Source organism: Oncorhynchus clarkii, chromosome 13 (assembly GCF_045791955.1).
Source record: "Oncorhynchus clarkii lewisi isolate Uvic-CL-2024 chromosome 13, UVic_Ocla_1.0, whole genome shotgun sequence".
Taxonomy (NCBI): domain Eukaryota; kingdom Metazoa; phylum Chordata; class Actinopteri; order Salmoniformes; family Salmonidae; genus Oncorhynchus; species Oncorhynchus clarkii.
This window is the reverse complement of record NC_092159.1, coordinates 46933907-47218732: the sequence shown is the minus strand read 5'-3', so window position 1 is coordinate 47218732 and position 284826 is coordinate 46933907. Positions and strand designations below refer to the sequence as shown.

The window sequence follows — 284826 nt, the reverse complement described above, 5'->3', positions numbered from 1 at the left end:
GGCATGAGGTAATGCATGTTTCAGTCAGCTATTCTTTCAGGGTGGAGATCACAGAAATGTAGGTGTGGCAGAGGCAGTGGTGTAGAGGAGGGTATACGCAGGTATACCCATATATTTTTCAGTGGGCATTTACTCACTTTTTAATCCCCATTTATAAAAGTAGTGGAGTGGGTATATGCCTTATCAATTAATAGGGCTGATGGAACAGATCATAATGTTTAGCTTAAAATGTTGATGAACTATTATTTCTTCACATTTTAGGTGCAGCAATGTGCACATGGCAAAACGCAATTTGCAGGAAAACACTGTTCTAAAATGCACGCTGCTTCATGGACAGAGATGGAAATATCTGTTAGAAAGAGGGGAGATTAAAAGATGCATCAACTATCATTGGTTAATAATATGAGTAGGATAATGCCTTTGGCTGCTAGACAATGAGAGAAAGTTTAAAGAAAACCAATAGAACAGAAGAACGCATGTAAGTCTTTATATCATGCCCTGGCTATAGGCTACTTTGAAGCAAGGTAAGACATGCCTCATAATATGAAGTAAAACGTACAGATTTCAAACAATTAAGGAATAGGAAAAATATAGCAATGCTAATGATAGGCCTAACTGTACTCTGGTAGATGGAAAGACTTTCCCAAAAACCTCCTCTATTAAATGTTAACTAGCTACAAAGTAGCCCATGCCTACCTGTCATGCCTGCCTGTCTAGTGGCCCTTTCTTTTGCAAACTCATTCTAATGTACTACAGAAACACTGCTAATCAAACAATAGTGCTAGGTGCCTGCACACTTAAAGGGTAACTACTCTCAAAAATACACATTTCTTAGATTTTTCCCAGACCTCAAAAGTGGTCTCCTGATTTAAAGCATTGTTATGGACTTAGAACATGCATTTTTTTTCTTCATGTAAACAAAAAGTATGACTTTGAGAATGAAAACCTGAAAAATTGGGGGAAATCTAAAACTTGTGCATTTCTGACTCAGTTTATCTGTTTCAATAGTAGGCCTACTATTAGCCTGCTGCACAGTACAGCTTGGATTGGCCTGACTGTGAAAGACTAATATGGAATTGATATTTTAAGGTCACTGTTTCAAATATAATTTGGTGCTTTTCCTTCGCCAGGCAGGCCGTTTAGAAAAATGTTTTGAAAAATGCAAAATAGAGTATACCCACTTCTCCAGGGACCACTACACCACTGGGCAGAGGGGCAGAGGTGTGTCTACAGATACACTGTTTAGAGAGAAATAGTAATGCTGTCTTTTTGTAGGCACTAACTTCGCCATAGTTGGTTGTACAGCCTATGGAGAAATTGAATGGCGTTTTTGGATAAACCCTGAAAATAAGCTCTGTGGTAAACACAAGCTTAGAATATATTTGTTTTATGAGGCAATCTTCATGATCTAATATCACTTTTTGTGAATTTTTAAGCATTTATGTAATAATAAAAACATATAAAGCATATAAAGGATTCAGAATTCATAAAGGTCATGCTAACTGACTGATATTATCTCAGAACAAAACGTATAAAATCTCCTAAACCTGTGTTAACCTCAGACCTTATTTTCGGCGGTAATCCCAAAACCCCATTCTTTCCCCATATGAATGGCTGAAAGATTCCGGGTTTTAAGACAACAAGCTGGCGAGCTCTATTCTGACATTGAACTTATATATTTTTTAGAGGGTAGATCAGCTTTAATATTGCAGTTAGATTGTGGCTTCTATCTATCTTCTGTCCTGGTGTGATCCAAATGGGTAGATCATGATTTGCAATGAATAAACTTCCACCAGACCCCCTCTCACCCGCAGAGGGGAGGAGGAAACTGGTGGGGGGGTTTGACACCTCCACACCCTGTCGTAAATTAAAGTAGAAGAAGACTCTCTCCCTCCCTCTTCAAATACCCATAGGAATGTGTCTTTGTTTCACAGACAGTCTTCCCACCAAAACTCTAACACATTCGGAAGTGAATACTGGAACAATATTTCCAACATATGAATGTGGGGAATGGTTAGTGGGGAGCTATAGAAAAATAAAGCCATATTGGTTTTTATTTTGTGATGTCATTAAAAATGGTATGGATGAAATACTGTAACTTGGAAAGTATATCCCCTTTATCTGTCAAGTTGACATCCAATACGTTGTGCATATAATATGAAAAATTATGAAGGTATTTTTGCTAAGATATGAATGCGATTTTAATTAGATATAAGAGATAACTTGCAATCGTATATCCTTGCACAGTAAATAGCCATGCACCGAGTGAGGTCAGAGAGTGTGTCAGACTGATGTAATGTCCCCTTTTGCCAGAGTGCATAAAAGGATTGTGTAAAAAGCCATATTCTGTCAGTCCGCTAGGGACCTTTGTCTCATGTAGTAAGTGTGTATGTTTTTTCTGTGCTATTATTTAGTTAGCTAGTTTTTGGATAAACGTGTAAATAATTAAACCAATTTGTGTAGTAAGGAATAATTTTTGCAGATGCATGAAGTTACGATTGTTCAGAATGATGACTTGATAAGAGGTAATGATTAATAAGATGACTGTTTATTGCCCCAGTCTGAGGTCCTGAGCGCTCTGGAGTAGGTTTTCATCAGGGATCTCGCTGTACTTTGCTCTGTTTATCTTTCCCTCGATCCTGACAAGTCTCCCAGGATGCACCTGAGCTCAATTTTGAGTCTCATAGCAAAGGGTCTGAATACCTACAGTGGGGAGAACAAGTATTTGATACACAGCCGATTTTGTAGGTTTTCTCACCGTTCTTGTGATCATTTACAAAGCATGTAGAGGTCTGTAATTTGTATCATACACGTCAACTGTGAGAGACGGAATCCAGAAAATCACATTGTATGATTTTTAAGTAATTAATTTGCATTTTATTGCATGACATAAGTATTTGATCACCTACCAACCAGTAAGAATTCCGGCTCTCACAGACCTGTTAGTTTTTCTTTAAGAAGCTCTCCTGTTCTCCACTCATTACCTATATTAACTGCACCTGTTTGAACTCGTTACCCGTATAAAAGACACCTGTCCACAGCGGCGTAGTGTGAATTAACAAAAGCGCATTCGCGATAAAAGCACAATCGTTGCACGAATGTTTGCGAGCCAAATTAACTTGGGAAATTGTGTCACTTCTCTTGCGTTAATTGCACGCAGTGTCAGGGTATATGCAACAGTTTGGACAGCCTGGCTCGTTGCAAACTAATTTGCCAGAATTGTACATAATTATGACATAACATTGAAGGTTGTGCAATGTAACAGCAATATTTAGACTTAGGGTTGCCACCTGTTCGATAAAATATGGAACAGTTCCGTATTTCACTTAAAGAATAAACGTTTTGTTTTTGAAATGACAGTTTCCGGATTTGACCATATTAATGACCAAAGGCTCGTATTTCTGTGTTTATTATATTATAATTAAGTCTATGATTTGATATTTGATAGAGCAGTCTGACTGAGCGGTGGTAGGCAGCAGCAGGCTCGTAAGCATTCATTAAAACTTTACTGTGTTTGCCAGCAGCTGTTAGCAATGCTTGATTCACGCCGCTGTTTATGACTTCAAGCCTATCAACTCCTGAGATTAGGCTGGCAATACTAAAGTGCCTATTAGAACATCCAATAGTCAAAAGTATATGAAATACAAATGGTATAGAGAGAAATAGTCAACACGTTAAAATTCCTATAATAACTACAACCTGAAACTTCTTAACTGGGAATATTGAAGAACTGGGAATATTGAACCACCAGCTTTCATATGTTCTGAGCAAGGAACTTAAAACTTCTTAGGGCTAGGCGTCCCGTCAGCGGGACACCTGTCGAAAACTTTCGGAGAAATTGGAGGGTGCGCAATTCAAGTAAATAATCGTACAAATGATGGATATTAAACATTTAGGTACATACAAGTGTCTTATATAGGTTAAACGCTTAAATTATTGTTAATCTAACTGCATTGTACGATTTACAATAGGCTTTACAGCGAAAGCATGTCATGCGATTGTTTGGGAACGGCGCCCCAAATCAAAATATTTTTTAACCAGCACAGGCTTTGTAAAATCACAAATAGCAATTAAATATTAATTTACTTTTGAAAATCTTCCTCTGATTTGCAATCCCAAGGGTCCCAGCTACAACATGCATGGTCATTTTGTTAGATAAGATCCACCTTTATATCCCGTAAAGTCTGTTTAGTTGGCGCCATCGATTTGAGTAATCCACTCGCTCAACATGCAGAGAAAGGAATCCAAAAAGCTACCGCTAAACTTTGTTAAAACAAGTCAAAATCCTCAGGTACCCTAAAATGTAATTAAACTATAATATTTCATACGGAAAGAACTCCCTGTACCAAAACAAAAAACGTGTCCTCTGTTCAAGCCTGAAACCTTGAACAAAGACTGTTGACATCTAGTGGAAGCCATAGGAATTGCAATCTGGGAGCTGGAATTGCATAGGAACCATAGCTTTCCATTGAAAGAGCATGGGCTCTCCAACAAAAAAAATTCTGGTTGATTTTTCTTTGGATTTTCTCCTACCATATCAATTGTGTTATAGTCTCATACATTATTTTAACATTTCTACAAACTTCAAAATGTTTTTTTATCCAATGGTACTAATTATATGCATATCCTGGCTTCTGGGCCTGAGTAACAGGCAGTTTACTTTGGGCACGTCAGTCAGACAGGAAGTGGAGAAAAATAGACCTGTTAGCTATTTTACATGGCACATATTGCACTTTTACTTTCTTCTCCAACACTGTGTTTTTGCATTATTTAAACCAAATTGAGCATGTTTCATTATTTATTTGAGACTAGATAGATTTTATTTATGTATTATATTGAGTTAATATAAAAGTGTTCATTGTTCATTCAGTAGTGTTGTAATTGTCATTATTACAAATATATATATATACCAAAAAAAGCCGGTTTCGGCCTCAAATAATCGGTACCGGTGTTGAAAAATCATAATCATAATCATAACCTCTAATTTAAATGACTTTATTTCATTGATCCCTAATATTCTGAACCGAGTCTGTAGAGAAAACTCAAATTAAAGGTACACCCAATTTAAAGGGATGGCTTTAGATAAATGTACTGAAAACCCTATTGAATGAAAACTCCACAAGGAATTCTGTAAGCCACGCCTGTAAAGCCTGTTACACACCTGCATAAGGTAAGTCTGAATGCCAACTACTGAGAAGTGAGTAGGAAAGGTGTGTGTAAGAAAGGCATACATTTCCCTAAGAGCACAGCTCACATGGCAAGAGAACTATTTGAAATGTGCTCTCTCAATATCAACAAAACGTGTATGACACACTGGATTATGAATTTAAGAAAAATTTGGAATACAATTTTTTTTCTCCACAATATATCAACTTTTGTTAATCAGTTGTTCCCTACACCTTGGTTTTGTAAGTTAAGCTGGTATGATGTGATATGGAAATGATCAGAACCCGAGGCAGTTTAAAGTCCAAGTTAGACAGATACAATGACACATGCAATTGAATATCTCTTGGTTTGTATTATGATATAATAAAGAGAGAAGTAGTGAGAAAAGCTGTGTTTAATTTGCAATTCAAATAAATTCCAGTATGGTAATAAGCAGATATTAGAGGCAGATACAATATATATGTTAAGTCCACTTGTGCTTTATCCTGACGTTGCTCTCTAATCAGAAGCATACATTATCTGATTTGATCATCTGGAGCCTTCATTTACATAATTACAAATCAGGTATAAAATGTAGACTTTTACAAAAGTTGCATATAAAATATAGTCAACCCATGCCCTCCCAAGGAAAGCATCCTTCATTTAGGGTCATTTCCAAAACAAGTGCTCGTTTTGGTAAACAAAGTTAAATAAGATTGCAGAAACCAAATTGATGAGAACAAGCGAAAAAAATAAAGGCATAACATTTGAGCTAGTGTCATCAGACAATGTTGATGGTGTCGTGTCATCAGACAATGTTGATGGTGTCGTGTCATCAGACAATGTTGATGGTGTCGTGTCATCAGACAATGTTGATGGTGTCGTGTCATCAGACGATGTTGATGGTGTCGTGTCATCAGACAATGTTGATGGTGTCGTGTCATCAGACAATGTTGATGGTGTCGTGTCATCAGACAATGTTGATGGTGTCGTGTCATCAGACAATGTTGATGGTGTCGTGTCATCAACCAATTTGTCATGATAGTTGATGGTGTCGTGTCATCAACCAATTTGTCATGATAGTTGATGGTGTCGTGTCATCAACCAATTTGTCATGATGGTTGATGGTGTCGTGTCATCAACCAATTTGTCATGATGGTTGATGGTGTCGTGTCATCAACCAATTTGTCATGATGGTTGATGGTGTCGTGTCATCAACCAATTTGTCATGATAGTTGATGGTGTCGTGTCATCAACCAATTTGTCATGATAGTTGATGGTGTCGTGTCATCAACCAATTTGTCATGATAGTTGATGGTGTCGTGTCATCAACCAATTTGTCAAGATGGTTGATGGTGTAGTGTCATCAACCAATTTGTCATGATGGTTGATGGTGTAGGTGTCATCAACCAATTTGTCATGATGGTTGATGGTGTAGTGTCATCAACCAATTTGTCATGATGGTTGATGGTGTAGGTGTCATCAACCAATTTGTCATGATGGTTGATGGTGTCGTGTCATCAACCAATTTGTTATGATGGTTGATGGTGTCGTGTCATCAACCAATTTGTCAAGATGGTTGATGGTGTAGTGTCATCAACCAATTTGTGATGATGGTTGATGGTGTAGGTGTCATCAACCAATTTGTCAAGATGGTTGATGGTGTAGTGTCATCATATGGGGACACCATATGGGGCATCCCATATGGTCCAGTATATTGCATAGCTACTACTGTATGTCTGCTAACACAATCATACTGTATATGTCCTACACATTAACATTATAGTTTAGGAGAATAGTAAATTATTGTATAATTTCATTGGGTTTAAATTCTAGATAATTTCAGATACATGAAGTCAACTCAGTTGATGGCCAGTTGATGGCCTATGCTTCTCATGGGGCGATGGGCCTAAGTAATTAAGTAACTCAGAAATCTAATAGATAAATACATTTACTCTAATGGTGTTTTTCCCTTTACAGAAGCACTGTATGCCATTGTGTTGGTATTATCTGTATTACTACTACATATATTCATATACAGTTGATGTAAGCTCAAACACATGTAACATAAAACACACATCATAGGTTTCCATCCATGGTTGCTGGGAAATATGCACTGACTAGAACATACACAGAATGTGCATATATCTGAATTGGCATGTACCCTATGGCTGACAATTAAAATGCATTACAGCACTCTATAGGAAAAGTTACTCAATGATCTTCATTTAATGTAATAGATCGTCATGTACAGTGGGGCAGAAAAGTATTTAGTCAGCCACCAATTGTGCAAGTCCTCCCACTTAAAAAGATGAGAGAGGCCTGTAATTTTCATCATAGGTACACTTCAACTATGACAGACAAAGAAAAAAAGAAAAAAAAAAAGAGAAAAAAAATCCAGAAAATCACATTGTAGGATATTTTATGAATTTATTTGCAAATTATGGTGGAAAATAACTATTTGGTCACCTACAAACAAGCAATATTTCTGGCTCTCACAGACCTGTAACTTTTTCTTTAGGAGGCTCCTCTGTCCTCCACTCGTTACCTGTATTAATGGCACCTGTTTGAACTTGTTATCAGTATAAAAGACACCTGTCCACAACCTCAAACAGTCACACTCCAAACTCCACTATGGCCAAGACCAATGAGCTGTCAAAGGACACCAGAAACAAAATTGTAGACCTGCACCAGGCTGGGAAGACTGAATCTGCAACAGGTAAGCAGCTTGGTTTGAAGAAATCAACTGTGGGAGCAATTATTAGGAAATGGAAGACATACAAGACCACTGATAATCTCCCTCGATCTTGGGATCCACGCAAGATCTCACCCCGTGGGGTCAAAATGATCACAAGAACGTTGAGCAAAAATCCCAGAACCACACGGGGGGACCTAGTGAATGACCTGCAGAGAGCTGGGACCAAAGTAACAAAGCCTACCATCAGTAAAACACTACGCCGCCAGGGACTCAAATCCTGCAGTGCCAGACGTGTCCCCCTGCTTAAGCCAGTACATGTCCAGGCCCGTCTGAAGTTTGCTAGAAAGCATTTGGATGATCCAGAAGAGGATTGGGAGAATGTCATATGGTCAGATGAAACCAAAATATAACTTTTTGGTAAAAACTCAACTCGTCGTGTTTGGAGGACAAAGAATGCTGAGTTGCATCCAAAGAACACCATACCTACTGTGAAGCATGGGGGTGGAAACATCATGCTTTGGGGCTGTTTCGGGCCAAGTATCGTGAGATTTTGAGTGAAAACCTCCTTCCATCAGCAAGGGCATTGAAGATGAAACGTGGCTGGGTCTTTCAGCATGACAATGATCCCAAACACACCGCCCAGGCAACGAAGGAGTGGCTTCGTAAGAAGCATTTCAAGGTCCTGGAGTGGCCTAGCCAGTCTCCAGATCTCAACCCCATAGAAAATCTTTGGAGGGAGTTGAAAGTCTGTGTTGCCCAGCAACAGCCCAGCAACAGCCTCAAAACATCACTGCTCTAGAGGAGATCTGCATGGAGGAATGGGCCAAAATACCAGCAATAGTGTGTGAAAACCTTGTGAAGACTCACAGAAAACGTTTGACCTCTGTCATTGCCAACAAAGGGTATATAACAAAGTATTGAGATAAACTTTTGTTATTGACCAAATACTTATTTTCCACCATAATTTGCAAATAAATTCATTAAAAATCCTACAATGTGATTTTCTTTTTTTTTCTTTTTAAGTGGGAGAACTTGCACAATTGGTGGCTGACTAAATACTTTTTTGCCCCACTGTATATTGGAACCTTAGGCAAGAGATGTTTTGGGTTGAAAATGAATGAAAATCAAGACATCCCTGCCCCTCTGCAGAGTACATCAGACAGCAGCACCTTCACAGTTGGTATCTTTAAGGGAGTTTGCCATGGCAACAAGGGAGCAGGTTTAATCCCCCCTGGTGAGTTATTGTGAAACACAGGCAGTAACTTTCTCTGGAGCTCAGCAGTGGGGAGATACAGGGAGTGACATTAAAAGCCTTGAAATTGGCTGTCAGTCTGTCCCTGCTGCTCTAGAAGGGGCTGACCTAATCCACTGGTGTGAGGAGGTTCCACAACAGTTCACCATCACATAATAGCACCCATCTAAGTCCACACAAGTCAATGTACTCTTTCTGATGATTTTTTTCTCCATTTAGATTAAAATAGAAAGTCCAAGATATTGTCTGGTATTCTTGTATGCTCCACAATGCATCTTCAACTAGATTATCTAGACCTTTATCAGGGTCCTGATGAATGTTCTGATTGACACAAACTTTGGTTCAAGATCCATTAGATCTATTGTTGAGTATACAAGACCATCACTGTGCTGGAGTACATGGTGTGCCAACTACCCTCTTTTCAACCCAGTATTTCAATCATGTTAGTTACGAACATAAATCGGCATTTCATTCCTCTACCCTTACTTCTCCTCCAATCAAACACCGTCGTTACCGTACGGTAGTCAGTAACAGGTGTGTAACAACCAGGTTATTACAGTACTTATTTCTTTCAGTTGCCAGTTGCCACTGACAGAAGATTATACATGATGAATATTAGCAATAACATAAGTGTATGAGGTCCCAGCAAACAGTTTGCTGTGGAAGCACAGACAGACAATCATTTAATTGAATCCTTTCGTGCAGGATATTCCTCCACGGCTACATCAATAGAAAATCAAGGACAGCATACAACCAAGAAAGATGCTTGACATGTTTGTGGAATAAATATGATCAGAATGCAGCAGGGTTACCTCTCCATTGTACACAGTCTGCATAGATTCATGTACACACAAAGACAATACGTCAATAAACATCAGTGTTAACAGAGGGTTCATGGTGCCCTTCAGAAACAACAGCTCTGCTGGCTATACTACAGAGACCTGGTGACCGTCTGGATGTGATGTGTGTCAATCAATAGCGTGGTTCCAGTGTTCAACAAACAATCATTCTGAACTGTCACAGAGGCACTTACATTAAACAGAAGACTATGACAGACAGTTAACTGTTACGCACTGCATTACTGTTGGCAAAGCCTCCCCTAAGAACCTGTCTTATAGTAACACTGTGACTATTCCTCTGCTCTAGCAGTGGTGGCCAGACTGCTCAGCTCACCCTAACATGCTAACCCTGACAGTAGCATTGGCACAAACTCTAAATAAAGAGACACACACGCCAGATAACTCTACTGCTGTGGCAGCAGCCAATTAGCCTAGCGGTGCGGAGGGAGTCAGAAGCAGGACTCGGGGACGGGTCTCTGCTGCCTGCCCAGGGAGGTGGTGCTGTAGCGTGCCCGCTGCAGGGTGGCATAGCTGGGCTTGTCTGTGGCCAGGCTGCTGCGGGGGGCCGGGGGAGCTACCTGCCCGTTCCTCTGCAGAGAGGAACACCTGCGCAGGGTCAAGTCCAGTTTGCTCTGGATGTTACTGGAGCTGTGGGCACGCTTGATGTCAGCAGCAGAGCTGTGACTCCCTGCCCTCCCGTTGACAAGCTGCCCTTTGCTGTGACGGCAGTCACTTCTAGGAGCGCCGTTGGCCCTGTATTCCTCCAGCGCTACACCGTTCAGGGTCCCATTGGAGAGGGAGAGTTTAGACAAACTACCGTTTGCCACCTTGCTGGTTCGTCCATGGCCATTGGCCCGGACTTCCTCTCCCTTGCTAGGTGTCCTCTGAGTGTCTTTCTTCAGGAAGCCTGATTTGAAAAAGGACAAGAGGCTGTCGTGGCTCCTTACCTCCTGACCCCTCATCCCCTTCCTCTCCTCAGGCTGTAGACCAGCCTGCAGCACCCCTACCCTGGAGGTCATCCCTGCTTGGGCCTTGGGTCTCTTCAGTGTGGAGTCCCTACTTGGGGGGGCACTGTGGCTGATGTGGACCCCATCAGTAGAGCCTCTATGGGGGTGAGGGTCCAGGGTCCTGCCCTGGTCCTGCCTGAACCTCTTGGAGGACCTCCGGCCAAGTGAGCTGTCATCCCTGACTTTAGTGATAATACTGAGCCCCAGGCTGGAGCTCCTCTCTACGGCAGGCCTGCTCTGGCCCTCTGGTACTCTTGGGGAGTCGCAGGCCTCAGAGTTGGACCTGTCCATGCAGCTCAGGCTGCTCCCACTGGGGGAGCTGCCCAGGTCCCTGTGCCCGCCCTGGGGTGGGGTGGCCACTAGGGTGATGATGGGGTCCTTGGTGCACCGCGGCCTGCGCCCTGACTCCAGGTACTCCACCAGCTCCCCTCGTCTGGGGGCGGAGGGTTTGGGGCGGTCCTTGGAACCAAAGGACCAGCGCAGGGGCAGTACTTTGCTCAGGGTGTCCTTAGTGGGTGACCTCATGCTCACGCTCCTGCCCTGAGTGCCTCGGACAAATGGCTTATTCTCAAACCCATCTGGACCCAGAAGAAAAAACAAACACCGTTAGGATTCTTTCTCATATTCCTCCTCTTTTATAATGGTTCATTGATCGACTTATCTACATAATCATCTACTTTTTAATGATGTAATGAAATCCCTATACACAGAGATAATTCTCTTTGATTAACAACCAGAACTTCAGACCAATCAGACACAGCGAGCCATAGTGGTTTTATTTATTTAGAGACATACTGGGGAAATGGTGTCCCAATGGGCTACTCACCTGTCTCTGTTTTAAGAGGCTCGTCCTCGAACACAGGGAGCTCTGGGGATTCGGGGGTTGGTGTGGGGCCAGGAGGGCCAGAGGTGGACCCCCCAGAGAACAGGCTGCCCCTATTACTGTCCCGCGTCAGACGGATCAGCCAGTGGTCTGATGTGGAGGAGCTGGTGGAGCCTGTAGAAGTAGAAGTTATAGAGAGCTAAGTGCCATCTACTGGACTCTCAACACAGCTAATACATACAAACCTGTCTCTTTTTCCTAGAGAGGGACAGTAGGCGAAACATTTCGGAAGAGTTTGCGCATATATTATAACAACATTTTGTTAGTTGTTGTTAGTTTGGTATCCGAAGTCTATGCCCCTTTGTCGGTGATTGGTCAACAGTAGGGATTCTTCAATAAACTTTTCATTGTGAAATACTGCACCAAACATCTTAGTTATATGTAAAAAATGCACGACTAAGATCAAAAACATCTAAATGAATGACAGATTTCTTGAGTTATCTTAGATTAATTCGGACTATTTTGAGGAAGTGTATACTGGCTATGGCGTCTCAAGAGGGACAAACAGTACTATTGAAGCTTTTTTTCTCGTTTTTCAAGTGAAAGTCTTTTAAGGGAGTACACGTTCACTTTGCCTATCCGAGTTCTGCTAGGAGCAAACCAAACCTAGTATGCAGATGCCTTCACTGTACCTCCATCCTACGATGGACAAGGTCATTACACACTGCCAATCATATACTCTTTTGATTTCAACATTAATGCTTTAAATTCAAAAAATGTCTGGATACTGTCAGTGTAGTGCCATTCATTATTGGGCGACGAAAGCCATCATTTCACCAATAATGGATTTCAGAAGCCTTATTTCCATTACATGGACTTAGTAAAGGTCAGTATTCTTCCAGAACCAATTGGTATATATCATCTATTGAAATGACACAATAGAACTGCAGGACATATTGTAGACCGTGTTAATTAAAGGACTTCAACACGGCTCACCTCTGAGAGAGGAGCTGGCTGACCATGGAGGGATGGTGTTGCGTCTCTGGTAGAAGAGGATGTAGGCTCCCCGTGTGCACACCTCCCCCTCTGTGACTGGCTCTGCACTGCTGTCATCATACCCATACCACTGGGCGTCCAATGAGTTCCTGCAGAACGCTGCACAGAGACACAGACACCGGTACTTACATACAGACTGAAGAAACCACCACCATATCTTTATCTTTATCATCAAACACATTTTTGGACTGGATCTCACTTCAAGACACCTTGCTGATTAAGACCACTTTCAATGAGATTGATATTTCATAGAACATTTACAGGATGTGAACATGACAGCCAGACAGTCCCTCCATACAAACCTGTGTAATGTCCCCCGTGCATGCCTCCGTGGTGGTTACATACGGCATAGAGGTCATATAGGAAGTCTGGAGGGGCCACGTCGGGTGGGCAGGGCTGTTTCCAGGCCGGGTGCAGGGGGCCGGGGAGCAGAGGACCGTGGGGGGGCAGCCGGGTGCTCTGACTCCTCTTCACCACATGGGGCGCCATGTCTAGGCCGTCTAGGGGGAAGCGCACCAGCGTGGCCAGCTTGTTGCGGCGCTCGCCCACCTGCCGGAAGCGCTTGAGGTGGAGGATGAGGATGTCAGGCAGCGTCCACAGGCTCATTTTCACCATGCCCTGTTGCAGCTGCTTACAGTGGGGACATTTCCATGCATCGTCTGGAGCCAGCTGGCAGAAAGAGAGAGAGAGAGAGAGAGACAGGTGGAGAGACAGGGAAACAGAGAGAGGGCGAGAGAGAGAGAGAGAGAGAGAGAGAGGGCGAGAGAGAGAGAGAGAGAGAGAGAGAGAGAGAGGGAGAGAGAGACAGAGAAACAGGGAGAGAGAGAGAGAGAGAGAGGGAGAGAGAGACAGAGAAACAGAGAGAGAGAGAGACATTGAAACAGAGAGAGGGCAAGAGAGAGAGAGAGAGAGAGAGAGAGAGAGAGACAGGGAAACAGAGAGAGGGCAAGAGGGAGAGAGAAAGAGAGAGAGAAACAGGGAGAGAGAGAGAGAGAAACAGGGAGAGAGAGAAACAGAGAAAGAGAGAGACAGAGAAACAGAGAGAGGGCAAGAAAGACAAGAGTATTCATCCATGTAAAAAAAAATAAAAAAAATAAAAAAAATAAATCTTGTCCCTCAATCAACCCACTGAAATCATTTCATAACACTCTCTCAAGGTGCTACATTGGATTGTTTTACATTTTTGTATTGTAATTTCAGAAAATGTCCATAATGTATCTTCCGCTAATTGTGGAATGATAATATTTCACAGTATTACTTACCCACCAGTGTTGTGATTGGCTGTGTGCTTTTCCTATTGATTTATCCCGCCGGAGCGGCAGCTGTTCTGACTTTATGGCTGTGTTATTTAGTGAAAATCGCTCATTCCTGGTTGCAAAAATTCGACATTGTCCGCTCAATTTCAGTTTATGTGAGAAAGCAAGCACTGAATAGTGTAGGGAATCATTGTACCATCTAAATCGCTATGAAATATATTTTCAATAAGCAAAAATATTGTTTTTCCAGCAGTTTGAAGCTGGTGGACAATGTTTTAGACATGAAACGTGGTCTGATACAGGTCGCGGTGGTCTTCAGTGATAGCTCTGTGCATGAGACCGTGTCTGTTTCATCAGAACAGTATGTGAAGCCGAATTTTTCAGTCACTTTCACAACCTGTTGCTGGGGCGACCGCCTCCGGCACTCTAATCCCTCTGATTAGTGTGCATGAAGAAGAGTGGAGGAAGGAGATGGAGGCAGCTGTATCCAATAATCTTCATGTTCAGTTGAGGATACTAATCTGGTCACAAATGGAGCTAAAGAAAGCCTAGTCATTTGCCTCATGAATGGCAATGGGAAATGATTCACTCCTATCAGAAACAGACATAGGACTCAAACAATGTCCAGGAAGAAACTAAGAGAAGGCTCTTGAGGAGGACATGTTCTGGACATCTATCACACATGTCAACTTTATAAGCGTATTACATAAACCAAATTACAGGCTTTGAAATTCACGTACACCTCTATTACCTAACTAACATGGTCCAAGCACACCAAGACAGTCGTGAAGAGGGCACGACAAAACCTATTCCCCCTCAGGAAATTGAAAAGATTTGGCATGGGTTCTCAGATCCTCAAAAGGTTCTACAGCTGCACCATCGAGAGCATCCTGACGGGTTGCATCACTGCATGGTATATCAACTGCTCGGCCTCCGACCGCAAGGCACTACAGAGGGTAGTGCGTACGGCCCAGTACATCACCGGGGCCAAGCTTCCTGCCATCCAGGACCTCTATACCAGGCGGTGACAGAGGAAGGCATAAAAAGCCACCCTAGTCATAGACTGTTCTCTCTGCTACCGCAAAGCAAGCGGTACCGGAGCTCCAAGTCTAGGTCCAAGAGGCTTCTAAACACTTTTTAGCCCCAGGCCATAAGACTCCTGAACATCTAATCAAATGGCTACCCAGACTATTTGCATTGCCCCTCCCTCCTATGCTATCCTCTGTTATTATCTATGCATAGTCACTTCAATAACTCTACCTACATGTACATATTACCTCAACTAACCGGTGCCCCCTGCACATCGACTCTGTACCTGTCACGCCCTGATCTGTTTCACTGTCCTTGTGCTTGTCTCCACCCCCTCCAGGTGTTGCCCACCTTACACTTATCCTCTGGGTATTTATACCTGTGTTTTCTGTCTGTCTGTGCCAGTTGGTCTTGTTTGTCAAGCTTACCAGCGTTTGTTCCTGTCAGCTCCTGTCTTTTCCCAGCCTCTCTTTTTCTCGTCCTCCTGGTTTTTGACCCTTCCCTTCCCTGTCCTGACCCTGTACCCGCCCGCCTGACCACTCTGCCTGTCCCTGACCCTGAGCCTGCCTGCCGTCCAGTACCTTTGCTCCTACTCTGGATTATCGACCCCTGCCTGCCTTGACCTGTCATTTGCCTGCCCCTTCACACAGTCTGCACTTGGGTCTTACCTTGATACCTGATAGTACCGGTACCCCCTGTATATAGCCTTGCTATTGTTATTTTACTGCTGCTCTTTAATTATTTCTTACTATTATTTCTTACTTTTTAAAGGTATTTTTCTTAAAACTGCATGGTTGGTTAAGGGCTTGTAAGTAAGCATTTCACTCTAAGGTCTACCTGTTGTATTCGGCACATGTGACAAACAACATTTGATCTGATTTGGATATTCAGAACGTTCCCTGAAACAACCTCTTCATATAAAGAGGTGTGGATGGGGCAGAGCGATGGGGCATGACTGTAAACAATATATTGTGGTACAGTATAACTGGGAGCAGGAAGATCAATCAAGCATTCGAAGGGAAAGACGTATTCTGATTCATAAGTCGTTTAGACACTGATCTGGGTGTAGGTACAGTTAAGCGAGAGCATACAGTTCCCAGCAGAAACACAGTCCATTCACAGCTCTAATAGAATCCCAACACTCCACGGACGGGAAAATAAGAGCCCAATTGGAAAGATTAATTCCACCTCAGGTCATCTTGATTGATTCGACTGAAGGCAGATTTTGTTCTTGGCATCATGCCACAGCATTCACATCCTTTGATGTTACTGTTGACGTTGCATCTTATAATACTGGGGCGGTCTGTAAGAAGCATTATGGATTCCATAATGATGTCCTTAAAGGGATTGTTCACCCAAATAATAAATGTGCATCTTATTTTTAAGGTAGCATACGATTAATGAATTAGCAATTTGGATGAATTTCCCTTAAAGGACTGTTTCAAACTAGAGGCAGTCTCCCCTATAAACAAAAATACAGTGTATAATGAAAATCACAGGTAGGAAGGATTTCCTTGTTCCTCGTCAGTCATTCAGTCAGTGGGTTCGGTACATAAGGTTCTATGACACATGTCAAACTCATTCCACTGAGGGCCGAGTGTCTGCGGGTTTACGCTGCTCCCTTGGACTTGATTGATGAATTAAGGTCACTAATTAGTAAGGGACTCAACTCACCTGGTTGTCTAGGGCTTAATTGAAACAAAAAAACAAAAACCAGCTGACACAAGGCCCTCCGTGGAATGAGTTTGACACCCTTGTCTAAGACTATAGTGAGACAACAGATTGGACTCAGCAGTGGTTGTTGCCTGACCGTAGGAGGAGATAATGTACCTGTTCCTCTTTAGTGTAGAGCTGAAAGCACTCGTCCAGGGTACAATTGTGCTGCTGGACGTGCTGCTGATGCTGGCCTCTCACACTCTCAGCATCCTTCACCACCTCCTCCTGGATGTTCCCAAAAAGGCTGCAGGAGACCGACCACACACAGACAGACAGACAGACAGACAGACAGACAGACAGACAGTTGGGAACATGTACACAGAGAGAGAAAGAGGCTGCCAGGCATTAATAAAATAAGGCATGTGCAGCAGCATACATACTGTTTTATGATTACAGTTGGTCGACAATAATTCAGGGCTAGAAAGTTTTAGACTGTCACTGAGATTGACTGACCAGTCTTTGATTCTGTGTTCCCACTCGATGATGAGCTTCACATGGGGTGGTCCTCCTGAGCCACAGAGATTAAGAGCTCTGGGAACAAAAGGGTCAAAGGTCATCAGATTAGCAAGGTAAAACTTCAGCATAATCCCTTACTGTCCATCTATTATTCAGGTGGTATGTACATTTTGTTAAGGTGCTTTCCATTGAGTCTTACCCTCCTCACCAGTGGCCCACCAGTGTTTTATGTTAATGTAGGCCAGTGTTTCCCAAACTAGGGGTTGCAACCCCATGTGGGGTCTCAAGATTTGAAGATGGGGTCACAAGAGAAACTCTGGAGAAAAGATCCTGCTTGGTTCATAGAACTGGGGTTATGTCAGTAACCTCCGGTAGCCGCTAGATGTGGTTGTAATAAACAGACAGGTCTCTGTTTTCTTCCTACAAATGTGGCTCTATCCTTTGAACGGTTTAAGATATATAAAATATTATGACCCCTTCACATGTGTGTCACATGTGTGTCTGTTTCCCTCTACAATGCCCACAAGCCTTATTAGAACAGAGTGGACAAGATCAGGCACTAAATCAGGGAAAAGAACATCATCAATGATTGTTATTTTCTGTACAGAAGATCATAGAAAATGATTACTGTCAAAAGTATTATCAGATTGATTTGTAATAGATTGTCATAGCCCAATTAAATAAGTAAACATTGGCCGTTGATTTCATCACTTTTCTTTTTACATGGTGGGGTCACAAAATTTTTTAATATCAAAATAGGGTGGCGGGGCAAACCAGTTTGGGGACCTCTGATGTAAACTGCGCTGTTATTTTTCCATTAGGAGTGTGGCACTAAAGACTTATTTGCGAGCAGAATCATCAAGCTCTGCATCATTCAAGAATAATGTTGTTTTGCGAGAAGGTGTTAAAGTTCAGAATTAGCCATCATGTAAATGCCAGCTGAAAAGTACCCAGGGCTTTGCCATGGCTCCAAGTCAGAGCAGAGCCATGGCCTCGTGAGACATAGGTGCCAGCCCACATAGATGGAAACAGAAAAGTCTGAGCCTTCTGGCGTAAAACACCAAGGTAAATCCCCATTGGAAATGCGGCATCGAGACCTTTTCAGAGGGTCTTTGTGCAGCAGCATGTGTTTATAGACTCTGTACAGCCACTAGGTGTCAGCAGGACCTTACAATTAAACATCCACCACACTGGGATTCACAAAAAGGAGTAGATCATGGATTTGTAGATAATGCTTTCAGAAGTGCGTTTTCAGAGGCTGAATAAACAGAATATCCACAAACTATTCACACAACAACATATGTTTAAATGGTAAGAAAGAAATCGATGGTAAGAAAGTAGTTGAAGAAAAAAGGAATGCCCGCAACTCTGGTATGCTCCCATGGTGATTTAATCAGACGCACAATAAAGACAATGTTTTGATCCGAGTTGAATCTTAGTCCGGTCAAGAAAGTAGTTCAACATTAGCTTTTCATTCAGAGTCTGTGTTAACGTTACTGTAGGCCCCTTGAAACCCTGACAGCATTGGATATCATCATGTTGGGGTCCTTTCCCTTTCCTTTCCTAAAGCATGTTATGAATCAGATTGATTTAATGTAAAAGTCAAGTTTTATGTGCTTTACCAAACCCTAACAGCTAAAACAATGCATGAGGCTATTCTTGGTGTGATAGAGCCCCACCAGAAACCCAGCTCCACTAATTAGGTCAGTTATAAATAGGAAATAAATAGTAGGTGGGATTTTAAACAATTTGTGACAGATTAATTGGGGATTTTCCTTAATGCTAGTTATTCATGAGCAGTAGAAGAGGTGGAATGGGGACAATACAGAGAAACAATTTATTTTTCAGTCTCTACTACAATGGAGCGTGTTTTCTTGACTCAAAACGTCTGTGACAGTTGTGCTTTTATAATGGCCTCGAGAGATCCATCCAGTCTCAAAAGGACTCAATTATACAGTATTTGAATTCAGAAATATCTCTCAGAGCAGCTGGCAAGATTGCCTACAGTTTTCTTGGCAGAGAGTAGAATAGTAAGTTCACTATCACAATGTCTATGACTGTATAAATATTTTGCTCTGGGGATCCTTCAGGTAAACTACATTATATTCTGGGCTGAGAGTCAATCAAAGCCAGCTGAACTCTTCAAGCGAACACTTCAAACAGAATTTCATTACACAGTGATCTTCATGGCTACGGGGTGCCTCTCAGTATGAGCCCCGGAGATTTCAGATCTGTAGAGACAGTACATGTATCTCTCCACAGGCTATAGCTGCTTTCATTTACCACCATCACAGCTACTATTATGACTCTACACAGCCCTGCTCATGATGAAGGCTGGCTATGGACACCCACAAAATAGCAACAGGATAAATGCATCTATACTGGTCAAAGGAGCGAAGTGGGATAGCAGACAAACTATATGCTGGAAGAAGAATGTTCCTTCCTATCGCTTTATTTTCCAAAGTAAGGGAAAGCTATTGATTGAAATGCTAAATGTTTTTACTGATGGTGTTGTTGAAGGTTAAAAAAAAGAATCACATAAACCTTTTAGGGGCACCGGTGCAGCAATATTACTGAAATATCAATACATGAATGGGTCTTGTAGCACCATCATCAAATAGAAGTGTTCTGAATACTGTGCACACATGCACTTTAAAAGCACCACGCCCCCCAGCAACCATTCAAATGGACGAATGGACATTTCTAAGCAACTTGAGGAATTCTGCCTTAATAAAGCACCCTTTAAAATAGCAATTAGCTTCCACAGAATGTAAACCATTAGACACCCTCTCCTGAAAAGGAACATTACAAAATGGCTGCATATTTCACTGCTGTAAGAAAAGGGCATTACATAATCCACCACACAGTATGGACTGCCTCTCAGTAAAGAACTAGCCATACTAAATGTAGAGGGAAGAAACTGTGGTTTTGACACGTTACTCTTGAAATGCTTGGAAGACTTGCTTGAACACCTCTACTGCTTCACTTTAGCTTGATGAAGCGCCTGTTCGCGGCCTTACCTTCTCATCTCACTACCTTACTGTCTGACACGCAGACGCTTAGCTAGCTACAGTATGTGGCCTGCAGAGGCTGTCTGTCTCACCTGTTCACTGCTGGGTGGTAGAGCGGCCGTCCATCCTGGGGGGAGAGGTAGCTGTAGGACGCTGATCCTGCCACCACACGGATCTTAAACAGCACTCTGGCATTCTGCAAGACGACCACAGGTGAAAAATAATGATTATTGAATGAATCAATATTGGCATTGCCACTGGCGTTAGGAGCAGGGACTAGAGTAATGTACAACTATGAGTGTACAGTATAATCAGGGATCCCACTGGTCTTGGTGGACTTGTATATGGTGATGGATAGCACAGTTCTTTGAATCCTAATTTGATGAATGCAATACCCTCCAAAATCCTGTCTGCACAGGACAGATCAAGGTTTGTAGTCAGTAAAAATTGCCCTTTCATCTGATGTGGAGGTTGAATAATGATTTGTAAAGGCAACATCCCCCAGCAATAATATTCCTCGAATTGGCACTGTTTGTTGCTTCTTAACAGCTTCTACCCCCAAGCCATAAGACTCCTGAACAGCTAATCAAATGGCTACACAGACTACTTGCTTTGTCCCTCCACATTGAGGGACACATAGCGTCCACATTGACTCTGTACTGGTACCCGCTGTATATAGCGTCCACATTGACTCTGTACTGGTACCCGCTGTATATAGCCTCCACATTGACTCTGTACTGGTACCCCCTGTATATAGCCTCCACATTGACTCTGTACTGGTACCCGCTGTATATAGCCTCCACATTGACTCTGTACTGGTACCCCCTGTATATAGCCTCCACATTGACTCTGTACTGGTACCCCCTGTATATAGCCTCCACATTGACTCTGTACTGGTACCCCCTGTATATAGCCTCCCTACTGTTATTTTACTGCTGCTCTATTTTTCACTTATCAATTTTTTACTTAACACTTATTTTTCTTAAAACTGCATTGTTGGTTACGGTCTTGTAAATAAGCATTACAACAGTTGTATTCGGAACATGTGACAAATAACATTTGATTTGATTGGCTTGAGAAAACACAAAAAGAGATTACGAAAAAGTTGTATGGCTTAGACAGAAAAATAGAGAAAATAACCAACTGCTAATGGGTCCGTTTGAAATACTGCCACCAGAGAGAAGATGAGCAACCAAGCATTCAAATCAATACATTGGAGAGTTCATAGTTCCAAACCACATTTTTCCTGGCCAAAGCCTCTGAATCTTTTTGATAGGCTTGGGGCCCTGCACCAAACTTGGAGGATGCTAGAAAAAGGTGGGTCTTTCCAAATGAATCATCATTAAGATTTGTGTTAGTTTTCTCCTCATCTCTGCGAAATATACAGGAGAAACTGTTCTAGTTTGGAAGGTACTACCAGGAACACAATCAATAAAAAAAATATATTTTGCCTGGTTCCAAAGTTTCACAGGTTAATTTCGATGTGAAACACCCAATAATCCCAAAGATAATCACCCTCCTTATGCTTGTTTCGATTGCATTTGAAAAATCGAGAAAAAAATTGTTTTTTTACTCAGAGACCTGCTGGGATTGGATGTTCTGGAGTGCTTTGCAGAAAATGAAATTGATTTCCTCTCCTTCAAATGAATTCCTGTGAGTTGCTGGCCAGATTCCAGGATAAACAACAACACTGATTCTTGTGAAGAGGAGAGAACCAAAAATAGGTGGTGAAGGCATTATGTAAGTAGGAGAACACTGAACCGACTCGTCCTGAAAGGATTGAAACACTACAGTCCTGAAAATACTGTAAATATTGTAAAGATGTTCAAGGTATTTCCTATTTCTACGACGGCTGTTGCTGCGAGTGTGAAAATGTTGACTTTCCATGTCAGAAACAAACTAAAGTAAATTAATCAGTTAATAACATAATAGCATGGCTTTGAAATTCATTAGGGGTAAATCATATAAGATCGACAAAACCTTTCCATTATTATAGCAGGATAATAATGGGATGGTTGCTGTTTCTCCTGTCATCCTGATGGGGGCAGCTCCCATCTGTCCAAACAGCCCTCTCAGGGTTTAACACTTAAAAAGAAAAATTCCCTCCAAAACTATATTTTAGTATTATTTTCATTAGTCCATTGTCAATACAGTCCCAGAATCTTTTGCATGTCAGTAGTCAAGTTTTAAAGAAGCAAAGTGTCACTTGGCACATCACCATGATGATGTGGAACATGGTTATTCTGACTTTCAGGGGTGGTCAGAAGGGGTGGTCTGTCCCACATTTTCAGATATTGTACTATTGCTGGTGGTCTGAAGGGTTGTGTTCCCACCCATACAGGACATCTACTTGAAACGGTGCCTGAGGAAGTCCAGCAGCATCGTCAAGGATCCCACACACCCCAGACATGAGCTGTTCACTCCCTTACCGTCCGTCAGACGGTATCAAAGCATAAGATCTGACACCAAGAGGCTCAGAGAGGGTTTCTATTTTTTACCCCCCTTTTCTCCCCAATTTCGATCTTGTCTCATCGCTGCAACTCCCCAACGGGCTCGGGAGGCGAAGGTCGAGTAATGCGTCCTCCGAAACATGACCCGCCAAACCGTGCTTCTTAACACATGCCCACTTAAACGCACGCAAGCACGCACGCTCACACACACACACACACACACACACACACACACACACACACACACACACACACACACACACACACACACACACACACACACACCACACACTGCAATCAGACTCTCATTTACTATCGCTAATACTGCACAATTTCAACACTTCCCCCCTAATCCCCCCTTTCTCTCATACATGTTTAAATATTGGACAATAAATTGTGCTTTCCTGTATTATACTTATTCTAAAAATGGTATTCTATTTTCCTGAGCCAATTACTTTTTGTTCTTATTGTTATCTTTAATTATTTCTTATTGTTGTTGCATTGTCCAGAAGGAACCTGCAAGTAAGCATTTTGTTGTTACCATGTGTATCCTGTACATATGACTAATAAAACTTGAAACTTGAGGGAGCGGGAAAATGGATGTCCTTAAATGGATGTCCTTAAATGGATGTCCTCAAATGGATGTCCTTAAATGGATGTCCTTAAATGGATGTCCTCAAATGGATGTCCTCAAATGGATGTCCTCTAATGGATGTCCTTTAATGGATGTCCTCAAATGGATGTCCTTAAATGTGTGTCCTTAAATGTGTGTCCTTAAATGGATGTCCTTTAATGTGTGTCCTTAAATGGATGTCCTTTAATGGATGTCCTTAAATGGATGTCCTTTAATGGATGTCCTTTAATGGATGTCCTTTAATGTGTGTCCTTTAATGTGTGTCCTTTAATGTGTGTCCTTTAATGGATGTCCTCTAATGGATGTCCTTTAATGGTTGTCCTCTAATGGATGTCCTTTAATGGATGTCCTCTAATGGATGTCCTTTAATGGATGTCCTTTAATGGATGTCCTTTAATGGATGTCCTCAAATGGATGTCCTCAAATGGATGTCCTTTAATGGATGTCCTTTAATGGATGTCCTTTAATGGATGTCCTTTAATGGATGTCCTCTAATGGATGTCCTTTAATGGATGTCCTTTAATGGATGTCCTCAAATGGATGTCCTTTAATGGATGTCCTTTAATGGATGTCCTCAAATGGATGTCCTTTAATGGATGTCCTTTAATGGATGTCCTCAAATGGATGTCCTTTAATGGATGTCCTTTAATGAATGTCCTTTAATGGATGTCCTCAAATGGATGTCCTTTAATGGATGTCCTTTAATGGATGTCCTCAAATGGATGTCCTCAAATGGATGTCCTCTAATGGATGTCCTTTAATGGATGTCCTTTAATGGATGTCCTTAAATGGATGTCCTTTAATGTGTGTCCTTAAATGGATGTCCTTTAATGGATGTCCTTAAATGGATGTCCTTTAATGGATGTCCTTTAATGGATGTCCTTTAATGTGTGTCCTTTAATGTGTGTCCTTTAATGTGTGTCCTTTAATGGATGTCCTCTAATGGATGTCCTTTAATGGTTGTCCTCTAATGGATGTCCTTTAATGGATGTCCTCTAATGGATGTCCTTTAATGGATGTCCTTTAATGGATGTCCTTTAATGGATGTCCTCAAATGGATGTCCTCAAATGGATGTCCTTTAATGGATGTCCTTTAATGGATGTCCTTTAATGGATGTCCTTTAATGGATGTCCTCTAATGGATGTCCTTTAATGGATGTCCTTTAATGGATGTCCTCAAATGGATGTCCTTTAATGGATGTCCTTTAATGGATGTCCTCAAATGGATGTCCTTTAATGGATGTCCTTTAATGGATGTCCTCAAATGGATGTCCTTTAATGGATGTCCTTTAATGAATGTCCTTTAATGGATGTCCTCAAATGGATGTCCTTTAATGGATGTCCTTTAATGGATGTCCTCAAATGGATGTCCTCAAATGGATGTCCTCTAATGGATGTCCTTTAATGGATGTCCTTTAATGGATGTCCTTTAATGGATGTCCTTTAATGTGTGTCCTTAAATGTGTGTCCTTAAATGGATGTCCTTTAATGGATGTCCTCTAATGGATGTCCTTTAATGGATGTCCTCTAATGGATGTCCTTTAATGGATGTCCTTTAATGGATGTCCTCTAATGGATGTCCTCAAATGGATGTCCTCAAATGGATGTCCTTTAATGGATGTCCTTTAATGGATGTCCTCAAATGGATGTCCTTTAATGGATGTCCTTTAATGAATGTCCTTTAATGGATGTCCTTTAATGGATGTCCTTTAATGAATGTCCTTTAATGGATGTCATTAAATGGATGTCCTTTAATGGATGTCCTTAAATGGATGTCCTTAAATTGATGTCCTTTAATGGATGTCCTTAAATGGATGTCCTTAAATGGATGTCCTTAAATGGATGTATTTTAATGGATGTCCTTAAATGGATGTCCTTAAATGGATGTCCTTTAATGGATTGCCAAAAGGGGGAGCCACTACTCCTCTACTCTTCTTGATGCATTTGGATTGACATTATTTTATGAACAAAATTGAAACGCTGAAAAAATACTAATCTTTGCAAAGGAATACAGAATGACAATACTAATGAGGAATTATATGTCGAAAGCTGCTATGGGACTGTACATTAGGATGCCGTGTGGGCATACAGCTCAACACCGACCTGTCATGGGGTAACCTAGAATAAAGATACTAGATCTAAAATCTAGGACGTCGGGGGAATAACCAGACCTCATAAAGGAATCTGTGAGGCCTGCAGTTTGTCTAAATACCTTAGAGAGTCTTGAAGAGGGTTTTTCTATATTTGTGTTCAACCTGAGATAGCGAACACAGAACACATTAAGTGCTCTTATGACTGCTCCAGCTGAAATGCCAGAATGGTTTAAAATGAAGAAGAAGAAGAATGGATTTCCCACTGGGTCACACTGTCCTCTCTAAATGCATGTGTAAAGCAGCTACATTTTTGAGGTCCTAGTGTTTATTGCATTACCCTCTGGCAGCTTTCCATGCCGTCTCAGATGTTTTTATTGAACGCATTCACTTAGAATACCTCAACCTTCCCAAAGTCTTCAAAGTGAATTACCTGTCAAAAGCTTGAAACGAAAGATGACAAAAGTGGACCTGAAATTTGTTTTCCTCTCATCTAGTACTTAGCCACTTTGTTTAAGCCCTGTTTTCTGCTTAGCATGATAGACTTGTGTCTACATGCAAAGACCACCCATGCCACACACAGATACAGTATATACCCGTGTGTGTGTGTGTGTGCATCCCACCCACTGCGGGCTGCAGTCTAAGAATGTTTGAAAAGCACTGGTGTGTGTGTGAAGCAGAAAGAGGCTCAGCTCAGGTGTGTGTGTATGTGCGTGTGTGACAGGTGTGTGAGAAGGTATGAGTAAGTGAGAGGGAAAATGAAAAAATATGAAACAACGTTTGGTCTGGCTCTGAGTAATGTCACACCCTGTCAGAATGACTGCTGTGTAGATAGGAAGAAAAACACAGCTAAAACTCAACACCACGCAACACTACACCTCTGAGCTTCTACCTGTCTCAGCCAGAACGCTGCATGAGGCAAGAGGAGACCAAACAATACTGAATTAGACACAATAGTTGTTATAGTAGCACACGCACTCCAAGAGAAAATCATTGCTTTCAGTTTCTTTCAGTTTTAAATCTACCTGGGTTAATTACTGCTTGTGTTAAGAGAACATTATGATTTGGTAGATAGCAACACTATTTAAACGTGAGAATAATGTTCTAATGCTTTCCCATTACAATCTAAGCACTGACGGATTTCTGCTTAATCCCTCACGTATTACCATAACATCATCTGTCGGGTCATCTGTCTGTAACATGGTCTGTCTCTGTGTGACAAATATCCATTCTCCATTCCACATTCTCCATCTCCCGTATTGCATCTTCAATTAAATCTCATCAGTTCCCCATCCTCACAGAGTGTGTCACTGTGAGGACATCATGTAGTGTCATGAATTACAGCTGTGAGTCTGAGCCACAGCCTGCTCAAGGAGGGGTGCTGTTATTCTCTAATTATACACAGTCACCAGCACCATGTCATCTGAATGGTTAGCGTAGCATACGTAGCATGTCACCCTGTCTGCTCGAGTGAGCAGCTCCATGCTGACTGAGATGTCAGGCAACGGAGAGGCAACATCAGGATCCAATGAGGCAGACTGACTGGCTTACTGCCACTCTGCTGCTATTGGACTCCATTGCTGTGGTCTAAAATTAGATAAGGGTAGAAAATCCACTTTTGGAAGTAAGTGATTGCTGCCATAAACCACAGGTTGACTCGTATCTGTCCTTTCAAGCTCTAGAGAATTGGCAAACCATACATTTGGATGTCTCTCTCTTGGCTGAGGTAGGCTCCTTACACTGATTTTGTAAGCTAGACTTTAATTAAATAGCCAACTGGAGGTTTAAAAAAGGACAGGATAAATCCAATACAGAGAATTACTGAGAGTTTAACACTCTTTTATTCTTCCTTCATGGCATCTCTGTCTCTCCTTCTCCCTTCACGGAATGCTAACCTGTCATTTTTTCTCTCCCTAAAACATCAGGACCCTTTAGCAAACAGACAGACAGACATGTAGTCTGGTGGCCATGCAGCCGCCTGACAGTCAGACACTAACTGGATAGCTGTTTTTACGACATGATTAACATCATGCTATGCTGCGCTGAGCCGCAATCAGAGGTCACACAGCTGGGCACATTTAAGCAGACTGTTTTTTTTTGCATTTGTATCATTACATGTTTGTCCGATGTTCTGCGGTTGTCCCAACAAAGGTGGAGCCACTTGGTTTGGATCTTCCAGCAAGACAATAACCCCAAGCACACATCAACATCTACAAATAAATTAATTGGCCACAAAATCAATATTTTGTAATGGCCATCTCAGTCTCCAGACTTGAAACGCATTGAAAACCTGTGGTTTGAATTCAAGAGGGCAGTCCATAAGCACAGACAAAGGTTATTAAGGATCCAAATGGATTCTGTATGGAGGAATGGTCTAAGATCCCTCCTAATGTGTTCTCCAACTCATAGAAGGCTCAGTGCCAATAATTTAGACGCCCAACTTTTTGAGAAAAAACATATTACTTGTTCGACAAAATCATTTTTTTCTGAGCAATTGTATTAGTATAAAATAATATAATAAAAAATGTAGCATACAATATAGCTCAGTATTTGATTTATTTATTTTATACAGTAATTTTTGCTCATCTTTATCAAGGGGGTCAATGATTTCGAACCTGACTGTATATGCACATACCGTAAGGTAGTTTTGGTTAGGTGGTTTTTTATACTCAAGAGGTAGCCCATACTGTACTAGAAGACAAGGCATAGAGAGATATGACAGGCAGAAAACACACTAGCCCAGGGTTAAAGGTTAGCGTTGGAGAGTCACTGAGCCATTAGCTGTGTGTCAGCTATGGTCTTCCAGTGTTGTACCTGGGCCTGTGCTCCGTTGATCATCAGGTAGTAGAGCTTGCTGAGGATGCTCTGCTGCAGCTGGTCCCAGGAGATGGAGCGGTCCTCCCTCATCAGGAACGGAGGTCCAAACCTGAGGAGCAGATGGGAACACATGATGACCATTCAGTCAGAAGAGATAGGACCTTAGACAGTTATCAATGGGATACGTGAAGTGAACTGATCAAAAAATGTAATTTCATTGATGAGGATGTTTGTGGTCAACTAACATTTAATTGACCTAAATGACTGTTTATTCAATGTACAGTGAGTGAAAGAGTAGAGTACACATCCTGCATTCAATTCTCACACTGTCATATAGGCAGAACCACACTAGCCCTGCTTAGGTCGCTGGTTTCTTACTAGTCTTCAGGCCCCCTTCACCTATCGTCACGGATGACACTCAACCTATTTAATCACCATTATACCAGAGCTCTGCATCAGAGCTGAAGGATCACATGATGCCTTCATTAAACGGTACCTCAGATTAAGGCCATGTCTCTGTCATAAACTCCTCATCTCTAACTGGGAGAGGCTGAGGCTTACACACATCATTGAGAGATTCGTCACAGGATTAATCAAGTTGCATCTCAACGATCTATCAAATTAAGATTAAATATTTTCCTCAGTGTACGTCGATCTGGCAGGTAACACGACCCAGAGCTGAATATTTAGCAAATATTTCTCTGGCCTTCACTACAAAACTTTGCTTGATTAGGTCAACGTGAAAGTGCACGAACCCTATCAAAATGTATTTCTCATCTGAGTCTTAAAGTAAAATATTGATTCTGTTTTATTTCAATACTCATCATAGTTTCATGAAGGGTTGTCCCATGGAAACCATGTAGATACTCAAGGTACATTAAGTTATCGCTAACACTGTTCAACATTGTTACCATTAATGTCATTGTCCTCCATTCAACATACTGTACTTTCCACGGGTTGTTGTGTAATTGCAGACCCACATTCCATGGTCACTATGAGCAACAGCTGCAACAACCAGGACATAAAGAGATACAACAAAAAAAGCCTTTCATTTTCTGTGCTTTGAGGTGTTTGTTCCTTTATTTTCAGGACTTGGTATGCTGTTCAGATCATCGGCCCATAGTCTTGTCAAGCCCTCTCTCTATGGCAGGCCCTGGTACACAGTACTACCCCTCTCTCTTCACCTGAGAATGATGCAAGATTGGAAGTATGTCAAATTGGCTTACAGACGTGTCCATGTTCATCCCACAATGATCTCCACACAGTCTGTGGTGCCTCCGAGGCACCGTTTTAGCAGTAGCCTTGTAAAGTATTGAGCTACTACAACAGTCTTGTGAGTTGTCTCTGAAGCAATGGTGTGCTTTATTTGTCTTAGTGTACACAGAGAAGACAGCAAGAAACAAAGTGTCCACTCAGACTGATGGATTTAAGATGTGAGTGTTGATCGTCAGATGATCGCTCTGATAGTTTTGTGTGGGATCATCCATCTAAAACAAAGGCAGCTGTGAGGACTAGCGCATGGCCAAGCCTGCCAACGTCATAACCAAGGCAGTAGAATGGAGCGTAGCTGGGGTAGTGGTACGATAACAATCCAAAGACATACTACAGAAATACACAGAATTAGCTCCATTGAGACAGACCTTTTCAGAGGACAATTTCACAAATATTTTCTGAAGAAATGAATCGTCATGATAACTAACCCCTGATTAACTAAGAGTAGCACACACAGCTTTAAGAGGGTGCATGAATGATAAAGATTACACAGGTCAAAATTGAATAATTTGGGTTCATCTCAGGGCAAGAGCCTAAAAAAAAAAAAACAGCTAGCACATAACGTTCTGAGAACCATATGTTTCTTAGAGCTTGGTGAGAGCCAGGATGTTCTATGGTTATTTTGTATACAACCTTCCCACAACTTTCTGGGAACGGTACAGGATTTTTGCTTGGCTTTGGAACATTCTCAGCACATTTAAGGAACTTGACAAAACTTTATTTTCTTGGTATTTCATTACTTTAACAGAAAGTTTCCTAAAAGTTCAAACATGTTTACATTTCATTTCAATTCTGGTAATGTTCTACTGTAGGAACATTGCTCAACTGGTTTGACATTGGGAATATTCTCAAATAGTTCAGAGAACATAAACATTTTCTTTTTTAAGTACTTCAGCATAATGTTTCATCATGGTTCTATCTAAAGTCATGTTCTCTAATTGTTCCAAGAATGTTAAGAAACAACATTCTTCTGTGGGAATTTCTGTACATTAGCATAACGTTTCCTACAGGTTTCATCATGGTTCTATTTAAAGTCATATTCTCACATTTTTCAGAGGGAGGCTTACAAAAACTTTCCATAAAAACCACAGAAAACTAGTAACGTTTAGAGAACTTTCTACGAATGTTATTTAAAAACATATATATTCTGTCCTCAGCATAAAAAAAACACTATCCTCTATCTTGTTAAGTATGTTCAGGTGCGTTGGCCACACCGACTCATTGGCCTGTGCTTGTTTCAGATGAAATGGGGTATGTTTGAATAGACTAAAATTAATAGCTTGTATTTTGTATGCGTAAAAAAACATGGCATGTTAGCTCAATCCTGGTGGCGCAGTGGACTAATTCCATGAAAAGAGAAAAGAAGATTATATACTGAACAAAAAGCTTATTTCTCTCAAATTTTGTGAACACATTTGTTTACATCCCTGTTCGTGAACATTTCTCCTTTCCTAAAATAATCCATTGACCTGACAGGTGTGGCATATCATGAAGCTGATTAAACAACATGATCATTACACAGCAGTACCTTGTGCTGGGGACAATTAAAGGCCACTCTAAAATGCGCAATTGTGTCACACAACACAATGCCACAGATGTCTCAAGCTTTGAGGGAGTGTGCAATTGGCATGCTGACTGCAGGTATGTCCACCAGGGATTTTGCCAGAGAACTGAATGTTCATTTCTCTACCATAAGCCGCCTCCAACATCATTTTAGAGAATTTGACAATATGTCCAACCAGCTTCACAACCGCAAACCACATGTAACCACGCCAGGCCAGGACCTCCACATCCAGCTTCTTCACCTGTGGGATTGTCTGAGAACAGCCTCCCGGACAACTGATAAAACTGAGGAGTATTTCTGAAAGTTTGAAAGGAAGTTATTCAAAAACCTCAAAATAACATATAATTTCTGTTCTCAGAGCATTAATAAAATCTCCCAGGAAAACCTTCAAGGAACCAGAGTAAAACATTCTCAGAACCTCCATGCAACCTAAAAATAAACGTTCCCAGAACAGGCGAAATGTTCCCTTCTGTTCTCAAAACGTTGAAAAAACATTCCTTTTTACCAGTCAAAAAACATATGGCTTTGTTCCCAACCATTGTGAAACCAAAAACATAAGTTCACTAACCCACAACTTCCAAGGAACCACATTTTCTAGCTGCACAGTCTTTGGAATAAATTGCAAAAATAATGCAGAGCTCATATCTCTTAATAATAATTTCACGCTTATGGCAGAGTCATATTTATTTTAATCTGTCAGACCAAAACAAATGAGAAAGTTATTTGATCCAAAAAACATCTGACACTTGTGATAAGATCATCCAATGGAGACTATGAAATGTGTCAGAATTCCCACTGATCCACATCGCATCTCTCTCCTCAACAGGCAGTTTGTCTGCATGGAAATAAGACTCAGCATCAATATGGGTCACATTATGATTTGTTTGTCCTGTCCCACACTGTGCATAATGATGGGATCACTAGGAAAGAAACATCTAAGCAAATGCAAAATACATGAAATCAATATGGGTGAGGTGGCCTGCTACAAACAGGACTGGATTTCAGACGATAATGTCTAGCAATCTGGCTTTGGACGATCTCAGCGAGGAACTCACATCTAAAGCATGCCGTGTCCAGAGATGATATGGATTAGACAGCAAAACGGACAACACCATCGTGTTTGTGAAAGTCTCATGTTTTGTTCGGACGCTACAGACGATTTTGTGAGAAGACCGATTGTCGCTCTAGTGCTGTTACCTATCACTGCAGATGCGGAAGGGTGACACCGGCGGAGACGCATCCAATGCAAAATGACTGACATCTCTAGTTTAAACTAATGTTTTATTATAATAATTAGATTCATCAAGAAGGTCTTCAAAAATATATTCACTCACTTCGGAGTTGACGGTTAAACAAAGCAATGACACTGAAATGAACATTTCACACTGTGCTGGTTAGAGGAATGTACCTGCAAAACCTATTCCCTGTAGGACAATAAGAGAAAGACAAAGAGTGCAATCCACATGTCATTTTCTCTGCACATAAATATCTTCACCCGATGAGACAGAGACAGGTCCGAGCCCACTTGGGCACACACTGGTGTAATCAACATTGTTTAAAGGTAATTTTTCAATTGTTGATTGTGGCGTGGAATAAACCTGGAAATACATTGGATTTAAAAATAAAAAATAAAAAAGTAATCAAGTACTGTTTTCATCTCATTTCAACCAACATTGAAATTAGGGTAAGACTTCACCTTAAATACATTGACTTGACTTGACTAACAGGTGCTTACATCAATCTCATTTCAACATAATCATCAGAACTATGTATACGTTGAAATTGCGTTGAAACTTCTAGTTTTTTTCTTCCTATATTGAAATGATGTTGAATTTTAGATTTGATTGGACATACTTTATTTTATATTGTTTCAATATCAGTGCGATCAAGTTCAGCATCCAGATGCCTACCTCTGTGTACCCTGCTAAGCTTGGGAAACAAGCTGTGTTCGTTTCAGCTGAGCTATCATGTCAACACATTTAGACATTGATCAGCTTTCATACTCCTTTGTGTAGACTACCTAAATAACATAGAATAGTTTAAAGTAACTCCTCTAACTTCTCATACCCAAGCTGTATGTGAAAGTCAATTCAGAGTGAGTTTGGGTTTATGTCGGCTTCATTGACATCTGATTTGCCCAACAAAGGACACCATAATTTCAACGTGTAGCTAGGTATACTATCATTCATCCATGGTTGATTGGATTTTTGGAAGTTTAGAAGTAGTTACCATTAGCCCTGTAAATAGGATTCCAAATCCATGATAATAATAAAACACTTTTACCTTTGGATATTGTCTTGTATATGAAGGACGGTTGGTTGATTTAAAAAAAAAAAATGTTATTAAAATGTTGGATCTCCATCTCAACAAAAATGAGTTTACAGTGTTAACACTAATATGCGAGAATAATATTTTTTTGTCAGCGAATGTTTCATTTTGGCGTTATAATAAGGTTGGCAACAAATGGAAAATTGTTGTGGATATGTGTTGCAGCTCAAATCGACTACAAAATCCACATGCAATGCTTTCTTTATGGGCTGGCTGGCTGGATGGCTAGGTAGCTAGCTATCAAACAAGAAAACATAGCTACACACAATAATACCAATATCAGCATGTGCAGTAGCTAGTTAGCTGTAAAATCGCCTTAAAAAACGGCACTATCAATTTAGGAGTCTACAATCTCAGCATCTTCAACCTGTAGATCGATGTGCCCCACATAGTGGAGTCTGACATTCTCAACTGCAGATATACTTTTGAGGAGATGGGAAACGTTGCACATGCTATGTTATGGTACAGGCCGGTGTATTCTGGGCGATCTGGGACAAGGAACGCTCTCCTTTAAGGAGTGAATATCTTCACCCTTCACCTGTCAATTGGGCGCTAGCTCAAATTTTCAACACTAGCACTAATTTCGTCAACAAGAAGTACAACATTACACATATTTCCGAGATGTGAGATAATTAACTTGCTACCTGTAATATCGTATAGCTTTGGAATCGTGACATTACGTGCGTTAGATGAAAATAGGCACATTTCTCGACATATACACTGACTTTGAGAAGGGATTGCGTGACGATTAGTTTAGCAACCGTGTGACACAGCATGACAACGTCAACGCGAATGGTCGACAGTCTGCTGGGTGGGGCGTTATACGTTCCTTCATTCCTTTCTTTCATATCTCTGGAAACGGCACCTTGCAATGCACCCTGGATTACAACACAAGAGGCAGACAAATAGGGAAAATGGGCTAGACCCTCTGTTAAATAAAACATGTCTCGAGGTAGGAATATTGCAAAAATATAACCAATGGCTCATTTAAGAGAAGACATCCTCCCGTGTTATGACATCGGCCAGTATTGAAATCTAACATGTATGATAGACGTTTTCACCATCTAAAAGTCCTATTCCAGTGTAGTGAGAGTGACTTTACCACAGTGCTACGTCATACCGGACGGATTTCTGCCTGCTTGAACGCCAATAACTCAGATACACATGAAAACATGAAAGGACCATGGGAATTAATAGAACATCACTCAGGGTTGCACAAAAACAATATAACATTCAAAATGGGTGACCCTTTCCTGTTTTACACAAGTTTTTATGTTTACAACTCTGGTTGAAATGAGATGAAAACAGTACTGGTTGATTACTTTTTTCAAATCCAATGTATTTTCCAAGTTGAGTCCACATCACAATACGTTGACAAATTACGTTGAAACAACGTTGATTGGTTGTGAAGTTTGACATCTGACACCAGTGTGTGGTGCCCAGTGGGAGGGTTAATCAGCAATGTTGAAGCATGGGAGAATGCTGAGAGACACTAAGCCTTCTGGATGGGATTGGATTTCTCATGTCCGACTCTGTGAGGTCTCCTGAGCGATTATTGATCCCTCCACTGCTGTCGGGCTGGATGTCTGATGGATTACTCCATCGTGTCAGATGTCAAACTTCACAACCATTCAGTTGGAGACTCGCATCTCAATTAGATTGACAAGAAACTCTTAAGAGGCTGTGACTCATTGACTGTGGCTCATTCAACTGTCACATGAGATAGTAGAGGCCTTTCTATGCTGCATATGTGCTTCCCCATTGACATTACAGTCGTGAGATGTTTTCCTGCTGGCCCAAAGTCGAATGAAAAGCCTATATATAGAAATTACTCATGACCTTATGTTATAACTGTAACTTTCTCTTTCACTTCTGAGTGACAGTATGAAGAGGAGAACAACACCAACCGCCCCTTAGACCCCAGAGTGTGTTTGAAACAGTCACCTAACCTGACAGCCTGCTGGGCATTCCAGGCGGCGTTGCACACCAGCAACAGGATCTTCACTGGCACACCATGGTTCAGGAACTCTGTTGACAAAGTTCCGGATGGAGGTAACCTTTGACCTTCGGGCCCGGAGGAGTATGGTGAGGACGGCAGGCTGTGGTGGTACCCTGCAGGAGAGGAGGAAAGAGAGGGGGGGGAAGTGAAATATAAGACTTGGCGAGACATTCTATTTGGGGAGGAGTGAACCAGAAGGGAGAACAGATGGAGCGGGCGCTGCAGACTCTCCCAGCAGGATGGTCTTATCTGATGAAGCTTTTCACTCCTGGTGGGTGCCAGCACTTCTCACCAGCTAACGTCTCTTCCCTCACACTGTGGAGTGTGACTGAGCAAAAGCCTGATGAAATTACAGCACTCACAGACATTAGCAGATGCTGTGTTACCAACCTACTAACCTCATCCCCAGGCTATTGCGCACAGCGCATATAAGCCTGGGATATCAACCACTCAAAGTTGGCCTTAGTGGCAGTGACCATGGAATTATATGCGAGTGATTCTATGGCAAAGTATTTGTCATCATTTCATTTTAGCGAATCACATGTGCTTGTGGTGTGGTGTGCTTGTGGTGCTCTGTGCTTGTGATGTACTAGCGTAAGGGGGAGGGTTAGGGGGAAGGTGTTGTGGGAGATGATTGGTTGGTAGATTAGTTAGATTAAGCCAATGCCTATGTGCCAGGAGTTTCTCCCAGCTCTATGATTTGGCCAAGTTTGATGCGCTGGTCCACCAGACTCTACGCACATTTGTGCAGGAGTGTCTGGGAACGAGATGACCAACCTACAGACAATGCCAACCCATCAGGCGGCACTGGCTCCCCAAAACACTTGGTGATAAATCACATGGTAAATAGGACTGTAGACAGAAACGAGCAGCTATTGATTGGCCCAGCGACAGTTTTCTCCCAAAACCACAGCGTTGTATTAAACACCGCTGTTTACACCCATCCAGCTCACAATTAATCATCGCCAACGGTGAAGGTGAATGTCACGCTTGAAGGTCCCAAAGCCGACCAAATATCCCACCATTCAATCCAGCCACACCACAGGTCTAATACCAGGATATAGGAGAGTGAAGGAATGCATGGAAACAAAGACCTATTCAATATGAATCAGACCCTTCATGTAAACAGCTCTGATATGATATGATAGAGCCCTGACCCGAGAGTGAACATAATGAGGAAGAGTATTACTGCCCTTCATTTATTCATGTTCAACTAATGAAACAGCTGATCAAACTCTCTTCCATCATGCTCTGCAATTTACATAAGTTGTTGACCTCTGATCGCTGTGAGGATGATTTATGTAAAGAAGCCCTTCTTTAATGACTGTTGAAACCTTCAGAATTCAAATCAAATCAAATGTATTTATATAGCCCTTCTTACATCAGCTGATATCTCAAAGTGCTGTACAGAAACCCAGCCTAAAACCCCAAACAGCAAGCAATGCAAGCAAGCAAGCAATCCCTAGAAAGGCCAAAACCTAACAAGAAACCTAGAGAGGAACCAGGCTATGAGTGGCCAGTCCTCTTCTGGCTGTGCCGAATTCAGCAGTAAAATGCAGAGGTCACCTCATGGACTGTCCCCACGTGATTGATGCTAGGTGGGAGGAGGACTTTCATCAGTCATTAAATCAAAGTGTATTTCTTTATATTTGGAAATGTATTCAGAAATGTATTGTTTCAAGACATCTCCCCCAAGGTCTTTTTACTGGTCATTAAATTACAACCAGTTTCCTACCTTTAGGTTGATGTCAGCTTTTCAGAATGACGGATGGAGAGTGTCAAAATAGCCCACGGCAGATTCCTGTAGATACACAGAAACTTCAACTTGTACACACACGCACGCACACAAATGTAATTTAATATGCCTGTTGATTGTAGTCTCCTGTCATGAGTGATATGACTCTCTATAAGATCATGGAATAGTTGTGTATTCACTTTCCTGTAGTCTAGGGTTACGTCTGAGAAACATTTTAATTTTCAATTCCCTGACAGATGTGAAGGACAGGATGAGCCAGCCTGAACACTATGAAAGCCAGTAATTAAACACCTCTGCCCTCAAAGAGATCCACTTCAATGACTGGATTAGCATGGTCAGGTATTGACTGGTTCCGAGAAAGCCGTAAAGCCCTATAGCGAAGACGGACACCAAACTGACCACATACCGAGACTGAGACGTCAGTGATTACTAGGGCGGTGGCGGTCAATCACATTCAGCATCTCCTGGCTTCCACGCATAGCCTATAAGCCACTGATACAGACCTTTGGAACATCTATATTTTAAAAAGTCTATTAAATCCATAGCCTACACCACCACAATAAATCCATTATGTATTTTAGACAGGTCTAAAGAAGCAGGATATGAAGAAAATGTAGTCTATTTCAGAAGAACAGAATAGCATACCCTTTGTCCTTATGTTAGGTCCTGATCTGGCTAGGCCATATGGCTGTGGGCTACACTAGTTCATTTAGCAGACAAGATTCGCTTAGAATTTCGTGGCATTATTTCATTGTATGAATAAAATCGAAAATATATTTTCTCTAAAGGATTTCTGAGGGAGCGCGCACATCCGGCTATTCAGTGTTGAGCGGTTAACAAGGAAACAGGTCTTCCTAAATGCTTAATTTAGAGTTGTTTATGCAACTTTAGTTGTGATCAAAACATATAGAACAACGTTTGTATTTTTAATACAAGACTGCATGATGCCACTAATAATGATTTGAAAAAAGTCACATGAAAGGCATGAGCTCTGCTTTGTCATTTGCGCAGGCTGTGCACATTTAATCAAATCAAATGTTATTTGTCACATGCCCCGAATACAACAGGTGTAGACCTAACAGTGAAATGTTTACTTATGAGCCCTTAACCAACAATGCAGTTTTAAAAAATACAGATAAGAATAAGAAATAAAAGTAACAAGTAATTAAAGAACAGCAGTAAAATAACAATAGCGAGACTATATACCGGGGGTACCGGTACACAGTCAGTGGGGCAAAAAAGTATTTAGTCAGCCACCAATTGTGCAAGTTCTCCCACTTAAAAAGATGAGAGAGGCCTGTAATTTTCATCATAGGTACACTTCAACTATGACAGACAAAATGAGAAAAAAAATCCAGAAAATCACATTGTAGGATTTTTAATGAATTTATTTGCAAATTATGGTGCCATGCAGTGATGCAACCCGTCAGGATGCTCTCGATGATGCAGCTGTAGAACCTTTTGAGGATCTGAGGACCCATGACAAATCTTTTCAGTCTCCTGAGGGGGAATAGGTTTTGTCGTGCCCTCTTCACGACTGTCTTGGTGTGCTTGGACCATGTTAGTTTGTTGGTGATGTGGACACCAAGGAACTTGAAGCTCTCAACCTGCTCCACTGCAGCCCCGTCGATGAGAATGGGGGTGTGCTCGGTCCACTTTTTCCTGTAGTCCACAATCATCTCCTTTGTCTTGATCACGTTGCGGGAGAGGTTGTTGTCCTGGCACAACACGAGGGAACACGAGGGAGAGGTTGTTGTCCTGGCACAACACGAGGGAACATGAGGGAGAGGTTGTTGTCCTGGCACCACACGACCTCCTCCCTATAGTCTCTCCTTCACAATTTGACAAGTACTTGATAATGCCTCGGATTTCTTGCCGTCATCCCCTTTGTGTGGCCGTAATTCCCCTAAAACAAAATCCATGTCTTTTGAGGCCAGTGGCCGTTGTGCCCTTGGGGTGAATATAATAATTATAATTCCCTTCTCCCGGCTGCGTGCTCCGAAACACCTCTCACTCTCATGGCTCTCTCAGATAGCTCAACACTTATTAACCAATAACCGTCACGTGATCTATCACACCCTGATCTGTTTCACCTGTCTTTGTGATTGTCTCCACCCCCCTCCAGGTGTTGCCCCACCTCTGGTTTACTATGCATGCCTGCCTTGCCTGTCTATTAGCTGCCCCCGCTGGTAAATTAACATATTGTTTATTCGACGTGGTCTGCGTCTGGGTCTTACCTTCATACTTGATAGTGATCAGATCTTTTTCTCAAGCTACAAGTGAAGACAGACAAATCAGGGACGCCAATTCCGACTCGCACATTGAAGATATTAGAAGAACTGTCCATATTTACTTTTCGAGTAGGCCTAATGAACAGCAAAAGCACTAGCTTATGTCAATCTACTATCCTACTAATACAAAAGTTGACCAATTCTATTCTGTGCCAGAAATAAATATTCCAAACATAGTCTGGGACAATTGTGGGATGCGATAGATCCCAAATGAATACAACCACTAGCATCCAAAAACATTTTTTAAGCATTGAGGCTGACACAACCGATCAGAACGTTTAGCTTAAAATATTGATAAACATTTAGGCTATTTCTTCACATTATAAGAGCAGTAAAGCGCGCACGGCAGAAGGCTATACGCGCAAATGTTCCAAAATGCAATCAATTAGCGGGAAAAACACCATTCTCAAAAGTGTGATTGTGCATGTAATGCTTTTATTATAAAGGTGCATTTTTATGGTGAAAATGATCTTCCCCAAACTTGAAACTCACACACTGCGTACAGTATGTATGCCAGTTAGGCTCTACACCCCTTGTAAAGTACATTAATGTGCTTCATTTAAAAAAGTTAGTTGTGATACAAACTGTATCAAAAAATATAGGCCTATGGACTAAGCTACATGAGGTGCGAGACTATGACTTGAAGAAGTAAAAAAAAAAAAAAAAAAGGCACGAGCTGTTTCTTGTCTTGCTGCACATATTTCACAAGTGATAATATATCATTCACAAGTGATATGCTAATATAGTCACCCATCAGACTGTTCTTGATTTAATTTTGTCTTTACATATACTAAATAATATATGTGTGATATTTGTCTTGATTTAGAATGGACCATTATCATGCACCGGTCTCAAAACAGGGGCAGAGGGGAAAATGGACGTCATCTATGCACTTAAATAACGAATGGAGGGCCCTTTTCCCGTAGTTAATTTTCATGCCAGCCAGGTAGGATATACTCCTGTTGTAAAGAGAAGAAATGTGCTTATATTAGGAAAGTTGAGAAATAAATATAGTAGGCCTAGCCTATAGAAAGCTGATGGGAACCTCCTCTTTTTAATAGAGGCCATCACTCTGTTTTAGCACGCAATTGCATAGCCTCAAGATATGTTGGGCAACATGAGCTCATGGCCTCTCATGAAGTGTTTGATTAGATTTTTGATTACATTTGCATTGATGTCAGAGTGATTAGAGGGACAATATAGTGCCGAGTACCATGCAGCTTGTCACGCCTGCTCCACCTCCCTGGCGCCAGGCTACCCGTCTTTACACGCACCTGTCACCATCATTACACGCAGCAGAGCTCATTGGACTCACCTGGACTCTTTCACATGGTTGATTGCCCCTGTATATCTGTCTGTTCCTCGGTGGTGTTCCCTGTGTCCACATTAATTGTTGTTATGTGTTCCTGTCCAGACACTGTTCCTGTTCTGTTTCATGTCCGTCAGTTATTACACCTTCACTCCCTGTACCTGCTTCCTATCTCCTGCGTCGATCCTTTCACAGTTAGTAAGTTTGGTAGGCTACTAATAACCAGCAGCAGCATCAGAGCTTGGAGAAGCTTAATTACCCTGACTAAACGGTCATGTGTAATTTGAGTGCCGTCATGACTCGTGACCGCCGGTGTGGCGGTAATACAGTCACCATAACAGCCCTAGTGATGACTTCATGGTGTTTGTCTCCTCCACTGAGTGACCTAGTTAGCCAGGCTTCTGAATGTGTCCACACTGAGGAGCCTGAACTAATTATTGGGATTTTCAAACAAGCGTTCCACATCAGTTCCACCTAAACTGGAAGCCCTGGCTGTTTGTTAAACAGTAAATTGAAGCACATGCGTAAAATCCCACTGATGCCCTGACATTAATGTCCTCAATATGAGCCTGGTATGAACAACCAAGACACTGTCAACCAAATGCAACCTGAATAAGGGGAATACCTGATAGAGAAAGAACATGTTATCTGTGTGTATGATGCACTTCACTGAATGTGAAATAAGATACTTCTATGAGAATTGCCATGACAATGGAGCTTTGTGGGTACAGAATCAATGTTTACATAAACTGACATAGAAAGTGCTTACACCTCTCTTCCTATTTCACCATGCTATGAAAGGTCAGGCAGGAGGAAAAATACTCCCAGACACCATCATCTCTCATGAATATTTTGTGCCACACTGGGATATTCCATACATTGTAGATAGTTCATGTAAACCTTGTTGACAGCGACTCAATTACTCATTCTCCTCCCTGACAACCAAATGAAAATGCTGCCAGGCACAGACAAACGCACACTCCACCATTTTTCTACAGGCCGCTCATCAAGGTGTGAAGTGACATTACTGATAGGCTGTGTGTCAAACAGAGGTGGACAGCCCCTGCTTCACATTTGTATGATTTTGAACATGATTCTAGGACATTTAGTGATAGCCTTTAGTGACAGCCAGTCACTGATGTGCTTAAAGTGAGTCACCCTCTGAATTCACCGACTAATGTACATGGTGCCAAGGCTCTTGTTTTTTTTAGCCACACAGTAAGTGCTACAATTCATTTCAGTTGATGCCTCAGCTTGACAGCTTCTATTGGTACCTGAGACACTCCATTCAGACAGTCTAGGTATTCAGACATATCCAGTTTGTCAAAGCACAAGCCTGCAACTTTAGTGTTGAACATATCTGTCTAGGAGTTACTATACAATTCAGGTGAGCTCAGGTTTTCTGTAACAAGAGCAAAGCCGAACATGAACACTTTAGAAACTTTAACTTCCAGCTATAGAGGCATTATGGCAGTCCTCCTGACCCAGAAACTGTGGAGAAATTAGCTGCTGTCTGGTCAGTCTGTTCCTGAACAATGCTGTCAATTGCTTATTGAAAAGATTTCTTCCAAGCAGAGAGGCTGAACAGAGCTCTGTAGAATCCCACATGCTTTTCATACTGAGAGAAGTAGTGAGTAAAGTATGCTGTATGTAAACTAGGGAGTAGTACAGGAGTGGTAGAGTAGAGGAGTCTTTTAAATCAATGTAGACACTGTTCTGGGGAAGAACAGATACGACTCCATTCCCATTCATAGTTAATGTGCGTGAGGTGCATGATCCCTAAAGGCATATTGATTTCATGTACACAAAATGTACCTTCCATTAGCAGCAGTGACCATAAAAGTTTACGAGGAGTGACAACTCATCATGATTTAAAGAGGCACATTACACAACCCAATGAGGTATAAGCTGAGGTGAAGCCTCCTGCATCAGTACAGTACCACATTTCACGCCCGTCAGCTTTAGGCCAAATAGATAATGATTACAAAATGATTACTCAGTATTCATTGTGTAACAGTGTTTGAGTTCTGTTAACAAACTGGATGTGCATGAAATGAGAGGATGCTCTGTTCAGCAGGGAGGTGGTGAGAGAGGCCTCTCCATATCAACCCCACTACGTATACAGTCTGATAAAACATCCCAGGAGGATTCAGTGTCTGCCTGTGTGTGTGTGTGTGTGTGTGTGTGTGTGTGTGTGTGTGTGTGTGTGTGTGTGTGTGTGTGTGTGTGTGTGTGTGTGTGTGTGTGTGCAGACCAATCAAACTGAATAGTCTATTATGTGTGGTCTAACCAAAGATGATAAAGGAGAGACAGAGATGTCTCTAATAACTTTGCTCAGTGGTGATACAAAGAAATATCATTTTCAGGGACAAACCCAGCTCTGCCAAACCCAGGGTGAAAAATGTGGTAAAACTATCCACACAATCTGGCTTCTGGGAACAATGTATGTTTGCCCTTCACATCATCAGTACAATTACAGAGAAGAGATATTTCAAACATTGTCACGCCCTGGCCATAGAGAGGCTTTTATTCTCTATTTTCGTTAGGCCAGGGTGTGACTAGGGTGGGCATTCTATGTTCATTTTCTATGTTTTGTATTTCTTTGTTTGGCCGGGTGTGGTTCTCAATCAGAGGCAGCTGTCTATCGTTGTCTCTGATTGAGAACCATACTTAGGTAGCTTTTCCCACATGGGTTTTGTGGGTAGTTGACTTCTGTTTAGTGTTTTTCACCTTTCAGGACTGTTTTGGTTATTTCCCGTTGTTATTTTTGTATTTAGTGTTCAGTGTCAATAAATTAACATGAACATGTACCACGCTGCACCTTGGTCCTCACCTTCTTCCACCAACAGCTGTTACAAACATAAATCATTCGATGACAGCAAATCTTTGCGGAAAATGATGGTGATTTGAGTAGATCTGAGCATCTGAGTTTTATTGAAAATGTGTTTGTAAGCACACGTTCCCCAAGGACTTCTTATTCTACATTGAGTTCCTCCTGGAATCTATCAGACCCAAAGTACACAAACAAACTTTCATTATCTTGTTTAAAAAGAAACAATGCATTTCTCCTCAGTAGTTCATCCTGATGTTTGGAAGGCTTGTGCCAACAGTGCACAGTTCGGGTAAAAGCTGCAGTACAAAGAGCATGTAATTATCACCACCAGAGGAAGGACAGACTTTCACATAATACCCTGGTATTTCACAGAGGTTGTACATCCCATTCTGTTAATACAGTACCTCTGTATGCTCTTGACTGAGAAAGGCTTATTTCCCGATGGGACTGAAATGACCCCTGCTAGCTCATAGTGGAAAAGGGACCGATTCTATTGGATGATCTTGGTTGATAGTGATGATATTGATCTGAATGTCCCTGGAATATGTAGTTGTTGCTACGGTTACCTGAGAATTGTGAAGAGCCTCCTCTGATGTATAGAGGCGGGGCCTGGAAGGCATAGATGATGTCAGTCTCGGCTATGCACGTCAGATCCTCCTCATCAAAGAAGGAGCGCTGAAAGCCTGTGGTGTAGATCTCTGTCAGGATCACCTGAAAGACAGAGAGAGAGATAGCAAGAGTATCCATTTTATTTAATCAGAGACTTGGAAAATGGAGTGAGAATGAATCTGAGGATAGTGTGCATCATCAAGAAGAGTGAGACAAGATCACCTACCTGGTCTGGGGAGATCTTCCCCTCATCCGCCAACATCCTTCTCAGAAAGGCCAGCGAGCCAAAGAGAGGCACAGCCAGCCCGATGCGCAGGTATCTCTGGCCCTTCGTACTGAAGACCAGAGTTACACACAGAGGCCTGTCGAGTGAAGGGGAGAGAGAGAGAGAGAATAGCCTCTGCATTGAAATCGCTACCAATTTTATTACAGTCCATGACCATGAAGGGACATATAGTTTTCATGAATTAATCAATACATTTTAGCATTAATAATAGATCATTAGGACAGTTTATGTGTAAGAAATAATGGAATCTGTATTGTGGGTCGATGCATTTTTAAAGCTGAGCACTTGGCTCTTACCTCTCTGTCTCCTTTGCATGGAGAAGCAGTGCTGACATAGGCAGGGTAAAAGGGCATAATGGCTTGTACAAAAACACTACACTGAAGAGATATGTGCCCTGTGATTCACCTGTGAGAGTCTATGTGTGTCTATATGTGAGAACTGTAGTCAGGCGAGTAGACACACCACTCAGAAAGTCAGCCTCCTCCTCTGAGAAAGAGAGATATGGGAGCCAATGACAAAATGACATAGGCGGGAGGTCCTGAGTGTACAGCACCTCTATTCTACAGACAATACTCTTAATTTTTATTTAAATAGGCAAGTCAGTTAAGAACAAATTCTTATTTACAATGACAGACTAGGAACAGTGGGTTAAGAGATTTTTACCTTGTCAGCTCGGGGATTTGATCCAGCAACCTTTCGGTTACTGGCCCAACGCGCTAACCACTAGGCTACCTGCCACTCCTTATCTCCTTAGAGTCCATGCTTACATAAGTACAACTCATATTGAAGGTCTCTGAAAGCTCAGGCTCAATTTTTTATTTTAAATAAGTCATGTTTTTCTTTTGAAGCAAGAAAGAGACTTGTTTCCACTACCTTTTTGCCTGTAATCGACTATGGTGATACATTGTACATGTTTGCCCCTGTGGTGTCATTACATATGCTGAACAATGTGTCCCATGGGGTGTTGTTACAAACTCCAATGCTTTCACCAATCATTGTACCCTCTATACCAGAATGGGCTGGCCTTCATTAGCTCTTCAGAGACTAAGTCATTGATATGTTGTTATTTACAAGGCCATACTGAGACAGCTCCCATTTTACCTGTGTATCTACATTGTCCAGCAGACTAATGACAATTATCAATTAAAGTGAGTTTTGTGATGTCTTGTTGATGACCTGCTCTATAATCCACCATGGAGAAGACTTAACATGATAAAGATAGTGAGAGATGCCACTGCCAGCACACAGGCATTATCACACATGGGGACAGAGGACACACAGCAGTGGGGGATATACAGTATTATACAACGGGTGGGTCTAATCCTGAATGCTGATTGGTTAAAACCTCATTCTAGCAGGTGTCTATTCCACAAATTCCCACCGGCTAAATCAATGACGTTAAAATGCCTATTTACTCTGTTGCATCTGATTGAGCAATCCACTGTCTCATCAGCCCAGACAGGCAATTTATAAACTCCACTATGAAAAGCATCTAACATTTCGTTTTCAACAGCGGAGATTTGTATAAACCTTGCTGTCCGTCTGTCCGACATTTGCAATATTGTTTCAATATTTAAATTTGATCTACAGCTGTCCCATAGCAATGAACAGGCGTGATGAGACAGACAGGTAGGCAGCTTTTCTCAGCCAGTCTAACTCATGAATTAGCATAATTTCTATGGATATATATACAAATAACCATCAATAGAAAACAGGTCAAACTAAACGAAGAGCAGCTAGTTAAAAAAAAAATTCAGCTTGAAGTGATTGTGTTAGCTGTGTTGTTGGCTAGCTCTCAAACAACAGTGTCCTGACAAGAGAGCTATGCCAGGTGAAATCGTGCATCATTAGCTCATTGTTATGGACGTATCCAAATAAATGTCACTAGAAAACAGCTTAAATTGCAAATGCAGCTACTTTGTTGTTATTCTGGCTGCACTGTTGACGTGACTGCAAGTTAGTCATAGTTGGCTAGCTAGCAAGCAAGGAATAAGAACATTGCCAGCCAATATGGCAATGGAATATTTACAACGAACGAGTGGGTAGCGTCCATAGATAAAGAACAAAAAGACTGAACGACTGGGTTGCGTCTCTGGCAACTGAACCGATAGAACGTACGAGTAGTCGGCTTAGGTAGCATCCCTAGACTTGTGTGGGGAAGGATGGGGAAGGATGAAATAGTATGAATAAATTAATCAAAATAACGTTTTTAAATCATTATTTGAATATGTTGGTAACCCATTGTATAAAAGTGACAATGCCCTCGAAGCCGGTGTTTGGAGGATATGTTGACACGGTTTGCTGTTTGCTTCTTCTCGGGCCTAACAACACTCATGCCAATATATCCCCCAAACACCGGCTTCGAGGGCATTATCATTTAAGTAAGTAAAGGGTGTTGAGCTGTGAGATCCCCTGCTGTCTGGACTCAGGGTAACCTCTACACTGGCTGTCAAGGATTCTCAGCACACGCTATAGTGAGGGGTATGGGGAGATCTCCCCATATGATTTAGCCGGTGGCGCACCTGAGTCCATTCCTTTATCTGCCTTTGACTAGCCAGTAGGAACACCAAAACAGTGCCTCATATTATCACCGTTATTTTTGTGTCTCAAGACACAAACAGTGAAGGCAGTAGTTAATCAATGATGCTCTAAGCAGGCAAACGTTACTAATTCATACTAATTACCTTGTTTGGAACCATTCTGGGAGTGGCAAAACATCCCCACACACTCAACAGCTCAGAACTAGAAAGGCAGGCATAGGGATAATTAACAATCTATAAATGTTACATGATACACCCAATACCTATTATGGGAATTCAATTCCCAGTGACTAAATACTCAACTAAAGCCCTCAATTGAATGGTAATCTGAGTCAATGATTATACTAAACTACTGCAAATAGTGGCTACATCCCGAGAAGACCTTTCAGAGGTTTAGCTCCCCGTCTCTGAGTACAAAGCTGAATCAATCATGATAATGAATCGCAGACCTTTTCCTCAAGAGGACAGGAACATGATAAAACAAGATCTCTGATGGATCTTTACAGTAATAACATGCTGATCTGTAATGAGTGGCTCATTTAGTGAAGTTAATGTGTTTAAATGGAGACGCCTGCCATACCACTCAGTCCATTAGGGTACAACATCAATATGGGTCCATGTCGGGCTGACTCTGCCACATTGGTTAACACACTAGATCATAACTAACCACATACTGTATATATGACATGTGAGAACACATTTCAGTCCCATAAAGAAACGTATATGTGTGAGGTTGGGGTTGGTGTAAATGACTGTTGGTGTTGAAAGTCTACACTTTAGTTTGTGTTAGGGTTTATGGAGATATACAAAACTATGACACCTTTTTTCTTACATGGGCAACCATGTACAAAATCTTAAAAGGCAAACCATCTGTTTCTTCCTTTCATAACTGTCTACAGTATTCCATGTCATCAGCCAAAAGTAGAACGAATGAGGCGATTATGTAAAGTTTGCCTGGCAAGCTGTTTGTTAGAGCTAAATTTTTAAAAACAATTCTCCAATTAGCATAAAAGCTTGCTTAACGCCAGGCACCACAGGCTGAAATGACATTTTTGCATCTACAGTGCGTTCAGAAAGTATTCAGACCCCTTGACTTTTTCCACATTTTGTTACGTTACAGCCTTATTCTTAAATGTATTCAATAGTTTTCTTCTCATCAATCTAGAAATGTTACTTTCCTTAGTACTTTGTTGAAACACCTTTGGCAGCGATTACAGTCTTACAGTTCTTGGTTATGATGCTACAAGCTTGGCACACCTGTATTTTGGGAGTTTCTCCCATTCTTCTTTGCAGATCCTTTCAAGCTCTGTCAGGTTGGATGGGGAGCGTCGCTGCACAGCTATTTTCAGGTCTCTCCAGAGATATTCAATCAGGTTCAATTCAGGGCTCTGGCTGAGCCACTCAAGGACATTCAGAGACTTGTCCCGAAGCCACTCCTATGTTGTCTTGGCTGTGTGCTTTGGGTTGTTGCCCTGTTGAAAGGCCAAATTTGGCCCAATCAAGGATCTGTCTGTAATTTACGACGTTCATCTTTCCCTCTATCCTGACTAGGCTCCCAGTCCCTGCTGCTGAAAAACATCCCCACAGCATGATGCTTCCACCACCATGCTTCACTGTAGGGATGGTGCCAGGTTTCCTCCAGAGGTGACACTTGTCATTTAGGCCAAAGAGTTCAATCTTGGTTTCATCACACCAGATAATCTTTTTTCTCATGGTCAGAGTCCTTTAGTTTTGGCAAACTCCAAGTGGGCTGTCATGTGCCTTTTACTGTGGAGTGTCTTCTGTCTGACCACTCTACCATAAAGGCCTGATTGGTGGAGGGCTGCCGAGATGGTTGTTCTGCAGAAATATTTTGGTACCCTTCCCCAGATCTGAGCCTCAACACAATCCTGCCTCGGAGCTCTACGGACAATTCTTTCAACCTCATGGCTGGGTTTTTGCTCTCACATGCACTGTCAACTGTGGGACCTTATATAGACAGGTGTGTGCCTTTCCAAATCATGTCCAATCAATTGAATTTACCACAGGTGGACTCCAAGGGTGATCAATGGAAACAGGATGCACCTCAGCTCAATTTCGAGTCTCAAAGCAAAGGGTTTGAATACTTATGTACTTATTTATATTTTCTTTAGTTTATCATTCTACCGTCATCAACATTTTAATGCATTTTAACCACTTTAATCATTTTAAAGCTCACAACATTAAATTACACATCATTTAGAAGCCCATTTCATAGAGATTGTTACAAACTGGACTATATTTAGTAACTTACTTTGAAGAGATGATGACTGGGTCTAAATAGGCGTTTGGTAGTCTAAATTCAGTGTACAGTGCCTTGCGAAAGTATTCGGCCCCCTTGAACTTTGCGACCTTTTGCCACATTTCACGCTTCAAACATAAAGATATAAAAATGTATTTTTTTGTGAAGAATCAACAACAAGTGGGACACAATCATGAAGTGGAAAGACATTTATTGGATATTTCAAACTTTTTTAACAAATCAAAAACTGAAAAATTGGGCGTGCAAAATTATTCAGCCCCCTTAAGTTAATACTTTGTAGCGCCACCTTTTGCTGCGATTACAGCTGTAAGTCGCTTGGGGTATGTCTCTATCAGTTTTGCACATCGAGAAACTGACATTTTTTCCCATTCCTCCTTGCAAAACAGCTCGAGCTCAGTGAGGTTGGATGGAGAGCATTTGTGAACAGCAGTTTTCAGTTCTTTCCACAGATTCTCGATTGGATTCAGGTCTGGACTTTGACTTGGCCATTCTAACACCTGGATATGTTTATTTTTGAACCATTCCATTGTAGATTTTGCTTTATGTTTTGGATCATTGTCTTGTAGGAAGACAAATCTCCGTCCCAGTCTCAGGTCTTTTGCAGACTCCATCAGGTTTTCTTCCAGAATGGTCCTGTATTTGGCTCCATCCATCTTCCCATCAATTTTAACCATCTTCCCTGTCCCTGCTGAAGAAAAGCAGGCCCAAACCATGATGCTGCCACCACCATGTTTGACAGTGGGGATGGTGTGTTCATTGTGATGAGCTGTGTTGCTTTTACGCCAAACATAACGTTTTGCATTGTTGCCAAAAAGTTCAATTTTGGTTTCATCTGACCAGAGCACCTTCTTCCACATGTTTGGTGTGTCTCCCAGGTGGCTTGTGGCAAACTTTAAACAACACTTTTTATGGATATCTTTAAGAAATGGCTTTCTTCTTGCCACTCTTCCATAAAGGCCAGATTTGTGCAATATACGACTGATTGTTGTCCTATGGACAGAGTCTCCCACCTCAGCTGTAGATCTCTGCAGTTCATCCAGAGTGATCATGGGCCTCTTGGCTGCATCTCTGATCAGTCTTCTCCTTGTATGAGCTGAAAGTTTAGAGGGACGGCCAGGTCTTGGTAGATTTGCAGTGGTCTGATACTTCTTCCATTTCAATATTATCGCTTGCACAGTGCTCCTTGGGATGTTTAAAGCTTGGGAAATCTTTTTGTATCCAAATCCGGCTTTAAACTTCTTCACAACAGTATCTCGGACCTGCCTGGTGTGTTCCTTGTTCTTCATGATGCTCTCTGCGCTTTTAACGGACCTCTGAGACTATCACAGTGCAGGTGCATTTATACGGAGACTTGATTACACACAGGTGGATTTTATTTATCATCATTAGTAATTTAGGTCAACATTGGATCATTCAGAGATCCTCACTGAACTTCTGGAGAGTGTTTGCTGCACTGAAAGTAAAGGGGCTGAATAATTTTGCACGCCCAATTTTTCAGTTTTTGATTTGTTAAAAACGTTTGAAATATCCAATAAATGTCGTTCCACTTCATGATTGTGTCCCACTTGTTGTTGATTCTTCACAAAAAAATACAGTTTTATATCTTTATGTTTGAAGCCTGAAATGTGGCAAAAGGTCGCAAAGTTCAAGGGGGCCGAATACTTTCGCAAGGCACTGTACTTGTCTTTAACCACCATTTCCCGAAAGTCAGACTCTTCCCACACCCCACCCCAAAAAAATACTCAGCTTCAGAAGCATCTGCATTCACAAAATCTTTTGTGGTTATCCTTAGATATATTCTCCAGACTTGCTCAGAGGGAATTGTTGATATGTTGTCAAGTTTATATTCTAGATTTAAAAAAATATGTAACCACTCTCAAATTCATGTAGCAACTAAGGATTCTAGCTTTACATTGGATGCTCAGTATGAATGACGATGTACAGTATGAAATCAACGTTGAAGAGACCATCTGTGGTGTAGTATTGGATAGATGAGTGTGTGTTAGGCTTTTGAATTTGCTAGGCACACCCTGGGACCTCAATAGGAGGACACAGCTGCATGCACTTCTATGACTCCCCGGCCCAGGGATCTGAGATAGGTGTTAAACTCATCGCTTGACTCTAAATCATCTTTTCCAATTAGGACAACTCCTCCATCTGCACTGGAGAATAAAGGTGAGAACCATACTGTTTTGAATTAGGGTTGGTCAGGCGGTGTGTGAGAGGAAACATTATCTTCTGCTTTTAACAAAAAACAAAGTTGGCAAAAGTCTTTACAAAGAGCAAAATTAATGAGAGAGTGTAGGTGCTTGAAGAGTAAGGGCTTTGAGGGGACTAACTCCTTAAAAATGGATTTCCTGAACAGGCTAACAGAGGCCAAGCAGGGATGGAGTGATCTTTGTGACCTGGGCATGAATGTGACATTGTTCCTGGTTTCTGAGGTGGTGCTCCTCAGGGCTTTCCTCTGGGCTTCAAGTACACTCCATCTCAGCCAGGTCTATTGTTTCTCTGTGCTACTCCAGATCTTTATCCATTCCTCTAACATTATGAGCCTCTAGAGAACTGAAAAGGACGTTAAAAAGACACCAGTGCTTGAGTCTTGTCTACGGTGTATTTCTACGTCTGTACCTAAGGCAAGTCTTTCCGTCTACTATGGCTTTGACTCTAACTGATAGATGTCTCCCAATAGCTGCACATAGTACCGTGTGGTGTGATGTGTTGCATGGTTGTGTATTCAGTATGGTTGGTGCACTAACAGGGATATTACTCACCTGGTGTGGCGCAGAGGGATGGGAAGTGAAATGCAGAGGAAAGGGTCAAAGGTGTTGCTCTGTTTATGACAATGAGGGCAGGTCAGCGATGACCTGTGGAAAGAAAAACAAGATTGTGTGATGTTTGACGCCTGTTTTAGACACCTGAACATGCACTTCTGTGTCAGGCCAGCAGGAAAGTGCATCTTGCTATAGAAATGGGCACACTGTATGTACAGTACATCTTGATGTTGCTGTAGAGATTTTTTATGGGAAAGAAAAGTGATGTAAGGGGGGTAGGTAGTGGGAAAAAGCCTCACGGTGAGACTGGGCCTTTAAATGGGAACCAGCACGCAGCAATTCCCTAATGATCACCATCATGGGGAGAATAAAGAACAGTCCTGAGAGTTGGCTTGTTTCCTCCCTATATGAATGTTCAGGCCATAGGACTCAAAGGACAGGAAAAGAGAGCAAATCTTCCATTCTACCAATATTTCATTCCACACCTGGTTCACACACTGGCTCCAACAGACCCCTTTATGTTTAGGAGAGGAAGTTGCTTATTCTGGCAAATCACTAACTGTTTGAACAAAGAGTCGGAGGGTATTTCCATGGAAGTTCTCAGACTGCAGTGCTATTGAACTGGACTTGAATTGAACTTGACTTGAAGTACTTCTAAATCCTGTAATAGTTCTATGGCAAGAACTCCATGACTGGTTCTTCTAGTCAGGAAGCGAAAAGCATTTCACAAGGCTGCCTGAAACTATAAGAGCCTTTAGGACTGGAGGGGAATTGAGTTAATCAATGACTTTGCTGCATACAATCAAAACAAGTTGACAAAGCTATGGTTTCTTTGGAAATCTGAATTTCAAGCATAAATGTCCCTCTTCCTCTTTTACCCAGCAAGGCGATGTTTTAAGCCAGTATTTCCCTATTCCTTTGCTTTACTATTTTTCATTGGATCAGTGCACAGAGCTTTCACTTCTCAGGAACCTTTACAAGGGATAGCCTACCATGGGAATCATAGCCAGAGCATAGCTGTTTAAATGTGTTTCCCTTCTAGGAAGGCACCTGACAGACCCACAGGGGCGAGTGGGGGAGAGTGAATAAAGCCCTATTCAACTCAACCCAGCTGACACTGGCTCTGAGTGGAGCTCTCTCTTGGCAGAGTCTTATTCTCAACAGGAAACAGAGGAGCTGCCCATGTTCTTTGCATACAAATAACACTCCAGCAGCTCCAATAAAACATAGATGTACTGTGCATTGGTAAGGAACACTTAGGCCTAAAGGAAAAGGAGGTGATATTCCCGTGATGCCTAATGGATGAAGTGTGAGCAGCACTTGAGAGGGAATCCCTGTCTTTGAAGCAGTGATGCTGAAGGGTGAGCTTGAGTCAGCTTAAACACTAGCCCAGGGGTCGGCAACTAGAATCAGCCGCGGGCCGATTTTTGACGGAGTGGATGGTGGGGGACCGAAACATAATTATAATAATTTGTACACTGCAAATTGACCCCAAATAAGCCCCAAAATTGATTATATTTGAAAATAACAATAATGTCATACCTTATTTACATTGACACACATTGAGATACATTGAGATACACAAAACAACCATTTGCCCTCAGAACAACCTCAATTCGTAGGGGCATGGACTCTGCAAGGAGTTGAAAGCAGTCCACAGGGATGCTGACCCATGTTGACTCCAATGCTTCCTACAGTTGTGTCAAGTTGGATGGATGTCCTTTGGATGGTAGACAATTCTTGATACACACGGGAAACTGTTTAACGTTAAAAAAATCCACCCACGGGTTAGGGGAGGGTTCGGCCTGGAGAGCTTTACTTGGCTCATCGTGCTCTAGCGACTCCCTGTGGCGGGCCTGGGTGCCTGCAGACTGACTTCGGTCATCAGTTGAACGGTGTTTCCTCCGACACATTGATGCGGCTGGATTCCGGGTTAAGCGGGCAGGTGTTAAGAAGCGCGGTTTGGTGGGTCATGTTTCGGAGGACGCATGACTCGACCTTCGCCTGTGCCGAGCCTGTTGGGCTCGACAAGATCGTAATTAGAACGCAATTGGATATTTTTATTTTATTTTAAATGTAACCTTTATTTAACTAGGCAAGTCAGTTAAGAACACATTTTTATTTACAATGACAGCCTACTGGTGAACAGTGGGTTAACTGCCTTGTTCAGGGGCAGAACGACAGAGTTTTACCTCGACACCTCAGGGATTCAATCCAGCAACCTTTTGGTTACTGGCCCAACACTCTAACCACTAGGCTGGCTACCTGCCGCCCCTAAATTGCGAAATTGGGGTGAAAAAAGGGGGTAAATATTGCGAAATTGGGGAGAAAAAAGGGGGTATCTATATCTCTGAGAGAGATATACAATAGTTATTTAACCTGTCTCCTCCCCTTCATCTACACTGACTGAAGTGGATTTAACCAGTGACATCAATAAGGGATCATAGATTTTCACCTGGATTCACCTGGTCAGTCTATGTCATGGAAAGAGCATGTTTTGTGCACTTACTGTATGTCTCAGTTTTATTTGTTGGAATACTTGGGAACAGATTTCCTAAATGAAACAATTTTCCTGTTGATTTTAGTATTTTATTTACCAAAAACTAACCTCAAAAAACACTTGCGGGCTGGTTTTGGCCCACGGGCCGCCTGTTGCCAACCCCTGCACTAGCCTGGGTAAAACTCTAAAAGCCCTTTTTCCAAGTATATGGGACGTTCAGTGTCACCTTTCCTGAAAAATAAATGAAATACTTATATTTGTTATAACAGCTATTATTAGAACAATCTACTAAAGGAACCAGCAGGGTTCCCCCAATTTGGTCTGCAGGTGGTTTTATTTGGCCCCCAAAATGTTCAGATAAAAATAAATAAATAACAATATTATATAGTACCAGTCAGAAGTTTGGACACACCTACTCATTCGAGGGTTTTTCTTTATTTTTTTTTACTATTTTCTACATTGTAGAATAACGGTGAAGACATCAAAACTATGAAAAAGTGTTAAACAAATCAGCCACCCTTTACCTTGATGACAGCTTTGCACACACTTGGCATTCTCTCAACCATCTTCATGAGGTAGTCACCTGGAATGCATTTCAATTAACAGGTGTGCCTTGTTAAAAGTTAATTTGTGGAATTTCTTTCCTTCTTAATGTGTTTGAGCCAATTAGTTCTGTTGTGACAAGGTAGGGTTGGTTGGTATACAGAAGATAGCCCTATTTGGTAAAATACCAAGTCCATTTTATGTCAAGAACTGCTAAGCAAAGCAAAGAGAAACGACAGTCCATCATTACTTTAAGACATGAAGGTCAGTCAAAAACGATCCAGCGCTATGATGAAACTGGCTCTTATGAGGACCGCCACAGGAAAGGAAGATCCAGAGTTACCTCTGCTGCAGAGGATATGTTCATTAGAGTTACCAGCCTCAGATATTGCAGCCCAAATAAATGCTTCACAGAGTTCAAGTAACAGACACATCAACTGTTCAGATGAGACTGCGTGAATAAGGCCTTCACAGTCTAACTCCTGCAAAGAAACCACAACTAAAGGACACCAATAATAAGAAGAGACTTGCTGGTGGAAATCTGTCCGTTGGTCTGATGAGTCCAAATTTGACATTTTTGGTTCCAACCGCTGCGTCTTTGTGAGACGCAGAGTAGGTGAATGGATGATCTCTGCATGTGTGGTTCCCACCAAGTAAGCATGGAGGAGGAGGTGTGATTGTGTGGGGGCTCTGCTGGTGACACCTTCAGTGATTAATTTAGAATTCATGGCACACTTAACCAGCATAGCTACCACAGCATTCTGCAGCGATACACCATCCCATCTGGTTTGCGCTTAGTGGGACTATCATTTGTTTTTCAACAGGACATTGACCAAACACACCTCCAGGCTGTGTAAGGGCTATTTGACCAAGAAAGTGAGTGATGGAGTGCTACATCAGATGACCTGTCCTCCAAAATCACCCAACCTCAACCCAATTGAGATGGTTTGGGATGAGTTGGACCACAGAGCGAAGGAAAAGCAGCCAACAAGTACTCAGCATATGTGGGAACTCCTTCAAGACTGTTGGAAAAGCATTCAAGGTGAAGCTGGTTGAGAGAATGCCAAGAGTGTGCCAAGCTGCCATCAAGGCAAAGGGTGGCTACTTTGAAGAATCTCAAATATAAAGTCTATTTTGATTTGACACTTTTTTGGTTACTACATGATTCCATATGTGTTATTTCATAGTTTTGATGTCTTCACTATTATTCTAGGAAATAGTAAAAAATAAAGAAAACCCTTGAATGAGTAGGTGTGTCCAAACTTTTGACTGGTACTGTATTTTTTTAACATTCTCATTGTTGGACAGTAAAAGCACCAGGATATCAGCGTGATATCAGGATATCAAGTGATTTTAATTTTGAAAATCGGTTCCCAAGTATTCCCACGCATAACAGAGAGGCACGTGATCATATACAAATATAAGCAAGGTTTGAAATTATGATTTTGTAGTCAAATATATCTGTTTGGGCTTCTTGTAGTCAATTTGCAGTCTACATATTATTTGTAATTATGGTCCGGCCCCGATCATCCTCTCACGAAAAACATTGCCCCGCGGCTGAATCGAATTGATGATCCCTGGTCTAGAGATTGGCTGTTAATTCTTCTCAGTGAGCCTGCAGCCTCACCTGCTACTTGAAAATGTGTGCTTTTGTCACAACACTTCATCTCTGGGTTCAAAAGGTTGTGGCCCCTTTAGAGATTGTTGATATGTAAAGCATCATTCAGCAGGTGATCCTGAGCATCCAGACAAAACAAAGGAATTACCTTGAGTCACAGTAATAATCTTAAAAAGGCTCAAAGCCCTTTTTATTCAACTCTCCTGCAGAAATATAAATAAATTAAGTGGTGAGACAAAACAAAGGTCACCCAGTCAAAATGATTCAGACAAAGAGAGGCGAGAAGCTCTGAGAGAGAGTGGTGGGTTTTCGTGCCGCTGTAAAAAGGCTGGGCTTCCAGTGAAACTACTGTACACCACGTCCATAATCTGACATGCTCTGCTGCCTGCCGTTTGGCTTCACTCTAATGAGCATAGCTTGACAGATACCACAGAGATTTTCACTGCATATTACCCATGCTAGGCAGTGAGTCATGCTGTGGGATGAGAACAAAACTAGCTATATCAAAGCTTTACCTTCAAGAACTGGGCAATGCATGATTTGATCAGAGTCTACAGAGTTGTAGAGAAATAATAAGTTCAAAATCAATACTTCCAGAGTTAGAGTAGGCACTTCACTTTTGCGGAGACATCACAGTCAGACAGAGAGAATTGTAATAATGGTACTGTACAGTCAATTGAACGGCACCAACGTGATGAACGACAAATCAAATCCGCATCAAAAACTTAGGAGACAAAAAGCCTGTCAGTATATATGAAGCGTGTTTGTACACAGACTAAGTCTTGTCAAGTATAATGGGCCTGGTGATTGTATAGTGACAAACAGACCCATTACAGTGATAATACTCTGGCCTGTCAGTTGGCCTTGAGATTATATTACATACTGTAGTGTTACACCCAGGACTCAAATGCTGGAGGGCAATGAGAGAGGGACAGAGGAACAGTTAACAAATCAAAGATAGGGACTCCAAAGGCTGTTCCTAAAGCAAATAGCACAACAAACATCATGTCACTAATAGTATTATATTAGTTATTAGGATGACAAATATTGAATCATGTAAAATACATCTAGTATTTTAAAATTTAAAACACCACAGACAGGATGAGGATATTTATATTCGAAACAGGACACTTCTCTGACCACGGGGACTCTGAATCCCACGTTCACACATTATTCTAAAAATGCTTTGACAGTAGCTTTTCAGTCTTACACTTTCACACCCAGGCCTCAATCCTCATCTCAGATAATGATGCTGTTGCCTGAGTAAGTGATTTGGACTGGCCTAAGGGACAAAATCAGATGGTTATGGAAAGACAATGGCTATGGAATATTCCTTGAGAGAAATGTCTATATAGTCCAAAGCTCTTTTCCACTGAACTAAAGCCATGCTGTAGCTCTGAAATGCAAAATTATGCTGTTTTTGAAGTTATACTGCATGTTTTATGGTTTGCTAGTAATCAGTGATCATCAGTCAAGTGTTGGATTCCAGTCTGAATCCTCCTGGTTGAGTCTGGCACAGTGTTTGTGGGTGAGCTAGCTATGGCTGCCGAGCTAGCTATGGCTGCTTCCTGTCTAGACACGCCCATTTCCCGGGTGTCAAAGCAGAAACATTCATCAGTGGGTAGCAATTAAGGGATGCGCTCTGGCAGATGTATTAACGGCATAACACCAAGCTGCCGATTTTTCAAGGAATTAGCAGATGGAGGAAAACAAAAACAAGCAGGAAATTACAAAGCAAATGGAAACTTCCAGAGTGGCAAGTGTTCTAATTACTTCACGACAGAGTTAAAAGGTCCAAATATACATCTGTTCTATTGTGCAGTTGTTTGCATAATTCCTTGTCAATATAGTACGACATTAGTCAAGGTTACCCAGAGAAGAGTACAGCTAATGTAAAATTGGGGGCTTGACAGAGATTTACAGATACACTTGGCAGTTGGATGCAGAACTCTCATTGGCGCCTCTGTGAGAGGAGTGGACAGCCAAATCATGATGAAGGTACTGCAACAGCTCCACTACCTTCAGCAGCTCCAGTGATCTCCCGACCACAGCTGTGAGATGCATCTGTTTCATAGAAACACTTAGGAGGCTTTATCTCCAAGATTAAATGAACACTTGTGAAGCTTCAGAGGCTCTGGGTTCAAAGCTGCTGTTGCAGGCACTGAGGGGCTCTGAACACGGATTGAAAGGAATGTTATAAGGACTAAAACTGTGAAAACTCAATTAGGTTCATCAATCACAGCTTCAAAGGAAAGGTACTAGAGCAAAGATTGTATATGTTTATTCAATATGTAGGTAATCTATGCCTATTCGATTTGTACAGTTGTCGTTTTTCACTTGACCTCAAACAAGAACCAACCACCCCACTCATTTTACTCAGGACCATAAAAGCACTTGAAGGGGTCCCTAGTTACCTAGGAGACATAAAGGTTAGGTGGAGGGGCAGTCTTTCTTACTGCACTCTGTGCATGGGCCTTGTCAGTATTGATGCTCCAGCTAGGCTCAGTAATTACTGGAATGTCTGCAGTGATTTAATGAGGTTACACTTCCTGCTGCTAATACATATAGTACATATGTATATATATAATACATATAATACATATAATACACAACCTCTACACACTTAGAGTTATAATGACATCTCCATTACACATGGTGTATCTGATCATTACAATTTAATCCAATCAATGAGAACTGGATCGTTGAGTCATCGGTAATCGAATGTGATGTGGGAAAAAAGCCTCCATACCTAACTTTGCATTGGTTGTCCAATAATTGTAAAGAACTCATAGGAGAGGTGCAAAACCCAATAGACCAAATTACAGGCAGTGTGACCGATGGACTAACAGCTTATACCAAGACAAGCATGAAACTGATTTCCACACAAATGACCATAATTGCATTGAACTTTATAACACATGGTTCATAATTAAAGGACATTTATTAAAATAAGAATGGGCAACAAACTTTTCCCCAATATGTTTTTGTTAAGCCAATCAACAAAGTTTTTCTAAATCTCAATCAATCTCTCAACAACAGACTCCCTCGCAACCTCATCCAGGTGCACTGACAGGAATAAAACGGGTTATACAAAAACACAACTGGCTCCGAATGGAAATAAATAACAAAAGCTGTCACATTTTGACACTTTTTAATTATTTATTATTTTCTAGCATTATCATCTAAGGAGCAGGTTGAGCCATGACAAATATTTCACAATGAACAAAGGAAAGAAAAGTAACTCTTCTGTTTTACATTCAAGACACTGAATCGGAGGGAAATTGTTGACTGACACAAATATGAGAGACAATTCTCTGTATAGTAATTTGTTTATTTTTCACCTGTCCTTCAAGGTGCAAGGCAGCAGTTTTTACATTAGCACAAGTCCATGACTTTCCACATTAAGTGCCAGGGGTTCAGTCAACTGTATTCTACTCAGCTCAGCTCAGATGCCATCAATGCTTGCAGGACTAATGTGCAGATAGTAATAGGACAATTCTCTAGCATTGCATTGAGAATACAGTATGCTATGGGCAGACCTGGCAAACTGGAAACTCACTTGTATTGTGCCTGGAAGTGTTCCTGTACAAAGCTGTGGCGTGCCCCGGGCTGCTGCGAGTGGGGAGGCTCAGTGACCATCGCCTCCTCTGATATACCAGGGCCCTGGAATAGAGAGTGGATAAACAGAAACACATCATTGTAACATCTACAATCGTTAACAGTAAAAAAAACATCAGGTTCAACTAAATCCACTGCTATTCGGATGACACCCAGATTTACATCCAAACCCACCTCTCACCTCTTTCCCTCATCTCTGATCAACTGTCTCCAGGACATCAAAAACTGGATGACACCTAATCTACTCAAACTCAACAGCAATAAAACGGAGGTCATGCTGGTGGCTGTCAAAGTTCTCCTCAAGAAAGTGGGTGACCTCGCGATGTCCACTGATGGTTGCACCGTCTGCCCATTATCCGAGGTCTGAAATCTGGGTGTCATCCTGGACCACTCTCTCCTTCGAGCCCCACATCAAGTCCGCCACCTCCGTAACATTTATTTTTATTTAACCATCCCCAAAACAAGACTGTGCACCATCGTGGACCGGGCTTTCAGCGCTGCTGCCCCCCCAAACTCTGGAACTCTCTCCCAGCCACCCAAAACTCTGGGGGCATTGCTACTAGCTACTAGCGTTAGCACAATGACATGCTAGCTGTTCCCATAGATTTCAAGTCATCGAGCTAACAACTATCCATTTAAAAGTGCGTCTTGGCAGAAATATATACTTATTTTTTGCATCAGTGGAAACAATTTAGCAGCAGTGGCCAATTAATATAGGGGTTAACACTGGACTAAGGAGAGGAACAGATCAGCATAAAATAGATTAAATGAATATCTGTCTAGAACATTGTGAAATGTTGTTCAGCAGTCTTTTTTTTCTATTAAATGGGGATTTTCAAAGGCAGTGGAAAGTATTGACGTGAATGCAACCCGCTTGGGGTACTTCTCTCTTTATTCTTTAATGCACTCACCTAACTGGCCTTGGAAAAGATAAAAGAGAAGGAAAAAGTGATAAAACTAACAGACTGATCACTGAAACCATGTAAGGTTAAAAAAACAAGCTGATCTGGGACGGCACACAACGAGGGCATAGCCCAGCTATGTGATAATGAATGAAATGAATTGAAAACTGTCCCCGTCAGCGCTGATTTAACTGAACTAATCCACCTAGCCCTAGCTGCATCATCAACAACAATAGCAGCAACAACAGCAGCCATGGTCTTTGCTCCTCCTTCATCGTCACTTCTGACGATGTCTCTAGCACTTTCTAATGGTGGTTTGTGTCCAGTGTGACTCTGTGGAATAATAATTACTGCAGATACTGTAATGGCACATCATGGATGCAGTGTAGTCATTTGAAACCAATGTAATGTCAAATCTGAATCATTCTCTCACTATGGTATCAGGGTCATGGTTGCACCATTTCATAAAACCATGTTGTCTTGTGACAGGAGGGCCAGGAGGAGATGTGTGGTTATGATGGATATTTTGGTACAGCAATGGTAATAACGATACAAAGAGTACCATACCATGGCACTGAGACAGGATGGATGACTGAGAAAAAGAGAAGTAATACTGTATAGTGTCATTAGGGGCATTCATTAGGCTTAATTACCCCTCTCATTTCCGGGGATTAAAAAAACATGTTTTATTGTCATATACACCAGATAGGTACTGTGAAATGTGTTGTTTTGTGTTGTTTTACAGGGTCAGTCATAGTTGTACTGTCACCTGTGCTCCCTCTCCGGCCTCTAGGTCACCAGGCTGCTCGTTTAAGGCGCACACCTGTCACCAGTGTTATGCGCATTTGTGCATAATGACACTCACCTGGACTCCATCACCTCCTTGATTACCTGCCCTTTATATGTCACTCCCTTAGTTTTTTCACCCCAGTCTTCATTGTTTTTGTTTCATGTCGGTGAGCTGTTTGTGTTTCTTGTTTTGTTTATTTATTAAACTTATTCACTCCCTGAACTTGCTTCCCGACTCTCAACGTACATCGTTACAAGTACGGCGCACCTGGAGCAAATTAGGCCTAAGTGCCTTGCTCAAAGGCACATCAACAGATTTTTCACCTTGTCGGTTCAGGTATTCGAACCAGCAACCTTTCGGTTACTGGTTCAACACTCGAACGGCCATCCCTTCATGAATGTCTTTGACAGAAATCATGGTAAATCAATTTAACAGCAAATAACAAAACGATTTTGCTTGCTTGATTACCGATTATTACTGTAACTAAGCTCTCACAATCTCTCCTCGAAGATGTGTGAAACTTCAACATGCCTCTGCACTACAGTCAATATCAACTGCACAATATGTGCTCACTGACATCGTCGGTTATGAAAGTGACAAAGTAGAACATTTTCCTTATTGTCTATTTCCTGATTTATACAGTTACGGTTACAGTTACCGTCTGATTATGCATCAACGTATAGGTAAGAGGACACAGTTAAGCCTTTATTCCTACAAAACAAGCACATTGTTGAATAACAATGGTTATAAATAACAAAAAGGGAGCATTATGCGCCAAAGATACGAAAATATTCAAGTGCAAAGGGAATTTGAGCTACCATTTGCCTTCAGGCATTCAGGATTTAGTGACATGATAACAGTAACATGATGCACTTCAGATGCATAGTGGAGATATTTAATGGTACAAAATTGTACATTATGGAGTGAATATATGACTACAATACAGCCCGTGTGTGTGTGTGCGTGTGTGTGTGTGTGTGTGTGTGTGTGTGTGTTTGTGTGTGTGTGTGTGTGTGTGTGTTTGCGTGCATATGTGTAGCTCCAAAACTGAAACAGCTTTGACCTTGAAGGTGACAGTTGTAACAAAAAACATTTGATGCATCTGGATTCTTTTAAATTGAAAATAAACATTTATACTTTCAACATTCAGCACCTGAACAAAGCCACTGGATGTACACGTTGAACTATGATAACAAATCTCTGACACACCTTTTCTTATCAAGTGTGGTTGACTTGGAAAAGGCCAAGCTAAAACCACATTTCCGTGTTAGCACATTATTACTGAAATTACTAGAGCGCTGTACCTAGATGCCAGGCACTTGAAAATGCATTAAGTCATCATATCATTTTAGCCCTCATTTGACAGGCTAATGGAGGCTGTCAGAGCATTATTGCTCGCTAAGTCTCTGAGGTGTGTTAACTCTCTCTGTTGACTCTTTCTCCACCACACCACGTCTCCTGTCCTGATCCCATACTGACTAGCACTGTTCCCAGGCAGCCAGCTCAACCATGACCCCGTCTTACAAATGGAGCTGAAAGGAGGTTTTGAATTTCGGTTGTGGAAAAAAGTGTAGTGTAGTGCTCAGGAGGAGAGTTCCTTTAACTAACCAACGCCACTGAGTCTTTTCTTCCAAGTCCACTTCAGCTTAGCACAGTCCGGAATGTGACCGAAGCATGACCTTCCCTTCTTGCACGGGGCTTCAATAGGCACATACAATCACAAATGTTGCCTCTTCTCTCATTTCCCTCTCACTTTAGTGAGTTCCTCTATGGTTTTAGCTCTCTCCATCACACTATACCCCACTCAGTCACTCCCTCATCCTTCTCTCATAGCATTCTCTCTTTTCCCCTCCCTGTGTGGTATGGTCATGCTCTGCTGAGCCTCCTGTTATTGGTCAAGGGGTAACAGGTCTTTAGAGCAGGCATTGAGAGCAGAGCGAGAGAGGTTATGAGGTCTGCTCTCCTGAGGCCTATGCTCCTACAGAACATATAGCTAGCTGAATTCATGCCTTACTACCACTCTCTGGCCTCCTCAGCAGCAGAGTTGACTGGTGCTGGAGAGATAGTACATTCCAGAGTTATCTTTATGCAGAGATAACAACACAGCGTTCCGAGACCAATGAGCCCAGCCTAGACACGGTCTTATCACCTCACTAAATTCCCTGGTGAGCCTGGCCAAGTCATCAGACTGCGAGGCGGCAGCAGCATGTTAGCAGCAACCGCTAGTATGGCTGGGACGATACCAGTATCGCAATCTGTTTTCAATGGCAAAAATTTAAAACCTGCTGTATGTAAAATAATGTGTACTATAGTTTGGAAAGTAAATAAATGTGACTCTGGATGACAACATAATGTTTGTTTCCAACATTAGGGCTGTTTTCTTAAAGAAGTTAAATCCGCTTCGTGTTTTGTTTCCTTGTCACTAATGAATATCACGATACTAGTATCGTCCCGGCCCTGCTAAAGACGTGAGCACAGTGAGAAACTGAGACACACAGACATATGATTCAGTAAGGCAGAAGTCATCTAAACTGAACAGGCTAGATAATGATTCCCATTTAATTAACTAAAACTGCTACTGTGCTCAAAGTAATATTTGTATATTTTTTATTTATATACCGTTAAACTTCAATGAATAGCCCGGGTGTTTATTTGCTTGAATCACTGAACACAACCGGCGCGTATGAGAGACAGGTGTCTATTTCCTTAATGCACACAGCTTTTTCTCAATACAATTTTGAAAAGACTACAAAACTGTTTAATGTGAACTGTATGACCAGTATAAACATTATAATAACAACTCCATCGCAGATCAGACTTGCAAAGACTAGGCTGCCTTTGGCGCTTCAGCACCATTCTCTCACTCGTATCCCCGGTAGTTGAGCCAACCATGTCAAACCACACTGCCGTCTCATCCTGGGAAATTGTGTTGCTCTCCTCTATCTTCTTTTGCACAATCTTTACATTACTCACTGAAGTTCACTCATAAACAACTCATTTAGACCCAGCGTTTATTGGAAAAAGGCTGACGTGTGTGTGGATGCCAGGCTATTAAAAAGGGACAGGCGGCTATTTGAGTCTGTGTTTAATTTAAGTTTATGGAATGTGGAAAACTACAGTATGCACCTTGAGAGGTCTCATAGACTTGAATGTCCTGTCTAACATTGAGATGCTATCTTGGAAATCAGTTGTCAGAAAAAGGTCAAGCTCAAACCTGATAGAAATGCCAGTAAAATGGGTTAGGCAGAAAAAGGTGGAAAGTAGATATTTTGAGTCAACATGGAAAGCCTGATTTTAGGACAAAACGTATTCCTTCTGAAAATATAGTCATTTAGTGGTAATGCTGTGGTAGTGTAGCCTACAGTAATGTATCTGCTGGGACAAATTTCTGTAGCTCATTGTATGTTTAAACACACACACACACATGCCAGGACATTAACACAAACACTCAAAAAGGCAACAGACTGATGTCCAAGATGGGAACATAATGTACTCTAATGTGTGTCCTTGATAAACGCATTATCAAACGACTCCTCTTGTCATGGACACAAAGAGAAACAGCAAGTTGTCAAAAAGCCTGTGTTCATGTCTGCTGCTTATCTAGGCCATCAACTCTGTCACACAAAAAAAGTAGTATGTCTGTGAAGGATGGCGCTTTAGTGTTCTGCTATAAGTGAACTTGGAGATGAACACATTTTCAAAAAGGAGATTCAGATTAAATTAAAATGACTTTCCAACAGTTCTAAGATGAGGTGGCTGTGGTTGAGTGGTCTCACTGACAGAGCAGAGCCCTGTAATGGAGAGGAAAGGCCAACTGATGAGGGAACATTTCATTAGAAGCAGAGTGGACAAATAATGATTTATTACTAAACCTGTATAAATAGCTTCATCAGCAAAGGCTACGATTGCTTGCTTGCCGCAGGCAACTTAGTCATGTTTATTTGACTTTTCCCTGGTTTTCTTATTAACAGCAATACTGTGTAAACAAACTAACAGATGTTTCATTTGTTCAACTTACTGCTTGATAGGGGTGGCGAGAGGCATCACAACAACCTCAAGCACTTTAGCTTCTAAATTGAGTAAAATAAGCTGAATTTAATTTTGTCAGCAAATATTGCCATTAAAAGCAACTACCCACTGGGCACAGATGTCACAGGGATACGTTGTCAGATCACATGATCATTTGATTGGCTGATTACAATGTAATGTACAATGAAAGTTGTCCTTTCAAACAGTTCTAGTGAAAGTCCCTTTTTAAAAAAGTACTCTGCTATGTATATTTACAGTATAATACCACACTTTACAAAGTGAATGATTATTGTGAAGGGGCACATGACTGGGCACAGAGGACATTGACGAAGTCTGAAAAGAGAACATGGAGGAATTTCAGCCACTGTCAATTTAATGAACAAAACAGAACTCGTCATGTAGTAGTAATGTACGACCGCTAATACCCGAGATATGGTAAATTGTCAAATTGTCAATCTTGCTTAATCCAAAAGCCTCAATGCCAGGAGAGGCGTGTGCCGATACCCCGGGAGTAAGAAGAACATTAAAACTGATTGATTTCTAAAATTGATTAAAAATGATTTCTAGAATTTAGATAAATGACAAAGATACAATTGCGAGCAACTGAGTGGAAGGACTAGAGCCTAGTTGCTAGCGCAGCACTGTCAACGAGGGGGACAGAGTTAATCTATTGTTATTCCTGAGCTGACTGACCAGAGAAAAATACTGCAGCATTGTTATCAGCTAGCAACGGTGGCTCAAAGGGGTAATTTTCTGTAACCACCAGAGCATACTAGACAGTTTTGACAGCGATTTAAGTCCATGTCCAGACATTGGTAAGTGTAAAATTGAAGGATAAGATCGAGATAATAAGCACTACAGTGCAAACAAACTCCCTGCTCTTACGACACTCCACCACGCTTGAGGCCATTCACTTCACACAGTAAACACAATTCTCCAGTTGAGATGCCATTAAAAATGGATTTGGCACTGGTAGCACTGAGAACCACAGTGATTCACTTCTGAAAGATTTACCCAGAGTCAACTCTCCATAGAGTGTAATGACAAGACTAAGACTGATAACGGGACTTTATTTCATTGTGGTGCTGACTGAGAGCCTGAAATCACACACATTAACAGAATGGTCTGTCCTCTAGTGAGGTCTTAAATAATTAACCCAAATGTCACCCATAGTGATTCATACCAGTGTTCAGGAACCTGGGCACTTTCACTTCACCGCAGAGGAATTCCAGCAAATATTCTGCGCGGATCACCTGTCTCGTCCTGATGGGTTTTCAGGGATGGAGCGTAAAGGGGAACGAGGTTTCACAGTAATGGGCCTGCCGTGAATAATTGAAGCATCCATGAAAACTCAGAGATGGACATGTGCTTCTGGAAGGAGCAGAGCACTAGGGGAGAGTGATTGAGAACAGGGGCTGCAACAGCAGAGCTCTAACCTCTACAGTAGAGCTGAACACACAGACAGTGAAAGAGAGAGAGAGTGCACTACACAGCGCTGACATGCACAGCGTTAATGAATAATGGACGTCTCCCTCTGAGAAACCTCCTACCATGTCCCTCTCTAAAAATAGCCTCTTCTTTAGTCAAGGTGGACAGGTGTAGCAGCACTACTGTCAGAGCCCCAACTCATAGGGAATCACTCTTTGTGGGAGCATCGTTATGGACATGCTAAGTGGGAATGCTCTGCTGAACAGGGTGAGGCTGACCTCAGTATGTAGTAGGTGGTAGTGGCCTGCTAGATGATGTGTGTGTCTGGTCAGGTCTGGTTAGTGGGAATATGTTAGAAAGCAGACCTGTCCAGAGGCAGAATTCTGGCCTTAGTATCCTTCTGTGAGTTCACAAAGGGTATCAGCTACAATGACCCCTGGGATCTCAAGACTGGTTATACACTACATGACTAAAAGTATGTGGACACCTGCTCATCGAACATCTCATTCCAAAATCATGGACATTAATATGGAGTTGGTCCTTCCTTTGCTGCTATAACAGCCTCTACTCTTCTGGGAAGGTTTTCCACTAGATGTTGGAACATTGCTGGGGAGACTTGCTTCCATTCAGCCACAAGAGCTTTAGTGAGGTCGGGCACTGATGTTGGGCTATTAGGCCTGGCTCGCAGTCTGCATTCCAATTCACCCCAAAGGTGTTCGATGGAGTTGAGGTCAGGGCTCTGTGCAGGCCAGTCAAACTCTTCCATACCGATCTTGACAAACCATTTCTGTATGTACCTCGCTTTGTGCATGAGGGCATTGTCATGCTGAAACAGGAAAGGGCCTTCCCCAAACTGTTGCCACAAAGTTGGAAGCACTGAATCATCTAGAATGTCATTGTATGCTGTAGCGTTAAGATTTCCCTTCACAGTAACTAAGGCAACTTGCCCGAACCATGAAAAACAGCCCCAGACTACTATTCCTCCTCCACCAAACTTTACAGTTGGCACTATGCATTCAGGCAGGTAGTGTTCTCCTCGCATCCGCCAAACCCAGATTTGTCCGTCAGGACTGCCAGATGGTGAAGCGTGATTCATCACTCCAGGGAATGCGTTTCCAGTGTTCCAGAGTCCAATTGTGGCAAGCTTTACACCACTCCAGCCAATGCTTGACTTTGCGCATGGTGATCTTACATGCTGACTACACCTCTCGCATCGCTTGCGCGAGCGCTGCAAAATAAATTTAAACATACATGTTTTTCAATTATTGCACCCACAATGCTCGCGCGCGCCAACGAGCGTCTGCGTTGCCAGGGGCTAAAATATAAGTAAATTCTATTTGTGACGCTGATCGCGCTGCAAGTCCTGCCTCTCCCATCTCCTCATTGGTTTATAGAAGCAGATACCCACATACCATCTCCTCATTGGTTATACCCACGTGGGTGACTGAAAGACGAACGGAGTTCGGTGGTGGTAATACACGTTATGAAAGTTAGTTGCCAATCGCCATATAAATCCAAAGAAGAAAAGGCCTGGAAGTCGGAGAGATGACTAGAAACGATTTGGTTGACCATTTTATGTGTAGATTAATTGTGGGAGTAGAGGACCTTGTGCATTTCAGGGAAAATAACAACTATATCCCAGGACATATTAGATAGCAACAGCAAGATAGCTAAATTGCCTTAAATGTTTAATGCTTTTAGACCTGTCCCCAAATTAATATAATTGGTTCAGAGTTTGTTTTGAAATTTTAACCTGCGTGTCATGATCGCGTTTGGTGTGGGGGCAACAAAATCAATTTGCACACGATGGCATACCCGCGGGTTAGGCTTGTGTGCGGCTGCTTGGTCATGGAAATCCATTTCATTAAGCTCCCAACTAACAGTTTGTGTGCTGATGTTGCTTCCAGGGGGAGTTTGGAACTCGATAGACGATTTTACGCTCTTCAGCACTCGACGGTCCCGTTCTGTTAGCTTGTGTGGCCTACCACTTTGCGGCTGAGCCATTGTTGCTTCTAGACGCTTCCACTTTACAATAACAGGACTTACAGTTGACCGGGGCAACTCTATCAGGGCAGGACTTTTACGAACTGACTTGTTGGAAAGGTGGCATCCTATTAAGGTGCTGCGTTGTGGGTCACTGAGCTCTTCAGTAAGGCCATTCTACTGCCAATGTTTGTCAATGGAGATTGCTTGCATGGATATGTGCTCAATTGTATATACCTGTCAGCAACAAGTGTGTCTGCAATAGCCGAATCCACTAATTTGAAGGGGTGTCCACATACTTTTGTATATATAGTGTACCATGATTTCTGGTTTGTTTCTGACGACAGCTGCCCACATGAAGAAAATACTATAGTATACTATGGAACTACATTATAAACTGGGTGGTTCGAGCCCTGAATACTGATTGGCTGACAGCCGTGGTTTATCAGACCGTATACCACGGGTATGACAAAACATGTATTTTTACTGCTCTAATTACTTTGGTAAACAGTTTATAATAGCAATAAAGCACCTCGGGGGGTTGTGGTATATGGTCAATATACCACGGCTAAGGGCTGTATCCAGGCACTCCGCTTTGTGTCGTGCATAAAAACAGCCCTTAGCCGTGTTATATTGACCATATACCACACCCCCTCGGGCCTTATTGCTTAAGTATTCACTTCAGTGTTTTTGCTGACTTTACTGTATTCACTAAATCTGCAAAAACACTACAGTGAACACTGTAGTATACTGTAGTATTTACAGTTAACTATAATGTAAATACTGTAATAAAAGATAATATAGTAATTAATGTAGTGTTTTTGCAGATTGTAGTATACTGTAGTATGTACTATAGTGTTTTTGTTTTATTATCTTCGATACATAGAAGTGGAGGCTTTCTACTTGAGGAAACCTATTGGAGATATACTAAAAGAGAACATGTTCCATAACCTGTAGGTAGTAAGGACTAGGGTCTGAATAGAGTTCAGAGCTTCGGCTCCTTCTTATAACCTGTAAGGAACACAATATATGATATATACTTGCATGTCGGTTCCTCACATATGGGTGGCACAAATTGGGATATGGGGAGGGGAATGGGTAGGGTATATGCAAATTATATGCAAATTAAATACTGTAGTATTTACTATAGTTAAAAAAATGTACACCACAATCCAGATAGAATTATTACAGTACCCTGAAAGCACATGCTATTGACAGTTTAGTGAAATTGTTTGCCTTGAATCTTTTGATATGTCATTCTCAGAAGTGCGGATCCTGGGCCTCCCGAGTGGCGCAGCGGTCTAAGGCACTGCAACGCAGTGCTGAGGCACCACTACAGCCTCGGGTTTGATCCCAGGATATGTCACAGGCTGGGGTGGCGCACAATTGGACCAGCATCGTCCGGGTTAGGGGAGAGTTTGTCCGGACGGAATTTCCTTGTCTCATCGTGCTCTAGCAACTCCTTGTGGCAGGCCGTGCACCTACAAGCTGACTTCAGTCGTCAGTTGAACAGTGTTTCCTCTGACACATTGGTGCGGCTGGCTTCCGGTTTAAGCGAGCAGTGTGTCAAGAAGCAGTGTGTTCTGGCAGGGTCGTGTTTCGGGGGATGCATGGCTCTCGACATTCACCTCTCCCGAGACCGTAGGGGAGTTGCAGCGATGAGAGAAGATCGTAACTACCATTTAGATAACATGAAATTGGGGGGTAAAATATTTATTTAATAAAGAAGTGCGGAACCTGGCTACATACAACGTACTAAATCTATAATCTTCTATGTAGTCATACATTTAGCTTTTTTTGCAATTGTTATTGTTGTTCTTTTTTAAGTTGAACAAAAGTCTCAACTTATTATATTACTAAATGTACGCAATATCAATGGAAAAGTATGTCAACTCAATGTTCAGCAAAGGCTGACATATAATAATGTAAAATGGAGATCTCACATTCAAGCACTTCCATGAAGCTATAACCAAGGATGTAGACATCCTTGATATAAGTGAATCAGCATTAAGGGTCTATGGCTCTTCATACAGGCAGGCTGTTGGCACAAGCTCTAGCTGTATGCTCCAGACACACCATTAGTTTGTCCATTTCACTAAGCCAGTCAGATGGGTGTATGCTCCAGACACACCATTCGTTTGTCCGTTTCACTAGGCCAATCAGATGGGTGGGCTAGTAATTAAATCCCAAAGTCTGGAGGTCAGAAATTCACAGAAGGGGATTGAGAATGAGACAGTCTCATAACTGAGAAGAAAAGGCAGCAGAGGACTCTGTGAAAGGGAATTTTGTTATTTTACATAAGAAAGAAGGAAAGGATAAAATGATTAGCGGTTTGAGAGACAGAGGGACATAGTCCTGGAGGGGGTAATGATATAAGAGGAGAGGAGTGTAGAAGGAGTGTAGAAGCCCTCAATGCATGGACACTTCTCTGTATAGTTCTTCAGTTGGAGAATACAGCTAGTGACAGGAGGGTAGCTAAAGTGGTAGCGAGACCTCTGACAATGATTCTACAACAGTATATGAGATATCAGCAGAGTGGGTTCAGGCGCAGTGGTTTGAGGTGAATGACGATATAACACATGATTAGTTGTAATGCATCAACTCAACCGACCCTAGCCAACCAACCCCTTCCCAAAATCCTTGCTAGCATGCCAACTTTCCTCATTGGAGAGGGATTTCCAGACAGCTACCTGCAGGTCTGCACTGAGGTCCACTTCCTTTCCTTTTAGTGGAAATAATAGCCAGGCAGTAGCTAGAGGTCAACAGGGGATGATGATGTGACTAAGTCCGGGTCTCTCTGACCTCATGTCAGTCATACCTAGTGGGCTACTCTCTGAGAGCATTTGACAGATTTTCAACCATGGTAAAACCCACTGGTGGAGCACAATTATTGGCATCCTGTAAAATTCTCTCACATAGTGTATGAGGTCATCTCCACAATGCTACAGTCATTGGTAACCTACATTAGATATCATTCTATAGAGCAGACTCGCAGGACCTCCACAGTAAAAAGTATAATGACAGTAAAACATTACAGCCCAGTGGAGAGAATCATCCTCCACCAATGTTGAGTGGATCTGCCCTGCCGCTCCGCTGCCTGTTTTATATGGAAATACCATCAAGTCTGGAACAAAAAGAGGGAGGAAACACAGCACTTTTTGGAAGTGCCTTTGCGAGCCAAGAAAATACTTGGAGGTACTATTCAAGAAAAATGCTCATAACACATTTTTGGGTGGATGATTATGACTTTGTGAAATTAATCATTAGTGTCTCATAAGCCGATTGGTTTTTAGGAGGCATCAGCGGAGGCAGAGGAGGAAATGAATTCATATAAAGACAGGGAGGTGGGTCTCCTGAGCTGATGGGGTTTATTACTGTGCTGCTGACACACTGTGGTTACAGGCAGGAGACAACACCCACAGATGGGGATGTAATGACAGGAGCAAAAGTCAAGAAAGGCTAGTAACTATTTATATAGACCACCTCTGTGTAATAACTTTGGAATATACTTACAGAAACAGGTACAGTATGTCTATCAAGAATGTTTACAGCGAGTGTATAAGGTGTTATAAATGGTTTACAAAACATGTTACCCCATTCAAAAGAACTTATCAAAGACATCCAAATAAAGTGAAATGAAGTCAAACGGTCATGAAAATCTGCTGCCAACTAGCCTATATAATTATGAGCCCTTTTACAGGTAGACTTGGAGAAGGCATTCCACACAGAAGTGGTGGCTCAGCGACAGTGCAGTGCAGTATATAGAAATGTCCTTAACCGCTCCTTAAACCTTGAGTGATACATTGGAGTGTCTGAGGCAGCTTAATTGTGTCTGTGCCAGTGAAAGCAACCCCGGCAGACTGCAGATAAATTAAAAAAGGTCATTTTTCAAGAACAGTGCTCCTGGCAAAGGGAGGGACGCTCTCAAATTAAACCTCCACGAGAAGTCAACAATAATTCACACACACATGCGCACAATCTCACACACACAAATCTCACACACACACACACACACACACACACACACACACACACACACACACACACACACACACACACACACACACACACACACACACACACACACACACACACACACACACACACACACACACACTTTGTCTTGCTCTGTGGGGAAGCCGATACAGAACATGAGCCCAGTATGTATCGGCCAATCAACACTAATCTGGGTTAGAGGTCAAAGGAGTACACAAACACAGAGCGGTCACATTGGGACCCTTTCCTCCAAGCTGCTTTTCCAGCTGGGTGGCTCCGAGTCACAGGAAGCCATTCTGTTCTACAGAGCAGACAAAATCAAAGTTGGGGAGAGGAAACACTCACAGGCACAATAGGCCTGCACCCTGCCCTCTCTGACTGGAAAACAGCAACCACACATGGCAAGTTGTGATGGTCGGTGCTACTGTAAGTGATGTTGTTGTAGTCAGGTATTGGTGGTTGGCTTAGTTAGTGCACTCTCTGTAAATCACAGCAGATCTTTATGAAGAGACAGTGAAGAGACTCTTCTCTTCACTGTCTCTTCATAAAGATCTGCTGTGATTTTATCCTCTCTAGGAGGATGCCTTAAAAGGTTCTGAGGATAGTGTTTCTGACCTTGGTGACCTTGATACTGATCGTTGTGATGATTGTGCTCAGCATGGCTGAGGAACCATTGCAGGACATTAGTCATTTGACCCTGCATGGGAATGTCCTCTGTTGTTGAGTGTCTCTGGTAGCTCGCCTTCAGTGCTATCTCTTTTCCTGGCTTGCATCATGAGTACCACTGATCATAATCCTCTTTGACCCAAGATTTGACCCAAGATTGAACCCTGAACACTGTTCCTCTTCTCTCTACTCACACACCTCCCCTCTGCTTCTCCGTGGGCACAGATACAGTAGATTCCCAAGGCCCTCTGGTGAATATCCCATTCCCTAAAGTGAATGGCTCGGACCAGCACAGAGTGTTTGCTGTGACAGCACTAACTGCATTACATTCACAGTCCCTTATTCATGTTCCAACGCTGTAGGAGGGCTGAGGGTTCACTGAGAGCAAAAGTCCTTACTGTACCCAAACTGCTCCTTGTTCTGGATAAGTAAACACATTTGTAAATCACATACAAATAATTGAAATATCATCAAACATGGCAACAGTTGCTTGACTATACTGACTCTGCAACGTTGCTGAGGTTTGCTTATCTGTCAGTCTGTCACTACCCGTTAAGGCTTCCCCACCCACAGCCACACTGTTGTACAGAGCCCAACACAACCCTGTCTCACCTCTCCCTCGCTTCACTAGCAGTGCTCAACAAGCGTCTCTTTCTTCCACCGGCATACAAAGGGCCGCATTCATGATACAGAGAGAGAGAGCTTCACACCAGCACTGTTTCCTAAGTGATAAACGGTCAACAAACTGAATGCCAGTTCCATGGTGTGACCACAGTGCGTGTGTATTTGTGTGTGTGTGCCTGCGTATGTGTGTGTGTATTCTTTTTAAGGAACTCAGTCGAGCTTACAACTTACTCTTGATAATAGTAACAGTAGAATGCATAAGGTGCCATTTCTAAATTGTGTGTAGTACATAGTGCATCATCAGTTTTCCTCTTGTCATGTCAGTCATTGCAGACCTTAGAGAGCTATTTATAACTTGTCAGAAATGTCCAGATCAACCAGCCCATGTGAGCTAATGTTTTTTTTAGCTAGGTTGTTAGCCTGTTGATTTTGTTGTAATGTTTGAGTCACTCAGATATAACATGAACACACGTAAGACATGGCAAAACGTGTAGAAATACAGGAAATTAGCTTTTAAACTGCAAAATGGTCTTAAGAGGGGGGGTGAAAAGTTTGTGTCGTGGACAGTACTTGTGCCCATAGAGGGAAGGCGAGACATGTTCCCCAATGATGTAAGGGGGGCCAGAATGAACGTTTGGGAACCACTGACTTGAGCTTGGAAGCTCAGGGGTGGGGGAACTCCCACTGTTCATCTGGGTCTCCTGTGCTGCTTATGGTAACTGAACGCGTGCTGAAAAACAATTAATTCAGCCCCTGGGTTAGCAGAGCTCCCTCCCTGGGCTCAGTGGTGACATGAGAGGACTTAGAAACCAGTTGCCTCACTCCCTCCATCCTCCATGTGACCCGGGCTTACTCCACTGGCACGGCAATAGCTCCAGTAGGGTGGCAGAGCTTCAGCCTGCCACAGCACAACAACAAACACAACACAACAAACCCTTAAACTCCTCTGAACTCCCTCTTTCAAGCCCCTTCTACCAGACGTCAACAAGGGTTTGACTATTTGTGATGTGAGAAGGATAAACACAGTTAGATGTGATAGATGTCTGAGCAGTGCTAAAATAAGAAGACCTCTCTTCATGGAGCCAGTCACCTGAGAGAGCCATTAAAAGCCTTCTCCCCTGAGGAGAGCTCCTTTGTGGGTGGCTAGCTGATACTACTGTAAATTCTTAGAGGGCTCTAAAAAGACCAATAAAGGGAAGAGTGAGTATGGTAAGTAGCAGACTTTGAGCCAGGGGAGGAGGGAGGGGGGCACAGTGAGAATAGCAGGATAAATCCCGTTAGTAGGTAGTGTACTGTATGAGCCATGGGATTATTTCCTTGGCTACAGTCTATCAGGCCGCATGTTTCCATACTGATAAAAAAATGAAATCCATGACAACGCCGGTGCTCAGTCCATTCATAGGAGGCTGGGAGAGGGTCTGGCTAAACATAAGAGATGACTGTCATAAGAGATGTTCTGCTCTGGACAGAGACCACATAGTGCTAGTCTGTGTGTATGTGTGTTTTAAAAAAAATGAATTCACCTTTATTTAACCAGGTAGGCTAGTTGAGAACAAGTTCTCATTTACAACTGAGACCTGGCCAAGACAAAGCAAAGCAGTGCAACACAAACAACAACACAGAGTTACACATGGAATAAACAAGTGTACAGTCAATAACACAATAGAAAGAAAAGAAAGAAAGTCTATATACAGTGTGTGTGTGTGTGTGTGTGTGTGTGTGTGTGTGTGTGTGTGTGTGTGTGTGTGTGTGTGTACATGTCATTTATTGATATAGAGTTTATTCTGATAGACAATATTACAAGATTGTAGGAGGGCTTTTTCTACCTATAGAAAAGTTTTCAAGAAGAATACTTAATTCAGTCAGGAGAGAGGAGAGCCTCACTACAAGCACAACCCTGACACCTGCTGAACTCCCACTACATGTTAGTCGACAGTCGTATACCTTTGTTGGCATACCCCATATCATTAGAGAACATGTAGCATTAGCTTAGTACAAATTGAGATGCAGCTGCATGAGAGGTGATGTCTGTCCATCGATTAGTCAGTCATGTATTTCAGGCTAAATGACTCAGTTGACTGTCATTATTAATAGCTTTGGCATTAATCAGGACATGCTAATGTGATTTCCAGGGCAGGTTAATAATGACTTCCACAGATCTAATTGAGGTCAATATGAAGCATGATTCCTATTCCTGTCAGTATAAAGCCAACATAGAGACAACCTCTGGAAGGGGTTGTCTTTACCCAACAGCCAGAGCAGAATGCATACTGAAGCCATGACAAAACCCATGTATTTACAATGAAATATGTTATTATTCAAATGAAAACAAGACTACTGAATTAGTCGTTAATTTCTTCATTCTCTCTGGTAACGAAAACAAATATTTGAAATATGTCTCCAAATGCAACATATTATTTACTTGAAATCCAATACTTAATAAAATCTCTAGAATTAGTCAATAACAAAAAAAAACACTGCATTATCACAACTCTGTCACAGGTTTGTACAACTGTAAACCCTGGCCTATATTTTATTTGAGGTACTTTAACTTTTGAAAGTCAATTCGTGATTGTATTTTTTTTAACTTTTAATGTTATTTTGTGTTTCTTCAGAGAAAATATATGTGTAGTGATGTCCTATGTTTCAATTATTCTTGTATTGTAATTTGAAATTGAATAATAATAAAAAATATATACAGTGCCTTGCGAAAGTATTCGGCCCCCTTGAACTTTGCGACCTTTTGCCACATCTCAGGCTTCAAACATAAAGATATAAAGTTAAGAAATTTGTGAAGAATCAACAACAAGTGGGACACAATCATGAAGTGGAACGACATTTATTGGATATTTCAAACTTTTTTAACAAATCAAAAACAGAACAATTTTTCAGTTTTTAAATTGTTAAAAAAGTTTGAAATATCCAATAAATGTCGTTTCACAAAAAAATACAGTTTTATATCTTTATGTTTGAAGCCTGAAATGTGGCAAAAGGTCGCAAAGTTCAAGGGGGCCGAATACTTTCGCAAGACACTGTATACAGACGTGCTCAAATTTGTTGGTACCACTCCACAAAAAACGAAGAATGCACAGTTTTCTCTGAAATAACTTGAAACTGGCCAAAGTAATTGGCATCCACCACTGTTCATTCCATACTTAATAGAAATCAGACTTTGCTTTTTATTTTATATTCAACTTAATATTGTAAATAATAAAACATATGAAAATGTCATGGACAAAAATGATGGGACCGTAACCAAATATTTTGTTGCACAACCTTTAGAGGCAATCACTGCAATCAAACATTTTCTGTAGCTCTCAATGAGACTTCTGCACCTGTTAACAGGTAGTTTGGCCCACTCTTCCTGATCAAACTGCTCCAGCTGTCTCAGGTTTGATGGGGGCCTTCTCCAGACTGCATGTTTCAGCTCTTTCCATAGATGTTCGACAGGATTCAGATCAGGACTCATAGAAGGCCACTTCAGAATAGTCCAATGTTTTGTTCTTATCCATTCTTGGGTGCTTTTAGCTGTTTGCTTTGGGTCATTATCCTGTTGGAGGACCCATGACCTGCGACTGAGACAGAGCTTTCTGACACCGGGCAGTACGTTTCGCTCCAGAATGCTTTGATAGTCTTGAGATGTCATTGTGCCCTGCACAGATTCAAGGCACCCTGTGCCAGTCACTGCAAAGCAGCCCCAGAACATAACCGAGCCTCTTCCATGTTTCACTGTAGGTATGGTGTTCTTTTCTTTGAAAGCTTCATTTTTTCGTCTGTGAACAATAAGCTGATGTGACTTGCCAAAAAGCTCCAGTTTTGACTCATCTGTCCAAAAGACATTCTCCCAGAAGGATTGTGGCTTGTCAATATGCATTTTTAGCTAATTCCAGTCTGGATGTTTTATGTTTTTCTTTCAAAAGTGGAGTCCTCCTGGGTCTTCTTCCATGGAGCCCACTTTTGCTCAAAAAGTGATGGTGCGATCAGAAACTGATGTACCTTCACCTTGGAGTTCAGCTTGTATCTTTTTGGCAGTTATCCTTGGTTCCTTTTCTACCATTCACACTATCCTTATGTTCAATTTGGGGTCAATTTTCCTCTTGTGGCCACGACCAGGGAGGTTGGCTCCAGTTCAATGGACCTTAAACTTCTTAATAATATTTGTAACTGTTGTCACAGGAACATCAAGCTGCTTGGAGTTGGTCTTGTAGCATTTACCTTTACCATGCTTGTCTATAATTTTCTTCCTGATCTCCTCAGACAAATCTCTCCTTTGTTTTCTCTGGTCAATGTTCAGTGTGATGCACACAATGATACCAAACAGCACAGTGACTACTTTTCTCCATTTAAACAGGCTACTTTTCTCTACTTTAAATAGGCTGAATGACTGATTACAAGATTGGAGACGTGTGATACTAATTAAAGAAGCTAATTAGTTTGAAATATCACTCTAATCCAATTATTTATTATATTTTCTAAGGGGTACCAACAAATGTGTCCAGGCCATTTTAGAATATCTTTGTAGATTAAGCAATCATTCATCTCTTTTCACAGCTTCTTTGCTTTATTCTATGACATACCAAAGGCATGCAAGTGTACATGATAAAATAGCTTTTAATTTCAGCACTTTTCAGGAGGAATGAAGCATTATTTCAATGAGCTGTAAGGGTACCAACAAATCTGAGCACGTCTGTATATACACTACCATTCAAAAGTTTGGGGTCACTTAGAAATGTCCTTGCTTTTGAAAGAAAAACACATTTTTTTGTCCATTAAAATAACATCAAATTAATCAGAAATACAGTGTAGACATTGTTAATGTTGTAAATTACTATTGTAGCTGGAAACGGACGATTTTGTATGGAATATCTACATGGGCGTACAGAGGCCCATTATCAGCAACCATCACTCTTGTGTTCCAATGGCAGGTTGTGTTAGCTAATCCAAGTTTATAATTTTAAAAGGCTAATTGATCATTAGAAAACCCTTTTGCAATTTTGTTAGCAAAGCTGAAAACTGTTGTGCTAATTAAAGAAGCAATAAAACTGCGCTTTCGACTAGTTGAGTATCTGGAGCATCAGCATTTGTGGGTTTGATTACAGGCTCAAAATGGACAGAAACAAAGAACTTTCTTCCGAAACTCGTCAGGCTATTCTTGGTCTGAGAAATGAAGGCTAATCCATGCGAGAAATTGCCAAAAAACTGAAGATCTCATACGCTGTGTACTACTCCCTTCACATAACAGTTCCATCTGGCTTTAACCAGAATAGAAAGAGGAGTGGGAGGCCCAACTGAGCAAGAGGACAAGTACATTAGAGTGTCTAGTTTGAGAAACAGATGCCTCACAAGTCCTCAACTAGCAGCTTCATTAAATAGTACCCGCAAAACACCAGTCTCAATGTCAGCAGTGAAGAGGCGACTCCGGGATGCTGGCCTTCTAGGCAGAGTTGTAAAGAAAAAGCCATATCTCAGACTGGCCAATAAGAAGAAAAGATTAAGATGGGCAAAAGAGGGCCTCCTGGGTGGCGCAGTGGTCTAAGGCGCTGCATTGCTAGCTGTGCCATCAGAGATTCTGGGTCATATAGGGAGGAAGTCCTTCAGACAGAGAACACAATAACAAGTTCAAAGTTCAAATTGGTCTCCTTCACACAGAAAGGTGAACCATTGGAGGTGTGGTGTGGGAAGATAGCCTAACCAAATTGATATTACTAGTTTGTCTTGCCTAAACTAAAGTAAAAGTGTAAAATCAATAATGAAGTGGAGCGGCAAGCTGTCAAAAACAGCAGGTTTTTGTCCCTCACACCGTCAGACTCTTGGGTGTTAACAAAGTGTGGCAACTTTTTCCTTGACGTGTCCCAGACTTATAATGACAGGCCTTATCAGCAGTCCTCCAGTCCCAGCCTCCTCTGATGTCCTCTGTGGCCTCATACGGAGAGACAGAGACACAGTCCAGATCACCTCCTGTGCCCTCTGGCCCTGCACTGAAGGGCAACTCATCTCAGATTGGAGCTTTGTTCAAGTATTGGATAGACACTGCATAGTACTGTATATGGCCAGATAAACAAAGATGGGGGTGTCAACAGAAATATGGAGAGGGGGGGATAGATGGAGAGAAAGGGGAAAGTGCGTGTGAGGGGACCGAATGCTCATTGCTCAAAGCAAACAACCAAATTGAATGGCTCAATGAACTGGGGCCCATACCAACACTCACTGTCACACACACACAACTCACTGAGCATCACTTAGCCTACACACATGCATACACCCATAAACACAAGAACACACCCACACATATGCAAACACACTAACCTGCTAACCTGTTAGAAGATAGATGAAGTAAGAAAATCACACTTTGAGGAATCTTACATACAAGACTGCAAAGCTGAGTTCACACTACGCAACTGAATCTCAAAACCTCTGTCTTAGCCTACACACAGTCTAGTTTCTAGTCTTAACCATAGCCTTTGGTTCAGTAGGTCCCTACATGGTTAGTGTCAGTGAGATTCACTTCAACAGACCACAGCTTGAGACCACCTCTTACTTTGATCTATTAATTCAAGTATGCAGAGTTTCAAATTCAATTGATGCAACAAAGACCAAGCTGTGTTTTATCCAAAACAAGAGCCAGCAGGCCTAAGCAGTAGCCAAGCCAATGGCTTCATTCTGGCCAGTGTCATCATGTAGTAAGCTGTGCTGGTCTGGAACACAGCACCATTTACCCTCCCTCAAACCATGCATCTCACTTCTGTTACTTAACACGCAAAAAAGTGGAACAGATTGTTTTCCATGTGTTCGCATACCAATTTGATAAAGACATGTTGAATCCCAAATACAGTGATGTATTGTTCTGTGAAATTCCCCTCCACCAGAATAGCGATGATACAACAGAATAAATCAGTGGAGTAAGGTCTGTGGGAGAAGGGACACTGACATCATTTAGATATATTTGTGATGACTCACCAACTGTGAATTTAGCACTTGGTATGAATCATTCCATTGGTTATCACCCTGATAGCACTGCTAAAGAGGGGGTGTATTTCAAAAGCAGAAATATCTTTTTAATAATGCATGAAACTCTCTGCTAATGGGCACAGTGGAACCGATCAAAGGCCTATCCAGGGGGTGTCAGGCTCCACTGTGCCCACAGGCATACCTTCAGGAGGAGCCATGCACAGAGAAAGTATCAAACAGCAAATTACCCAGCTTTGATTCTACTCCTCAGGCTGCACAGAAGACATTATAGAACAAAGTTGCAGGTCTCCTGTGAATGCAGCAGTTTCACTTGTGGCATCAGCTAGACGGCTGCAGCACAGAGGGCATGTTCACAGACAGACAGAACTATGGAAACCCATCACAACAGCTCTAAGCTGTTCCTCCCCACAAACACAGGAAATACGTTTGTCAGAGAGGCAATTGTTTCCAAACAGGTGCATGAACAATTTCACCGAAGGGGGTAGGCAATACAAGGTATAGAGGGAGCTTTATCCCTCACACAGGGTTATCAGAATTATCTGTTGATTCATATGCCATTTAGAGCACAGGAGAGAAGGAAATATGTCACTTCTATGCAATGCTGCTCTTCCTCTCACATCGGTTCAGAATTTTTCTGAATCACAGAGTACATAAATTAAAGTCGATAAATGCTGTGTTAGCACATTTAGTATAGATCCAAGGGTAGATAAGTACATCAATAATTGAGAGCTGAATTTAAATTGTACAGACTTAGAGCTGCAAAGAACTTAAAGATGCTGTTGCAAATGCCTGGAGAAACTGACGTTCTGTTGTGAAACCAAGGTTCTGTAAGCATATGAAAAGATCATTTTCTGTATAGCAATAGATATTACAGACAGTAGTTCTTGCTCTTGTGAGTGAGGAGTGCAAGGCACTGTTGAGACTTGTAGCTCAAGCCTACACTTTGAGTTCAGTACAGTTCAATGTGACTGTGTGACAGTGGATGGAGAAGGCACTCTTACCTGCCCTGGGGCTTTGGTCTTGTTATTGTTGTTGCTGCAGGAGGACAAGTTGACATCCTCGTGAACTCGGTCCAGAAGCCAAAGCAGGAACTCCAGGGCGTCATGTTGTGAGTTTCCTCGGAATTGGGATCCATACTTGGATACTATACTCTAGAGAGGGAAAGGAGAGTCACATGGTCAATGAAGAAGTCCATGTAAAACTTTATTGTAAACATTGGTGAATTAGTGCGTCTTCAATGGACAGAGAAAACAGATTAGCTGACTGTTGTTTTAAAATCATTACATTGATGTAATTCAAGATGAATGTACTATAACCACACAGTGTGCTTTTGAAGTAAAGACTTGCCTAAATGCATGAATAACCTTTTGCTGTCCGGATAATCCGGACATTTTGCATAAGAGTGGAAAACTAAAACAGCAGTGGGATAATTCAGATCCAAATCTGACAGCTTGTTAGGATTTGAGATGTGACAGGAATACCCAAATTGCAGTACCAAAAGCTATTGGTTTGTTTACTGCCATTCCCGCTTACATAGAAACATGAAACACACAGTGTGATATTCACTGGCCAACTGAGGTGTGCAAGACCCTATATAATCAGTTTTATTTTTTGCCAAATTCCATTTGTTTTTTTCCCAAATTCCGTTTTCTCCGTTTGTTTTTTCCAGGTTTCTGTTTTTTCAGGTTTTTGCTCTCAAAATATATATTTTCAGATAGAAAACAACAACATTTTATGTTTTAGGTCCACACCAATGCTTAAACCACATCAGGAGACCCCTTTTGAGGTCTGGGAAAAATATATTACATTTACATTTTTGGGTGTAGATCCCCTTTTATTCATTGCACAGCAACACTGTTTGGTTAGTGGTGTTTCTGGAGGACACGGGATTGCAGAGTTTGTTAAACAAATCACCACTGGATTGATGCAGATAATCATGATATCATTCTGCCAGGTAGGTATAGGCTTTTGGGAAAGCCTTCCCATCTCCAGAAGATGGATCAGTATTAGCATCATTGCTAATGCCTACACAAAAAGTGGTAGACAAACGAGCACACGCAGACAGGGGCATTCACGTGTTGCCTCTTCAGAAAGTTTAAGGAAAATACGAATCACTGATGCATTTTGTTCATGTCTTAACACCATAGTGCCCTCAAAGCTCATCACTAAGCTAAGGATCCTGAGACTAAACACCTCCCTCTGCAACCAGATGCTGGACTTCCTGACGGGCCGCCCCCAGGTGGTAAAGGTAGGCAACAACACATCTGCCACGCTGATCTTCAACACCCCACGCCCCTCGAGGGTGCGTGCTTAGTCCCCTCCTATACTCCCTGTTCACCCACGACTGCTCATTCAAGCACGACTCCAACACCATCATTAAGTTTGCAGACGACACAACAATGGTAGGCCTGATCCCCGACAACGATGAGACAGCCTGTAGGAAGGTCAGACACCTGATAGTGTGGTGCCAAGACAACAACCTCTCCCTCAACGTGATCAAGACAAAGGAGATAATCGTGGACTACAAGAAAAGGAGGACCGAGCACTCCCCCATTCACATTGACAGGGCTGTAGTGGAGCAGGTCGAGAGCTTCAAGTTACTTGATGTCCACATTACCAACAAACCATCATGGTCCCAACACACCATGACAGTCGTGAAGAGGGCACGACAATGCCTAATCCCCTTCAGGAGACTGAAAATATTTGGCATGGGTCCTCAGATCCTCAAAAAGTTCTACAGCTGCACCATCGAGCGCATCCTGACTGGTTGCATCATCGCCCGGTATGGCAACTGCTCGGCATACGACCGCAAGGTGCTACATAGGGTAGTGCGTACGGCCCAGGACATCACTGGGGCTAAGCTTCCTGCCATCCAGGACCTCTATACCAGGGGGTGTCAGCGGAAGGCCCAAAATGTTTTAAAGACTCCAGCCACTCTAGTCATAGACTGTTCTCTCTGCTACCGCATGGCAATCGGTTCCGGAGCGCCAATTCTAGATCCAAAAGGCTCCATAACAGCTGCTATCCCAAAGCCATAAGACTACTGAACAGTTAATTGAATGGCTACCTGGACTACTTGAATTGACCCCCCTTTTTATTTTTTATTTACGCTGCTGCTATTTGTCATTTATTATTTATGGATAGTCATTTCACCATTACCTACATGTACATATTACCTCAATGACCTCGACTAACCTGTACCCCCACACATTGACACTGCACCGGTACCCCCTGTTTATAGCCTCGTCATTGTCATTTTATAGTGTTCCTTTTGTTATAACTTTAGTTTATTTAGTAAATATTTTTTTTACTTTCATTTTTCTAAAACTGCATTGTTGGTTAAGGGCTTGTAAGTAAGCATTTCACTGTAAGGTCAACACGTTGTATTCGGCGCAAGTGACAAATGCAATTTTATTTGATTCATGATAATCTTGTGCAAATTAATTAATTTTCTAACAAGTTCAATACATTTAGTTGAGTTCCTGTTAAGTTCAATAAATGTTTTAATATTATTGAATTCCATTTTAATGTCTGGATTCCGTGATTCTGTCCGCGTTCTCCGCATCGCAGATTTTATAGGACCCTAGGTGTGTCTGTTGGTCCACCTGGCTGCACACAGGATCCCTTCTTCAGGAAGCTCAGCTCTAGGCCTAATTCCTGTAGCACAGCCCCCACAGTGGACCCACAGCGGGTCAATCATTGCCTCGACCCCGATGTCCGTCTCCACAGAACGCAGAACAAAGGGATTCTTGAATTGCAAATTCTCCCTAATGCTCTTCACGCTTCCCTCGTCGCCCACTGTCTGAGACAAAGCTATTTCAGGTCCCGGGCAGAAAATCCTCAAATGCTGCTGAGCCCAATCAGAGCTGACCTTGGATGGCTCCCACTGAACCCCCTCATATTCAGTTATTCAGAAACATTTGTCTCAACACCACACACACAACTATAGTACTAGTATTACCCAAACTTAACTGACAGATATAAAGACCGTTCTTCTGACAATTAAGAAAGCAACATCAAATTAAATACGTCTGTAGATATCACTCTGCCACAAAAAAAGTAGGTTGAAGAATACTTAAGCCCACATGGAACACAATGTAAATTGAAATCTGTGGTTTAAGACTGAGTGGCACACGACTCAATTACTCTGGAATTAACCGGCTGAACCGCAGCTGGCAGCCTGAAGGAGCCTCAGCAGTAATGAGAGATTATGGAGAGAACAGCAGCCTGTGATCACTGCCTAATAATCCCTGGTATCTAACAGACATACTGTATGGCTCTATCATACAGTACAGTAGATATCGCTTTCATTGGTACAACCTGTATAATAACACACCGTGTGTGGGAGGTACTGCTTTCTCTACCTATCTTCAAAGTAGCTACTCAGCTGAACATTGTACAAAGTGAACACACATTAAAAAACAGAGAGCAAAGTGATTATTGGGATGTGTCAAAGCAAAAGTAGGAGTAGAAGAGAGTAGTCTCCGAATGCTGTCTGAAAGTGTGCCTCTTCCTACAATGTCTATTTTTAGTCAGAGACAAAGTCAGGATGAGAAGTATCACACTGTACAGGTCCACACACAATTACACAAAATGTGGACAACAAAATTAAAACATCACAATCACAGGTCCATCACTCAGACTGTGCAGACAAATCCATTGTCTAGTTGTCCCTGTGCCAGCAGCAAGTATGTCCCTTTTGTGTCAAGAAAGAACAGCATGACATAATGGCCTCTTGAAGACTGGCAGCACAGCACAGAAAATAGCCTTCATGTAATAGGTTTGCTCATTGTACAGCTTTAACCTACTGTAAATATCTTGCATGGAAGGCAAAGCACAATTGAGGTAGCAAGATGAAAGACCTATATTGATGTTGTACGACTTGTTTTGTTGTGTTCTACATAGCCTAAGTTAGTCTGATGGCAGTGTACAGACAATAAAGATTTTAACTCTTGACATACTTTAAATTAACTCTCCAAGGCAGTTTCCAGAAATAAGCTCTCTGTAGACACATAATGCTACAATTACAAGCTGCTGTTACAGAGGCAAATCTCCCATGGTAATTATAGTTATCTTCATCAGTGTCCATGAAATCAGGAATTGCGTCAGATAAATAATTGATACTGTAGATAAGGTATAGTTTTCTCTGTGGTGTCCACAATGGCCATTTTGACCTAATTACGTATAACTCTGGACTGTGTAATATGTGTGTATAATTAATGCTCTGGTTTATGAGGTATCTGACTAAAACTGACAATTAATACTTTATTTTATTTCACCTTTATTTAACCAGGTAGGCCAGTTGAGAACAAGTTCTCATTTGCAACTGCGACCTGGCCAAGATAAAGCAAAGCAGTTCGACACATACAACAACACAGAGTTACACATGGAATAAACAAACATACAATCAATAATACAGTAGAAAAATCTATATACAGCATCTGCAAATGAGGTAGGATAAGAGAGGTAAGGCAATACATAGGCCATGGTGGCAAAGTAATTACAATATAGCAATTAAACACTGGAATGGTAGGATGTGCAGAAGATGAATGTGCAAGTAGAGATACTGGGGTGCAAAGGAGCAAGATAAATAAATAAATACAGTGTAGGGATGAGGTAGATTGGATGGGCTATTTACAGATGAGCTATGTACAGGTGCAGTGATATGTGAGCTGCTTTGACAGCTGGTGCTATCGTTTAGGACCTTGAGTGTGGCTGAGGTGCACCCATGACCAGCTCTGAAACCAGATTGCATAGTGGAGAAGGTACGGTGAGATTCGAAATGGTCGGTAATCTGTTTGTTAACTTGGCTTTCCAAGACCTTAGAAAGGCAGGGTAGAATAGATATAGGTCTGTAGCAGTTTGGGTCTAGAGTGTCTCCCCCTTTGAAGAGGGGGATGACCGCTGCAGCTTTCCAATCTATGGGAATCTCAGACGATACGAAAGAAAGGTTGAACAAGCTAGTAATAGGGGTTGCAATAATTTCGGCAGATTAGAGCTCAGCCGATTAATCGGAATGGCCGATTAATTAGGGCCGATTTCAAGTTTTCTTAACAATCGGAAATCGGTATTTTTGGACACCTTTATTTAACTAGGCACGTCAGTAAAGCACACATTCTTATTTTCAATGACGGCCTAGGAACGGTGGGTTAACTACCTTGTTCAGGAGCAGAACAACAGATTTTTACCTTGTCAGCTCGGGGGATTCAATCTTGCAACCTTACAGTTAACTAGTCCAACGCTCTAACCACCTGCCTCTCACTGCACTCCGCGAGGAGCCTGCCTGTTACGCGAATGCAGTAGAAGCCAAGGTAAGTTGCTAGCTAGCGTTAAACTTTTCTTATAAAAAACAATCAATCAATCATAATCACTAGTTAACTACACATGGTTTATGATATTACTAGTTTATCTAGCGTGTCCTGCGTTGCATATAATCGATGCAACGCAGGGGGATGATTTAACAAAAGCGCATTTGCGAAAAAAGCACAATCATTGTACAACTGTACCTAACCATAAACACCAATGCCTTTCTTAAAATTAATACACAGAAGTATATATTTTTAAACCTGCATATTTAGTTAAAGGAAATCCAGGTTAGCAGGCAATATTAACCAGGTGAAATTGTGTCACTTCTCTTGCATTCATTGCACGCAGAGCCAGGATATATGCAACAGTTTGGGCAGCCTGGCTCATTTGCCAGAATTTTACACAATTATGACATAACATTGAAGGTTGTGCAATGTAACAGGAATGTTTAGACTAATGGATGCCACACCTTAGATAAAATACGTAACGGTTCCATATTTCACTGAAATAATAAACGTTTTGTTTGCGAAATGATAGATTCGACCATATTAATGACCAAAGGCTCATATTTCTGTGTGTTATTATATTATAACTAAGTCTATGACTTGATAGAGCAGTCTGAATGAGCGATGGTAGGAAGCAGCAGGCTCGTAAGCATTAATTCAAACAGCACTTTCGTGCATTTTGCCAGCAGCTCTTCGCAAGCACAGCGCTGTTTATCACTTCAAGCCTATCAGCCAAATGGCTGGTGTAACCGATGTGAAATGGCTAGCTAGTTAGCGGGGTGCGCGCTAGTAGCGTTTCAATCGTCACTCACTCTGAGACTTGGAGTGGCTGTTCCCCTCGCTCTGCATGGGTAACGCTGCTTCGAGGGTGGCTGTTGTCGATGTGTTCCTGGTTCGAGCCCAGGGGGAGCGAGGTGAGGGACGGAAGCTATACTGTTACACTGGTAATACTAAAGTGCCTATAAGAACATCCAATAGTCATAGGTATATAAAATACAAATGGTATAGAGAGAAATAGTCCTATAAATACTATATTAACTACAACCTAAAACCTCTTACCTTGAAATATTGAAGTCTCATGTTAAAAGGAAACACCAACTTTCATATGTTCTCATGTTCTGAGCAAGGAACTCAAAAGTTAGCTTTTTTACATGGCACATATTGCACTTTTACTTTCTTCTCCAATACTTTGTTTTTGCATTATTTAAACCAAATTGAACATGTTTCATTATTTATTTGAGGCTAAAATAGATTTTTATTTATGTATTATATTAAGTTAAAATACGTGTTCATTCAATATTGTTGTAATTGTCATTATTACAAATAAATAAATAAATAAATAAATAAATAAATAAATAAATAAATATCGGCCGATTAATCGGGATCAGCTTTTTTTGGTCCTCCAATAATCGGTATCGGCGTTGAAAAATCATAATCGGTCGACCTCTAGTCCATATTGTCTAGCCCGGCAGATTTGTAGGGGTACAGATTTTGCAGCTCTTTCAGAACATCAGCTAACTGGATTTGGGTGAAGGAGACGTGGGGGAGGTTTGAGCGAGTTGCAGCAGCTACATTAGATGACCTCTGAATGGTGGTATGCACTGCCTCTTTCTCTGTGGTGTCATCATCAAGCAAATTAGGCATGATAATGACTATAGTGGGTGCTGGTACTGTAAAACTGACACATACTGTATGTACGCCCAGGGGTTAAAACTTCTTGGTGACAGGGGGCAGTATTTTTACGTCCGGATGAAATGCATGCCCAAATTCAACTGCCTGCTACTCATCCTCAGAAGATATGATATGCATATTATTATTATTAGTAGATTTGGATAGACAACACTCTGAAGTTTCTAAAACTGTTTGAATCATGTCTGTGAGTATAACAGAACTTCTTTAGCAGGCGAAACCCCGAGGACAAACCATTCAGATTTTTTTTTAAAGTCACTCTCTATTCAATTAGTTTTCATTGGGAATTGCAGTTTCTGTCGCTTCTACCGGATGTCAACAGTCTTTAGAAATTGGTTGAGGTTTTTTCTTTGTGTAATGAAGAAGTACGGCCATCTTGAACGAGGGTCACTTGAAGTGTACTGTAAGATAGAGGCGCGTGACCAGAAAGCTAGCTACAGTTTGTTTTCCTCCTGTACTGAACACAGATCATCCCGTCTTTAATTTTATAAATTATTAAATACCTAAAGTTGTATTACAAAAGTAGTTTGAAATGTTTTGGCAAAGTTTACAGATAACTTTTGAGATATTTGGTAGTCACATTGCGCAAGTTGGAACCGGTGTTTTTCTGGATCAAACGCGCCAAATAAATGGACATTTTGGATATATATATATCTACGGAATTAATCGAACAAAAGGACCATTTGTGATGTTTATGGGACATATTGGAGTGCCAACAAAAGAAGCTTGTCAAAGGTAAGGCATGAATTATATCATTATTTCTGCGTTTTGTGTCACAGTGGGATGCTAGAGGTTAAATTGAGAGGTGGGGGGTGGGGGGGGGGTATGACTGTGAGAAGGTCAGTTCTGTCGACCTTTTAAAAGGACATTCTATTCCAAAATAAATGAAAATTATAAAATAGAATTTCCCACTCTGGAAATGAGCCCAATAACATATTATCAGGCAGGTGTGTTATTTAGCAATAAGCATTATCACCTGATGTAGCCCACCTGATGCTAACTCTTAGATCTAAACATTAGGCTATCTTGTTGCCAGTCAGCAATATATTGATGACTTGAATGCCCCCCCAAAAAAATTCCACTGGCACTCAGCGAACCAAGGATCATGTACTGTGAACTATTGCAGGTCTACCTGTTACACCTGACCCGTGTTACAATTAGCCCCGATCTTATGCATTCAACGCCATTAGCGAGCTCTGACAAGCATAAACCATTCCACTGCTAAAAAATTTGGTTCTAAAATAGTGCATTTTACACATTTTGGGGATTTGAGAAATAAGTGTAGTAACACTAGAACGCTCCGTGATCCTCTGCTATTTACAGTGGCCATCATAACTGCTTTCAAATGTGGCTTTTCCCGCGACTGTATTAAGAATGTTGTACAATGACTGGACATCCACATGTCTCTCCCCGTGCAGCACTAATTTGAGTGCTCTTCAAGAGGAATTTTACTTTCTCGCATAGAATGCGACAGGCTGAACAATTTAATAGGTAAACTATTCTACTATTGGGTTGTCTGATTTTGCAGTTGCCTACTCATGTTTTTGGTTGTGGAAAATGAAAATGTGGACAACACATTTTTCATTATAGAATTCAAAATTAGGGAGCGGTGTCATGCCCATAGGTGCACGTACCCCCACAGATTTGTCTTGTTTATATATATTATTATTTTAAAAATAAAACTACTAGCCACCTAGCAATTTTATGCCCAGATAGATTCCTAATCTCCCAACATCATAACTAGCTACCAAGAAGCCATTTCAGGCTATCAATCAAGTTAGAGTAGCTAGCTTGTCTAACTATATTAGCTGGCATGCCTTTAGAAAAGCAAGCAATTACTTACTATATGACCTGAATAAGACTCACATTACTTTCAATATTTTACCCACATTTTTGCAGAGATGCAGAAAAGCATATTTAGTTTCTTTAAAAAAATACTGTCAGGAGGATACAGACAGCTCAAGAGGTTTAGATGTTTAGATACGCAGAAAAATAAACAGTTTTGACATAGAATTAAGCTTAATTACTATAGTTCTAGATTGCAGCAAAATTCTGTTTCGGGTGTTTGAAAAATGCTACATTCTCCAACTTCAGGACTGGGACATATCCCAATATGGATCACCCCCAAGCCATCCTCATGTACTTTGTGCCCCCTCAGATTTTTGGGGTGAATGACGCCCCTGACCAAAGGTCCCGGGTCTCATTTGAATCATACCCAGCCCAATTAAACCCCTGTGTACGCCTGAAGATAAGATTTACAGAACAAGAACAAGTGTCATCTCCCTGTGACTTCACTGAGTCATTTCACTTCATATTTAAAGTCCTGAAACCCAAAGCTCTGCCAGATCAGATCATCATTAATGCCTAATCAGCCTAATCATTAAACGGAGACCCCAAATATTGACACATCCTTGGAAGCCAGAGTCACTCTCACAGTGATGAGTCATCACACAAACATGTCAAAACTCTAAACTGATTTATCCTTCAAACACGACCAGATAGTCCATCTGCTCCGTAGGGAGGGAGTGAGGACTGAATTCCAGCTCAAGAGGCCTTCATCCCTCCCTCCCTACCCTCCCTGACCCCTGTCCTAGGCCTCTCCCATGTTATTGAAACCTATATACTAGCTGTTGAGTAACTGTTTGAGTTTCTGTTTTCAAACCTTCTCTGGCCCCTCTATGCAAACAGTGAAATCCACCAGGAGGGATTCAGAGAATGCACTAGGACAAACAGATCAGATACTCTTTAAAACACACATCTGATTCTGATCCCAGAGCAGGTAGAATGAAGCCCTCAGATCAGAGGACAGTGACAGGTAGGACATGATGAACGGGAAGAATATACATATAAAGTCACGGACACAGTACTTAACCTTCGATACCACATTTCAGTAACCCTCCCCCGACAGCGTCAGTCCTGCAAGGTGCTACTGGAATGTGGCTCAGTGCCAGTCATCCTGCGGTAGCTACCTTTGTGTTTTATTTTTCTCCTGTCTGCGCCACCAACCTGCCTGAGAGGACACTGGGACAGATCACCATTTAATGTTAACTTTTTGCTTCTAATAAACCAATGACCTCTCTTCTGAATTCACTCAAAATACATTTTGCCTGCTTATAATGAGGCTTGAAAAGTAATTTCTTTCTGCCAAGCTGTCAGTCATTCTCACATTAGAGTTGACTTGGTGCATAAGAGTGAATATTAGCCTGTAACTGAACAGCACACGTGTGCAACCACCGAATTGCTTTTGCTAATACATTGTGTTACATCATAAAGTTTACTTACATTCACTTTCATTTTCTCCTCCAAAATTGTGTTTATTTTTTTAGGACCCAAACACTTATCCACCTTCTTTGCTATTCCTTGTCTTTGCTATTCACTCTATCTCCTCTTACTCTGTCAGAGGCATGTGGAGTGACTGATAATAATGTTTGAGAACTCTGCTCTGAGATAATTATGAAGTGGGCCATTTAAATTACGGGGTAAGGTTTTTGATTGTTTATAGATGGCTGGTTGTTTTGTCTGATGCTCCCATGGCCTAAGGGCTCAGACAGGGGCCTGACAGCTATCTGATTATCTTATGGTGCCTGCAGACAGCTGTGGAATTACATAGAAGACCGTTTTAGATGGCCAGACATGAACTCATGACCCTTCTGGTCACAGAGCCACAGCCAAGATGTACGCCTGTGTGTACTTAAACACAGGAAAGATCTCATCACATGCATTGAGTATTTATCATTACAGCTATCTTGAGATCTCAACTATCTTGACTACATGAAGCCAGCTCATATTTTTATCCTCTCAAAATCTGACAGGAGAGCCCCACAAGATAAGAAGGAGAGCCCCACAAGATAAGAAGGAAGTGGCTATAGATGGAGAGGAGTTGGCAGGGTATCCTTAGAAGAGTGAGATTGTGAGAAAGAGTTACTTTTTGGAGGAGAGGAACGGTCACACAGAACATTGGGTCAGACAGAGACCAAATAAACTAGTTAGGATTGATTCTCCTCTGAGACCTCTCTGGCAGGAGGTACAGCACTGACTGCACAATAAAGGTAATACAATCTCTGGATAGTAATTTAGTCTGGTATTGGGGTTGGGCACTCTCAATCTGCCCCTCATTGACCACCACCCAGACAAAACTTATCTAACTCTTCTACTTCCAGTACATTACACTGAGCTAGAGGCAAAGTGATTGAGCCCCTGGCTTTGCACAATGCAGGGTGAAGGTGTGCCTCTAGTTATGTTTACACCTCTTCTCCTCACAGATCAATTAGCATTTCCAAGAATAAATCCATTGTGAATGTATTGTCCTACCCCTTATCATCTTCTCTTTATCTGGCCTTGAACTATATAGGAGCTTAGCACTGCAGGCGCGGGAGTATGATAATTGTGTTTTCCTCCTCTTTGGCGTGGGCAGGGTGGGAAAGCCTGAGGGGAAACTGATACTGTCACCGCCTCCTGATCCACACTCAGATCCACACTCAGATCCTTTAATGGAGAGTGTTCCTCTCAATAAACAGTCGTCTCTATGGCAATGTTGCCTAACTAACATAATGAAGTGTGTCCTATTCAGAAACACTCCAATATTGTAAATGGTAGTGAGTCGGCCAGGTGCTATGCTCATCATCTCAGCGACTGGAATATTAAAACCCAGTGTTTGAAGCCGCCATACCTGGAAAACACTCAATATAACACACCATCTTTCAAAAGTCTGTTTAGAGTATAGTAAGTCCCTTGTTTATGTTCAAGGTTCTTCTGTGCTGTGAGTGTCTGATGGAACAAAGTGCTAGCTCAGCACTCCAGACAGACACCTGGTAATCCCATGCCCTCAGACTCCAGTGACACACAGTGCCAGCCAGCCACCTCATTAGTAAGTGGTAAACTAAAAGCCATCTGGGTAAACTCACATACTATAAAAGCACTGTAGAGATGAACTGGAGTTCAGCATAGCTATCAAAGCTCCATGATGCACTGACTTGTAAAGTAAAAAATAAACAGGTTACCTATAGGCTAATAAATCTTATGAACTCCAATGTCATGGATAGTGCCTCAGCATCATTTTTGGAATATCAAATCAAATGTTATTTGTCACATGTTTCGTAAACAACAGGTGTAGACCAACAGTGAAATGCTTATTGACCAATATGATAACATTTTCTGTAAATCCTCTCAATATTTTAGGCAAATGTCAAACAAATAGTTTTTTATCATGTTAGGAATGACAGCAGCATAGTTGTTTTATGTTGCGGTTTCAATCAAGGTGCAATCAAGGTATACAGGGGCAGGGGCAAATGGAAATACAGCAGTTATCTTCACCCCTGGATCTCTGGTACTATAATGGCTTGTCCTGAGTTTATTACATAGTAAGTATATTGTTAGTACACAGGTATAAGAGCAACTCAAATAGCCAACTATAGCCTACCTTGAATTCCACGGACAGTTGCGGGATGTATTCCAGAGTCCAGAGTGCCCTAACAAGTGATGCCAACTGCTCCGTGACTTCACCTCTGGCATGCTGCGTGTCTTCACTTTTAACAATCCCATTAATTCTCCTTCGACTCAAATCCAATTTGTACCATTCCAACCCGAGATACTCTGCGAGCAGGTCAGTGTTGCTCAAGCACTGGACCACGGCGTTCATGAAACAGGTGTTCCCGTGATTTTTCAAGCCTAGAACACCTGGAATGTTGCCACCATAGCACCATAAAACCCTTTCTTTCACCGAGCAACGGGAAGAAGCTATCGAATTATTTTTAACAGAATCCTCCCCGGCGACCTGGACATCCTCTTTGATATTTTCTGAGTTGGCACTGAGTGTGCAAGGTGTCCCGTCACGAAACCCTCCATCGTCATCCTCTGCGCCCTGAACTGCAACGTCTCCAAAGTGGGTAAAAGTGCCCAAAGTTTTGATAATTTTATTTACAAAACTCCCCACCGACTTCAATGATTTCTTTCGAAAAAGCCGTCCATGTTTCTGTTTGTTTTCCTTGCGCGTTGCTGCCTTTGACGTGGCTTCATCCTTCACTCTGCAGTGTTTATCCATATCTTTATAATACTTTGCCGATGTTGGAGAATTCTGGAATTAATTTCGAGGCCAGTGTGCCACTTTTCTGCAGAGATTTCCCATCCGGATACCGTGAGGAGGACAGAACACCAGCGCACAGAGGTGAAACCATGGCACATCAACACATATCAACTCCGTGCTAAACTCCGTGGTAAACGTCAAACATTTAAACACTTACTGAAACCCTTAATGCTTGTTGACCAAATTACACGAGCTCCATCGATGTTAAACATTACCCGCGCCTTTCCTTGCCTCCTACTTGCAGCCTTTACGGGCATGTACACACTCACTTACACATCGCTTCTAACTTCGCCTCGAAAGAGGCGTGTATTCATATGTGTGACTATTCCCTCCCACTTTGATTCTAGTCCCTGTGTCATCAGAGTAGTTTACGCTGGCATAGTAGGCCATATAAACGCTGACTCACAAGTTGATGTTTCCAGGTTTAACTTTGATTCTCATGAAAACAATCAACTTGATGTTTCCAGGTTTAACTTTTCTTCCCATGAAAACAATCAGTTTTTCATGGGTGAATGTTGAAACAGTCATGTTTTCTGTTTGGCAGGTTTTCTCTGTTAGTATTAAATACATGGATAAGTCATGGACAAGTTTTTGCATTTAGAACACACACATATTAGCCAATCATAAATGGATTAATGATGTGTAGACATTATAGGTTATTATGTAGGTTATGTAGGTTTCCCAATGTTTGGGAACCCCTGCTGTTTCAACCCACTGGCAAGAAGGGTAGTGGTGAGGTGCTCACCTGAAGAGAGCAGTAACCAACCATACACAACAAGATAGAAGGATATGATGGAAAATAAGCAGACATATTTCAGTTAGTTTCATCTCAAACATGAACTTTATGGAGTTTGTTGGTTGGGGGAAAAAACGGTCCACTATCTTGGCAAAATCTCTGTTAGGCCACCTTGTAAGCATAAGTGCATTCCTTTTACATTCACAACAATATCATTCAATACCTTGGGGAATGCCCTGGCAGAAATGGAGACTTTGTGAAATAATGTCTTGTTAATCTATACTCAGGCAATGAAATGGGATCACTAATCAGAGTAGGATTTTTAAAGGTCCAATGCAGCCGATTTTATCTCAATATCAAATCATTTCTGGGTAACATTAAGTACCTTACTGTGATTGTTTTCAATTCAAATGGTTTAAAAAAATAAATCTTCTTAGCAAAGAGCAATTTCTCAAGCAAGAATTTTGCTAGGACTGTCTGTGAGTGGTTTGAGTGGGGAGGGGAAAACTGAAATGTATCTGTTATTGACAGAGAGATTTGGAACTCTCTTTCTTATTGGTCTATTAAGTAATTTACTACATGGTGATGTCACCATGATAGGCCAAATCTCTACCCCACCAAAACAGGTAGAAATTTCAGGCAGTCTTTTCAAACAGTTCTTACACTAAAAGGGTATTATCATAATTTTCACAATTTTACAGTATTTTTCCAACCTCAGAATGTGGAAATATGTATCAATCACGTTTTTGACTCCACTGGACCTTTATAGAAGTGTTTCTTATTTTGGCTTATTAACCATAAATTGAAGATTTATTGAGTAATAAAAAATAACTTTGATATCCAGACCAACTATCCTCACCAGTGCTAGACTGAGAGGGAATCAGGGTGGGGAGAATTTTGTCCAGGGCAGGTGAGTGTACCTCCAAGGCAGTATGGCCATCTACACTGATGCTGATCACGTACTTGTTGTTGGAGCAGATCTTGATGCTGTTGATGCTGCCACTGTGCCCAGTACCGATGTCTGTCACCTCCCCCTCAGAGTACCCCCCACACATTCACCAGCTTGTCATCACCATTTGCCACCTACGTGGAGACACAAAGCAATACATTATTATGGGATATCAGTGTTTCATTTAGTCTGTTGTCAGTGCAGTACAATGGGTACAGTACAGACTGTCTCATCTTACAAAGGCTTGATGAATGATGTCTCTGAGAGACAATGAAATGTTGTGGCCTAAGATTAAATTGAACTGTATAAACCATACATATGCTGTTTCTTAATTTGAGCCAGTTTCTCACAGCAGGAAAATAATCCTGCAGCAACAGGAAATGTAAATTATTATGTGGATTATAATTAATGGATTTTTTTTGTTACAGTTTACAGTTTTACAGTTTTCATTAGGTCAAATCAAGTCTGAAACTTTAAAGTGGAAATTACAAACTTAACGCATCTGTATCTGTCACAAACTGGTCTCCATCGAGGGTGATGTGCATTCCATTAATGGATCCTGAGAGGGACCCTTCTAGTTCTCGTAAGGCAAACCCGTCATACACCTCCCAATAGCCAATCCATCTCAGAAAATATACAGTATGTTAAATATTACAGGCCTTGATGTGCAGTAAACGAGGATCGTAGAATAGTTGTGTGAAGAACTCTCATTAAACTGCAAAATGCATACAATCACAATGTATAAAATCCACCCAACAGTTTCCAAAAGCGCATGCTCATTATCTTTCAACCAGGATTATAATATACAGAGTCTTTCACAATGACCACTATTCATTATTCAAACTTTTTAATCAATGCAAGTCTGTGTCCAAATCGCTCCTCCTGTTTAAAAATGTTTATAAGCAGATGTATTGTGCATGCCAGCATTTATTGGCTGGTAAATCATTTTGGGAGATTTAGAACTAAAGCCTTGACTTTCTCCTAATGAGTCCTTCACAGTATGCAAATAGAAACTGCTATCGTGTATCGTGTAAATAGTAAAATGCAGTGGTTAAAACATGGTTGTGTGTGGGAATGAGCCATAATCATCTCTGATTGTCTGAATGTATAAATGTATAAAGTCCAGTACCCAGTTGCACAGGGCGGGGTCGAGACCCAGGGTCTCGAGCTTGATGACGAGTTTGGAGGGTACTATGGTGTTAAATGCTGAACTCAACTCCAGCCACTTTAATAATGGGAATTGATGGGAATTGATGTAAAATATATCACTAGCCACTTTAAACAATGCTACTTAATATAATGTTTACATACCCTACATTATTCATCTCATATGTATACGTATATACTGTACTCTATATCATCTACTGCATCTTTATGTAATACATGTATCACTAGCCACTTTAAACTCTGCCACTTTGTTTACATACCCTACATTACTCATCTCATATGTATATACTGTACTCGATACCATCTACTGCATCTTGCCTATGCCGCTCTGTATCATCACTCATTCATATATCTTTATGTACATATTCTTTATCCCTTTACACTTGTGTGTATAAGGTAGTAGTTTTGGAATTGTTAGTTAGATTACTCGTTAGTTATTACTGCATTGTTGGAACTAGAAGCACAAGCATTTCGCTACACTCGCATTAACATCTGCTAACCATGTGTATGTGACAAATACATTTGATTTGATTCTGATTTGATTTGATTTGGTGTTGGCAGCTGTCTTCTTCCAGCTTCGGCCTCCCATTGCAATTGTTATTTGAAGTTATTTTTAGACCACAAATAACACATTTCCCTTTTAAAACGCAGGTGCCTTTCTATTTTTCCCTTGTTGAAAAGTGAATTAACCTAAAAAGAAGGAGCTCAGGAAAAGTGTAGATTTTACATCCTATGTGATTGTGCTCACCACTTTTCATGAAAAAACATGTGCTCCAGTAGTGTAGAGTGTAGACATACCTAGTCTACTGATGTAAAGAAATGATGCTAGCAAAATGTATATTCTATTTATACACAAAACACTCTCCCTCAGTGAAAAATAAAGAAAAAAGTGTGTTTCTTTGAAAGTGCTGCAGTTTGATCCAGAGTCCTGAACCTAAAAAATCAGGTCCAAACTTCCATCATGAAGACATATGGATTGTACTCATGAAATACTCAATTATAATACTACGAAAACCAAGCCTCAAGAGAAATGATCTCTGTGGAATACCTCAAAATAACAATATTTTATGTGATGTCAGTGTGCTACTCAATGGATTGCTCTGGTACACCAGTGAAATATATATGTTTTAAGTTAAACAAGGAGAGATCATTTTCCAATGAGGTTTTCTCTGTGAAGAAGTAAACATCATCCTAGATGAAGTGGGTGACAGAGACCATCTGGTTGCCTGAGTCATAGCTATGCCGTCTGCTTTAGGAACAAGCAATCCCTTCGCAGAGAATACAATGCACTGTCATTGTCACTGCGTTACGCTACTATGACATCTGGCGCTAAAATATGACCAGTGGCAAGGAGATGGCGCTCACACACAACTCACTCACTGTGCGATCAATCATCCATTGTGTTTCAAAACTCATGGTAATAACTGTAAATAAATACTATGGTAGTCATTAACCCAATCAGAGTTGAATTGTCCCTCTACTTTAGTCTGTGGCACAAATGAGTCTGACCTCAGTAAATGCTCTTCTATATCCTACTGTTGTGGTGGGTGTACCTTTTCTTTCTGTGTCACTAGTGATGATCTGGTACTCCTCGGGGTGGTAGCAGACACTTCTAACCAGAGTATATCTGTTGTTTCTATTTGTTTCACTATTTCACTGTTTCACTGTTAGTATTTGATTATATTTGTTAAACTATTAGTCCTTTGTTCATATCAATAGCATTGTAACCAGATTCTGTTATGAACAAACACGAGCCAAGGCATGCAATGCTTGTGGTTTTTTGAAAACGTTGTTTATCTGGTAGGCCCTAACACAGTGCAGTGGTTTCATGCCCACTAATGACCTTCTACGGCATAAAGGTATCTATAATAAAATAATTTGGTGGGTGCTTATTGTCCTATTTCATGCATGTACAAGTGTGTATTAATATGCATGTGTGAGTTGGAAATTTGTATTTTTGCATATCCCAACCCTCCTTGAGACACCCTCGGAAAGTGGGGTCACGGCCAGGGTTTGCCATTATCAACGGTGACCCTATATGTACTTTGTAATGCTCATGGTTCTTTATCTCCATCATTGTTGTTTATCGTTATCTCCATGGTGCTTTATCTCCATCATTGTTGTTTATCTTTATCTCCATGGTGCTTTATCTCCATCATTGTTGTTTATCTTTATCTCCATGGTGCTTTATCTCCATCATTGTTGTTTATCTTTATCTCCATGGTGCTTTATCTCCATCATTGTTGTTTATCTTTATCTCTATGGTGCTTTATCTTCTTGATCTTTACCTGTCCCTCCCCTCCCGCTGGCAATCCTCTTGCAGCCTCTGGTGGTGGCAATGGCTGTCACTCACACCCATGCTGTGGGCGTTGTGCACAGTCATCATCAGCCTGCCAGTCTCAGGAGTGAAGATCTGTATCTTACCATCATTCCAGGCTGAAAGAAAACAACACAAAAAGTCAATGACTGGGAGAAATACAAACATGAATGTGTGACAGAAAGTGTTGTTTTTCTTTCATCCGAGTTAAAAATGGCACAACTGTTGTTGCCCAACTAAATCACCACCAGAGGAGTGAACAGAGGAATGTATTTGCATTTCCAGACAGCAGACGCGGCTGATAATAGAAAGCCCCTGAGTTTCTGCTGCTAAGAAATGGAATGGGAAATCCACCACTGATGATGCTCCTGCCGCCAATCATGAATTCCACAGCGTTGCAGCCAGGTCATGTTGGGCACAGTGATATGTAGCACTTCTTTAGAGGTTTCCGTATGCCACATCCAGATGTCATTCTCAGAACGAGGCAAAGAGCTCAGATGAGCCACTGTGAGATATACATCAAGATATATATGTTAATTTAAAACACTTATTATCAGTCCATAATGAATTGATCTAGCTATTGACCATGACTATGATAAATATCATGCTTAACAATATCTACTTTGGAGGACACAGGACATGACTTACAGTAAATGATAGTATAGCCCCCTCTACTGGTGTCATTTCAAAAGGCAAATGGGCTTCAAAATGAACAGCCAGTCAAGCAGAATCAGTTCCCTATTTGCATTCAGTAGGGGACTGAGCCTGCACACAAATGGAATGTGATGGCGTATATTATGTGACCTTTTAGCCTGTTGTGTCACTCACATTGTTCACGGCGCTGTTATGGCTGGTGGTGATCAGGTGATGAACTCCTCTTTGAAGTCAGTATAGTTGAAATGGTAGATCTGTGTCACTTCTGTACCCACAGAGAACTGGTGACCATCACCACGGGGCGCTATGGATGTCACACCTCCTGCTGAACCTTCCTGCCAAAGAGTAGAAACCAAAGAATACACATACAGGTAGTATTCATTGAGTAGTACAGTGGTGTATTAGATGCTTTTAGAAGATGCACACAGGATTACTGAAGTGAGAGAATAACTATAAAAGTGAATAAAGACCTCCATTCCAGACACTTGACTCACTTGATGTGTTTGAAGTTGGATGAGGCTCCTGAACAGAGGGAACGTGCCATCTCCTGAGCCGACAATATGTTGCCTGTCTTCATCACAGATTGTGTTCACCCCATGTAGACAACAAGGGGAAATGCATGCTGAGTTCTAAAGGTTTTTACTGCAGTCTATCTTACTAAGCCAGATATTAAACTCCTCCAACTGTGTTCCTTTTTTGAAGCCACCTTGCTGAACTTCTGTTTCACTGGGACACAGCCCATTAAGAAGCTTAGTCTTGAGATTGACACTCAGGATATCTCCACTGGTGCCACAGTAGAAATAGTATAGCTGATCCCAGACTTCCTCAGGGATCTGTACCATGAAGCAATGTCAAGTTATTCAGGCTGCAAACAGCAGGATGCTGAGGGAATAGCACTCTCGCAAATGTATCAGGGCTCTACAGACTACATTTTTCAACTTAGGTGCTCCTTGTATGAAAGGTCAGCGTAGAGCCCTGTGTATGTGTAAGTGCACTGTATGTTCTGATATTATAATTAGTATAGAACAAGAAGGCCCACACTCTGTTAAAGCTCCCTATTCACAGATTTATCTTAGCCGATTTATGACCTAACGAAGATCTGTTTGGGATCGAAACGTCAATAAATCTGTGAATTGGGAGCTTTAACAGTGTGCGGGCCTTCTTGTTCTATACTAGTATTCTTTATTAGCCCAGCACCTATGTTTTTAAGAATGTGGTATGACCACAAACTCTTCTGATATTGTAATTACCCAAATGCATTTCACAATTGTTTTCAGCTGCCCTGTCTGACATTCAGTGGACCTAATCTTGTGGGGAAGATTACATTTCCAAACGCAGAGAGTGTAGCTACAAGAGATGATCAATATCCTTATAGGCCTTTAGCTGTGACATTTCATTAGAAGGTGTGCCAAGCCAAAATTATACAAAAATAGCTATTTAAATATACATACTGTTCTGCCTATACAAAGATGTTGTCACTTGTGTTGGAGTATTGCAGAGTAAGGCAGTGACCACCACTGTGGACTGAGGCCGAGCTTACACAAATGGCTTCTCTGTTTTCTATTTTACGCCCCACTATCTGGAAATTACAGACACACACAGTTATTCAGTTAAAATGTATGAATACGACTATTTGTACATATTATATTATAACAGAGGATCTGAGTCAAATGTCAGTATTTCACAAAGTTTGACACACTATTGCTATGGCTAGTACCTGCCACCACCGTGACCCCCAAGGGTCACTAGGTACTTGATATTGGGGAGAGAAGGCCAATCCTTCAACCTTTGCTAACACCAAATTATATATTGAATCCACAAATGACATTAAAATGAAAACTGGTTACATATGAAGATGTAGAAACTGCTTATCCAATAGAAATATTTGATCACGTTATCGGGTCTAACCAATGATGTACAGTGCCTTGCGAAAGTATTCGGCCCCCTTGAACTTTGCGACCTCTTGCCACATTTCAGGCTTCAAACATAAAGATATAAAACTGTATTTTTTTGTGAAGAATCAACAACAAGTGGAACACAATCATGAAGTGGAACGACATTTATTGGATATTTTAAACTTTTTTAACAAATCAAAAACTGAAAAATTGGGCGTGCAAAATTATTCAGCCCCCTTAAGTTAATACTTTGTAGCGCCACCTTTTGCTGCGATTACAGCTGTAAGTCGCTTGGGGTATGTCTCTATCAGTTTTGCACATCGAGAGACTGAAATTTTTTCACATTCCTCCTTGCAAAACAGCTCGAGCTCAGTGAGGTTGGATGGAGAGCATTTGTGAACAGCAGTTTTCAGTTCTTTCCACAGATTCTCGATTGGATTCAGGTCTGGACTTTGACTTGGCCATTCTAACACCTGGATATGTTTATTTTTGAACCATTCCATTGTAGATTTTGCTTTATGTTTTGGATCATTGTCTTGTTGGAAGACAAATCTCCGTCCCAGTCTCAGGTCTTTTGCAGACTCCATCAGGTTTTCTTCCAGAATGGTCCTGTATTTGGCTCCATCCATCTTCCCATCAATTTTAACCATCTTCCCTGTCCCTGCTGAAGAAAAGCAGGCCCAAACCATGATGCTGCCACCACCATGTTTGACAGTGGGGATGGTGTGTTCATTGTGATGAGCTGTGTTGCTTTTACGCCAAACATAACGTTTTGCATTGTTGCCAAAAAGTTCAATTTTGGTTTCATCTGACCAGAGCACCTTCTTCCACATGTTTGGTGTGTCTCCCAGGTGGCTTGTGGCAAACTTTAAACGACACTTTTTATGGATATCTTTAAGAAATGGCTTTCTTCTTGCCACTCTTCCATAAAGGCCAGATTTGTGCAATATACAACTGATTGTTGTCCTATGGACAGAGTCTCCCACCTCAGCTGTAGATCTCTGCAGTTCATCCAGAGTGATCATGGGCCTCTTGGCTGCATCTCTGATCAGTCTTCTCCTTGTATGAGCTGAAGGTTTAGAGGGACGGCCAGGTCTTGGTAGATTTGCAGTGGTCTGATACTCCTTCCATTTCAATATTATCGCTTGCACAGTGCTCCTTGGAATGTTTAAAGCTTGGGAAATCTTTTTGTATCCAAATCCGTCTTTAAACTTCTTCACAACAGTATCTCGGACCTGCCTGGTGTGTTCCTTGTTCTTCATGATGCTCTCTGCGCTTTTGACGGACCTCTGAGGCTATCACAGTGCAGGTGCATTTATACGGAGACTTGATTACACACAGGTGGATTGTATTTATCATCATTAGTCATTTAGGTCAACATTGGATCATTCAGAGATCCTCACTGAACTTCTGGAGAGAGTTTGCCGCACTGAAAGTAAAGGGGCTGAATAATTTTGCACGCCCAATTTTTCAGTTTTTGATTTGTTAAAAAAGTTTGAAATATCCAATAAATGTCGTTCCACTTCATGACTGTGTCCCACTTGTTGTTGATTCTTCACAAAAAATACAGTTTTATATCTTTATGTTTGAAGCCTGAAATGTGGCAAAAGGTCGCAAAGTTCAAGGGGGCCGAATACTTTCGCAAGGCACTGTATATAAACTCTAGATGACTGATTTTGGAAGCTATAGAAATGCATTTTTTAATGATTACATTAGTTTTGACACATTTATTCTGTTACGGACACCTTAATGCATATTTTAAAATTATATTATGTTAGCTAAACATAAAACTACTAAATACAAATAAATATCACAACATTTTCCTTAAAGTACTTTTTTTGTACTAATGTTACTATCCCAACTACAACAAGAAAACACTTAAATACATGTAATTTTGTGCTTTAAACATTTCATTGAAATACTATATAATACCATTAATTTCTATGGTGGACTGCTCCTACTGGGTAGTGCCAATATGGCCAACCGGTGGCTTCAAAGCCTCTCAATGGGCAATACATAGGCATTAGCAATCCAGGGTTTATACACACATCATTGGGTCTAACGGTCATCTCGCGCCAAACTGCGCATGTGCATCCGTCAAATCAAAAGGCACTCCTTCGATATAAAGTTGTTTTTGACGAAAATGAAAACGTGTCAGTTTGTCACATTGGCGAGGTTGGAGTAATAACATGTTCACCTACACAAGACATTGTCTCGAATCTAGGTTGTGCCTTTACATTTCGAGAAAATTAACAATAAGGAAGAATATTTTACATCTCTCATTGACTGCTCAAACCACGGTCTGGTCTGCGGAGCCTGCTTCACAAGCGTTCCCGGAAGTCTTGGGGAAATTAATGTTTTGTAGGATCCACTAACTATGTGATATTATTCTGGATTTTTTTCTGATCGATTGATGAACACAGTAATCAGTTCAGAAGAGATGACTAAAGTCTAGCTAGCTAGCAAGGACGTACCAGTATAACCAATAACTGCATCAAGATCAATAAGTGAAACATTTTGTGTATATCCAACCTACTGGTAAACGTTTACGAAGCACTCTCACTTTTTTAGCTTCGACACCGACTGCCAAAAAAGCTTTTTTCACAGCCCTCCAGGTAGCAACGCTTGGCCCAGGAGCACCTCTGTGCATGCGCGGACAAAACATTTGACCCATATTTGACCCCGTTGAGGGAGAGATTACAACGTTTCAAACCTTTCAGTGGACTCAACTTTCTCTCATGATTTTGGCCAATAACTCATGCAGCAGCGTGAAATGTGTGATAAGTTTGACAGAAACTCTGAAAATAATAAATTGTATTTATATAGCGCTTTTCATTACGCTCCACCGTTCAGGAAAGCACACTCTCCTCCACTTCTCCTTTTATGGCTCCTCCAAGACCCAGAATTAAGCAGAATTAAGCATTATATAATAACTTATCCTTATGGCTGAGTTCATACCTATTCTTATATCATCAGTGGAATGCTCTTTTCTTTGTTGGAGTTTTGCATAATGTGTTGTGTCTCAGTGCCCCTTGACACCTCAATAAAAGTGGTCATGCAAGGGCAGCCACTGTGCGGTGTAGGGGTCTTTATTGGGGTCACATCTGGCTCTGTGTGGAAGACACCCATTTATGACCATGTGAGCTGGATCGCAGGCTTCTTTGCCATGATGACAAATGAGGGAAAACGGTAATTATCCTGTCATGGTCATGTATGACCTTTGGCACCTTAATGAAAGAGCGTATTTAGTGAAAAGCTTCAGTTGACCTCTAGAATCGCATCGTCGGGAGAAATGTGACTAACATCGAACATACAAGACTCACTCTTTCTTTAGAATGTCTCACACCAAAGATTAACTTCATCTGTCCAAGTATTTGGTATAGCCTAATACACACCTCTTTATGCAGACCTTTGCCAAACTGTGTTGATTTCTTTTTTTCCCCCATTACCTGCAGAGGGCAGTATTTTGAAGGATCTGATGGGTTCACTGAATTGTTTTTCATTCTGCAGATTTTGTGACCACAGTGTCAGCACAAATCCTGATGAATGAGCTCCCTGCTTGTTATGACTGACATGGGACTGTGGCCAAAGACAGACACCAGTGGAAGAAGATTGTTGCGGCATGTAGCCTAGTGGTTAGAGCATTGGGTCAGTAACTGAAAGGTTGCTAGATCGCATCCCTGAGCTGACAAGGTAAAACATCTGTTGTTCTGCCACTGACAAGGTAGTTAACCCACTGTTCCTAGGCTGTCATTGTAAATAAGAATTTGTTCTTAAGTGACTTGCCTAGTTAAATTTTAAAAAATGTCCCGCCCAGGACGAATAGGACTAGGTAAAGACACTGACACACCTTCTCACTGATTTTCAATTTCAATTGTCAATTTTAGTGCCCATTGTCTTATTTTGATAGTACTGGCTGTTGAAGAGAAAGCAATGTTGTGCCATGTCATTTTTTGTTGCAACAATGACAATTCAGCCCAGAAGATAAAACCTGAGGACAGTCAGAACACAGCAATTCCTGCAGATGGATGTGTAAAAAGACAGAAGAGGTGTAGGACAATAGGACACCATGTCGTCACTGAAATATCTAGATCAACAAAACATAGCCGGATCTTAAACTGATCCCCCTAGAATTGAAAGTGAACAGACAAATCCGTCATATAGAACCCTTCGAAACCTAAACCTAAAAACAGTGAAACCTAAAAATCCCAGTGTTGGGTCTCTGTGTGCAGTGGTGATGTTACAGTATTTACGCTCTAGTAATCTAAGCTTTCCCCCCCTCTGATATCGTTGTTCAAGAACTATTTGAGGAACAGCGTGTTCATTGAAGATTAGCCAGGAAAGAGAGGAGACAGGGCTCCACCCATTCTAAGACATTGTAGTTCCCCCTGCATGGGCAGCCCTGAGACCCTCTCCTGGCAGCACTCCAATGTGAACACAGGCCTTACATGCACCTGATTGGCTCAGGAGGTCTCGGCAGGTGGCTAATTGGATAAGCTTTTAATCTTCACACTATCTCTGCCCTGCTGGATCAGAGGCACAGGGAGGCAGAGATCAGTCCTTTGGTTTAATACTTAGTAAACATTTCAGGACTTAGTAAACATTATGGACAACAGAAACATGACTCACTAAAGATAACTAACAGGATGCATTCAGATGATAATGGTTTAATCTGATTTGGGGACTGTGGGGTATGTGACCATTTTGACCTCATGTTAGCATATTTTTTAATCATGTTTTCATTGGAATCAGACATAATTAAAATAAAATTAAGAGATTTAAACAAATCTGAAAGGCCAATGTAGACAAGTGTTGAAGTCTCTGTTATTCTACTTGGATTGCCTCAATTTACATAAAGTCCACATACTGTGAAATACAGTTGTTTTTACCAAACCACAAATAAACTCTTTCTCATCTGGCTTCAATGGCCCTGCACTGCCTGTAGACTGTCATTCCAGCAGCCTTCTCTGAGACAGCACAGAAGTGTTTATAAAGTATACCCACACAGGCCAATAGAGTAATTGATCGCTCCTCCACTCATCCGGGAGCGAGTGGTAATCTCCAGTTACTATAGCCATAAGTTGTACAGATGTTTCCATATGAATCTGGAGTCACACACAGCCTGTCACACATACTGTATCAAATACTTTTTTCCCTCACTGTAAATGTCTGTAGCACTGTGCAAAGAAAAATCAGTATCTCCGCTTTGTCAAAAAAGGTAGTTGTATAATTAAGAACAGTATCATGCAGGATTCACCCAGCCAGTATGACGAGATTGATGAGCTCATTGAAGCAAGATGGTTTTGGAAGATGGACATGATTCTCAGTTATGGTTAAGGGCGCTGTACTGCAGCGCCAGCTGTGCCACCAGAGACTCTGGGTTCGCGCCCAGGGCTCTGTCGTAACCGGCCGCGACCGGGAGGTCCGTGGGGCGACGCACAATTGGCCTAGCGTCGTCCGGGATAGGGAGGGTTTGGCCGGTAGGGATATCCTTGTCTCATTGCGCACCAGCGACTCCTGTGGCGGGCCGGGCGCAGTGCACGCTAACCAAGGTTGCCAGGTGCACAGTGTTTCCTCCGACACATTGGTGCGGCTGGCTTCCGGGTTGGATGCACGCTGTGTTAAGAAGCAAGGACGCATGACTTTCAACCTTCGTCTCTCCCGAGCCGTACGGGAGTTGTAGCGGTGAGACAAGATAGTAGCTACTAACAATTGGATACCAAGAAATTGGGGAGAAAAAGGGGTCAAATTTAAAAAATATATTTTTTAAAAGAAGCAGTCTGGAAGATCGTAGGTTCATACAGTTCACCCAACCACCATCGCTAGTACTTACCTGATGGACACTGCCAGTTGTCACCTGACTGGCTCAGCCAGTCCTTCAACAGTTCTCTCCTCTTACAACTGAAAGACGTCTTAAAGGGGGAGAACAGAGACCTGTGCCACCAAGCTGCCCAAGAAGTTGATGGCATCATCTCAGAGATCGTCATGAAACAGATACTACACCAGAAGCGCCAGAATAAAGTTCTGCGGTGCCAGCACGGCCAGCGTGACCAGCTCTTTGAAGCCAGACGTCAGAAGATGCTTGAGACGCAGCGCCAATCCACATCAGCTTCACCATTAGCCCTGGTCTCGGATCCGACCCCTGTTGTGGAGTCCCTCACAGTGGTGCTACAGCTTTCTCCAGGGCAAGATGAGCTACCAGAGCTCACCCTGGCAGAGCACCCTACTGCTGTGCTCCAGCCGACCCCAGCCCTACAGATCCAGCCTGTTTTGACAATGGAGCTCAAGTTAGTAGTAGGTTCTACTACACCGGCTCCTGCTTAGAGATTCAGCTCGCCACTCCCACAGATGTGCTTCAACCAGCTCCTGTCACAGAGTCTCAACTGGTTCCCACAGTTGTGTCATCGCCATCTCCATTGACCCCTGTTCTGGACCCAAGATTAATCCTTACCTACCTGCCTGTTTGCGAGCAGGAATACCTACAGCCTTCTCCAGTAACGGAGGAGATACCAGAGTTCACCCTGAGGGAGAACCCTACTCCTACTACAGCTGACACCTCTGGATGTCAGTTGGTCCATAATCTGGGAGCCCTGTCAAATCAAATCAAAGTGTATTTGTCACGTGCGCCAAATACAACAGTGAAATGCTTTCTTACAGGCTCTAGCCAATAGCGCAAAAAAGGTATTAGGTAAACAATAGGTAGGTAAAGAAATAAAACAACAGTAAAAAGACAGGCTATATACAGTAGCGAGGCTATAAAAGTAGCGAGGCTACATACAGACACCAGTTAGTCAGGCTGCTTGAGGTAGTATGTACATGTAGATATGGTTAAAGTGACAATGCATATATGATGAACAGAGAGTAGCAGTAGCGTAAAAGAGGAGTTGGCGGGTGGTGGGTGGCGGGCCAGAATGCAGATAGCCCGGTTAGCCAATGTGCGGGAGCCCTGGTTGGTCAGCCCAATTGAGGTAGTATGTACATGAATGTATAGTTAAAGTGACTATGCATATATGATATACAGAGAGTAGCAGCAGCGTAAAAAAGAGGGGTTGGGGGGGGCACACCATGCAAATAGTCCAGGCAGCCATTTGATTACCTGTTCAGGAGTCTTATAGCTTGGCGGTAAAAACTGTTGAGAAGCCTTTTTGTCCTAGACTTGGCACTCCGGTACCACTTGCCATGCGGTAGTATAGAGAACAGTCTATGACCGGGGTGCAAAAATCTCTGAAGCTGGAGACTCATATCTCCCTCACTAGCTTTAAGTACCAGCTGCCAGAGCAGCTCACAGATCACTGCACCTGTACATAGCCCATCTGTAAACAGCCCATCTATCTACCTACCTCATCCCCATACTGTGTTTATTTATTTATCGTGCTCCTTTGCACCCCAGTATCTCTACTTGCACATTCATCTTCTGCACATCTACCATTCCAGTGTTTAATTGCTATTTTGTAATTACTTCGCCACCATGGCCTATTTATTGCCTTAACTCCCTTATCTTACCTCATTTGCACTAACTGCATATAGACTTTTTGTTTTATTTTGTTCTACTGTATTATTGACTATGTTATGTTTATTCCATGTGTAACTCTGTGTTGTTGTATGTGTCGAATTGCTATGCTTTATCTTGGCCAGGTCGCAGTTGCAAATGAGAACTTGTTCTCAACTAGCCTACCTGGTTAAATAAAGGTGAAATAAAAAAATAAAAAAATAAAAATAAAAAATCTAGGTTTGTACCGTTAGACTTTCCATCAACCTTGAATAAAAACAATGCACAACACAGTAATTGAGTACATTGAGACATCAAGTGATTTGTGAGGATATGATCTGGCTCAGTTGGTAGAGCATGGTGCTTGCAATGCTAGGGTTTGATTCCCACGGGGACCAGTGCGAAAAAGTATCAAAATGTATGCACGCACTACTATAAGTTTCTCTTGATAAGAGCGACTAGAAAAAGGAATGAATAGAGCATTTAGTTTTTCACAAAGAAATAAGTTGCATTTGCAAAGTATTTCAAGAAACTGAAAAACATATATCAAGCATTTTTAAATTCCAACAAGTATTATCAGATGAACTGTTTGTACAGATAATTTTCAGACTCAAGTTACAAATGCTGGTAAACACTCCAATACATTTAGTTTACATTTGTTCACAAAAGTTTTGCACTGGACCTTTACTAGTGCTGTATTATCTGACGATATAGATGTCTTCAGTGCTGGCAACAACAAAAAAAAATAATGTAGCAGGTTAGGATAATTCGGTTACGGTTAGGAAAAGGGTTAGGGTTAACTAAAATGCAATTTCTACAAAAGCTTGTCTCCTTCTAGCCATGACTGCAAACATACCAAGATCTGATCATGGCTAGAAGAGATACAGCTTTTGGCAAGTTAACGTCAAAAGTCATTTAAAAATAATAATTTTAGCTAACCCCAACTCGTTTCCTAACCTTAAAGTAATTATCCTAACCTGCTGCGTAAATTCTCCTAAACCGCTACGAAAAGTTAAATCTGACGTTAATTTGACAAAAGTTGGGAGTCCATCTAGCCATGACCCCAATATCGGTTGAAGGACGAGCTTCGCGTAGGAGTGATCCGAAACTGACGTAAGACTATGATCGTGTTCGAGAGGATCAAAACCGCAATGTACCATTGCGATTGACTGACCTACAAATTGTAGTGAGTTCTTATGTACTGTATGATGCAAGGTGATTTGTAGATCCGGCAGTCACCTGCTGTCATTTTGATGCTCTCGAACACGGCCAATGATACTTCGCCATATTTGGTGGTTCGTGGAAAGGTCATGGCTAGAAGGGATATAGCGAAGACAGTATACTGTGGCTACAGCTTTTGTCAAATTAACGTCAAAAGTGCATATTAGCTAACCCTTAACTATATTCCTAACCTGCTATGTTAATTCTCATAACCTACGAAAAGTGAACTATGACAAAAGCTGTATCCATCTAGTCAAAACCGAGTGCACATTTCAACCGGATGCTTCAGATTTATACATCCGGTGAATCATCTGGCTACTTGTTCTATCTGTGGCCATGTTGCACCAACGGGTTTACGGTGAAGTTATCTCAAAAATATGGTTTATACGGTTTCAAACAACGCTGAGGTCGAGTTCGCAACAGGTTTGCGTCCGGCTTCTCCCCAGCCCTCGCTGTTTCTTCGACGAGCCGGTGCGCGTGAAGGTAGATGGACTTTCTCCCCACCAGAAAGTAGAGTTGTGGTCCAAACTCAAGGACGATAAAGGGGTCATCTTCAGAGCTTCCGCTCTGGTCGCTGCAGATGCTAGCGGACAGGTGGACCTGTTTCGCTCTCCTTCTCTGGGCGGCAGCTACACGGGAGTTGAATCCATGGGCTTGTTTTGGGCCATGGTGGCCGAGACTCCACACAGCAAACTGTTAAAAAAAAATGTTTTGGGTTCAATGATGGTTGACATTGAAGTGCTGCATGGGGACACGGGTGAGCTCTTGGCCACAGAGACCAACGAGAGGCGGTTCATGACGGAAGGGGTAAGGAGAATACCGTTGGGCATGAAAGAAGGGAGAATACGGGGAGTCCTCTTTCTACCACCCGGTTAGTAGGCAATTCAAAATGCCCTGAAGTGGGAAATTATATTTTTGTGTCTATGGGACCAGGATTAAGTTCTAAGGAAATAGAAATCCATAGATTTGTATGTACTGTATCCATGCCTGTTTAACGAAAGGGTCTATATTATGAAGTGTCTGAATATTTTGTTGTGGACTCTCCTAAGAAAAGCACAAATTACAGTTTAGAAGGCCTTTAAGGTTATGCCTTGATCACACGGACAGCGTCATTGCATTGTGCAAAATGGTACTGTGTGTTCAATATTCACCTTCTGTTACCATTTCTGTCAAGCCCTCTACACATTCAGTTTGATGCATACGTTCAATAAATCCAACGTATGCACCACCCAGAACGCACTGCAACTGCCTCTGCAACGCAATGCTGCAAGGCAAACTTCAGGTGTACCAAAATCCAATGACGTTGTCGGTATGATCAAGGCGTTAGATAACAAAGCCTACTTTGCAATGCATAGGTTTTATATATTTAGGCCAGAAAGCATCTCCGCCTGCAGTGAGTGACAAAACAGTACTACATTTCTGTTATTCTCTTTCTCCTATTCCTCTTTTATTCCCCAAACCTCACAGGGCAGGGTCCATTCCCCGGTGTACTGGATGTGTATACTCTGGGTGGAGGTATATCAGAGGTTCGGGCCAGTCTGCTGGCTAACAAAGGCTTTGTGGTTCTGGCTCTGGCCTACTATGGCTTCCAGGACCTGCCCAGAACCGTGCCCAAATACTTTGACCTGGAGTACTTTGAAGAGGCTATCACTTTCCTGAGGCAACAGCCACAGGTTAGTGGAGGAAGAAAATCAGTGCCCGTACTCATAAAACATCTGAGTATAGGAGTGCTGATCTAGGAACAGGTTCCTCATGTCCATATAATGTCCAGCACTCTTAACCCTGACACATTGTGAATATAGACCATTTGTTCTATGAGAAGAAAATGTCACCTTGAGGTTCCTCTCACTATGCTTCAATATTTTGTTAGCTGTGGTAAATGCTACTATCTAGTGGCTTCTGTTTGCTCTACACCAGGGGTTCTCCAACTTTTTGGGGGTGGGACCCCATTTGTGTTAGCAAATTCATCAGGGACCACCCAACAGAGGTGAGACCAAGTCCTAAGCAAGTCTTATCTCTCGAGTCAAGTCCCAAGTAATGATGGGGAAGTCTCAAGTAAAGTTCCAAATGTAATAGCTCAGGTCAAGTCACAAGTCCCTAATTTTGGGTTATGAGTCCTTAAGTCAATGGTTAAGTGTTTTATGCCAATTTCATTGAAATTGCAATACATCAGTGATTTTTGACCCACATGTTTGACAAACTGCACCCCCCCCCTCCCCTTTTTGGGGGACCGATGATGCAGAGGTGGCACCACAGGGTCCAGAGTGGTGGGGCAAATGGTTTCCCCTGGGGCTTTTCCTAATCTGGTAACCTAATCAAATCAAATTTTACGAGTCATATTCGCCGACTACAACAGGTGTAGACCTTACAGTGAAATGCTTACTTACTAGCCCCTGACCAACAATGCAGTTAAAAAAATATATAGATAAGAAGAGAGATGTAATTAAAGAGCAGAAGTAAAATAACACTAGAGAGACTATTTACAGGGGGTACCGATACAGAGTCAATGTGCGGGGGCACCGGTTAGTTGAGGTAGTATGTACATGTAGGTAGAGTTATTAAAGTTACTATGCATAGATGACAACAGAGTAGTAGTGGTGTAGGAGCGGTTGGGGGGGCACTGCAAATAGTCTGGGTAGCCATTTGACTAGATGTTCAGGAGTCTTATGGCTCGGGGGTAGAAGCTGTTTAGAAGCCTCTTGGACCTAGACTTGGCGCTCTGGTACCGCTTGCCGTGCCGTAGCAGAGAGAACAGTCTATGACTAGGGTGACTGGAGTCTTTTTCAATTTTTAGCGCCTTCCTCTGACACCGCCTGGTATAGAGGTCCTGGATGGCAGGAAGCTTGGCCCCGGTGATGTACTGGGCCGTACACACTACCCAATGTCGTGCCTTGCGGTCAGTGGCCGAGCAGTTGCCATACCAGGCAGTGATGAAACCAGTCCGGATGCTCTCGATGGTGCAGCTGTAGAACCTTTTGAGGATCTGAGGACCCATGCCAAATCCTTTAGGTTTTGTCGTGCCCTTTTCGCGACTGTCTTGGTGTGCTTGGACCATGTTATTTTGTTGGTGATGTGGATACCCAAGGAACTTGAAGCTCTCAAACTGTTCCACTGCAGCCCCGTCGATGGGAATGAGTGCGTGCTTGATCCTCTTTTTCCTGTAGTCCACAATCATCTCCTTTGTCTTGATCACATTGAAAGAGAGGTTGTTGTCCTGGCACCACACGGCCAGGTCTATGACCTCCTCGCTATAGGTTTTCTCGTCGTTGTCGGTGATCACAGTTGTGTCATCAGCAAATATAATGATGGTGTTGTAGTGCCTGGCCGTGCAGTCATGAGTGAACAGGGAGTACAGGAGGGGACTGAGCACCCACCCCTGAGAGGCCCCTGTGTTGAGGATCAGCGTGGCGGATGTGTTGTTACCTACACTTACCGCCTGGGGCTGCCCGTCAGGAAGTCCAGGATCCAAGGTTTCTGGGACAATGGTGTTGATGTGAGCTACGACCAGCCTTTCAAAGCACTTCATGGCTACAGATGTGAGTGCTATGGGTCGGTAGTCATTTAGGCAGATTACCTTAGTGTTCTTGGGCACAGGGACTATGGTGGTCTGCTTAAAACATGTTGGTATTACAGACTTGGACAGGGTGAGGTTGAAAATACCAGTGAAGACACTTGCCTGTTGGTCAGTGCATGCTCGCAGTACATGTCCTGGTAATCTGTCTGGCCCTGCGGCCTTGTGAATGTTGACCTGTTTAAAGGTCTTACTCACATCGGCTGCGGAGAGTGTGATCACACAGTCTACCGGAACAGCTGGTGTGCATGTTTCAGTGTTATTTGCCTCGGAGCGAGCATAGAAGTAGTTTAGCTCGTCTGGTAGGCTTGTGACACTGGGCAGCTCTCGGCAGTGCTTCCCTTTGTAATGGTTTGCAAGCCCTGCCACATCCGACGAGCGTCAGACCCGGTGTAGTATGATTCAAGCTTAGTCCTGTATTGACACTTTGCTTGTGATGGTTCGTCGGACGGCATAGCGGGATTTCTTATAAGCTTCCGGGTTAGAGTCCCGCTCCTTGAAAGTCTCAGCTCTAGCCTTTAGCTCAGTGTGGATGCTGCCTGTTATCCATGGCTTCTGGTCGGGGTATGTACGTACGGTCACTGTGGGGACGACATCATAGATGCACTTATTGATGATGCCAATGACTGATCTGGCGTACTCCTCAATGCCATCGGCGGAATCCTGGAACATATTCCAGTCTGTGCTAGCAAAACAGTCCTGTAGCTTAGCATCTGTGTCCTCTGACCACTTTTTTATTGGATCTAGTCACTGGTGCCTCCTGCTTTAATTTTTGCTTTTAAGCAGGAATCAGGAGGATATAATTATGGTCAGATTTGCCAAATGGAGGGCGAGGGAGAGCTTTGTATGCATTTCTGTGTGTGGAGTATAGGTGGTCCAGAGTTCTTTTCCCTCTGGTTGCACATACAACATGCTGATAGAAATTTGGTAAAAACAGATTTAAGTTTCCCTGCGTTAACGCCCCCGGCTACTAGGAGCGCCGCCTCTGGGTGAGCGTTTTCTTGTTTGCTTATGGCAGAATACAGCTCATTCAATGCTATGTTAGTGCCAGCCTCTGACTGACTGTGGTGGTATGTAAACAGCTACAAAGAATACAGATGAAATCTCTCTTCGGTAGGTAGTGTGGTCTACAGCTTATCATGAGATCCTCTACCTCAGGGGAGCAATAGTTTGAGACTTCCTTAGATATCGTGCACCAGCTGTTGATTACAAAAATACATAGACCGCCGCCCCTTGTCTTATCAGACGCTGCTGTTCTGTCCTGCCGGTACATCGTATGACCAGCCAGCTGTATGTTGATTTTGTCATCGTTCAGCCACGACTCCGTGAAGCATAAAATGTTAGTTTTTTATGTCCCGTTGGTAGTTTAATCTTCCGCATAACTTGTCGATTTTATTGTCCAACGATAGCACATTTTCTTGCAGAATGGAGGGAAGTGGGAGTTTATTCCATTGCCTACGAATTCTTAGTAGGCAGCCCGACCTTCGGCCCCTTTTTCTCCGCCGCCTCTTCACGCAGATCACAGGGATCGGGGCCAGTTCCAGAGGAAGCAGTATATCCTTTGCGTCGGACTCATCAGAGTCATGAAAGGAAAACAATTATTCTGCTTGTCCGTGGTGAGTAATCGCAGTCCGGATGTCTAGAAGTTATTTTTGGTCATAAGTGACTGTAGCATTATGTAAAAAAATGTTTTTAAAAACAAACAAACAAAAAAACACAATCGGCTGGGGGCACGTAAAACGTCTGTCTTCTTCTCCGGCACCATCTTGACCAGGTATAAATCGGCAACCTATTGGGCAGTGTTTTCCAAACTCTGTCCTCCGGACCCCAAAGGGTGCACAGCTGATTCAAAAGATCAAATCTTGATGATTACTTGAATCAGCTGTGTAGTGCTAGGGCCAAAACTAAAACGTCCACCACTTGGGGTCTCGAAGACTAAGTTTGAGGAACTCTGATGTATGGTCTGACAGTGATTTTTCTTTAGTAGTTGTAAAAAGGCATTTACAGTACATTCGCAAAGTATTCAGACCCCTTGACTTTCCCCACTTGTTATATTACAGCCTTATTCTGAAACAGATTTAAAAAATGAATCCTTCATTAATCTACACACAAAAAACATACCTTTACATACTGTTGAAGTTTACATACACCTTAGCCAAATACATTTAAACTCAAATACATTTTCACAATTCCTGACATTTAATCGTAGTAAAAATTCATTTTTTAGGTCAGTTAGGATCACCACTTTATTTTAAGAATGAAATGTCAGAATAATAGTGGAGAAAGGATTTATTTCAGCTTTTATTTCTTTAATCACATTCCCAGTGGGTCAGAAGTTTACATACACTCACTTAGTATTTGGTAGCATTGCCTTTAAATTGTTTAACTTGGGTCAAACGTTTCGGGTAGCCTTCCACAAGCTTCCCACAATAAGTTGGGTGAATTTTGGCCCATTCCTCCTAACAGAGCTTGTGTAACTGAGTCAGGTTTGTAGGCCTCCTTGCTCACACATGCTTTTTCAGTTCTGCCCACAAATGTTCTATAGGATTGAGGTCAGGGCTTTGTGATGGTCACTCCAATACCTTGACTTTGTTGTCCTTAACTTTGGAAGTATGCTTTGGGTCATTGTCCACTTGGAAGACCCATTTGCGACCAAGCTTTAACTTCCTGACTGATGTCTTGAGATGTTGCTTCAATATATCCACGCAATTTTTCAACCTCATGATGCCATCTATTTTGTGAAGTGCACCAGTCCCTCCTGCACCAAAGCACCCCCACATCATGATGCTGCCACCCCCATGCTTCACGGTTGGGATGATGTTCTTCGGTTTGCCTGCCTCCCCCTTTTTCCTCCAAACATAACGATGGTCATTATGGCCAAACAGTTCTATTTTTGTTTCATCAGGCCAGAGGACATTTCTCCAAAAGGTACGATCTTTGTCCCAATGTGCAGTTGCAAACTGTAGTCTGGCTTTTTTTTATGGCGGTTTTAGATCAGTGTCTTCTTCCTTTCTGAGCGACCTTTCTGGTTACTTCGATATAGGACTTGTTTTACTGTGGATATAGATACTTTTGTACCTGTTTCCTCCAGCATCTTCACAAGGTTCTTTGCTGCTGTTCTGGGATTGATTTACACCTTTCACACCAAGGTAAGTTCATCTCTAGGAGACAGAACGCGTCTCCTTCCTGAGCGGTATGAAGGCTGCATGGTCCCATGGTGTTTATACTTGCGTACTATTGTTTGTACAGATGAACGTGGTACCTTCAGGAGTTTGGAAATTACTCCCAGGGATGAGCCAGACTTGTGGTGTACAATTTACTTTCTGCAGTCTAGGCTGATTATTTTTTTCTTTTTTGATTTTCCCATGATGTCAAGCAAAGAGCCACATAGTTTGAAGGTAGGCCTTGAAATACATCCACAGGTACACCTCCACCTCTAGAATTTTCCAAGCTGTTTAAAGGCACAGTCAACTTAGTGTATGTAAACTTCTGACCCACTGGAATTGTGATACAGTGAATTATAAGTGAAATAATCTGTCTTAACAATTGTTGAAAAATTTACTGTCAAGCACTAAGTAGATTTCTCAACCGACTTGCCAAAACTATAGTTTGTTAACAAGTGGAGAAGGTGGAAAGTTTAAAGTTCCTCAGCGTACACATCACAGACAAACTGAAACGGTCCACCCACACAGACAGCGTGGTGAAGAAGGCGCAGCAGCACCTCTTCAACCTCAGGAGGCTGAAGAAATTCGGCTTGTCACCAAAACCACTCAAACTTTTACAGATGCACAATCAAGAGCATCCAGTTGGGCTGTATCACCGCCTGGTACGGCAACTGCTCCGTCCACAACCGTAAGGCTCTCCAGAGGGTAGGGAGGTCTGCACAATGCATCAACGGGGGAAAACTACCTGCCCTCCAGGACACCTACACCACCCGATGAGCCACTGCCTGTTCACCCCGCTATCATCCAGAAGGCGAGGTCAGTACAGGGGCATCAAAGCTGGAACTGAAAAACAGCTTCTGTCTCAATGGCATCAGACTGTTAAACAGCCATCACTAACATTGAGTGGCTACTGCCAACATACTGACTCATCTCTAGCCACTTTAAACAATGTTACTTTATATAATGTGTACATACCCTACATTACTCATCTCATATGTATATACTGTACTATATACCATCTACTGCATCTTGCCTATGCCGTTCGGCCATCGCACATCCATATATATATATATGTACATATTCTCATTAATTCCTTTACACTTGTGTGTATAAATAAGGTAGTTGTGAAATTGTTAGATATTACTGCATGATCGGAACTAGATGCACAAGCATTTCGATACACTCGCATCATCTGCTAACCATGTGTATGTGACCAATAAAATTTGATTTGACAAGAAATTTGTGAAGTGGATGAAACACTCAGTTTGGAGTCATTAAAACTCGTTTATGTAAACTTCCGACTTCACTGTAAGTATTCAGACCCTTTGCTATGATACTCGAAATTGAGTTCAGGTATATCCTCCTTCCATTGATCATCCTTGACGTTTCTACAACTTGATTGGATTCCACCTGTGGTAAATTCAATTGATTGGACATGATTTGGAAAGGTACACACCTATCTTTATTAGGTCCCACAGTTGACAGTGCATGTCAGAGCAAAAACCAAGCCATGAGGTCGAAAGTAATTGTCTGTAGAGCTCCGAGACAGGATTGTGTCAGGCATAGATCTGGGGAAGGATAACAAAAAATGTCTGCAGCATTGACGTTTCTCAAGAACACAGTGGCATCCATCATTCTTAATTGGAAGAAGTTTGGAAACACCAAGACTCTTCCTAGAGCTGGCGGCTTGCCAAACTGAGCAATCGGGGGAGAAGGGCCTTGGTTAGCTCCAGTGTTCCTTTATGGAGATGGGAGAACCTTCCAGAACGACAAGCATTTCCGCAGCACTCCACCGATCAGGTCTTTATGGTAGTAGCCAGACAAACCACTCCTCAGTAAAAGGCACCTGACAGCCTGCTTGGAGTTTGCCAAACGGCACCTAAAGACTCTGACCATGAGAAACAAGATGCTCTGGTTTGATGAAACCAAGATTGAACTCTTTGGCCTGAATGCCAAACGTCACATCTGGAGGAAACCTGACACCATCCCTACGGCGAAGCATGGTGGGGATATTTTTCGACGGCAGGGACTGGGAGACTAGTCAGGATTAAAGGAAAAATGAACGGAGCAGAGATCCTTGATGAAAACCTGCTCCAGAGCACTCCGAACCTCAGATTGGGGTGAAGGTTCACCTTCCAACAGGACAACGACCCCAAGCACACAGCCAAGACAACTCAGGACTGACTTCGGGACGAGTCTCAATGTCTTTGAGTGGCCCAGCCAGAGCCTGGACTTGAACCCAATCGAACATCTCTGGAGAGACCAGAACATTAGCTGTGCCGTGCCGCTCCCCATCCAACCTGACAGAACTTGAGAGGCTCTGCAGAGGAGAATGGGAGAAACTCACCAAATACCGGTTTTGGTCACTTTTGAATGCTGGTGGTGCTTTCACTCTAGTGGTAGCATGAGACGGAGTCTACAACCCACACAAGTGGCTCAGGTAGTGCAGCTCATCCAGGATGGGACATCAATGCGAGCTGTGGCAAGAACGTTTGCTGTGTCTGTCAGCGTAGTGTCCAGAGCATGGAGGCGCTACCAGGAGACAGGCCAGTACATCAGGAGATGTGGAGGAGGCCGTAGGAGGGCAACAACCCAGCAGCAGGACCGCTACCAGAGCCCTGCAAAATGACCTCCAGCAGGCCACAATGTGCATGTGTCTGCTCAAACGGTCAGAAACAGACTCCATGAGGGTGGTATGAGGGCCCGACGTCCACAGGTTGGGGTTGTGCTTACAGCCCAACACCGTGCAGGACGTTTGGCATTTGCCAGAGAACACCAAGATTGGCAAGCGCCACTGGCGCCCTGTGCTCTTCACAGATGAAGGCAGGTTCACACTGAGCACGTGACAGTCTGGAGACGCTGTGGAGAACGTTCTGCTGCCTGCAACATCCTCCAGCACGACCGGTTTGGCGGTGGGTCAGTCATGGTGTGGGGTGGCATTTCTTTGGGGGGCAACACAGCCCTCCATGTGCTCGCCAGAGGTAGCCTGACTGCCATTAGGTACCAAGATGAGATCCTCAGACCCCTTGTGAGACCATATGCTGGTGCGGTTGGCCCTGGGTTCCTCCTAATGAAAGACAATGCTAGACCTCGTGGCTGGAGTGTGTCAGCAGTTCCTGCAAGAGGAAGGGATTGATGCTATGGACTGGCCCGCCCTTTCCCCAGACCTGAATCCAATTGAGCACATCTGGGACATCCTGTCTCGCTCCATCCACCAACGCCACGTTGCACCACAGACTGTCCAGGAGTTGGCGCATGCTTTAGTCCAGGTCTGGGAGGAGATCCCTCAGGAGACCATCCGCCACCTCATCAGGAGCATGCCCAGGCGTTGTAGGGAGGTCATACAGGCACGTGGAGGCCACACACACTACTGAGCCTCATTTTGACTTGTTTTAAGGACATTACATCAAAGTTGGATCAGCCTGTAGTGTGGTTTTCCACTTTAATTTTGAGTGTGACTCCAAATTCAGACCTCCATGGGTTGATAAATTTGATTTCCATTGATACTTTTTGTGTGATTTTTGTTGTCAGCACATTCAACTATTAAAGAAAAAAGTATTTAATAAGAATATTTTATTCATTCAGATCTAGGATGTTATTTTAGTGTTCCCTTTATTTTTTTGAGCAGTGTACTTTTAAAGTCACAGTAACTGAGCTTCTCAGTCCTTATACATAGAAATTCCCCCGAGGAGAATCCCGGACCCTACGGGTACTGGAGTTGGTCAAACTTGCAGTTTAATACTTTTATTCAAAATACAATTGTCACATTTTATTGGCCACATACACATATTTAGCAGATGTTATTGCGGGTGTAGCGAAATGCTTGTGTTCCTAGCTCCAACAGTGCAGGAGTATCTAATTCACAAATCTAAAAGTAAAAGAATGGAAAATATAAATATTGGGATGAGCAATATCAGAGTGGCATTGACTAAAATACAGTGGAATAGAATACAGTATATACATATGAGATGAGTAAAGCAGTATGTAAACATTATTAAAGTGACTAGTTTTCCATTATTAAAGTGACCGATGATTCCATGACTATGTAAATAGGGCAGTGGGGTTGAGTAACTGGGTGGTTGCCAGCTAGTGATGGCTAATTAACAGTCTGATGGCCTTGCGATAGAAGCTCTTTTTCAGTCTCTTGGCTCAAGCTTTGATGCAACTGCAGTGACCTCACCTTCTCGATGTTAGCGGGGTGAACAGGCCGTGGCTCAGGTGGTTTGATCTTTTTGGCCGTCCTGTGACATCGGGTGCTGTAGGTGTCCTGGAGGGTAGGCAGTGTGCCCCCGGTGATGCGTTGTGCAGACTGCACCAACCTCTGGAGAGCCCTGCAGTTGCGGGCCGTGCAGTTGCTGTACCAGGTGGTGATACAGCCCGACAGGATGCTCTCAATTGTGCATCTGTAAGAGTTTGAGTGTCTTAGGGGCCCAGACAAATTTCTTCAGCCTCCAACAGTGATGCTGTTGTGCCTTCAACACACTGTCTTTATGGGTGGATCATTTCAGATTGTCAGTGATGTGTATGCTGAGGAACTTGATGATTGAGTTGGAGGCGTGCATGACCACTCTGTCATAGGTAAACAGGGAGTACAGGAGGGAGCTGAGCATGCACCCTTGTGGGGCCCCAGTGTTGAGGATCAGTGAAGTGGAGATGTTGTTTCCTACCTTCACCAGGGGAGGCCTGTCAGGATGTCCAAGACCCAATTTCACAGGGCGTGGTTCAGACCCAGGGCCCCGAGCTTAATGATGAGCTTGGAGGGTACTATGGTGTTGAAAGCTGAGCTATAGTCAATGAACAGCATTTTTACATAGGTATTCCTCTTGTCCAGATGGGAAAGTGCAGTGCGATGGCGATTGCATCTTCTGTGGATCTATTGGGGCGGTAAGCCAATTGAAGTGGGTCAAGGGTGTCATGAAGGTGATATGATCCTTAACTAGCCTCTCAAAGCACTTCATGATGACAGAAATGAGTGCTATGGGGTGATAGTAATTTAGTTCAGTTACCTTTGCTTTCTTGGGTACAGGAACAATGGTGGACATCCTGAAGTAAGAGAGATTGAATATGTAGGTAAACACTCCAGCCAGCTGGTTTGCTCATGTTCTGAGGACGCGGCTAGGGATGCCGTCTGGTCCGGCAGCCTTGCGAGGGTTAACACGCTTAACTGTCTTACTCACGTCAGCCACGGAGAACAAGAGCCCACAGTCCTCGGGAGCGGTCCGCGTCAGTGGCACTGTGTTATCCTCAAAGCGGGCGAAGAAGGTGTTCAGCTTGTCCGGACACCATCTGTGTTTTGTCTGTAGACACTGCTACATACATCTTGTCTGAGCTGTTGAATTGCGACTCCACTTTCTCTGTACTGACGTTTTTCCTGTTTGATTGTCTTGTGGAGGGAATAGCTACACTGTTTGTATTCAATCATATTCCCAGTCACCTTTCCATGGTTAATTGTGGTTTGCGCTTTCAGTTTTGCGCGAATGCTGCCATCTATCCATAGTTTGAGTAGGGTCGGTTTTAAGTCACCATGGGAACATCATCCCCTATACACTTCCTGATGAACTCCGTCACCGTGTCTTTGTATACGTTAATGTTATTCTCAGAGGCTACACGGAACACAGCCCAGTCCGCATGATCAAAACAATCTTGAAGCATGGATTCCTATTGGTCAGACCAGCATTGAAAAGACCTTAGCACTGGTACTTCCTGTTTGAGTTTCTGCCTATAGTAAGGGAGGAGCAAAATGGAGTCGTGATCTGATTTTGCAGAAGGGAGGGCGTTGCAGACATCTTGAAAGGGGGTGTAGCAGTGGTCTAGTGTTTTTCGAGAGCGAGTACTACAGTAAATTTGTTGATAGAACTTAAAAAGATACACTGCTTCTTTATGCAACCGCTCTGTTACATTTCTTTTTAACGTTACAGAAATCGCACACTATTCAATATATCTGAGACGGCGCTCAGTTCCAAGCTACATTTCTCTGTAATGTTGGAGTTAACAGAAACACAGATTTAAGCATAAATATTCCCTTACCTTCGATGGTCTTCGTTCAGAATGTTCTGGAAGGGTTCATACTTACCCAATACATCGTTTGGTTTCAAGTCTTGCGTCTTTGTATGGGCTACTGCTAATAACATCAGCTGAAATGCACCCAAAATGTCCTCTGGTCCGGAAAAATTGCGCATCAAAACTTCAAAATTACATATTATATGTCGACTAAACAGGTCAAACTAAGTGCAGAAGCAAGCTTTATGATGTTTTTAACACACAAAACAAATTTCAAATCAACCGGGCATCGTTTGCTCTTCCCAGGAGTGCTGGAACAAAGGAATGGCTGTGACCAATTCGCGCCCTAACGCACAGGTTTTTTCTCGCGGCACTTACTCAAATCACTCCCATAGGGTCAATTCTCGCGCGATTTGAACGATTAGACGCTCTACAGAATGAGGACATCTAGTGGAAGAGATGGAAAGTGTCCCCAGATCCATAAGTGGCTGGGAAGGGTGGGGGCGATGACGTCAAAGTTGCTCCAACTTTCATGACCACAAAACTAGTTTGGAAGAATGCATGCCCTGTGAGTTCTGCTATACTTACAGACATAATTCCAACGGTTTTAGAAGCTTTAGAGTGTTTTCTATCCAATAATAATTATTATATGCATATATTAGCAATTTTTTATATTTTTTTTTTCAGTTTTCTAGGGGTACCCAATTTCTCCAAAGGGGGCGTAAATCTGCCATGTCCTCAACATTAAGTGGGGATTTCCGTATTTGCTTTGTTAAAATCCCCAGCTAAAATAAATGCGGCCTCAGGGTATGTGGTTGCAGGTAGTTCCTTTAGGGCCGTATCGGCTTGAGGCGGAATATACACGGCTGTGACTATAACCAAAGAGAATCCTCTTGGGGGATAATACGGTCGGCATTTGATTGAAGTGTTCTAGTCGGGTGACCAAAAATATTAGAGTTTCTGTATGTTATCACAATCACACAAGGAGTAGTTAATCATGAAACCTAAACTACTGCCTTTCTTCCTCCCGGAGAGTTCTTTATTCTTGTCTGCGTGGTGAACTGAGAACCCAGCTAGCTGTGTGAATGGGGACAGTATATCCTGAGAGAGCCATGATTCAGTGAACCAGAGTATGTTACAGTCCCTGATATCTCTCTGGAAGGAGATCCTCGCCCTGAGCTCGTCTACTTTATTGTCCAGAGACTGAACATTCGCGAGTAATATACTCGGAAGTGGTGGATGGTGTGCTCGCCTCCTGAGTCGGACTAGACGTACACTTGGGGCAGTCTCTGGGATAAGTTCAATTGCCCTGGGGGGTAAGAACAAAGCCTCCAATTTGGGAAGTCGTAATGCTGGTGGGTTAGCGCCGCTCTGATATCCAAAAGTTATTTCTGGCTGTATGTAATAATACAAAAAACATTATTGGATAATGTATGAAATAACACACAAATAAACAAAATACTGCAAAGTTGCTTAGGAGCTAGAAGCTGAGCTGCCATGTCTGTCGGCCCCATCATACTCTATCATTAACAAAATTATCCTCTTTCCTAAAACCTTGATGGTCATGACTTTTTACATTAAAGGGGAGGTTAACTTGGCCCTAGACAATTGTTCTGGTATGTTTTTTTATGCTTTAACTTCTTGCTCCTACTTGAGACGCAGATGTCTCAAGTAGACACCTGGAAATGCAAATGCGCTACGCTAAATGCTAAATGTACTCGTTAAAACTCAAACGTTCATCAAAATGCACATGCAGGGTATTGAATTAAAGCTACACTCGTTGTGAACCTAGCCAACAAGTCAGATTTTTAAAATGCTTTTCGGCGAAAGCATGAGAAGCTATTATCTGATAGCATGCAACACCCCAAAATGCCTGAATGCGACGTAAACAAAGATTTAGCTTAGCCGGCGCTACACAAAACGCAGAAATAAAATATAAAACATTCATTACCTTTGACGAGCTTCTTTCTTGGCACTCCTATATGCCCCATAAACATCACTATTGGGTCTTTTTTTCGTTTAAATCGGTCCATATATATACCCAAAAAAGCTTTCTATGGAAGCTGTGTGATTCAGAAAAAAACATTGTTTTAAAACGCAGCATCATTTTTTGAAATTAAAAAAGTCGACGATAAACTTTCACAAAACACTTCGAAATACTTTTGTAATCCAACTTTAGGTATTAGTAAACGTTTATAATCTATCAAAATGATTACAGGGCGATGTGTATTCAATAGCTCCTCGTCTTCAAATCAATGGCTGCCAATGTGCACCTCACAACATCCTGGCGGAGACCGGAAGAAATTGAATCCAGTTAGTTGGATTTACCAACAAAAAAGTCCCTGGAAAATGATGACAATGGCGACATCGTGTGGAATGTGTAGGAATTGCATGCAGGTCGATATTACATTTTGTGCCCTTTTAACAACCCATGAAAGTGACTTATGGAAATTATTTTTAGCTTTCAGAGAGCAGTTTTTCTTGCGTTTTTCAATGAAACACACGATCTGTTATAGTCACAGCCGTGATTTAACCAGTTTTAGAAACTTCAGAGTGTTTTCTATCCACACATACTAATCATATGCATATACTATATTCCTGGCATGAGTAGCAGGACGCTGAAAAGTTGCGCGATTTTTAACAGAATGTTCGAAAAGGGAAGGGGTAGACTTAAGAGGTTTTAACCCCTGTGACAATAAAACATATATTTTGTTATATTGCTTTTATAGGTACAGGGTCCAGGAATAGGAATCTTGTCCATCTCGAAGAGTGGGGATCTGGCTCTGTCCATGGCCTCTTTTCTCTCTGGCATCTCAGCCACAGCCTGGATCAACGGCAGCAACGCTAATACGCTGGTGCCACTGCACTACAAAGACCTCATCATCCCTTCCATCACGCCTATTGTTGAGAATGTCACCTTCTCCCCGTCCGGCATCCTTGACATCCGAGACGCCTTACCGGACCCAGAGACTGAGGTGAACCGCGGTTCCGTGATCCCAATAGAACGTTCCAGTTCTAGGTTCCTCTTCGCCGCCTCTGAGGACGACAGGAACTGGAACAGCTGTCTCTTTGCCCAACAGGCCGCCGCCCGGCTGAGGCATCATGGGAAAGAGAACTTTGAGGTAAGGAAATAAACCTGAACTCAAACATTTTGATAGCAAAAAGTTTAATCAAGTACTAGTAGATAAACATGTTTCAGCCTAAACTGCCTTTACTCAATAGCAGGGGTTGAAACTGAAATTATTCTTCCAATAGTTTCGTTCTGAACAGAACCTCTATTTATTTTGTTCCGTTCCATTGTTCCGACCAGAATAATAAAGTTAGTTTACTGAATTATATACTAGCTAGATGCTTATGGAGGATCGGCTAATATGGAGGAACTTTGAGCGTCAGAGTTGTCTCAATGACGTGATAACTATAGTATTCTTAACTAGCCTAAACTAGCTGGCAGGCAGACACTGAAAGGCAGAGACACCCTTTTGATTTGAACGAAACCTTCCATACATACAATGCCTCAGCGTGAGACCCTGGGTCTCGACCCCGCCCTGTGCAACTGGGTACTGGACTTCCTGACGGGCCGCCCCCAGGTGGTGAGGGTAGGCAACAACATCTCCTCCCCGCTGATCCTCAACACTGGGGCCCCACAAGGGTGCGTTCTGAGCCCTCTCCTGTACTCCCTGTTCACCCACGACTGCGTGGCCACGCACGCCTCCAACTCAATCATCAAGTTTGCGGACGACACAACAGTGGTAGGCTTGATTACCAACAACGACGAGACGGCCTACAGGGAGGAGGTGAGGGCCCTCGGAGTGTGGTGTCAGGAAAATAACCTCACACCCAACGTCAACAAAACTAAGGAGATGATTGTGGACTTCAGGAAACAGCAGAGGGAACACCCCCCTATCCACATCGATGGAACAGTAGTGGAGAGGGTAGCAAGTTTTAAGTTCCTCGGCGTACACATCACGGACAAACTGAATTGGTCCACTCACACAGACAGCATCGTGAAGAAGGCGCAGCAGCGCCTCTTCAACCTCAGGAGGCTGAAGAAATTCGGCTTGTCACCAAAAGCACTCACAAACTTCTACAGATGCACAATCGAGAGCATCCTGGTGGGCTGTATCACCGCCTGGTATGGCAACTGCACCGCCCTCAACCGTAAGGCTCTCCAGAGGGTAGTGAGGTCTGCACAACGCATCACCGGGGGCAAACTACCTGCCCTCCAGGACACCTACACCACCCGATGTCACAGGAAGGCCATAAAGATCATCAAGGACATCAACCACCCGAGCCACTGCCTGTTCACCCCGCTATCATCCAGAAGGCGAGGTCAGTACAGGTGCATCAAAGCTGGGACCGAGAGACTGAAAAACAGCTTCTATCTCAAGGCCATCAGACTGTTAAACAGCCACCACTAACACTGAGTGGCTGCTGCCAACACACTGACACTGACTCAACTCCAGCCACTTTAATAATGGGAATTGATGGGAAATGATGTAAATATATCACTAGCCACTTTAAACAATGCTACCTTATATAATGTTACTTACCCTACATTATTCATCTCATATGCGTACGTATATACTGTACTCTATATCATCGACTGTATCCTTATGTAATACATGTATCACTAGCCACTTTAAACTATGCCACTTTGTTTACATACTCATCTCATTTGTACATACTGTACTCGATACCATCTACTGTATCTTGCCTATGCTGCTCTGTACCATCACTCATTCATATATCCTTATGTACATATTCTTTATCCCCTTACACTGTGTACAAGACAGTAGTTTTGGAATTGTTAGTTAGATTACTTGTTATTACTGCATTGTCGGAACTAGAAGCACAAGCATTTCGCTACACTCGCATTAACATCTGCTAACCATGTGTATGTGACAAATAAAATTTGATTTGATTTGATGCCTTCAGAAAGTATTTATACCCCTTATCTTATTCCACATTAAATTTATTTTTCCCCACACCCATTTACAATTGGGGTAGAATTATTATTATATTATATATTAATTATATTTTATAGATTGAACTTGAATATGACAACTTTCAGGATGAATCAAAATATTTGTTTTAGTAATCAATATATTTAGTGCGTAAAGACTCTCCAAACAAGTTTGGATTTTTATTCATACAAACTTTCCTAACACTGAAATGTGCCTTAAATAATCTACAAAAGTATTTTTTTAAATCTACCAGTTGGTGCTGAAATGGAGACAAATACACATACAGTGCATTCGGAAAGTATTCAGACCCCATGACCTTTTCCACATTTTGTTACATTGCAGCCTTATTCTAAAATGGATTCAATTTTTTCCCCTTCATCAATCTACACACTACCCCATAATGACAAAGTAAAAAACGTTTTATTTTTGCAAATGTATTTTTAAATAATGATTACATTTACATAAGTATTTAAACCTATTACTCAGTACCTATTACTCACCTTTTGGCAGCGATTACAGCCTCAAGTCTTCTTGGGTATGAGGTTACAAGCTTGGCACACCTGTATTTGAGGAGTTTCTCCCATTCTTCTCTGCAGATCCTCTCAAGCTCTGCCAGGTTGGATGGGGAGCGTCACTGCATAGCTATTTTCAGGTGTCTCTAGAGATGTTCGATCGTGTTCAAGTCCGGGCTCTGGCTGTGCCACTCAAAGACTTGTCCCGAAGCCACTCTTGCGTTTTCTTGGCTGTGTGCTTAGGGTCGTTGTCTTGTTGGAAGGTGAACCTTCGCCCCAGTCTGAGGTCCTGAGCACTCTGAAGCAGCTTTTCATCAAGGATCTCTCTGTACTTTGCTCCATTCATCTTTCCCTCGATCCCGACTAGTCTCCCAGTCCCTGCCGTTGAAAAACATCCCCACAGCATGATGCTGCCACCACCATGCTTCACCGTTGGGATGGCGTAAAGCTGTAGAATGCTGTGGTAGCCATGCTGGTTAAGTGTGCCTTGAATTCTAAATAAATCACTGACAGTGCCACCAGCAAAGCACTTTCACACCACCTCCATGTTTCATGGTGGGAACTACACATGCTGAGATCATCCGTTCACCTACTCTGCGTTCCACAAAGACACGGCGGTTGGAACCAAAAATCTCCAATTTGGACTCATCAGACCAAAGGACAGATTTTCACCGGTCTAATGTTCATTGCTCGTGTTTCTTGGTCCAAGCAAGTCTCCTCTTATTGGAGTCCTTTGGTAGTGTTTTCTTTGCAGCAATTCGACCATGAAGGCCTGATTCACGCAGTCTCCTCTGAACAGTTGATGTTGATGTCCGTTACTTGAACTCCAAAGCATTTATTTGGGCTGCAATTTCTGAGGCTGGTAACTCCTAATGAACTTATCCTCTGCAGCAGAAGTAACTCTGGGTCTTCCTTTCCTGTGGCGGTCCTCATGAGAGCCAGTTTCCTCGTAGTGCTTGATGGTTTTTGTGACTGTCCTTGAAGAAACGTTCAAAGTTCTTAATTCTCCGCATTGACTGACCTTCATATCTTAAAGTAGTGATGGACTGTCATTTCACTTTGCTTATTTGAGCTGTTCTTGCCATAATATGGACTTGGTCTTTTACCAAATAAGGCCCTCTTCTGTATACCACGTTTACCTTGTCACAACACAACTGATTGGCTGAAACGCATGAAGAAGGATAGAAATTCCACAAATTAACTTTTAACAAGGCACACCTGTTAATTGAAATGCATTCCAGGTGACTACCTCATGAAGCTGGTTGAGAGTGTCTGGAGTGTGCAAAGCTGTCAAGGCAAAGGGTAGCTACTTTGAAGATTCTTAAATATAAAATATATTTCGATTTATTTCACACTTTTGGTTACTACATGATCCTATATGTGTTATTTCATAGTATTATTATCTTCACTATTCTACAATGTAGAAAATAGTAAAAATAAAGAAACCCTTGAATGAGTAGGTGTCCTGTGGTGGAATTATTGTAATCAAAAAGAGACTTAGATTTATTCAAACAATCAAACTTTATTATTTAATTACTGCAGTAATGGAGCTGGTCGGTAATCACCCCTGGAGGTGATCACTAGGCACTCAACTAGCTGGTTTGAGCCACAGCATTTTATAGCAAAGCCCATCCTCCTTTAGTCTACATGACAAAGAACAGTATGAAAGACACTTATAATTCACAAATGACTATCTGCTGTAAAAACTGTCATTGTGTAGAGACCAGGGTCTGGCCCCCCAACTCCATACTGGAGCCATCTCCCCCTGGTACCCCAGTACAGAAACATTAACTCATGCTCTGGAATGCGGTATCACCCAAAGACATCGTACATCCCCTGTCAATGTTAAATCTCCCAGAGGCCCACTTTCAGTTCACACGGACACAATACAGTTATAAGAACCCTCTATTCTGTTGCATAAACAACCATTTGCTGCAGGTACAGCATTATAACAATCTTGCATTTTGCTCTCACAGTCCAAACTTCTGACTGGTACTGTACTATATACATATATACAGACACAGTATATTTTTACAATAGTTATCTTTTGTTTGTTTTTCGACCCATCCTTCAGCTACCCTCAACCCGTCCCATTGATCTTTGTAGGGCTTCCAGTTGTTTCTATTTGCCATATTATTTTTAAACTGTGCTGTTTCAGAAACAGCTCGTTGTTGTGTACGTCTTTTCTTAAATGCTTTTGACTGCACCTTGACTTGGCGTTGGTTGATGTTCTGTCCTCTTGTCATTTCACCACCAGGTGGTGATGTACCCCAGGGCGGGGCATTTTCTGGAAGTACCCTACATGCCCCACTGCCCGTCTGGCTTCCATCCCGCGGTTGGTCAAGTGGTGGTGTTTGGGGGAGAGGCTAAAGCCCACCATCAGGCTCAGCTGGACCTGTGGAGGAGGGTCCAGGAGTTCTTCAGGAAACACCTGGAGGGGAACAACACTGGCGAAAAAGCTACGTTATATACTAGAGGGTAAGACAAGGGTTTCCGTTAGGAACATTTGGCACCGGACAACATAACCGGGAAGATTTTAATTTACCAGACATTTTAGAAATGTACTGGACATTCGTATGCATTCAGATTCGACTACAAAGAGAGGGGGAAAGAAACTACCTACCTGGCGAGGCAGTGCCATCAATAAACATTGGATAGCCTATTGGCCAAATGAGCCACATTTGAATTGTCCTGAACAGCCTATAACAAAATACAAAAATAGATGTGTAGCATAAGCAAACATGTATGGCCTATTGTTTTATTGGGTTTTACTTTCCTAAAACAATTGTACACCTCACGGTTCAGCTGTCGGAGATTTGAGCACTAAATGCATCAGGGCATTGCGTGCATATGCCTATAGGCTTAGACGTCCACCGTATGATATGAATATAAAAAATAAAATAAATGCCAGTGGCATGCTGCGACACCTCCATGCATTTGTCAGATGGTTACAGCGTCTGCAAGATATAGGTGTACAGAAGGAGGCTTATTCATTCATTTTCAATCAGAGTATTTTTTATAAAGATACTCTTATAAACAATATAATGATTAACTCTGGTAGGCCTAAAATTTTCTTCCTCACATGAACTTCAACTTTCAGAGTCGGTTGGAGCGTCGGTGCGCACTGCTTTCATTGTCCTGCAGCAGCCAGTTTAATAGGCCTAATAGCTGCACCAAACTTTAACAAAAGTTTCTAAACTTTATTAGGGAAATATCAAAAGTCAAGTCATTGTTTGTAGAGAAAATATGAGCAGATATTGCGGTAAACAAACCATTATACAGTTATATAGTTAGTTATACATTATATAATTTGGCAATTGAAAAAATAAATACAACATTTAACAGAATTTTAACACACTTGTGACGCAATTACCAGCAAACGCTAGTGCCTACCGTACCCAACGAATGACAGCAATAGGCTAATATGTATTTTACAACAGGCCCACTTTTGAACCTATTTTAAACGAAATACGAAGCACACACAGATCGGACTTAAAATGAAAATGTCAACAGAATAATACAAAACACGTTTTACATATTTCAAGAACTGGTTTAGATTAATAAATAGGACTACACTAATAGCCATATACAATAATAGGGTAATAAAATAAATAAATACAAGTTCCAAAATAGCGAGTTGCACAGGAGCCTGCATTTGGACGTGCCAACGTTCTTCTAATCTTTGTCTACTGCAATATTAAAACTTGGTCACACAGAGGACATTCCCCTTGTAAGCTTTTCACTGTAGACATACTTTTTCCCCCTCTAACTTTCATTTGACTTAATAACCGAAGAAGGATAGAAAAAAATTGGTTAATCGCTCAGCACTATTGAGCAGGACCGGACTACCGCATTTGGGGCACAACATTTTGCCATGGTGCTGAGAGAAAAATGTGCAGTTTTAACGCTAATTTCCTGCAATTCTACACAAATTGCTATCATATGCTATGGCTGTTCGGTACTCTGTCCCTGCTAGTGACCAACAAAATCAATGGAGCCCTGTGTTATTCAGCCATGATTACTACAAGGTTACTTAGCTGGCAAGACTAACTTACCAATCTATAAATTGTTAGCTAACATGGCTAATTGAGTGACTGACATATTCAAATTAACAACATTTCTAAATTGCACCTTGTGTATTTTACTGAGGGTTGCAAAATTATGGGAACTTAAAAAAAAACTTTAAAAAAACTGGTTTTACAGATATCCTGGTTGGAGGATTCTGGATTTCCTGCTTATTCCCTCCTGATTCTGGGAATCTGTTTTGGAAATTGATCCGTGGGCGTCAATTAATTACAGATGTTTTTGTTACCGCTTCTCAAGAGGGACAAACAGTAATATTGCAGTTTTTTATAGTTTATTTTAAAGGAGTATGCGAGGCACAAACATTCGCTTTGCTTTACAGAGTTCTGCTAGGAACAAACCAAACCTAGTATGCGGGTGTCTTAAAGGTTAGGGTTAGGTAAGGGTAGGAACGTCCCAAGGACCCCGGATGGCACTAACCCCCAAGCAATAATGATAGTTATTGCAGTAGGTGTAGGGTTGCACATTTTGGGGAATTTTCAGAGGTGGAAACATTCCGTGGGAATTAACGTAATATATGGGAATAACGAAAATAAATGCAAATTGATATTAATACCATTTTAAATGTAGATGTTTTTTGCATTGGATTATATTTACCATATCATATGGAGACATAAACAAACCTTTTATCTTATCATAGGTAGACATAATTGCAAATGATTAAATTCCAATAGAAATAAAAAAACAAAAACATTTTAGTTAGAAATTGAACTTTAATTAAATGAGTTGACTCTTCACATGGAATGATTTCACTGAACAACAAAATAAAGGGAATATTGAATTATCCCCAATGATCCATAGCATCAACATACATAAAATGATAGTCTAAAAGCTAAAGCTTTGGTTGTCTTCCTCTCATGCCTCCATGTCTTCTCCCTGGACCTCCTCAATGTCCACCACTTGAAATAAGACTCTGAGGGCTCATCTTCACAGTCACTTTCCAACCATGTTGAGGATAGCTCGTTGTCAGGCTCAAATTTGTCCAGATGGCCACCAATTTTTCAATCCTTGCATTGGTCAGCCTGTTGCGTGCTTTGGTGTGTGTGTTCCCAAACAAGGACCAGTTGCGCTCTGAGACGACTGATGTTGGTGGGATTTGGAGGATGATGGAGGCAACAGGGGAAAGTGCCTCAGATCCACAAAGTCCCTTCCACCAGGTGGCTGATGAGATATGTTGGCACGACTGCCATATTGCATCTCCATCCCAAATCTCTTGCTTGGATGTGTGCTTCGCCAGTCTGCCAAGAACCTTGCCCTCATCCAGGCCAAGGTGGCGAGATACGGTAGTGATGGCACCATAGGCCTTGTTGATCTCTGCACCAGACAGGATACTCTTGCCTGCATACTTGGGGTCCAACATGTATGCTGCGGCATGTGTGGGCTTCAGGCATAACTGCAGTTTCCTCTGCTTGGAGCAACAGTGAAGTGGGCAGAGCAGTATGGATTTGTTCTCTTACATCTGCAAGCAGTCTGAACATCAGACAGGATGGCATTGTCTCCCTCAATACGTGCAATGGCTACTGCTATAGGTTTCATCCAGGAGGATCCTCTTGATGGGGCTGTCCATATCGGCAGATATGGACAGATATTCTCCCTCCAGGAGAATGTTAAACGTGATTACAACACCACCCCAATGGGTGTTGCATTACAGCTTCAATGTTGTGCTCTTATTCTTCTCACTTTCGTTTGTGTGGTAGATTCCTGCTATAACTTGATGACCTTTCACATGCCTAACTATTTCCTTGGCACTCTTGTAGAGTTTCTGTTGTTTTCAGTGCCATGATGTCCTTGAGGAGCAGATTCAATGCATGAGCAGCACAGCCAATGGGTGTGATGTGAGGTTAGGACTCCTCCACTTTAGACCAAGCAGCCTTCATGTTCCCAGCATTGTCTGTCACCAGTGGAAATACCTCCTGTGGTCCAAGGTCATTGACTGCCTTCAGCTCATCTGCAATGTAGAGACTGTTGTGTCTGTTGTCCTCTGTGTCTGTGCTCTTGTAGGATACTGGTTGAGGGGTGGAGATGATGTTAATTATTCCTTTCCCACGAACATTCAATCACCCATCAGAGATGATTGCAATACAGTCTGCTTTCTCTATGATTTGCTTGACCTTCATTTGAACTCTGTTGAACTGTGCATCCAGCAAATGAGTAGATAAAGCATGTCTGGTTGGAGGGGTGTATGCTGGGTGAAGAACATTCAGAAATCTCTTCCAATACACATTGCCTGTGAGCATCAGAGGTGAACCAGTTGCATACACAGCTCGAGCAAGACATTCATCAGTATTTCTCTGACTACGTTCCTACATTGAGTCAAACTTCTGATTCCAGGAGGACCATGAGCTGTTGCTATCGATAAGGTGTCTGATTCATAAGTTTCACCTCGAATAGAAGTAGAGGTACTTTTGTCAGAGGTTGCTTGTTGTGAGTGCTGAGGGAACTTTATGCACTTGGCCAGATGATTCTGCATCTTTGTTGCATTCTTCACATATGATTTGTCACAGTATTTGCAAATGTACAGAAGGCTGTTTAGAAGTGTGCAAGATCTTGAGAATCAGCTGTACATGTGATGGAAGTGTGCACTGCACCTGTAATGGAAGAAATCACTGAGCATGCAGAGGGTTGCAATTCCATTGAATTGGGGATAGGTTATCCAATATATGCCACAAGACCTAGAATTGCCTTATGTGTATCCCACAAAAAAGTTAACTGTTAAAAGCTAACTTTTTTTGGTGAATTTAAGCTAAATTCCCCAAATTCTCGGGCTTAACTTCCCATGGAAAATTCCCGACCCTTTGCAACCCTAGGTAGGTGTCATCTTAATTCACAAACACTAACGGGTACTGAGGAGAGAGAGAGATTCTGTTATTTGTGTGAAATATTTATATTCTGGGATAGTTATTCACTGAAATGCTATCATTAGTTGCTTATGCTACTACAGTGTAAATAAATGTCTTGTGCTTTCCGTTATAATGTTAGGTAAAATTCACAGGGTAAAGTAGAGGATTAGCCAATCAGTGGCTAAAGACCACCCACCTGCCTTGATTTACATATCCTTTTTATTTTGAACAAGACCATGAAATTATGGAATGGACCATGTCATACAGCGCCATTAACGAAGTGATAAACGTTATAATGAAAAATAAATTGGGAAATACAATGTGTCATTATGAAATAAAATATGGTAACATTTTATAGAAAAGTGACACTATGAAATAAGATTTCATAATAATCCATCCAACAGTTTCCAAAAGCACATGCTCATTATTTTTCAACCAGGATTATAGTATGCAGCGAGTCTTTGACAATGACTATTATTCATTATTCAAACTTTTTAATTAAAACAAATTTGTGTCAATCTCTCCTCCTGTTTTTAACATTATAAGCAGATGTATCGTGCACACCAGAATTTATTGGCTGGTAAATCATTTTGGGGTATTTTGACCTAAGGCCTTGACTTTATCCTAATGAGTACTTCACAGTATGCAAATGTAAAGAAGAAATGATGCTAGCAAAAAGTATATTCTATGTATACACAGAACACTCCCCCTCAGTTAAAAAGAAATGGAAAAGTGGTTCTTTAAAAGTGTTGCAGTTTGATTTACTGGTACTGTAAGGTCAGCTTTGATACTTGTAATATAGGTTTCTGTTAAACCAGCATTATGTACCCAATGTCATTAATACATTATGGACTGTATTCATGAAGAACTCTGATTATCAACCCCCAAGGGAAATAATCTCTGTGGAATACCTCAAATAACAAAAATAGATGATGTTAGTGTGCTACTCTATGGCTTGCTCTGGTAAAGCAGTGAAATACATTTTAAAAAAGCTAAACATGGAGAGAGACTTTTCCAATGTGGTTTTCTGTGAAGAAGTAAACATCATCCTAGATGAAGTGGGTGACAGAGACCATCTGGTTGCCTGAGTCATAGCTATGCCGTCTGCTTTAGGAACAAACAATCCCTTAGCAGAGAATACAATGCATTGTCATTGCATTACGCTACTATGACATCTGGCGCTAAAATATGACCCGTGGCAAGGAGATGGCGCTCACACACAACTCACTCACTGTGCGATCAATCATCCATTGTGTTTCAAAACTCATGGTAATAACTGTAAATAAATACTATGGTAGTCATTAACCCAATCAGAGTTGAATTCTCCCTCTACTTTAGTCTGTGGCACAAATGAGTCTGACCTCAGTAAATGCTCTTCTATATCCTACTGTTGTGGTGGGTGTACCTTTTCTTTCTGTGTCACTAGTGATGATCTGGTACTCCTCGGGGTGGTAGCAGACACTTCTAACCAGAGTATATCTGTTGTTTCTATTTGTTTCACTATTTCACTGTTTCACTGTTAGTATTTGATTATATTTGTTAAACTATTAGTCCTTTGTTCATATCAATAGCATTGTAACCAGATTCTGTTATGAACAAACACGAGCCAAGGCATGCAATGCTTGTGGTTTTTTGAAAACGTTGTTTATCTGGTAGGCCCTAACACAGTGCAGTGGTTTCATGCCCACTAATGACCTTCTACGGCATAAAGGTATCTATAATAAAATAATTTGGTTGGTGCTTATTGTCCTATTTCATGCATGTACAAGTGTGTATTAATATGCATGTGTGAATTGGAAATGTGTATTTTTGCATATCCCAACCCTCCTTGAGACACCCTCGGAAAGTGGGGTCATGGCCAGGGTTTGCCATTATCAACGGTGACCCTATATGTACTTTGTAATGCTCATGGTTCTTTATCTCCATGGTGCTTTATCTCCATCATTGTTGTTTATCTTTATCTCCATGGTGCTTTATCTCCATCATTGTTGTTTATCTTTATCTCTATGGTGCTTTATCTTCTTCTCCCTCCCCTGCAGCCTCTTTCCAGGCTGAAAGAAAACAACACAAAAAGTCAATGACTGGGAGAAATACAAACATGAATGTGTGACAGAAAGTGTTGTTTTTCTTTCATCCGAGTTAAAAATGACACAACTGTTGTTGCCCAACTAAATCACCACCAGAGGAGTGAACAGAGGAATGTATTTGCATTTCCAGACAGCAGACGCGGCTGATAATAGAAAGCCCCTGAGTTTCTGCTGCTAAGAAATGGAATGGGAAATCCACCACTGATGATGCTCCTGCCGCCAATCATGAATTCCACAGCGTTGCAGCCAGGTCATGTTGGGCACAGTGATATGTAGCACTTCTTTAGAGGTTTCCATATGCCATGTCTAGATGTCATTCTCAGAACGTGGCAAAGAGCTCAGATGAGCCACTGTTAGATATACAACATAGGTGGGTAAAGCACATATAAGGTAAAGCACTTATCAGTCCATAATGAATCGATCTAGCTATTGACCATGACTATGATAAACTTTGGAGGATGTAGTATCTTGCGTAGATTGTTGGCACCTGACCTCACAAGTACGTTTTAGAATTGAATTGTAGCTTAGAATAACATTACTGGAATGCACCTGGCGTATATTACCGGGCGTATATTACCGGAGGCTTTTCAGAGCACTGTTATATGGCATACATTTGAAAGGATAGCATAAAGCAAACCCTGTATTGAGTCCATACTGCCATCTATTGGGAAACATAATACTTAACAGAAATATACCAGGTTACTAAATTATTGTATAGCCCCCTCTACTGGTGTCAATTGGCTTCAAAATGAACAGCCAGTCAAGCAGAAACCGTTTCCTATTTGCATTCAGTAGGGGACTGACCCTGCACACATGGAATGTGATGCCGTGATCTTTTAGCCTGTTGTGGCATTTGCCAAAGAAGGTCCACATTGTTCACAGCACTGTGTTCACACCACTGGCTGGTGGTGATCATGTGATGAACTCCTCTTTGAAGTCAGTATAGTTGAAACAGTAGATCTGTGTTGTCTCTGTGCCCACAGAGAACTGGTGACCATCACCACGAGGCGCTATGGATGTCACACCTTCTGCTGAACCTTCCTGCCAAAGAGTGTAGAAACCAAAGAATACACATACAGGTAGTGTTCATTGAGTAGTACAGTGGTGTATTAGATGCTTTTAGAAGATGCACACAGGATTACTGAAGTGAGAGAATAACTATAAAAGTGAATAAAGACCTCCATTCCAGACACTAGACTCACTTGATGTGTTTGAAGTTGGATGAGGCTCCTGAACAGAGGGAACGTGCCATCTCCTGAGCCGACAATATGTTGCCTGTCTTCATCACAGGTTGTGTTCACCCCATGTAGACAACAAGGGGAAATGCATGCTGAGTTCTGAGGTTTGTACTGCAGTCTATCTAACTAAGCCAGATATTAAACTCCTCCAACTGTGTTCCTTTTTTGAAGCCACCTTGCTGAACTTCTGTTTCACTGGGCCACGGCCCATTAAGAAGCTTGGTCTTGAAACTGACTTTCAGGATATCTCCACTTGTGCCACAGTAGAAATAGCTGCCTTCCTCAGGGATCTCTACCAAGAAGTAACAAGTTATTCGGGCTGCAAGACTTCCTGCAGTATGCTGAGGAAATGAAGCTCTCACAAAGAGTCATACTATTCACGTGTTTAAATGTATCAGGGCTCTACAGTGCGACTTAATTTCTTTGTGTGTGCCTACATTTTTCAACTTCGGTGCACACATACTCCTTGTATGAAAGGTCAGCATAGAGCCCTGTGTATAGCCATGTGTTCTAATGTTATAATTACCCAAATGCATTTCACAATTGTTTTCAGCTGCCCTGTCTGACATTGTGTGTGTGTGTGTGTGTGTGTGTGTGTGTGTAATCTTGTGGGGAAGATCAAGTTCCTAAATGCGGAGAGTGTCGCTACGAGAAGATCCAGATCCTTATAGGCCCATAGCTGTGACATTTCATTAGAAGGTGTGCCAAGCCAAAATTATACAAAAATAGCTCTGTTTAGATATACATACTGTTCTGCCTATACAAAGATGTTGTCACTTGTGTTGGAGTATTGCAGAGTAAGGCAGTGACCACCACTGTGGGCTGAGGCCGGGCTTCCACAAATGGCTTCTCTGTTTTCTATTTTACACCCCACTATCTGGAAATTACAGACACACACAGTTATTCAGTTAAAATGTATGAATAAACCTATTAGTAACTATTATATTATAACAGAGGATCTGAGTCAAATGTCAGTATTTTTCACAAAGTTTGACAAAATCTGCCATCATCGTGACTCCCAAGAGTCACCAGGTACTTGACATTGAGGGGAGAAGGCCAATCTTCCACTTAGGCTTTGTGGCACTGCAGGTGAGCAGCTCCTCTCTTGGCAAAGTCCCATATTATAACATCTTGTTCAAAGAATGATGAAGACCAGCTAATTATCCTTTATCACAGTTTCTGCCCATCCATTTTTCTTTCATCTTTGCATTAGTCCATTACCTTGAAGCCCATGAAAGTGACCTGACCATGAGGCAACATACTTTCCACCTTGGGACACAGTGACACAGGAGACGTTGTTGGTGTGGCCATGCATTAACTCCTGTTTCTTTTGAAGATGATATTGCAGCCCAGTGGATAGATAAGGTGCTCTCTGTTAGAGTTGACTTTTACACCAAAGATTACATGACCTGGTAAACAAAAGACACGCAGCGTATTTTGGGGAATGTGTTTGACTGAGAATTATTGCATCAACTGAAAATGGTTTTGATGGCTAGCTGCTGACTCGTTTTATGTTGGCATTTGGGCATGTCGTTTTGGGAAAACTTCATTTTTTAGACGAGATCTTCCCATTCTAAATCAACTAATAGGGTAGCTTTATGACTTTAAATATTTTTTTAGCATTATTTTAACTTTGTGCAACCAGTAGGAGTAGTAACACCTCTGATGGTATGAGCATTGAGACATTTGAGGTAAATTAGGATTTTCTGAAATGGAGGCCACAAATGCTGAAATCTAAGGTCGTTCATTATTTTAAAATAATGTATCATTTTGAGGTCAGTTAAATTTCAGGCCAGTCAAGTTCTTCCACACCAATCTCGACAAAACATTTCTACATGAACTTCGCTTTGTGCACAGGGGCATTGTTATGCTGAAACAGGAAAGGGCCTTCCCAAAACTGTTGCCACAGAGTTGGAAGCATAGAATTGTCTAGAATGTATGCTGTAGTGTTAAGATTTCCCTTCACTGGATCTAAGGGGCCTAGCCCAAACCATGAAAAACAGCCCCAAACCATTATTCCTCCCCCACCAAACTTTAGAGTTGGCACTATGCATTCGGGTAGGTAGCATTCTCCTGGCATCCGCCAAAAACAGATTCATCCATCGGACTCCAAGATGCTGAAGCGTGATTCATCACTTCAGAGAACGCATTTCCACTGTTCCATAAGTCCAATGATGGCAAGCTTTACACCACTCCAGCCGATGCTTGGCATTGCGCATGGAGATCTTAGGCTTGTGTGCGGCTGCTCGGCCATGGAAACCCATTTCATGAACCTCCCGACGAACAGATCTTGTGCTGACGTTGCTTCCAGAGGCAGTTTGGAACTCGGTAGTGAGTGTTGCAACCGAGGACAGACTATTTTTATGGGCTACATGCTTCATCATTTTGCAGTCCCGTTCTGTGAGCTTGTGTGGCCTACCACTTTGTGGCTGAGCCGTTGTTGGTCCTAGATGTTTTCACTTCAAAATAACAACACTTACAGTTGACAAGTAACAGTTGGCAAGAAAAAGTATGTGAACCCTTTGGAATTATCTGGATTTCTGCATAAATTGGTCAGAAAATGAGATCTGATCTTCATCTAAGTCACAACAACAGACAAACACAGTCTGCTTAACTAATAGCACACAAAGAATTGTATTCAACTTTGACAAGAAAAATACATAATTTAAACATTCACAGTGTAGGTTGGGAAAAGTATGTGAACCCCTAGACTATAACATCTCCAAAAGCTAATTGGAGTCAGGAGTCAACTGACCTGGAGTCCAATCAATGAGACGAGATTGGAGATGTTGGTTAGAGCTGCCTTTCCCTATCAAAACACTCCCTAAATTTGAGTTTGCTTTTCACAAGAAGCATTGCCTTTATGTGAACCATGCCTCGAACAAAACAGATCTCAGAAGACCTAAGATTAAGAATTATTGACTTGTATAAAGTTGGAAAGGGTTACAAAAGTATCTCTAAGAGCCTTGATGTTCATCAGTCCATGGTAAGACAAAGTGTTTATAAATGGAGAAAGTTCAGCACTGTTGCAACTCTCCCTAGGAGTGGCGGTCCTGCAACGATGACTGCAAGAGCACAGTGCAGAATGCTCAATGAGGTTAAGAAGAATCCTAGAGTGTCAGCTAAAGACTTACAGAAATCTCTGGAACATGCTAACATCTCTGCTGATGAGTCTTTGATTTGTAAAACACTAAACAATAATGGTGTTCATGGGAGAACACGGAAGAAGCCACTACTGTCCAAAAAAAAAACATTGCTGCACATCTGAAGTTCGCAAAAGAGCATCTGGATGTTCCACAGCGCTACTGGCAAAATATTCTGTAGACAGATAAAACTAAAGTTTAGTTATTTGTAAGGAACACACAACACTGTGGAGAAAAAAAGGCAGAGCACACCATCAAAACCTCATCCCAACTGTAAAGTATGGTGAAGTGAGCATCATGGTTTGGAGCTGCATTGCTGCCTCAGGGCCTGGACAGCTTGCTCTCATCAACGGAAAAATTAATTCCCAAGTTTATCAAGACATTTTGCAGGAGAATGTAAGGCTATCTGTCCGCCAATTGAAGCTCAACAGAAGTTGGGTGATGCAACAGGACAACGACCCAAAACACAGAAGCAAATCAACAACAGAATGGCTTCAACAGAAGAAAATATGCCTTCTGGAGTGGCAATGTCAGAGTCCTGACCTCAACCTGATTGAGATGCTGTGGCATGACCTCAAGAGAGCAGTTCACACCAGACATCCCAAGAAAATTGCTGAACAGAAACAGCTTTGTAAAGAGGAATGGTTCAAAATTCCTCCTGACCTTTCTGCAGGTCTGATCTGCCACTACAGAAAACGTTTGGTTGAGGTTATTGCTGCCAAAGGAGGGTCAACCAGTTATTAAATCCAAGGGTTCACATACTTTTCCCACCCTGCACTGTGAATGTTTACACAGTGTGTTCAATAAAGACATGAACATTTATAATTGTTTTTGTGTTATTAGTTTAAGCAGACTATGTTTGTCTATTGTTGTGACTTAGATGAAGATCAGATCACATTTTATGAACAATTGATGCAGAAGTCCAGTTAATTCCAAAGAGTTCACATTATTTATCTTACCACTGTATATCAGCAATGGACTAATGAAACAAATACAAACAGTTAGTTTGGGGTTGAATTTTCCTTTAAGACATTGGCCTCAAGTCTAGGTTGTGCCTTTAGACTTAAAAAATTAACAACTAGGAATATATTTCACTTTTCTCATTGACTTCTCAAACCCGGTCTGGTCTGCCGAGTCTGCTTGGTAAGTGTTCCCGGAAGTCTTGTTATGTTGTCCCTCTGGGTTTAGAAAATTTTACTTAAAGCAATATAGGGCAATAAGTTCAAGATCAATAAGTGAAACATTTTGTGTACACCCAACCTACTGGTAAACGAAGCACTCACTTTTTAGCTTCGACACTGATTTCCTACTAAACTTTTTTCATAGCCATCGAGGTAGCAACGGTTGGCCCAAGAGCCTCTGTGCATGCACAGACAAAACATTTGACCCATATTTGACCCCGTTGAGGGAGAGACTACAATGTTTCAAACCTTTCAAGGGACTCGATTTTGTCCAATGACTCATGCTGCAACGTGAATTGTGTGATAAGTTTGTCAGAACCTCTAACAATATTATATTTCATTTCTATTGTGCTTTAGATTACGCTCCACTGTCCAGGCAAGCACACTCTCCTCTGCTTCTCCTTCCATGGCTACTCCAAGAACAAGAATGAAGCAGGTGGGTACATTGGCTGACTTCATAGCTGTCCTTTTTTGCATAATGTGTTGTGACTCACTGCCCCTTGAAGCCTCAACAAAAGTGAGGGTCATGCAAGGGCAGCCACCGTTCAGTGTAGGGGTCTTTATTGGGGTCACATCCGCTCAGACCACCCAGCTGTGTGGAAGACACCCATTCATGACCATGTGAGCTGGAGTGCAGGCTTGTCTTTGCCATGATGACAAATGAGGGGGAGAAGTCATAATCCTATGACCTTTGGCACCCTAATGAAAGAGCGTATTTAGTGAAAAGATGCATTTGATCTCTAGACCCGCATCGTCAGGAGAAATACGAAGAACATTGAAGATACAAGAATCACTCCCTCTTTAGAATGTCTCACACCAAAGATGAAGTATTTGGTATAGCCTAATACGGACCTCCATATGCATAATAGCCTGAAGGACCTTTTCTGCTAAATGCCGAACTGTCATGATTTCTGTTTAACCCTCATTTCCTGCAGAGGGCAGTGTTTTAAAGGAAACGATGTGTTCACTGAATTGTTTTTCATTATGTAGATTTTGTGGCCACAATGTCAGCACAAATCCTGATGAATGAGCTCCCTGCTTGTTATGACTGACATGGGACTGTGGCCAAAGACAGAAGAAGATTGTTGCGGCTTTATGTCCCACCCGGGACGAAGAGGACTAGGTAGAGACACGTATGATTGGTCGTAATCTGTCAGGGACCTTCTCACAATGGTCTCACTGTGATTTTGTGAGTGTCAATTTTAGTGCCCATTGACTGATGTCCTCTATTTATCCTGTCTTTGTTTTAATAAAGACAGGTTTGATATTGTTGAGTCATATTGTTGGATGCAACAATGACAATTCAGCCCAGAAGATAAAACCTGAGGACAGTCAGAACACAGCAATTCCTGCAGATGGATGTGTAAAAAGACAGAAGAGGTGTTTTATTTTTATTTTTTTATTTCACCGTTATTTAACCAGGTAGGCAAGTTGAGAACAAGTTCTCATTTACAATTGCGACCTGGCCAAGATAAAGCAAAGCAGTTCGACACATACAACGACACAGAGTTACACATGGAGTAAAACAAACATACAGTCAATAATACAGTATAAACAAGTCTATATACAATGTGAGCAAATGAGGTGAGATAAGGGAGGTAAAGGCAAAAAGGCCATGGTGGCAAAGTAGATACAATATAGCAAGTAAAACACTGGAATGGTAGATTTGCAATGGGAGAATGTGCAAAGTAGAAATAAAAATAATGGGGGTGCAAAGGAGCAAAATAAATAAATGAAATACAGTAGGGAAAGAGGTAGTTGTTTGGGCTAAATTATAGGTGGGCTATGTACAGGTGCAGTAATCTGTGAGCTGCTCTGACAGTTGGTGCTTAAAGCTAGTGAGGGAGATAAGTGTTTCCAGTTTCAGAGATTTTTGTAGTTCGTTCCAGTCATTGGCAGCAGAGAACTGGAAGGAGAGGCGGCCAAAGAAAGAATTGGTTTTGGGGGTGACTAGAGAGATATACCTGCTGCTGGAGCGTGTGCTACAGGTGGGAGATGCAATGGTGACCAGCGAGCTGAGATAAGGGGGGACTTTACCTAGCAGGGTCTTGTAGATGACATGGAGCCAGTGGGTTTGGCGACGAGTATGAAGCGAGGGCCAGCCAACGAGAGTGTACAGGTCGCAATGGTGGGTAGTATATGGGGCTTTGGTGACAAAACGGATTGCACTGTGATAGACTGCATCCAATTTGTTGAGTAGGGTATTGGAGGCTATTTTGTAAATGGCATCGCCAAAGTCGAGGATTGGTAGGATGGTCAGTTTTACAAGGGTATGTTTGGCAGCATGAGTGAAGGATGCTTTGTTGCGAAATAGGAAGCCAATTCTAGATTTAACTTTGGATTGGAGATGTTTGATATGGGTCTGGAAGGAGAGTTTACAGTCTAACCAGACACCTAAGTATTTGTAGTTGTCCACGTATTCTAAGTCGGAGCCGTCCAGAGTAGTAATGTTGGACAGGCGGGTAGGTACAGGTAGCGATCGGTTGAAGATGTAGATGTAGGTGTAGGACAATAGGACACCATGTCGTCACTGAAATATCTAGATCAACAAAACATAGCCGGATCTTAAACTGATCCCCATAGAATTGAAAGTGAACAGACAAATCCGTCACACAGAACCCCTCAGTTTTAAGTCAGCCTAAACAGTGGTCTAAAAAGCACAGTGTGGGGTCTCTGTGTGCAGTGGTGACGTTACTCATGCTCGAGTAATCCAAGCTTTTTCCCCCTCTGATATCGTTGTTCAAAAGCTATTTGAGGAACAGCGTGTTCATTGAAGATTAGCCAGGAAAGAGAGGAGACAGGTCTCCGCCCATTCTAAGACATTGTAGTTCCCCCTACATGGGCAGCCCTGAGACATTCTCCTCTGTTTGACCCAGCTGATCTGGGCCTGTCCGGCAGCACTCCAGTGTGACCACAGGCTTTAGATGGGCCTGATTGGCTCAGCGGGTGGCTAATTGGATAAGCTTTTAATCTTCACACTATCTCTGCCCTGCTGGATCAGAGGCACAGGGAGGCAGAGATCAGTCCTTTGGTTTAATACTTAGTAAACATGTCAGGACTTAGTAAACATTATGGACAACAGAATCATGACTCACTAAAGATAACTAACAGGATGCATTCAGATGATAATGGTTTAATCTGATTTGGGGACTGTGGGGTATGTGACCATTTTGACCTCATGTAAGCATATTTTTTAATCAATATTTAGATTGGAATCAGACATAATTCAAATTAAATTAAATTAAGAGATTTAAACAAATCTGAAAGGACAATGTAGACAAGTGTTGAAGTCTCTGTTATTCTACTTGGATTGCCTCAATTTACATAAAGTCCACATACTGTGAAATACAGTTGTTTTTTACCAAACCACAAATAAACTCTTTCTCATCTGGCTTCAATGGCCCTGCACTGCCTGTAGACTGTCATTCCAGCAGCCTTCTCTGAGACAGCACAGAAGTGTTTATAAAGTATACCCACACAGGCCAACAGAGTAATTGATCGCTCCTCCACTCATCCGGGAGCGAGTGGTAATCTCCAGTTACTATAGCCATAAGTTGTACAGATGTTTCCATATGAATCTGGAGTCCGTTCACACATAGCCTATCACACATACTGTAGCATACAACCATGCATTACTGATAAATGTTAAAATATCAGTGTTACACAGTGGTGGCTGAACATGTTGGCTAAGGCATGGCATATACCAGGGAAGAGGACACAGGGGGGTATCTGTGGGTTCCCGTTGGGGTGGTGGTTTGTTGCCGGCTGTTTGAACCACATGTTCAACTTCTCCAGATGGTGGAGATGTCTTTGTGAATGTGTATGTATAATGTGTCTGTGTGCGTCTGAATGAGTTAGTGTGTGTCTAGAGATCCTCTGTGGTACGACCATCAACTTGTCAACAGTAAGCATCACCAGAGACTATCATTTAGGACATGACAGCAGCCTGGTATGGTAGAGCATCATATAGGACACGACAGCAGCCTGGTGTGGTAGAGCATCATTTAGGAGGACATGACAGCAGCCTGGAGTAGTAGAGCATCATTTAGGACATGACAGCAGCCTGGAGTAGTAGAGCATCATTTAGGACATGACATCAGCCTGGAGTAGTAGAGCATCATTTAGGACATGACAGCAGCCTGGTGTGGTAGAGCATCATTTAGGACATGACAGCAGCCTGGAGTAGTAGAGCATCATTTAGGACATGACAGCAGCCTGGAATAGTAGAGCATCATTTAGGACATGACAGCAGACCTGGAGTAGTAGAGCATCATTTAGGACATGACAGCAGCCTGGAGTAGTAGAGCATCATTTAGGACATGACAGCAGCCTGGAGTAGTAGAGCATCATTTAGGACATGACAGCAGCCTGGAGTAGTAGAGCATCATATAGGACATGACAGCAGCCTGGTGTAGTAGAGCATCATTTAGGACATGACAGCAGCCTGGAGTAGTAGAGCATCATATAGGACATGACAGCAGCCTGGAGTAGTAGAGCATCATTTAGGACATGACAGCAGCCTGGAGTAGTAGAGCATCATATAGGACATGACAGCAGCCTGGAGTAGTAGAGCATCATTTAGGACATGACAGCAGACTGGAGTAGTAGAGCATCATTTAGGACATGACAGCAGCCTGGAGTAGTAGAGCATCATTTAGGACATGACACCAGACCTGGAGTAGTAGAGCATCATTTAGGACATGACAGCAGCCTGGAGTAGTAGAGCATCATTTAGGACATGACAGCAGCCTGGAGTAGTAGAGCATCATATAGGACATGACAGCAGCCTGGAGTAGTAGAGCATAATTTAGGACATGACAGCAGCCTGGAGTAGTAGAGTATCATATAGGACACGACAGCAGCCTGGAGTAGTAGAGCATCATATAGGACATGACACCAGACCTGGAGTAGTAGAGCATCATATAGGACATGACAGCAGCCTGGAGTAGTAGAGCATCATATAGGACACGACAGCAGCCTGGAGTAGTAGAGCATCATTTAGGACATGACAGCAGCCTGGTGTGGTAGAGCATCATTTAGGACATGACACCAGACCTGGAGTAGTAGAGCATCATTTAGGACATGACAGTAGCCTGGTGTGGTAGAGCATCATTTAGGACATGACAGCAGCCTGGAGTAGTAGAGCATCATTTAGGACATGACAGCAGCCTGGAATAGTAGAGCATCATTTAGGACATGACAGCAGACCTGGAGTAGTAGAGCATCATTTAGGACATGACACCAGACCTGGAGTAGTAGAGCATCATATAGGACATGACAGCAGCCTGGAGTAGTAGAGCATCATTTAGGACATGGCAGCAGACCTGGAGTAGTAGAGCATCATTTAGGACATGACAGCAGCCTGGTGTAGTAGAGCATCATTTAGGACATGACAGTAGCCTGGAGTAGTAGAGCATCATATAGGACACGACAGCAGCCTGGAGTAGTAGAGCATCATTTAGGACATGACAGCAGCCTGGTGTGGTAGAGCATCATTTAGGACATGACACCAGACCTGGAGTAGTAGAGCATCATTTAGGACATGACAGTAGCCTGGTGTGGTAGAGCATCATTTAGGACATGACACCAGACCTGGAGTAGTAGAGCATCATTTAGGACATGACAGCAGCCTGGTGTAGTAGAGCATCATTTAGGACATGACACCAGACCTGGAGTAGTAGAGCATCATTTAGGACATGACAGTAGCCTGGAGTAGTAGAGCATCATTTAGGACAGGGGTGTCAAAGTCAAATGGACGGAGGGCCAAATAAAAAAATCAGCTACAAGACGAGGGCCGGACTGTTCGAATGTTCATTGAAAAATTTTTAAATGACGCATATAGTCTAGTGAACCTAATTGAACCTACTGAAAACCTAACAAATATATTACAATATGATCAGATAAATAAAGCAATATTTTCTTATGGCTCTGTCAGTAATCTTTAATTTTCAACAGACACAAAAGACAAATTTCCTTTATATAAATATCCCCATAACATGAACATTAAATGAAAGAAACCGGTATTCAAGGCACCATCAGTAGACTATATTTTCTATTTTAGCAAAAGTGGGCTAAATTTACTTCAAAGAAAAAACAATAATAGCAATTTTCTATCATCCACTCAACTGAAATATTTTTAAAATATAATTGGATTGAAATACAAAAAAATAAAGTGCAAAAATCTATTAATCAAAAACAACACTTTGTTTAAGGAGAAGTAACATGCAGTGAAAACAAATATTAAATTTTAACTTTTAAACTTGAACTGAGTAAAAACTCTAAATATGTGATTGCACAGTAATGTTCACTTGTTTGAGGTTGAGGGTGATACTTGGTGGTGTCCCATCTTTTCCACAAGTTCATCAATGTTCGGGGTAAGGCTCTGAGCTGAAGAAATCCTCAGAATTGAGTGGAGGTGTTCAGCAGTAAGTCGACTTCTGTGTGATGTTTTGTTCAGGTTCATCAAAGAAAACAGTTGTTCACACAGGTATGTGCTGCCAAACATAGACAACGTTTGAGCAGCCTGGATGCGCAGCTGGGGCATTGTGCCGGGGAGGAAACGGGCGAACTCCGCAGCACCCACTGCCGCATATTTTGCCCTCAGTGCATCATTGCATTGGAGGTCAATCAACTCCATTTGGAGGTTTGGTGGTGAGCTTTCCACGTCAACAGCAAATGGGTTACCGAGCAGTTCCAACCTGCTTTTTTGTGCTTCAAAGTCAGCAAATCGGCGTCGAAAGTCAGCGGCAAGCATACCTATTTTATCAGCCAACTGTGTGCTCGGGAACGCACTGGTAGAGAGCTTCTCTTTCATGGTCTGGCAGCTGGGAAAGTGGCTCAAATTTTCTTTCCGCATCTGCGTCTCCCACAGAGTCAGTTTGGTTTTAAATGCCTTCACTGTACTGTACATATCAGAGATGACACGATCCCGACCCTGCAGCTGCAAGTTTATTGCATTCAGATGACTCGTAATGTCACACAGAAAAGCCATTTCACACAGAAACATTTCGTCTCGGAGTTGTGTTGTGTCTTTCCCTTTGCTGTCCAAGAACAGACAAATCTCCTCACGAAGCTCGAAACATCTTTGAAGCACCTTTCCCTGGCTTAGCCATCGCACCTCTGTGTGATAAGGCAAATCACCATGCTCCGTTTCTAACTCCGTCAGAAATGCCTTGAACTGGCGGTGATTCAAACCTTTGGCTCTGATAAAGTTAACTGTGCGCGTGATGATGCTCATTACATGCTCCATTTTCAAGGCTTTACCGCACAACGCTTCCTGGTGTATGATACAATGATAAGCTGTCAGCTCACCTGTCGCGTTTTCCTCTTGCATCTTTTCCCGTATCTTCGCCACCAGTCCGCTCCTGTGTCCACACATCGCAGGTGCTCCGTCGGTTGTCAAACCCACGAGTTTTTCCCAAGGCAGCTCCATCTCATTTACACATCTTGACACCTCTTCATACAAATCATGCCCCGTAGTTGTGCCATGCATAGGACGTAAAGCCAAAAACTCCTCTGTCACGCTTAGGTTGGAGTCCACTCCGCGGATGAAAATTGACAACTGGGCAATGTCAGAAATGTCGGTGCTCTCATCCACAGCCAAGGAATATGCAATAAAATCTTTTCCCTTTTTCACAAGCTGCTCTTTTAGATTGATGGACAACTGGTCTACTCTCTCGGCAATGGTGTTTCTGCTCAGACTCACATTTAAAAAGAGTTGCCTTTTTTCTGGGCAAACTTCGTCACAAACTTTAATCATGCAGTTTTTGATGAAATCCCCCTCCGTAAATGGCCGGGCTGATTTAGCGATCTCTTCTGCCAAAATAAAACTGGTCTTGACAGCAGCCTGGCCTTGTGATTTGGCTTTTTTGAACAGAGCCTGTCGAGATTTGAGGCCTCGTTTTAATTCCTCTGCCTTTTGTAGCCTTTGTTCCATGTCCATATTCTTGTTTTTGTCCGCGTGTTTCGTTTCATAATGTCGTCTCAGATTATACTCTTTCAGTACCGCCACACTTTCTCCACACAGAAGACACACAGGTTTTCCAGCTACCTTCGTGAACATATACTCCGACTCCCACCTTGTTTGAAACCCCCGGTTCTCAGTATCCACCTTCCGTTTTGCCATTTTTGATGGGTATCTGAAAGTTAATTTTACTGTGATGCTGACGACTGCTGTGCCAATAAATATTGAAATGAAGCAGCCTACTGCTCGGTGCGTCACCTTTGCATTGTGGGAAATGTAGTATTGGTGCGTGTAAAAGATCTGCGGGCTGCCGGCTTGCTGCGGGCCGGTTCTAATAATAAATCAAGATCATCCCAGGGGCCGTAAAAAACCTTCTTGCGGGCCGGATGTGGCCCGCGGGCCTTGACTCTGACATATGTGATTTAGGACATGACACCATCCTACCACAGTGTGCTATTTGAGTGATGAGTAGAACAACAGTGCTCTGTATTTCTTTAGTCTTGTAGGTCTACTATTCTTTCATATTACATTCCTGATTTACAAAGCCTCAGGATACCAAAAATAAAATGTGTAATCCTGGTATGACTAGGCTGTGATAACAGCATCTGGCATTGTTCACTTTACTGTTGTTTACACTTCTCTTACCTTTCGTAGAAAGAGGATCATTTCAACATTTCATGTTTTTCTTCTCTTTTTTTTACTTAAGGAAAGAAAACAGGCTGTTCCAGGAATACTAGGAATTGACCATAGACGATGAACAGGCTGTTACTGAGAATAGAGAATGTCGTTATAAAAAGCTGCAGGGTGAACAAAACACAATCCAAATACATCTGTGTGTTGCACTAGTAGGGACTTAAAACTAGTCATCCTACAAGTGGACCATTATACTCTGGAATACCTAGGTTGGTCATTAAATCATTTTTTTGATTTACACAATTTGATTGTCTCTACCTAGTCTGTGAATACCAGACAACTTTTACTACAGTAGCTTTTAGAGAAGCATTTAGAAGCTCTGTTGATGAAATAAGACCTCTGGGCTCAGGCTGTAGGTTTAGCTGCATTTGGCCCGGAGAAATATGGAGGGGAGGCTGGGCCCCTGAAGAGCAGGACACAGGGAAGAACAGGATATGTCATGTAGAATAAATGCTGGGCAGGAGAAGGTCTTCATGCAGCCAGACCCTGACCCTGGGACCTGCCACAACGTGAGTTACACTCAGTCCCCATGTCCTGCATGTCCTGCCTTTAGGGTGGGAAGGGGGTCTTGGTAGGAGTGAGTGATGTTGGACTGGAGGTACTGGAGAAATAAACTGAAACACTGAAGTATCTAAGGAAATTGGTTTGGCTGAACTGGTGAGCAACAGAGCTGTTAACTGTAAGGTCCAATTATTCTGTTATCTGGCTTTTAATTAACAGCCTGTGTCTAGCTGAGTCCAAGAGTAAGTCAACTGTGCTATTCTGATTCCACACCACCATTTCATTGTAATGTAAGCTTGAAGCCATTTTAAAACATCACTATCTGTCTCCTATAACTCAACTCTGCAGTGGATAAACTCTCCAAAGTGGTTATATCAGTTCAGAAGTGCTTCATTTGCTCTCGTTATTTTTAAACTCCAGTGGTTATATCTATCCATAAATCACCTGACCCACAGTGCCTAAACGTTCCAGCATCAGCCTGCCTGTCTGACAATGGATTTATGACCTGCGGGTGGAGCGGTGAGCGGCGGCCCAATCTTCTCCGGGCCCGCTCCACTCTCCACGGCACTCGTGTACATATTTAGAAAAGTGTGGGGTGGCGGAACAGTGTCGGGTTGTGGGTCAGACTCAGTGGTGGGATGCTGCAGTCCCTCAGCACCTCTACTGGCAGCATGATGAGATACTGCTGCACTGTAACAGCACAACTCTCTGTGGTCTCTTAGGAGGGAAATACTTTATCTACATGATCAACAATGGGTCCCTGTCAGCAAGACAGAGACATTTTTCATGATTAAACAGAGAGAGGGCTGAGTGATTGTAGAGGCAAGAGTACTGTACTGGGAGTCTCGTTTCGGTTTCACATTTATCCATCTTCTCCAACTATGTGCTTTTCGACAAGGTTTGGCAGAGGGGTAAATGGCAATGAAAAAGGCTTGTGTGTAACATATCCCTCTTGCCAAGATTTGGCAGAAATCTCTCCTATAATGATTGTCTGGCAACAGAGCCTGGATCAGTGATGTCATCCACAGGTCCACAGTCTCTGTCTTTCTCATCTCCATTGTGTGGAGTTTCAACAGAACAGATTTGGGCTCGTCCTTTGGCTCTTTTTCTCTTGCTCCTTGTCCAACTGTTCCTCTGTCACTGAAAACAATCTCTTTGGTTTTTCCTCAACCCATAAGCAATGATCGGATAGGATGATGATGCTTTACTAGTTGGAGGTTGAATCATACCTCTATCCTGATCAGTCATAGACAGATCTGATGGATGAGGATTTTAGCAGGATAGCAGGATAGCAGATGTGTGCACCACCAGGCTGTCACCTCCTCTCGCTCTTCTTCTTGGTTACATCCATTATTGGCAGGTTAGGCTCAGTGGAGGGGCCTTCAGTAGTAGCCAGGGGCTCTGGGAGGGCTGTGGCCCCAGGGTCTCCATCACAGCGGCTGAGGTCAGAGGTTACGGAGGAGGCAAAATAGTTGTTGGAAAAGAGATGGACACGGAAAAGGGATCATCGGTCCATCTATCATTCTGGGAGACAGAGCATGTCCAGTGTGTCTGTTGTAGGTTTCAATGCCCTCTCCCTACCACTGCCAGAACATCTGCTAGGTGTCATAGGGTGCAAGGTTTGGACCATTGTAAGGCAGAGGCATTTCAATAATCAAGTGACGACAATCCATTCATTTTCGATACTTTTTTAATGCCCATTCATTTAACATAAAGAAGTTATGAATTGTGTGACTGGTTTAGCCATTGAGTCATTTTCACAGTTTTCAGAGATAGATTTAGAAGTTTAAAATATGAATAGTAAAATAGGCACTATATGTATGTCCTGCCTTGAAATACCTTTCCATCTGAATACATTTGCACACTTAAAAGTTTAAGAGGAGAAGAGATACAACAGTGGCTGCTTGGCTTGTCTTCCTGTGGGTGCCAGTGGCAAATAGTAACTCAGCGTAAGGCAGTTGTTGGCATGGCCGCAGCAGGCTGTGTGCTGGCTCAGCGAGGGGACAGTGTCCCCGATTTCACGGCAGATTGAAGAAAGCGTGCTCCCCTGTTTGACTGGGAAGAGGGAGGAGAGGCTGAGGCTGTTGGTCACAGCAGGAAGCCTATTGAACACTATCCAATAGCACCACAGGAGCTCCCGTTGTCCCCCAGGAGCAATGGGGATTATTAACCTGTGATCTAGGGGATTGTTCAGACATAGTGGGGAAGTTACTGGAGGAATGTGCGCAACAAGTTGCTCCATAGTGCAATTCTTGAGTAATGAGCTATTTTCATATGGTGCAGATTATTTCTGGTCCAAATGAATCATACCCTACCAAGCCAAGAAGATGACATGAGTTATGTCAGTTATGCCTGTCTGTGTGTGTAAGTACGAGTGTTTCCTATCACTGAAGAGGGATCTCTCTTCCTGTGCTGATGGGAAGTTGTTTCAAGCGCTTTCTACCAAAACATTTTCATTGGCTGCAGAGCTTGTGTTCACCACAAACAACCTCTCCCAGCCAGCCTCTGTGTTTCCTCAGCTGGTGGATAACCTCCAATGCCTCACGCATCTCTTCTCTGCCATCCATTTCCCGCTCTCCATCTCCTCCTTTCCCCCATTTCAACACTTCAAAAGATGGCCAACATGTTAGCCTATACGCTGAAATTAAAGGCATTCCTGCCAAATCAAGCACATCAAGCAAATTGCTATTTTAACTTTGATCCAGCAAGTGCTAGATTACATTAAGACATGCAAAGCTTACGGTATAGTATCGGCAACAGCAGCCTCCAATTATATGTATGCATTTGTTACACATCAACAAATAGTGGAGTTAAGGACAAATTAGGTACCAGTAATTTCTTTATTGCATATTATATAAAAAAATATATATAAAAATAGATGCACTTTAATAGATACAGTATGTGGCATATTGAACAGAATCAAACGACAGTCACCTAACTTGTATATAGTATGGGCTTAGAATGTTGGATTTGTCCTGTGGCAAATAGTTAAAGACAGGTCTGACCTTAGAGGGGTGAGGTCATGTGTTCTTTACTGCTAACGATAGAGTGGCTCACATCTGTACAGCAGGTTTATCTACCACCCACCTCTGACAGCCTATCGTATAGGCAGCTAGATGTTGATTTACTCGAACTGAATGGGAGCTGACTATTCAAAGGGATATCTGTATCAGTACAGTCATCTCTCTGCCTTTATTCTACTTCAATAGTATCAGGTCACTGATCAACTCCTGTCTCCATGTTCCAAGGCTGACAAGAATGACAGCTTAATTATCACAGTTTTCCTCAAAACGCCTTGATCAACTGGATCAAAACTGATTGACTTTTGTTTACATTGACAATAGAATATGCTAAATGTCTCTCCATATGAATAAGACTGGTAGTATATCTAAGACCAACACTATACAGCATCCTCCAGATGTCCCAATTCACCTTGTGGTCCAATGCTGACGACCCCCTCAGCTTCAAAGTGGCCATACTAACACATAGCTCAATGATTCCTGCTGTTATTGTTTTTATGTCTCACTTCTCGGTTATGAGTAGGAATCAGCTACGTGGTGCCTTGAGGAGGGAAGAGAGAGAAAGGCGAGAGAAGGAATGGGGTGACTGGCGGTACTTTGAAGTTCGGCGTTCTCTGAAAAGGTTAGAAATCACCTGCAATAAAGAGGTCTAGAGACATGAGTAAGCACTGAGCTATTTGTTCTGGTGCCCGTGTGGTTATGCGTCTCAAGGGAGCGCTCGCCCTGCCGCCCTGGCCTTTGTGAGATCACATCAGTATGGATCAGGCAGGCAGGGGTCCAGCTGGAGGTGGAACTAATGACTTCATGTGTTCACAGACACTTCAGAGACACCCTGGAGTTTTCACACTACGTCCCCCAGAGAGGAGAGGGGGCGTGGTCAGGCCTCTCACTTGCACATACTGTAGTCACATACAAATCAGTGTATACACACCCATGGACACACACGCTCACGCACACAACACACATACACATTCAGAGACACTGATCCCTTGTTGCGTCTATGAGGAGAGTGTTTCCAGACAGTTTTTCATTGATGTGGAACGTACTCTAATAAATAGGATTCTGGCCCACATCTATCTAGTCGATATGATCTGCCTGTCCCAGTAAAAGTCACGTACAGGTTCCGGTGCTTGTGGTCTGCAGTCTTATTGATGCTGTCCTGACCTCAAGGATCTGATATCTTATTTAAAGTGGTTAATGATTCCCATCTTTCAGTGTGTTACAGCTGTCATACCAGTAATCCCCCATTGGAAGGATCGCTCCAAGGGAAGTCAATGTCTTGACACTTTGACCTATGATTCTCTTGAGAAAAGTCCATTGAAAGTGGTCAATATTATCAAAATAGTGCATGACTTCTCCTTGATATAGAAGTAAACAGTGACTCAATGATCTACTCAATTTGGTCTTTGGCTCTTGGAAATATCATAATACCTGGGCTGGGCGCTTGGGGGTGTTGTGATGGCTTCGATACAATATGAAACATGCAGCTTAAATGAATGCCCAAACCAGATAGGAGACCAATACTGGGTCTCACAGCACTGTGATGTATTTCTTGGGTGTGAAGTATTATGCTTTCATGCAGTTCTTTGTCCACAAAATCCATTGCCTATTAATTTCAAACAAGGCCAGTTTTTCACATATTAGCCTTCAGTTGAATGTTGTTATTTGGGGCTTTGTGTTCAATAAGCGGCGGCTTACGAGAAATACGTGTTAATAGAAACCTTGTAAACTCTTAACAGAAGCGTGAATAACACTGTCTTTAAGCACTGGGTTTGGTCACACTGTTACAGACACTAAAATATAAATGATGGAGGAAAACAAGGTGTCGTGACTGGAGGGCCAACAAAGGAGTCCAACCTCTTCCTTTTGAGACAATTGCTTCCTGATAGGCATTCAGCAGTGATGCAGTATGTGATGATTATGTGCGAATGCCTCTGTGAGTGACCACAGCACACAGAGTTGGAATGTGACTGTCACTAATCCCCATGTTACTCCAAACCAGACAGGAAGGCTGGCAGAGGCCAGAGAACACAGTGATACCACCCTTTCCTTTTCTCTGTATTACATCCTGGTTCTGTAAGGATCAAAGAGAAGAGGTATCACATACATCCTCAGTCAGCCCAAGAGGGTGATTCTCATTGGAGCCTGGCCACCTCCAAGATGTAGGAAGGGGGTGAGCACCAGTGGAGGCTGGTGACTTGAAAATTGAGGAGGATCCGAGACCCAAGGTATCGGCACGGAACGCACTGAGAAGACAAAGTGTTTCAAAAATCGTCAAAGACTAATTATTTTAACCTAAAGCATTTAATAAAGAAATGTATAGTACAATATTATGGGGAATGGGAATGAGAGGGCTACATACAGTGTTGGAAAGGGATCACAGCAGTGATTGTATGAGGCATGAGTTGGTGTTCAGAGGTTTGACTTCAGTGCAGGAAAGGATTTGACTGGGAAGACAAAAAACAAAAAAAAGACAAAAAACAATAACACAACACACTACACAGTTAAGACAAAAATGCTAAGAATGATTTCAAATCAAATGCTATTTGTCACATGCTCGAATACAACAGTAAAATGCTTACTTACAAGCCCTTAAATGGGACTATAAATACATAATGTTACCAATTATTTTACCCTGACCAAATGGACAGTGCACATACTGTAGATTGTATGCAGTTGCTCTTATTAGTAGCCTACAGTTGATCAGACTGAAAAATTGTCTCGTTTTCATCCCATACAGCATGTCAGATCTCTAATGTTTAGGTGTAGCCTAGGCTGCTGCAACATTTATGCAAGTAGTTTTTGTTTGTGTCTGTATGGAGTGATTGTGTGTTATCATCTTTGCTAAATAAATACCGGAGGAAAGTGGAAAGCCTACTTGAGCGCGCGCAAACAAATGTGCTGCGTCAACCTCTCTCTTTAATCTAACGTTTAATGGATGATGCGATGGAAGCTATCAAATCATTCTGAATAGATTTCGACATCCCAGAAAAGACAGTCAAAAGTTCCATATGTTCAGAAAGTAAAGCATCGTAACATGCAATTACCGCTACAAGCTACTTACATGCCCAAAAACTCAGCGGTGTTGATAAACCGCTTGAGAAAATCCCTGTTTCTTCTTACTTTCTCGTTGTGTTGTTTGAGTACGAATACCTTCGTCAAGATCGATGCGGCTTTTTCCCAGAAGCTTACATCTGATGTGGGCTTTTGTATGCTCCCTGCTTTTGTTTAGCTGTTTAGCTGAATGATAGATGTTCCAGAGACGACTGTACTGCCCTTTCACATAAGGCTCAGACTTTCCATAAAGCAGGCAAGGCCAGCAATACAGGCTGCTTGATGAAAGTCTCCTTGTTAACCAGCTATACTTTTGATACCAGTTGGTATTGAACGCCCTCACATTTTCCTCCTTCTTCGTGAAACTGATCTCAGTAAGAGGTCGACCCTTGGTTTTAATTCGCACCTTTTCCGTGTACCCCAAAGGTATAAATTGCACTAACTGGGCACAAAAAGAAAGTTCTAAAATCATGAAAACGATTTATAATCTACCTCTTCCATCTCCTGTAATTTCAAGAAACTAATTTTAATTGAGTAATATCCCCAAAAAATGCTCAACTATCACTTTTCAATCTCTATCCAATAATTTCCCCAACTCTCCAACCTATCACACATAGAATCACCCCCCATAACGCTCTGCAGCACAACCCCAATACAACATATTAGGTTAATTCTCTGATCCTAATCCTATGATTGGATGGACAACATGTGAGTTCATACTGCAAAAGCTTTGATTGGTTGGAGGTCGTCATAATTACCATGTAGGTCTGTGGAAGGGCGTGAGGCCTACGAGCCTTCAAGATTTTGTATTGAAGTCAATGTACCCAGAGGAGGACAGAAGCTAGCTGTCCTCCGGCTACACCATGATGCTACCCCAGACAGTGCTGTTGAAGTTACAATAGACCTTCATTGCAAAACAGTGTGTTTAATCAATTATTTGATGACATGAATATATTGAGTATAGTTTTATCTAAAAATTATAACTTTTTAATGTTTCACAATTTTTATTTTTATGAAATTTCACTGAGGAGGATGGTCCTCCCCTTCCTCTCTGAGTCAGAAAGGATAGCTGGCTGCTGGATGTAATTACAGACTTAAAGGGAAAAGGAGTTTAAGTGATCAAAGAGAAAACTAGGCTTTAATGGTTATCACTTAGATACTAACAATGAGGTGAGAATGAGTCAGGAACAGCCCAGGAGACTGACCCTGAAACACAGCCTCTGCATGCAACCCAGCAAAACACGCACACCTTCAATTGACTGAGTCATCACATGCCCTCACTGTAATGCAGTATGAAAATGTGTCTAAAGCATGTTAGAAAACGCTCTAAAACACTCCACACCAACTCATATTACATCACAATCACATTCTGAATCATGTCTCTACACTAAAGTTTTTTTTCTCAAATGTCCTTATTTGCATCTTTTTGTTGTTTGTAAACAGTATCATTCAAACATGGATTTAAGGCACAGTGGAAAATGTTTTCAAAAAGTTAGTGCACAGTCTTTATTCAGAATGGGATTCTGATGTACACTCGTAGAAAAAAAGGTGCATTGTAGAACCTTAAAGGGTTCTTCAGCTGTCCTCAGAGGAGAACCCATTGAATAACCCCTTTGGTACCAAGTTTAACCCTATAGGGTTCCATGTAGAACCCTTTCTACAGAGGGTTCTACATGGAACCCAGAAGGGTTTTATATGAGTTGGTGTGGCGTGTTTTCTAATGTGTTAGACATATTTGCGTATTCCATTATAATGAATGGCAAGTCAGCAAAATGTGACAATCAATTGTCTATGTAATGAAACTGTAAGGGGTGTGTAACTGGTGGCAAGGAAGTCAGACTCAGGAGAGCAGAACTGGGTAACAACCGGAGCAGCTTAATTATCAAAACCAACGGCATCCAGAACTACAAAATATGGGTACATAACCCGTCACGCACCAGTGAAAATGTGTACTTACAGCAAACAATTTCACACACAGACATGGGGGGAACAGAGGGTTAAATACACGACAAGTAAAGAGGGAAATGTAAACCAGGTGTGTGGGAAAACAAGACAAAACAAATGGAAAATGAAAGGTGGATCGGCGGTGGCTAGAAGACCGGTGACATCGAACGCCGCCCAAACAAGGAGAGGAATCCGTCTTCGGCGGAAGTCATGACGGAAACAATTTTTTTTTTTTTTAAACAATGTTTTGGGGGATCAACTACAAGCACAGAAATAATGAAAATAAGGCCACGTATAAATGGGTGAACTTTCCCTTTAGACTTTGAGTTTCTGCATTTCAATCTCAATGTTATAATCAAAAGTAGTTTTCCATTTAGCGGGAGTTGTTTTACCAGACACAGGGTAATAATATGATGCAGTGACTCAGGTGGAGACAACTAGACACAGCTTATTAAGATGCTGAAAGATTCACACCACCCTTTGTGTGATTAGCAGAACATTGGGTTGAGATGCACTGCCACACTCTGTTAGTGGAACCGTGCCATCAGAGGGATTCAGTTCATCAACTTGCCTCTAAATTCAAATGTTCTGGATGTTGAGTGCTTGTTATTTTCTCAACAAAACAAATAGAATACCTGTTGATTTACGTGCTGTGTACAGTAAACAGAAAATATTCTCCATAATTTGTGTGCGGCCTGGCATGCACATGTGGCAGGTGTCGCACAGTGTCACGCCATGCAGAACCATTGAACTGAAAGGGTTTCAGAGCTGTGGTCTTTCACGAGGATGGACGGGCTGGTATCTTTGAGCCGACAAAGGCAGCCATTTCCCAGGCATGTTTATCACACTCTGTCCTCCATCACAATGGAAAGAAGGAGCTATGTCCAGGTGGGAGCCATCAGTCTACATCCCACTCTCTGTCAGGCATCTCAAACATGACATGTCCAGCACTGGGTGGGACCAGGAATCATTGTGTTGGTTTCCTGACCCTCCCATAGCATTGTAATGACAGAGATTGCCCTGACCACAGCTGGCACCACAGGCCTTTCCTTGCATGAGAAGGGATGCTGGCCATCATTGGAGCAAGGCAATAGGCATTTGAGCCATTTGTAAAGAGTCCATAACCTTTAACTATTGTAAACTCAGCAATAAAAGAAACGTCCAAAAGAAAGATGCTGAGGGTCCCTGCTCATCTGCGTGAACGTGCCTTAGGCATGCTGCAAGGAGGCATTAGGACTGCAGATGTGGCCAGGGCAATAAATTGCAATGTCCATACTGTGGGATGCCTAAGACAGCGCTACAGGGAGACAGGACGGACAGCTGATCGTCCTCGCAGTGGCAGACCACATGTAGCAATACTTGCACAGGATCGGTACATCCAAAAATCACACCCGCGGGACAGGTACAGGATGGCAACAACAACTGCCCGAGTTACACCAGGAATGCACAATCCCTCCATCAGTTCTCAGACTGTCCGCAATAGGCCGAGAGAGGCTGGACTGAGGGCTTGTAGGCCTGTTGTATAAGGCAGGTCCTCACCAGACATCACCAGCAACAACATTGCCTATGGGCACAAACCCACCGTCACTGGACCAGACAGGACTGGCAAAAAGTACTCTTCACTGACGAGTCAAGGTTTTGTCTCACCAGGAGTGATGGTCGGATTTGTGTTTATCTCTCGAAGGAATGAGCATTACACCGAGTCCTGTACTCTGGAGGGAGATCGATTTGGAGGTGGAGGGTCCGTCATGGTCTGGGGCGGTGTGTCACAGCATTATCGGACTGAGCTTGTTGTCATTGCAGGCAATCTCAACGCTGTGCGTTACAGGGAAGACATCCTCCTCCCTCATGTGGTACCCTTCCTGCAGGCTCATCCTGACATGACCCTCCAGCATGACAATGCCACCAGCCATACAGTTTGTTCTGTGCGTGATTTCCTGCAAGACAGGAATGTCAGTGTTCTGCCATGGCCAGCGAAGAGCCCGGATCTCAATCCGATTGAGCACATCTGGGACCTGTTGGGTCGGAGGATTGGCTAAGGCCATTCCCCCCAGAAATGTCCGGGAACTTGCAGGTGCCTTGGTGGAAGAGTTGGGTAACATTCACAGCAAGAACTGGCAAATCTGGTGCAGTCCATGAGGAGGAGATGCACTGCAGTACTTAATGTAGCTGGTGGCCACACCAGATACTGACTGTTAGTTTTGATTTTGACCCCTCCCCCCTTGTTCAGGGACACATTATTCAATTTCTGTGGAACTTGTTCAGTTTATATCTCAGTTGTTAACTTTTATGTTCATACAAATATTTACACATGTTAAGTTTGCTGAAAATAAACGCAGTTGACAGTGAGAGGACGTTTTATTTTTTTACTGAGTTTATATTCACACTGCCTTAATACTTCAGGAACACATGAAACATGTTTATTTTTACTAGTAAATACAACAAAAATATTACTCTTATGGCTCTATTTTAACAAACCTAAAGCAATGGTAAATATAAGCGCAAGAGTTAACTCTAGGTTCAGGGGTGTGTCAGATTTATTTTGGCACACTTGCTGGCGTTGGTGCAAAAGGGCTGGGTTTTGATGAATAAACAAGTTGTGGGTGTGTGTAGGCTTGGCCCCTCACTGGCCAATCAGAACGTGTTCCATGCTCGAAATATTTGGTTGCTTCAAATTGTGTATTTACAGTCTTATGTATAGTCTTGAAATCAACTCCAATTCTAATGTTACTCTGTTATAGTTAAATGGCTTACAGAAACAAATAACAACATTTAGACATATCTTTGCTAAATATGTTAACTAGCATTCCACATTGTTCTAAGTAATTGCATGGCTTCAAAAGCATTCAAACTGATATAGGGGCTAAGCCTACTGTAAATTGTATTATGGCTGAGCATGGACATACCAAACATTGTCAATAAGCAAGATTCAATTATTGATAAGGCCTGAAAAGTGAACTAATAATTCAAACGAAATTCTTAACAAAAACGAAGCAACTGTCACGCTGTATAATGATAGGAGACAGGTGCAGGAATACATAATCGTTTTTTTTTTATTTCTACACCCAAAATAAAGTACGTCATGACAATGACCAAGCCCAAAACAAACACGTGAGTGTGTATATTATATATATATATACACACACACACACACACACACACAGTTGAAGTCGGAAGTTTACATACACCTTAGCCAAATACATTTAAACTCTGTTTCACAATTCCTGACATTTAACCCTAGTAAAAATTACCTGTCTTTGGTCAGTTAGGATCATCACTTTATTTTAAGAATGTGAAAAGTCAGAATAATAGTAGAGAGAATGATTTATTTAAGCTTTTATTTCTTTCATCACATTCACAGTGGGTCAGAAATGTACATATACTAATTGAGTGTGTGGTAGCATTGCCTTTAAATTTAAACTTAGGTCAAATGTTTCAGATAGCCTTCCACAATAAGTTGGGTAAATTTTGTCCCATTCCTCCTGGCAGAGCTAGTGTAACTGAGTCAGGTTTGTAGGCCTCCTTGCTCGCACATGCTTTTTCAGTTCTGCCCACAAATGTTCTATAGGATTGAGGTCAGGGCTTTGCGATGGCCACTCCAATACCTTGACTTTGTTGTCCTTAAGCCATTTTGCCACAAATTTGGAAGTATGCTTGGGATCATCGTCAATTTGGAAGCCCCATTTGCGACCAAGCTTTAACTTCCTGACTGATGTCTTGTGGATATATTGGAATAACATCTCATCATTTTCCTCATGATGCCATCTATTTTGTGAAGTGCACCAGTCCCTCCTGCACCAAAGCACCCCCACAACATGATGCTGCCACTCCCGTGCTTCACAGTTGGGATGGTGTTCTTCGGCTTGCAATCCTCCCCCTTTTTCCTCCAAACATAACGATGGTCATTATGGCCAAACAGTTATATTTTTGTTTCATCAGACCAGAGGACATTTCTCCAAAATGTATGATCTTTGTCCCCATGTGCAGTTACAAACCGTAGTCTGGCTTTTTTTTAATGGCGGTTTTGGAGCAGTGGCTTCTTCCTTGCTGAGCGGCCTTTCAGGTTATGTCGATATAGGACTCATTTTACTGTGGATATAGATACTTTGTACCTGTTTCCTCCAGTATCTTCACAAGGTCCTTTGCTGTTGTTCTGGGATTGATTTGCACTTTTCACACCAAAGTACGTTCATCTCTAGGAGACAGAACGCGTCTCCTTCCTGAGCGGTATGATGACTGCGTGGTCCCACAGTGTTTATACTTGTGTACTGTTGTTTGTACAGATGAACGTGGTACCTTCAGGCGTTTGGAAATTGCTCCCAAGGATGAACCAGTCTTGGCTGATTTCTTTTGATTTTCCCATGACGTCAAGCAAGAGGCACGGAGTTTGAAGGTAGGCCTTGAAATACATCCACAGGTACACCTCCAATTGACTCAAATGTTGTTAATTAGCCTATCAGAAGCTTCTAAAGCCATGACATCCTTTTCTGGAATTTTCCAAGCTGTTTAAAACTTAGTGTATGTAAACTTCTGACCCACTGGAATTGTGATACAGTGAATTAAGTGAAATAATCTGTCTGTAAACAATTGTTGGATAAATTACTTTTGTCATGCACAAAGTAGATGTCCTAACCGACATGCCAAACCTATAGTTTGTTAACAAGAAATGTGTGGAGTGGTTGAAGAACGAGTTAATGACTCTAACCTAAGTGTATGTAAACTTCCGACTTCAACTGTGTGTGTATGTATGTATGTATATGTATATATATATATATATATATATATATATATATATATATATATATATATATATATATATATATATAAAACAAAAGAGCGAGGTGTAAACCTCTAAATAATACACGGGACGAGACCCGTAATACCAAGTGCGCAATAACACATTGCACGAAAACCGATACAACAGATACTCACAAGACCAACGGACATGGGACAATTATCGACAAAGACAATAGGGAACTGAGGGCACATATATATACACATACTAATCAGGGGGAATGGGAACCAGGAGTGTGTAATAAGACAAGATAGTCCCGGGTTGGTGGTAATGAATCCAGTAGAAGGCCGGTGACTTAGACCTCCTGAGCTGGTGAACGGAATGAGCAGCAGGACCAGGGATCGTGACAGCAACAACTTGTTTTAATAACTCTTAGAACTACCCATCCCGGATCCGGGAGAATTGTCATCAACTACACTAATTAGCATAGCGCAACGGTCAAAAAAATATTACTAGAAAGTATTCATATTCATGAAATCACAAGTGAAATATAGTGAAACACAGCTTAGCCTTTTGTTAATCACCCTGTCATCTCAGATTTTGAAATTATGCTTTACAGCCAAAGCAAGACAAGTAAGTGTAAGTTTATCGATAGCCTAGCATAGCATTATGTCCAGCTAGCAGCAGGAAGCTTGGTCACGAAAATCAGAAAAGCAATCAAATTAACCTTTTACATTTGATGATCTTCAGATGTTTTCACTGACGAGACTCCCAGTTAGACAGCAAATGTTCCTTTTGTTCCATAAAGATTATTTTTATACCCACAATTCCTCCGTTTGCTTGTCACGTTATGTTCAGAAATCCACCGGAAATAGCGGTCACGACAACGCCCCCCCAAAAATCTAATTATATCCATAATATCGTCAGAAACATAGCAAACGTTTTTATAATCAATCCTCAAGATGTTTTTCAAATATCTATTCTATAGTATATCAACCGGGACAATTGGCTTTTCAGTAGGAGTGAGAGGAAAAATGACTACCTCTGTCTTTTACGCAAGAATCACTCTGAGAGCCCTCAGCTGGCCACTTACCCATTGTAGTCATTTCCACTCATTCTTCAACATAAAGGCGTGAAACTACGTCACAATGCTGTAGACACCTTAGGGAATAAGTAGAAAAGGGAATATGTTTGATATCCCTTTCAGTGGCCAATAGGGGTGCATAGGAAGACAATGGTTTCAAAACATGAGTCACTTCCTGATTGGATTTTTCTTAGGCTTTTGCCTGCAATATCAGTTCTGTTATACTCACAGACAATATTTTGACTGTTTTGGAAACTTTAGAGTGTTTTCTATCCTAAGCTGTCAATTATATGCATATTCTAGCATCTGGTCCTGAGAAATAGGCGGTTTACTTTGGGAACGTTATTTTTCCAAAAATGAAAATAGTGCCCCCTAGTTTCAAGAGGTTTTAAATAGGCTATGTCGCACTTACAGGCACCATAGTTTCTCCCCATGTGCATATAATGTTAAAACATTGCAAACTGTGGATGGTTTACGCACATCCAAACTTTTCACAGTAGCTGGACACAGATCCAATATAAATAGAAAGGGAGAATGTCCACTCACCATTACACTGCTCCCAAATAGGCCTGTGTTTTATGAACATAATCGGAATCATTTTGCAGATCAGAAAGCATTCACACATCTCCAGAAGTTGCATTGCAAGCGAGCCACAGATATTGTCACCATAATACCAGTATGGTGAATAAAATGTAATGATATCATAAAATCGGCAGTTTAAAAAAGACACGCATTGCTGTTGAACCAGCCTTCGTTATAGTAGGTCTAAGGGACGTCTTGGGTTTGAACATATGAAACGGAAAACAAGACAATTGTAACAGGTTACAGATAAATTCTTAATACCAGGTTCACCGGTGAACGTAAACTTTATTAAACTAGGCAAGTCAGTTAAGAACAGATTCTTATTTACAATAACGGCCTACCGGGGAACAGTGGGTTAATGGCCTTGTTCAGAACATTGAATTATATCTTGTCAGGTCTGGGATTCGATCCAGCAACTTTTCAGTTACTGGGCAAATGCTCTAACCACTAAGCTACCTGCCTCCCCAGGTTCTCATCTCTCATTTCATGATGGGCATGGACACGTAGCCTACATCATGGAGGGGGATTTACGCACATGCATGGCTAAAATAATGAGGGCCTGCCTACTGTGCATAGATATAAAGGGAATGTCAGCTCACTGTTTTACTCCTCTCAAACTTGATATTTTAATAAAGCTTTGGTGATAAATATGTATTTCCAAGCTGTATCAGGAGCCAAACCATTTATTCACAGTCTTGACTACTTCGCTATTGCATTGGGCAGACAAAAAAAGCATTAATTGAGAGCAGGGGAGGCCATGCTTGGTTTTAATCAAATAAAACAAAATGGGGAATATACAGGCACCAAAAGCACATTGAACTACTGTTGTTCAATGCGAATATGTGCAGTGTGCATCACGGCTGGATAGGCTGCGTTTCCGCTGTCAAAATTCATGCCATAACCAACTGCGTTGGTAACTAGTAAGTTAAATAAAGGTTCAATTACATTATTATTATTTTTTCTTTTAAATAAAACCAGCTTTTGGTTGGTCTTAAATATTCCCATCAGCGCTGCCTGATATTTGACTGTGGATCATGTTTTTAGGGACCTTATTTCCACCCCGCCTAACTGAGCCCAAGAGAGCTGATATAAGAGAGCTGATATAAGTAAACTGCCGAACCTGGTGTTCGGGCTGGAAAATGCCAGTGCGCCAGTTTTTACGTGACAAAATTACAAACTAATATGCATTTGACACTATCGCTGCCTTAACGGCAGCAAAAATAGATCCCTTAAAGTGCACACATACAGTATCAACTTTTAAAAAATGAATTCACAAATCTGCCAACCAGACAGATCAAAGTTTCTGGTGCCCTGGTAGTCTAAGGTAATTTTCCAAAGACGTGTTTGTTGTGCTCTCAGTAAAGGCAGGGGGCTGGAATTGGCCTTCCCCGTGGCTAAGCCTGTCTGACCCAAGCTTTCCTTCTCTGATCCCGTGGAAGATTGCCATCTTAGGTGTTTTTGATGTTGTATTGATGCTTGGCTTTTGATGTCAATGCTGTTTTGATGCCGATGCTGAACTTGTATTGGAAGTTGGATTAGAGTTGATGTCCAAAGTGGAGGAGTCTGTTCCTCTTTGATCCTGACTGCTGATGTGTCACCAAGCTAACTCTTCAGCTAAAAGGTTTAAGGCCTACCGTCGCCACAGAGCTCTGCACTCTTTACTCTATTTCTAAGATAAATCTCTCTTTTACATGAACAATCAATGCAGTACCTGATGCTCTATTCGTTACAGGGACTATGAGGCAGTCTAATAGTAAAGGAGACTGATTTCCTAGTTCTCCATCGGTTCTGCAGTTACAGTTATGTTCCTTTGTGACTGTTTGATGTCTTCCTGTATTAATCCGACAACCCAAAGACCTGATTTATTAGCATCCTATGAGCAGTTTGCTTTGACTGTGCTTTTAGTAGGAAGGAACTACAGGCAGAGAGTAATGGCAAAACCAGACCCATGCCCCTAAACATACTGCAGCATGGTAAGAGTTTTCTTGGTACAGTTTCTAACATTTTCATTGTATAGTGATTCAATGTGTACAAGTTAATTCTCCACACAGACCATCTTTCCAGATGCTGAGACTGATATCTTCAGCAGTGTCTCAACAATATGTATTGTGACACATTTACTTTATGGAAATCGTAGGGCAGCACTTTTGGAGGCTTACAAGCATGCTAGAAGCACTGAGCATATCAAGTCACCCTGACAATATAAGGTTGTCTACCTCGCTCTCACTAAATGTATGCCATGAATCAACTTCACTATCATCTTCAGGCCTTTCACACCATATATACCCAGAGTTGTACAGTGGTTTCTCTTGGCTCCTCGGTGGGGCAACAGCAAAAGGGAAAAAGTGATTGTGAAATGTGGGAGCGAGTGTATTTGGCAGAGCTCGGCTTGTTTGCTCAGTAAACCCCAGGCCTGTGTTTTGCTGAGGGAAATGCCCACATTGTTGGGCCTGGAGACCGTGGTTACAGGCCACCATGGGGCCCAGCCAGGCAGGTCTGGATGAAGGTCAGCTAATATAGCAGTTAATTCCACTTCCTGGTCCCCATGACACCAAGTGAGGGTTTATTTGAAGATCCCAGACCCCAAAGTCACTGTGCACTTTGTTGAGTCCATGAGTATTTTTCGCCTGAGCCAACACTTGCGGATATTAATGTATTCTGATGAAGAGAGGGGGAAAGAGGGGGATTCTGGGCCAGGAACATTCCAATTTCACCCACTATTTCCTGACCCTCTTCTCTGTTTTATTTCGGAATGGTCACAGCAGAAAAGTTTAGAAAAGTCAATGTAATTTTCACGTCAATCAGGTGTCCAAAATAGTGGCAAAAAATTGTTGATAGTTTCTTCCTTGCTTTGTTTGGTCTCTTGGATAGTCTATTTAAACGGTGGAAGACGAGAACAGCGGTTTACTGTGAGGCAGCTGAAAGGCTTTCCTAGTTGAGCAGATCCTTTCACCACCATTGACATGTTATTCCACTCATACCTACTTTGGCCCTGACAGTGTGTGTGAATAGACATTAAAAGAGCTAGTTTATGAGCTGATTGTCTTACCCATAATTCACCTCAGGCCTCTGAGAATGGTGAGGGGGGGGCTGAAAAATATTGTATACACCATCCAAAAGCCAAGTGGCTTAATCCTGTATGGAAATGGTCATGAGAAGAAAGAAAACCAACCCTCTCTATGTGCTCTTGGGCACCCAGGCAGGAATGTAGGCCTCTAGTGGGGCTTCTCCAAGATGCATGAGAAAAGCCTTTGTGCTCCAATCTAGTAAGCCAGAAATACAGCTTTTGAACCATAGGCGTTGAAAGAAAGAGAGAAATAAAGAGGGAGATGGGGGAGAGAGTGATTAAGTGAGTGAAGGGGGGTCTGAGGGTGTTCGTGTCAAATGCTGAGGATGTAACACGTTTGGAATCCAAGAGGCTATGTGTGTGTGTGTGTGTGTGTGCGTGTGTGTGTGTGTGTGTTTGTGTGTTTGTGTGTGTGAGGGATGACATCAAGTGCTTCTTTGAGGCCTCCCTTGATTTAGACTCCATTAAGGTGCTTCGTTCTCTGTTTCATGGAGTCCCATTCTCCCATGCTTAAGCCTCACTGTGAATGAAGGGTGTGAACGATTGAGGGATGGAAGAGGGCCTGGAAAATAGAAACTGGAAAGGTTGTGTATGTGTATTATTTCTAAACTATTGACTGGTGAATAGACTCGTATTACTGTATTGTAGAATTGGAGGCCTGGGCACTGTGTCGCAGCATCTTAACCATATTACTGTATGTGTACGTGACCTGGTGTGCAGAAGTTCATCAAGGAGACCAGACTAGCCAGTCTTATTTTATGTCTGTGAGTTGATATCTATAAAACATTTGTGTAAAATTAGTACAGTAATGTATTTGTAATGGCGTTACAGTGGATAGAAGCCATTTTACATTCCCGACCAATTCCGCTATTTTGTGTTTTTTTTTAATGTTGATCTTAACTTTCTCTGCCATCCTTTCCTATGACCGAAAACGGCTTCTGGACATCTGCACAGCGGTCACTAACCTCGATTTGGATGAAGATTTATACTTCAATGAGTCGGCAGCTCTAAACATTCTGCTTACCAGGCACTAATCCCCGGGACTCAAAGGAGGAAGTGGCGGAGAAAAAGAGGCAGGCGAGGCAGCCTCCTGACGAGATTACGTCGCCAAACAAATTCATCGCCATTAGCCTCTGTTCTTTTCATGAATGTACAGTCACTGGAGAACAAACTCCAGTGTATGGAGTGTTCCCGTCCTAATATTTATATATTTCTTAATTACATTTATATATTTCTTAATTCCATCCTTTTACTTTTAGATTTGTGTGAATTGTTAGATACTACTGCAAGGGATTCAACACTGAACCATGCATGAGTGGTACCAGCTGTTCTGGATGACTGTGTGATTTCGCTCTCCGTAGCCGATGTGAGTAAGACATTTAAACAGGTTAACATTCACAAGGCAGCAGGGCCAGATGGATTACCAGGAACGCATACTCAGAGCAGCTGGCAAATGTCTTCACTGACATTTGCAACCTCTCCCTGACCATGTCTTTAATACCTATATGTTTCAACCAGACCAACATAGTCCCTGCATGCCAAGGTAACCTGTCTAAATGACTATCACTAGTCATAGCACTCACATCTGTAGCCATGAAATTCGTTGAAAGGCTGTTCATGACTCACATCAACGCCATCATCTCAGGATGTCAGTGACCTGGCAGTGTGGCTCCAGGACAACAACCTTTCCCTCAAAGTCAGCAAGACAAAGGAGCTGATCATGGACTACAGAAAATGGATGGCTGAGCATGCCCCCATCCACATCGACCGGTTTGTAGTGGAGCAGGTTAAGAGCTTCGAGTTCCTCTGTGTCCACTTCACTAAAGAATGAGCATGGTCCACACCAATGTTCCCTCTAAGCTGTGCATGGGCGTGCAGCTCCCCTGGGACTGCCGGGCAGAATAAAAATCAGCCCATGCAGAGAAGCACGAGATTCTTCTCTCAACTTTCTAGTTTTCCCCTTTAGTTAACACTATCAAATGTTCAACTACTGTGGGAATTGACAATATTAGCCACTTTCAATGCGTACCAATACATACCGAAACAAAACGAACTATGCAAGACTTAGCATGCGAAAAAAAACTATGCAAGAGATTTTCTTGTAGGCAGAACACACCAGACTAGGATTCTATTACATTGACAGGCACAATTCTACAGACCGTTGTGACCATTGCCATATATGGATCTGTGCCATTCATTTTGAACTGGACTGTTTTTACAGAATGAGTGGTCGCAAGTAGATGTGCTTGTTTTGAGATCAAGGCGAGAGCTGCATGTAGCCATTTGTGCTCATTTGTTCATGTTATTTGCTAGTAAGTGAGTTATGAGCCCAGTTATAGCTCATTTATAGTCAGCAATGGGGAATGGTTGCTTCCAAAAAGAGCACAAACGTGTACATTTCTAGCCATCTTTGAAAAGCGAGTCAGGTAAAGAGAGTGTTTTCTGTCTTAAAGAAGCAATGTTGTATTTTGAGACAGGCTTAAATAAGCTAAGTAGCCAATAGGCAGAGGGTAGCATAATTTGTCTGATTCTCTGTAATAATGTTATGGGAATAATAATTAACTTTATTTTGTAAAGTGGTTTCTTGCATCAAACAACACATTTTCAGTCACCTCCTTGTCAGAAGGACAAGTGGATTAACAGGTTAATGCCAAGCCCTGCATATTTTTTCCAAAAGTCTCACGGAATGTAGGCCTACATTGAACACCACACATTGGCTGCTACAGTAGGCTGAATGACAGAACAGCTATTTCTATGTTAAAATATTATGGGATGCATTTTCTCCGTTGTTTTTGATGGTAGGCCACTCTGATAGGCCTACATTAGGATCAAATAGCCACAGTAGCCTACTTGGCCACTGTTAAAACTGTAACTAAGCGGGTACATCCTCAGTGTTCAAAATAAATGTGCGCTAGAAGTTGCACAGAATTTTCACAACGTTCAAGTTTACGCTCAGCAGACCTGGAATTTGCTCAGATGCCGACATTTCTTTGAGCGAACATTGGTCCACACACCCCAACACAGTTGTGAAGAAGGCATGACAACGCTTCTTCCCCCTCAAGAGGTTGAAAATATTTTTCATGGGCCCTCAGATCTTCAAAAAGTTCTACAGCTACAACATTAAGAGCATCTTGACTGACTACATCACCGTTTGGTATAGCAACTGATTGGCATCTGACCGCAAGGTGCTACAAAGGGTAGTATGTACGGCCCAGTAGCCTACTCTATACTACTCTATACCAGGCGGTGTCAGAGGAAGACCCACCCGAGTCATAGACTGTTCTCTCTGCCACCGCACGGCAAGCGGTACCAATGCACCAAGTCTGGAAACAACAGGACCTCAGGACCCTAAACAGCTTCTAACCCCAAATAATAAGCCTGCTAATTAGTTAACCAAACAGCTTCCCAGACTATCTACATTAACCCACCCTTTAGCACTAACTTTGACTCATCACATACACTGCTGATAATGCACATTATCTATCCTGTTGCCTGGTCACTTTACCCCTACCTATATGTACATAGCTATCTACCTCGATTTCCTCGTACCCCTGCACATGGTACCCTGTGTATATAACCAAGTAATCGTTATTCATTGTGTATTTATTTATTGTGTTATTATCGTTCTATTATTTTTCCGTTTTTCTCTCTGCATTGTTGGAAAGGGCCCGTAAGCATTTTATGGTTAGTCTACACCTGTTTGCTAGGCATGTAACAAATACATTTTGATTTGACATTAGTGTTCATCACCATCATAAAGCGATTGTGTCCCTATAGCAGTCTTCATACTGACTGACATGATCCTCCCCTCAGATGTTCTAAAGCAAATAACGCTTGAAAAATAAGTTTGCTGAGGAAACATTAGGTTATATTGTTCTTTATTTGGTTGGCTGTTTGGAAGGGGTTTTACGGAGTGTTAAGAAGATGTAGCGGGGGGGGGGTTCCAGAAAAAATGGGAACTGATTGCATCTACTTTTCAGAGAGAAGTGGATCAGAACCCCATGGCTCTGGTTCTACCTGATTTAAACACACCCTTTCTCTCGAATAAAATGTGGAGGCACTCTTCTAAAAAGTTAAATGAAGCCTCTGTTTCACAGAGTCACTTCCCCTCACAGAGTCACTTCCCCTCAAGAGAGGAGTAGAGCAGAGGGGGAGAAAGGAAGGGCTTTACTAGTGTCAGATTAACCATGGTGGCGCTAGAGGCCCTACTGCCTGCTGAGGGCCCTGGTTGTATTGGGTCTGAGAGTTTCTCACGACACCTCTTCTCTCCGGGCTAATCCACTCTCCAAGCCTCAGACCTCCCCTCAGCCCTTCACCATCCACCCAACCCCATAGTATTCCCGTCGATGGTTTGCATCTCAAACAGCCTCCGAATGGTGTGCAATGGTGTTAGGTGGTGTAGGTGGGAGGCTGGAGTGTGTATGTGAGTCAGAGTTGTGTGGTAGTTAATCATAACAGTGAAGTGGTGCTTCACAAGAGGTGTGAACCAGGAGAATGGGGGTGGGAATCTATTCCTGGATATGATGTGAAAAGTTCAACAGCAATGTGCTCAGACCTTATTTCTACTACCTTCTACTAATAGCAGGTGGAGGGGTCCTTTGCTTCATTTAGAACTTTGTTTTAATTTTACCTTCGAACATCACTATCTCCACAATAACAGAGAAAGGGGAAGCAGATGGTAAGTCTATGCCCCTCAAATGTTTCAGAGTGAAGCCAGGGAGCAAGGAGTGAAATAGAGATTTCAGAGTTTGAAGCATTTGAATGTCTGATTGTGACAAAAAATATGGTCTGAAGAACACGGTCCTCTGGCACTAAAACAACCGACTGGGAACTGAAAACATGGATGGTCATGTGATGGGAGGCTCCCCCATTTCCTGTCAGTGGCTGTAGACCAGTGGGGGGCATAGGGACACTGTCCAGGCCTGTCCTGTCATGCTGTTAGTTTGGTCCCTGTCAGACGTGCTGGCGGAAGCCTTTGTTTTCAGAGGAGTCTGCAGCCTGTTAACAGGGAAACAATGGCAGGAGTGTGCCTGGCCCTGGGCTGGATGTTTATGGAATGTACAGGGCTAAAGGCGGGAATCCCACCCTGCTGCAGTCTACTGGAGACTGCCTGCATGCGAGCTGAAATCATTCCTCCTCCCAATGTCACTCCACAGCCCTCTCTCTCTGCATCCTGGAGTAGAGCCATGTGTTGCTCCAGATCCTCCTGTTCTCACACTGAGAGTGAGGCTCACACACACCCAGATCCCCTTTCACCTCATTTCCCATCCCTCCCTGAATAGAGGGAGAGCACATCATAAAACAGTCTGAACTTTTTAGTCTGAAGTGAAAGAGTTGTTTTGGGTGTTCAGGACTGAACTGTGTTTTTGTGGAGGAGGCCTGGAGTTTGGATAGCAGGAACAGTCATCCTGGCAGCCAGCAAAACCAATAGAAACCAATAGCAGCACATAGAGAAAGTAGCAAGAGGCTTGTGCAACTCCAGACACATCACATCTTTTGAGTGTCTGAATGAGCATTATGAGTTTACACTCATCCATAGTGACCTCATCCTCTGTCTTTCTCTCCTCCATCTTTAAGGCTTGTTAGTTGGGATCTTTTTACGGCCATGTCGGCCAGTCATGTTATTGGTTGTGGTCCCTTTCACTAATGAAGAGCACAGCCTTTTATAAAGGGGCGGTTGGTAGAATCCTTGGGAGTATTTTGGATTGTGTTTCTCTTGAGTAGGCCTAGCCTATGACCAATCAATCCTACTGTAGTGTTGGTACAAACTCCCATAACAGACAAAAAACGAACTAAGGACTTGAGTTGGGGATGGGTCATTTGTATGATGATTAAAGCAGGGCTACTTTTGGCCATGAACACGTTGAGAATGAAGTTCAGGATGTCATCCAATGACTACAATGCCTCCACCCCACAGTTCCATCTGTGCTGCGCATTAACTAAAAGCTTAGTGATATAATCAGCTTAATATCGAGTACTTATTATCTGTGAAGGTTATAGAGTTCAGGGATCTAAAACCAATGATGATAAGGAATTGCTGAGTTAACTACTTTGTGTTGTTGTAAATGACTGGAGCTCTTGGGGGGTAATGTCTAATAAATGTTGAATACATTTACTCAGTGAACAACTCTTAGTATTGCTGTTTTCTGTAGTCACCCTCTGTGCTGACTGTACTGAAATGGCCTCTTTAACTAGGAACTTGGTGCTGTTTAGATTATTATTATATATATTTTTTCAACCTTTATTTAACTAGGTAAGTCAGTTAAGAACACATTCTTGTTTACAATGACGGCCTCCACCGGCCAAACCCGTACGACGCTGGGCCAATTGTGCGCCTCCCTATGGGACTCCCGATCACGGCCGGTTGTGATACAGCCTGGATTTGAACCAGGGTGTCTATAGTGCCTTAGACCGCTGCACCACTCTTAACGTTTCATTTAATTTTCCCAACTGTAATTCACTGTTATTGCAGGAGGAAAACAGACAGAGGCTGATGCAGTCTCATAGGGTAATGACAGACTGTGGCCTTATTGGGCCACACCATTTAGCCCACACCATAGCCCACACCATTTAGCCCATGTCAATCCCAAATGACTCACTGAAGTACAGAACTACCAATGAGACACAGATGAGATGATGAGAAACAGTTGAAAGTCCACAAGTACTTTTACAGAGCTTTATTTCAGATTTACTAGGCTGTTCAATAGCTACAGTCTTTTACTTTTTCATTACAGCCGTCTATTATCCAAAGCAAAGAGTGACCAAAAATAAAAACAGGCAAAAACAAAAGCCACATTGTTTCATGTGTCATTAAATATATTCATTTGTGATAAACATAATATATTAGTACGCATTACAGGACATTACACAAACTTTTGCAATGGACAAAGCCTAACAACATTTACAAGCCCAAGTATGAACACAAGCAACATTCATATATATTTTTGTAGCAGATATCTGGTCATGACTGAGTACCATTCTCCAAATGTGTGGAAAACTGGTCTAACTTTACACAGTGGACCCACTGACAGCTTTGATATGTGTAGAACCAGAGATGGATGCACTGGCACAAGAACATTTGAAATGGATTGCAATAAAAATGTCCATACAAATATGTTTTTTTAAAAGTGTGTGTGTATGTGTGTGAGCAGGTGTGCATCTGCTTGCATTTATGTGTGTTATGCATTTCCCAAATATGTTTGGGACTGTTTATTACAGGTTGTAGATAAGCCTCTCTCTGCTGAAATACACTCCTGGGTATGCATAACTTGTAAACAAGAGAAATCTGCCTCTTTCTCATTCATTTGTCTACCCATTTATTAAGCCTATGGTATTTAAAACTCTGGTTAATAACACATGGACATACATCTAGTAAATGTGTAACAAAAAATAGTAACAAACTATACAGCTATATAACATTTAAACAGCCGGTCACCCCTTTTGAGTACCAAGTAACGTCTTGAAAATGGAATGTCTGCTAGGTTTGAAGTGAGAATCAGATGCTGACACAGTGTGTTGATCACACAGCTTGACTCCTGTGATATTTCATCACCCCACAGGTTTTCCTTTACAACATAATGCCTGTATCTTTATACAGCATATACATACTGTACATACTGTCATCCACAATTTGGTTAGCTTAGTCAGCTAAGTAGTCAGCATGCATTTATTATTTTAACAAAACGTAGGTTCATTTTGATAGGTCTTATCAAACTACATGAGGTGATTCACTGTTGAAGACATCAGAATGCCCCCCCCCATGATCAGTCCTTTACCAGCAGAAACAGGTCAATGCTCAGTGGGATGTTCAAGCAGTACTTTGTATTTTAACAAACGTGAACAGGATAGCAAACCAAATGCATCAATCAATGACACAGAGTCAGTGGACATTAGGTTCCAGGACCAAAGGCCAAAGGCAGCACATAAACAGTGAAATGTGTGGTCTCAGGTTGAACAATCATGAATGGACATACATCAGTTCTTTAATGATGTTTCTGGAACCATACAGTATGTTAGTTTGTATCCTGCAAGGTGCCATTAAACACTGAACATATCTTATATGTTCTGAATACTGTTGAATACTAAATGACTAAACATTAAGTGCATGGTCAACTCATCTATTTTAGTTCTTCTAGTTGAGAACAGAGTGCTGTCTAAATACAAAAATATTGTATAATTATATCATGCCTACTGGTACTTTTATTTTGCTGAGGTCACAACCACACTGTCAGGATGGCAAGGAAATGTATCATTTAACAGACTCTTTCCCAATGCTAGTATCTGAGGAGCAACTTCTTCATGGTACTTTCATTTTGATTACATAGTTAGCAGTAATAATGAGGTAACAACCACATGAGGAGCTCTTAAAGAAGAAAGGTAACTGGCAATAGCTGGCTTGTTTTTGTTTCTGTTTTTTTCTCTCCCATTTTTGCAAGTATATTCCGAAACCACAGTAAAACCTAGTTTAAATGATCAATTTAACGTGTTAACACTCTTAGCAGTTTACACAGTTTATCTTGACAAGGCCTGGCAAGCAGGAGCCTCTCATTAAACATGAGAGAGATTCCCCTTAAGCCATGCCGTGCCACCTCAGCTTGCTAGAAAAAACTTTAAACAATATATATATATTTTTTTTAACACATAAATGTGAAACAGTAGATTTTTTTCTGATGTTCTGTAGACATGAACTGGAAATATAAAAATAACGGTATCATGAATAAAACAAAAAATAAGTAACTTATCTGAAATATTAGGTGCAAACTCTGCAATTCCACAACGAAACAAACCTTGAAGGACAAACAGAACAACAACTGTAAAAAGAGCTCCTTCACACGAATGTTTCTAAAACTAATATTCTCTTTTTTCTTCCACTCAAAGCAGCAGCACTCAGTCACTTCCTCTCTCTCTCTCTCTCTCTCTCTCTCTGTTCAGTTCACCTCTCCCTCTTTCCTCTCTCCCTCTGGTGTTTCCTCTTTCTTTCTCCTCCTCCTGTGTTCCTCAGACTCGAGGTGAGCCCCCTCTCTTTCTCTCCTCTCTGGCTCCTCTTAACACTTGCCCCTCTTGTCGCGCTGTTGGAACTTCCTCAGTCTCCGGCCCCACAGGTCCTTCCAGGGGATGAGCAGGCTGCCCTTGTCCGCCACCACGCCACTCTGCCCCGGGGAGTCGTCATCCGTGCCCAGCAGCAGGTACTTCCTGCCAAGCTTGATCTTGGGGCACTTGCAGGCCACGTCCTTGGCACGCACCCACAGGAGCTGGTCACCGCGTCGGATGCGTTGTTCACCTTGCTTGTAGACAGAGATGATGTTCACGGTAAACTTCCACCACTCCCCTGCCTTGTCTCCTTTGAGGACGTGCACTTGGACAGCTGGATGACCAATGAGAAGAAGGAGTGAAGGGGGAATAAGACAATGTCACAATAAAGCAAGCAACTCTTGAGTATAAGAGATCCAGTTAAAAGTAAATGTACAGTAAAACATAGATCCTCTTAATAACACACAGGGTAACTAAGCAGGGAATCCATAGCTGCCTGTGGGTTTCTGTTCCTGGGGTCCAGACTGGCCCTGGGGGTGAGCCCTCAGCTGTAAATGTCCTGTTTTACTATAGCTCCAATAACTGCTCCAATGTTTGAGTATGATTCAGGAATTGCTGACCCAGTGTGTGGATTGTTCCCCTGGTCCCTCCCCTCAGCCATGACCCCTGACCTCTCCTTGTTGTGTTGGCTAGCATGCTCCGTATTACAGCAACAGTTGCCATAGTGCTCCCCAGGATAAAGACAATGGGTGCCCGCTAGAGTACATTTGAATGAGCACCTCCCTGAGACTGGCTGTAATGTTTGACTGCTGTGGACGTATCCTTAGAAACACTTTCCTTTCCTCAACTGACAAGCCTGGAGAAAAAGAAGTGGCTGGTATACTGGGTTCAACTCAGAAAGTCCAACAGTGAAAGTGCAGCATTCAACCTTTACTAAAAAAATACCACATCTGCTTGAGGTAAAAGCTCTGAAGCAAAGCCATTCCTGTGCTTTTGATAGAATGGCCTTTCAGCTGTTAAGCAGGACGCTGCACATCTTAAGAACCCTGGGCTAGAGCAACCTGGACGTGGTAGCCATTGATCCTTTCTCCCAAGAATTTGACCCCTTAGAGCAGACAGAAATACAGCCCCCCCTTACAGCAGCTCCCCTGCATGGATTTCTCTGTCACATAAATCTACCATTACTTCATCACTCTGATTGCAAAAACGCCTCAGTCATTGCAACAAGGGGGAAACAACTGAACCCACTGGGGTAGGAGATAATCTGTGCTTGAGGTGAAGTGGTTTAGTTGGGAATGTGCTATTTACGATTGGACTAAAGTAGGGGGAAAATGAACCAACCTGAATAGTTTCCACTCACAATTGTTCGAATTGACCCAATTTGGGAAACAGTGTGTGGATGGTGTGAAATGTTTCAAACACACTAATAAATACACACACACAAAAATGCATACATGCACACGCAGACACACAAGTGCACACATACACACACGCACTTGTGTGTGGACTAATGTTAAAAAAATATAGGTGGCTGAAAATAGCACAGGAAGTATTTTTTTCTCCTTGTCTCTCTCTCTCTCTGAATGCCAACGCTCTCTATTGCGAGCCGCATCGATTGTCCCCCATAACAGCCTGGAACGTTCTAAGAGAACAGGAAGGGAGGCCCTGCTAGTGTGAGCAAATTGTACACAATTTCAGAAGAAAGGAGGCCTGTTGGGCTGAGTAGAGCACGCTCTCACAGTCCTGCCATTCATTAACAATGTGTCTCTGGGCTGGAGCCTACTCCTTCATCCAAACACATAAAGGGTGTGTGGGGTGGTGGAGTGGGCCACTATTTATCTTCCCAGCCACAGAGAGGCTTCCAGAAGAATCGGGATGTGTTCCGACCTCATGAGCTATCCGGGTTCTGCTCCCAGAGCCCCATCCAAGAGCAGCGTGAGAATCCAGCAGAGATAGCCCTCTTCTCTCTGGGTCGCTCTTACTGACCGACTGGCTAACAAGCTCCCCGGGTGAATGGACCAGACTCAGCTCTCTGCTGTCTGACACCAATGCAGAACCCTCTGTCACTCTATGGGCCGCTCAGGAAATTGGTAGTTCTCTAAGCAGATAGTAAAATACTGTTATACTGGACTGAGATTCCAGCCCAGGACGGGAGCAAAGTATGTAGCACTAATCATGGATGTTAGCTGGAAAGACCAAGCAGCTCAGTCCTCACACCTCTGCACAATGCTTCAGTCCTGCTCCTCACCCAATGAAGTCCAAAGCGCCCATGGGGCTGGTGTTGAATTGAGCTCATGAATGGAGATCTAGGAAACTAAACTTCTGTTTTTCTGTTAGCAGACAATATGGTACATCAGTACTACTTGGACCATCTTAGCAGGGTAGCACAGAGGGAGGGAGGGAGAGGAAGAGGGAGGGAGAGGAAGAGGGAGAAAGAGAGGGGTTTAATAAACACAATGGCAGCCAAGCCTCCCGCTGGGTCCCCTCTCTGAGCAGTGTGCTGGGGCTTGACCCGCACACCGCCGACAAGGGGGCTCTAATCAAATTAGAGCGTGTTTAATTTCAATACTGAGGCCCCTGTCCCATCTGGTTATCAGCTGAGTGACTGATCTGGGCCCTGCTGCCCCCAGGGTGAGCTCACAGGGACCGCTGGGTGGCGGGGCTGTGTGACCCTTCCTTTCACCGCTGGCCCTGAACGTCTGCAAAAGCTCTTTGATTCATTGTCCTCCCCGCTGGAGGTGTGTCAGCGCCGAATATAACCCTTTGTGACTGCCATCGCCGTAGCTACGGCCGCGATGGAAAACAAAAATGAATAAACACAACATATTTCTTTCTCTCCAGGTGGCAATCCGTCAGCGTCGGCCTAATTTACCACCTGTTTGCGCCCTGTGGAATGCTCCGAGCCGGCAGAGTGCACCACTGTGTTTAAACAGGGGGCCTCTTCCCGCGACCCCGGGAGGCCCGCAGCACCACTCACACAGGGGGGTCATGGCCCCAAAGAACAGAGACACTGTGAACCCCACAAAGGCCCAGGGACAGCCCTGAGAAATGAATTAGATTGAGGCAGAGGAAAAGCCCTATGAGGATTGGTCTCTTCATAAAGCCCCAGCTCAGCCAAAGGAGAATCATCTGCACTCAGCTGTTTTGATGAACTCTTGAAAAACCAACCTTCTGCTTTTCATGAATCAGTCTTGTGATTTATAGATTTGTCCGTTCTTTTCATGGATGACAAGCAAGATTAAATGAATGAAAATATGTATTCTGATGGCTGTTCAGTTTTCTGGTGAACTGAAACAAGGAGCTCACATTATTGTCTCTCTCTGTGTTGCACAATATTGATTGAGAAAAGAAGAACATTTGGCCATTTATGTATTGAAACTTTGTTTAAAGTCTCTGATGTGTCGCTCTGTTTGATTGATGAACTATGATTGATGATGAGGCTTTTTGGACATGTGACAGCTATGAAGCGGAGCAGTGTGGCCAATGCAGCTGGATGTGTTTCATTAGAGAGAACACTGAACTAAGTATTAAAGGGATAGTTCGCCCAAATAAAAAACCCTGTAAGCAGTCTATGGACAAGGTATCACAGCAATCCATGCTTTGGTTTAGTTTCATTGACTTGAATGGGATTTGTGTCACAAATTGCTAAAACATTGTCATGTGAACAGGGAAAGTAGAAAACAGTGCCAGGGAAACTACATCAAAGCATGGATTGTAGTCATTCCTTGTCAATAGACTGCTTACAGGGTAAGGAAACCAATATGTCATTTTGTAATATGGGTGAACTATCCCCAAACCCTGATTATAGCAGATACGGTCTTGTATGAACAAATCTATTCTATCAAGCAAAGGCTTAACAATTTGAACACCAATTTAATGGGTATAACTACAGAGGAATTGGTGACCAAAATATTCAATATGATATAGGCCTACTGTACAGTTAGGTCTCATGCCAGAAGTCTAAGAGATCTTGCATTGTCTTTAATAAAGGAAACTTATGTGGGTATTTGGCTATACGGACTACGATCTGTTCTTAAATGCTGGCAGAGTGCTGGACGTGCCTCAGGGTTTGTGCTGCTGCTGCTGCGGTTGGGGAGATTTGTACGGTGGTTAGCAGACATGAATCTGCTGATAGGAGATCTGCACCATAATACTACTGTGATTAATGGAATGGAAAACCCTCCGAGGCGAGGGAATCACTCTCCATATGGAGATATGGAGGCTACACAGTGGGACAGCACAATGAAACACTATATAGGAGGCCAATGTTAGGATCCATGGACTGTCCCTACTGCTACTACTGTCTCTCTTACATTACCCCCCCACCCTTCTCATTCTTTTTTGTCTGTTTTTAGATCTAGTGGTGCTGATTCAGAATATAATGATACAAGTCCAGCATCATCCATCATCAAACTCAAATGTCCTTTTAGCTTCAAGTTACAGAAGTTATTTCATTTGTGAAACCGTTCTAAAATAGCAAGCTATGTAAATACCTGTATTTGGCTTGAACTTACTGTAACTTACTGTAACACTGTGGTATCTACAGTGCATGGCACATTTGATCAGAAGTATTTAAGATGCAGATGAACTGCTGTGGAGTCATTGATGACAGAGTATATTTGTTGTGTGATTTGGCTAATTTTTATTCATATGGGGCTTGCTGACAATTCCTAAGGGCCAACTCCGAGCCAAAGCTTCATGCTCCCAGGGTGCACCAGCCTTTCACCATGGAGCAATAAAACTGGACCCCACTGAGGCTGGCGGCTGAGAGCAGGGATTGCCCGAGACCATGGACAGGGGCCAGGGTGAGCAGATCCACAGGGATTAGAGGGAGGTGGAAGGGGAGAGGAAATTGTCCGTTAGCTGTAATTGAGAGGGACTGTGAGAGGACGCAGTGGGAGCTTGCTCTGCGGCCCTCTGAAGCTCAGAGCCCTCTCTTTATGAGGTACTCCCCTAAGACACACTCTCACACACACACACATCCGTCAAGGTGGGACAACAAATCCAAATCGTTCCAGCTAAACCCTGGCAGAGCGGAGCTTTGCAGCTCTCCAAACCAACAGGGGGGCTGGCTCGTCCCACAACCTCTCTCTGAGGACAGTTTCAGCTGGAGTGGAGGAACTGATATGAGCTCAAGATGTAGAGGTAAGAGTTGAATAATCCCTTTGTTTCTCTGCCCAGACACTGATGCCACTGATCTCTGTCTTTGGTGATAAAAGAAGAGGCCCTGCGGTGACGATGCCCCCAGCAAACACTCTTCTCTCTGTCCAGCTCCCCCCACCTCCAGTGAATCTCACATAGTAATGAGTGTATGTCAGTGCAGGGATGTTAGGATATGTGAGACATAGGTTTTGTGTGGCTAGCTTACAGATGATAGATAGATATATATGTTTTCCATGCTAACTAATCAAAGTGTAAGTAGACTGGATTTACTTACTTTATTTTTATTGCACTTTTATTTAACCATGTAGGCTAGTTGAGAACAAGTTGTCATTTGCAACTGAGACCTGGCCAAGATGAAGCATGGCAGTTCGACACATACAACAACACAGAGTTACAAATGGAATAAACAAACACAGTCAATAATACAGTAGAAAAAAAAGGAAAACAAAAGGTCTATATACAATGTGAGCAAATGAGGTAAGATAAGGGAGGTAAAGCAATAAATAGGCCATGGTGGTGAAGTAATTACAATATAACACTTAACTACTGGAATGGTAGATGAAGACACATCTGGATACATCTGTTAATGTGCTTTACACCGTCACAGTCGAAAGCTGTCTGGTTTTGTAACACAACCTTCAAGAAATATATATATTTTTTAAATTCCATCATGTCTTATTTCCCATAAAGCAGCACTCCTCAGTCTAATACTGGCTGGCCTGTCCATCAGTGGGGTCCCCTGGGCTCAGCTCCGAGACCATTTCCTTTTGATGCAATGACTCTAATCCTGGGAGCGTGAATAAGCCACAGAGAGGGGCTTGGGAGTGGACATGCCTGTGATTAATAAATACATCTGACCCTCGACCGCTGGCCGACGACTGGGCATATAATTCCTGCACAGTGGACTCACCATAGTCTTTCTTGCAGTACTTCTTCATGTTGATCTTCAGCTTGCCCTTGGATGCCTTGCAGTGAGAATCACAGTCTGTGGAAGCGAGTGAAAAAATGGGTGGATTAGGTTACAGCACAGCCAACATATCACAAACATCTAGATTTGAATTATTCTCTCTCTCCCATGGTTTATGGACTGACCTCAATTATGTTATCTAATAAAAGCCTTTTAGGTACATCCAAGGGTCTACACTCTACCCCCACTGTAAGGGATTGAAAGCTTACATCTATTGCCAGGCCATTTTAGTGTACTTATGGTATACTGTCTCATGTTATGCTGTTATGGTGTCCTTGTGGAGCTGGTGGAGGTTTAAGGCTTCCGCATGCTTCGGTTCGGCTGGCGCCTAGTAGGCGAACCGAACAAGTGTGCTCACATACTCCCTTCGCTTGAAAAATGAGAAAAAGCGGCAATAGTACTGTTTGTCCATCTTGAGGCGCCATAGCCAGTATCCACTTCCTCAAAATAGTTTGCATAAATCTAAGATAACTCAAGAAATCTGTCATTCATTTTGACGTTTTTGCAGAGAAGATCTGAGTCACACAATTTTACATCTAACTAAGATGTTTGGTTTAGTATTTCTCAAGTGAACAAAATGTGCATGAAAATTAGTCATCTATCATTTGATGAATCCCTATTGTTGACCAAAGACCGAAGACTTCGGCTACCGAACTTGCAATAGCCTCGAGAAAAAATGTGGTGTGAACGAATAGCCGGAATAAAAACCTTGCCGAAGACCAAAACAAACAAAAACATCACAAAATGTCATAATACACTGAGTGCACAAAAACTGATTGGAAGTGGATTTAACAGGGGACATCAATAAGGGATCATAGCTTTCACCTGGATTCAACTGGTCAGCCTATGGTTTTGTACACTATATACTAACAAACTGTTTGGAGCAGTTTAGGATGGGAAGCATGTGGGCGCCTTTACACATATCCTATTGTCAGCTCACTCCCACTCTCTTCCTCCAACCTCTCCACACAGAATCTCTAGCCTGTCAGAGTTCTGGCATCCATTGTGTCAGCACTCAGGGTTGGGAAGGTCACTCACAAAAGGAGGTCACTGAGGGAAATTAGCTAGTAGCCTAACAAAAATTAGCAGGGGCCTAAACAGTACCCAACCCACTTGAGGCAAGAAAGAGAATACTCTCACGTTGGCCGGGGCCAATCTCTCTGTGGCCGATCTCTCTGTGGCCTCTGAGAGGAGCCTGTTACAAACCAGTGGCCAGAAAGAGCTCATAGTTATGATGAATTGCTTTCGGGTCTGGTGCTCTCCCTTTGACACCAGGCTGTGTTGACCTGGGCTCGCAGGCGTGCCAAGAGGCTTTATCGATGTCCGCCGACCGTCGTGTTGTCAGGGTGCCAGGCACCTTTTGTAATGGGGGAGATGGGTCTGGGACGAGAGGCCAAACTGAAAATGGAAATGGTTTGTTCCCACTTTTCCACTGACTGACACAAATTGGAACCAGAACATCTCCTGGTTTTGCTCCCCCTCCCAGTGTAATAAGCCCCATGCTCTTTTATGGGGGGGGGGGGGGGGGGGGGGGGGCTAGTCGGCCAGGGGGAAAGGGGGAGCAGTTAGGAGAGATGGGACCTTTCAGCTTGCCTGAATATGGACAAACTTCATTATTTCTTCCAGCCCTCTGTCCAGTCCTCCCCTTTCTTTCCCTTTATACTCTGTGTGAATGAGGTTGCCCGGGTAACAGCGGAGCGAGAAAAAAACGTACTCCCCCCAAAAAGGCGGATTGGGGCGGAGGCAGGGGGATGGGGAGAAAGTGCATGTATGTGGAGAAAACATTTCTAGTGAAACGCCTGGCAGCTTTCGGGGGGGTGTAGAAATGAAAAAGTGAAGGGAAATCCCAAAGTAAAATAATTTGACGAGTCCATATCGACCACGCCTGATTTCCATTTAAATGTGGCTAGGGCGGGGGCCCATTTGTCTCCCCCTGTTCCCTGGAGGCCTTCATCGTACCTCCCTTTGATAGCTGGCATTGCCCATTAGCCCAGCAGCACAATCCCAGGACTGGCCATCACACCCACAGCTCTCATTAAGGCCCCGGCCCCCGCTGGGAGGACAAACGTCCCCTTTGTGTGGCCTCTCTAGCGGGGCCACCGCCATTCTCCAGGGTCCCTGGGGACCACACCACTCTTAATTTGGAGGGTGGTGTCTGTGTGGGGTTCCTGACAAGACTCCAAACCCCATTGCAGCTGGTCGCCAACATATGTAGCAGGTTGGCCATTAAGCTCAGTGAAATATGTGGAGCCACACTGTTAGTCCCATGTTAATTATCAAAAGTGACAGAACCTATATGTTTTAGATACATGGCAATTTAAAGGAATACTTCGGGATTTGGGCAATGAGGCCCTTTTTCTACTTCCCCAGAGTCAAATGATGTCTCTGTGTCCAGTAAGAAGGAAGTTAGAGGCAGTTTCGCGAGCCATTGCTAACTAGCATTAGAGCAATGACTGTCAGTCTATGGGTATCTGCTGGCATGCAAGTATCCATTTGAGTAGAAGTTGGACCAAAAACAATTTGGCTTAGGCAACAGGTTTTAGAGACCAATATGTTGCTCCAGGCCTCTCCTTTTCTCCTCATACGCATGCCAGGGGATCTACCCCACAAGCTTGGACTAAGCAGTGACTGAAAGTATGAGCTAAATGTTACAGTGGTATGTCACTTCAAATCAGTGTTGCACTATAGCACGCAGACTCAGAGCTGTGCATTTCAACAATAGGGCTGTAAATAAAGGAGCAAGGGAAGGGTTCTCTTCCCTCTCAGCGCAGCGAGAGATGATTGGAAAACAAATTGGTGCAAATGAGGCATGCAATCAGATTATGGGCTGGAGGCTGAGTGGGAATACATAATGGGAGGCCGGGGAGAGAGAGCTGACCAAAAACCTGGATTTAACATCTCCTGACACAGAGACATCCACTTAAATACTGCAATTATGGAAGGTGAACCTTAAAATACTACAATGTTGAAGGTGGTCCTTAAAATACTACAATTATGAAGGTGACCCTTAAAATACTACAATTAGGAAGGTGACCATTAAAATACTACAATTATGAAGGTGACCCTTAAAATACTACAATTAGGAAGGTGACCATTAAAATACTACAATTATGAAGGTGACCATTAAAATACTACAATTAGGAAGGTGACCCTTAAAATACTACAATTATGAAGGTGACCCTTAAAATACTACAATTAGGAAGATGACCATTAAAATACTACAATTAGGAAGGTGGCCCTTAAAATACTGCAATTATGAAGGTGACCATTAAAATACTACAATTAGGAAGGTGACCCTTAAAATACTACAATAATGAAGGTGACCCTTAAAATACTACAATTAGGAAGGTGACCATTAAAATACTACAATTATGAAGGTGGCCCTTAAAATACTGCAATTATGAAGGTGGCCCTTAAAATACTGCAATTATGAAGGTGGCCCTTAAAATACTACAATTATGAAGGTGGCCCTTAAAATACTACAATTATGAAGGTGGCCCTTAAAATACTACAATTATGAAGGTGGCCCTTAAAATACTACAATTATGAAGGTGGCCTTGAACCCAAATAATATGTAGAAATAGAAAAACATAAAAAATAGAAACTGTGGAATGATATGAATTGTGCTCGTACTAAAATACAATACATTTGTTATGCTATGCTTTAATAATTGCCATACCCTGTGGATACCACATGGCTCAGCAGTGTCACAAACTCACCTAAGGGCTCTTCAGAGCTGGTATAGGTGGAGGTGGGCGATGCAACTGGAATCTCTGTAACAGAGAAACCACAGCACAAACATAATGACATTTCACATCACTACTCAGTTTGACAGCTTCATATGTGGAAAAAAGGAGCAAAGTTGTTAGAACGTCTCAGTTCAATTTCCTGCTCGCCTTCCTTGGGGCTTAAATGAACCTCAGAGCATTGGTGATATACTCTCAGGTATGCCTTAATAGGTTGTCATGTTATTGATGATTAGGACACAGAGATTGTACTTGGAATACACATTAATAGCCAGTTTCCCATTTGAGTTTCACTCTCTTGTATTCGTGACATGCTGTATTGTAAGGTACAAAGAGCCAGGGCCCCTGGCCTTGTTAAAATTGAAGTTGTCAGGAAGTTTGATATTACAAAAATGTAATATTAAGCTATTAAACCTAAAACATATTAGCTCGAAAATATACGAGAAACCAAATATTTTCAGCTCAATTTTCAAGACCCCCCATTTCCTCCATCTTTTTTACACTACATTTGTTACTTTCCCAACGAAATGAAGGAAATCCTATTCCAGTGGGTTCACAGATTGATTTTATCGCTGTGGATCCTGGCCAAGCACACTGATTCCAGTTCCACAATGGCTTTGTTGAATTTCCAAATACAACTTTATCGGAAATGTCACCAATTCAAACGGCTGTATAAATGGTGGCCAATTGTAAATGTCTATGTGTCCCAGCCATCCGAGGTATCTTATCTGGTCATGCCAGCTGTGTTGGTGGTGCTAGCCACCCATTAGCCCATCTTGTGTATGAGGTGTCGTTTATCGCCGAGACGCTGGAATCTGTGGGCTGCTGATACTGCCAATAAACATATCAGTCATCATTACCTTGGACTGGCTGGGTGGATTTATAGGGAGATGGGCTGTTAACGGTGCTGCAACTCACAAGGCCATGTTAGCTTAGACATTATGCCCTGTTTACTTAAGCTCTGGTCTAACTGTAAAATATCCATCCAAAGAAATAAAGGAACAGGGAATAATAACCAGGCCATGAATTCCTGCATAACAAGCATGGGGTTTTGGTGCGATAGAGTACTTGTCAGCGACTACTCCTATTGATGGGGCCAGTGTTGTTACTAGCTGGGCTATGGTTGGGCTGACTTGTGTGGTCTGTCTGAGGACATTTCTCTTAGTACTGAGGCAAGTCATACTTATGCATGGGGCGATAGGAGAGCGGCTCTGCTGGTAGCCCTTGGCACAGCGGTTGCAGGTGATGCCGGTCACGCCGTCCTTGCAGGGACACTGGCCGGTGGTTTGGTTGCAGGTCTTGCCGGCTGCGCCAACTGGATGACAATCACACGCTGTCAGGAGGAAAGAGCAGGAGAAAACAGAGACGAGATGAGACGACATCAACAAAATGTAGATGAAATCTGTTAGGTCTTCACTAGTATTGGTTTAAAACCAATTAGGCGTAAGGCATCCTTTTCAATTCACTCTGCCTCTCGTTCTTCCAATGTTGACTCTCTGAACTTCAAAGTAAGCTTTGAACAAGCTTAAAGTGACTCACAGGCCACCACAGATGGGGACTGGGACCTCAAACAAGTTACAATTACTCCCTTTTTCCTTAATGATTATAGGCCTTGCCATCAGGCATGAGTATTGAGGAACAGTATATTTATTACATTATCAAATAATATCACATTTAGAATTCACTGCACAGTTCCTCTGCCTGGTCTGTTAGCACTTTGAGACTGCACCAGTGTGTGTGTGTGTGTGTGTGTGTGTGTGTGTGTGTGTGTGTGTGTGTGTGTGTGTGTGTGTGTGTGTGTGTGTGTGTGTGTGTGTGAGCCGTGTGTGAGCCGTGTGTGTGTGTGTGAGCCGTGTGTGTGTGTGTGTGAGCCGTGTGTGACCAGTCTTTGTGTTTTCTCTGTGGAGCGTTGTGATCCACGGCGGGCAGAGCAGAGCCTGTGCTCCTCTCAGATTGAGTTCACAATCTAAAGCTTTTTGGCAAAGAGCTCCTCGCAAATATATCCTGAATAATGTTCCCCATTAATGAAAGAATGGAACACACATCAAAGCCGTCTGTTTAAGTTGTTAGTCAGGAGGATCGCACGTTCAATGTGAGAATTTAGTTTTGTGCATGTGCTCTGCCAAACGTTTACCATAAAGCCTGTGTTTGAAGTGGAAGCCCAGTTCTCTCCATTAGAGTTGTATGTGTTTTATGTAGCTGAAGAGTAATTTGAAAATAGCTTTAAGTGGTCCAACAGAGGCTGGAGTTGGGTGTTATTAGCTGGGATTCAACGGGTTTCATCAATATTAGAAGTCACTTGTTAAATAAAAAACTAAAACTTTTCTGTCCTCTTTCTACTCAATTTGCAGTATAAGTACATTTTGTCAAGTTTGTTTGACACATTTTATTGAGGTATAATAAAATCAGCATACAATAATCCTGCCAAAAAAAACAAAAGAATGAATGAAAAGTCATGTTTCTAATCAAGTCCTCCATCTTTCCCAGCCAGAATGTTATTGTGGTTCTTACGTCAGGAATACAATAAATATGACCATTAATTTAGAGACAGGATTCTAAACTGTACGGTACATGGACTGAAACTGTAGTCTTACTCTTGCTTTCTGTTGATTTCATGGGCATTATCTTCTAAAGCATTTCCAAATGACTTTTTAATGCAGGGTGGAACCAAAAAAAAAAAAAAAAACATGAGGTCACTCTTGTCCCTCCCGATGGCATGTGGGTAACATCCATGTGTATTCTAAAGATGTGTGTCTCTTTCTTAAGGGGTTGTAAGGGATTGTACTTGAAAGCCACATTAAAATAACTCTTGTTTGTGTTTCTTTATATTACTTCTAGAGATGCCACTAACCACACATCACAATAGAGATGCACCACTGCGTCTCCACTCAATCCGTCCGCCACCATCTAGTCCTCTTCCTCTGAGCTCACACCACTGCATTGTGCTCTTAATGTTCTGAGTGCTACACTGGGAACCAACTGGAAACGTTCATTCATTTCCCTATGCGTGTGTGTAGCTCCCTGCGGTGTGGAGGTAAAGAGTTGCTGAGTGGTTGAGGGGGAGTGTAATTCAGTGGACCGTGTGGCTGCTCCACTGCTGTGGGCTCCCTGGGCCCGGTGAAAGGCTTATACGGCGGAGTGGATGAGAGGACTGGGAATAAAACAAACCGTTAGAGCTGGGGGCCGCCGGGGGCCACGCTGCGCTCCGAGACCCGTGTTTACACTGCGCTTGATGAGGGATGAAGTCGTTAATCTGGGAAATAAAACATGAGGCATTCCACAATGCTGGTGTTTTGGCCTTTATGGCGGAGGGGTCTATTCTGTAACCTCCACCTTTCAGAGAGTGGTGATCCTCCATTTTGGGGGTTCAGGTTGGAGAATGAAAGCAGACTTCCTCCTGGCTGTGTTGGCACAGCATTGTGTTTCCTGTCCAAAAACAGCAAAGCGAGATGGTTGGCTGAGTTGAACAATAAATACCATGGGCCCTAACTGATGTCACAAAGCGCTGAGTTTGTCACCTGAGGAGAGCACAGCAATCAGGCTGTTTGGGTTTGATCCCAGAGTATGGAACAGAGTAAATGTTGGGACAGAGCTGGAAGCCTTCAGGTTACTGATACAGCCCTCTAGAAAGCCTAAGACAGGTTGCTGTATGTGGTTAGCTCATTAGGGAAGGAGAGAACCTCTGTAACACTAACCTGCCCATAGCTTCCTCCTCTGCCCGCCCCTGACTGCATCCCAAATATAGACTGTAAAAATGTTTGGACTGGCAGCGTGCAGTGAAATAATGATGCTCCCAACCATTAGTCACTTTCAAGAAGTGCAAAAGATCTATGAAATGTGTTAAGAACAACAGCACAACATGAACTACATTTGCCCTGAACTCCAATTCGGTGTGAACTCTGACAGCCACCACTGTGAAACGACCCCAAAACAGTCTGAGTAAGTGGCTGACTTTTATATATGATGGTGGACTGTGTTGATACTTTCACTCTGAGAGACTTGGAATAGTCAGTATGAGTTAAGAGTGAAGGTCCCTTGTGGTCTGTAGTAGGAAATGTAATATGTTGAAGTTCCTGTGACTAATTAGTGGTGGACCAGGCTGAAGGGCACTGGAGAATAGGTACTCTGAGAACCCGCTCTGAGCCAATAGGAATGCAGCCACGGCTGTGGTTGGAGACCACAATATGCGGGTCTGCACAGAGTCACTCACTTGTCACTGAAGCGCTAGCTGGGTCCCAGTGTAATACAGCACATTGAGATGTTGTAATCAGACTGGAAAACAAACGACTTGAAACAATATTCTGTCTTTCATACAAGGAGGATATTACACTCTTAGAAAAAAAGGTGCTACTGTATCTAGAACATGAAACGATTTTTCGGCTGTCCCCATAGGAGAACCCTTTGAAGAACGCGTTTTGGTTCCAGGTAGAACCCTTTCCACAGAGGGTTCTACCTGTAACCAAAAAGGGTTCACCTATTGGGACAGCCGAATAACTATTTTTTTCTAAGAGTGTAGGATATTGTTGTATTATAAGTCTTTTGAAAGACTAGAAGTCATCCAGTTCAGGGTAATGTGGGATGTTGGTGGATCTGATGCTGAGGTGAAATGGTTGGCTTGTTCAAAGAGACTGTTTGAAACAACTCCTGCACTCCTGAATTCCATGGCAGATCTCACTTCTATCGTTAGCCACTCATCTTTTTTTCCCAGAGAAATCCTCTGAGTTCTCCACCTCCCCAGTTACAATTTACAGAAATGTAGGGCGATTCATTATAGCTCTCCAAGTTAAGCAAATAAAGTCGATTAAAATGTGGTCACTAGGGACCGAGTGTTGGGATCCTCCCCTGCTTTAGTGATAAAGGTACTTCAACTACATTGTTTCAAAGGCTCTGTCCACAGAAATGCTGTTATTACTGTAACCTGTAACCTCTATTTGAGAGAGATAACTTAAGACTTGGACAAGAAACAGAGGTAGAAGTTAAAGCATTTGAGGTAAATGCGCAAAATATGCTTTTTATTAATCCACTCACTCAAACCTGCCTCAGCTTGTGCTGGTGTTTGTGTGATTGCATGTGTGTCTGTGTGTGCGTGCACGTGTGTGTGTGTGCATGTGTGTGTGGACACGTGTGTGTGCGCATGTAAGTGTGTGTGAGTGACAGGGGCTTGTTTGCTCAGTGCCTCAGCCTGGCTTCTCTCCCCACGGTGCAGGGAGACAGAGGGAGTGAAGCTTTTCTCTCCTCACACACTAATCCTGAACAGCATGGACTCAAACCTGGCTTAGGTGCTCACACCTGTGAGTGTGTGTGTGTGTGTGGGGATGGGGGATGATAGCGAGATCTGTTTCCACTCAACTATACAGCGGATCAGCTCACACATTGTTTTGCTTGTGTTGTCATGGAATTCCCACTAGACTCCAAATACCAGAGTCACACAGGTCAGCAACACTCACACTGGCAAGGTGGGAGCTTTTGTCTTTACAACTATCTTTCACCTGTCTCACATAATAATAAATAGTAGTGAAGTACTGGAAAGTAATACGCAATAAAGTTATCAAAAGATTGTTGGAAGACTTGTTTCGTGCTGATAATTTGTTGAATTTGTAGATATGATGGCAGAACAATTCAACTTGTTTTCAAACAACATACGTCAAGAAAGTCCAAAACTGAAGCAGAATATCAACTAGTGTGAGGTTTGGGTGTCATGCAGCCATTTTGACTAGCCCACCCAGCAGACACCCAGCCCAGGAACTGTACCTTTGCAGGCCCTCCTGTGGGAGATGGCCTTGGACATGTCCCGGAAGAAGCCCTCCTTGCAGTAGTGGCAGTGGCGTCCGGCCGTGTTGTGGCGGCAGTTGAGACAGACTCCGCCGCTCCTCCGCCCAGACAGCTTATACAGCTCCATGTTGAAACGACAGCGCCGGGCATGCAGGTTACAGTGGCAGGCTGCAGAAAGATGGAGAGAGGGGGAGAGAAAGAGAGGCGAGGGGGAGAATAACACAGAGGTCAGTGCGTTCGCATGCTTTTTACACAGGTGTTGAGTAATGAAGACTTTGGCCACCTTTGGCCTCCACTTAATGAAGACTTTGGCCTCCTGAACCTCAACACTCAACACGAAAAAACTCCCACCATGCAACCTTGCAGTTTAGCTAGTGCTTCATAAGCTGGAACTGAAAACTGATGAACTTAGCAATTTAATTCACATGTACAGTATATCACGGTAGGGTGTTGACCACGTTACTTTCCAATTTCCAAAAAGCTAGTGGAGGGGAACCAAATAACAGCCAGTGAACTGTAGTGTATGGAGACCCTGAGAAAGTTACTGTTACTTTAATGACATCAGTGGGTCAAAGTCCTCTGGTCAGACATGTCATTTGGAGACAATGAGTTATGAAAACAGATGGATTGGCCAGGCTGTGAGCGATCCAGTTTCTATGAGTAAAATGGTGTAGTCCGACTCCACGCTCTCCTTTCCCCTCCACCTGCTTATAGATTTGACCTCTGACCCATAGGGATGTTAGGAGAGAGATTTCCTTTCCCACAGATCTCACAGCCTTCACTAACTCTCTTAGTTGTTTTATTGTCATAACATTATGAGGGATAACTTCTCAATTAAATCGGGTGATTCATTCATCAGTTCATCAGTTCTCTCTGTGTGTTAGAGCCAGGGTGGACTTTCCACCTCTGCTCCAGTGATATTCTCTTCCAAAGCACTGTGAAAGAACTTCCATTTTTTTGGCTTGCATTTGAGCTTTTTTTGTTTTAGTCTCATCCAGGCACGTACTGCTGTGATAGGGCTGGAGGAGGAGAAGCCCGCATGGTTTGTTATTTGTGGATAATCTTTCCATCAGTGCACCCTGCCTTAAGGTTATAGTTACAAGATCTGAGCGATAAGGGCACATATGCTACACGTTCATCAGCGCTCCCAATCACGTACCAACCAACTCACACCTGCCATTGGGGACCAGGGTTGCCAGGTGGGTGGGATTCAGAGCTGCTTCCTCTAAATTGGGGCTTAAACGCACTCAGTCACACACAAACCGAGGTGTTTGGCAGCTGTCATGGGCTTATCACACCTCAAACCCCAGGGCCGATCAGCACACTCAGAGAACACCAGATCCCCGGAGCTTTGAAGCGTGCTCCCTCCCTCCTTCTCTATCCCCCCTCCCTTCCCTCTCTCTCCCCCTTGCTCTTTACCGCCTTCTTATCCCAGATGTTATCTCCACTTTAGGTGGACGTGTGAGTACAAATGTAATGGGATTTTTTATGAATGGGAAATGGAATGGAATGCTCTTAGTGTTCTAACCAGAGGAAAACATCCTACAGATAAATGCCCAAATAAAGGAAACACCAACATAAAGTGTCAAGGGCATTGAGCCACCAGAATAGATAGATATTCTACAAGTGTCTGGAACTCTATTGGAGGGATGCTACACTATTCATCCACCAGAAATTCCATCCTTTGGGTTTCTGTTGACGGTGGTGGAAAACGCATCTCAGACGTCTCTCCAGAACCGCCTGTAAGTGTTCAATTGGGTTGAGATCTGGCGACTGAGAGACACACACACACACACACACACACACATACACAAACACATTTTAAACCCCCATGCTCCTTTGAAACCCCTCTTTTAAAGTCACTGAGATCTCTTCTTCTAGCCATGGTAACCAAAATGATGGGTAAGTGGGCTTTTTAAACATGAGCATGAGACGTTATGCATGAGACGTTAATTGCTTAATAAACTCAGGAACCACACCTGTGTGGAAGCACCTGCTTTCAATATACTTGGTACCCCTCATTTACTCAGGTGTTTCCTTTATTTTGGCAGTTACCTGTATGCTGGTACTGTAACTTTAATCTTCACAGTGAGCCAGATGAAAGTTGAGAGATAAGAAATACCAGGTAAGTATCTGGGCACATGCATTCTGCATGCAATATAGGCCAAATCTCCTATTACTTTGACAAGCAGCACGTCTTTGTGCGGTCTGTGTGTATACAATACTGCTTCAGCCTGTGTGTGACCCACTGTGTGTGGTGTCTATGTGTGTGTGAGAGAATGTCTGCATCATGTGATTAATAAGCGTTATCTCCTTGGCTTTCCCCAGCCTCTCCTAATGAGCGATGTGCTATCTCATACACACTTCCCCAGCCTCTCATAATGAGCGCTGTGCTATCTCATACACACTTCCCCAGCCTCTCCTAATGAGCGCTGTGCTATCTCATACACACTTCCCCAGCCTCTCCTAATGAGCGCTGTGCTATCTCATACACACTTCCCCAGCCTCTCCTAATGAGCGCTGTGCTATCTCATACACACTTCCCCAGCTTCTCCTAATGAGCGATGTGCTATCTCATACACACTTCCCCAGCCTCTCCTAATGAGCGATGTGCTATCTCATACACACTTCCCCAGCCTCTCCTAATGAGCGCTGTGCTATCTCATACACACTTCCCCAGCCTCTCCTAATGAGCGCTGTGCTATCTCATACACACTTCCCCAGCCTCTCCTAATGAGCGATGTGCTATCTCATACACACTTCCCCAGCCTCTCCTAATGAGCGCTGTGCTATCTCATACACACTTCCCCAGCCTCTCCTAATGAGCGATGTGCTATCTCATACACACTTCCCCAGCCTCTCCTAATGAGCGCTGTGCTATCTCATACACACTTCCCCAGCCTCTCCTAATGAGCGATGTGCTATCTCATACACACTTCCCCAGCCTCTCCTAATGAGCGCTGTGCTATCTCATACACACTTCCCCAGCCTCTCCTAATGAGCGCTGTGCTATCTCATACACACTTCCCCAGCCTCTCCTAATGAGCGCTGTGCTATCTCATACACACTTCCCCAGCCTCTCCTAATGAGCGCTGTGCTATCTCATACACACTTCCCTGGCCGGCTCTCCAATCACTCCTCTAATTGTCCCTCAGTGCCAAGGCCTCAAGTACCGATAAGCTATATTTATACGAGCTAGCCCAAAATATCCCTCACAGCATCTATCACACACACACTGTTGTGTTTACAACTGGGAAGCCTGACAACAAAACAACAAGTGAAGAAACAAACAAATATATCCCTAGTTTTCAACATGTGTTCAATAAGAACGTGCATTTTGTCCAATTACGGGAGGAAATGTGATTTCTGTAGTTTCACATCAATAATAGAGATCGTAACAGTGGCTACCTACCTGGCAGTGTAGCCTACACGTAGGGGCTTTTTGTTGTTATTCGAAGCACTGCAGAACATACTTAGAGGTACACCATTTCAATCTATTTATTTTCAAGTGTTGTAATACTGCATAGTGAGACGCTGACATGATGAATCATCCCACAGTTTGCTGTAGGTGGATTAATATTCTGTGTTCTGTGAGAGAATCTCAAGGCCATACATGCCCTGTATTGATAGCAGGTTCTGGATTGTTGCAGGGACTCAGCACCTCCCTGCCACAGACACACATAACCTACCTGTCACCAGGTGTCTGATGTTAACCAAACACTCTGTGTACACGGCTGCCTGTGTTCCTAGGCCGCAGACAGAGGAGTTGTGTGATTTGTATTGAGAGGAATGCTGTGCTTGTTCAAGGATGAAGAGGAAAGGAATTCCAGTGAATTATTGTTTATCCGGGATCAATTAGTCCCTCAGTAAGTGAAGGCCCATAATGATAGTGGCCCATATTATGAGAGGATGCTGTGTGCCAAGCCAAACAAGCCTCTCATCCTCACCCTGTCAGTGATCTGAGGAAAACACAACATCAGTGCCCTGAGCAGATTCATATACCTGTCACATTTTCTCAGAGGTATCCAAATCAAATCAAACTTTATTTGTCACACGCGCCGAAAACAACAAGTGTAGACCTTACCGTGAAATGCTTACTTACAGGCCCTTAACTAACAGTGCAGTTCAAGAAAGAGTTAAGAGGGTGTGTCATTGTAAATAGTCCAGAAGCCATTTGATTAATTGTTCAGCAGTCTTATGGCTTGGGTGTAGAAGCTATTAAGGAGTATTTTGTTCCTAGACTTGGTGCTCCGGTATCGCTTGCCGTGTGGTAGCAGAGAAAACAGTCTATGACTTGGGTGACTGGAGTCTATGATAATTAATTTGGGCTTTCCTCTGACACCACCTATTATACAGATCCTGGATGGCAGGAAGCTTGGCCCCAGTGATGTACTGGGCTGTACGTACTACCCTCTGTAACTCCTTATGGTCAGATGCCGAGCAGTTGCCTTACCAGGCCGTGATGCAACCGGTCAGGATGCTCTCGATGGTGCAGCTGTAGAACTGTTTGAGGATCTGGGGACCCATGCCAAATCTTTTCAGTCTCCTACGGGGGAATAGGTTTTGTCGTGCCCTCTTCACGACTGTCTTGGTGTGTTTGGACCATGATAGTTTGTTGGTGATGTGGACACCAAGGAACTTGAAACTCTCGACCTGCTCCACTACAGCCCTGTTGATGTTAATGGGGACCTTTTCGGCCCGCCTTTTCCTGTAGTTCACGATCAGCTCCTTTGTCTTGCTCACGTTGAGGGAGAGGTTGTTGTCCTGTCACCACACTGCCAGTTCTCTGACCTCCTCCCTATAGGCTGTCTCATCGTTGTCGGTGATCAGGCCACTGTTGTGTCGTCAGCAAACGATGGTGTTGGAGTTGTGTTTGGCCACGCAGTCGTGGGTGAACAGGGAGTACAGGAGGGGACTAAGTACACACCCCTGAGGGGCCCCAGTGTTGAGGATCAGCGCAGCAAACGTGTTGTTGCCTATCCTTACCACCTGGGGGCGGCCTGTCAGGAAGTCCAGGATCCAGTTGCAGAGGGAGGTGTTTAATCCCAGGGTCCTTAGCTTAGTGATGAGCTTTGTGGGCACTATGGTCTTGAATGCTGAGCTGTAGTCAATGAACAGCATTCTCACATAGGTGTTCCTTATGTCTATGAATGCCGTATTTCCATGACAACACTTGATTTTAATAGGTTGATATTTCTGAGCGATGGGTTTGGCTGTGCATCAGGTCGAATTGTGAGAAACTACCACATTGATTACTGTAAACCTCCCGGTGCGGTGGCTGGGCATCAGGTCGAATTGTGAGAAACTACCACATTGGTTACTGTAAACCTCCCGGTGCGGTGGCTGGGCATCAGGTCTAACTGTGAGAGACTACCACATTGGTTACTGTAAACCTCCCAGTGCGGTGGCTGGGCATCAGGTCGAATTGTGAGAAACTACCACATTGGTTACTGTAAACCTCCCGGTGCGGTGGCTGGGCATCAGGTCTAACTGTGAGAGACTACCACATTGGTTACTGTAAACCTCCCGGTGCGGTGGCTGGGCATCAGGTCGAATTGTGAGAAACTACCACATTGGTTACTGTAAACCTCCCGGTGCGGTGGCTGTGCATCAGGTCGAATTGTGAGAAACTACCACATTGGTTACTGTAAACCTCCCAGTGCGGTGGCTGGGCATCAGGTCTAACTGTGAGAGACTACCACATTGGTTACTGTAAACCTCCCGGTGCGGTGGCTGGGCATCAGGTCTAACTGTGAGAGACTACAGACTACAGAGATTTAAGTCTTGTTTATTGAAGTCTGGTTTATTGAAGTCTTGTTTGGCCATGACCTAAGGAACCTAGTGATTTCCCAATTAGAATAGGTATATACTTTGCACATGTTTATAGGACATTTTATGACCTATGCAGTTTGTTAAACAGCATTTGTTTCAATGTGCTGGTACAAACAAATCCTGGGATCATGTGAAGTTAGACCAATAAACGGTTTTAGTTGAAATTAGAGTAAAATAAACTTGTGACATTTCATTCAAAGTGCTTGTTACAGAGCCTACATGATGCCTGCATAATACTTGCATAACACCTGCCTGGTGTGTGGGTGAAGCTTCAGAAAATGAGTCACAATTATTAATTAACATTCATAAAGCACTTATGAAATCAGTGTTCCCACTCATTCCCCCCAAAATATCCAAATCGCAATGTAATATATGAAGTCATAGTTAAGTCAAGTAACTATTTAACTTAATCAATAAAAATGACAAGTGACTAATAGCATGCCTGACTTATGAAAGCATAATGAATCAATGGTCATGTTTTATTAAGGATGAGAACCTATGGTATTACAGCATATCGGCATCAATGTGAGGGACATGGAAGTCACTGTTTGGCTCATTAAGAATTATAGCAATAGCTTTAAGTGGATGATACAATATGTTGCCATCACAACCGGCTGAAAATCACTCCTACATTACTCTTATGAAGTTCTAATACATCATTGTCACAAATATCTGGTTTAATAGAGAAACGCATATGTTATACATTTTGGTGCCAAAAACATGCAAAAATCAGCAGACATGCCTCGAAACACTACTTGTAATTTGCCTCCATTTCTGTGGACCAAGCGATTTGTCACAGAATTAAGATCCAACTGTGCATCTGGGCTGTTGATACATACTGCGTGACTTTAATGGTACAAACGCCCCTGAACGTCTTCTGTGGGGCACTCCCGTTAGATCAGTCACCCATATGCTCTTAGCTTCAAGCCCCAGACATACTCAACATTTTCCTACAATAAATATTTCGATTGCACATTGCTGGAGCAGCTGCTATTTTGATGAGGGAGAAAAAACAACAAAGGCCTTTTGGAACGAGCTATCCAGATGATGAATCATTTTACGAGTTTCCGGAATGCTTTTGATGACTTGAGCTGGGGTGAAAAGACAGAAACAGTATGAAAAAAAATGCAACCTTCTCATATTGGGAGGACTGATTCAGCCAACGGCCCTGATGTTCTTCCATAGCAACCCGTCACCTCGGCGTAATGCTAACATATAAATAAACAAGCGAGAGTGCAGATAAAGAGCGTATAAAGACTCCGTCTGAGCAGAGCTGACAGGTTGAGACAGACAACTGTTTCAACACGAGGACTTCTAGCATGTGTGATTTGTTTTTATTGAGACACACATTGGAGGCGGTGAGGGAGGAGGTTTAAACAGGATGCAGTGATGAACAACCCTGGGGCTGGGGTTCATCTGCAGTGGAAGCAGCACCTGTCTCAGTTCCTTCCTCAGCTATAGGAACTGAATGGAAACTCTGACCTCTCTACGCTGGAAGGTCCAACATCTGCATTGTCCCCCTTAGTGGCCCCTCACACCATACCACTGACACTCGGCATTCAGTAGCTCTCTCTTTTAGAAGGAATGCACACAGGCATTGATGGAAATATTGCTCATCCATGAAGAACATGGAAGAACTGGACAAGAGGGTCTGCCACAGTGACAGTTAATGGTCAGTTCCTGGAAATACTGCATATTGACCAACACAATTATTTTTCACACTTCGACATGGTTGGCGTAAAGGGTAGAGATGATGGAAGCAGTTGAGCCCAGGTGGCCTGATTTTACTACAGAGATGTTATCAAACTAAAGTCATTAGGATGGCCAATTAGTGGCAACATGTCTAATCCCTGGGGGGCTATGGCTTGTGCTTGATTATCATGACAGCACTGAGTGAGACATGATGATCAATCACTCAGCTCACCTTTAAATTTTAAAGACCTGCCAAAGCACACAAGAGTGCACTTTGTGCCCTGAGATGGAAGATGGAAGAGATAAGCCAGGCTAATGAAATGTATTTCTGTGTTATGAAATGGTGTTTGATTCTGATGCTTTTCCATTCAACCCAAGGACCCAAGCATCCTCTTATGTCAAAGGCCAATGCATGGGTCAAAACGCTTAGCCCATTTGAGTCTTCCGAAAGGTAAATGCTGATTTTATCAGTAACTGCTTGCCTTAAACCAAGTCAGAGTGTAAGCTTATAGGGAAAACTCCCAAGGATAACCTTCCAGCTTTAAGCTATCACTCTTGCCAAGAGAATACAACACGAAGAATGTTAAAGACCTGCTACTGAAGGTAAACGTAAACTTCAGGAGCCGCTAAATGGTCATGAAAAGAATCAGACTGCCTAAACTTTGCGGTATAGTACAACACAAATGTTTAATGTTTATAACACCATGAAAGACCCTGACTATGATAGTGTACCATAATGAGAACGTGCACTCTAAATGACTGTACATTGTGTTTTACTGAAAGTCTGAAAAACACTTGTCCTATGCGTCCTAGATCAAGTGGCCCAAATTTCTATGTTCCAGAAAACTCCTTTATAAAGGCCCTTTGACCTGGTAATTTCTATGTTCCAGAAAACTCCTTTATAAAGGCCCTTTGACCTGGTAATTTCTATGTTCCAGAAAACTCCTTTATAAAGGCCCTTTGACCTGGTAATTTCTATGTTCCAGAAAACTCCTTTGTAAAGGCCCTTTGGCCTGGCAGCAAAATGTCAGAAGTGAAGTATGTTGAGCAGCACTGTGTGCCTGAGGACTAATAGGATCTCCTTTACACCACCAACCCTTGTGGCCGTGTTTAGCAACAACAAAGCCTCCCTAATGGGCTCCCATTTCCCACTACTAACGCAGGTTTAATAGCAGTGTGTGTGTTCTCTCCCTGCTCCCCATCTCAGTGGGACACCCTACCCCTCTCTCCCTGTGGGCTCTCTCTCACACAGAGGCAGTTTGGGAAGGCATCTCCCCTCCGCCTCGCTACGCAGTGATGTCATGGGGAGCGCTCTCTTTTTACGAGCGCAGCTCTGTGATCTCTGGCGGAGATCAATTAGCTGAGCAATCAGACCTCCCCTGCTTTTGTGTGAGTAACTCCTCGTAAAACAGAGCGGTTGCCTGGCGACCGGGCACGTGGCGTCTCAACAAAAACAGCCACCCAATGTCAGGCCAAGCCGTGCTTTAAGAACGAAGGCAGAATTAAACCGTGTTTCTCCTGTTCTGAGCATAACATTAGCTAATCTAATGTAACATTAGTGAATGCTAATGTATCCAGTTTGATGGGTGGTGACTGGTGCCACTGTCAAAACCAGTTGTTAATTGGCCTAAACGATGCCAGTCTACTGCACACAAGATGTCATAACCATGGAGAAGTTGGGGTTGGATCCATGTTGTCTGAGAGTTCATTGGAAGCCTCTCAAAAACCATTGTTGATCTCAATGATAATGTTTGTGTTAGCCATCTTTCCCAAGTACTCCTTTGCTCGTGTTATCAGTTAAAAAGGCATAGCTACTGTATGGTATGCCGCCTTGTCCTTTTAGAATAGCTCAGGTGGAACCGCACATCATCTACACATGAACCCACAGAGACTAATCTGTATAAAGCCGGATAAAGCACTAAATAAACTTCAGTTAGTGCTAAATACGGCTGCTAGAATCCTGACGAGAACCAAAAAATTTGATCATATTACTCCAGTGCTAGCCTCCCTACACTGGCTTCATGTCAAGGCAAGGGCTGATTTCAAGGTTTTACTGCTAACCTACAAAGCTTGCTCCTACCTATCTCTCTGATTTGGTCCTGCCGTACATACCTACACGTACGCTACGGTCACAAGACGCAGGCCTCCTAATTGTCCCTAGAATTTCTAAGAAAACAGCTGGAGGCAGGGCTTTCTCCTATAGAGCTCCATTTTTATGGAATGGTCTGCCTACCCATGTGAGAGACGCAAACTCGGTCTCAACCTTTAAGTCTTTACTGAAGACTCATCTCTTCAGTGGGTCATATGATTGAGTGTAGTCTGGCCCAGGAGTGTGAAGGTGAACGGAAAGGCTCTGGAGCAACGAACCGCCCTTGCTGTCTCTGCCTGGCCGGTTCCCCTCTTTCCACTGGGATTCTCTGCCTCTAACCCTATTACAGGGGCTGAGTCACTGGCTTACTAGGGCTCTTTCATACTGTCCCTAGTACGTCACTTGAGTGGGTTGAGTCACTGATGTGATCTTCATGTCTGGGTTGGCGCCCCCCCTTGGGTTGTGCCGTGGTGGAGATCTTTGTGGGCTATACTCGGCCTTGTCTCAGGATGGTAAGTTGGTGGTTGAAGATATCCCTCTAGTGGTGTGGGGGCTGTGCTTTGGCAAAGTGGGTGGGGTTATATCCTTCCTGTTTGGCCCTGTCCGGGGGTGTCATCGGATGGGGCCACAGTGTCTCCTGACCCCTCCTGTCTCAACCTCCAGTATTTATGCTGCAGTAGTTTATGTGTCGGGGGGCTAGGGTCAGTTTGTTATATCTGGAGTACTTCTCCTGTCCTATCTGGTGTCCTGTGTGAATTTAAGTATGCTCTCTCTAATTCTCTCTTTCTTTCTCTCTCTCGGAGGACCTGAGCCCTAGGACCATGCCTCAGGACTACCCTGCATGATGACTCCTTGCTGTCCCCAGTCCACCTGGCCGTGCTGCTGCTCCAGTTTCAACTGTTCTGCCTGTGATTATTATTATTTGACCATGCTGGTCATTTATGAACATTTGAACATCTTGGCCATGTTCTGTTATAATCTCCACCCGGCACAGCCAGAAGAGAACTGGCCACCCCACTGGCCACCCCACATAGCCTGGTTCCTCCTAGGTGTTGGTCTTTCTGGGGAGTTTTTCCTAGCCACCGTGCTTCTACACCTGCATTGCTTGCTGTTTGGGGTTTTAGGCTGGGTTTCTGTACAGCACTTTGAGATATCAGCTGATGTACGAAGGGCTATACAAATACATTTGATTTGATTTGATTTGTATCACAACCCTTAACCCTTAACTACAAGAAAAAAAGACCTGACACTATGGAACAGCAAAATTATATAATTGTGCAATCAGTAATAGCCAGAGAGCTCTGCTCCCTCCCCTCAACAACTAGTTGTGGTGCCAATGATAATACACCATGTCTTGTGAATAATAATATATAATGAGCAACATATCTCAGTCCATTTATCCTGCCTGCACAGGGCTGGGAACAGGACGAGAGCAGGCAGGAGAACACCTCAGTGGAAATGATCTCCCTATCAACAGAGCCCAATCAAACTGCTACTCTCCCAATCCACAGACCTGTTCTCATGGCCTCTGGTCTGAATGAGTCACGCTCTATTTAAACACTCCAGGTCCCCACGGTCAGGAGTCCTCATCACCTCCGGGGAGCTACTTATGAATGATAAAGGTCGCTAAGACTTAGCGTGTGCATTAGATGTTAGCGGCCGCACTAAGGATAATTGTGACTTATGTGAACTCCGCTGCTGCCTGGGCGGTCAATGTGGGAAAACATTGGCCTATAACATTTCCAATTAAAGTATCAGGCTGACGTGCTAGTGGCAGAGCATCCTGTGGTGTCATGAGCTGCTAGGCGGTGGGAGAAAATAAACAAGTGTATATGGGGGGGGGGGGGATGTCGGTTTGACGGGTCTCTGGGGTGCATTTCCTCTTTAGCCTATGTACTGTACAGCACCGGTGAGGAAACACGCCAGCATGAAATATACCTCAGTGCTGGCGCAGCGGTCTAAGGCACTGCATCTTAGTGCTAGGGGTGTCACTGCAGACCCTGGTTCAATTCCAGGCTGTATCGCAACCGGTTGTGATTGGGAGTCCCATAGGGCGGTGCACAATTGGCCCAGCATCGTCCGGGTTTGGCCGGGGTAGGCCGTCATTGTAAATAAGAATTTGTTCTTAACTGACTTGCCTAGTTAAATAAAATATAGGTGATGTAATCATCTTATGAATAATTTCTGGTTTATTTGTCTATATTTTGTCTGCGTAGGTGTTTATTTTCATAACTGTACTGTATTACATCCAGTGTGTAAGTGAAGAAACCAACTGACAGGGAGGCTGTTCCTTTCCTTCCCCAGGTTTATTTCTTTGAGTTTATGAGAGAGGTGATGTAAAATCCTTGCTTACTAAGCTCAATAAGCAAAGTTTACACTCTTCCTGAACTTTCACAATGGTCAGTTGATGAGAGGTACGGCTCAAGTTTTCTTGATTTACTCTAAATGTATATAGCAACATCCACTACACCAGGCCCAACGCAGCACAATATATATATATATATATATATATGGTCACAAGTCAGTCACATAATTTAGTTAATTTACTATTACTGAGTCAAGATCATGAAATGATTAGTGCAATGCTGACGATACACAGGTTTTAGACAGGCAGTTCAACAGATGTGCGGCATTATAGCTCATCCACTCCTCATCTCATCTCTGAGACTTTCCTTCTGAGATCCATGCGGTCATGTTCCAGGGAGAGACCCTCTCCTGGTGCAGATGTCATCATCCTTCATTGCCTTCCATTCCTCCCCCCATGATTTCCCTGTCCTTGGTGGATGTTAACAAGCCTCTACGCTGCTTTATTGGAATGCAGCAGCTCCACAGTGGGGACCTTTCGTCAGGGTAATTTACTGGGCGTGAAAATAACTTCAGGTAGTGGTGAGGTGGGCATGACATAGAGGGGGGCAACGAAGGTCCACAACAGCCAATGCAGATCAGGAGATTAATTAATTCTGCACATCCATGAACACAACATCTACACACAGCCTCTGTCATACCCTGGCTTAGGTCCCTTTCACCTTTCTTCTTCTTCTTCTTCCATGTCCTGAGTCTGGAGGTGTCAGCGATCAGAATGTAAACAGGCTCTGGTGTGGTGAAGTGTGTGGTCAGAGGGGAGTCTCTCATTCATTCAGTCTCCAGACCAGAGGAGATATACTGGAAAGCTTGCAGTGAACATCTCCTGCCCTGGGCACTCTGGGATTTTGAGGGGCTGCGGTGCGGTGGGCTCCAGTCCAATCCTCCCCACAGCGCGGGGAGGATTGTTTTAGCGTTCTGCCACACGCGCCCTCCACACGGTCTCCCCCGTGGTGGGTAGCGAGCGAGCAGAAATTCACTGTGCTGTAAATCATAAACGATGATCCATCGTAACCCTGACATGTTTATTGGGCTTTTCTCCCCTTCTCTCCATGGGCTCATTTATAACCACGCAAACTCCCGATGTTAAAATCTCTCTCAAATATGTTTTGTGTTTTCGATTGTCAGGCCAGCCATTTTATTTCTCAATAATCAGAGGATCATTAAAGGTCCTTATCCCAGTGTTGTTGGAGGCTTTCCTTTTCATGGCTTGTTAAGCTTTCTCTATTAATCAAAACAGGTGGAAAGCTCATAATGTGAGGTAAATGAGGAAATGTTTGAGCCCTTTTCCCAGCTTGCCTTGGGAAAAGGGACTGAGCAGTTCCATTCTGGCGAGAGAAAAGAAAATGTTATGGAATAATTGTTAATGATTGTTTTCGTGGAAACACTGAGAAGTCAATGTGAGTTGTGTTATTTCATACTAATTTCACCAAAGTCCCAAAGTTTGTTCTGGTTGCTAGGTGGCTTTCAGGAGATGGAATTGGGCTGGAGAGGAAAAGGCAGGGTTCCTCCTTCTGCACGCCAACGTATTGTTATCTTAAGGAACCCAATGAACCTACAGTAACTACGTCCTGAGCCAGATAGAAAATACACCAATCTAACCTTTACGTTTTAACCGTCTGGTTCAAATCACTGTCAGATCCAGTTTAATCCAATACATTTCATCACATTGATGTCTGTCATTTCTGTCACTTTCACTTAGGTCAGAATTATCAACTTGTCTCCAGATAAGATATCACAGAACTGTCTGGCTTTTCACAATGACTTATTCAGATCAGACAGTTCCAATATGTGTTTCACTGTAACACTATATGCTACAGGCTTGTTATGTTGATTTGTCTGTCAGTTGTGAGTGATTGGAGACCAAGACAAACTTAGCGTCATTAAAGAAACTGCTCTTAGGTGAGAAGCCAAACCTAGAATGAAACAATAAAATAAGCTTAAAAGTCAACCAAGGCTAGTTAATGATCATTGTGGGGGTAATTTAAACTGGAATGCAGTGTGTATACGACATGTTAACTTTAAGGGTTTGGTGTAATTTATGCAATTCCCTGAGATACGGAGAGGAAACCCTTCTGAAGCTACTGGCCACTGTTTTATTTACTGTGTTCATTGTGATTTGAACATGGACATTGAGGTTGTGGCCTGGAAGTTGCTGTGACCTATAAAAATGGTCGTGTCTCCTTTGAATCATCTCCATCTGTTGATGGGATGGGTCAGGTCCACCATTTTGGGTTTGATACGTGTTGAGGAAATGTCACTCTTGAAGTTCAAAACATTGTGTTACAGAGCCAAGACTCTGCCATTGTTACATCACAGCGTAATCTAACTTGGGCTTTGGTCTCTGTTTGTTATTGGGCCTCTTAGCTCATTCCATTTCCCACCCGTTTATGAGGAAACCAGATACCCTATCTCAAACTCACTATCCTGAAGAAACAAAGCTCAATATCTTGGAAAATAAACAATTTTGCATAAAGAAAAGGGTTGTGAAAAGAGGGCCCCATCATCTCACCAACCCCATGCACACACATTATATGCACACACAAACACGCACACGTGTACACTCAGTGTTCATCACCCAAGACATCAGCATGGCAGGGAGGATGTTATCTCTGCCTGTGGGTTTGGACCAGCAGGAGTGGGAGAAAGTAACGCCTGAGGGTTTGGGGTGTGTGGAATGACCATGACTCCAGGCAAGTGCTGGTTCCCTGCCCAGAGTATATGACAGCCTCCCTGGTTTTCATCCATCTTCTCCAGCACTGGAAGACGTATGAAAGGCTGCGTAATCCTCTGCCTGTGCAGGGTTCCATGCTCCAGGAGCCAACAGAACAGAGATCTGCTCCACACAGCACAGCAGCAGGAGGAGGAGGAGGAGTGCGATTGATGAATCCCCAGGTTTTTACTTCTCGAAGCAGATGGAACCCTGGGATATTTACAGTTCTGTGGGGAAGGAGGGGGGTCTGGTAGCCATTGTCCTCAAGACCTACTGATTATATCCTACTGCTATTTATCCCCCTGGATTTCCCCCTAAATCCACTAAGTGGTTCCTTATTCGGAGAAAGGAATTGGTCACTGGGGTATGGGAGAAAGACATGTTGTGTCGGGGGTGACTGAAATCAATTTAAAAGTACTGAAGACCCTTGGAGAGGCCCAAGCAGAAGTTATTTGGACAAATAAATAAAAGTGAGAACAACTCCATTTCCTTATCACGGCGGTGATTGGGTCTGCTGTTTGTTTGTTTTACAATGTTCTGGAGAGAACTGGTTTTTAATGAGGACGACGAGAAGAGTCGCTGAAGTTGTTCTGAGAAGTAGTTTCTAATGAGGAGGACGAGAAGAGTCACTGAAGTTGTTCTGAGAAGTAGTTTCTAATGAGGAGGAGGAGAAGAGTCACTGAAGTTGTTCTGAGAAGTAGTTTCTAATGAGGAGGAGGAGAAGAGTCACTGAAGTTGTTCTGAGAAGTAGTTTCTAATGAGGAGGACGAGAAGAGTCGCTGAAGTTGTTCTGAGAAGTAGTTTCTAATGAGAAGGACGAGAAGAGTCGCTGAAGTCGTTCTGGAGAGAAGTGTTTTTTAATGAGGAGGACGAGAAGAGTTGCTGAAGTCTGCACATGTGAACTGAACAGAGATATGTTTTACAATTAGACGCTACACAAGCTTTGTTGTATCTGAAGACACGTTTTCCAGCGGAAATGATTTGAGTGTTGATACAGCACTACCATTCAACAGTATGGATCAGTCAAACATTGTTACTTCGACTGGTTGGTCCAGTTTGTTGGTGTAAAAGCAACAGTTGCTGGAAAACTCCTTAGCTCTGACGCAAACTACATGGTGAAAATGAAAAGCCTCCTGCTGACTGTCTCAGATTATAATGAGTCAAGCCTTCGTTCAGCCATAATAGAGCTAGTTGCCATTTGTTGTTTTTGTCTATTAGTTTAAAAGGTCCTGTATCCACATAACAGCAGGGAGGATGGCATCACCCAAGAGCCGTTAGCTCGGCTTCTACTGGGAGTTTCACAATGCTGAGGTAATAGGGTAATTGCGATAACCAGCCATGCCATTACACAGGGAAGTGTGTGTGTGCGTGTGTGTGTGTGTGTGTGGGCAGCGGGTGGTAACGTCCCAGTACTGGCTGTGTTGGGTGGCAGCACAGTGGGGGAGCTGGTGGGGGGTCTGTAGCTGAGCGGTGGTGCGCGGAGCGTGTCATTTCACTGGGCCATTAATCATTCCCAGACTCCCCAGCTCCAGCACCGCGTAGGGGCTCCATGCGCTCACACTCAAACTAGGTGGTCCTGTTGCCACTGCCGTGGCAGCCCAGACGGGCAGAGGGTGGCGGAGGTTAAACCCATGTAGGTTAAACACGCAAACACACTCACACACATCAGGTTCCCATGCCTATGTCAACAGATACACCCAAACAACACCCACAGATAAACAAACTAATACACATTCATTCCATCACACACGGTTATCAACAGAAATAAATATTGCATATTTGCTTGTTTTGACAGAAGTGGCAATCTCTTCCTCGGCTTCTCTTCAGACACTAGAAGATAATACCATCTAGCAAACAGTGTAACACTATGTAATCCCTCTCCATCCTCCACATCCCCCTGTTCTCTACTTTGGAATTACAAGACTGCAGATTTTATTCTGGGGGACAGTTTATATGCATACACAGGATGGATATATAGAAGACAGACTCCCAACTCTACCAGTGTGCTCCCTCTCCTCTGTTGACCATTGAGAACCCTTGTATATTTAAACCTGTATTTATTTAAGCCACCCCCCAGCATCACTAATGTACCGCAGCATGGTTACCCCATAGAGACAATGAGGTCACAGATTAGCAACGTGTGCAGCTGTTCCATTTAGTTGCCAGACCCACCTGTCTCCGTTTTCACTGTGAGATCTCTGAATTATACAGTCTCTACAATGTCCTCTAGGCTTGTGATACAGCACCTCAAGCATTCATAATATGACCTGTGATATGTACTGTATATTGCAGCACTTGTCAGCAGTTATCACGTATTAGTAACACTAGACAATGCCTTGACTGTTTCAGATCCTGAAGAGAGGAGAGTGCCCACCCAGATAAACAGAGACTGGACCTGTATGTCCTCTGGCACACTGAAGCAGTGTGAAATGACCCCTCATGGTCGTCTGACGTCAGAGTCAAGAGAAAAGGAATCCTAAACCAAAGCTACCATTTCCTTCCAAATGTTGAGGGCCACCTCTCCAAACCGCCGTCCACAACATAGCCATAGAATATTTTCTCTATTGTCTTAAAAGGCAGAGTAAAGCCTCTTTGGCTCTACGTTCATGTCTGTCTTCAATTATAAGCTCAACAAAACAAAATCCCAAGAAACATGAAGCATTTGCCCAGAGGACACTGGATTCCACCAGAGCTTGGATTTTGAGATCTCAGAAATATAGGTCTTTGTTTTTTAGTCTCCCTGTATACAGTGAAACCTCCCAGCTCACCAGAGCCACACAGGCTGATGTGCCAAAAGGACTGTCCTGCAGGCCCACCATATGGAGATACACTGTAGTTTCCACTTCAGTTACGGAACAGAATTAGTCTGGGGATGTTTTGGAATGAGTAACAGCCCAAATGTACTGCTATTCATTACCTTTTTAGCATAGAGGTCCATCGTGTGGCCCTTTAGAACTCCTGATATTGACCGCAGATTCTTTAATTTTCTTAAGACTGCAAATTTGACAGTTTTTTAAAATATACAGTGTGTCTCTACAAACGCGCAGACCATAATTTTTCCTTAAAGAATCACAAAGGCCAAACAATGTACATATTTCCCCCCTGGCACTGTGCTCTATACTCATGGTTTCACATGGGCCTAATGATATGATTTTAGTCTAAGTGCAGTCTAACTGGCGTTTAAAGGTGTCTGAGTTTTCATCTGTCTGTTGAGAGACTCCCAATACTGACCTGGCTGCAACCCACCTGCTTCCGATTAACTGCTCAAAAAGCTCTCCTGCATGTACACTGGGGCAAAAAAGTATTTAGTCAGCCACCAATTGTGCAAGTTCTCCCACTTAAAAAGATGAGAGAGGCCTGTAATTTTAATCATAGGTACACTTCAACTATGACAGACAAAATGAGGGAAAAAAATCCAGAAAATCACATTGTAGGATTTTTAATGAATTTATTTGCAAATTATGGTGGAAAATAAGTATTTGGTCACCTACAAACAAAAAAGCCATTTTCTTTCTCATTTTGTCTGTCATAGTTGAAGTGTACCTATGATGAAAATTACAGGCCTCTCTCATCTTTTTAAGTGGGAGAACTTGCACAATTGGTGGCTGACTAAATACTTTTTTGCCCCACTGTACTTGTTTTATTTTATTGGTTATTTTTCTCTTTCATTCAAAAAACATTTATTTAAAGGTCTGCATGGCAAATTTAGGTCTGCATGGCAAATTACCTGTTGCTTGGTACCCATAATTGAATGGTGCATTCTTTCAGCCCATGAGACCTTTCTTTGATAGTTGTGTTCACGAATATACACTGTATTCTATGAAAACAAGTAACTATCCATACAAAACGAGTAACTATCCATACAAAACAAGTAATTATCCATACAAAACAAGTAACTATCCATACAAAACAAATAACTATTCATACAAAACAAGTAACTATCCATACAAAACAAGTAATTATCCATACAAAACAAGTAACTATCCATACAAAACAAGTAACTATCCATACAAAACAAGTAACTATCCATACAAAACAAGTAACTATCCATACAAAACAAGTAATTATCCATACAAAACAAGTAACTATCCATACAAAACAAGTAACTATCCATACAAAACAAGTAACTATCCATACAAAACAAGTAATTCAATAAAGTGAAAGCATTTCAGTGGTTATTTGCTCCAATATACTTTCACTTAATGTGCTATATTCCTTAACCAACAAAGTATTTGTTAAAACAGACTAAATAAAGGTTATTAACATAATATAAATAACAATCATATAAAACTATTCAAAATAGGGATTAATAACTTGAAAAATCAAAACCTACAAACAGGTCACCAAATCCAGATGGACCTAACCCCTGGCAGTAGATGATGGCTGCTTGGGGCCGAAGAGTTCCTCTACAAGAACATCTATGACATCATCTTTTCAAGAAGTTATTTTTCCTGTCACATGGGCTACAAAGGAAGCGGAATGAGACCCAGATGGTGGGCAGCCCCGGCCTCGACCCAGCCTGGCAGCCCAGGGGAAGACAGCCGGACTGGAGTCAGCAGAAACAATGTCAATGGTCCTAGTCAGCTACATGGAGAAAGAACTGAGCTGTCAATGTCAATGGTCCCAGTCAGCCACATGGAGAAAGAACAGGCCTGCAGAGAGACTCACTGAGCTGCTGCACACGTAGTGAAGGCCTCGTCAACATGCGGTCAAAGCAGAGGTCTGGGATTTGTTAGAGCCTGTCTCCTCTTCACTTTTTACCAGACAGGTGGGATAGCTCAACCAGAGATATCACAGTTTAAACAAAGCTCTGTGTTCTATAACAGGGTCTTTTGACTGAACAACCTCTGCAGTAGAACATGAACTTCTACTTTAAAAATGCTCTCTCTAAACTGTTTCCTTTTGAGACATTGTGAATGCAATCCAGTGGGCTTTCGTGGTGATTTAAGAGCTCACATAAAGATTCAGCACACTTTGGCGCTATTTTTAGTGTTGGTCCAACACAAGTATGTGCTGGACCGCCCGGGAGGAGAGCCTGTGGGATATTGATATAATCCCATCTAATTCAACATCCCTGTAGGTGGTAGACATGTCAGTCCAAACCAAGAATGACTTCTGTTTCTGTTCGATAGCTGCCAAATACTTTCAACAGCGTACAAAACATGCTGATAACAATTAGAGGGGGAAAGAGCATCTTGTGAGAGAGTGTGGCTGTTTCATAGGTTTGTCAAAAAGGGAATACAGGTGCATGCCATGCGTCGTTTGTATCCTCTTTCAATCTACATGTAAATTCACTTTTGTCCTTTCTGTAATATGTACTATAAACCAGGGGGTTGGACAGTTTCTTTTCAATTGCTTTCTCTCTCTGGTTCTTTGTGACAGGCTCTTTGTTATGTTGATAGTTTAGGGGGGTTAGACACATGCAGAGATCTGTGTAAGGCAACAGGTCAAACATGGCAGAGGAGCCAGTGGCAAGTGACTGATACTACCCCTCTGCCAGAGAATCCCAGCTCAGAGAGAAAAGAAGGCCATGCTGAATTACCAGGCCTTGGCAGGAACTTTCCAACTCTCCCTCTACATCAGTGGGCCAAAAGCCTATAACATACATTAAAGAGGAGAACATGAAATCAAGAACTAGGCTTGGATGCACAAATGCTCCACAACTGTAAAAGCCCGGTAAGGTCAAAGCCCCATCTCAATGAAATAATAGCGTTGCATTTAACCTCTGTTCAAAACAAAGTTCAAATTGAACAAGTGCAAAATTACACGTATGAGTGACTAAGGCTACCATTTTCAACTAGCCTCAAAAGCCACTTGGCAGGCAAGTCTTTCCCACAGTTTCCTTCACACCCCATCAGTCAACGAAGTGAGGAGAGTAGGTCTGACGCGAAAGGGTCAATGCTACGCTGTGCATGGTTGGAATACAAAGCAGCTGGGATGAATTTAAGAGATGTGCCTCTTCTGGAAGAGAAAACCTGAGGGTCAGGGGAGGAGCCAATTCTCTGTGTGTATTTATCTCCTTCCTTTATCTCTTCAATGATAAACCAATCACTGGCCTTTGGGGGTGTGGTGGCAACAGATTAAGCTGATCATGGAGATGTATTTTCTCATAGCATCTAAGACGCAAAATGAAAGGCAAATCAAATCAGGAAGATTTTAATTTGGTTTAAATGAACTAACTTGCTTTGCATGCCACATCATTGGATGGGAATGCAATGAGAGGGTAACGGCTACCAATAAGAATGCATTTCCACTAAATATGATGGCCTCCCCGCATGCAAAGCCACATGGGAAATGGATATTGTTTTACTTCCACAGTGCAGCACCTGCAGTGTAGCCAACTACTCACCCATATCCACATCTCTCTCTTTCTCTCCACTTCTCTCTTTACACCTCTCTCTCTCCATCTCTCTGTCTCTCCATCACTGTCTGTCTATCTTTCTAGCTCTCTCTCTGTCTCTCCACTTCTCTCTCTCCACCTCACTCTCTGTCTCTCCACCTCTCTTTCTGTCTCTCCACTTCTCTGTCTCTCCACTTCTCTCTGTCTCTCCACTTCTCTCTGTCTCTCCACTTCTCTCTGTCTCTCCACCTCTCTCTGTCTCTCCACTTCTCTCTGTCTCTCCACTTCTCTCTGTCTCTCCACTTCTTTCTGTCTCTCCACTTCTCTCTGTCTCTCCACTTCTCTCTGTCTCTCCACTTCTCTCTGTCTATCCACCTCTCTCTCTGTCTCTCCACCTCTTTCTCTCTCCACTTCTCTCTGTCTCTCCACCTCTCTCTGTCTCTCCACCTCTTTCTCTCTCCACTTCTCTCTATCTCTCCACTTCTCTCTCTCCACCTCTCTCTGTCTCTCCACTTCTCTCTGTCTCTCCACTTCTCTCTGTCTCTCCACTTCTCTCTGTCTCTCCACCTCTCTCTGTCTCTCCACTTCTCTCTGTCTCTCCACTTCTCTCTGTCTCTCCACCTCTCTTTCTGTCTCTCCACCTCTTTCTGTCTCTCCACCTCTCTCTGTCTCTCCACTTCTCTCTGTCTCTCCACTTCTCTCTGTCTCTCCACTTCTCTCTGTCTCTCCACCTCTTTCTGTCTCCCCACTTCTCTCTGTCTCTCCACCTCACTTTCTGTCTCTCCACCTCTTTCTGTCTCCCCACTTATCTGTCTCTCCACCTCTTTCTGTCTCCCCACGTCTCTCTGTCTCTCCACCTCTTTCTGTCTCCCCACTTATCGCTGTCTCTCCACCTCACTTTCTGTCTCCCCACTTAGCTCTTTCTCTCCACCTATCTCTCTCTCTCTCTCCACTTCCCTCTCTCTCCACTTCTCTCTCTCCCCATCTCTCGCTCCACCTCTCTCTCCACTTCTCTCTGTCTCTACTTCTCTCTCTCTCTCCACCTCTCTCTATCTCTCCACTTCTCTCTGTCTCTACTTCTCTCTCTCTCTCTCCATATCTCTCTCTCTCTCTCTCTCCACCTCTCTCTCTGTCTCTCCACTTCTCTCTCTCAACTTCTCTGTCTCTCCACTTCTCTCAGTTTCTCCTCCTCTCGCTCTGTCTTTCCATCTCTCTGTCTCTCCACCACTCTCTCTGTTTTTCTACCTCTGTCTCTCCACTTCTCTCTCTATCTTTCAACCTCTCTCTCTGTCTTTCTGATAGTACTCAAAATCAGGGGCCAACCGGAATCCCAGAAAGATCATTAGCAGCAGCCATTCTGAGCCCCTTTAGCCAGACCACTGAGCTGGGCTGTAGCCCAGTGAATAACAGCCTCCCTCGCCCATTCCACACAACGAGGTGTCAAGCCACCCTTATTATTCCCTTCCCTTCCCTTGGACTGCATGCTTATTCTGCCTGTTCTGACGCTTTATCTAATGACACTGCTGACAAAGAAAGTGAGGTGGTGAAAGGGGCCTCATTCTAACAGCATGATGGATGCCACAAGTGACAACCTTTTGTTTTAGTAAAACACACTGACATGCTGGCCCTGCACAGGCAAAATGCAGAGGGCAAGGGGAACAACTTGTTCACTTGTTCTGTGTCATTGAACAAACAATGGCAGTGTCAGAACTTGTTTCTTTTCCAGGTTTTGTTTCACTGTAGATGAGGTTTGTTCTGTGTGGTTCTGTGTATATGCTGTGTGGTACTGTTGATACAAGCACCCAGATCTGTTGAAAAATATACTCTATTGATGGAATTAAACTTAGTTCTGGTTTCAAAGTACCTCATGTTTTGTCCCTCTCTGAATAGTTGACTTAGCCCAAAGTGGCAGTTTATTCTCTATGTGCCAAAAATGCCAATAAAACCAGCTTAATCGCCCATCCAATCTGGTAAAAAGCACCTGCTTACAGAAACACAACATGCCTCTGCGGTCTATCGCTGCAGCAGCTACGTTTCCCTCCTATTGAACTGCTACTACAGTCGGAAACACAACATAACTCTGCGGTCTATCTCTAAAGCGGAAACATTTCCCTCCTATTGAACTGCTTCTACAGTCGGAAACACAACATAACTCTGCGGTCTATCTCTGCAGCAGCTACGTTTCCCTCCTATTGAACTGCTACTACAGTCGGAAACACAACATGCCTCTGCGGTCTATCTCTGCAGCAGCTACGTTTCCCTCCAATTGAACTGCTACTACAGTCGGAAACACAACATAACTCTGCGGTCTATCGCTGCAGCAGCTACGTTTCCCTCCTATTGAACTGCTACTACAGTCAGAAACACAACATAACTCTGCGGTCTATCTCTGCAGCAGCTACGTTTCCCTCCTATTGAACTGCTACTACAGTCAGAAACACAACATAACTCTGCGGTCTATCTCTGCAGCAGCTACGTTTCCCTCCTATTGAACTGCTACTACAGTCGGAAACACAACATAACTCTGCGGTCTATCTCTGCAGCAGCTACGTTTCCCTCCTATTGAACTGCTACTACAGTCGGAAACACAACATAACTCTGCGGTCTATCTCTGCAGCAGCTACGTTTCCCTCCTATTGAACTGCTACTACAGTCGGAAACACAACATGCCACTGCGGTCTATCTCTGCAGCAGCTACGTTTCCCTCCTATTGAACTGCTACTACAGTCGGAAACGCTGCTCATACTGCAATTAGGCACTTGGGCACCCGCACTTCATTTGGGGAAACTAATTTCTTGCCTTTTCTTTCAGGGATCATTTCTGAGAGTAAAATATAAACCTAGTTAAAGCATTTAGACTACACAGTAATCATGTGTTTTTCATGTCCTCCAAAATGCAAAATGGATAGTGTGCAAAGATGACATGTTAAAAAAAAATAAAACAATTGGGGGGGTGGGTATTTCCATTTGTTGATATCAATATCTAACAATTTTACTCTCCAATGATTTATGTGGTTACATACTTATATCTATGATGAGTTGTTCTAAACAATCCAAACGTGTCATTGGCATGGTTGGTGTCAACTCAGTCAATTCAGGAGATGAAATACTATTCAATTCATGAATTGAACATTGTCCATTACTTTTAAAGGAGGATGAAGATAAAGGAGGAGATTTAAATGTTAATTAATTCAAGGCTATTACAGTGCATTTTGACATGAGTGTAACATATTATATCACAAAACAACGTTTTTAAAAATGTAATTAGGCCAACACATTGTGGTTACATTTTTTCAAAAATCTGTATTTTGGTTTTGATTTACGTTTTGCATAAATCATTGCAATGTGTAGCTAGCTAATCAGCGTTTGGTTTTATGTGGGTAACTGTTTGTAAACTAACTATGCCATTCCATTTTTGTATGGTGGTTTGAGTTATAAAAACAAAGTTTGAAACACGGACCAGGCCTCACTTTATTAAATTCAAAGCATATCATTAAATAATTTTTAACAAAATCCATTTTTTTACATTAACACAATAAGATGGTTGTAGGCGACAACATTTGATATACATTATGCTGACTTTTTTTTAAATTGGTTGATACACCTGAATAAAATCCCCTCCTCACAATTACTGTGGTTTTGCCATTTTGATTCGTTATCAAATAGGGCATATTTGAACAGGGTAATTAATTTACTGGTGTAATTTACGAATGCAGTTTTATTTGACACAATTAAACGATTTAAATCAAACGAATTAGCCAAAACAATCGGTGGTTTACAAAGCCTAATTCATATTGGATCAATGTGAGATGCTTAAATTGAATTTGAATTTAAGAAACGGAATAATGAACAAATCAGGTCTGCGTTAGACTATGCGTAAAATGCGTTTTTCTAGGCATAATGAGAAACCTGCGCAATCACACAAAATACTTTAGATCATTATGAGTCTTGCAATTTAGAAAGTACATTTAAATCTCGAAAAAATACGTTATAGCGCAAAACTTTGAGTTATTAAGGTAAATAGCTGACTTACCAACACATTCGTGTGCCTCTCTTGCGGTTGCGCGCTGCCAAGGACGGTCATAATGGAAAGGTTTGCACCTGTCACACTCCGGCCCCGCGGTGTTGTGCTTGCACTCGCATACCAGGTTTCCTTCCCTTTCTTTAACGCACTTTGAAGCGTGACCGTTGCACTTGCACCGCCCGCCAACCTGCAGGTCTGATACCGCGTAAAAGTAGGAATCTCTAGCCAGCTCCGAGTCGTCCTCGTTCTCATCCCCAAACGTGTGCAGTCGGCTGAACGTAACCTTGATGTCGGTGGCTGTCACCCAGTCCTGCAGCACAGGAGAGTTGTCGAAGTCGTGCGCCGAGGGTCTGCCATCCAAGGTGCTGAACGCAATGAGCCCACCTGTCAGCGGGTGCATGTCCGTGTGAGAATCTGTGCAAATCGCCTCTTGTTCGTTCTGCTTGGTAATTGCCGCCTTATTCTGCTTGTTATACATCTTCTTACACTGGGTAGAGTAGAATTGGAAAGGAACCCAGGATTTGCCATAGTCCATGGACTTAAAGATAGCCATAGATTCGGGTCGGGGTGAACAGAACTGCAAGCTCACATAGGTGACCTCAAATTTTTTACCCAATGACAAAGTGAACGTGACGTTCTGAGGATACTGGACATAGTTTTCTGACTGCCAGCAGGTGAGGTTATGAGGGTTGTTCAAATCAGTTAAATACGCAGGTGGATGAGTTTTCTTTGGGTCCCCTGGATCGCAGGTGTGGCAATCCCTAGTCCTCTCCTCACCCTTCTCGGTCACGACGCAGTACCTTGAGGCCGGGGTTCCACAGGTGCTGGAGACGCGCACGTCCTTCCCGAAAGCAGAGTTCACGAAATCGGGGATGCACCTCCGGGGGTTGCCGTTCTCATCATAGCATGGGTCTGGAGGGGACGACTGGGCAGCAAACATACTCATCCCATAACCTCCAAGAGCCCCCTTAACCAGCAGAGAAATGGCCACCGAGGTGACCCAAACCTCTAAAATCCTTATCATTGTAATCCGTGCTCTTTAGTGTCACTTGCGCTGAAATGTAGTCGTAGAAAAAGAGAGACATATTTAAGATGTTTGTTACATAGATCTAGAGGAACATTATCATATCATGCATTGCACAATGAATAGCCAATAATATATATATATTTATATATATATATATGTGTGTGTGTGTGTGTGTGTGTGTGTGACCATCTATATTTAAATGCTATTTAGCCTACATTTGAAAGTATCCATGGTGAAGACAAACAAGCAGAATATTCACACATGTTAATATTAAATCAATAGCCTATGTACATTTCTGTGTTTTGTTCTCCACACATAAACAAATGAAACACAAACAGTCATGCACATGTATGTGAATGAAATCATCTTACGAGACAAAGAAAACTCCACAGAGGACACTACCTCCGAATAACTGTTCAGCCTGGAAGAGAAGTGTTGTAAAACTTAAGAATATAGAGGGCAGCCTACTCTCTTTTTTTACGCACGAAAATCTACCGCTAGTTTGCCTTTTCTGGGTTTCTAGACATAAATTGGAAGGACCAGCTCGCTATTAGCTTCCCTGACTCTGTCTTCCACTCAGTCACACCTCTGTCTACCTCTGTCTCTTGTCTGTCCCATTCCCTTTCTGACGCTCTCACTGTTTGAACAGAGACGTGAGACCCTGTTATCCAGCAGAGCTTGAGGTCATATGGAGATGCTCGCAGAGCTAAAAGAGAGAACAACGACATCCACTGGTGTGTAACAATAAATTATAAATATACCTCCCCTCAAATGTATTTGAAATATGTTTGTATTCAGCTTATTACATCATCTTATTAAAACAACAATGATATTAGGATGTTTTTTCTTCTTATTTGAATTATTCAAAGATCACATAGCTGGCAGGTCCAATGACTAACTTCAGTGTTCTTCTCAAGTTACCACCTGTAACCGGTAAGACCGTATAATTGATAAATAATAATACAAAAAAACGTTTACATTGAATCTCACAAAAGTGCCAATCCAACAAGTTTAATCTCAGCCTTAACCGTATTATTGAAGTACATCTGTAGGATACGTTGGAATCAGATTTGCCTCAAATTTAACGATAGTCGTCCCGCCAAACTTCAGTAAATTACACGCAAGCAGCGACATCGTGCGGTGGCGGGAAGTACTGTTACGATAAAGGAATTAATTTTAATCCATCCTTGAGACAGTACTGCTGACTGTGCCCGCGTTTGTTTGTTGTTTACTCGGAAGCTCAGTAAACGCTTGTTTGGGAAAATGGAAAATAATGAGCCAAAAGCAAACCAATGTCACATCCCTTTAAATGTTCCACACATTTTCCCATATTGAAAAAGTTTTGTGTTGTCAATTTTTTTCATACATTAAAACATTAAAGGTAGACTCAGCGAAAAGATGTAGCCACAAGCAGATATGTGGTCATGGCTAGAAGGATTACAACTTTTGTTAAATACATTTTTTAGCTAACCTTACCCTTTTCCTAACCTTAACATAATTATCCTACGTTAATTATCCTAACCTTTCGCGTAAATTCTCCTAACCTGCTATGAAAAGTCAAATCTGAGAAAAGCGGCATCCCATCTAGTTAAAAGCCAGATATTGAGAGGAGCGAGATGCAAGACTTCGCTCTCCAACAATCACACACAGCGCATGTGCATGGGTTCGCGTCACGCTGTTCACAGCGTATTAGCCAGGGCACCAAAACAGCAGTGCAATTGAGCCTCGCACTTCAACGCTTATAGTTGTTGCGGAAATTGACCCACTGCTGGTCATCACGAGTTACCACAGCCACAAAGTCATAATGTTATAGCTAAAACACCTCCTATTTTAAACTTTTTTATTTAACTAGGCAAGTCAGTTAAGAACAAATTATTATTTTCAATGACGGCCTAGGAACAGTGTCTTAACTGACTTGCCTAGTTAAATAAAAAAGTTTCGACATACCATCCACACAATCTGTCAACAACAGTCTTAACCAAGTCACAAAATGATCGTCGTGGTGTTGCTTAAACACACTCAGTTATTTTTGCTCCCAGTACAATGTTGTTGTCCCTGTGTTATGTGGGAGTCCTCCGGCCGGCACCATGGATTACAGGAACAATGTCACAGGGTGACAATAGGGTGACACCTGCTTCCTCTGCTGAGGTTGGAAGTCTGGCCAGGGCCAGTACAGTAATGTAAAGTAGAAAATTGTCAGTAGAATAACCTTACGGAAGAACTCAGAGACTTTCAACGTGGCACCGTCATTGGATGCCCCCTTTCCAACAAGTCAGTTAATCAAATTTCTGCCCAGCTAGAGCTGCCCCGGTAAACTGTAAGTGCTGTTATTGTGAAGTGGAAACGTCTAGGAGCAACAACGGCTCAGCCACGAAGTGGTAGGCCACACAAAAAAATAGTCTGTCCTCGGGTTGCAACACTCACTACTGAGTTCCAAACTGCCTCTAGAAGCAACCTCAGCACAATAACTGTTCGTCGGGAGCTTCATGAAATGTGTTTCCATGGCTGAGCAGCCGCACACAAGCCTAAGATCACCATGCGTAATGCCAAAAGTCGTCTGGAGTGGTGTAAAGCTCATGTCATTAGACTCCGGAGCAGTGGAAATGCGTTCTCTGGCGTTATGAATCACTCTTCACCATCTGGCAACCGACGGACTAATTGGCTTGGCGGATGGCAGGAGAACACTACCTTCCCCAATGCACGATACAAACTGTAAAGTTTGGTGGATGAAGAAAAATGGTCTGGGGCTGTTTTTCATGGTTCGGGTTAGGCCCCTTAGTGCCAATGAAGGTAAATCTTAATGCTACAGCATACAATGACATTCTAGACGATTATTTGCTTCCAACTTTGTGGCAACAGTTGGGGGAAGGTCCTTTCCAGTTTCAGCATGACAATTCCCCCGTGCACAAAACAAGGTCCATACATAAATGTTTTGTCGACATCGGTGTGGAAGAACTTGACTGGCCTGCACAGAGCCCTGACCTCAACCCCATCGAACACCTAATCGCCCTATAGCAGTGCCAGATCTCACTAATGCTCTTGTAGCTGGATGGAAGATATTCCCCGCAGCAATGTTCCAACATCTAGTGGAAAGCCTTCGCAGAAGAGTGGAGGCTGTTATAGCAGCAGAGGGGGGACCAACTCTATATTAATGCCCATGATTTTGGAATTAGATGTTTGATGAGCAGGTGGCCACATACTTTTGGTGATGTAGTATACGTGAAAGCTACCATCAAGTTCACACAACACAACTGTAAATATGGTACGTGTGCACAGGAAAGGTTTCGGTGAGTAGGGCAATGTATTTTAATTATTCCATGTCATCACATTCCTGCCTTAAAGATGCACTTCCGGGATTAAGCACAACAAATATGTAACATATTGCACAAATTGGATTTGTAACACATCACAGAAATTGCTAAATTCGTATGATACTGTATCATACAAATTGCACAATTCCTAACATCACACGAAATAGATGATGTCGTACACAATTGGATGACATAGTACACAAAAAACAGGGACCCGTTTTGGTTCGTTAGCATCATTTTCAAAACTACTGGCTGAAATTATACAACCGTTTCAGAGTGATCTTGAACTGCCATTACATCTAAATATCTCCTCATCTCATGAACTTTACCCTCGGAGTGCTTCCTTAGTCACGTTCCAAGTAGTCATAATAGGGAGGCTCTTTTCCTGTTTGCTCTGCCACAGGTGACCCTCAGTTTCCTATTTACATCTCATCTCATCTCAGGCAGGGCTGTCTTTGGACCCCAGCTGTACTTCACAATGACATCTTCCTGTCTGCACACATGAAGAAAGAGACCCTCCAGGCTAAATATAGAGCCCCATGGGGACCCAGGTCTGTGTGGGAGGTCACAGCAGCTTTACTCTGGGCCTAAGGCTCTTATTTAATATATGCCCAATCAGTCTGTGGATTAACAAAGAGCCAGGGGAGTTCACACTGCTGAAACATGGAAGTGTTCTTTTCTGATAGACTTCTCCATCACCATTTATTTATTACAGCTTTTAGTCATCCACAGAACAAACACTTGTGGTTGCAAGTAATTAAGAAAAAAGCGCCAATGTTGTTCAACTACTGAAAATCCTGTGATGCTTCTGCAGAAGATGATCTAAGATGGAGGACACCTCGTACACAGAGGACCGTATGCACCACGCCGTGGACAGGTGCCTTTATGGCCTGGGCCACAGCTCTCCCAACACATAGCCCTGGAACAGTAAGCCTCATCACTTAGATTTACTGATCTAATGATCTTTGAAAAGCACATCTCTTAAGAAGGAAGTTCAGTCATCTCAAAATCCAAATGTAATCTCCGGATATGATTAATCAGTGTGAAATTTCACCACTTTCACGTCTGAAATGTAATGAATGTGGTATTTTCATCTGTATTTTCATTCATAAAAAATACTCCCATTGTTGTGAAACAGTGTTAAAATGTTGGGTCATCTAGTTTCGCCATGAGTCAAACGGGAAAGGAATGAGGTGACACAGAGGTCACACGTCAAACAGGACATTTTGATAATTTCTAGGGAATTTCTAGGGCCTAAGTCACTCAAAATGAACAATCTATGAATCTATGAAGCATCAGGCTCTATCACAGCACTCCTGAGTGACAATCAAGCAATAAGGCACGAGGGGGTGTGGTACAGTGCCTTGCAAAAGTAATCACCCCCCTTGGCGTTTTTCCTATTTTGTTGCATTACAACCTGTAATTTAAATTGATTTTTATTTGGATTTCATGTAATGGACATACACAAAATAATCCAAATTGGTGAAGTGAAATTTAAAAAATAACTTGTTTAAAAAAAAATAATAATAATAAAAATTGAAAAGTGGTTTGTGCATATGTGTTCACCCCCTTTGCTAAGTAGCCCGAAAATAAGATCTGGTACAACCAATTAACTGCAGAAGTCACATAATTAGTTAAATAAAGTCCACCTGTGTGCAATCTAAGTGTCACATGATCTCAGTATATATACACCTGTTCTGAAAGGCCCCAGAGTCTGCAACACCACTAAGCAAGGGGCAACACCAGGCAAGCAGCACCATGAAGAACAAGGAGCTCTCCAAACAGGCCAGGGACAAAGTTGTGGAGAAGTACAGATCAGGGTTGGGTTATAAAAAAAATATCAGAAACTTTGAACATCCTACGGAGCACCGTTAAATCCATTATTAAAAAAATTGAAAGAATATGGCACTACAACAAGCCTGCCAAGAGAGGGCCGCCCACCAAAACTCATAGAGCAGGCAAGGAGGGCATTAATCAGAGAGGCAACAAAGAGACAAAATATAACCTTGAAAAAGCTGCAACGCTCCACAGCGGAGATTGGATTATCTGTCCATAGGACCACTTTAAGCCATACACTCCACAGAACTGGGCTTTACGGAAGAGTGACCAAAAAAAAGCCATTGCTTAAAGAAAGAAATAAGCAAACATGTTTGGTGTTCGCCAAAATGCATGTGGGAGACTCCCCAAACATGTGGAAGAAGGTACTCTGGTCAGATGAGACTAAAATTGAGCTTTTTGGCCATCAAGGAAAACACAAACCCAACACCTCTCATCACCCCGAGAAAATCATCCCCACAGTGAAGCGTGGTGGCAGCATCATGCTGTGGGGATGTTTTTCATCGGCAGGGACTGGGAAACTGGTCAGAATTGAAGGAATGATGGATGGTGCTAAATACAGGGAAATTCCTGAGGGAAACCTGTTTCAGTCATCCAGAGATTTGAGACTGGGACGGAGGTTCACCTTCCAGCAGGACAATGACCCTAAGCATACTGCTAAAGCAACACTCGTTGTTTAAGGGGAAACATTTAAATGTCTTGGAATGGCCTAATCAAAGCCCAGACCTCAATCCAATTGAGAATCTGTGGTATGACTTAAAGGTTGCTGAACACCAGCAGGAACCCATCCAACTTGCAGGAGTTGGAGCAGTTTTGCCTTGAAGAATGGGCAAATATCCCAGTGGCTAGATGTGTCAAGCTTATATAGACATACCCCAAGAGACTTGCAGCTGTAATTGCTGCAAAAGGTGGCTCTTCAAAGTATTGACTTTGAGGGGGTGAATAGTTATGCACGCTCATGTTTTAATTTTTTTGTCTTATTTCTTGTTTGTTTCACAATAAAAAATATTTTGCATCTTCAAAGTGGTAGGCATGTTGTGTAAATCAAATGATACAAATCCCCCAAAATCTATTTTAATTCCAGGTTGTAAGGCAACAAAATAGGAAAAATGCCAAGGGGGTGAATACCTTTGCAAGCCACTATATATGGCCAAGGGCTGTTCTTACGTACGACGCATCGCGGAATGCCTGGATACAACCATTAGCTGTGGTATATTGGCCATATACCACAAACCCCTGAGGTGCCTTTTTGCTATTATAAACTGGTTATCAATGTAATTAGAGCAGTAAAAGTAAGTGTTTTGTCATACCCATGGTATACGATCTCATATACCACGGCTGTCAGCCAATCAGCATTCAGGGCTGGAACCACCCAGTTTGTAATGTGATATAAGTAATTTACATTTGTACACAACCCCTTAAACTGGTATTAAATATGGACAGCACAGTGTCAATTTTATGTACACAGTGTGATTTTGGGGGGATTTGACCACCATTCATACTGAAAGGGGAGGTAAGAGTATATTTGTCCTACATCGTGTGTTTGTCTGTGTGTTTAGCTGGCCTGTGCATAAACCGCTGTAGTTTAGAGGAACTAGTGAAGAGAGATCCACAAAACTTCATCATCAAGCTGCAGCAGATTCTGAGGAAAACACGGGAGGTATGGCTCTCCATGTAAGGAACTGTTCTACATCTGTGTAATTTACTGTAGCTGTAATGGAGCTGTAATGTAACTGTAATGGAGCTGTAATGGAGCTGTAATGGAACTGTAATGTAACTGTAATGTAGCTGTAATGGAGCTGTAATGGAGCTGTAATGTAACTGTAATGTAGCTGTAATGGAGTTGTAATGTAGCTGTAATGGAGCTGTAATGTAACTGTAATGTAGCTGTAATGGAGCTGTAATGGAGCTGTAATGGAGCTGTAATGTATTTCTATATTCTGTAGGTTCTTGAACAGTCCCAGGATGAGCTGGTGGTCCCACTGGCTCTCCTGTTCTCTTCCACTCTTCTGCAGGTGAGCCCAGATACAGTAGACCGCCACACCACAGAAACTCATCATCACCACCAACCATGACCAGAAACCCACGTGAGGACAGACTCAGTCCAGTCCAATGTACCGTAGTTCTCAGATGATCCAGTAAGTATCTCTCCTCTGTTTCAGACCCCTCACTTCTCCTCTGACTCTGGGGTGCTGCAGGAGGCCTGTGAGGTGTTCCACTGTTTCCTGTCCTGGCCAGAGCCCTGCTGCAGCGCCAGCCGACACCTGCTCTCCCTCATCCAGCAGGAGCTCAGGGTGCCAGGTATTGAACCCTAGACTATATACAGCCTTCCTGTTGGTCTGGGTCTCATTTCATCTGTCACTTGTCACTGTCCTGATTCAAGTTCCATTTTCTTCCACATGGAGGCACTATTGTTTAAACCAGATCTCTCCAACACTACCATCCTGTAGGTTTTCACTCCAACCTTAATCTAGCACACCTGATTATAATAATCAGCTGGTTGATAAACTGAATCAGGATAGTTACTGGAGTTGGATCAAAAACCTACAGGAGGGTAGTTCTCCAGGGACAGGGTTGGAGAGCCCTGGTTTAAACAATACAAAAGGTAACACCATCACTTATACTGTATTTCCACCAGGTATCTCATTTCAAAGACTAGTGAGAGAAGAACAGGGCTTGACCACCACCACCAATCACTCCAAAACTATGCACGTCAACACAGACCATCCGTGATTAAATCATTCAACATCGCTCCAACTTGAAACATTTAAACACAAACCACTGTTCTCCTCTTTGTTGTGTGTGTGTGTGTGATCATAACTTGTGTGTGTGACTGTATTAGGACGGTATTGTTAATGTCCCTCCCGAGCTCATGTCTGTCTCTGAGCAGCTGAGTGGTGTCTGTCACTCCCAGAGGGACACCTCCATCACCCTGATCAAACATGCCTTCCAGGCTGCCCTGGGGACCAAGTACCCCCTCCAGATACTGCATCATGCACTGCAGGTATGTCCTATTATATGTGATTCCTAAATGATGTGTTCACAGTGTCACGTCTGCTCCTGCTCTTCCCACCCTTGGCGCTTGAGGATGCCAGGCTTCCCTGCATCACGCACTCCTGCAATCTATTATGCACACCTGTCTTTCCTCGTCACGCGCATCAGCAATATTGGACTCACCTGTTTATTACCTCCCCTATATTTATCAGTTCCCCTGCTCTGTTCCCTGCTGCTGCATTCATTTTATTTTTTTCCCTGTGTTACTCGTTTGCTGATGCTGTTCCTGTCTCGTTCCATGTCTGTTCCTTGTTAAATGTTTGACTCACCGTACCTGCTTCATCTGGAGCAGCTTGTGACTGCAGTAACAGAGGCCCTGGAGACAGCAGCCTCTACACGGGACCCAGACACAGCCAGAGAGAGTCCACTGCAGAGGCTGAAGGGGCTGGTGGAGAGAATTTGCATACCCCCTCCAGACTGCCATACAGGCCCTGGTGAGAGAATTTTACTACATGCTTCATCATAGTCTCACCATCTGAGGGGTTCCTGGAACAGATAAGCTGGTCAACTTTGGGCAAACAGGACTGACTGGAGATGATTAGAGAGAGACGGATGAGGAAGTCAAATGTTGAGTAATGAGAAACTCAGTGGCACATACAATGCTTGATCCTACTTGATCTGATTTAGTCTTGGTACTCATGGGATAAGGACAACTTCGGTAATGAGCTTTTCCCATTGCTTCTTTCTCCATATCCAAGACAGTAAATTTCAAACCCATACTGTAAAATCTGTATAGCCTTTGTGTCTGTGGATTGTCAATGATGTAATTCTGTGTATTCGTTCAGATATTTTAAAAGACATTCTTCAGAGTGAGCTGGACCGGCTCCCAGTCTTTAACCTTTACAGAGACAAGGGAGAGGAGGATGATGAAGATGAGGAAACAGAGGAGGAAACAATAAAGAACCGATACACAGACCACCGGATCTCCACTGTGTCCACCTGCTCCAAAGACTATGTTCTCCAGCTACTCCCTGACCCCCAGCTTGTCTGTGCCCTCCACCCTGTCTGTATGTGTGAAAAACATCAGTCATGTGGACTCAATCATCCATTTACTGGTGTAGACAGATGTGCCTGTATTGAATTTCCTTGTATCCTACAATGTTTCACAGTGTATCTGAACACAGTGTTGAGATGTAGTACCAGTCAAAAGTTGACACACCTACACATACAAAGGTTTTTCTTCATTTTTACTATTTCATACATTGTAGAATAATAGTGAAGACATCACAACTATGAAATAACACATCATTGAACCCTGGAATGAGTAGGTGTGTCCAAACTTAGAATACACAAGGTGCAATACCGAAATTTGGTCGTGCATCAGCTATTTCTCTTGGTACTGTATATCTATCAGTCACTCAATTTGATTGATAAATTAGTCTAGCCATCTTTCTAAACTTGTAGTAATCATGGTCAAATTCCGACCCTTTACTCAGGGGCCCCATTGGTTCTGACTTAGCATATGTGGACAACTACAAATGCCTAGGTGTCTGGCTAGACTATAAACTCTCCTTCCAGACTCATATTAAGCATCTCCAATCCAAAATTAAATCTAGAATCGGCTTCCTATTTCGCAATAAAGCCTCCTTCACTCACGTTGCCAAACATACCCTCGTAAAACTGACTATCCTACCGATCCTCGACTTCAGCGATGTCATTTACAAAATAGCCTCCAACACTCTATTCAGAAAACTGGATGCAATCTATCGCAGTGCCATCCATTTTGTCACCAAAAGCCCCATATACCACCCACCACTACTAACAAATTGATATCGTTAGTCACTCTAACTCAGATATCATATTAACAGGTGAGTGAGTGAGTGGTGGCAGTGGGACCACCTTCCCTGTGTGTCTAGACCAGGATTAGAAGAAGATCATCCAAAGTGTCATCAGGTACAGTATCAATTAAACCAACCACAGGCCTGATCATGTGCTGCCAATATACAGTATATTACAGAATTATTTTACGTGACATGTTGCTGACCCAATAATTATTCTGTTGTTGTGCAGGTGTGAGGTGTCATTGTGCTGTAAACCAGGCAGCGGTTTTGACTGGAGGTCTCACAGGAGCCAGCCTGGTCAGGTCCAGCCACTGCACCCCTCCTTCTGCTCCCTGCTCTGCCTGCCCATCACATCATTCTGCTCCCTGCTCTGCCTGCCCATCACCTCCTGTGGCTCTCAACCGTCATAAAACAATGGACTAGGCTACTCTCTCTCCTAAACCACTCAGACATAAACACCCACATGTCCTAATAATAATGTATTCCATTTAGCATGAAGCTTTTATCCAAAGCAACATACATGTATGTGTACATACAGTTGAAGTTAGAAATTGACATACACCTTAGCCAAATACATTTCAACTCAGTTTTTCAAAATTCATGACATTTAATCCTAGTAAAAATGCCATGTCTTAGGTCAGTTAGGATCACCACTTTATTTTAAGAATGTGAAAAGTCAGAATAATAGTAGAGAGAATGACTTATTTCAGCCTTTATTCCTTTCATCACATTCCCAGTGGGTCAAAAGTTTACATTCACTCAATTAGTATTTGGTAGCATTGCCTTTAAATTGTCTAACTTGGGTCAAATGTTTTGGGTAGCCTTCCACAAGCTTCCCACAATAAGCTGGGTGCATTTTGGCCCATTCCTCCTGACAGAGCTGGTGTAACTGAGTCAGGTTTGTAGGCCTCCTTGCTCGCACATGCTTTTTCAGTTCTGCCCACACATTTTCTATAGGATTGAGGTCAGGGCTTTGTGATGGCCACTTCAATACCTTGACATTGTTGTCCTTAAGCAATTTTACCACAACTTTGGAAGTATGCTTAGGGTCATTGTCCATTTGGAAGACCCATTTGCGACCAGGCTTTAACTTCCTGACTGATATCTTGAGATGTTACTTCAATATATCCACATAATTTTCCTTCCTCATGAGGCCATGTATTTTGTGAAGTGTACCAGTGCCTCCTGCAGCAAGCACCCCCTCAACATGATGCTGCCACCTTCATGCTTCATGGTTGGGATGGTGTTCTTTAGCTTACACCTCCAATTGACTCAAATTATGTCAATTAGCCTATCAGAAGCTTCTAAAGCCATGACATAATGTTCTGTAATGTTCCAAGCTGTTTAAAGGCACAGTAAACTTAGTGTATGTAAACTTGACCCACTGGAATTGTGACACAATGAATTATAAGTGAAATAATCTGTAAACAATTGTTGGAAAAATGACTTCTGTCATGCACAAAGTAGATGTCCTAACCGACTTTCCAAAACTATAGTTTGTTAACAAGACATTTCTGGAGTGGTTGGAAAACAAGTTTTAATGACTCCAACCTAAGTGTATGTAAACTTCTGACTTCAACTGTACATTTTATGTATGGTCCTGGGAATCAAACCCACTACCCTAGCGTTACAAGTGCCTTGCTCTACCAACTGAGCTACAGAGAAAGTTGTATTATTTTGCTAATTTGGTGTTCTGTGTACTGTAATAGTCAACTCAGTCAAAAATATTTGGACTGCATTATCTTTTCTCCTGTTTTATTTTGTTGACAACCTTGAGTGGGTGCCTTGTGATGCATTGTACTTGTGTGATGATGTCTAGACTAAACAAAGGGGATTTTACTGTTGTGGTGCTGTGAGAAAATGTGTTTCACTCAAGATATTGTTCAGTCCTCATGGGCTTCCATGGGCATTGCTAGCAGTGCACTGTACATTTCTTATCATGTCTGAAGATTCATTAATTGAAATGTTCTCTAAGCTATAGTGTCAACATTTAACTTTTCAACTATGAATGGCCCTGTAGACTCCTCAGTCCTCATTGACAAGTGTACAACTTGAATAAATACATATATTTAAATAAAGAAATCATATTTAACAGGATTCCAGACTGTTTAATTTATTTCAGCTAAGCAATAACATAAAGGAAGTGAACATTGTGTCGCGCGTCAACCTGCCTACATATTACAAAGAAGGTGTGGCCAAATATATTGTTTAAGTTTCTGTAGCCAACTCGATTAGCCAGGAGGGCTGACGTGCGACCCACGTACCTAGAGGGGCTACTTGATAGAATGTGGTTAGTGAATTGTCTTTTTTACCAAACGTCCATCTTCGAAAACAACTGTGTACCGTGTAGCTGCTGCTGTTCATCAGTCAATTCGTCCACATCCAGTGTCAGCGTACAGTGACAAAATGCAAGGCAGGTGCGTCTCTGTAGGATTGCTACTGTATCATTGTATTATAGGCTATACTGTAATAGTAAAGTGTATTTGCACCACCTGTAAAGCAGACTTTTGCGATAGTGTTGCAATAGTGATTGCTGCAATGTAGAGTTTGCTGTTTTTACATCTAGAACTCTAACACATATATGTTACTTTTAATGATCTCAGTCATAGATCACTGCACATTGATATCAATGTCACTGTTGCTTATGACAAGTTTTTTGTAAATAGCCTAGGTCAGCAATAGTTTACATGTAGGCTTATGCTGAGCCAGTCAACTGGGTTCCCTAGGGAGTTTTTCACGCTAGGCTTACACTTTTGAAAGTTCACTTCAGTGACAAATTACTTAAAAGTTATATACAATTAGACTAGGATGAATTGAAAGAAACAAACTTTGAGTCTACTTTGAAAGTAGGAAGCATTACTAGCGCAATGGCAGTGAATGACACTAAACTTGTATCTGGAATTTGGTGGAAGGAGGACTGATTGATTGTAATTTCTCATGCGTTCAGTATTCACATGTGCATTGTGTCAATTACATAGAGAACTCAATAATTCTGAAAATATTTGTCATAGCAGAAGAGGAAGTCTCGCATTAATCCAGAAATCATTCTGATCTGTGTAGTTAATCAATATTTTCATTATTGGTCTTTCTGCCTTTCAATTTGTCAGAGAGTACTTCTCAGTTTATAACTAGTCGTAATGCTCTCTACACCCACACATTTCTGTAGACAGGAAACAGGTTAATTCTGGCCTCGGAAGTGTGAGCAGAGGAGGCTAACTCTACTGTACGCTGTGTGTTGATGCGGAACTGCAGCATTAGACCGTTTGAGTTTGTATGAATGTAATAGGGTTTTCATGTACGTTTGTAAATTACATCAATTCATCAATTACTATTTGTTTATATATTTATATTTCTCCCAAACTTTCCCTGTATGTATCGACATTGGTGTCTGATAGGTGAATTATCAGAAAGTCTTCATGTTTTTGAGTTGAGAAGTCCCCCCACCTTCTGTTCCTTGGTTGTCTTAGAGTGCATTTGGAAAATATTTAGACCCCTTGACTTTATCCACATTTTGTTACATTACAGCCTTATTCTAAAATGGATTAAATCGATTTGTCCCTCATCGATCTACACACAATATCCCAGAATGACAAAGCAAAAATAGTTTTTTTTAAATGTTTGCAAATGTATTGTAAATGTGAAATATCACATTTACACAAGACCCTTTACTCAGTCTTTTTTTGTGTTGCCTTTACCTTATCTCACCTCATTTGCTCACATCATATATAGACTTATTTTTCTACTGTATTATTGACTGTATGTTTGTTTTACTCCATATGTAACTCTGTGTTGTTGTATGTGTCGAACTGCTTTGCTTTATCTTGGCCAGGTCGCAATTGTAAATGAGAACTTGTTCTCAACTAGCTTACCTGGTTAAATAAAGGTGAAATAAATGTAAAAAAATGTTTTTGTTGAAGCACCTTTGGCAGCGATTACAGCATCATGTCTTCTTGGGTGTGACGTTACAAGCTTGGCACATCTGTATTTGGGATCCTCTCAAGCTCTGTCAGGTTGGATGGGGAGCGTCGCGGCACAGCTATTTTCAGGTCTTTCCAGAGATGTTCAATCGTGTTCAAGTCCGGGCTCTGGCTGGGCCACTCAAGGACATTCAGAGACTTGTCCCAAAGCCACTCCTGCATTGCCTTGGCTGTGTGGAATTTTAGTCAAGGGGTCTGAATACTTTCCAAAAGTACTGTAAATCCACTGTATACAGTACATGTGGTGTCATCAACCTCTGCTCCATTATCTAGGTGGGAACCCATGATGCTGAAATGTGATGTTTGACCTCCAAATTCTCTTGGGATGAATAAGAAAACAACCCATGGAACCCTCCAGTAGGTAAATGCTCACTTACTCAGTCTTTGAACTCATACAGTATTTAAATGTTTATGTATACTTTGCTCTTTACTGTTGTTTGTCCCTTACTTGGGTAGACTGACGTCTAGTAGTAAGAATCCCCACACATAGGACCACTGTGTTTTTAAACAGAGCTGCTATCTTGTCTAAATATGACATTTGATGTTAATAACTCTATTATTGTAGCTTCCACTATGTCGTCAGCAGTGGAGGCCAGTATGTACAACAGTATCCAGGCCATCCTCAGACAGGCTGCCTCCTCATGCAACAAAGGTACATTATCAGTGCATACAACAATAAAAAGTCAACGATTATCACATTCATCATTATGTGGCATAATTATCTATTATACAATATTAATAGTATTACACAATTTAATAGACTTGAGGACATTATGTGGTCAATTCAGCAGCCTTGTTTGACTTCCTGAAGGTATGCTGAGGTGGACTCTTCATAAGAAGGTGGAGACCCATCCATCTAACAGTGTCTCACTGGTCAGGGTTCTGGTCAAAGAGCTAGAGAAGGTTGGTCTGACACTACCAGAGTATTCTGTTCTTGCAGAATGACACATGGCATGCCCTTTGTCTTCAGAAGTACAATTGGCCATTTTAATTGTCAGTTTGATGATGAAAGCTTCCTTCATTTGTTGATTCAGGTGGAGAGGCTTGACTATAAGATGCATGTCATTCCATTGCTTCACACTCTCAACTACGTTATTATTCAGGTCAGATTAATTTATCCTACCTTCATCTGAAATAACCTTGATCAGAGAGTAGCTGTCCTGTATTACTGACGTATTGTTTACTGTGTTATTTCCAGGTATCATATTTCTTGTGTTGATTTCCTGGTTATCTTTATCCTGCTTAGAATAATTGTATGTAACTGTTTGTTTTATTTTTGGATGCCCTATTCAAACTACGTGATGTTTGTTTTTACTTTCCAATCAGCTCTGATGTATGTATCTGATTGTGAAGGCTGTTCTTTTTATTCCTGTGTATCGGCAGCAGTCTAGCCACATTCCATGTAACCTGTTTCAGAGAGTGTATGAGTGCTTCAAAAGGCTCCTAACACTTCCAGAGCCCTACTGTACTATCGCACTGAGATACATGAGAGGCATAAAGATGGAGCAGATCACACCAGGTACTCATCACTAGCACTTTACACTTAACATAGTGGCATGTACAGTGCCTTGCGAAAGTATTCGGCCCCCTTGAACTTTGCGACCTTTTGCCACTTTTCAGGCTTCAAACATAAAGATATAAAACTGTATTTTTTTGTGAAGAATCAACAACAAGTGGCACACAATCATGAAGTGGAACGACATTTATTGGATATTTCAATCTTTTTTAACAAATCAAAAACTGAAAAATTGGGCGTGCAAAATTATTCAGCCCCTTTACTTTCAGTGCAGCAAACTCTCTCCAGAAGTTCAGTGAGGATCTCTGAATGATCCAATGTTGACCTAAATGACTAATGATGATAAATACAATCCACCTGTGTGTAATCAAGTCTCCGTATAAATGCACCTGCACTGTGATAGTCTCAGAGGTCCGTTAAAAGCGCAGAGAGCATCATGAAGAACAAGGAACACACCAGGCAGGTCCGAGATACTGTTGTGAAGAAGTTTAAAGCCGGATTTGGATAAAAAAAGATTTCCCAAGCTTTAAACATCCCAAGGAGCACTGTGCAAGCGATAATATTGAAATGGAAGGAGTATCAGACCACTGCAAATCTACCAAGACCTGGCCGTCCCTCTAAACTTTCAGCTCATACAAGGAGAAGACTGATCAGAGATGCAGCCAAGAGGCTCATGATCACTCTGGATGAACTGCAGAGATCTACAGCTGAGGTGGTAGACTCTGCCCATAGGACAACAATCAGTCGTATATTGCACAAATCTGGCCTTTATGGAAGAGTGGCAAGAAAGCCATTTCTTAAAGATATCCATAAAAAGTGTCGTTTAAAGTTTGCCACAAGCCACCTGGGAGACACACCAAACATGTGGAAGAAGGTGCTCTGGTCAGATGAAACCAAAATTGAACTTTTTGGCAACAATGCAAAACGTTATGTTTGGCGTAAAAGCAACACAGCTGAACACACCATCCCCACTGTCAAACATGGTGGTGGCAGCATCATGGTTTGGGCCTGCTTTTCTTCAGCAGGGACAGGGATGGTTAAAATTGATGGGAAGATGGATGGAGCCAAATACAGGACCATTCTGGAAGAAAACCTGATGGAGTCTGCAAAAGACCTGAGACTGGGACGGAGATTTGTCTTCCAACAAGACAATGATCCAAAACATAAAGCAAAATCTACAATGGAATGGTTCAAAAATAAACATATCCAGGTGTTAGAATGGCCAAGTCAAAGTCCAGACCTGAATCCAATCGAGAATCTGTGGAAAGAACTGAAAACTGCTGTTCACAAATGCTCTCCATCCAACCTCACTGAGCTCGAGCTGTTTTGCAAGGAGGAATGGGAAAAAATGTCAGTCTCTCGATGTGCAAAACTGATAGAGACATACCCCAAGCGACTTACAGCTGTAATCGCAGCAAAAGGTGGCGCTACAAAGTATTAACTTAAGGGGGCTGAATAATTTTGCACGCCCAATTTTTCAGTTTTTGATTTGTTAAAAAAGTTTGAAATATCCAATAAATGTCTTTCCACTTCATGATTGTGTCACACTTGTTGTTGATTCTTCACAAAAAAATACATTTTTATATCTTTATGTTTGAAGCCTGAAATGTGGCAAAAGGTCGCAAAGTTCAAGGGGGCCGAATACTTTCGCAAGGCACTGTAATGTAGCACAAGCACATTTTAGTCATATGAATACAGTATTCAGTTCTCCCAACATTTATTTACCTTACTCCATTTGTTCTGCTAAAGCTCCCTCCCCTACAATAACTTCCTCCACAGGAGCTTTGTATCAGAGAAGGGTGATTGCTGAGCAGAGCCTAAGGAACAAACATTTCCCCCAGCAGGAAAGGTGAGTTTAAAACACCCACGAACACATCTGCCATCAGAAGATATTTTACACTTCCCCCTGAAGTCAGTTTGTAGTCACCAGCAAAAGCTGACTAATTTAGTTATGGTCATTTCTCATAAGGTGAGGGTGGGGGGTTGTTAGCTTATGTGTGAGCTTGGGTGTCACTTTCCTTTTCACAAGCTGATGCTTGTAAATGAGGACTTTCCCGTCAGCAACTCTGAGGTTGTTCTGTATCCACAATAGCTGTGCTGACTGGCTGCCCCTCTGACTGTGTCCACTGTAGGGTATTTGTGTTTGCAGACCCGGCTGTGTTCTCAGGGTCCCTGTGGCAGGCGGTGAGGGCAGACCTGGTGCTGGCCGGCCACCAAAGTGACACACTGGCAAGACGGGTGCTACTGCACACTCTGCAGGCTGGACTGGGGAAGGCCTGTCATGGTCCCATACTGACTCAAGCTCTGGAGGTGAGGGAGGTCAATGGGCTGTGATGATATGAGACGTTTGGATTAATTGATTTCATATCTTGGTATTTGTGTGCATCAGATGGATAATGAAATCACGTGTGTGCCTGCGTGTGTGCGGGCGTGCATGTGTGTGTGTGCCGCAGGATCTAGGAGAAGATGTGGAAAAGTACTTCCAGGAGGTGGTGTTAGCTGTAGAGCAGAGTATAGAGAACGGCGAGGCAGGCCGTGACCAGCACAAAACCAGGCTACAGCACATCTACAGTGACATCCTGACCTCTGCTAACCAAGGTGTGTGTAAAGGAGGATAGGGTTGGGCGGTATCCAGATTTTCCTATCGGCATACCGTCCTTACGGTATTACAGGTTTAGTACACAAGGGGGCACCAGAAAACCCATTGGGCGTCTATTACCATAATGCTAACTAAATTAGCACAAGTCATAGTGAATTTCCATGAAAGCTGCAAGCTAAATATGCTAACAAACGCAAACGAAAATAAACAAATTGCAAAGACAGGCAATCCAGCTCATAAAGTTATACGTACAGTACCAGTCAAAAGTTTGGACACCTGCTTATTCCAAGGTTTTGCTTTCTTTTTACTATTTTCTACATTGTAGAATAGTAGTGAAGACCTCAGAACTATGAAATAACACATATGGAATCATGTAATAACCAAAAAGGTGTTAAACAAATCTCAATGTATTTTATATTTGAGATTCTTCAAAGTAGCCATCCTTTGCCTTGATGACAGCTTTGCACACTTTTGGCATTCTCTCAACCAGCTTCATGAGGTAGTCACCTGGAATGCATTTAAATGAACAGGTGTGCCTTGTTAAAAGTTCATTTGTGGAATTTCTTTCCTTCTTAATGCATTTGAGCCAATCAGTTGTGTTGTGACAAGGTAGGGTTGGTATACAGAAGTTAGCTCTATTTGTTAAAAGACCAAATAAGGCAAGAACAGCTCAAATAAGCAAAGAGAAAAGACAGTCCATAATTACTTTAAGACATGAAGGTCAGTCAATCCGGAAAATGTCAAGAACTTTGAAAGTTTCTTCAAGTGCAGTTGCAAAAACCATCAAGCGCTATAATGAAACTGTCTCTCATGAGGACCGCCACAGGAAAGGAAGACCCAGAGTTACCTCTGCTGCGGAGGATAAGCCCAAATAAATGCTTCACAGAGTTCAAGTAACAGACACATCTCAACATCAACTGTTCAAAGGAGACTGCGTGAATCAGGCCTTCATGGTCAAATGCCTGCAAAGAAACCACCACTAAAGGACACCAATAAGAAGAAGAGACTTGCTTGGGCCAAGAAACATGAGCATTGGACATTGGACCAGTGGAAATCTGTCCTTTGGTCTGATTAGTCCTAATTAGAGAGCTTTGTTTCCAACCGATGTGTCTTTGTGAGACACAGAGTAGGTGAACAGATGATCTCTGCATGTGTGGTTCACACCGTGAAGCATGGAGGAGGAGGTGTGAAGGTGTGGGGGTGCTTTGCTGGTGACACTGTCAATGATTAATTTAGAATTCAAGGCACACTTAACCAGCATGGCTACCACAGCATTCTGCAGCAATACGCCATCCCATCTGGTTTTAACTTAGTGGGACTATCATTTGTTTTTCAACAGGACAATGACCAAACTCTCCTCCAAGCTGTGTAAGGCCTATTTGACCAAGAAGGAGAGTGATGGAATGCTGCATCAGATGACATGGCCTCCACAATCACCCAACCTCAACCCAATTGAGATGGTTTGGGATGAGTTGGACCGCAGAGTGAAGGAAAAGCAGCCAACAAGTGCTAAGCATAGAGTGGCTACTTCGAAGAATCGCAAATATAAAATATATATTGATTTGTTTAACACTTCTTTGGTTACTACATGATTCCATATGTGTTATTTCATAGTTTTGATGTCTTCACCGTTATTCTACAATGTAGAAAATAGTAAAAATAAAGAAAAACCCTTGAATGAGTAGGTGTGTCCAAACTTTTGACTAGTACTGTATATAGGTAGGAGCTACCGAATGTCATTTTCGTGAGTTTGGACATTTTACAAGTGAATGTGAATGAGAGACATTGTACAAATGAACAAAGTTTTGATGCATGCTTGTTTGAAGGAAGAACAGTTCTGGCTCTGGAGTAGCATGTGTACACACTGTGTCTGTGTGGAGTCTGGAATCGCTAGGGCAATGGGCCTGCCTGCTCTGCTCGGAGAAGAGGGAAGGACTAGTAGACAGCCAAGAACATAGAGGAGAAAAAACGCAAGGAAATCACGATAGCATTGGCAGCTGTACAGGTTTCTCAAACACGGCAGAAAGCTAACACCATATGATGCCCTGTCACCTTATTAATTCAGCCACTTACTTAGATAACTAGCGAGTTAAACTTAGGGGTCGGGTTAATGAAGAATTCTGCGTTTTTCACAAAGAAAATAAATAGCGCATGAGAAATACCTTGATGCGTTTTATAAATGCAGATATAAAATGCCTCTTAATGTCATTTCTGCTCGGTATCAGACAAATTTTGTGCTTCAGTTGCACTTCTCCACTCGGATGAGAATTCACAAAAGGGCATTCTATCAGCAGACAACCTGGTACTTTTCATTTTAGCCTACATTCCTCAGGTAAAATGCTAGATTAACTTTAATCAAAACATTAGGAAATGTAGCTGGCTACATTCTTTCTATGATAAACATTAGAAATATGTTTTAAAATACCTTGATTTTTCATAGTAAGCTCATTTAGTTGTGTGGCTGCCAGCCAAATAGTGTTGCACTTCCATTGTCTTTTGATTAAAAATCCACCTATTTTCTTACACTAATGCATTTTCTGTGAAGGAAAACTATAGTTGCACGCCCCTGATCACTATTTTGAAGCAAAAACACTGTTGCCTTTCAAAGTGAAATATAATACCCTTGTCAATACACAGATGGACTCACCTGCTCCCTATTTCACCCTTTGTGCCTTTTACAAACAACCACGTGACTGGCTTAACTGTTCTGGGGAACTACAGTAAGCTTCATAATGTAAAATAGTGTGACAGGTGAAATGAAGAACACGATCTGCTTTATCTCCTAAGGTATTGCACAAGTTTACTGCAGGTATTTACTTAAAAGAATTGCTACAAATATTAAAATGTATTGAAAACCTTCAAAGAAATAGTTTTGACGGTATTGAAAAACCATCCCGTGGCCATTTCTAAATACCCCGGCATACGGTGTTTATTGTATACCACCGAAGGCTAAAGGAGAATAATGAAAGAGATTTGCTGACTGTGACAAATAGGATATTCACTGTTTATTGTGTTATGTTTACTCTCTCTCTGTTCAGACCCAAAGGCCCGTGGCTCTCTTTCTAACACTCCATTGCCCTCGCCAGAGATTCACTTCCACCTGTGGACAAACGAAGAGGAGCTGTGTGAGTCAACATTAGAGAACCTTAGTTTCTAGGGTATTATAAGGACTTAAAAATTCTGTCAAATCAGACTAATAGATAGTGTGGCAATCTTGAATCTTTCATATTTTTCTATAGGGAATGAGCTGGTGAACTTCACCCTAAACGTTTCCACCTCTGAGCGGAACTCTATGTACCAGGAGGAGGAAGAGGAGGATGTTTCTAAGAGGGTTTCCCTCCTGTCTGTTGATAGTGGAATAGAGAAGGACCTGTCTGACATGGAGGAGCGGGAACAGAGGAATCCATTCACCCGGTCACGGTCACCGTGTTTCAGAGGGAGAAGGAAGCCAGAAGACAAAATGGCTCTGGTACAGGAAAACATCAAGGGGCCCACCTGTAGCACCCCTCTCCCTAAAGAGGAGGGGAACCTTACCGCACGCATAGTGATGATGGGAGATGACAGGGTGCTGGGGAGACTGGCCAAGGCGTATCACTCCATCAGGTAGGATGTACTTCTACTGTCCCTTAATGTCCCTTAATATCTAGTTTCATCCTCATACATGTGAAATTCAGTTTTTATCCAAAGTGACTTACAGTCATGCGTGCATACATTTTTATGTATAGGTAGTGCTGGAAGTTGAACCCACTATCCTGGCGTTGCAAACACCATGCTCTACCAACTGAGATACAGAGGACTACTGTACACTGTAATTACACTGTAATTCTGTTATTTAGAAATGTGTGTGAACTGTTTTACAATGTGCATTGCTTTTGTGTGCAGAAAAAGGGAGGCAAAACATCTCATCTTGACCAAGAGAGTGAACCTACAGATATACTACATCCCTGTCACTGATGAGCCTATCGTCAATTCACCTGTGAGCAATAATCCATTCCAAAATCCAATAATACCAATCATGTAAAATAAACATCCATCTCATGCTGCACATGTACAGTAACCGGTATGATTTGCTAGGTTATGGAACCAGTCTTTTCTCTTTTTCAGGAAAGCACATCACAAGTTGGAGACAGGTTGTCTCTAGCCTCGTTCTTAGGAAGGGTCGATCCCTGGTACGAAAGCAACATCAACAGTTTGGGAGCCATGATTCCAAAGCTGGCAGGAACGGTAATGAGTACTAATACATGCATTGTTTTATAAAGTAATCTAATTCTGATCATGATTGTCCAGAAAGATCCATCAAATGGGTTCAAGGCTACCTAAATAGAAAGGGGTTTTAAGAGAGAAATAGACATCCATTCATGTCACAGTGAGACCTAATACTGTGTCTACTATGTGCCATTGCAGCAGTCCAGTCACAGCAGGTCATCAGAACCCAACCACTTCCTTGTGGACGTCCTCTCCTACTACCTTCGCTGTGGCCTACAGCCTGTCCACTTCACACTCTACTCTGTCAAGGTCAGCTCCCTGAGATACATCCACATGTCATAGTCACGTGTGTGCGTGTGTGATAGCAGCAAGATGATACACAAACATATGGCAGCCCATGAATAGTTCATACCGAAGAGTTCATAGCCCAGTATAACATAATGATTACGGTTATCATCAGGGGTTAAATTGGGAATTTGGAGGTTGGAAAGCTACTTGATGAAGGGGGGGTTGAAGTTAGGGTTACAGCTAGAGCTAGAGTTAAGTTTGTAGTTGGGGCTAGGGTTAGGGTTGAACCAGAATGTGGATGTAAGGCTTAGGGTTGTCGTTGAGGCTTGGTTTAGGGTTGAACCGGGATGTGGACATGAAGCTAGCATTATGGTTAGGGTTGAGGCTAGGTTTAGGGTTGAACCAGGATGTGGACATGAAGCTAGCATTATGGTTAGGGTTGAGGCTAGGTTAAGGGTTGAACTGGAATGTGGACATGAATCTAGGGTTAGGGTTGTGGTTGAGGGTTAGGGTTTAACAAGGATGTGGACATGCAGCTAGGGTTAGGGATGCTGTCATCCTAGGGTACCCAAGCCTTTATCCTAACCTTCTTTTATCATACGTTTTATCCTACCTTCTTTTTTGGACCTGTAAATTGCTGGAGCTTGGCTTTCCCTGTGACCGAAGGTGCAAGAGCCCTGCTTCGAGTAGCTCCGGCTCAATTTAACCACTTGTTATCATTAAGAGAGAAAAAACACAATTTCTCCCTAATTTGAGCTTGTTCTTGTTGCCCTGTTGTGTTTTTAGATCTCTGTCTCTGGCCAGACTGGCAGCCCTGTGAACGAGGTGTTTGTGTCCCACCTGGATGCTGAGTTCCCGGAGTTTAAAACACTCCGAGAAAATCTAAAACAAGGTACTGTTGTCACAACTGTGAATGCAGCATGAACCGTGTTGTCAGGACAGGGACAGAAACTAGATTGTCCTGTTACTGAATCTGTTGGTGATTGCATAATTTCTCTCTGCAGAGAGATCTAGTCTGCGACGAACAAGGAAGACACATGGAACCTGTGGAGTGGTGGTTTCTATGAATTACACTAAGGTACTTTCTGAAGGCTTTCTTCCCTATTTGTGTTATAGAGTATTTGATTAGTGGTTAGTGAATGTGTTCATGCTTGGTTAGTGTAGTCACAGTATCATTGTAATAATTTAGGAACAAGTAGTACACATTTAAATGAAAAGTAACAACTATGGAAATATCTAGATATCCTTTAAATCCGTTTGGCATAATGTCTTAACTACATTACCAAATGTGTCTGTGTCTCAAATGCTTTCTGCAGGTCTCCTTGAGCAAACAAGAGGTTGTCCAGGGAATGTCAGTCATGACATGTGGAGTGGTCATCAGTGCAATATCACCTAATGAAACAGAAGGTTTGCATTAAAACATGCAGTAACTACCTAGCGGTTCTCAATAGCAACTTGGTTTCATTACCTCAAATCAGCATTTTGTCATCCCTACTTTCCCTAGGTCTTGATTCCCTAACTGTCCATTTTGACAGTACAAATCCAAGATGCTGCACGGTAAGGATATTTCTGAATGAATGATAATAAATCATTGAGACCCCAGTAACACCTTATGGAACGTACTAAAACCGTCAGTCAGGCATCACACTGCCAGATGTGGTTTCTTGATCTTATCCTCATGTCTCACCTCCAAAGTAGATTATTGGTTAAGGCAATTATATATAATGGTAGAGGTTTGATTTGAGCCCATAAATGCAAAGAGGGTAGGCATACAGTACTGCAGTTTGGAGTCACATCTCGCAATGATTTTTGCTCCTAACCTATCAGGATATTTAATTTGACCATGCTGTGTTGACAGGAGATCAGAACCCAAAACATTAAAATCAGAATCCTGGAGGATAAGACCTTCACTGTCTGTCTGGACAAAGACTGTCGCAGGAAATACACACATGTGCAAAGGTCAGAGATCACACTCATCAGCAATATAATGCCACGATGCTCTACCATCTCTATTGATGAATGCTATACAGTAGTTATTTAGTTGTCTTTTACAGAGAATTTCCCTAGGCTTACACTGTAATAACTAAGTAACTAACACTCTTCTACAGCATTGAGATCTCTCCATGTTTGGATCCAGGGTATTGCCTCCAGACAAGTTCCAAGTTCAGTGTGGGAGAGGAGAGTGAGGCGGGGCTGAGCAAATACATGTGCAAGATCCTGCCTCTGCCAATCAACACCTTCACTGGCATCAACCACTGAGGGGATTTGATTATTAAGCCCGGGCTCTGTCCCAGGCGTGAGCCAGGTGCTCCGCTCTGGCCAACGGCGAAGTAAGCTCAAAACAAAAGTGACATCGGTTATGCCCGTGGAGTAATGAGTAGGATTCTGTGTTTTGACATGCGAAAGGGATTTATTTTGATTAAAAAAGTGTTTTATCTGCCTTCCCAATGAAATCTAGTTTGAAAATTCTATCATATATTTTATGAAAAGAGCTGTATGTATTTTTTAAATATTTTTATTATGATCCCCATTAGCTGTTGCAAAAGCAGCAGCTACTTTTCCTGGGTTCCACTCAAAACATGAAACATGATATAATACAGAATATTAATAGACAAGAACAGCTCAAGCACAGAACTACATAAAAAAAACTTTTTGGAATATACACGTAGCCTACATATCAGTACATACACGCAAACTATCTAGGTGAAATAGGGGGGAGGTGTTGTGCCGTGAGGGGTTACTTTATCTGTTTTTTTTAAACCAGGTTTGCTGTATATTTGAGCAGTATAAGATAATGGCTCAATATAATAGTGTACGCTTTCTCAAATTTGTTCTGGGTTTGGAGGCTGTGAAAAGACCCCTGGTGGCATGTCTGGTGGGGTACGCGTGTGTGTCAGTTGTGTGTAGATTGACGATGCAAACAATTTGGGATTTTCAACACAATGTTTCTTATAAAAAGAAGAAGTGATGCAGTCGGTCTCTCCTTTATATCAGCCCTTTGTGTCATGCCTGCTCCCACTCGTACCCCCTGGCACTCGAAGGTGCCAGGCTCTCCAGCAAAGCACACATACTTTCCCCCCCCCCAATCACCTCTGTCATTACCTTCCCTATATTTGTCTGGTTCCTCGCTCTGTTCCCTGCTTCTGCATTAATTGTTGTTTGTCTTTGTTTACCCGTGTGCTGACACTGTTCCTGATTAAATGTTTGACTCCCCGTACCTGCTTCTCATCTCCAGCATTGGTCATTACACTCTGACTACAATGATAAGCAAGACGTGCCGCTCTGTTCTGGGCCATGTGTTTTGACCATGACAGTTGACAATCTAAGATAACGCAAAGTAATTTAGTCTCCTCAACTTGTTCAAAAGCCACACCATTCATTACCAGAGGTTTAGAACTTAGGGAATGATTTGTACCAAATACAATGCTCTTAGTTTTAAACATGTTCACTGCCAGTTTATTACTGGCCACCCAACAGACTGCAACTCTTTGTTTAGGGTTTCAGTTACTTCATTAGCTGTGGTTGCTGATGTGTATATGGTTGAATCATCAGCATGGACACACATGCTTTGCTTAAAGCCAGTGGCAGGTCATTGGTAAAAATAGAAAAGAGTGGAGGGCCTAGAGAGCTGCCCTGCGGTACAACACACTTTTACAGATTTGACATTAGAGAAGCTTCCATTAAAGAAACCCCTTTGAGTTATATTAGATAGATAGCTCTGAATCCACAATATGGCAGAGGTTGAAAAGCCATAACACATATGTTTTTTTTCAACAACAGGTTATGGTCAATAATATCAAAGGCTGCACTGAAATCTAACAGTACAGCTCCCACAATCTTCTTATTAATTTCTTTCAACCAATCATCTGTAATTTGTGTCAGTGCAGTGCATGTTGAGTGCCCTTCTCTATAAGCATGCTGCTTGTCTGTTGTTAATTTGTTTACAGAGAAATAGCATTGTATTTGGTTAAACCCATTTTTCCCCCAACAGTTTGCTAAGAGCTGGTAGCAAGTTTATAAGTCTGCTGTTAGAACCAGTAAAGGCAACTTTACTACTCTTGGGTATCTGAATGACCTTGGCTTCCCTCCAAGCCTGAGGACAAAGAATTTCCTCTAGGCTCAGATTAAAGTGATGAAAGTGGCTATAGAGTCAGCTAGCATCCTCAGTAGCTTTCCATCTAAGTTGTCATTGCCAGGTTTGTCATTATTGATCGATAAAAATGATTTCCCCACCTCCCCCACACTAACTTTACAAAATTCAAACTTCCAATGCTTTTCATTATTTTTTATTTTTTATGCATGAATATGATGGCTCACTGTTCATTGTTGGCATTTCCTGCCTAAGTTTGCCCACTTTGCCAATGAAGTAATCATTAAAATAATTACCAACATCGAATGGTTTTGTGCTGAATAAGCCATCTGATTCAATGAAAGATGGGGTTGAATTTGTCTTTCTGCCCATAATTTCATTAAAGTCCTACAAAATGTTTCATATAATTGATCTTGGCTTCATAATACAGTTTATTCTTCTTTTTGATGTGTTTAGTCACATAATTTCTCAGTTTGCAGTAAGTCAGCCAGTCAATAAGCCAGACTTATTAACCACTCCTTTTTCCTCATCTCTTTCAACCATACAGTTTTTCAATTCTTCATCAATCCATGGAGCCTTAACAGTTCTAACAGTCAGTTTCTTAATTAACAGGGACATGTTTATCAATAATTGGAAGAAGCAGTATCATAAATTCATCAAGTGCAATGTCATTAACCATATAAGACCAAAAATATTTTTTTTGCATCATCCACATTAAAGTCACAGCAAAATATTTTGTATTATCTCTTATATGCTATTTTAGGCCCAGCTTTTGGAACTTTAGCTTTCCTGGATATAGCCACTATATTGTGATCACTACATCCAATGGGTACGGATACAGCTTTAGAACAAAGTTGTACAGTATTAGTAAAAGTGTGATCATTACATGTGGATGATCTTGTTCCTGTAGTGTTTGTAAACACCCTGGTTGTTTGTTTCTGAGTGATGCAACATGTGCCTAGTAGACAACATGACGGAGCAGATTACTGTTCAATTTGAGAATTGCGCTCATTCCCTCACCACTTTTGCCCATTCACGTCATGGGCCATAGACAGGTGCTTAATCGATGCCAATGCCTAGTAGTGTGGGTGGGGTTCAACAGGCACAGTACATTATTTAGAGCTGTCACTCCTGTCTAAAAAGTGCAGAGATATTCTTGAAACACAACTAACTTCTGTAATCTTCTGTAACACAGCATAAAGACATGTTTATCAGTTGTCTATTTCCTTGCAAATTCCTGATGGACAGTCCAGTGAATTGTTGATGTTTTGAATGTATTTCATTTGGATTGCTTTCTACAGTGCTCGTTTGCAATAAATGTTTTGTTTACACAATGCTATTAAAGGAAGGCACTGTGTTGGTAAACACAGAGGAAATTACTTCTTACATCTTACCCGATTTAAATGTTTAGAATGAATAACATAGTTTTGACTGTGTGGATATTTTGTATTAATAAACTATGAGTTCATTTAATCATGTGGCGCTGGACAAACTCACTACCTGAGCTGTTTCTATTTTATTTTACCTGTCTCGCGTAGTTGTCATCCTCACGCCCTGATGGCGCTGCAGACAAACAGCTTAATGCAAGGTGCACGACAACTGCTTTAACAACGGCTTTTTCAACTACGGAGAGGTGATATCAGGTGGTCATGACAACTGCTTAACAACGGCCTTTTCAACTACGGAGAGGTGATATCAGGTGGTCATGACAACTGCTTAACAACGGCCTTTTCAACTACGGAGAGGTGATATCAGGTGGTCATGACAACTGCTTAACAACGGCCTTTTCAACTACGGAGAGGTGATATCAGGTGGTCATGAACCATATAAGAGATGTAAAAAGTCAGAGACAAAATGACCGAGCACAAAGAATAACCGTACGTTAATTAAAGTACTTTCAAAAAGCACAAGTTGTGTAAAACAGTTTACTGTAAAAGATGACGTGGATGGAGTGGACATGCTTCGGTTGAAACAGGTGCATTGACTAGCCTCTAACACACTAGCTGCGCTGAAAATTTGATTTATCGTTTTGACGGTTAACCATTGTAGCCTACTGATGTTAGTGGTTGTTTTTGGCTCTATTGAACTAGCTTACAGTTTTTTATTGAAGGTTTGTTCGGTGGCACATACATTATATCTTTATTTTCAGTGATTTCAGTAATTCTTTGAATATAGGCATTCATTAGTTAAATAAAAACAAATATGATTACATCCTCAATGTTAAATATGATTGCTATTTACCTATTATTGATTTTAAGCTACACTGCTCAAAAAATAAAGGTAACACTAAAATAACACATCCTAGATCTGAATGAATGAAATATTCTTATTGAATACTTTTTTCTTTACATAGTTGAATGTGCTGACAACAAAATCACACAAAAAGTATCAATGGAAATCAAATCTATCAACCCATGGAGGTCTGGATTTGGAGTCACACTCAAAATTAAAGTGGAAAACCACACTACAGGCTGATCCAACTTTGATGTAATGTCCTTAAAACAAGTCAAAATGAGGCTCAGTAGTGTGTGTGGCCTCCACGTGCCTGTATGACCTCCCTACAACGCCTGGGCATGCTCCTGATGAGGTGGCGGATGGTCTCCTGCGGGATCTCCTCCCAGACCTGGACTAAAGCATCCGCCAACTCCTGGACAGTCTGTGGTGCAACGTGACGTTGGTGGATGGAGCGAGACATGATGTCCCAGATGTGCTCAATTGGATTCAGGTCTGGGGAACGGGCAGGCCAGTCCATAGCATCAATGCCTTCCTCTTGCAGGAACTGCTGACACACTCCAGCCACATGAGGTCTAGCATTGTCTTGCTTTAGGAGGAACCCAGGGCCAACCGCACCAGCATATGGTCTCACAAGGGGTCTGAGGATCTCATCTCGGTACCTAATGGCAGTCAGGCTACCTCTGGCGAGCACATGGAGGGCTGTGCGGGCCCCCAAAGAAATGCCACCCACACCATGACTGACCCACCGCCAAACCGGTCATGCTGGAGGATGTTGCAGGCAGCAGAACGTTCTCCACGGCGTCTCCAGACTCTGTCACGTCTGTCACATGTGCTCAGTGTGAACCTGCTTTCATCTGTGAAGAGCACAGGGCGCCAGTGGCGAATTTGCCAATCTTGGTGTTCTCTGGCAAATGCCAAACGTCCTGCACGGTGTTGGGCTGTAAGCACAACCCCCACCTGTGGACGTCGGGACGTCGAGTCTGTTTCTGACCGTTTGAGCAGACACATGCACATTTGTGGCCTGCTGGAGGTCATTTTGCAGGGCACTGGCAGTGCTCCTCCTGCTCCTCCTTGCACAAAGGCAGAGGTAGCGGTCCTGCTGCTGGGTTGTTGCCCTCCTACGGCCTCCTCCACATATCCTGATGTACTGGCCTGTCTCCTGGTAGCGCCTCCATGCTCTGGACACTACGCTGACAGACACAGCAAACCTTCTTGCCACAGCTCGCATTGATGTGCCATCCTGGATGAGCTGCACTACCTAAGCCACTTGTGTGGGTTGTAGACTCCGTCTCATGCTATCACTAGACACTAGAGTGAAAGCACCGCCAGCATTCCAAAGTGACCAAAACATCAGCCAGGAAGCATAGAAACTGAGAAGTGGTCTGTGGTCACCAACTGCAGAACCACTCCTTTATTGGGGGTTTCTTGCTAATTGCCTATAATTTCCACCTGTTGTCTATTCCATTTGCACAACAGCATGTGAAATGTATTGTCAATCAGTGTTGCTTCCTAAGTGGACAGTTTGATTTCACAGAAGTGTGATTGACTTGGAGTTACATTGTGTTGTTTAAGTGTTCCCTTTATTTGTTTGAGCAGTGTATATTGCATTATTTACCAGGTATTCAAACATTAACCAAATAGTAAATGTACATGTTAGCTACTGTTTGAAATATGTTTATAAGGATTTCTATACATATTATTTATAATTATTCACAGTGTGTGCTCTGTATGAAGGTAGTCTGTGAGACAGTGAGTTCACTTGGCTGGTGTAACGGATGTGAAACGGCTAGCTTAGTTAGCGGTGCGCGCTAAATAGTGTTTCAATCGGTGACGTCACTTGCTCTGAGACCTTGAAGTAGTGGTTCCCCTTGCTCTGCAAGGGCCGCGGCTTTTGTGGAGCGATGGGTAACGATGCTTCGTGGGTGACGTTGTTGATGTGTGCAGAGGGTCCCTGGTTCGCGCCCGGGTATGGGCGAGGGGACGGTCTAAAGTTATACTGTTACACTGGCAGCCATGAAGAGGAACAAGCAGATCAACATTAAGGGTGCTCTAGCCCTCGCCAGCTCCTTCCACTTCCTGTGTTATTGTGCCAGAGTTTGCATCCTCCCCTTCATCACCCTGTACCTCAGATACCTGGGCCTCACTCCCTCCATGACGGGCCTTCTCATGAGCACCAAGCATCTCATCTCCCTGGCCTGGAGCCCTCTGGCCAGCTTTCTGTCCAAACACTACAACAAGAGGAGGGCAGTGATTACAAGGTCTCTGGTCTGTTCAGCAGGGGCAGCCCTCATCCTCCTGCTTATCCCATCCACAGGCATCGAGACGCTGACCAGTCACTGCAACAGCTCTCACCTCAGTGTGAGCTCCACTGAAGAGCTGAGTGACTGTGTGCGTGTTGTTGGCAGTGTAATGTCTACCACCCACACTACCATTGTGTCCCAGTCAGCAACACATGAATCTTCACCTACAGAGACAACCATTGACACTGTGTCTTCCGCTGTTTCAATGAGCAAAGCCACAACATACACACTTCAGCTGCAACATTCCAACAATGTGACTTCTCAGTGGTCACACGTGAATGTATCTGTGGCCAACCACAGTAAAGGAGGGAAGAGAAATGTCTTAGAGTCCCACCACGGTGCCTCCAATACTTTGCCCACAGTGTGGAGGGTTAGCAGGTCAGCAGAAAAGGAGAAGCAGAGGGAGAAGGATGAGGCCCGCTTAGAGTTCCTGGGCAGCCTCAAAGTTATGGACGTCCAGCACCAGCTCTTCTTTATGCTCCTCATCGTGGTGTCGATATGGGAGCTGATGGCCGCCCCTCTGGAATGGACAGTGGACGATGGGCTGAGTATTTGGATTTTGTGGATGCGTCTGATCGCTATAGTAGTACAGGAGTGTGGGGGTTGCTTGGGGCTGTGTGTGGGGTGAGTGGTGCAGGACTGCTGGTGAGCCACCTGGACTGCCTCATTGGCTCACACACACCCAGGGGAGCTGTCCTCTTCTACTCCTCTGCAGCTGTGACAACCCTGGCCGTGCCTGTGGTGGCCTTCCTGCCCCTCTACCTAAACAAGAAGCGTAGTCGCTCCACTGGGCTCTTCAAAGCTTTACAGCTGGTGCGAGGGGACCTCTGTTCCCTGGTGTGTGCTGCCCTTGCCTTCCTAATGGGGCTGGCGGGGTCTGCAGTGGATGACTTCCTGCTGTGGCAGATGCAGGACCATGGGAGCAGCGAGCTGCACATGGGCCTCTCTTTAGCCGTAGCGTTGCTCTCCCGGGCCGCCTTCCCTCTGCTGAGTGGCCGGGTGTCGAAGCTCCTGAGCCCAGGCAGGGTGCTGCTGGTGGGGATGGCCTGCCTGGCCCTGCAGTGCCTCTACTACTCCTTCCTGTGGGGCCCATGGGCTGCAATACCTGTCCAGGTGCTGAGCTGCTTCAGCAGTGGCGCCCTCTGGTGGGCAGTGCAAGTGCAGTACGAGGACGTGACCACGCCGGGCACAGAGAGGAGCGTGAGGAGGGTCTACCAGGCCCTCTCTCTGGACCTGGGGGCAGGGCTGGGCAGCATGGCCGGGGGGTTTGTTGTCCACATGTTTGGGGTATCTGTGCTATTCAGAGGAGTAGCGGTGATGCTGCTCCTGTGGTGCCTGTTTCTACCCCTGCTCCAGTGGAAAGCCCCACCCCAACGTAAGATCAACTACTCCCGCCTCCTCGCTGCTGACACCAGTGAAGTGAGAGAATCAGAGTCGGAGCAGGAGACAGACTGGCTGGAGAAAGCCATGGAGGATGATGAGCAATAATAACATGGGTTGGAGTATAAATCTTTAGACCTAAGGAACAATATGCAACATAATGGAAGGATGACAGTATCAATTCTGCTCCTGGAGGATTCCACCACCACTTACGGACATGTCACTCTTCATTTAGTCTGCCTTCTTGCTGCTCCACAAACTGCTAAGTGAATCTGTCGCAGGCTGGTTTAATTGAAAACCCAGTATTGCTTTTTAATTCTCTTTAGTGCAGCTTCATTCATTTAGTGCTAATGCTCTAGCATTCCCCACCTGCCCAGAAGGCGTTTAGCATTCTTCAGTTAAACTAAACACTCACTATTGCACTGGAGGTAGATCCACTGTGAATGCAGTGATGATAAACTGTCATTTGCATAAGTTATCAAGAAACTCTGGAAAGCAAATAATGGAGAAGAATTAGGTGTGGGCAGGTGACTGTGCGAGTGCTTTTGAGTGTTACTACGGTCCATGTGAGGCAGCTTACTGTCTATAACATAAGGTCTCTCTTGAGTGCAGGTGTGGTCTTTGGGCGAGACAAAACCCTGGACTAACAGACTCCTCCTGTATGTGTGGTTTAGCCTGCTCTCACATGACAATGATACTTACTGTCTTGAGTCCACTGTGAAAATGTTATGTTTTGTTCAACTGTAGTAGTAATCACCCTTTGGGTCAATTTCCTAACTAAACATTAAGTGCCTCTTGTGTGGGGGAAGTATTAGAAGCTATCTGTGGTTGGTTGCTGAACTTGTAGGTTAGATGGTGTTTGCTAAACCTGTATTTCAAAGGATGTTTGCCAAACTTGCCACAGGTGACATGGCCCATTTTGACCTGACTGTTATTTCAGCATATCCGCCAGAGACACTAATATAGTTTAGCACCTCTCCCTGAAACCTTTGTCTACTTTACAGTGGTTGGAGTGGATATAACAGTACATTACAAACAGTGGTTGGAGTGGATATAACAGTACATTACATACAGTGGTTGGAGTGGATATAACAGTACATTACAAACAGTGGTTGGAGTGGATATAACAGTACATTACATACAGTGGTTGGAGTGGATATAACAGTACATTACATACAGTGGTTGGAGTGGATATAACAGTACATTACAAACAGTGGTTGGAGTGGATATAACAGTACATTACATACAGTGGTTGGAGTGGATATAACAGTACATTACAAACAGTGGTTGGAGTGGATATAACAGTACATTACAAACAGTGGTTGGAGTGGATATAACAGTACATTACATACAGTGGTTGGAGTGGATATAACAGTACATTACAAACAGTGGTTGGAGTGGATATAACAGTACATTACATACAGTGGTTGGAGTGGATATAACAGTACATTACATACAGTGGTTGGAGTGGATATAACAGTACATTACAAACAGTGGTTGGAGTGGATATAACAGTACATTACAAACAGTGGTTGGAGTGGATATAACAGTACATTACATACAGTGGTTGGAGTGGATATAACAGTACATTACAAACAGTGGTTGGAGTGGATATAACAGTACATTACAAACAGTGGTTGGAGTGGATATAACAGTACATTACATACAGTGGTTGGAGTGGATATAACAGTACATTACAAACAGTGGTTGGAGTGGATATAACAGTACATTACATACAGTGGTTGGAGTGGATATAACAGTACATTACATACAGTGCTTGGAGTGGATATAACAGTACATTACAAACAGTGGTTGGAGTGGATATAACAGTACATTACATACAGTGGTTGGAGTGGATATAACAGTACATTACAAACAGTGGTTGGAGTGGATATAACAGTACATTACATACAGTGGTTGGAGTGGATATAACAGTACATTACATACAGTGGTTGGAGTGGATATAACAGTACATTACATACAGTGGTTGATATACATGTCCAATGACTAGTAGTAAATCAATAAAAATATTAGTATTATTGTGCCTTGAAGACATTCTCAAATATTGATGACTGGCATTACAATACATTTTGTTTATCTGATGTTTATAGTATATTTATTGATACATTGTAAGTCAATACAGTGGACAGTATATGTCAATACCTCACAACAGCATAGTGTCAAACATCAGAAAATGTCTTGTAGTGTTTTTAAAGAACACAAGCAGGAAACCCAATGCCTCTTGTGTCAATATCAATACGCCTCTTAATGTAACAAAGCAAAGGTCAGCAGTATGTGGAACTCCTCTTGAATCTTTGTATTTGGCCTTGTCTGTCATGACTCATGACTGTGGAGAACAGTCAGTTGAGTGAAAAGGAGCTGTCAGCCTGAGCAGGCGCCGGACGGTGGTCCTTCTGTTCACGTCCACCTCATACTGTTGACTTACTCACGCACTATCCTGACCGTATCAGCCAGAGAGGTGAATTGTCACCTCATGAAATTGACTGAACTCTTTTCTATTTTTATCTGTCTGTGCACTGTAGACCTATAGGATACTGCTCTCTACTGATGACTTTAGTCTGAAGTCCCTGTGTGTACACAGCTGCTGAATCAGTTTATAGGGTAAGTGATGTTGCCCTTGGCTTGGAGTGCTTCCACCTACTGGCCAGAGGCAGCACCTGCTACCAGCCCATTCTCTCCAGACCAGACAGAGCTGGCTGACAGCCCCATTCAGTGAACACAGATGAGGCTTCCAATACAGCAGCAGCATCTGCTCCCTCCTCACCAGTCAGTCCTCAAGGGCCCTGCAGGATGAAATCATGTCAGCTCCAGCATAAACTCAATCCGGCATGGAAAATGAATGATGGAAGCTGATATCACATGTGAATGTTATTCATTCTTTCATTTTTTTGAGGTGGGGGAATATTGATCCCCTCCTAACCTTACCTTTGCAAGTCACAAGGTGGCGCTTCACGTTCAACTTCAGTCATTTGACTCGAGCTGTGTCCGTGGTGCTGAAATCACACTGTATTCTGCAAATACATAGTCGACGTTCAACATGTATTCTCCACGTGGTGATGGTGTTTCCTTATGGCCACGTAAATAAATAGGCTGCGCCGTGTAATTACATTTTCAAATAGGCTAAAGTAGGCTAAGGGTATTTATCTGCTACTGATTTATCATTATCAAGCCTGAAGTCGTTCAAACCGAAGAAATGGAAAAGGAGCGAAAATCCTCCAAACAATATGGGTCTTTGGAACGAAGCAAATTGGATGGAAAAGCTGATAAGAAGGGTGAGCCTTTGCAAAATGCTTAATTATATACAGTACATAGCATAGAAAGTTGTATATATGCGGGCTGCCTTTTTATCTATTCTACTGTGAGTTTGTTTTGCATGAGGATAAATTTAGTTTGATAGAACATGGTGCTGAAATCTTAACGTTTAAGTCTATTTTCTGTGCAAAAATCCAATATGTTTTGTGATTTGGAGACTTTATGAAGATTATATTTGATACTCAAAATGAGCTCCATCTATACATTGAATACTTGCAGTAATTCAGATGAGATGCAATTGTTGTCATATTCTTAATGGCTATAAGGCTCAAAATGTTACTCTGGTCCATGTGCTGATCATAAAATGAAACACTTGACTGGGTTAATGACACTCATTGGTGAGTAGAATGGAGTAGTGATCTGATATTCTTGTGTAATGTCTGTTTTCTTCTTCTGTACTAGTAGAATCATTACATGAACATAGACCATGGATACTGTTACTGCATTTAGGAGTGAAAGCCATAACGGGAAGACAGATAGATAGATCGATTCGATCTGAGAGTGAGAATTATTTTCTGAAAAGAGAACTTGGTGCAACAAGGCATAGAACAGAGCGTGCAGGAGGCAGGGAGTACACTTTAAAATGACATCTGAAGGCTGGGGGCAGCAAGGCGAACTAAAGAGCGACTTTGCTTGGAATTAGTAGGCAAAATGATGGAAATTCAGAGTGTTTGAACTGAGGTTGAGGAAGTCTTTGTTTTACTTCCTCTTAGTGTTTTCGGTATGCAGAGGGGCTCAGTAGAGTGGACTGGTATCCTAAAAGAAGACGTGAAACTGCTGTTCTGACTCATTGTGTTACTCTGTCTGTACAGGTGCAGTGTGAGGATATGACTCACCTTTGCCTCTAGCTGTGACTCTTCACAGGCGACACAGGGAGAGACAGTGATGAGTCTCTAAAAAGGTGAACAGGAACGGAGTATAGCCAGCCACACACAGAGCCCTGGTAAAGCTCTGGTAATCCAAAATGACATTTTGAAATCCAATTGTGAGGAGCAATTTTCACAATAGGGGCAGAATATTGCCTCCGGGGAAAGGCACACACAGCAGGCAACCCACGATTAAAACACAGACGTCAAGCTTGAACTGAGGATTTCTTCAAAATGCGTAATTAGTGAAGATCCATTGGGAAAAAAACTAGCAGGAGCTGCTAAAACGTAAATGATGATATGTGTGTGTTAGATGGCATTAGCCTTGTTATCCCTGGTGACTTGGCCTCTGTTTTCACCTAATGTTGTCTTTTCTGACAAGGTGAAGTAATTAAGAGCCAATTGCAGCACTGTTGGAAGAGTCATAACTGATCTGTGAGGAGGCTGCAGGATGAACAGCAATGATGCATTACTGGGCTTTCAGTGGACTGCAGGATTACATAGTGGTGAGGAGTCTACCTGGGCGCCTGGAGAGGGAGTTGTTGACTCTTCAGGGCAGTTCACTATGGGAGGTCTCCTGAGTTGTCTCATTAAACTAATGTTAACTAAGAACACAATAGCATTGGATCAGAAAAGCCCCTCTGTAACAATAGACTAAAGAAGGACATCTCAGCATTTTAATCCAAAACTGAGATCCGAGTCATTTGTCATCATCAAGCTGCCTCAAATTCCCCTCGCCATCATATTCAATTCTTTCACTCATCCCCAGCCAGTGTAGCGCAAGTCTGTAGAGCTTTACACTGAGCAATGGATGGTTTATTCCAATTATCCAACCCATCGTCTGTTGTAGGATGGAACATTTCTAGACCAAATGAAGAGGAATCTACATGATTATCAGTTATTGTAAACTAGTCCTAATTCCAAATGATATATTGTTGTAGTTGTTGTTGTAGTTGCCCAATAAACGTTCATGCACCAGTTAGTGTATGCGTTGTTTACGTATGTATAGTGTTTGACAGTGTATGCGTTGTTTACGTATGTATAGTGTTTGACAGTGTATGCGTTGTTTACGTATGTATAGTGTTTGACAGTGTATGCGTTGTTTACGTATGTATAGTGTTTGACAGTTCTATGCCACTGCAGGTTGAGATGACTATAATGGAGAGGATTATATTCAGTGTGTCATATCATCTTGGTAAACTAGGATCTCCTCACGGATAGCAATCACAGCGCTTCACAGACTATGACCAATGAAACAGACCGGCCCCCTCCGAGGCACCACTGCCAAATTAGGAAATGTTAATGAGACTGCATGAGTCTACTCAACTGATGACCTTAACCAGTTCATTATAGATTCTAGAAATGTACTAGTTCATGGGTGCTCAGCATCTCTTTCCTACTTTAATTGTCACTGATTCTGTCTTCTTTCTCATTGTCTGAGATTATTTCTCATTGTTCATGAAACTCAGGCATGTATCAATATCCTGAAGTCAACTGTTCAGCGAGAGCTGCCGTCATGCCATGCCAGTCTTCGCACCACTGAGTCTCTGCCCAGCCTGGCAGTGTGCCACTCAGAAAGGCACGTTCCCTCCATGCTGTCCCACTGGGGGAGAAAATCCAGGAAGTGTGCTGCACACATGCTGTAATTAAGGCAGGCTGAAGACACAACCTCACCACCATGCACACACCCACTCACCACTTATGTTGCTGCCATACTTTTTACTATTGTTGTTGTTATTATTATTTATCCTGGTACCAGTCACTTTCTCATAATCTCTGCCTACATGTACATATCTACCTCAATACTCCAGTATCCCTGTACATTGTACATTTGGTGCTGGCACTGACCCTGTATATAGCTTATTTATTTTTTCTCATGTTTTGTTTTAGTTTTTTTCTTAGTTATACTATTTTGATATTGAATACTTCACTGTTGGGTAGGGTTTGCAAGTTAAGCATTTCACTGTACTTGTGCATGTGACAAATGAAACTTCTATGACACGATCATGTTGTGCTGGGATAGGTGGCGCGAGCAGAATAAGCAGTCATTTGTTCCCATTTTTGTGCTGATGCACAGTACTATGTCAATGTAGTAGTAGAATAACTTGCTAATACACTAAATGACCAAAAGTATGTGGACACCTGCTGGTCGAACATCTCATTCCATTCCATCTCATTAATATGGAGTTGGTCCTCCTTTGCTGCCATAACAGCCTCCACTCTTCTGGGAAGGCTTTCCACTAGATGTTGGAACACTGTTGCAGGGACTTGCTTCCATTCAGCCACAAGGGCATTAGTGAGGTCGAGCACTGATTTTTGGCTGATTAGGCCTGTTTGATGGGGTTGAGGTCAGGGCTCTGTGTAGGCCAGTCAAGTTCTTCCACACCTCAACAACCCATTTCTGTATGGACATCGCTTTGTGCTGAAACAGGAAAGGGCCTTCCCCAAACTATTGCCATAAAGTTGAAAGCACAGAATCATCGATAATGTCATTGTATGCTGTAGCATTAAGATTTCCCTTCACTGGAACTAAGGGGCTTAGCTGAACCATGAAAATCAGCCACAGACACATTATTCCTCCTCCACCAAAGTTTACAGTTGGAACTATGCATTGGAGCAGGTAGCGTTCTCCTGGCATCCGCCAAACCCAGTTTTGTCCGTCAGACTGCCAGATGGTGAAGTGTGATTCATCACTTCCGAGAACTCGTTTCCACTGCTCCAGAGTCCAATGGCAGCGAGCTTTACACCACTCCAGCCGATGCTTGGCATTACGCATGGAGATCTTAGGCTTGTGTGCGGCTGCTCAGCCATGAAACCCCATATCATGAAGATCCCAACAAACAGTTATTGTGCTGACGTTGCTTCCAGAGGCAGTTTGGAACTCGGTAGTGAGTGCTGCAACCGAGGACAGACGATTTCTGCGCGTTATGAGCTTCAGCACTCGCCGGTCCTGTTCTGTGAGCCTGTGTGGCCTACCACTTCGCGGCTGAGGCATTGTTGCTCCTAGACGTTTCCACTTCACAATAACAGCACTTGAGGTTGACTGGAGCAGCTCTAGCAGGGCAGAAATTTGACGAACTGACTTGTTGGAAAAGTGGCATCCTATGACGGTGCCACGTTGTAAGTCACTGAGCTCTTCAGTATGGGCCATTCTACTGCCAATGTTTGTCTATGGAGATTCTATGGCTGTGTGCTCGATTTTATACACCTGTCAGCAGTGGGTGTGGCTGAAATATCCTAATCCACTCATTTGAAGGGGTGTACACATACTTTTTTTTGTATACAGTGTATCTTTGTTTTCTTGTTTCCCTTCCAGCAGAGGAAGACATTGTCTCAATGGCGGACTCCACCATCACAATAGATCACATCGAAGGGGAGCTTTTCAGAATCGAGCGGATACGTGATGTTCTAGTACGGAGGGAATCAGAACTAAGATACATGTGAGCATTTTTTAAAATAACTATCCAATCACACCAACACTCAGTTTCGGACTCTTTTGGTGATTTATCAAAGCCCTCTAGTATGAGGTAGAAGAACAGGATACACATGTTGGGCCTTTTCAGTCACACATAACATCCATGCCCTGGCTCCTTGTGGAATGGGTTGTGGTTGAACTGTAGCATGTTTTCACAGGGCTCATTAGGGTTGATCCCCTCGGACTTGGTGACGCTCCACATATGACAGCATCTAGCGATTGTGCATGAAGGCGAATACTGTGTAGAGGACAGCAGCCTGCTGTCCTATTAGTCTACCCGCTCAGCTCGTACACTTGTCTCAACACTGCACATGGACTTTGTTCTAAGAACAAACGGTTTTATACTCCTCTCTTTCCGATCCCCTTGGCTGTAATGTTTCTTCTTCATTATTGTGACATGTGCAGGGGAAAGAGGGGAGAGACTCAGAGAAAAGATAATGATGCTGGGTATGGGGAGGTCCAGTTGCTGGGGAGATGTGCACCGATGCGTACAGTAGCCTACATCTCACTGTTCCTCCTCAAGACCTTAACTTTCTGGGTTGGAGCTTACATATAAGGAAACCCTCAAAGTAAAACATCCTATGGGATTTCTGTGAGAATCAGTATGATTACTGAACACTAACCCTGCTCTACACTAACAATAATCACTATTGGCCAGGTAAACAACCGCACTTCCACTCACCATTAAGTAGATGAGCACAGCGGCACAGAGAGCTTTTCTCACTTCTTACTGTATCTGTGATTCCTCGTCTTTCATCTCCAGGGACAGGAGCATATTGACGCCAGTCGCTGCAGAGCTCAAGGTCTTTTCAAGGCTGACCACAGCTCTAACAGAGAGAAACTGAACAGTGATAGCATAATACCTTTGTTCATGTGGAAAGGTAATTACTGTTAGGTTTCTGATGTGTAAAGTAGCTTGTTTCCTTATCTACTTAGGTGGAAGTGAAATTAAAAACGAACAACATGACATGGTTTAGAACCATGAGAAATGAGAACTCTCATTTGCATGCAGTGCATTAGGTGTATGCAGTTCAGTGTGTATTCTTTAATGCTGTAGGCCCCACGAGGTGCTTTATTGTGAACGTGTAATGTCGGGATGCAGCTTCAGACACAATGACAGGGCAACACAAAGGGAATCCATATTAAAGCACGTACACAATTTCCATGCAAATAAGCTGTGATGCAGGTACTGTATTGGTCACTCCTATGAAGTGGCTTGAAAATAATAACACATTTCCTGTGTTTAAAGGGCTTGGGGCATGTTTATCTAGGAGTTCATTTTCCTCTTATTGTCTGATGGAAAAGCCCAGTTATCCAGAGCCTCAGTGTCTGACCAGTATTGTTTACTTAAACCTCCCTACCTGAGTCAATTAGTGAAATGAGATATGATGCAGCTGCAGCTCAGATAGATGGGGAGTGACTCATTCTCAGAGGCCCTGTGGCATCCGAGTTAATTCAGCTAATAAACCCTCAGCCAACAATAATTTCAGTCCACCTGGGAAGAGGAGAAAGTTAATTTAGTTCGCCATTTCCACTGAAGTGGTTTCTGTCTGTAGGATAGGCTAATATGGTTATTGCTATCATGTCTATGTTTACCAATCTGAAATGGGAAATCGCTTCAATTCTATAGCGTTACATTCTACTATGTATTTGTCCATTTAAATGTACTGTGTTCGAATCGCTTGTGGAGTCACAAAATTGTATTTTTAAATACAAGTAATTATCTCTACACTCATCTAGAGTATCTTTCCCAGTCTCCTAGCTCTGCCTTTCAGGCAGTTTTTTCAGTCGGCAGCAATTATGTTTTAATCGCTATAATTCGCTGTTGTTATATTGACCACGTTCTAATGCAGGAGTCATTGCAGAAGCTGAGAGCTTTAGGAAAGTTATGCCTCAGTAGACCGGACACCTGCAGGGTTGTCTGGCACATTGTGGTCCCAGGGGAAGGGTGATCACATCAGAAGGTCCTCTATGTCACAACCCTTATTACTGCCCAGCAGGATCTGTCTGACTGTAGTGACTGTCTGTCCTTAAGTGTTAACCCTAGTGTGGGGTTATACATGCAAGCCACAGTGTCTTCAGAGAGACCACTCAACACTGGAGCCAGCATCATTGTATCTTTAAGACTACAATCTCTCCGTCCTCTGTATTGAAGCATTCTGTATGGGCTTCAATTGTTCTGTCAATAAGAGCAATTAGGATTGATTCCTGAGTGTCAGACTAAGTGTAGTACAGGGAGAAGAACAGCCACTGTATTGACAGTCGATACGTGACAGGATCCGATTCTCACCTAGTCCTGGTTTCTCTTCCTCTGGGTCATACTAAACGACTGTGAAGAAATATTGCCTTTGAAGTATATCAATGTGGTTTATGATTGAGAATGAAATAGATTCCTCAATTTTTTCCCCCTCAGGATGGACGACATTCAGCTTTGCAAGGAAATCACACGTCTGAAAAAAGAACTTCAGAAGCTGGTGTCTGTTTCAGGTAGGCTACCATACACTCTTAGAAAAAAGTGTTCCAAAAAGGTTCTTTGACTGTTCCCTTAAGAGAACCCTTTCTGGTTCCAGGTAGAAGCCTTTTTGGTTCCAGGTATAACCGTTTTGATTTCCAAGTAGAACCCTCTGTGGAAAAGGTTCTACATGGAACACAAAAGGGTTATTATACCTGTGACCAAAAGGGTTATATATGGAACCAAAAAGGTTTCTTCAAACCCTTTTGGTTTCTAGATGACATATTTTTTATGTGAGGTGACTCTCTCTCTGTGTGAGGTGAGGTGTTCAAGTCACATTATAGAGCGCACACACTCGCTGTGCCAGAAAATGAGGAAATATCTGCATCAAAAGGGCTTATGGTCCAGGTAGTGCTCTAGGAAAACTAATAATAAAAGATTTGCTGGACAGACAAGCAGAAGATTTGGAGCACAACGTCCTCATTATCTCAGCTTATCATTTCAATGTTTCAGCCCCAGCCTCTCTCTGGTTTATCTCACATTTGGTAGGTTAGATCCAGTGGTAATGCTATCCACGCCACTTTCTCAGTATTATAACAGGAACACCATGCACAGTCATCTGGTGGTTACAGATCCATCAGCCTAAGATTAATTTGCCTGGTTCTTAATCTTGAACTGGAGCTGTATCAATGCTTAATGATTCCTAACATCTATGATTACTATATGAACTGTCTGTGACTGCTGTATGACCACTCCATGACTATACTGTCTGTATGACTCCAGACACAGACAAATCCAACGAGGACCGGCAGAGGGAGGAGGAGTTGCTGCAGCAGATCCACAAGCTGGTGGAGACCAGGGACTTCCTGGTGGATGATGTGGAGTTTGAGAGGCTCAGGTGAGTGCTGCCATGATCTTAAAGGCAAGGAGGGTTGGGCCATCATGTTCTTAAAGGCAAGGGCTACCGTAACTATCCATGTTGCCGAAGTAGCATCTAGTGACTATTAATATTGGTGACACAGTCATTGTCACCTCTGAGCCATACTGTATCTGAGCCAGTTGGGGAACATTCTTCCATGCCGCTGTCAATGTGAATTAAACCCACGCGATCGATCTGTTGAGGTGGATTTAAAAGGGTATTTTTCACTTCTGTGGTTTATAGAGTATTGTATTCTCTCTAGAGGCTGGGCTGAGCGTTGTGTGTTGCTCAGTGTATATTTAGTGTAAATGACAGTGAGTCACACAAAGGAAGCAAGCCCCTTCCACATTGCATTTGTTTACAGTGCTAAATTAGCTATCTTGCATGTCAGGCATCCCTGCTTCTCTGACTACAAGTCTGAGTGACACTTTTGACAGCTCTCAGAAAGGTGGGTGATACGTGGGAAGCAGGTACTTAATAATTTACAGTAAAGTGATGTTGACAGTAGAAAATCATGAAGAGAAAATGATGCATTGTTAAGGTGAATTCACACCATCCACACATATGAACAAATGTCAGAGGTGTTCTTTTATGCCTCTGTCTCTATCCAGTTGTTTGGTTGGTTATTTGTTTATTTTGTGTGTGTGTGTGTGTGTGTGTGTGTGTGTGTGTGTGTGTGTGTGTGTGTGTGTGTGTGTGTGTGTGTGTGTGTGTGTGTGTGTGTGTGCGTGCTTATGTATGACTGTGTTTTATGGCAACAGGGGCTGTGAAAGATATAGGAAGATTTTACCCTTTGTTAACTGTGCTCATACCACTAAATCTCCTTCAACAGGGAGAGAGAGGAGGACAAAGAAATGGCTGATTTCTTGCAGTCTAAATTCCCCAAGACCTTGAAGAAAAAAGGTATGTGCAAATGTGTTACCATAGTGCTGTTAGTCAAGGCTCTAATATGAAGCTTCCTTATGTGCAGTTAGTCCAAGACGCATTGAATGAACCAAGTTAAAATATGATAACATTAACAATGCTGATGAGGATGATAATGATGTCTCTTTTTTCCCCAGATGTCACAGAGGACCGAAGGATGACCTCCAAAGCCCAGCAGACTTCGTCCACTCCCTTCGTCACCAAAACTGGTCTCACCCTTCTGAAGGAGTGTTGCGGCTTCACATGCTCTGTCATGTAGACTCCCTGCCCTGAGGAGAGACGGAGACACGTTGTTGGTTTCTGGATGGGGTTATTTGTGTTGAGTGGGCAGACAGAGCTCTCATACTTCGACTATAACCCTAAACATATGTACAGTGACGGTTGGGACTGTGTTCCCATCAATTAATGTATTGCTGGGTCATTGCACCAATTTAGTGCATTTTGAGAAGTGTAACAAAAAAAACTTTAGATTTCAGCAAATTTTTACATTCTGTAATATATATATCTCATATATATGACTGAGTCAAATAGGCTATAGATATGTCATATATATGACTGAGTCAAATAGGCTATAGATATGTCATATATATGACTGAGTCAAATAGGCTATATATATGTCATACATATGACTGAGTCAGATAGGCTATATACAGTGGGGAGAACAAGTATTTGATACACTGCTGATTTTGCAGGTTATCTTACTTACAAAGCATGTAGAGGTCTGTAATTTTTATCATAGGTACACTTCAACTGTGAGAGACGGAATCTAAAACAAAATCCAGAAAATCACATTGTATGATTTTTAAGTAATTAATTTGCATTTTATTGCATGACATAAGTATTTTATACATCAGAAAAGCAGAGCTTAATATTTGGTACAGAAACCTTTGTTTGCAATTACAGAGATCATACGTTTCCTGTAGTTCTTGACCAGGTTTGCACATACTGCAGCAGGGATTTTGGCCCATTCCAGGACCTTGAGATGCTTCTTACGGAGCCACTCCTTATTTGCCCTGGCTGTGTGTTTCGGGTTATTGTCATTCTGGAAGACCCAGTCACGACCCATCTTCAATGCTCTTACTCAGGAAAGAAGGTTGTTGGCCAAGATCTCGCGATACATAGCCCCAACCATCCTCCCCTCAATACGGTGCAGTCGTCCTGTCCCCTTTGCAGAAAAGCATCCCCAAAGAATGATGTTTCCACCTCCATGCTTCACGGTTGGGATGGTGTTCTTGGGGTTGTACTCATCCTCTTCTTCCTCCAAACACGGCGAGTGGAGTTTAGACCAAAAAGCTCTATTTTTGTCTCATCAGACCACATGACCTTCTCCCATTCCTCCTCTGGGTCATCCAGATGGTCATTGGCAAACTTAAGACGGGCCTGGACATGCGCTGGCTTGAGCAGGGGGACCTTGCGTGCACTGCAGGATTTGAATCCATGACGGCGTAGTGTGTTACTAAAGGTTTTCTTTGAGACTGTGGTCCCAGCTCTCTTCAGGTCATTGACCAGGTCCTGCCGTGTAGTTCTGGGCTGATCCCTCACCTTCCTCATGATCATTGATGCCCCAAGAGGTGAGATCTTGCATGGAGCCCCAGACCGAGGGTGATTGACCGTCATCTTGAACTTCTTCCATTTTCTAATAATTGCGCCAACAGTTGTTGCCTTCTCACCAAGCTGCTTGCCTATTGTCCTGTAGGCCATCCCAGCCTTGTGCAGGTCTACAATTTGATCCCTGATGTCCTTACACAGCTCTCTGGTCTTGGCCATTGTGGAGAGGTTGGAGTCTGTTTGATTGAGTGTGTGGACAGGTGTCTTTTATACAGGTAACGAGTTCAAACAGGTGCAGTTAATACAGGTAATGAGTGGAGAACAGGAGGGATTCTTAAAGAAAAACTAACAGGTCTGTGTGAGCTGGAATTCTTACTGGTTGGTAGGTGATCAAATACTTATGTCATTCAATAAAATACAAATTAATTACTTAAAAATCATACAAAGTGATTTTCTGGATTTTTGTTTTAGATTCCGTCTCTCACAGTTGAAGTGTACCTATGATTAAAAAAAAGTACAGACCTCTACATGCTTTGTAAGTAGGAATATCTGCAAAATCGGCAGTGTATCAAATACTTGTTCTCCCCACTGTATATGTCATATATATGACTGAGTCAAATAGGCTATAGATATGTCATATATATGATTGAGTCAAATAGGCCATATATATGTCATGTATATATGACTGAGTCAAATAGGCTATATATATGTCATGTATACATGACTGAGTCAAATAGGCCATATATATGTCATGTATATATGACTGAGTCAAATAGGCTATATATATGTCATGTATATATGACTGAGTCAAATAGGCTATAGATATGTCATGTATATATGACTGAGTCAAATAGGCTATATATATGTCATGTATATATGACTGAGTCAAATAGGCTATATATATGTCAGCCAAGTCCATAAATCAACACATATCTTCTTCATCGCCATGGTCAAAATAAGTATTCTGGTCTGTGACCATGTTTCAATTAACAAACAGAGGTACTATCCTTTGGACAGAGTGAAAATGACAACGGAACGTTTCCATTCTGATACATTCTTTTAATCTGTAGCAAATGTGGGTCATCTCCTGGAAATGACTATCTGGCCACCCTTGGATGGTTGGTGTATATTTGTGGACGTACAAATGAGGAAAGCTGTCTGTAAAACCTGTAGTGTGATTTGACACGGTGAGTGACTACGTTTAAAAGCTCTGCAGCAGGAGAGTCATTGAGCACCAGGTTAATGGCAATTATCTTATTCAAATAGACCCTGTCCAATTAAAGTAATTAGACAGTATTATGTGTTGCTATGACTGCAATTATCTCTCTTTAATGCATTAGAGCTTGACACTTCATTCCCATGGGCATTGTCTACACAGCTATGACTAGCAAACCTCACTCTGTCTCTTGGTGACATTTTACATGGTCACGACTAACTATGACACTGCGTAACCTTGCTAAAGGCCACTGCTTGCTTGGCTTCCATGCCAGATGAAAAAAGGAGCTAAAATAGATCCTCCTCTCGGCTCCTTGGTATCTCCCCTCTGAACTAGCTGCTTTACTTTGGTACCTACCCTGTCATTAGCTGTGTCTGATTCCTGGAAAGTCACCAGAATTACATTCAGCTCTCTGCTTTCACAATTCTAATATTGTTTCAATTTCAGTTTCAAATGTCATGTTTTGCTTTTTTTGTTCCCCATGACCTTCTATTACGCTGATTGGTCTGACAGGGATTGCTGTTGTTGCCAATTTGCGATACTTGTACTTTTTTTGTGACAGTAGAGATACATGTGTGATAGTGAAAACCATGTACTGTGAATGTGGCTTTGACAAATATCTCAGAGTATCAAGGACAACTTTCCAAGCATAATGGAGATCAGAATGTCTCCCCTTTGAATGAGATAATATGCCTTGAAATACACTGTCTGCTGCTTATTCTATTACAAAACACTCTTTAACCTGACATCTATCAATGAGAACAGTCTGCTCAATGTATCAGCTCATTCACAATGCTCTGTATGTTTATGTTTAATTCTCTACAATGGTTTAATCCAAACTGACTGGCACATTATGTGGGTGGAGAACTGAACATTTATTTTCACATTTATGATCCTAATGGCCATGGGAGTTGATTGTGATTAGGCTACTTGTTATTGTGTTTTGTGGCTTAGAATGTCAGAACTTCGGGTTGTACATATTGTATCGGTTTAGCGTGCTTGTCTAATTAAAGAGTTGTAATGTAGGTTTATTCTCCATTATTAAAACATTATTATTAAATAACTGTTTCAATCTGGACAGTATTACCACCAAACCAGGTAAAAGCTTGTGCAAGGATATTGTAAGCTGGTTATAAGGAGCTAAATTGATTTATTTCAAGATCATGTACATCTTTACCCTAATTGAATCTTATGCTTTCTATACTCTCATCTCTATGAATCACTGCGCCAACAAATGCTTTGTGTTATCAAGTGAGTGTGATAATCAGGCAGTTTTCTTCCTTCTCTTCCACGCTCTCATCTAGACATCGGTGGGTGTCGAGAGCATGGGAAACAAAGACACAGGAGCCAGTGGAGGCTGCTGAGGGGAGAACGGCTCATAATAATGTCCGGGACAGAGCAAATGGAATGGCATCAAACACTTGGAAACCATGTGTTTGATGTATTTGATACCATCCCACTGATTGAGCTCCAGTTATTACCGCTAGCCCATTCTCCCCCGTTAAGGTGCCACCAACCTCCTGTGACAGGAGCGTTACTGAACTGTCACTGAACTGGCTTTAACATCTAACCTATTACAAAGAGCATTCTGCCACATGTGTGTGCAACTGTCATGACAACGGCCCATGATGGAAGTGATGGTGTTGCTCTACACTGGTAGGAACCAACTGTTTGTATTTTCGCCCCAGAGCCCGTTTCTCCTCACCTCAGCCCCCCTGCGCTGCTCACACAGATGACTCATCCAAGGATTGTGATCCACTGGCTTTTTCTTTCTCTGAAATCCTTCACTCCATAGCAAGTCCACCCCTGGGGGACCATCTGCAAAGGAAAGCTGATCCTAACAATTAATAATACACACTGCTTCAGAATGGAAAACTGTAAATTGACAACACAGTAGCCTATACCCTGTTCACGAGTTTGGTTTACTGGACCTAATGATATGGGTGTTTTAGACGTAATTATTGTTTTGCAAGATATTGTTGTGGATTGAAGATACTTGAAGACTCAATCATTTCTGTGGCATTTACCTGACAGCTGAGAGAAAAGCACAGCGGGTTGGAAATTACCAGACTCTGCGTCAGTGAAGATACCTCACTGCATTTAATTTGCAGGCCAAAAAAAAACATATAATCTAGCAGCTGCACAGAGAGAATTCAGACACATTACTTCCAACCCACTCTAATTGGAAGCTGCTGATTCTCAGCTAGCTCGTTCTCATATGCGGCGTGGGCCGAGACATTAAACAATCCCTGCACAGAAGATAACACGCCTCACCAATTAGGGACCATTTCTGGCAAACACATTTTTCTCTTTTTCTTTCTTCCTCCTGCCCTCCTCTCCCCACCTGGACTTCCCCTCTGGTTGTGAGTTGTTATGACCGAAAAGCTCAAAGCAGGTTCAGACAAATCAATTCCTTGTAAATACAACCCCATAGTCAGGGCTGTATGCTCCCCTGCTGTATGTATTTTGTTCCCTTGACAAATGATTTTGACATTTACACCAGTGAAACTAAAGAAGAGATCTTAGTGGGCATGTCAGATATGAAGAGAGGAGGGATCAGGAGGCTGTCCACTGGAAGCTTTTGGTGGAGTGGAGGAATATCTCAGGCCTCTCACAGAGGGCCAGAAGAATAACCCAGCATGCCTTAATAACATGCGTCCTGCTCCAACTGGATGCAGTCACTCTTCACAGTTTTGTTCCCTAGCAACATGTCTTTCAATGTAATGTTGTTGTTATTGACGACTGTAGAAATGAAGGCTGTGAGATGATTCTTTTTATAATTGAAAGCATGGTGTTAGAGATAGCATGCTGAGGTGAGGGGGTTTAAGTTAACAATAGAGGTGTTAGAATCTAAGTCAACATCACATCAAATGCATATGCTTTACAACATTAATCCATTAATAACTTAAGCACTGTGCGTTTAGTGACATGAAATAAATTAAGTATAGGTTCATAATGGCATCTCAATTATACATAAAGGGCATTTAAATCATGTGGTTTTGCAAATTTGCCTAGGAAGCATAGGTGAACACAAGTTGCAAGAGATGGCCTTTCCAACCTTGCATGTTGCTGCCTGTCTTTCTACTGTGTCTCCATTGACCTGTGCTCTGTGACTGGTCTAATTTAATTCATTAGTGGAGGATTAGAAAACTGTTGAAGTGTGACAATGAGAGATTGAATCAATACTGGTTGATAGAGCTGTAAAATAATACTTCTATGGAATTGTGTTATCTGACTCAGAGGAAGAGTTGATGAGAGTTGAGACCCTTTCCTCCATCACATTCTATGCATTTATGCAACCTTTTCTTGATCAACTTGAACAGTATTTACATTTATAACACAATGTATTCTGAAAAGAATCTAACAATTGGATGATCTAGTGTACAACAGCTAAATAATGATCTTAAATGTATCAAGTTACTGTCGATTATGTCTCAGTTCCCAGTTCAATATGTGATATGCAAGATCTTGTAAACCATTGGCTCAATAACCGGAGATAGGAGAAATTGACATTGACTTGCTTCCAAATTGCATGGAGTCTGTTTATATTTTCTATTCATCTTTATCACATTGACATTGATGATGTGACCTAATTTTATGTGACATTTCTGTCTATTGGCTCAGAGCTGGGCTCAGTATTGGTGACCACTGGCATTTTGCAGTCCCTATATTGAACCCATGAGCTTCCTCTGAGAGAACAAATCACCCTGTGCCAGCGACTGTCTTTCAGTTGTGGATTGGACAGGTCCATGTAGGCTGGCTATTGGTTCACTGCAGTGGTCACCAAGACTTAGCATTGGAACACACTGGTACCCTTCCTTACCAGAAATACCATTTCTCACACCCATTGTTCAACATAAGATAGCATGGGCCACCATGATTCAAGGGCTTATCACTCCCTAAACATTTTTATACCAACATGTCCTAATAAGAATTCCGCATTGCATTATGACTATGGTATACATAGGCCATAATGGTTAATTCTCTCTGTAATCATCCAGATAGTTTTTGTTAGTGTTAATTTCATGGGTACAGATCAGTGGAGGCTGCTGAGGGGAGGGGGGGGGGGGCTCATAATAATGGCTGGACAGCTAATGGAATGGCATCAAACACATGTAAACCATGTATTTAATGTATGTGATACCATTCCACTCATTCCGTTCGAGTTCTTACCAGGAGCATGTCCGCCCCAATTAAGGTGATACTACCAACCTCCTTTGCTACAGTTGAAAAACACTTGGAATCAGATGGACAATTGAATGCCATTGAAATACACATCCTGTACGTGGAGCAAAATGTCACAGTGAATGGCCAGTGCCTTTTCAGTCTCTGTGCTGTGGAACCCAGTGATGTCAGAAAGCCCCTGGGTGTGACAGGCCAGCAGCAGAGAAGAGCACAGTGATGGTTACCCTGATTCTCTCTTTACTCCCAGACTCATGAGACCATTAATGAACAAAACAAACATTCCAGGTGCAACACAGCAACTCACATCTGATGACCACAGACAGTGACCATCTCTCAAACACTACCTTCTGCACGTTCAATATTCACACTCACACATGCAGTGACCTGCTCTGAAACACTCTCGCAACCTCAAAGCACCTGCAACCAAATCAGTCACACACAGGAAGATATGACATTTTTATTAGTGATATAATGGCAGCATATCTGTGAGGTACAGAACAGTAAAGGCAGAGACGGTGAGAGTAACACCACTAAAGTGTTTTCATTTTCGGGAGTCATTCTGAGTCACTCCTAGCAACTTTGCGGCATAACAAGTCAATTATTGTGCTTTTCTCCTGTATATCTCAGCCTCTTTGAGGAAGAAAACAACATTTAAGGAATGTAATTTGCAGGTTATTTAGTTTAAATGCACAAACTATTCAATATTCCAGCTATGCTATGACATTACAATGTCATTGCATCCACACTACATATTATTTGTTCTTTTGCTGCACATTTTGTCATTACTATCTAAAAATACAAGAATAAAATAATATAGACGCATCTATAACTCCTTATAGTGCACAGTAAATGAAGTGAAATAGCCTATATGAAATAGAAACCATATCATGACATAACTAGTGACTGACTGACTAGTAAATCTAACATCTCTGCCATAGCCCTAACATGTACATGATCTATAAAGAAACAGTGCGACCTGGTGGCAGAAAACTGAATTAGTTGAAATTGCTGTAAAGCACAGAGCCGAATATTGTTACTTTAAAGTTTACGGCACTCAAGAAAACAATAACACAATTAGTAGATTCGGATATTTCAGCCACACCCGTTGCTGACAGGTGTATAAAATTGAGCGCACATCCATGCAATCTCCATATACAAACATTGGCAGTAGAAAGGCCTTAAAGAAGAGCTCAGTGACTTTCAACATGGCACCGTCAATGTATGCCACCTTTCCAACAAGTCAGTTTGTTAAATTTCTGCCCTGCTAGAGCTGCCCCGGTCAACTGTAAGTGCTGTTATTGTGAAGTGGAAATGTCTAGGAGCAACAACGGCTCAGCCGCAAAGTGGTAGGCCACATAAGTTCACAGAACAGGACCGCAGAGTGTTGAAGCCCGTAACGTGTAAAAATGGTCTGTTCTCGGTTGCAACACTCACTACATAGTTCCAAACTGCCTCTGGAAGCAATGTCAGCACAATAACTGTTCATCGGGAGCTTCATGAAATAGGTTTACATGGCCGAGCAGCAGCACATAAGCCTAAGATCATAATGCGCAATGCCAAGCGTTGCCGCCAATGGACTCAGGAGAAGTCGAAACGCGTTCTCTGGAGTGAATCACGTTTCAGCATCTGGCAGTCCGACGGACAAATCTGGGTTTGGTGGGTGCCAGTAGAACGTTACCTGCCCCAATGCATACTGTCAATTGTAAAGTTTGGTGGAGGAGGAATAATGGTCTGGGGCTGTTTTTCATGGTTCAGGCCCCTTTAGTTCCAGTGAAGGGAAATCTTAACGCTACAGGATACAATGACATCCTGGACAATTCTGTGCTTCCAACTTTTTGGCAACAATTTGAGGATGGTTGTTTCCTGTTTCAGCATGACAATGCCCCCGTGCACAAAGCGAGGTCCATAGAGAAATGGTTTCTCAAGGTCGGTGTGGAAGAACTTGACTGGCCTGCACAGCACCCTGACCTCAACCCATTGAACACATTTGGAATGAATTGGAACGCCGACTGTGAGCCAGGCCTAATTGCCCAACATCAGTGCCTGACCTCACTAATGCTCTTGTGCCTGTATGGAAGCAAGTTCCAGCAGCAATGTTCCAACATCTAGTGGAAAGCCTTCCCAGAAGAGTGGAGGCTGTTATAGCAGCAAAGGGGGACCAACTCCACATTAATGCCCATGATTTTGGAACGAGATGTTCGACGAGCAGGTGTCCACATACTTTTTGTCATGTAGTGTAACTTCATAGTCCGCGTATTTTGATGGCTGGGGTAGAATGTGAAGATGGTTTATCGTTTTGTCCATAGCTAAATAGTTTTTTTTTTTGTCCCTTTCTGTGCAAATGTAGGCTACCCTATCATTCTGAATGTATTAATATTGTCTTATTTTATGCAATGTATAAATTCCCAATTAGTAGACAATAGTCCAGTGAATGTAACTTTCACTTTAACAGATGACGTACCTAATTTAATTTAATTTGTGCTGCTTCAGTTTTTTTTGCGAGAACTCCTCTGCTGTGGAAACGACTGAAGCGCAGTTCTGGATTTTGGTTTGACTGGTAGAAAGAAGGATGGAGTTTCTGACAGGGAACCCGTTTACTACACCGGTGGGCCAGCGAATAGGTAATTGTTACATTTTAACTAATAAAGTAGGTTTATAGTGGTTTGGCAGGTGAGTTTGTAGATAATTTACATTGTTGCATCGGACATGACTCGCTTCGAGACATTGGTAGGCTACTGTTGGAAAACAGACCCCATAAAACGCCACTAGATAATCGGTAGGCTATCGAAAGGGAAATTGGCGTTATTGGTTATGTATTTAATAAGAAACGAAACTGACAATTGCTTGTTTATAGTTAGTTAATTGATCAAGATTGACAGTGGAAGAAGAGATTAGATTATGCTATTACTTGACTGACACTTGCACCGCACAATAATACCCTAGAGGCGGGTTTACAGTGTTTTAATCCTCAATTTAATTGGCCAGTTTGGGTATTCTTGGTGGTCTATAGACCAATCGTTTGGCAAGCTCTGGGTGGGGCGGTGAAAAGTTGTTCCTTTCCTTCGTGACCTAATTTTAAGAAACGGGAATTTAATAAAGTTCCAATGCAGCCATTTTTTTCTCGATATCAAATAATTTCCGTGTAACCATGCAGTACCTTACTGTGAATGTTTTTATATTAAAATTGTCAAAAATAAACAATTTACTTCTTAACAATAAGAAATTGCTCTATCAATAATTTTGCTAGGACTGTGAGTGGGAGAGGAAAACTGAAAACTAGCTGTTATTTGCAGAGGTTTGGAACTCTTTCTTATATATATATATATATATATATATATATATATATATATATATATATATATATATATATAGTAACTAATTTACCAGGTAGACCAAAACGCCATCCCACCAAAACAGGCAACTATTTCAGTTAGACTTTTCAAACATCTCTTACACTAAAAGGTCAATACCATTTTCACAATAGTACACTGTATTATTTCCACCTAATAGTGTGAAAATATATATCAAACACAGAAAAATCACATTTTTGACTGCACTGGGCCTTTAAGAAATAATAGAATAAAATGCATACTGTCGCTGTTTCATAGTGAGTAACATTGCTGATTTAATAATTCATCTGCTTGCCAACTTGTTTTTATGTAGACTTACAAGTGGCCTACTATTTTATCTTTTAACCTTGAAAACTCCCCCGTGATGTAATTATAGATGGAAAAACAATCTGCCTATTTTAATGTATATGACCACAATGAGACAGTACAAGTAGGAGAGGTTGTTCTACTTTCTCGACTGAGCTAAATCCTGTTTCTATCCCCTCCTATTCAGAGGAATGAAGACAGAACATTTAAATGGTTTAATAAGCGTCTGCCAAGGAACCTAATGCTGGTCACAGTGACTGTGTCTTCCAGGTCATTTTATGCAAAATAAAGTGCAATGTCTCAATTGTTTTTGTTCTCAGAATATGCAACCAGCTCCAGTCTCCAGTCGGAGGACTGGGCCCTCAACATGGACATCTGTGACATCATCAATGAGACAGAGGAGGGGTGTGTATCCTCTGACATAATGGACCATTTTTTTCCTTTGACGGCTTACTGTATTGTGCTCTTGTTGTTTGAAGTTGATTGTTTACCTACAATGATTACAGGCCTAGAGATGCATACAAAGCAATAAAGAAGAGGATTGTTGGAAACAAGAACTTCAGAGAGGTCATGCTGGCATTGACTGTGAGTGTCACATTTACCTCTCTCATTCACCATACTTTTTCCTTTTCTTCATGAACTTGTAACCTAACTTTCTTTCTCTCGCCATCTCTCTAATGTCATGTTGGTTCTCAGGTACTGGAAGCGTGTGTGAAGAACTGTGGCCACAGGTTCCATGTGCTAGTCTCAACCAGGGAGTTTGTTGAGGGGGTTCTTGTCAGGTCCATCTTACCCAAGAACAATCCCCCTCTGGTCCTGCATGACAGAGTGCTCAGCCTTATACAGGTGAGAGATAGCATTGGTACTCATACCTTCAGTAAGTCACAGAGCTGTGTTGGAATTTAAAGCTAGCTATTGTCGGGTGTGTGCTGTTTATGATGTGTGTCTGTCTATTGTTCAGGCATGGGCAGACGCATTCCGCAGCTCGCCAGCTCTGACGGGCGTGGTCTATGTGTACGAGGACCTGAGACGGAAAGGACTGGAGTTCCCCATGACTGAACTAGACGGATACTCCCCCATTCACACTCCAAATAGGGTATATCTTCAAACAATGACTGGTGAAAATGCATGCATTTCCTCACTGACAAATACAGAGTACAACTTTCTGCTAAACCTCTCTAAAGTTGTTTTAACTCCCTACTCCCTAACACTAGTCTCTAACTCAAATGGTCCCTGTGCTCTGTCCACCAGACTGTGCCTGATAACGGGCCTGTCACTGTATCTGCTGCACCCTCATCCCCCAGGCCTGTCCCCATATCACCACAGCTTCCTGCATCCCAACAGAGTGAGCAGGGACCCCTCACCTTCACACCTTATCAGGTGATTGGAATGCTCCCGTCATACGCCTCTAAAATGGCATGGCTTTTCTTTTAGTAACACAACAATCTTTTGCATGCAGGCTGAATTCACTCCAGGGCATTACTTTAAAATCCAATGACCTTGTGCACTGTGGATGTTTCACAGTTACTTGTTTCACATTCAGAATTTATAATAAAAGTTGATGCTTTACAGTATTATGCCAACCCAACACAATTTAGCATATGAGTGCTGATGCCATTGACTCCTATTCCAGGTTAAAAAGTTGAAGACCGACCTGGGAGTGGTTCGAGGTAACCTGACAGTGATGTCAGATATGATGTCTCAACTGGATCCAGCAACAGCCAAGGATTCAGACACAGAGCTGCTTCAGGTTAGTTGGTTCACTCGCTGGGCTCTCTATGGCTGTCCATCCATGGTTGTGACACATGCCATCTGTTTGTATCCATCTCTCTTTTGTCCATTGCTGTCTTTTTGCTGACTCTCTGTATCTCCTGCTCTCTCTCTCTGTCAGTAGGAGTTGTATGCAGCATGTAAAGACATGCAGGATAAGATAATGGAGCTAGTCCCAAGACTCAGTGAGGAGAAACTGACCGAGGAGCTGCTGGTTGCAAATGACGAAATCAATGCCACATTCACTCGCTACCAGAGGTATTGTCCTAAATGATCAACATCAGATGCAGTCAATAATTCCTGCTATGATAGCAGTATGATTTTCATTATTTCCTTTCCAGGTTTCAGAGACAAAGAGCTACACAGCAGGTAAGTGCTTTTTCTTAAGCATCTGTGGTCCTTTACCCTTATCACAAATGCATGTTTGGATGAGAAATATGTACTGTTCAAGTTCTTCACATTTTTCCCAATCGCCTAGAGCCCAACCTACGTCAACCTTATTGACCTCAGCGCAGCAATCAAGCCTGTTGTTACAGCTCCCACCCACAGCCATCTCAGCCGATCAACAGTGGACACAGTGTCTAGTCAGATGACAGGACTCAGTAAGTAACTACAGTGTTCCTCTGATAGAGGTTCTCAATGTGTCTCTATAGTTCAATTCATTCTCTTACCCTGTTTTCCCCCATAGGTATGAGGGAATTCGATGAATTTGCACAGAACAGGAGCATCTCACAGACACAACTGAGACCGAGGTAATGGACAGCTCCAACAAAAGTCCATGTTTAGTTTTCATGGTAGAATGGATTGTTCAGACTTATAGCAAGAGTGAGAGGGAGCTTACTAAAGCAGGTCTCTAAAGCAGGTCTCAAGACTTATTCCTGTCTTAGTACTGTATGACAAATATACTAGTGCTGTGGTTGTCTTGTCAGTCCCTGGCTTGTTTAGGTTATAACAGTCCTGCTCCAGCTAAGGTGGTGCACTAGTCTAGACCGGAAGTGAACCTGACTGGCTCAGGATGGCTGCTTATCTCTCTCAAGATATTTGTGCCCTTCATTCTGTCAATAAGGATTATGAATGGAGACTGACATGAACTGCAAGCTTACATGGCTAGTGAGAGAATTGCAAACATTTTCAATCCAAATGTTGAAGGAATGTTCCTCTGTATTTGGTTTTCCAATAAAGTTGTTCATACTTATGGCCAATGGTTACTTGTGGAGATGGCTATTATTCTACTACTGTATGTACACTGTAAACTGCATCATTTTCTAAGCAGTGAAATATGTGTTTCAGTGAGCGGAATGAAGGTGTTGCCGACAGTCTGGCTCAAGCACAGAACACCAGATTACAGAACACTGGAACGGTCAGTAACCCCAGAATTATTTAACCCAGTACAGATTTGCAAGGATGTTTGTTTAGGAAGGGCATTGCTTGTGTCCATGGAGTCCTTATGCCCTGTGGAGTGTTACTAAGTGTCACTAATATGTACAATAACCCTGTGTCTTAGTTAATGTGTTGGTCTGCTATGTGTAAACAATGTTATCTGTGTCTTGCCACAATTTTGTTAGTGCTATAAGATTCTGTCTCTGTTTTGTCTCCTTGTTCATAACCCAATGGTTTTGTGTTATGGCATGCATGTCTACCGGTATCTATGTTCATAAATAAAAATGTATATCTGTGTAAAGGGTGACAGCCCAGACATCACCCCCCTCAGCTCCTCGACACAGTTTGATTGGATGATGGAAAAGGGAATGGTGGGTCTGATTGGCTGGCACAGTGCCATTCCATTTGCATTCTACCCCTGGGGCTTATGTTGGGATGTTTTGCATTCAAGCATGTTTAGTGTGTATTTTAATGAATGATTGTTTCCTTCCATCTTTGTACTGAGATGGTTGTATGATCTTTTTTCCGGTGTGCCTGATCTGGTTATTTTTAGCTTACTTTGATTTTTGCATTCATGTGTTGAGTGTAATAAGTGTTCATTTCTGAAACTGATAGATGGTGTGTATTGGCACATCTTAAAGGGATACTTCTGGATTTTGGCAATGAGGCCCTTTATCTACTTCCCCAGAGCCATATGAACTCACTAACACCATTTTTTTGTCTGTGTCCAAAATGGCGGCATTGCCAAAATCTCCAAGTATCCCTTTTTAAATCATAACTCTTCTGAATCATTACTATACTTGCTAATTTACTCCCACTCTCTTCTGTTTTCCCTGCCGTACCTTTGGTGTGGTGAATGGATCCCTTGTTTCCCCTGTCTAAAATAAACTGGTTTCAATCAGAATACTAGGGGTCAGCATGCTTGAATGGTGGTTATGTGTAGATTGCCAAAGAAAAAATGTAACGGTAATGGTACTCTAGAGTCTGGCGGTCACAAGAAAACAGTGGCTTACAGTACATCCTGACAGTAACCCCTTGCCTAACTCCCCCAGATCCCTGTGAGTCAGACGTCTGTGATGGATGACATTGAGAAGTGGCTGGATGTGGACGAGGTGGGTCACTGTTAGCATTCACTCAATGTCATGGTATACAAGCAGAGTCCAACTTGGTTCCATGTTATACCAGTGCCAGTCCTTGCACCCCCTCTCTAATTTGGTTTTATGGACTTTATGCTTTACCCCAGCAAATGGAACATTCCTGAATTCTTGAACATATTAAATTTTGTTTGGACATGTGACTTGACGTGAACACAACAGTCATGGCTTTCATGTGTGTTATGTGTATCACAGGAGGACGACATGGCTGATTCAGAGGGTGTGACAAGTGAGGGTGAGCGTCTATTTCTCATCCACTCCCTGGGTATCGCTATGTAGATACAACAACAGTTTAGTTTGCTTCCTTGTACTATTACAAAGTCCTGAGTAATCCCTCTTTGAGACCAACAAAGCCCGCCTAAGGCAACTTCTCCTTCTCCCTCCTTTTTAGAGTTTGACAGGTTTCTGGCAGAAAGAGTGAGAGCAGCGGAGCGACTCCCGTCCCTGAAAGCTTTTTCTCGTGACGACAACAACCACTCAGAAAAATAGGCCAAGCTGCAACCTGTCACATAACCAATGCCATTTTCCCAAATAGTGTGAGAGGACTGAACTGGATGAATGTATGATTGGCACATACAGTGAGTAAATGACTGGTGGGAACAACAACTCCTGACAATAGGGTTGTGCTACTGACACTCAGGTACACTACAGAACTACTTTATGTTCAACTCTCCTGGGTTAAGGTCTTCATCTAGTACGTTTAATGTATATTTTTATGTTAAGGCTAAATTAACTTGGACCAAGTGTTTTTAACTTACACTAAGAGTGTTTTATGATAAGAACTTAAGTCGTCCAGTGCCACTATAAATATGGATATCCAGTTGAGGAGGCTGGTGGGAGGAGCTATAGGAGGATTGGCTTATTATAATGAATGGAATGTAGTCGAACATGTGGTTTCCTTGTTTGGTACGGTTCCATTTATTCCATTCTAGACATTATAATGAGCCTGTCCTCCTATAGCTCCTCCCACCAGCCTCTGGTATGGCTGCGGATACAAACATTTGCACAATGATTGAGTTTAATTCCTGTTATGTTTCTTAGAAGAGAATGGAATATGCCCAATATTTTCAGATGAACATTGAATGGTGTGCATTCCAGAAAATGCAGGCATGATAAACACAATGTTAGTAGATTGCCATATAATATAATTAGGGGAAATGTATTATGTGATGCTCATGATGAATCCCATTTGTAATACAGAACACTTTTGGGAAGAGCAATACGAACCTAATTGTTTCTGGAGTACTTGAAGTTTATCAAATGTTACACAATGTCAGTCAAGAACTTGTTCTCAACTGGCCTACCTGGTTAAATAAAGGTGAAATAAAATATGTTAACATTAAACACAGATGAAGTCTTAAAGATAGTTTGCTTTTATTCACTCTGGGAGATGAGGAGCTCAGCGTGTGGTCTGATTTCATGGTTCTGCAAATTTGACTGTTTTCTGTGTTTAGTGGAATTATGGTATACCAATTTTACAGTCTGTGACTGTGAATAACACAGGTTTTGCAGTTTCCAATGTCATTTAGAAAAGCATGTTGAATCTGTCAAGTACTTACAGGAGTGATAATGCTTTTGTCATATCAACTTTAAAGGTGTCTGAAGAAACTGGGATGCCATAACTTTTACAAGGAACAGCGAAGTGCTGAGAGGAGTTCCAAACAGCTGGGGCAAGGGGAAGTTGAACTGTGTGTTTTTTTCCTGATATAAGGAACGTGCCTAAAACCAAAGTATGGAAGAGGCAATTTAGAAATGCGTTGTGAAGCATAAACTAGGCCACTGTTTGGTTCTCTGAAATACTGCATTTTGATCTGTAAATCTCTATTCTGCATGGTATCTAAACTATACTGAACTAAAATATAATTGAAAATGTCAATGATTTTACTGAGTTACAATTCATATGGAAATCAGTAAATTGAATTAAATGTTATCAGGCCCTAATCTATGGATATCACATGAATGGGCAGGGGTGCAATCATGGGTGGGCCTAGGAAATGGGTGGGCCTGGGAAGGCATCGGTCCACCCACTTGGGAGCCAGACCCAGCCAATCAGCATGTCCCCCCCCCCCCCCCCCCCCCCCCCCCCCCCCCACACACGCGCACACACACAAAAGGTCTTGATTACAGACAGAAATACTCCTCAGTTTCATCAGGTGGCTGGTGTCAGACAATCCCACAGGTGAAGACAACGGATGTGGAGGTCTCGGGCTGGCGTGGTTACACTTGTCTGCAGTTGTGAGGCCCTTTCGACGTACTGCCTTTCGACGTACTGCCAAATTCTCTCAAATTATGTTGGAAGTGTCTTATGGTAGTGAAATGAACATTCAATTGTCTGGCAACAGCTCTGGTGGACATTCCTGCAGTCAGCATGCTACAGGAATGTCCCCTCAACTGGAGACCTCTGTGGCCTTATGTTAAAACTGCACATTTTTGTGTCCTTTTGTCCCCAGCAAAGGAGAAATGCTCACTAATAGGGATGTGAACCAATTTGTGCTTTTATTTCAGGTCATGAAACATGGGACCAACACGTTACGTCGTGTTTATATTTTTGTTCAGTATAAATCAAATTGCTGTCTTGGCCTCTTTAAGAATACGCTGTTTACCTCCATCTCTGTATCCTATGTACAAGTAGTTTGATTTATTTCACCGTTATTTAACTAGGCAAGTTAAGAAATTCATATTTACAATGACTGCCTACCCCGGCCAAACCTGAACGACACGGGGCCAATTGTGCGCTGCCCTATGGGACTCCCAATCACGGACTTAGAGACTGCTTTGTTTAGTTGGTTGCTAATCTTTTATATCAGTGGTTTGGTTTTCTACAGGTTTAATTGAAAATGTAAATGTTTTATTTGAAGTAGGTTACTTTCTGCTACTTGCAAATTAAATGTGCGAACCCC

General features: G+C 42.5%; 6 protein-coding genes and 1 pseudogene across 11 annotated transcripts; 5 read left to right on the top strand and 2 right to left on the bottom strand.

The window, feature by feature from the left end:
- Positions 1-8843: 8843 nt before the first annotated feature.
- LOC139364922 (ubiquitin specific peptidase 43b) lies at positions 8844-96150 on the bottom strand. The gene is made up of 15 exons (XM_071102150.1): positions 95204-96150; positions 82786-82935; positions 60339-60442; positions 52119-52211; positions 44467-44602; positions 44198-44342; positions 35393-35555; positions 28277-28388; positions 20381-20484; positions 17275-17352; positions 16936-17065; positions 13123-13489; positions 12761-12919; positions 11768-11938; positions 8844-11519 (listed from the first exon to the last, which is right to left on the bottom strand). Exons 1-15 carry the CDS (start codon positions 95822-95824, stop codon positions 10384-10386), a joined length of 3669 nt encoding a protein of 1222 aa, XP_070958251.1. The 5' UTR covers positions 95825-96150; the 3' UTR covers positions 8844-10383.
- A 16458-nt stretch (positions 96151-112608) lies between these two features.
- LOC139364920 (acyl-coenzyme A thioesterase 1-like) lies at positions 112609-198524 on the top strand. Of its 4 annotated transcripts, none has more exons than XM_071102146.1 (6): positions 112609-113165; positions 113762-113967; positions 127759-128151; positions 132763-132983; positions 145435-145513; positions 198450-198524. In XM_071102146.1, the coding sequence occupies exons 1-6, from the start codon at positions 112631-112633 to the stop codon at positions 198504-198506; spliced, it is 1491 nt and encodes a 496-aa protein (XP_070958247.1). In that variant the 5' UTR covers positions 112609-112630; the 3' UTR covers positions 198507-198524. The 4 variants fall into 4 exon arrangements, with proteins under 4 accessions (XP_070958247.1, XP_070958248.1, XP_070958246.1 ...); XM_071102147.1 differs by lacking the exon at positions 198450-198524 and adding an exon at positions 146068-146197; XM_071102145.1 differs by lacking the exon at positions 198450-198524 and having other exon boundaries at positions 145435-145802.
- LOC139364919 (netrin-1-like) lies at positions 180116-223174 on the bottom strand. Its single transcript, XM_071102144.1, has 7 exons — positions 222847-223174; positions 221458-222502; positions 196378-196566; positions 191810-191959; positions 190600-190653; positions 186824-186898; positions 180116-181084 (listed from the first exon to the last, which is right to left on the bottom strand). The coding sequence occupies exons 2-7, from the start codon at positions 222470-222472 to the stop codon at positions 180765-180767; spliced, it is 1803 nt and encodes a 600-aa protein (XP_070958245.1). The 5' UTR covers positions 222473-222502; positions 222847-223174; the 3' UTR covers positions 180116-180764.
- Positions 223175-236741: 13567 nt separating this feature from the next.
- On the top strand, positions 236742-249512 carry LOC139364921 (phosphoinositide-3-kinase, regulatory subunit 6b). The gene is given in 20 exon segments (XM_071102149.1): positions 236742-236772; positions 236775-236795; positions 237000-237086; positions 237246-237337; positions 237469-237537; positions 237818-237953; positions 239730-239799; positions 240083-240260; positions 240404-240548; positions 243588-243674; positions 243789-244152; positions 244432-244525; positions 244654-244773; positions 244954-245064; positions 245830-245935; positions 246048-246121; positions 246360-246450; positions 246548-246600; positions 246902-247002; positions 247152-249512. Coding segments are annotated over 20 exon segments (2163 nt in total). The 5' UTR covers positions 236742-236759; the 3' UTR covers positions 247303-249512.
- Positions 249513-253381: 3869 nt separating this feature from the next.
- LOC139423994 (major facilitator superfamily domain-containing protein 6-like) lies at positions 253382-255156 on the top strand (annotated as a pseudogene).
- Positions 255157-258262: 3106 nt separating this feature from the next.
- On the top strand, positions 258263-267276 carry LOC139423993 (bMERB domain-containing protein 1-like). The gene is made up of 6 exons (XM_071175668.1): positions 258263-258341; positions 262564-262687; positions 265136-265209; positions 265958-266072; positions 266926-266996; positions 267155-267276. The coding sequence occupies exons 1-6, from the start codon at positions 258263-258265 to the stop codon at positions 267274-267276; spliced, it is 585 nt and encodes a 194-aa protein (XP_071031769.1).
- Positions 267277-276469: 9193 nt separating this feature from the next.
- Positions 276470-283274, top strand: LOC139423992 (target of myb1 membrane trafficking protein). 3 transcript variants are annotated; one of them, XR_011635894.1, is made up of 16 exons: positions 276470-276587; positions 277943-278027; positions 278129-278207; positions 278319-278468; positions 278584-278718; positions 278874-279002; positions 279256-279372; positions 279517-279650; positions 279734-279761; positions 279871-279994; positions 280081-280144; positions 280683-280752; positions 281825-281884; positions 282122-282161; positions 282318-282721; positions 282887-283274. XR_011635894.1 is itself a non-coding variant. In XM_071175666.1 (16 exons), exons 1-16 carry the CDS (start codon positions 276536-276538, stop codon positions 282413-282415), a joined length of 1434 nt encoding a protein of 477 aa, XP_071031767.1. In that variant the 5' UTR covers positions 276470-276535; the 3' UTR covers positions 282416-282643. The 3 variants fall into 3 exon arrangements, 2 of the variants coding, with proteins under 2 accessions (XP_071031767.1, XP_071031768.1); XM_071175666.1 differs by lacking the exon at positions 282887-283274 and adding an exon at positions 281075-281143 and having other exon boundaries at positions 282318-282643; XM_071175667.1 differs by lacking the exons at positions 278874-279002; positions 282887-283274 and adding an exon at positions 281075-281143 and having other exon boundaries at positions 282318-282643.
- The last annotated feature ends 1552 nt before the right edge of the window (positions 283275-284826 follow it).

Bases quoted from the DNA above. Each gene is read 5' to 3' on its own strand.
- LOC139364922 (XM_071102150.1), bottom strand. From the start codon at position 95,824: ATGGATAAACACTGCAGAGTGAAGGATGAAGCCACGTCAAAGGCAGCA. The intron at 52,212-60,338 runs GTGAGTTTCCAG...TTCTTTCCACAG, and splicing joins CACTTCCAGGCACAATACAA to GTCATCGCTGACCTGCCCTC. The intron at 44,603-52,118 runs GTGAGTAATATC...TTCACTCGACAG, and splicing joins ATCCCTCTGCGCCACACCAG to GCCTCTGTGTGTAACTCTGG.
- LOC139364920 (XM_071102145.1), top strand. From the start codon at position 112,631: ATGTTGCACCAACGGGTTTACGGTGAAGTTATCTCAAAAATATGGTTT. The intron at 113,166-113,761 runs GTTAGTAGGCAA...CAAACCTCACAG, and splicing joins AGTCCTCTTTCTACCACCCG to GGCAGGGTCCATTCCCCGGT. The intron at 128,152-132,762 runs GTAAGGAAATAA...TTTCACCACCAG, and splicing joins ATGGGAAAGAGAACTTTGAG to GTGGTGATGTACCCCAGGGC.
- LOC139364919 (XM_071102144.1), bottom strand. From the start codon at position 222,472: ATGATAAGGATTTTAGAGGTTTGGGTCACCTCGGTGGCCATTTCTCTG. The intron at 196,567-221,457 runs GTAAGTCAGCTA...ATCTTTCTGCAG, and splicing joins AGAGGCACACGAATGTGTTG to CCTGCCACTGTAACCTGCAT. The intron at 181,085-186,823 runs GTGAGTCCACTG...TTGGTCATCCAG, and splicing joins GTACTGCAAGAAAGACTATG to CTGTCCAAGTGCACGTCCTC.
- LOC139423993 (XM_071175668.1), top strand. From the start codon at position 258,263: ATGGAAAAGGAGCGAAAATCCTCCAAACAATATGGGTCTTTGGAACGA. The intron at 262,688-265,135 runs GTGAGCATTTTT...TTTCCCCCTCAG, and splicing joins GAATCAGAACTAAGATACAT to GATGGACGACATTCAGCTTT. The intron at 266,073-266,925 runs GTGAGTGCTGCC...CTCCTTCAACAG, and splicing joins GTGGAGTTTGAGAGGCTCAG to GGAGAGAGAGGAGGACAAAG.
- LOC139423992 (XM_071175666.1), top strand. From the start codon at position 276,536: ATGGAGTTTCTGACAGGGAACCCGTTTACTACACCGGTGGGCCAGCGA. The intron at 276,588-277,942 runs GTAATTGTTACA...TTTTGTTCTCAG, and splicing joins ACCGGTGGGCCAGCGAATAG to AATATGCAACCAGCTCCAGT. The intron at 278,469-278,583 runs GTGAGAGATAGC...TCTATTGTTCAG, and splicing joins GAGTGCTCAGCCTTATACAG to GCATGGGCAGACGCATTCCG.